The sequence below is a fragment of the Heterocephalus glaber genome, unplaced genomic scaffold (genome assembly GCF_053883595.1).
Source record: "Heterocephalus glaber isolate CG9 unplaced genomic scaffold, H.glaber_assembly_v1.0 deba00001428, whole genome shotgun sequence".
Lineage (NCBI taxonomy): Eukaryota > Metazoa > Chordata > Mammalia > Rodentia > Bathyergidae > Heterocephalus > Heterocephalus glaber.
In genome coordinates this window covers 21,029,493-21,303,318 of record NW_028258293.1, presented here as the reverse complement: position 1 = coordinate 21,303,318, position 273,826 = coordinate 21,029,493, and the positions used below count along the sequence as shown (strand labels likewise).

Sequence of the window (273,826 nt, the reverse complement as noted above, 5' to 3'; positions counted from 1 at the left end):
ACCACTAGCACAGAATGAGTAGAAAGGAGAGCTAGGAATAGGAAACTGGGGAGCATCACTGTATAAAGGCCCTTCTTGAAGTGTTTAGCCTCTGAAAGTGAAAAGTGTTCACAAGATACTTTTCCCCTAACTCCACCTCAGACTTGTTGCTTGCATTTTGAAGAAAAGCCTGTAGTCGTGCAATAAGATAGAGAGCTGCAGAGAGAAAGGCTCCCCTCCCTGTGTCCTTAGTAATGCTGGAATCCAGAATAAAAAAGACCATGTGTTAAGTTCAATGATCTTCACTGAAAAACACTCTAGGACACAATTTCTGGTAAAGAAAAGTGCTATTTTTTATTTATTCTTGAATGGGTAGATCCTTTTAAAATCAGTTATACTTCCCCTTACAACATTCCTCCCTCATATCCCTAGCCACTTTGGATCCAATGGCCACATCTGGAAAAGGTCTATGAGGAACTCATCCTAGATATCTAAGAAGGGTACATCTTGAGGAATGGGCATATGGCTCAAGAACAGCACCAGCTGCTTTCCTCAAAGCAGCTCCATTTGGCCTGTAAATCCTTTTCCCTCTCCTGATCAGAACTCCCCTGGCTGTGTCCCACACCTAGAGATCCACTGTCCCTGTGTGGCTAGCCTCAGAGAACCAGATCTTAGAGCTGGAGAGTCTCTGAGAGATCACTGTTCTCAGCCACCTCTACCCCAACTTTATAAATAAGGAAACCAAGCCCAGGGTCACACAGCCCATAATTAACATAGCCAAAAATGAGGTGTTCATACTCTTAAATCAGATATATTTCTACTATATCTCCTTACCTCCAAGTAACCAACATCTGCCTCCAGCTCCAGGAACATCTGGAGCAAGCAGGGAGTAATGATCTGCATAAGTGGGAAAGACCCAGAAAAAAGGAGTTATGCTGGCCCCAGCTAAGCTCAGGCAAGTGAGGAACTACAGCACTCCCCAGTCACCTCTCCATCAGAATGTTATTAGTGGTAGGTACCTACTCCTGTCAGGATTCTCCTGGTTGAAGCACTGCACCATGCATGAAATCATGTATTAACATGATCCTGGGCTCCCTACTGACTTGGCATGTTCTAACTAGTGTGAGATCATGGTGATGAGCTGCCTACCAGCCTGGTAATCTAGTTTAGCTAGACTGTAGTCTGGATACTACAAAATCCAATCCACCCTCAAAGGCTGATGGAGATTGGGCCCCTAAGCAAATGGCTAAAATACAGCGTGTGCTTACTGAAAGAAACAGGGAGAAGGACTCACAGATGCTGTCCTCCCAGCAGGAGCTCATAAACATGCTTGGCATGAGAAGAACTGAGTCCAGGAGAAGGAGGAGACTCAAAGAAAACAGACACGGGGGTAAGGATCAGAGGCAGCTTTGATTCTTCCTGCCTATCCAATTCCCAGAGAGCAGAAACTGCAGACAGCCACAGACATGTCCCCTGTCTAGGTTTCAAGGAAGGCTCAGCCTGTGGGTCTGGGAGGAATGAGGACAATCCAGAGACTTGTGGTATCCTAAAAGCAAGTAAGGAGGATATTTCATGGAGGGAGTTGTGGTTGGGGAGAAATGCTATGGAGAGTTCAAGGCAGATGAGGACTAAAAAGTATTTATTTGATTTGGTGACTGGGTGGTCACTGGTGACTTTTTTGCAAAATTATAGACATCTGAAGAGTTACTGAGAAGAATCAACAAAAAAGACTATTTTAAAATTAATCTTGGCTGACACAGAAAAACTGAATGGGACAATAGATTCTAAAAATTTTTATTTTAATCCTGGGAGAACTTTGGTTGTTTGTGGGCCATGTAGAAGTCACTGATGGAGAGGGAGGCTAACGCTCCCAGGAAGTGGGAGCAGAGGCATAAGTGAGGGAGCAAAGCTTTGGTGGGCATATAGCAGGATTCAAGAAAGAGAACTAACTAGGAGCAAGAGGGATGGAGATGAGGAGGATGCAGACACAGGTCAACAGGAGGGAGAGGGGAGCAGTGGGCAAAGAAGGTCTTGTCTTAGGAGCTCTCTTCTGTGAAGTAAACAGTGAGGTCAGTCATTTGCTGAGAGCAAGGAGGAAGGTCATGGATGAGAAAGAAGAGCAACAACAAGTTAAAGAATTTTCAATCGATACTGAGCCTGTCAACTATGAATCTGTCTTGCTTAGCAGCAGGGAGGAAGGGGCAGAAAATAGGCTGATGCAGAAAATGAAGAAGGGTTGATAGATTCAGCAAAAGTTAGAGAGGATGGGAAAGTTCAGGCTGCTGGTAGGAATGTCTGGTGATGGATCCTCAGTTCAGGCTGGGAAGACGAAGAAGCTCAGGAGAAGGCCAAAAGTTTAGGAGAAGAAAGAGGGATGAGGTCATGGAAATGGACTAAAGGAGCAGGCAATTTGGGCAGTAGTGAGTGTGGGAGCAGAAGAGGAAGCTAGAGCAAAGGCTCAGCTCAGGAATGCAGTGGGTGATCCCATTGTGTGAGACAGGGAACAGAGCAAAGCCCAGAAACAAACAAGGAGGGGCCTCGGTATTAGGCGCCAGGAAAGATCTGTTGCTAGAAATGGGTACAAGAAGCCAGAGTCTGCTGGGTTGATGGTAGGCTTGACATGGAGCAGGGCCTAAGGAGGGCCTGGTGGCCACCACTCAGCAAGAGGTTACTGGGGCAGTCAGGGTGTGTAGTTAGCAATTTCTAGAATTCAGGAAGGGTCAACCAACTCACAGTCTGCCGAAGAATGCTTTTCGGGTTTGATCGGCACTTAAACCCCCTTTGCATCAACTAAAGCCACACTACTATCCTGTTTCTAATCACAGCCAAGAGCCAACTTCTCTTCTCAGGCTCTGTGTGCTATACCATGAGAACCCCATTCTTACTGTATTTCCAAGATATGACATTGTCAAGGGCTAAAGAGCTTGACTGACTTCAAACTGGGGCTACTATGGGAACAAGCCAGTGCTAGGTCAGTATAAATGTCAGCAAAGAACCGCTGAAGGCAGTTACTTGGCACGCAGGATTTTTTTTTTTTTAATTTACAAAAAGTCATGTTCCGTCTTCTGCATGCAAAAACCAAATAAAACAAAACCATGACTAAAAAATTGGTGCTAAGTATTTAGGGAAAGCCAGGGAAAAGGTAATGCCATAGGATAACCAGTGTTGGGAAGGTAAGATGGGCCAGGGTACCCTTGCTTCCCATCCCTCCTTGCTCGGGTGCCTAAAGGGAGCCTCTCAGCATGGAGTCTCTGACCAGAAGGGAATGTACCCTTTACCATACTGCTAAGACCCCTCAGCCCAGTAGCTGACCCTTGAGCCCAATAGGCCATACCCAAACTGGGAGTTTTACTGGGAGAAGGGAAGTCAAACATTTAACCAGGCGTTTCTGCTTCATATTTGTGGTCTCCCAATGATTCTGTGGAAGCATCTCAATCAGGTTTGAGCCTGTCACAGCCTTCGTGGGCTTCCCAATGCACAATACCATGACCCTCATTCAGGAGTGATGGAAATGTGGATCACATGAAGGTAAGATAGCCAAGGACAGGAATTAGTGCGGTGGGTACAGAAGGAACCTTGCTAAGCCAGCTAGAGAGAAAATTCAAAGACTGAAAGGGAAATGGCCAGATTCCAAACCAGAAAGTCATGTGAGCCCCAAAGATTCAGGCCTGAGTCCAGAGAATGCCTGAAGACTACTTGCCTGAAGATTATAGTGAAGACTTGGTTACCCCAAACTAGAAAACAGGATTATGGAAACCCATCTACTTAGGAGAGCTTGGCAAGTGCTGCTAAAAGAATGGCAAGGCAATGGCAAGGTTTCTGTGAAGTGAAGATGCTCTCTCAACCTGGATGAGCAGGAAATGAGTAGTACCATCAACTCACAAGGGAAGAAATGTTTTCTGACTTTAAAATAAAATTGCTCATTTACAAAGGCCTTATAAACAAGAACTTCCTTAAATTGCATCTCCTAGTAAAAACAAAGCCATGACCTGAGACTTCCCTGAAATTAGCCATGCTAGACAGGACCAGGAAAAGCTGCCTCAGGGCCAGGCCACTGAAATGCCTGGTCCATACCTCCCCCAACAATATCAGCAATGGGTCCCTTCTCAATCCAGCCCTTGCTTGAGAGGAAGCCTATCCCCCATTTTCTGTCTATGCCACTTCCTTACAAATAACCCACATGGACCATGAATGTCCATTTGAGATACAGCCTTGAGCTCCTATTCCCATGGCTTTCAAAATTCTTTTTTCTACATTCTAAGAGACCTTAGGTCCTGAAATTGCTTCGGGGTCATCAAAGGACACCAGTTTCTCACCTCTTGATCTTCTCTTTCTCCACCCTTGACAGCACTTCCCCCGGGAATGCCTAGGCTATTGCTGGTCCCTATAGCCTTCTTCAACCTCCAACATAAAAGGATGTCAGTAGAGTGCTGGCTTTTTCTGGGCTGTGGACAGCCTGGAGGCAGGCAAGTCAGAGGACTCACTTCTGATCTTTGGCTCTGTTAACTTGGAGAGGTGAAGAACAAGAATCTCTAAGCAGAAGAGGCCCCAGCAGAGTGAGCTGGTTCTGGGTCACCCTCATGCCCATAGAACTCTGTGCCTGAAGCAGACAGCAGCTGCTTCACAGTTTTCCCAAGAAGAACTCAAGATCTAGATGTCTGAATGGGGATGAGGAAGGGGTGGCCACTGATAAAAACACAACAATCACTTCTAGGAAGACGAGTTTTTACACTGAGAAGTGCTATTAGCCCAAAGTAAGTGGCACAGAAGGCAGACTCTGAAGTTGACATTTTGATACAAGTGAAATCTGAGCCAGAAGATGTAAGTGGCCTCTGCACAGCCACCCAGCTCAGGTAAGAATGCCATACCCTCCAGGGTACTTTCACGGCAGTCATCTAAGTCAACTTCAGGAAAGGAAATATGAAAAACAAATACCCTGGAAACCGTTAGAACCAAATAGGCACCAATTGAGACCTACGGCCTCTAGAAGCCTCCATTATTCTGCTCGTGGCAGGCACTCCGTCCCAACAGGACAAGCAATGGTAAACAGTAACAGTCTTTGGCTGTGCTGGGCCAGGGACCAATGGTCTACCATATGTCCAAAGCTCACTCCCTTCTTTTACCCACTTCTGAGCCAGGAGGAGTTCAGATACATACACTGCTGCTGAGCCCTGACCAATAAAAGGTGAGAAAGGTCTGCTTTCTTCAGCAGAGGAATTCACCAAGGAACTTAGGTCCTCCAGAGCCTGACCAGGCATGGTCCTATAATATGATTACTCTGCCAATAAGGAAGATCCCCCTTTCCTGTTTATTACTGAAATCTTCTCTGCAGTGGATGCACTATGGCTCCCAAATAAATGCTATAGATGTAAATGGCAAGGAAGAGCACTACACAGCTCGACAAGACTCATCTCACATCCACATTCTGAAGAGAATAAGTTGAAGGATGGGGAGGAATGGTCAACAGGACAGGACACCAGCCACCAGAGTGCTCAGTCTCCTTCCAGCTCTCACACCTGTGAGATGCTGTTTGCCAAGCGGAAAGACATTCTCTTTGCTTTTTCATTTTCCTAAGAGAAAAAAATATATATATTTGGAATTAGAACAGGCAAAGGCAGGATTTATTAACATGAAAAGGCCAGTGTTGAGGCTGGGATTTCCCAGAGTCAATGTGTTTTATTCTACCCCAGAAATCCAACAGCAAAACTCACGGAGGCTACTACACATTGTATGCTAAGTATCATAAATAATTGGGAATGGTTGGTCAGACCATGGCACATAGTAAGCAGGCAGTACATTTCAGTGGGGTTTAATAGCATTGAATTGATGTTTCAGATCGATGCAGGTGGGACCACAGGAGTTTTCTCTACCACTAACAATACTTCTCCTTTCTTCCCTGCACCGAGAGGCTAACAATATCTTTTCTTCCTCAAACCAGGCAGAGCTCAGGCACTGAGACCAGTTACTTCTCTTCTTATGAACATCACAACCACAGTGTCATATAATTAGCTCCACATGGGAGTTATGACACCTAGTTCCTCACCCTAGTTCTACTGCTAATTGGCTGGATGATCCTGGACAGGTAACATGCACCTCTCTGAATTCCAAGCCTCATTGGTAACTGGAGTTGATGAGCCCTACCCTGCATTCCTTAGAGGCCAAGGGGTTAGATATGAGAGTTCATTGTCACTACTATCTCTTGTGCCACAGCAGCTTCACATTAAGCTGCCCTACACATGGTCTTCAGATGCACCTAGCCCGCCCACCCACCACCCTCCTGTCAGCCAGCTTGTAGAACAATTTACCATGTGCCGTCGCCGCCTCTTGGGCTGGATGCCTTCCTGCATGTAGGGGGGCCATGGGAAGCCCTGAGGGGTGGAACATCCACTCTCATTAGACACCTCCTCGGAGTCTGAGTCCTCCAGTCTTGGCTGGGCAAACTGTTTCTCTGGGTAGATCTCCTTCAACCAGCCCTCAAAGAACACCTCCAGGCAGCGGCCAGCCTCTGCAACCTCTGAGTCAGGCTGATGGGAAGGAAAACAGTGTTTGTCTGGCCTGTTTCTATCGGCCCCTCTCTTCCAGGCCCTTCCCCCAAAAGCTATACAGAAACCACAAAGCCTGGCTGGACCATCCTGGGATCTCATCCTGGTATGTTTAGAACTTGGCAATTTCTCCTAGAGCTCTGGATAACCTGTTTGGTAGCAGCTCCTAAAGTAGAAGTGACTTAGATAAATACCCACAGGTGGCCAGCCACTAATGTCTCCCTACCTTCCTGAGACTATGCTGAGGTCTGAGTGTGGGAGAGAGCCTGTAAATTAAATATTCACCACAGCCGGCCCCAGGACTCTGCTCCCAGGTCCTCCTGGCAGCTCAGGACCAAACCTGACTCCCCACCCTCACCCTCACTCCCATCCAGCCATGATGGTGTTAGGGTCACTGGGAAAACAGGAGAGACGGAAAATAGGCAAGACATACATAATTGAACTTAGCACAGTTCCAGAACATGAGGCGCACATCTGACACCACCTCCTCTGGGGTGGTATAGTGAGCTGGGTCCTTCTTCTGCAGCTTCCTCCGGATGATTGACAGGTCCATGGGCCTCTTGATAATCTGGTAATAATGTCGGGCCTTGGGAGAAAAGAGAAAGGGAAGAAGGAGACAAAAGAGGAAAGACAAAAAAAAGTGTAGGTGTAAATAAGAAGGGAACAGAGATAGAAGATGAGTTGGAATATAAGTGAAAGAACAGAAGAAAGAGAAAGGTGAGGAAGAGCAGAAATAAAACTATGGAGGAATATGACAAAGAGAAGGACAAAGTGGGATGTGTCATTTGACAAGTCGGGTTCGGTGCAGCAGCTATTGTGGTGGAGGAAAAGAGGAAGCTAGGGAGGCTTGGACCATCCACAAATGAACACTCTCACTATTTCCAGTGGCTGTTCCCTGAGCTCACCCTGGGTCCCATACGATCCTGCCCCATGGCCTAGGCCAGCAGTGTCAGACCAATGGCACATGTGCCGGCCAAAGTGGGCTGTTTGTATCACTGGAAGCTCCAAAAGGCTCGCCATCACTGGCCTAGGGTCTCTGGGCAGTCAGGATAGTAGCAGCAGAGAGACTGAGGCCTTCCTTACCAGAGGGCTGACAGGTTCGTGGAAGGGCAGGCTGAGGCCATTGCAGCACAAGGACAGTACCAGCTTCTCACACTTCTGCAGAAATCAGAATTGGTAACAGTGTCACTTTGTTCCCCAACCCCATCCCGAACCTCAATAAGAGCTAAATATGGTAGCCTTGATGACTGCCTGACCCTGTCCCAAAAGGTACCAGCCATTACGTTAAGGCACACTGCGGGGTCCCAGGCCAGAGAATTGCTGGGAGAAGGAAAAGCACAGCTCCCATGGGACAAGTCATCAGGCACAGCCCAGGACACGCACACCAGAAAGGTCTTTCAGCCCCTCTGGACACAAGGAGTTGCTCCAGACAGAAAACCTTGTTTCCAGAGACCCCTCCATACCTTCTGGTCACATATGCTCAGGCCAGGAGGTGTCCGCAGTCCAGGCTGGTTGTAGCGGGCATTCTCACAGTCGTACTCCATCTCAGGCTGCGTCAGGCTTCGGCACAGGGTACACACCCACTCTCCGCTGCATGGGTAGTGAGGCCATGTCAGGCTTCAGCACATTGCCCAGAGCGCCCTTGCCTGTCCCTCTGCCCCAACACAGGCACGGGGCAGTGGCATAGGAAACTGAGTCCCTAGCCCTGCCCTGGAAGGAATGGCTTTCTAACCACAAGCTTTAAAGAAATTCAGTAATTCAGGATTTAATAAATCCAAAGGAAAATAGCACTTCAGAGGGCCTAAAGCAGGGGTACTGGGACAAATCTGAGCACAGGAAAACACTGAGAGCAGTGAGCCCAGGACCCCACAGACCTACTTCCATGCAGGCCCAGAGGAGGGCAGTAAACCCACCCTGGGGCTCTGTGGACATGGCCTGGGATAATAATACAACCCAGGTGAGGAGCCTGGGCAGGCATGACTCACCCTGGGAAGCTGAGCAGGGCTGGCACATGGCAGGAGAGGTGGAACACTTTGGGGCAGCGATCACAGCACAGCAGCTCCCCCCCATTGAGGCACACAGCACAGAAGTCCTCATTCTCTATTGGGACTGGGGGGCCCTTCTTGGTTACAGGAGTCCGAGGAATGAGCCTATTTTCTTCAGGAGATGCGCCTTCCACTTCTGGGGGCCGCTGCCCAGCCAGAGAAGTGACAGTGACCTTTCTTCCGCCCAGACCTGGGGCCTGGATGGCATCAGGCATGTTATCCTGGCTGACCTTAGGGAAGAAGTGAGTCTGAGCAGTCAGAGCACAGTACTGACAAGCTGCTGAGGGCTGAGCGGTGGGGGAGTGACAGACCCTGAGCACTCGCTCATATGAGAAACTCTTATCCAGGATCACAAGCCAACCAATCCCCATGAACCTGGTGCAGCTCACTCATGCTGAACAGCCCCTCACAGCAGAGGACAAAGTCTAGTCACGCTATAACCCCACTCACTCAGGATAGCCCCTAAAGCCAGAATTCTGGCAGTGGCAGAGAGATGGGGAAAGCTCCTTAGTCGGGCGAAAGTTCAGGGCCAAGGCAGGGCAAAGAGGTACCTTAATGGTCATGGTGGAGGACTCAGTGCCACACTCAATGACCAGCAAGAAGCTCCCATCCTGATCATTCTTCTGGGGCTTCAGTTTGAACACAGGCATCTCTCCCGAGGAGGCAGCACAGATCTTGAGTCGTTCCAGTCGCACATAGGGGATCTTGGGCTCACTATTGAAGGTCCTGGGTTAAGAGAGATACCCTGGGTCTCAAGGGGAGCCTCCTGTGGTTCCACCCCTAAATGAGGCTCATCTATGATCCTACAATTGGATAACTACTCAAGATCTCCTCAGTTTGACCCTGTACAGGTCCATAATCTGCTCTCTTGCCAGCTATCCCTGGCCAGGCCCTGTCAGATACGAGGAAGCCCTTTGATGCAGTCCCTGATCAAAGAAGGGGTTCCCGAAGTGCGGAGGCTGCACACAGAGTGCATGCCTCACCATGCAGAAGTGAGGACATCTCAGACATCCAACCACACAGACCCTCTTGAAGGTCTGGGGCTGAAGAAGACAGGTGCAGGCAAAGTTTTGCTTTTAGTAAGTCCCTAGCCCTTCCCCAGAGGGAATGGCTTCCTAACCAGAAGCTTAAAAGAAATTCAGTAAAGAAACTCTAGTTAGGTCATCAGAGATACTTACTTCTTGTGCCAACTTCACAGGGCATGAAATTATGGATGAGAAGAGGGGATTGCCATGAGTCCCTTACCTGGTGCTCTGGTTTTCCTTTGTATCCGGTTCTAGGACTCCTTGATCAAAATTCTCATACTCTGAAGCAAAGAAACAAATAAATTCCTATGACATGCATTTGTGACAACATACTCTATCACCTGTACCTTCTACTGATATCTGTTCTTCAAACCTTTGCCCACACACCTGTCACACAATTGTTTCCTACACTGTAACCATGCAGAGGGGTGACAATTTTATCATAGGTCTCCTTCCTGAGAGAGGAGAGGACGAAGGCCACCTTTTTATAAAATATGAGCATAGATAACACTCAGAGGCTGCTCACAAGTGAGTGTTGGGTCAAGCATGGAGGGGCCAGATTCTCATAATTCAAAATGAGCCCAGAAATCACTTGTTCCCAGTACGCTGACGTTGTCTGCTCTGAGAAATCATTCTGGGCAGCATCAGCCTTTTCGGTCAAGTGCTGGGATTCCAACAGTGCCTAAGAATCCAGCTCCCACTCTGTGGACCAGAGCTCCCCTTGCACAGCACAGTCTGTCGAGGTGGCAGGGAGCAGTGGTGGGGTGAAAGGAGGAACTAGCATTTATGTTTTTTGCCTACTCAGCACCAGGCACTGTCCTAGCAGAGGGACAGTATATAGGCAGAGTACAAAAAATGTAATTTAACCACATAAAAAGCAGGATTATATTATTGTGTGTAATAAAAACCAATAATATTACAGTGGTTTCTTAGTATGAGGAAAAAAAGGAGAAAAAGTGATTCTTTTGTGTTCATTTATTAAATGTATACAAAATGGGCTGATGACTACAAATTAAGCATACATCAAACAGTGAACTAAAAAAGTCCCAAATAATCAGTAGCAATCCAACTTCTAACCTCCAAATTGGTCCCCACCTCTTACAGAAGAAACAAACCTTAGCCTAGCCCAGTTTGGGAAGGGGCATGGGTAGCTGAGGAAAAAAATCAGAGCCAAATTCCAATGGTCCAAATTCCATTTACTATGAAGCACAGCACCAATTTACATTATTTATGTGAGTACAAGGAAAATCCTTGCTACTACAAAGTAAGTTGTTAAGTGGTTTAACTAGTTACTTGTCCCAGTAGCCCTTGAAATCAGTCTAACTAGCCTTAGTTACATAGAAACCACTTCAAGGAGGTTATTTCACCTAGGGTCAAGTAAAAATACAGAATTGGCAGTCTGACTTAGATCTGCCTGATTCCATTGTCAGACGTGCTTTTTACCTGTAATATTTTCCCCAGGCTAGCCCTCTTGGGGTGAGTTCCTGTCTCCCCTTACATACGACAGGATTCTTTGCAATGGGGAATGTGAGCGGGAGGCTACATGGATCAGACCTGGCCATGGGGAGAGAAGCAGAATAGTGGCAGGCAGTTCAGGAGGAGAGACATGCATTTAGTCCTAGAGAGTAGCAGAGAAGCCTAGACTTTGAGCCTGTCTGCTGGCCTCCATCTCACTTGCAAGTGCCGAGTCCACCTGCTCAAGTCTGATCAACACAAAAGGCAAGTTGCTTACTTGAGGCTCACCTTTTGGGTTCCGATACTGCTGCAGAGCTATAGGTATGCTGACCACTGGTGCCAGTGGAGGTTTTTTCACGGAGAGGTTAATTGGTTCCTCCAGTTCCGAGGGAATAGCCAAGTCCTTGGGAGCATCCAGACCAGGGGCTGTGGGGCCTGGTCCCACTGAGTCAGTGAAGCGAGTGGAATCCTCACTTTCCACCTTTCAAAAGTAAAAGTTCAGTAAGAATCAAAGAAATCAAACTTTTGCCATCAGTGGTCTCAGAACTATTAAGCTAGGCCAGGATGAAGCCTTCGGTGCCCAACCTTTTGCTCAGTGATAAGCAGAGGAAGTTGACTGGCATTTTTCCCAAGACTTACCTTACACAGGGCATTCTCCAGGGAGGAATCAGTCCCATCCTTAGGGCACAGGCTCTCTGCATTTCTGCTACAGCCAGGACTAGAACTGGGCCCAGTTTCCAGCTGCATGTCAGAAACTGGGGGTACGCTCTGCAGAGGACAAGTCGTCAGACTTGGCACAGCCTGCATGTGACCAGATGCCAGGCTGGGCCCAGCCTGAGAGTGATCACTTGCTAAGGTTGTGATGGCTTGGGAGGAATCACTTATCAGGTTGGGTATGGACTGGAATGAGCCACGTACAAGGCTTGGCATGGCCTGTAGGTGACTGGTTGTCAGGCTGGGCATGGTGTGAGTTTGAACACTCGTCCGGCTGGACACAGTATGTGGGGAGCCACTCAGCAGACCCGGTACTGCCTGCTGAGCGCCAGCGGTCAGACTGCTCACGCTCTGGATCTGTGGCTCTAGGGTCCTCGCCAGCCTGGTAGATGACAACTCCATCTCCAGAGAGTTGGAAAAGCCCATGATGCTCACTGAGGTGGAATGCTACAAGAGCAGAGACAAGAGTAGAAGCAGGCTGTTAGCTGGGGGTGGTGGGAGGAAAAGAAGAGACCCACTTATAAGAACTCTAATACTCAGATTCCACTCCGGCCTCTGAGTCTAGTTACTGCTGGGAACTCAGGCAACACACAAAGTCTTATTCCAGGTCCTGACACCAAGAAGGGGGCTCCGATATGCCAGAGTGGGAGGCACAGGCTGAGGACACTGGTGTGTGTGTGTGTGTCTGTCCACTAGAGAAAGAGCAAGGAGAGAGCCTACCACCTGACCTGAGGTGTACACACCCCCTCGGCCCCCAGTCCTATACTTAAGCAAAGAGTTGAGCAGCAGGACTTTGATTCAGTTCTTTCCAATTCGGTTTTTGACCAGAATCATGGAAAGAAGTCCATGAACCAAGGTACCACTGTCCTTTCCTACATGAAAGTGGCAGAAGGTTAAGAAGACTCAAACTGATCTCCCTCAGAGTGTCTTCTCTGACAGGATGCCAAGGCTCAGAGAGTCCCAAGCACTCTGGGGGAAAGTGGGTGAACTCCAGGGCCTCTCACAGACTTGTTCCTAAATTCCTGTCACCACCAGCATTTGATGAAGGCTTTAAACAAGACACCTGTAGGTCTCTCCTAGCCTTGGTGTACTTGCCAAAGACATTCCAAACCAGAGAAGTGCAGAGCAGCTCTCAACATGACCCAGTCTGTACAATCACTGGATGAGGTAATAATATTCCAACTCCAGAAATTCTTTTCTCACATCTAGTTACGTCACTTGGTGACCTAAGAAAGACTTAAAAGGTTAATGAAATGAAGTTGAAGACATAGATCTCAGCACTGAATCTATTCTGTTTTTCAAATTTAAAAAAAAATACTCGACAGAGGTAAGGGCAGGAGACTATCAGTAATTCTAAATGTTTTTGTTTTGTTTTTTAATTCAGGATGTTGTTAAGTTACCCAGGCTGGGCTCAAACTTGTGACCCTCCTGCCTCAGCCTCCTGAGTAGTTGGGATTACAGGCTTGTGACACCGAGCCCAGTGTCTAAATGTAACCCTTGTGAATTTATATATTTGTTAACCCTGTCCTTTAAAAAAAAAACCAGCATATAAAACCTCACCTACTTTTAAATCAAGGAGAAAACTAAGAGTAACCATATCTAAGTTCCCCAAATCAGCGTCCCAAATCTGTCATTTCTTTCCCCATGTGTAAGACATTCAGATTTCCTCAGGAAAATAAACACTTAAAATACATCCTCAAGTTTCAACATAAAGTTAACAAAGCTACTTGGTGGTGAAAAAAGACTGTCCTCACCTCAGTGAACGTCACCCCTAATCACTCAGCTCTGCAAGTCAGATCTGAGGAGGGAGGCGTGGCACAGGGGCTGGGGGGCTAATTCTTCTCTGTGCTGATAAGTGCCCTCACCTAACCTACTTTCCTGTCTCCCTGGACAACAGGAATGGACTCCTCAGTGCAGAATACTAAAAGCACATCTGACCACATCACTCCTGCTCATGACACCCTGCAGTGCACTGCACTCCTCTTAAGATGAGTGCCAAAATGCTGAACAGGCTCCCAAGCCCATGCTGACCTGTCCCCTGTCCTCTTTGCAGGCACATCTCGAATGACAGCCCTCTCCCCGTTCTCTGCACTCCAGTCCCTCAGAGGCTGCCTTCAGCTCCTGGGACCTGCCAGGCTCCCCCTCCTCCCACAGCCCTCAGGCCTCCAGACAGAGGGCTTCCTCTGTGTAGAACAATGTCCTCCCCTTGTCCCCAGTTCCACATATCTTTCAGAACTTGGTTCAGCTGCCAGCTTTGCAACAAAGCCTCCCTTCATTCTGTATAACAGACCAGTCCCCCACCCCGTCCTTGCTTTCTGCTCCCAGAATGCCTTGCCTTTCAGTCTCACAGCACAGTTTGTGATAGCATTTGATTAATTTGTTTCCCCTATGAAACTGTAAACACCATCAGGACATAGATTTTGTCTATTTTGTTTGCCCACTGTGTTCTTAGACCCAGGAGGAGTGCCCGAATGAATAAATGAATTAATGAGCTACTTAAAATTTCAAAGCAATGCTACGTGACTGTTTATTCTACAAATCTTAAGCCAAATGAACACCAGCTTAGTTCTACTAACAACTAAATCTATGAGTTTCCCTAAAATAATAATTATTTTATATAGCTAAAATTTATTGAGAATTTACTATACACAAGGCAATTTGCTAAGTGTTTTACATATATTACCTCATTTAATCCTCACAATAACCATTAAAGGGTTGTTGTGAAGGTTAAAAGAATTTGTGTAAACATTTAGAATTTTTTCTGGCATACTGTACATACTCAATAAATTCCAGCTGCTCTTACTATTGCTATTATTATTGTTATTATTGTAACTGTGACCCTAATTTTACCCTTGAGAAAAATTAGATAGAAAGGCATGGTAAGGGGTTTTTTTTAATGTTTTTTTAAAACATCATTTTATACATTTCCATTTCTTTTCATTTGTGGTTATATGTAGAAATACAAATGATTTTTGTACACTGGTTTTGTGTCCAGGGACCTTGCTAAAGTCACTCTGGAATTTTCTGTCCACACAGATCAGGTAGTCTATGAACAGGAAGCTTTACTTCTTTCTTCCTTTGTTCTTATCTTCACCAGCTAAAACTCCAGGGTGATGTTGACTAGAAGCAGAGATAGCAGCCATCCTACTCATGTTCCTGATCTCAGAGGATCTTTTCTTTACTTCACCACTAATGATGTTTGAGGTAGGTTTTTGCAGATTACAATCTAGACCTCTGGTACCAAAGCTGCCTCTTAATGCTGGCCTGTCTACATCTAACTCTCTCTGCTGACCACCTGGCCCCTACTCTCTGCCATTCTCTGTTCTACAGTTTCTTTATCCTTTCCTCATCCATTCTCCCTCTCCCTCTCTTGACACCTTCCTTCTTGTTTTTCTTTCTTGTTATCATCTCTTTCTCTTCTCTCCCTACCCCTTTCCTTTATGGTATAAAAACTTTAGTAAAGCTTATGTTTCCTGTTCTCCCCCTTCCCATGATAACCAGGGATTGTACTTAAGGTCTCACACAAGTGCTCTACTGCTGAGCTACATCTCTACACCTTTTTAAATTTTTTTTTGAGACAGCATTTCACTAAGTTGCTAGGCTGCCCTCAAACTCGTGACCATCCTGCCTCAGACTTCCAAGTGATTACAAGCATGTGCTACCACACCTGACTTGTAGTCTCTATTCTTCATTCTCAGTTTTAAAAACAGATGAGTTAAATACTTTTTGTATCTCCAAAGAAGAGTTGATTTTTAAATTTTTTCTTGGTAGTCAATAGTCTTCAATAAAAAAAGTTCCGCTTCACTCCAGAGTCTAAGTCTCAAGATGGAACAGGGGCCACTGAAGAAGAAGGATGAGAGGAATGCTCAAACCAAATTAGGAAAACTAGGTATGGAGTCCAGTTTAAGAGACTGGGGCCAGAAACCAATGGTTTTTCTGAACATGCCTCGGCCTGTATCCCTTGGCATCCCCTAGTTGTCCTGGGTATGCACTACCGTACCTTTCTAATATTTTGTTTCCTCATCTATGGACAACAATGTCCACTGTTACTGCTTCCCTTTTGTGATATGTGGTATGACTGAAAAATACAGTGAATGTTTAAAATTTATTACAATTAAAGACATATTGCCTTTAATCTCCCTTAAAATATTCCCCTTTCCCCTCAAACACACTTATCCCATAATTTTTGCCACTTTCTGAAGCAGTTCTCTTTTGTGTCTTTAGTTGTACTATTGTGGCTGCTTCGGTGTCCTGAATAAATTCAGAACATTTACCTTTCATGGTCACTGGATCAATAAAGGGGATGAAGACACACAGCAATGTTTTTACAAGTCTGTCTTTCTGTTGGATGGCACTTAGTGGCAGCATTCACCATTTTTTTTTATATTCAAACCTCATAAAGACATGAAAGAGGACTTCCAGAACTGCTTCAGAAAGTGGCAAGAATGATGGAATAAGTATGTTGGAAGTAAGGGGGAATAATGGTAATGTATATTTTACTGTAATAATTCTATTAATTTAAACATCACTACTTCAATCACACCTTGTACATGACAGTATAATCATTTGAACTGAATTATTTCACTGTTAACCCACTTGAAGTGTATATTTAATGCAGTTCTAGAGTTCTTTCATCTATTAATGCTGGACATGGAGAATGAAATAAATGGTTCTCAGTGAGATCATTGCTGCTAAGCCTGAAGAGCACTAAAATCTAGCTCAACCATCCAACTAATAATGGCCAGGAGCTATATGTCACAAGCTATGCACAAGATCAAATATCCAAGGACAAAACTTGCCAGATCAGGGGCAGGTTTTACATTTGTAGATTACCTACTCTCCTGTCCTAATTGCTTATTGCATACCATGAGATGTGAGATAATATAAGCATAGGGAAGAGTGAGCCATGGAAAAATTGTGGAAACTGTCACAGTTAATTTTGAAGTGAGCCTGCTTCCATAACACCAGGAAGATAGTATGAAGTCAATAATACGTCCTAAGACACTGCATACTAGACTAATCTCTTTCATCTTCACATCTGTAACCAACTATCAAGGAACCAGTGCTATCAGGAAGCGGGGTGAAGCTCTGGTAGTGGTAAACAGAACCTGTGAAGACTGCATGGGAGAAAGATCTCAGAGAAAGTGGTATGAAGAGGTCAGTCCCAACCTAGGCTACACAAACACAAGTGTTTGTGTTAACTTAGTGTGTTGGTTATTTTTGACACTTCATCTGGATCTCTGGGAGGTTGAATCTCCATCGAGGTTGAATCTCTAGGGCCAGAAAGGAAGGAAGGAGCTTTTCAAGAGTGTTCTATGATTGGAGAAAAGTTTGGGAATGTAGCCACATTCTGATAACTGGTGCCTCACATACAGGAGGACTCCATTGCCTGCCCTCTCCTTACCCAAGATTGTTCAGAGGGGAAGCCACAGAGGTGAAAGTGCCTTTCCTGCCATAAAGTCTTACAGGGTCATTATTACACGTCCAGGCTTTCAACTTTGACTTCATTGTCTCATGAAAAAATAAAAAATAAAAATAAATACATAAATAAAACTTCAGATTTCATGGAGGAAAATGTATATTTTAAAGTTAGCAAGTGAAAATATGTAAAACTGGCAGTGAAACTACATTCTAGTTCAGAAAAGAAGAATCACAATGGCAAAAATATTCACTCTGGAAACGGGCTGGGTCATCTTCAGGGAGGGAGCCTAACCCTAAACCACCCCCTCTTGCCTCCCTTATGTAGCATCTCCTTGCCTGCTCCTAATTTTCTCTCCTTCTCCTAAACTGTATGTTCCTGTCCCTGTCTTCCTGTCTCTTTTCTTGATCTCTGTCACCTTATCTCAATGTGCCACCTGTCTGACTTGTCTGAACTACCACACTCTGAACATACTTAATCTGTCTTTTACCTGACCTGAGGCCTCCCTGAACTGCCTGACTTTCAACTCTTCTACTAATCACCTGAGCAACCCTTCACTCATCTTAACCTATCTTCTGCTTGACCTGGGACCTGCTTCCCTCCCTCTCCCTGCTCTCACCACCGGGATCTGTTTCTGGAGTCCAACTTGCTGACATTATGGTTCTAATGTCTGCCACACCACGTCAAAATTCAGAAAAGGAAAAAGAAAAAAAGCATTGCTCTTTCATTGTAACAGGAAGGGAAATTGAGACACAGAATAATTACCCAGATTTCCTAAGCTCACAGTAGGCCCAAGACTAGGTAGGAATCCAGGACTGGCCTTGAAAATCTGTTGACTGTTTTTAATTTTGTGCTATTAACTAGAGAGTTAGTGCTCTAGTAAAAAGGGATTGCAAAGTCAATAAACAGACACTTAGTGCACATGCCCTGAGTTTAATATAAGTTTCAGGTACTTATAGCACAATAATATTGCTGGAAATAAAGTAATGTGGTTAGGGTAGTGTTCCACATAAATTAACTTTCCAGATAACTGAAATATACTTTTTTCAATAACAAAAAGTGACTGGCTTTAAAACATTATATTGAATGGGAATATATTAAAACACTTTACACACTACTCTGCCTTAATTAACAGAGTAAATGATGCCTAATGAGTCAAGGAACTTTGGTGAGCCACTAAGTAGTACAGTAAAGCTTTCAGGAACTACTAAAAATGGAGCATTCGGTTTGTCCTTTCACTGAATGAGATCATATGGTAACAACTTTTCCAAGTGATGTTTCCCTTTTCCCTTGCTGTTAGCTGCCATTATAGAAGTCCTGACTCCCTGTTTCTAATCTGCTTACTGCTTTAATGCAGAAAAACTATAAATGAAAACCATATAACTAAGCTTGCTAGATCAAGAATGCTGACTTAAAAAAAAAGAATGCTGACTAGATACCTGAATGTGGATTTATGACCTCATATGGAATATAATACATGGGTTTTGTGACATCTGTTTTTGTTGCTGCTCCAAAGCTTTGCCTGCTCATTTCTGGCTTCAAGGTTTTATTTCCAGGGGTTAGAATCACCAGACTGGCCACTGTGTAAATGTGCAGTAGGAGAAAGGACTAATGACTTGGGAGTTGTATCTTGGAAATACACTGAAGGACTTCATTCTGGCTGAAGAAATAGATAAGGAAACAATAACAGGGATGAATAGATTTATGAATTAAATGCTTGAAATATTTGAGTGCTTCAACTGCCTCAAGATTATGCAGACTGGGCCCGGGGTTTAGCTCATTGGTTCCACCGCCTGCCTCGCAAGCTCAAGGATCTGAGTTCGATCCCCGGTACCAAACAAACAAACAAAAAAAGATTATGCAGACTGATTTAACAGTGGCAGATCTTGAAACAATTGAACACAATAGGTGAGGAAGGGACTAACTTTTCTAGTAAATGATTTCACATGTTGATTTTTAATAGCAAAGTTGTTGCTTTTATTGACAGCAAATGTTGTTCCTTGTCAATGAAAAGCTCTAGTACTAATCAAGGCTATTCTTATGGATGTAACTATGCTGATATATGCCAAGTGACCAAAGTCAAATAGAAGAATGTTCATAGGTAGTATACAGAAAAGAACTGAAAAGTACACAGTGCCCTGATCATCTGAGAAAGACAGAAAAACAGAGAGAATTAAAGAATCTGAGGTGGAAGGAAAAAGAAAGGAACAAGTAGAGTCCAATTTGAAGTGAAAGCCAGATGAGTGAAACTCTCAAAACCCAAGCCTTGGAGGCTCATGAGAATTTGGCTAGAGGTATTTTACCAAGGCCAGGGAATGAAACTTAGGGCTTATGAGCAAGGGCCTGTTTTCTCATGGGCCAGGAGGGGTAGGCAAAGATCATAGTTTTGGTCTGTGAATGAAATCAAGAACCAAGGGAGAAAAAAAGAAAAAAAAAAAAAAAGAACCAAGGACACAGGCCTCTTAGTGAGTGCTAAATTTAGGAAGCCAGACCTGGGAAGGATTTTGCTTCACTTCTGAGTAAGACAGAGCAAATATCTATACTATTCTGCAGGTGCTGATCAGGACACTGCATGTACCTGAAGAAAGCTTCACAAGGTCCTGAGAACATTCTGGCTACTGTCAGAGCCAGGCCACAAGGGAGAGATCATTGCTGAGGTTGAATATCCATGATCTGGTCCATAGCAGTGTATCTGGAGACTACAAAGGCAAGAGTTCTAGTATTTCCTCACACATGCCAGGATTTACAGTATTAGTTTAAGCAAGCCATTTCCCATCTCCAGGGCTTAATTCCCTCCTCCACAGGATGATATAAATTTCACTGAGCTGTTATAAGAGTTAAATTAAGAGTTCAGGCTCTGAAGTGCTTTAATAATGGTATAAAAGTCATTTGAGTCATTATCCTTTGCTATTCTGATTCACTCTTTATAATCTGGGTCCCAGAAATGCCTATTGCTTCCATATCATTTATTGGAAATACATCCCAGACTCTTCTCAAGCCATGAGCAGCATGCCCCTGATCTCAAAGTCCTCTGTGGAAGATCTGGAGTTATACTGTAAGCAGCAGAAGAGAGGTCACTCTTGCAGGTGAACCTGGACTCAGGGCTCTCTATGACACCTACAGCTTTGACTCCATGGAGAGCTTTGAGGAAAGGATCATGCATTTCAGCAGTTGACTAGTTCGTTTGGAAGTATGAAAAGAAGCCATCAAAACATCTTCCAGTTTCATTTAGGAGGTAAGAGCTTCTGTTGTAGAGTTGTTACCACTGTATTTTTTTTTTTTTTTTTTTTTTTTTTGGTATCAGGGATCCAACTCGTGTCCTTGTGCTTGCACAGCAGGTGGCGAAACCACTGAGCTAAATCCCCGGCCCCTCCATTGTATTTTTTTCAGAGTGGCTGAACCAAAGACCAAGAAGCTTGTACTGGAAAAATGTCAAATTTCTTTTAAAAATATCCTGCTGGATGTAAGGAAGGAAAAAGGTAAGCTGATTCTGAGAGTACCAATCTTAGTTCTGGAGAAAATCCATTCCAGAATTTTCACATCTCATTTTACTGTGAATTCACTTAGCTCCAAGTCCAAAGTCCTTTTCACAGATGTTGTGCTCTAACAAAAGTCCTCCTTGTGGCAATCTAGAGTTGACATGGAACACACCAAAAGATGCCTGGTGCCACAGGTTCCTCTGGTCTGTGACCTTCAGATAGACTTTTGGCACTCACAAGCCAGCACAGGGGGAAGAATGGTTGGAGGCCAAAGCACCTTTACGTTTACCAGGTAAAGATAACTAAGACCAAAGAAGGCTGGTCCTCAGACCACTCCCCAGCTCTAGACCTCAGTCTACTTGAAAGAATACAGACACAGGAAAATCCAGCAGGTGAGAGGCCAAATGGAATCCTATTTTTCCCACTGCAGTACACAAAGAGAGGAGATTTAACCTAATATTGAGCACAGGGTGAGCCAGAAATCTGTGCTCTGGTCCTAACATTGCCCATGTTCAGCTGTATAACTCTTAGGTGGGTCACTTAACCTCTCTGTGTCTCAGTTTCCACACCTTTCAAAGGGAAATAAGAAAGCAGCTTCCTCATAGTATTGCTAGGATAAATAAAGAGATAAAATGAAATAATCCACGTAAAATCCTATGAAAAGGTAGAAAAATACTACACAAATTATTATTATGCAATGATAAGATGCTTAACATGCTTCATATCCTCCACCCCATCCAACCCCAGACTCAAGGGAACAAAAAAACAAAGAAGGCCTTTTTTCTTATTGCAGTAACTTTGTATATAATCAATACCTCTGTGTCAACCCAAAGGTTCCTCTGAGCCAAAGTGACAACTTTGAGAGTCCTTTCTCTGGAAGTCCAGGCCACAAACAGTTGAAAAATACCAGGTCATCTGCCCCACACTCCTGCCAACCTCTACATGAGCCCCAGTTCAGAAGGGCCAGAAACATCTCAAAATAAGGTCCTAGGACCTTCACTAATTTCACTGCCAATGTGAAGTCACACAGGAAGGAAGTGTTCCTTGCTACTCAGAGAGCCTTGTGGTCCAGTCACAGAGGCAACACAGTCCGCATGCTTGGGTGTGGCTCACCTCCCTTCTACCACACTATGTATAGAAACAGAACTGAACCTCTACAAATAAGCAACATCATTTTTTGCATGACTTCCACTATCACTTGAGCACTGGTACATCCCACACTTCCAGATGAACTACTGACATCTATAGCCGCTGCCTTCTTTCCTTATGTTACCATCTCAATGAGCCAAGACACACCTGAATATTGAGTCAAAGGAGTTTCTCTGCCTCATCTCCTACCATCAATCACAAGATTGATGAACCTGGTTCAAAACTCTTGTGATTTGATAACTCCAGAAACTGTTGCTTTCTCTTCACTCTCATGGCTACTGAGTTCATTCAGTCTCCTCTTTCTCCTCTGTACTCTTCTGGTCTCCCTTACCGCCACTGAAATGACCCTTCAAATTTACTCAAATCATGTCCTTTCTTGCTAGAAATCCTTCAGTTAGCCCCCACCAAGTCCCCAAGACTGAATCTCAACTCTAAACACAATTGACAAGGTGTTCCAACCACTCCCATTCCCCAGAGTATCAACTATCAAGCCAAATTACCTGAAGCCCACAAGTGCCCCAGAATTTCTCTCATTTTTGGACTTTTCAGGTTGCCATTCCCTTGGACTAATTTATTCCACTTTCCCTCTTCACTAGCCCAACTTCTCCTTCAGATCTCATGTCCTCTAGGAAGAAAATCATGTCCTCTAGGAAGTGTTCTGTGAATAGGCCCCTCTCCTAGAGTCGGGTGCTCCCCTGGGGCACACCCTGATGACTACCACAGCACTTTATCATAATCTGTTTTTGTTGCTTGTTTAACCCTTCCACCAGACCCTAAATGTGGGGCTACCTCATCCAACAATGTGTGCCCAGCACCTAGCAGAATATCTGACACATAATAAGAGATTTATGCGTTAGTGTACATAATGGTTTCAACATTGAATGAATACATAATGGATAATCCAACTACGAGAAGTTAAACCTCTAGGAGCCACAAACGACCTCTTTTGTGGGTGTCTTTAGTTGTGTTGTCATGGCTGCCTTGATGTCTCGAATCGATTCAAAACATTTATCTTTCATGATCATTTGACTTTGGGGAAGAGTTAGAAGTTGCATGGAGCCAGGTCTGGTAAATAAAATGGATACTCAATAATCTTTTTATGACCTTGCCTTTCCATTGGATGGATCCTGGCAACAGCATTCATTACATTTTGATCACATCTCATAAAGACACTCATGAAAGAGGACTTCCAGAACTGCTTCAGAAAGTGGCAAAAACCACAGGATGAGTGTGTTCTAAGAGATGGAGAGTATTTCAAGGGGGATTAATGGCATGTCTTTTATCGTAGTTTTTTTTTTTCAATTTATACATTCACCGTATTTTTCAACTGCCCCTTGTATAGGATCTCTAGGGTCTCTCTAGGTCAAACTATTTTCAAACAGGGTAGGACAGGACAGGTATAGGCAAAAGGCCACTAATATCAGAGGCCTACTCAGACTTCAAGAGTCACCAAAACTGTTCAAGTTAACATTTCATTTCTTTTTTTTTTTAACATTTTATTTCTCTTACTTCTGTTTCTAAATTCTCATCTCAAGTGTCACTGACACTGACTGATCTAAGGCAGGTATGGCAGTTGTGCTTCTGGGGAAGCTTGATGAGGGGTAGTACACTGAGCAATAGCAGAGCTTGGACTGCAAGGCCAGAGGATGTTGCAGGGCTGGGGGAACAAGCTGGGAGGGTACAGACCAACCTCAGAGCTTCAAGTTCAGGCCTGGGTGGAAGCACCAGGAGGACTGAGGGCACAAGGCCTGAGAAGGCAACAGGAGAAGTAGAACAGGCCCAAGGGCCACAGGGATGGGTGAGTGGAGGACATGGCACAATACTGAGGTTCCAGCTTGAGGCAAGACAGGGGTGTAGTGGGTGGGAAAGGGTAGGAGTTTCAGGGATCTGGGTTAGTGCCAGGGTAAATAAACACTTCCGGCAAGCTGAAAGACAAATGGACAAGAAGGTCTCCCATAGCTCATCTTCAAGAGATCTCAGTGTCCCCGGGGGCTCGGCTACCTCTACAAGACATCCCTTGACCACTCACCCAACAAATTCTACTGATTCAAATTCTAAAGCCAATCAACCTTGGGTTGTGGGTGCCACATGAAATATTTTCCCCATTTTCACTGCCAAAAGAAAAAAAGTTCAGACTTTGAATTCTAACAGATCTCATATTAAGTAAACTTCAGCTCTCTCTTCTATTAGCTATAGGGCCCTGAGCTTCAGCTTTCAATGGTGATGCCCACCTCATACAACTGTTGGGAAGGAGGGTTAAGTGAAATAATGCTCACGAAGTACCATACACATTTCCAAAGGCAGAGTATTTGATAAACTGGCTCTTTCCTCTTTCCATTTTAAATGAAGCCCAGTAGGCCCCATTTGAAGTGCATGTGTAGGAGTGGAAATGGAGGTGGAGAAGGACCTATGCTGCTGACTCACTAGGACAGAAGGCATGAGTCAGGGCTGTTCGACATCCAGGGATGAAACAGAGACACTCCTCCCCCCTCCCCCTCATCCTCATCCAGGTGCCTGAGGTCTCGGCTGGCAGGGGGTCCCATGTCAGGGGAAGCAGGCTCCATTAGTACCTTTCTCACCACATTTGGAGAGGAGTGCTGGACACTACTGTCCACTGGAGGGACACTGTGAGGAGTTTCTTCCCCAGAGGTCTGGGGCAAGGCAGCAGCAGTGTTCTTGTCAGGAGGGAGAGCTGGCTTTGGGCCCTCCGATGCTGGAGGCTCATCTGTAACCTAGAAAAGAAAAGAAAATAAGAACTTGGGTGGTTTCACAGTAGATAATAGCAGTAGAAGCCTCAGGAAAGGCTAGCTGGTGTCTATCCTGTCTTGCCCACTGCAACAACCTACATACACATTGTAAACTGCTTAAAGTGTTTTCAAAACTGAAAAAGACTGTTATCTAAACTCTGTAAAACTACCTCATAATGACAGAGACAGGGCAAGAATTCAGAGCTAACTTTGTCATCAAATATATGTAGCGATGATAACACAAGTTTTTGTTTGTTTGTTTTTGCAGTACTGGGGTTCAAATCCAGGGCTTCGTGTATGCTAAAGCACTCTACCACTGAGCTATACTCATAGCCCCATAATACAGTTTTGATTTAGATTTAGCTTATGGTCCTCTATGAACCCTAAAGCCTTTTCTGCCATCACAGGGATTATTCCATATACCTTCCAAAGAACTTAGCCTCAGCAGATGACACATTAACCATCATCTGAAATTGTCAGCGCTGAAGCAGAAATGTGAGGCCATGGGCCAGGGATTTAGCTCAGTGGCACTGCACCTGCCTCGCATGCACAAGGTCCTGTGTTCAATCCCCAGTACCAAAAAAAAAAGAAAGAAAAAAAGAAAGAAAGAAAGAGAGAGAGAGAGAGAAAGGAAGGAAGGAAGAAAGAAAGAAAGGAAGAAAGGAAGGTAAGGCCTTACATTTTTTAACAAGGCAAAAGTCTCTAGAACTTCTTTGAAGATATGTGATTACAGATGTTCAGGAAACAACTATGGAAAAATGACAAGGGGTAGGGCTAAAGAGGATGGAATAGGAGATCTGGGAAAAAAAGAAAAACAGGAGCTAAAAATGAAGATGTGGGATACAAAAAATATCACAGTGGTACAAACTACACTTCTTAGCTGACAAAACAGAGGAGAGGCATTCAACATACCCCTAAAAGGAGGCTGGGCCCTCTTCTGTAGTGTTACAGAAAACGCTTAGGATCCAAATCTTAACTCTACTTCTCAACATTGTAGGATCTCTAGGCAAACTGCTTGCCCTCTCTAACCCTCATTTCTGCACATATAAAATACTGATAGAAATACTAATTGAACAATGTTGGCTAAATATAACACATGCCTAGTCTAACACTTAGGAAATGGTTTAACTCTATGTCGGTGCAGTGTTATAAAAGTGCCCCCTTAAACTCTCCCCTTCCCTGGGATAAGTTCTCAGCAAGGGAACTGTATCTACCCTAGCAATGGCGAGTGTCTATCACAGCTTAGAGGGTGCTATCTATGGACAAAGTTCCCAGTGTCATCCGGGAAGACCAGGCTAAGCCAGGTCACCCTGGAGAGCTGTGTTAGAACTAGGCATTATGCTCCCTGCAGCTTTCCTGAGGCAGAGGTGAGTCCAGTTCTGAAATGTGAGAGCTGAGCTCATGGTCACACTAAGATGATGAAGCTGCCACACTGTGACTGGGAAGACTGTGTTCCCTGAGCAGTCCTGGGGCTCACCTGGAGGGCGTCCTCCTGGCTCTGGGGCTGGACAGGTGCTGGCTGCCTCACAATGTAGTTGATCTGCCCCACAATCGTTTGCTGAAGATGCTGAGGAGATTTGGTCTGACTCAGCTGCAGGCTGGGCTGCTGGGCCTGAAGGAGGAGCTCCAAGTCCTTCTGCATCTCTTCCAGCTCAAACTTGTGGTGCATTATGTCCACGTTCTGAGAACAGGCAGGCCCAGGGGGGTTCTCGTGCTGACTGGAAGCCAGCTGCTGGGGTGGAGGCAGAGTTGGGGGAGCCTGCTGTGGGGGCGGAGGCAGGGGAGGGGGCGGAGGGGGCAGCTGCTGCGGTGGCTGCTGGTGAAAGTGACTGAGCTTCAGCTTCTGGTGGTGGCCGAACTGGACTTGGATAGAGGGTGTCTGCAAGGTGGGCTGGGCATGGGCTCCTTGCTGAACATCCTGTGGGGGGACGATGCACACAGGCTGGGAAGTCAGTTGCTGCCTGGGCTGCTGGGATGTGCTCTCCTGCTCCACTGGGGGCTGAGTTTCCAGCCAGGGCTGTAGCAGCTTTGGCGGGTGAGGATTGCAGGTCACATCTTTCTCCCTGGGCAGCAGGGTGGAGCACTGCAGAGACCCCAGATGCTGGGACACCATCTCAGAGGGCTGCCTAAAGCTGTGGGCTGGATGTACGCTGGGTGGGGGGACCTGGCCTTTGAGCGAGGGCGAGACTGGGGAGCAGTGGGAACAGCACACAGATGAGGAGCACAGTGCTGGAGGCTGGAACTTGTGTGAGGGGTGGCTAAGGGCCTCTTGCTGAGCCACTGGGGACTGGTGACTTTGATAAAAGGATGATGGCCCCTGTAAGCCTCCATAAGCGGGAGTATCTATCCGGGACAGTTGTCCACCTTCAGTAGTTATGCATCCTAGAAATTGAGAACAGAGTGTTTTTCCAAAGGTAAGCAACAGTTGCTTCCCTCATCTCCTTTGCTACTTCTTGCTCCTAGGACCAAAGGACATCATGCAGCAAACCAGGCACAGCGATTAGGAAATTCAACCCCTAATCTCCAAGACTAAGTCTAGAATGCTGCAGTAACAGCACTTGTATGAACTTGCTTCAAAGGTCGAGGAAATACAATGAATTAGTTCAGCTTTCACCAGATGATCAGGCTGACTATTTCTATCCTGCTAGGGAAACCATGGGCTCCTTCAAGTTGCACCCACTCCTTTAACACAACACCCTAAGTGAAACTCTGCCTGAAAGTATCAACATTGGGATAGGGAGCAAGTATGCTGGAAACTAGCAACAAGGAGAGTCACTCCTGGGACAAATGAGAAAGACACAAATCACAGGAACAGTATGCTGAGCAAGGAAGATGGAAGACATCAAGGAAGCTCCCATGTTCTCTGAGGTCTATGAACCCCTTGTACATGAGGAAATGAAATCTACAGCTCTCTCAGTCTAATGGCTCCTTAACCTCATTGTTTTGATGATGCTTCCTCGGGGGAAGACTGAGCTCCTAAAGCGGACAGGATGTGTTTCATTTACCTTTAGCCCTAAAGCATGGGGCTGAACCCAGATCAGGGGCCCATCAAAGGCTTGCTGACTTAAATCAAAGGAAAGAGGGAGAAATAAATCTAACATCATTTATCACATTGCTGTGTTCAAACATTTTCAAGGAGATAAACAGCCTGATATGAAAAAGGTAGTTGGCCATTAGTTTCACAAGCCCATTAGGCTGTCAATACAGGCACAGCTCCAAGTTGTCTACACTCTGCCTAAAGACTAAATGCCAGCAGAGGCAGGAAGATGGCAAGCTCAACCCCAGCCTAGGCAACTTAGTGACACAGTAAGACTCTGTCTCAAAATTAAAATTTTTTTAAAAGGCTGGGGATGTAGCTCAGTGCAAAGGCCCTAGGTTAATAGGCATTTTAAAGGAGCTGCCACAAAAGTAAAGAGAAATAAAAAAAGACTAAATATCAGCAAATTACTAATTACTGTAGCAGAGAAGAAAAATGTATAAGGTCATGAATTATTCACTGATATCACAGGATATAACACAATACTGAAGGATGTGTGATACACACAACCTATTAATAAGATGCGCTGATTGTAGCCACACACATATATCCTGTGTGATCACAGAGACACATTTTCAGTCCCATACAGCATTCTAGAAAACAGGGCCACTGTCTGGCCTCCTCTCCAGCAATGAAACCAAGGTAACAATGACAATGGAAAGCTCAAATTTCACCTGGCCTGGTTACAAAGACCTGTGCTACCATTGTATTTAGCCTCCCCACTCTCACACAAAAAGAGATTTACTGAATGACTTCATGACCATTGACAGTCTCAGGGAGTGCTTTATCTTGGGTATATGCGGACCCACCCAGTAATCTAAGCGGATTCCCCATATTTATTCTTAGCATTTAGGTCAAAGCCCACCTAGTGGATCCTAGCTCACCAAGGGAAGCCAGCTGCTTGGTCCAGAAGTTAGGCTCCCAGGTGAATCTGATATTCCAAGGGGAGCCAGGATCTGTGTTACAACTTGTCTCCAGCAAGCGCTGCATCTGAAACACAATCTGACAACAGCACCAAAGTCATTTATTTGGGCTTCATCTCCCTAAATGACGACTTCCTCTCCTTTGCTCTATGGACAGGATAAAGGACTCAAAGTCTTGGCTCTTTAGCCTCCGGTCATCCCCTATATTCTCATTTCCTTGCACGTTAGTACCTTCCCATCCTCCTAGCTGGCCCCCTTCCTCACTGAATTCTTCGAGCCCTACACCTCCAGTCCACAGGGTCTTCTCAACTTCTCATCATTCCAGTAAATATCACTAGTACCCTATTTTCCTGTGCATCACCAATTCCTAAATCCAGCCATCCAAAGCCATGTTATCTAGAGCCACATAAGTGATCATTAATTTCAGGGGCACCCTAGAAAGGATTTTTCTCATCATTTCCTTTTCTGACACCTTCCCTTTCCACTGTCCTCGGTGATATTTCAATTCTTCACTCTACTTCAGTACTACTCACCCAATGTGTAACTCTCTCATTACCACCTTCTACTTCACAGAGGAAAAAAGAGACCATAGAAACCAAATGCCCCAAACTTGCACCCCTCCTACCTCCAAATCGAACTACATTATACTGCTCCCTTCCTGACCTCCCATCTCAGAGGAAGGGAGTGTCCTTGTGTTTGAGATCACCCAGTTCATTCTAGATCCCACCTTCTCCTGTCTTCCCAGTATGCTCACCCCACCACTCATTGCTCCACTCCTTCATCTATCTCTCCTTCCATATAAATGTGTGCAAATGGTTGCCAAACTTTAAAAAAAAATTTCCCCCAAACTGTCTCCTTTACAAACTACTTATTTCCCTTCTTCTCACTTCTGTCTCTACTTCCTCACTTCCTCAGACTCAAAAAACATCTTCAGTCTCCTCATTCTGGCCTCTAACTCTTCTACTTTGCTGGAACTCCCTTTTAAGACCAACAGGGACTTCCTGATGTCTCAGGGTTTCTCACCACTATTCATCCTATTTCACATACGTAGTATGGACAACGATGACCACTTAATTGAAACTCTTGTCAATTTCAGTGTATCATACTCTCCTCTAACTTCTGATTGTGTGGCTTCTCATTCTTTTTCACTCATCCTCTTCCTCTCTCCATGCAGAAAATGATGACATTCTTTGTGTTCCAGATTTGCTCTCATCTTCTACACACACTCCCATAATGATACATCAATATCCCAGTGACTCTCTCACACTTGGCCTCCAATCTTGACTTTTCTTCTGATTTCCAAACCTGGCTATCAAAATAATTTTTGAATGTCTCCTTTCGGATGCCCTACAAGTAACCTTAAGTTTAATATATCCAAATATAAACCCATCAACTTCTCTCAAAATTCTTCCTCCCCTGGGCCGGGGATGTGGCTCAGCAGCATCGCACCTGCCTGGCAAGTGCACAGTCGTGAGTTCGATCCCTGGTACCCAAAAAAAAAAATTCTTCCTCCTCCTCCTCTTGGGTATCACCATGCACCAAAGACCAAACTTCAAAATCTTCAACCCCTCCTTTCCTATTAGCCACCAGTTAGACTCCAGTAACTTCATATGAGATGGCTGCATACTGCTCAGGTCAAAGGTAATATCTGAATCCATTACCTAAGACCAGGAACTATAGACTTACTTAGCTGAGTTACCTGGAGGAGAAAAGGATCATTTCAAGCCCCTAGGTCCACTGAACTATGGGATTTGGTAAAAGATGATTTTCATCTCCTAACCCAAAAGTTATTGAGTTTGCAGGATGGAAGAAGCTACCATCTTATAACTTTTTCCATAAAAAAAAAAGAAAGAAAGAAACTTCCTCACTACCCCTAAGACACATAAGCTTCAAGGACAGGCTGAGGGGTTGCAGGCTTCTCTTACCAGTTCTTTGCTGAAAAGGAAAGGGACACTGGTTTTGCTGCAGACAGCCCAGTTGATGAAATTCTGCACATGCTCAAACTGACGGTTGAGAACCATGATGCTCTGTAGCTGCTGTTCCAGCTTCCGCTTTCTCTCATTAGTAATGCTCTGGGTACACAGAGAGAAAACAGACCTCGTTTTTGGACTTGCTTGGGAAGTCTAGTGGCCTGTGTATATCAATGTGGACACTGATGGAATGAGATGAGACTGAATTTCCAAGAGGCGTACAGTAAGACAGAGTGCTGTCACGGCCTGTTGATGGATAGAAGACAGGTGAGAGAAACTGCAGGAGACTTTATGGTGCAAATATGGAATGGGTGATGAATGAGAAAATACATGAATGTCAGTAAGTCTTGGGCACAGTCTACTGAAAAAGGAGGGTTGTTTTGTGACTCTTTCTTCCAGGACCATACCCCTGCACAGTCAAGGATGGCAGCTACTTAAGAGCCATTGCATTGATGAAGTCTGAACTGGTTTTCCAGCTCTTAATGAGCTTCACTCTCACAATCAGGCTGGACATTTTAAGATACAGAGAGCAGAAGAGAGCTACGGGAACTGTATATCAGATTCTAGCCCTGGCTGTCGAGGTTCTGAGACTAGTTTGACATATGCTTGCTTTCTGACCCAGAAGGAACACAGAACTCCTCCATCAGACCCATATGTCCACATATACCTCCAACTCCTCTATGAGTCCATTGGCTTGTTTGTTCAGCTCATTCATCAGAACCATCTTGGCCATTTTGATCTGGTTTTCCACCTTCCGATGCTGATGCTTCACTTCAAAAATCCTATAAATACAATGGGACAAAGCACAGTGAGTCCTTCCCTCAGGGCCCACGAGAGCTAAGAGACAGCAAACAGAAAAGCCAAGAGCTTAGAGGCTGTGGAGATCAGAATCCACTAGGCGTCAAAGAAAAAGAGAACTTCTTCCACCCCCTTCTCCTTGTACAACCCAGCCCACTTCACGTAAGTGGAACAACAGCCCACAGTTCATCTTGGATTTCTTTAGGTAAACCTCAAGTCTACACCCAGGTCAGGTCAACAACTCACTACTTCACACAGCACTAGACGCAGGACAGAGAGAGTGAATATGGGTATGATTTCATATCATTGACTATCTTCAAAATGAGGATGCTCCAAGAAACAGTGCCATGAGATTTTTTTTTTTTGGTACCAGGGATCGAACTCGGGTCCTTCCACTTACGAGGCAGGCGCCAGAACTACTGAGCTAAATCCCCAGCCCAAGATTTTTTTTTTAAAACCCATAGGTAGAGACAGAAGGTAGACTAGTCGTTTCTTGAGACTGCAATTGATAAGAAATGGAGGGGAATAACTAATAATGTATAAGTGACTAATAATGTATATAAGATTTTTTTTGAGGGTGATGAAAATATTCTAAAAGTACAGTGTAACTATGTACAATTGCACAATTATGTGAAATACCAAAACCAATGAATTGTACATTTTTTAAAGGTTGATTTTATAGTATATAAATTATACCTCAATAAAACTATTTAGAAAAGAAAAGGCATGGTCTTTGAAGTCACCACAGACTTAGTTTCCAAAACCCAGGTGAGTCACTGGTTAGCTATGTGATCTCAGATAAGTCACCTAACCTCTCTGAACCTCAGTCTCCTTATCAGTAAAATGGAGATGATCCCTGACCGAACGAAGTGTAAGAATTGAACAAAGTACGTATGATGCCTAAACCCAGTGCCTACCACGTGGTGAGTTTTCACTTCCTCCTAATTCTTCTTCCTAAGTAAAATACCAGTGATTTCATCCCATTTGTAGATTTATATGGAAAACACTGAGAAAGGGTTGATAAAGGGCAGATGACCACTGGCTTGTTACAGCCTTGCATTGTCTCTCCCCTGGTACCTACTGTGCACATTTGTTCTCAAGCACCTACTTCTTGCTGGCTCATAACGTGTATGCTTTGGCCTAGACTCACTCTGATCATCCTGAACTAGCTTGGCTTCAGTCACCAAGTGATGACCCAAGGCCAGGACATATGCCTTCTAGGATATATACCCACATCTGCTTAACCGCATGCCCTTTGCATAAGGCACTACATCCGATGGCCTGGTACAAGGACCCAGGATGGGAAGGAACTAGCCTGTGCTACCTGTCTTCAATTTGCTTTGCAGATGTCTGTAGACTGGATTTCTTATGTGCCACCTGTGTAGTCACACTTTCTAAAAGCATTCTCTGGTTTTGTAGAACTTCTTCAACATGTCTGCACCTAGGGGAGGAAACAAAGAAAAGGCTGAGGAGAGCTGACTACTGTCCTGATCATGACAGCCATACAGGAATCCCCAACAGTGCCTGTTTCAGCCAGGCCCATAGAGATCACCATTACACTCAAAGCTATTGCAGCTCCTTGGCCCATCAGGCCCTTTCCAGAGAAACCTCACAACAAGAGCAAAGAAAAAAACTTTAGGCAGAGGCTAAAGGGTGTCTTGGTCAGGGAGAGGATTTTGATGCTTTGAAACCCAGAGCTCCCCTCAAGACCATATCAGGCAACCCCACCAGCCCTACCTGTGTTCTTTGTGTTCCACCATTAGGCAGCTATGGCACGTGAGTACATCGCAGGTCTCGCAGAACAATTTAAGTACTTCCTGTGTATGTCGAGGACAGTACAAGGCAAAGTCTCCAGAACCACCATTCACTCCTGCCAGAGAAGAAAGAGAAAGTGGGCTCCTCCTGCTCTGAGTAGACCTTTCATTTAAGTCTCATGGAGCAGCCCACAGGCCTCAAAGCACAAGACAGAGAAACAGAGCTTGGGAAAGGTACTGCATATAGCAGACACCTCTCTCTGGAACAGTGAGGCTTCGGGGGCCCTGGGAGGAAGTCAAGCATGGCCTGCCTGGGTTTGCTTAGCTGTCCAGAAACAGCACACCATCAAGCCCTAGCATGCCACCATCTGCTACGGGCCAAGGAAGGTGCTGGTTACTGCTGCACATGGGTCTCCTGCAGAATAATAAATCCTCCCAAGTCAACCTAAACCTCTTCATTAATCAGGATTCTGTAATCAGGGAGTTGAAACCAGCTACTCAGCCTTCCCAGGCTCCAGGCTAGAACACATGGATCATGAACTCTGCTTCCTGTGGGTTTGACAAGTGGAAAGTCCCCTCCTACAATTCAAGGGCCTTAGGAAAAAACTTTCCAGAAGATTGTAATTTAAAATGGATGGTGCTGGATGGACACAAGGACAAAGCCCTGATCCAGACTAAGTTAATCAAGTCCCTAAACAGAAGCCAGACAGACAGCTCTAAACAGAGGCGGTAGGCAGGAGAAACTCAGTTAGCTTCCATGACAATTCAAGATTATGCTCCCTGCACCATCTCACCCACACTGACCCACCCCCAGCCTAACAAGCAGAGGCTAGAGTGAGTCACCCCTGTGACTGAGAAGAAGACTTCCTTCCTTTGGGAAAGGCTCAGAAATCATCCCTACCTTCTCCCCAAGTTGGGAAACAAGGACAGAGAGCTATTCTCCAGGGAATTTAGGGTTCAGCACCGTGTTAGGGAATGGGAGCAGCTGGGAAGGGGAGAGCAGTACCTGGAGATCCCTTCTGGGAGCGGGGAAAGAGTGAGCCCCCTGGGGCGGGGCCATGCCGGTGCTCCTCTGTGCAGGAGCTGCACAGCCAGCGATTGCAGTAGGTGCAGAGGATGTGTGCTGCCCTCTTCTCCTTGCACTCAGAGCAGTTCTAGAAGCAGAGAGTCTAGAGTTACTGACCATGACCTCTTTTGGGCCTGCCTACAAACGCTTCAGGGACTGCGGTCCTGCAGGGCTGTCCCTCCACTACTGTACAGCACTGTCCACTGGCGAACAGCCTACAGTGCTTGTGAGGGAAAGCAACCTTTGGGACAGAAAGAGCAGTGGCACCCCAGACGCTGTTCACAGAAGTCCTGTGCAGAACCTGAGGATACCCAGATGAATAAGCCAAGGGTCTGCCCTTAAGGTATGTACAGCGTGGGCAGGGTGCTACCCATTAAATAGGCAATGCTGTGAACAAATGACAGAGCAACTGTTAAGGAAGCAAAGGGAGATTTCTAGGAGCTCATTCTAGGAGTGGTCAGGAAAGTTTTCATCAGGAGGAACATTTGGTTTGGATATTGAATGACAAGTAGGTTCACCAGGTATGCAAGGAAAAAATAGTTATAGAGGGAAAGCACAGGCAAAAGCAGAATATTTGATAGGCTGACAGAGGGGAGAAAGCCCCAGATGTAGGAGCACACAGAAAGATGACCATATATAGTGAAGGAAAAGAAAGCACAGATCAACTTTAAGAGCCCTTTGTATACTTGGGGTCTGCTTGGTCTGAGAAGGCCTGATTCTCTTCAAGTCTAAATGTTCATTCATTTGGTCAACAAACATCTTGCCAGAGCTGATGTAAAGCATCATTCTGAGCATACTGGGAAAGCTGGACCTCTCCCTGTCTGAATCATACAGGCCACCAAATGGATGTGGATTCTGAAAGTTTTGCTAATTAGACTATTAATTCCCTAGAAGAATACATGGATTTATCTCCCTGCTATCCAGCAGGGCCTGGCACATAATAAATGTTCAGTAAGAATTAGGTAAAAGAACCAAGTAAGTAAATAAGTGAATAAATAAAATGTAGTGGTAAGGATACCCTAATGGAGAGAGGAGCAGACGGCATACTGTTCAATTAGTGATATGAAATTTAGAAACTCAGGGAAAAGGTTATAGTTGTTAAATATGGTCAAGATTAATGAGCCTATTAAGTCTAGACTGGTGTGTGAATTTTTACTCCAGGGAGGAAAAAGAAAATAAAATCAGAGTACTGATACTTTTCAGTAAGAGGTAAAAGAGAGAAAAATATTTGTTTAAATTAAACAATACTTAATATACCTTAAAATACAGACAACTTCCAGTCAAAGAACTGACCCTAGCTAAGTATGATAGGCACACCTGTAATCTTAGCACTCTTGGAGACTGAGGCAGGAGAATTACAAGTTTGAGTCCAGCCTGGGCAATTTAGCAACTTAACAAGACCTGGTCTTGCCAGGGATTTAGCTCAGTGGTTTTGCCACCTGCTGCGCAAGCACAAGGACCAGAGTTCGATCCCCGGTACCAAAAAAAAACAAACCAAACAAACAAGACCCGGTCTCAAAAATAAAAAATTTGAAAGGGGTGGAGGGAGCATAGCAAAGTGTGAAGGCTGTGTGTTCAATCTCCAGTACAGCCAAAACAAAAACACAAAACAACAAAAAAGTAAACACTAAAAAAACAAAGCCTATATATTTTTCACGTAATAGAAAACTCCTATTTTGCTTCTCCCAAATAAAACATTTTTAATTCCTTCTGGGTAGAAAGATGGATTGATGATTATGAAAACCGATGGAGGAATAGTAGGTCAGATAGTGCGACAGGTGGGTAGACTTAAAACCAGAGAACTCACAAATTTCTGAAAAGGATCAGCAGCTTTCTTCTTTGTCCTGACTTACCCTGGCCATTTTGGGTTGCTCAGGAGGAAAGCACTGTAGAAAAAGGTGTTCAGTTACATCCCTGGTAAGATATACTCAGTTACACCCAGGACAGGAGATGAGCTCTGCAGGGAAAGGAAGACAACAGAGTCAGGGTGACATAGCAGATTATACGGAAGGCCCAGACAGAGGCTTTCTCATATACAACACCAAGACATGTGCCAATATCCACTTGTGCCAAAATAAGCCATGTTTGATGCCACAGCCTGCAGTCAGCGTGTAGATACTCTGAACATGATTGTCCCATCACAGGCCTGCCCTATAGGCCATCTAGTCTCCTCAAATCCCTATCACTGCCCAGCCTTTCCATCCTCCCCTCCGCACAAGCCGTGCTACTCACCCAACCCCATTCTACTTCTGACAAGCAGGTACTTTTCTACTGCTTTTATTTTTCACTCTACATCCCTGAGTGCTCAGCTGCCATTCCTGGCAAGTTCCACAGAGTCAGGTTAGCCCCGAGCACAACTCCAGTCATGAAGGTCACCAAGAAGCAAGATTACTTTAGAGATATCAAAGCTGGAGCTTCTAGGAGGCTTTAGTGCCAGAGAAAGACAAGGCCGCCCTGCCTGCTCAGGTGGCATAGCCAATACCAGTGTGCTCAGAGGTTCAGAGGTCTTTGGCTGGGCCACATCCACCTAGTCCATGTTGGTTGCACCATATGTACATCACCTCCAAACAGCTTGACTTACTCCCTTTCCCTAGAGAAGTGCAACATTCTTTTAATACATTCCACAGCATAGTAGGCTTCTGAACTGTATCAGTGGTATGACACTGTCACCCAGGAGACCACAGTGACTCCTACCACCAGCAGTCAGCCCAATGGGAACAAGGAGATGAACCTCTGGAGTAGGACAATACCTGTGTCCAGGGGTGAGGAAGGCTTGGGAAGGGTCTGACTGCGGAAGTGATTGCAGTAGAACCACCACAGTCTTATGTGCTTCAGCTCATCAACACTGACAGAAATAATACAAAGCCAATTCTCATAGACATGCCCTCCGACAAATTTAAATCCAAATACAGGGTTTACCACCCCACCTTGGGCAAGTCACTTAATCCCACTTAACTCCCCTGTGCTTTTTTCATCATATGTAAAACAGAAAGGGAAAATAAGTGTTCCTGTAAGAATTAATACTTGAGAAAACACATAGACCTCCATACATGTTGACTTTAAATTCAAAAGATTCCACATATCTCATTCATGGTAAGGCAATAACCTTAATTACCAACTCTCTCTCGTGATGAAAGTCTGAGTGGTAGACTGACAAACTGACTGCCCATTCTTCCCTTCCCTGCATTCATTTGTCCACAGTGCTACCCTAAAAAGTAGGACTCTCTACCCTTTGTATCCAGGTTAGTCTCATGACTGGCTTTGGCCAACAGAATGCAACAAAAGTGACAATAAACAAGATCCAAGCCTAGCCCTAAGTGGCTTTATATGACACTGTTTTTGCTCTTAGAACCAATTCTAAAACAGACTTGTGAAAAATCTACCCTGAGGAATTTAGATTGCTGGAAGATAAGAGACCTCTGCAGTGAGAGGCCTCAATTGTCTCAGATGTCTTCCCTGAGGCCATCCTAAACCAGCTGGCTCCAAGTGACAAAACTCAGCAGTGTCCCAAACCTATCCCAGCCCAGGAGAGCCACCCAGCCAGAGCCAGGCGTGGTAGCACATGCCTAAAATCCCAGCACTCTGGGAGGCTGAGGCAAGAGGATTTCAATTTCAAACCCCAGGCTGAGCAACTCAGCAAGACTCTGTCTCAGGAAAGGGGAGGGTGGGATGGGAATGTAGCTCAGTGTGAAGGCCCCGGATTCAGTCCCCAAAGAACAATGGAAAGAATCCTAGCCTTTGATTGCCAATCTGTAGAATCATAAACTAAATCAAGTTCAGTTGTTTTAATGGGGTCACTTATTATGCAGCAAAAGCTAATTGTTACAAAATCAAAATCCACAAACTGTATAAAATAATAGTTCAATACTCCCTCCTCCCCACAAAAGCAAAATTTCTCCAGTCTTTGCAGAGCTATAGACTTTGATGACAGAACAGCATCTGGTCTCTCTTGGGTATTTTCCTGCCAGTCAAAAACAGAGGCCAGAGGTAGAGAAGGGTGCTCTCCACAGGTGACACCATCCAGAGCCATCAAGTGACTGCCCTTCCCTTCCACTTGGCTCACCCTGGGGAGACCCTCCTCACCTACCTCCAGGGCAGACATGCCACTCTAACTGTTGACAGTGATTTCCACTAGACTTTTAACTCCCTAGTACCAGATGCCCAAGCATTAATCATAGTAACATATCCTCATTAACAGACTGGAAAGGGAGAAAGAATTGAATCAATCAGACAAGGCCTCCTCACACATCCTCTTCCTCTCCTGGCCTTAAGGCCAAAATCCACAGTTTGACATTCAGAGCCCTCTGGCCTCATCTCTAGCTTCATCTGTCTTTCCCAGCCAAAAATCCTGCTATCTCCCCACCAGACCAAATCTTTGTATGACTGTTAAGATGCTGTTCCCTCTTTCTGAAATACTTTCTTGCTCCCCTCCTTTTCAGATAAACTCCTATCCATTCTTTCAAACCTGTTCAAAAGTTACACCTTTGAGAAGCAGGGTTGATTTCCCCCAGGATAAGTTAATTAGTCCCTCTTCAGGTTTCCCACATCACCTTGAACATCCTTCCAGTATAACAAATGTCACACTGCATTTTAACTCCTTTCATATATCCACATACAACAGTAATCCACAATTGGCATTCAAGGATATTTCCTGATTTTTTCAGCAGATTGGACAATTATATTTCTTTCGTATTGGTGTATTCCATGTATATTCCTTGCATTCAGAGCCACTGCAGTAGTAAGAAGCCATCTGGAAGTTTTCTGGATGACAAGAAAAAACCAGCCTGGGATTTAACAAAAAAAGCAGAGATGTGGTGCTTGGGAAAAGCTATAAGAAGTGAGTTCCAGGCCCAGGGTTGGTACCATCTATGTAACCCTGAGTGATCACCTCATTTCTCTAAACCTCACTTTCTACATTTTAAAAATGAGGGGAATAGGAATAGCAAGAAAGTTTGGATTTTCCAATCCTTTTCCTCTCCCTACTGTAGCCAGGCATTATTAGGCCTGGCCAAGTGGGAAGGGACAGACCTGACTATCATCCAGGTCAGAAAGTCAGGGGAAAGACAGGCTGGTGGCTGAGGAGGTGGATGTAAGAGATCACTCCTCCCTCTGGGTTACTGCAGCAGAGTAGAGGTGGAGTCATCGCATCAAATATGTACTTATAATACTATTTCATTTAGTTATATTTACTATTAATTAATTTATTTAAATCACATCATGCATAAAATATCATTTATATATGGTGCTTTTTTCTATTTGGATTATTCTACAGGTCTGAGTTTCACTTCATGCACAGGAACATGAAAACTAAGAAATAGGGAACCAGGAGCCCAGGGCCATCTGACTTTACTCCCAGGAGGTGGAGCTTCTGTTTCCAGAACGAGGAAGTCACAGGCACCAAACGTTCTCCTGGGACCCTAAAAGCCTGGGAGAACAGCTCTTAAAGCAAAGGTCATTCAGCCCATCTGTCAAGACAGTGAAAACTTCTGGTCCCCAGGAGGTGTGAGACAAATTTACATCTGCTTACCACCACCTTCTGTACCACACTTTACACATGTTATCTCACTTTATGTGTGTGATCTCAGTTAATCATCAAACCATCTCTGAGAAATAAACATTATCCTCATTTTCTATTCGAGGGACTAAGGCTCCAAGAAGCTGTCCCCTGTCAAAGATCATACAAGGCAAGAACAGAAGTATAATTAGAACCCATGCCTCTGAAAGCCATGCCTTTCCACTGTGCTATACTTCTCTCTAATTCAGTTATAAATACACAAGATAATTTTAGTTTAACTAACTAGATAATTTGATTATAAATAAAATATTCCGTAATAATCATCTGACTATAATAATGACCTGGACCCAGCTCTGGACTCTAGGAATCCAGATGGGGCTGGGAGCCAGCCATGCTGTACCTAAAGTTTTAAGAAATATGATCTTTGAGAAAAGGCAAGTGAAATGTAGTTTTTTCTGCCTAGAGGAAATTAATCTGGACGTTATTTCATTTTATAATGCAGTGGTTCTCAAAATTTGCTACAAATCTAAATCATGGGGATCTTTTAAATATCCTCATGTTGGGCTGAGATGTAACTCAGTGGCAAAGTGGAGAGTGATTGATTATCTAGCATGCACAAGGTCCCAGGTTCCAGTTTCAGCACCATGAAAACAAAACTCCTGATGGCTGGTCTATATCCCATACAAAAGGAGTTTCAGGAGGAGATAGAGTCCAGACATCAGGAATTTTTTTTAATTCCCCAGGTGATTAGAATGTACTGTATAACCAAGTCTAAGAATCAGCACCTCAAACTTCTGATAGTTCCATCCTCTATATCATGAAGATGAGAAAGTAAGAAAGCTCAGAAAAACTCTGAATGGAGCTATGATGGATTTCTCCTCTCACAGAAAAAAGGGCAGATTCTCAACAGACACAAGGATGTCCTGAAACTCAGGTACTCCAGGGACTGGCACTGAGTTGAAGGACATGTTCACCTCCCCACACTTGAAGCTCAATTACAGGACCCAGGCTTAGAGTATGGCCTGAGGTTCGGTGTTAAAACAACTGCTGCTAGGCCCTTGTGTGTTCTAGGCCCAGAACCTAATCTGGCAGCAAGGAAGGGTGCCTAAACCAGGTAGTCTACCTTTCAGAGATTAATGCCAGGACCAAGGCCACCTGGGCCTTGGAGGGCATCATGGGCCAAAGAGGGAAAGAAATCCCAAAGAGGACACAGAAAGCTGTCATAGGGGTCACCTCAGGATACCAGGTGAGCATATACACAGCAGGTGCAGAAGCCTGAGCCCAGTGCTAAGCAGCTCTATAGGGAGGTCATTCCTCAGCTCTCATCCAAGGCTCCATGAAAGTTCACAGTTTGGGCCCAAGATCTACCCTGACAGAGCAATGAGATCCTGGAATAGCCCAATGTTCCTCTGCAAGTGCCCACATACAGAACCAGAGCTGGACAGACCTTCACTGTTCATCCAGCCCAGTGCCTACCACACAGAGAGAGACATGGAGACCCTGAGAGAGGCAGGGACTTAGCTAACAACCACATAGACCTTGCAAAACATATGTGGTACCTTGAACCACTGAGCAGTGCTCAATTACTTCTGTAGCCACAGGTAAGACACTAACTACCTTGCTATGCCTCTGCCAGCCACAAAGCAAGGAAGAAAAAAACACTCTGGTTGGATGCTCTGGCAGGCTACCTGTCCTCACTAGCCATTCATGCCTTCCCACCCCATGCAGCCCCAGTATGCTGAACATCATAAGGCCCGACACAAGCCCCTGCAGCCTTTCTCTAGCCCATAACTCAGCAGTAGCATCTCTGAAAAACATACTGCACCCACTCCTCAAATGGTGCCTCTGCTAGAAAAACAAATAGTGACCCAAGACACCCCTAGGGTGACTGCCAATTTTGCCCCTGGTTGCCAATAAGCTTACCTGTCGCCCTGCTGCCCTGTGATAGAGCAACACCTGGGAGAGAAGTCAGGGGAGGGAATCAGAGGAGCGACAGGTAAGACCACTACTGATCCCCGAGGATAGTGCTTACCAAGAGCCCAGAAGCACCCACCCTGCATGCTGCAGCCAGCTGGGCTGCAGGGCCTAAGGCTTGGGGAGCTGGGTTCTGGGAGGGGTAGGGGAAGCAGCCTGGAGCCTCTCCTTGCTCTGATGCATCCTCAGCCAGGGCTGCGTTTCTCTAGCTCACCTGAGATGCTTCTGCAAGAAAGAGCTTGGTTGACTCCTCCTGTTCCTGTTTATCTTGAAGGCTCTGCAGCAATTTTCACAAACTGAACAGCAAGAGGGAGACCTCAAAGAGGCGACTCTCTTCCTAGCTGCATCTCCTTCCTAATCCTCTGGGTGCCTCGGAATAGAAGCTCAGAAGGAAGAAAACGAGATTTTCAACTTTCAGGAACTAGCTCTGTCGCCCTCTGCACAGCTCAGGAGGCCATCACTCTCAGCCTTTTAGGACTCCATCCAAAAATCCTTCAGCCCTCCATGTTCCCCAAAATGACAGAGCTCATGTGTGGCTGGAACCTGCCCCGATCCGGCAGCTCATTTAAATAGAGCTCATCACAACAACAGTGTTGGTGGAGAAGTGAGTAGCTGCAGGGCCCTGGGGACCCCCTGTTTGTACGTAGGAAGAATGATGCAATCTGGGTATCAAAATAGCAATCCAGAATGGAATAACAGGCTCACGCAGCAGCGGTGCCTGCACAGCCAGAGCTCAAGTTGACACACTCTGTCAGCCCCACACTGCTGCAGCACGCAGATGCCAGGCACACATGAGCACTGCATCATTTTAAAAAAACAGCAGAAGCCCAAGAGATCCCTCCATGCCCCCAGCACTGAAGGAAGGTGTGGGGAAGGGGGGCTTTGACAGACATTAAAATCTGTCTCCTACACACTCACCTGCTCCTGCCACTTCACCTGAAGTCCTTATCCTGTGACGTCACAGGCTGTTGCCATAGTGACCAACTGTCCATCACAAGCGGAGGATTAGGACTTCAGTTGGAGAAGACACATATTTATAATGCACAAAGGTCCTGGGGGATGTCCCTTGGCAGCTAACTCTACCCCCTCGAGAGATACAGTCCCATACAAGCCGGAAGGAAAACAGAGTTGAGTTGGAGGAAAGGCATGAGGATGGGGCAAGTCTACAAGTATAGGATAATTCAAGAGCACAGAGCAATCATATGAGGGGGAGTGGCAGGGAAGGAACTTGGAAAGACTGGCAGCAGAGTAACTTGGGAAGGGCCCTGACTACTAAGCTAACGACCCTGATCTTTATTCTAGAGGAAAAGGCAGACCAGAAAGTTTCTGGAGCTTGACCAAGCTGAGCTTTGTGATTATATTGATGGACTGGAGACAGGGGGATCAAAAAGGAGGTTTGTCCTGCTGAGCATTAATGGGATCCTGAATAAGGCCTGAAGTAGACAAAAGGGACAGAAGAGTTGTTACCAAGAGAACCAATAGGACATAACTAAAACAGGATGTTAAGGATATTTTGCTGGTGTGTTAAGGAAAAGGAGTCAAGTGGACGGGCTGTCATGAACAGAGACAAGTATAACAGGAAGAAGGCAGTTGTTAAATTCCATCTTACTTATGTCCCATTTTCTCTGGTGTCCATATTCTCCTAAGATCAGGCTTCATGCTATGTTGCCCAGATCAATGATTTCCACATCTGAAGAGTTTTAAGAAATCCTGAGCCTATCAAATCCAAGTCTCTTGGGTATGGAATCAGAAATGTGTATCTTTAGCAAGTTTGCCAAAAAATTCTCTGGCATCCAGACCAGCACTGTTTCAAGGACTAACAATCCAAAACCAATGACCTGGACAACTACAGGAGCCTCCTAGCAAGTGCTCCTGTTGCCAGCCCTATCTCTTCCAATCATCCCTCTCACTGAGCCAGAATGACTTTTGGAAATACAGATTTGGTCATATGTCACTGATCAAAAGGAGTTTCAGTAGCTCCCAGTGTCCACAGAATAGCTTAAACTTGTCAGGACCCTTCAGATAATTTCCTTTCTCAATGCAGTTTCCATTTCTCTCTTTCAAACACCCCATATTTCAGCCAAAATTAACTCCCTATATTTTCTCTAGCCTCCAAGTGTCCCATCCTAACCCTATTCCCTCCCTGGAATTCTCTTCCATATTTTCCTAGCCCTGTCTGGCTCTGCACAGCTACTACTACCATCCAAACCCACCCAATTTCCCCAGTGTCTAAAGTAGTGGTTAAAAACCATAGTCTGCCTGTTTTTGCCAATAAAGAACATGGTTATGGAACTCATTTCATTGGGACACAGTCACACCCCTTAAATTCCCTTAAATTTTGGGCTACCACGACAGAATTGAGGAATTGTGAAAGAGACTTTATGATTAGCAAAAACCAAAACTATTTATAGAAAAAGCTGACCCACCCCTAGCCTAAAGCACCAGCTTTTTAGTTTATTCCAACCTTTGGGATAGATGCTCTTGGGATTCAATTCTGAGGGTCCTGCTTGTTCCCAACCCCACTGTCAGTCCTGTTAGTTGTTCTTCTGGTAACTGGTTCACATTTGAGCTGGACCTTCAATCTGGATAGGTGTTACTAACAAGGAAAGGGAACACCATAAAGAGGATTATAAATGTCAAAATACGGGACCTCTTTGGAGGAATATCAGTATGGCTAGAACATGTACAGGAAATGTAGGAAATGAAACTACCAAGTTAATTTGGGGGTTGATTAGGAAGAGCCTTGAAAGTCATGCTAAATTTCTATTTTGAACTACAAGCAATTGGGAGCGTTTAGATAGCTAAAAGTGTAGACCCAGGGTCAGAGGGAGTGATCAGCATTGAATGAAGAGGATTTGGGAAAATAACCCACTGTGGCAATAGGTAAGGTGAGGTCAGGAAAAATATCACCAGGGAAAGAACAGAAAATAAGCTGCAGTCAACCAAGGAGTATCCAGGGGCCAGCAGCAGATCTGAGCCAAGAGTCAGAATCTGATCAGAAAACCCAATGCCTGGCTGGGGCTGGAGATGAATGTATAGTTTGTGGCCTTCAGATCCCATGCTCCTAGGAACCACTTGGCCGTAACATGGGCCTTTTTAAATTTTTTTAAAATGATACTGGGGGTTGAACTGAGGGCCTTCATAATGAGCTACATCTACAGCATTTTTTAAAAATTTTGAGACAGGGTTTCAGTTTTGCTAAACTCCTCAGACTAAGCTTGAACTTACAATTCTCCTGCCTCAGCCTCCCAGAGTGCTGGGATCACAGGTATGTGCCAAAGCTTTCTATGCAAATAAAATATCACAGTGGAACGCACCAGGTATTGGTAGGAAGAATCTAAACTCACATGAGAGACCCTCACTGGTCCAGATAGCACCTAGATCTTTTTTCACTCCACATCTCAAAGAATCCACCCAAAAACTGATGTACTGACATGCTCCATGTAAAGCTACTCATCTCATTTCCAACTGGGCCTGGGAAGAGAGACAGTGGGGGATCTAAGGGCAGCAACCTACTCTATGTGTGCATTTTGTATAGCCTGCAAGTCCTGGACTGTCCATCAGGGGACAGAGAGAGTCCTTGGCTCTTCAAGTAAACTTCAACAGGATCCCAGCCCTTTCTGGACTTCTGATGCCCCATCTGCACAGTGAGAAGCTGGAGAGGAACTGAAAGGCTTTTCCTACTCTCTGATCTCCACAGCACTCACATGACTGGCCCTCTTCATGGGGGAGCTCCAGTGACAAGAAGCCCATGCAAGCCCCTATCCATCAATCACAGCCATCTTGAATTCCCTCCCTTAGCACGTCTGTTCTAGCTGTAGCTCTCCAGGTAGAACTGGCAGCAGCAAGCACACCCCCGGCCCAAACACAGCCTGCCTCTTTCCCATTACCGGGGGAATTGCTCTCCCAGTAACAGTACTGTTCAGAGGTGTCAGCGCTACCCCCAGGGCCCTAGAGAACCAATTAAGGTAAGGCAACTGTTCACAAACTGAAAAACTACCCTGCTAATAGGGATCCAGAGCTCCAGCTTCTGCACCTGCCTCGCACCCAACTCAGTCCAGCTCAGCAGCCTGCCTTCCACCTGGGAGACTTTGGTCACTCTGCAACAGACCCCCCACGGTCAGACAAGCTGTTCGGCACCCTGAGCATGCAAACAGTCGTCACCTGGCTTCCGTCACCTGGCTTCCAGGCGCCTGAAGCTGAGCCTCATCCCCTGCCTCCCTGTTCTCACCCAAGGCCATTAGAGCCCCTCCAGCTGGGCTGCTCATTAAGATAAGAGTCATTTCCCTCTCTGACTCTGAGGTTGTAACATCTTGCATCAGTTCCCTTTCTTTGGATCTTCCCAAAGCCCCCAAGGCCTGCCCACCAAGGGACAACGATTGCTCCCCCCTTTCAGCATTAGCAGTGTACAAAGAAGATGCTGTCACCCTTGCCTAGCTTCAAGAAGCCTGGGGCTGCGGTGGTTATTTAGCATTCTTAGAGCTCCTCAAGCCCAACCTGGAAAGCTTTGGAGACAGACAAACCTGAGTTTCACTTGACCTAACACTTACTAGTTATTAGACCTTAAGCCACAAATTTCCCAATCCCCAGGCTTATCGTCTATAAAATGGGAATAATAATACCTACCTGTAGAGCTGTTGTGAAGTTTAGAAAAGACACTACAGGCACAGGTGCCTAGCACAATGTCTGCCAACCAGTAGATCCTTATAATTGTCTTTCGGATCTCCAAATTAAAGAATGGAAAGGGGCGGTCCAGGAATCACTGGACAGGAAAGTAGTAGGAGGTAATGACAGAGGGAGATATGTATGTATGAATATCCCAAAGCAAAACTCACTATACTATATAACTAATATACACTAATAAAAAAATTTCAATTTAAAAAGTTTCCCTTCTAGGCAAAAGTCATAGGAGATCTTTATGGATTCAATGATTAAATTAGTCAATAAATATTCACTGAAGTCCCTGTCCTGTAAGGCTATAGGGTTATAGAAATGGAAGGTACTGTCCAGTTGGATAAGCAGATGCCTACCACCAGCACCCCCTCAATTCCAAGCACCAGTGCAGGGGACAGGCCTGAGAAAGGGCCACTGAGGGACTGAGGATGAAAGCCAGCTGGACAGACCATGCATCCAGGCAAAGCCTCTTTTCCTCTCAACCCAGCAATTGCTTGGCTCTGACTAGCAATCAGGAGAAAACAGGCTTATGAGAATGGGTTTATCCCCAACCAATGTGGCCCCATATGGCTGGAGATACTGGTGCTATATAAGGGGAACAGAAGTAACTCCCAAATCTGCTAGCTATCCGAAACACGAGTTTATGTTCTCTAAAATCAAAGAATGAATTCTAGGAACAATGAAGGTTAAGAGTAGGAAAAATTTACTGAAAGAAAGAAAGCTTCTGTCTCAGAGAGACAGAAGGGGGACCGGAAAATGGGTTGCCTGCCCACCCCACTTTTCAAAGGTGTTTTATACAGCAAAGCTATGAGGTGAGGTGGGTACAAAGTGGGACAAAACTATAAGACCCAATAGAAAATTACAAGGTGGGCATGACTAACCAGTAAGATTACAAGTACAGTCACCCAGGTAATATCGATTAGATGGGGATCAAATGGGAAAACAAGTCATGTACAAGGAATTTCCCCATTTAGAATATCAATCACTGCTATTCATCTCTAGGGGACATAATACCTCTTTTCTTTGTGTTTTGGGGGTTTTTTAGTACTAGGGATCAAACTCAGGACCTTGTGCTTGTGAGGCAGATGGCAGCACCACTAAGCTAAATCCCAGGCCCCCTCTTTTCTTTTTTATAATGCTAACCAGTGAATGTACTTCAATTGCTCTCCATGTTGGCTTCTTGAGGGCTGGCCCTGTCTAACTGCCTCCAAGATATCTAATTAACTTACCTATCTGTAATACTAGGAATCTATTTCTTCCTTAACCTCAATCCATTTTCCCCACCATCCCTCTATTTGCTCTCATATTTTACTTTTTAAAACCTCAGCCTGAGAGGATAAACCTTCTAGAAAATCTGTTCTATTCTTGAATAAAGTGGCAGCACTAAAAACTCTCCAAACAACCAGACTTGAAACCAGATTTTGTCTCAAAATAAAAAGGGCTGAAGTTGTAGCTCAATGGTAGAGCACCCCTGGGTTCATCCCCAGAGTCACACACACACACACACACACACACACACACACACACACACACAGAGGTAAAACTGAAACTCTATACCCATTAAACAACATTCCTAATTTCCCCAGCACTTAGCCACCACCGTTCTACTTTCTGATTCTCTGAATTCGACAACTCTAGGTACCTCATACAATTGGAATCACACAGTATTTGTTCTTTTTACTGGATTATTTCATTTAGCATAGTATCTTCAAGGTTCATTTGTGTTGCAGCATGTATCAGAATTTTCTTCCTTCCTCTTTTGCGGTACTGGAGATTGAACCCAAAGGTGCTCTACCACTGGGCTACATTCCCAGCCCTTTTTTTGTTCTACATCTAAGTTACCCAGCCTGGCCTCAAACTTGCAATACTCCAGCCTCAGCCTCCAAAATAGTAATGATTACGGGAGTGCATCACCACACTCAGAATTTCCTTCCTTATTAAGGCTCAATAATTTTCCATTATAAGGATATACCACATTTTCTTTATATCCGTTGATGGACACTTGGGTTGCTTCCACCTTATGGCTGTTTCAAATAACAATGCTATGAACTCATGTGTACAAATAGCTCTTTAAGCCCCTGCTTTAAATTCTTTTCAGAGCCAAGAATGGTTGTACACGACTGTAATCCCAGCACTTGAGAAGCTGAGACAGGAGGATGGCTGTGAGTTTCAGGCCAGCCTGGGCTACACAGTGAGTTCCAGGCCAGCCTGAACTACACAGCAAGACCCTGTCACAAAAAACAAACAAAAAAATTCTTTTCAGTATATATACCTAGAGGAATACATTCCTATTCCAGGAAGCATCATATTGTTTTACACAGCAGCTACGCTGATTTATATTCCCTCCAACAGTGCATAAAGATTCTGACTTCTCTACATTTTTGTCAATACTTGTTATTTTGAAAAGGTTTTATGCCTGCTTGCTTGGCTAATAATCATCCTAATGGGTGTGAGGTGGTATCTTACTGTTATTTTAGTTTGCACTTTGCTCATAATTAGTGATATTGAACATTTTTATATGCTTATTTGGCCATTTGTTTTCTCTTTTGGAGCAATGTCTATTTAAATCCTTTGCCCGTTTTTAATCAGGTTTTTTATTTTTTTATTGTTGAGTTGTAGGGGCTTTATACATACATTCTAGATATTAACCCAACAGTCCTGGAACCATTAACACATGCTTAAGGTTCACTATATTTATAAATATACTGTATTTCCAAGAATTCTTTAAGCAGTTAGCAATGCCTATTTTTCCAGATAATTAAGGTCTTAAAAAGAAACAGAAAATACACTTAATTTGTAAAAGCAAATATTAACAAAGTTGATAAATACGTTTAAATATTAACCATAGACCTTTTAAAAGTCACTGTTAAAATTTACTGCATTTATAAGTAGATTAATAACATTTGCAAGTGAAAATTAAAAACGTAATGAAGAATGAAGTTTAAGTTGTAAGTTAAAATATCATATATTAGCTTATCTTTTCTGTGCTCCAAACTCTTAAGAGCCTCAGACAGGGTGGATTGCTTACCCACAGTTCAAAGGGCTCAAAACCCAAACCTAAAACTCACTCTGAACAGCAATGCCTCCAAGAAAGCCTGGATTTATGCTACAAATCTCTTTGGAAATACTATAGAGACTAAAACAAAAAGAAAAGATCGCAGATGATGTTTCTAGTGTTGTCACTTACTATATTTGACTTTCTTACTGTACAATGTCAATCAGCAGATACTCACTGTACCTCAGTTACGTGCCCTACGCTAGAATACTAAAATGAGGGACACGCTTCCTGTCTCCCAGGGTTTCACAGCTCACAGTGGACTGTTTCCTAGGAAACCTGACATTCAGGAGTAAGACACAGGCTCCCCCCTGCTGGGCAGCAGCTTACATAGTAAATGGTTCACTAGTCTGTGTGATTCAGTTCAAAATCTATTCGTGACCAATACCAAGGCCAGCTGTTCGCCCTCTGCCTTGGAGATTTAGTCAGCCAGAAAATATCTTCTCCATCTGAGGAGTCAGCCAGACCTTGAATCAAAACCTTCACAGACTTCTTAGTCTGCCACCAATTTGAGGAAATCCCAGAGATGATAAGTCCCCAGCTTACAAAACAGATATATTAGGCATCGAGAGGATTTGCTGTCTCATAGATTCCCCAGAGTTGCTTTCAGCAAAGAATGTCCCTTGGGCATTTAAATTCTGATTCTTTCTACACCTGAAACTCAGTTCCTATGAAACCAGAAAATACCTCCCCTCTAGAAGTAGGTGAACTCGTGGTGCTTTTGTACTTACCATCTGGGACGGTCCCGTGAGCCCTGGCAACACGGCCCAGCTCCTGCATCAAGCCCTGGAAGCAGTCCTTACAGAGCAAATGTTGGCAGGGTAGAAGCCGAGAGCCAGTATCATGCAGGTCCTGCCCACACAAAGAGCAGGTCGGTGCCAGAGCTTTCATCTTTATATCTTTAGAGCAGGAGTGTTTCTGGCCAGCTAGTGGCTGTCTCTGAAAGCCCATGCCCATGCCTGTGCCTGTGCCCAGGACAGGGGCTTTTCCATTGACATCCTCAGGCGTGAAGCAGTGGGTAGAGCGAGCAAGTTCTACTCCCTGTAAGTGAAGCACAGAACAGAGTGACACTTCTTTTGGGAGGGGGAGTTCCTGGGCAGGACAGAGAAGCCTTGGACAACAAAGCCTCAAAAGTACAGCTCATGGGCCGGGGATTTAGCTCAGTGGAACCCTGTCTGCCCCTCCAGCTCAAGGTCCTGAGTTCAATCCCCGGTATCACAAAAAAATAAAAAGTACAGCTCATGCCCCTCCCCAGAGCTAGAGGTTCATACCTCAGCCTCAACCCTGCCCCTGGGCCCAGAAGGAGAATCCAGCCTCTGCCATGGAATACAAAACCTGCAGGTGTATGCCAGGTTGTATGCTTCTGACAACGTTTGTTCACCTTCAAAAATGTCCCAGATCGCCTTATTGGTAGACAAGCTTTGATCCAAGTTTTAACTTTAGAAAAGGGTAAGAAATTTGTAGGTGCAAAGTTTAGGCCAAGTGCCATATGTACATTTCAATCCCCACAACCAGCCTCAGAAATAAGGATTATGACACTTCTGCAAATTAAATAGAACCATTTATTTGGAACAGGCTGAAGAAATTGAGCTGGGAGGGGGGATGCACAGGCCCATGGCAGGTGGCACAGTTCGAATTCAAATCCAGTTGTTCTGATTTCAGATGCCACACTGAACTACTGACATGTTCTCAAGCTGAGGTCCACACATAGATTTTTCAGGTGTTCTCTCCAATAATTTTTTTAAAAACTATTGCTTCATTCTCATAAGAGAGTTTATTAAGGTTTAAAAATTCTGGATCATCTACACATCTACCCCGAAAAGGTCTGATGGGCAGTGGTGAGTTTAGGATCTAGTTCAGACCACACAGTATTACTTAGATAAATGAGAAGAGAGAGGCGGCCAATACGTAAATGATGGGTTTTTGCCACATGAAGTCTAATTCACATTGTGGCACACAATGATAAATCTTTTGTGGAAGCTGCAATAAGGGAAGTAGGGAAATTGTGGTATATGTTTGCTGAATTGGCCACAGCAGTGAGCACTAGATTTAAATTGCAGTTGCAGTTTAGATTAACAAAACGTCATCATCCTATGAAATTAATAGTTAATGTGTTTGTTTTGGTTCTGCAGTTTTCCTTTATACATGCAAACTATATTTTGTTTTATAACTGTATAAGAGCTAACCTCAAAAGGAAGTTGTATCTATTTTTACATTTGTATATATTTAAAATCAAAATCACTTAGTGCAACATGCAAGTTTGAGAAAAAAAATTATCTTTAGTTCAAAATCTTTGAGAACCCAGACCATTAAAGAGCCTACTAAATTTAGCGAGAAGAATGACATTACATTTTCGTATTTGTAAACCTCTTTAATATCTAGCTAAATAGAAGATAGCTGAATTCTCACATTTGCTTCTACAGCCAATCTGGTATATGTTGTTTTGTTTGTAGTATAGGAAGAAAATCCAGCTTTGCACAGATACACATTTGGAAAAATAGGAGTACTGTAATAACCTTATCAAATAATTGTGGATATTCTTAATGCTATACAGAAATTCACAAAGAGTAGTTTCTTAAATGTTAGTTATAACATGGAAACCAAAACAGCATCAATCAACTTTTCTTACTGTTACATCAAATTCTGTGATCTAAGCCAGGTATGGTGGAACACACCTGTACTCCCAGCACTCTGGAAGGCTGAGGCAGGAGGATCACAAGTTTAAGGCCATCCTGGGCAATTTAGCAAAACCTAGACTCAAAATTAAATTATATATATAAAGAACTAGAGATGTAGTTCAATGCAAAATACTTCAGTTCAGTCTTAAGCAAAAAATCTCTGATCTATCTTGCACTGTGAACTGGACTGGAATTGAAAACCAGCTGCTTTTACCTGTTCCTTTAACCAGGCATAATTTTATAACACCAAGCATTGGTCGTTTGGGAAAAAAATTGGTTCAATGATATTCCAAATATTGACACATTACACAATAACAAAAATTACACTTTAATGTCACTTCTAATTTTGTCAGAAAATTCTTTAAGTTTTGGGAAGCTGTCAAACTCATGGAGGCAGCAAAAACATCAAAATTCTGAAGTTTTAGCATTGGCAACAAATACTGTGTAGTTTTGAGATAATATCTATCAAATTCTCAAGACTCAATAATCACAATTTGTTCATTGTCCTTTCATGAAAAACTGCCATCCCATGAAAAAAGTCTGATTTAGCTTGGAAGTCAACAGCATACATGCAGTTTCTCATTTTGATATATAGCACAAAAACCACATACTTTCAATTTTTTCAAACAGGATATTTAAAAGAAATATATGGAAGCATCAATATTTAAGAAAATTTTTACTTCTTCATCATGGACATTCTCAAGTTGTTAGTTTTTTTGTTGTTATTGTTCTGTTCTGTTTTGTTTTTGTTTTTAAAGAGTCGGGGCTGGGAGTGGTGGTGCCCATAATCCCAGCACTCTGGGAAGCTAAGGCAGGAAGATCACAAATTTAACCCCAGCCTGGGTAATATAGTGAAACCTTGTCATAAAAATAAAAAAGAGCTCGGATGTAGGTCATTAAGAAGGGCCTGAATTCAACCCCTGGTACTGGAGGGTGGGGAAAGGGGAAGGGTTCTAGGTCTTACTATGTTGCCCAGGCTGACCTTGAACTTTTGATCCTCCTGCATCAGTTCCCTGAGTAGCTGGACCTACAGGTACACACCACTACACCTGGCTTAAACTAGCTTTTTTTTTTTAATTGCAAGTATCTAGTGATAAAGGATACAATGATTACAATCATTTGCACCAGTTTGATTCCCAAAGCACTAGCAGTTCTACACCATTGTTCTGGTCCCATCAATGTAAATGTTAATCCAGTGAAAAGATCAAATAATATTTTGCTATTATTATGAAAACTTTTTTATCCATGGACACCCTGAAAGGGTTTCAGGAACCTCCACAAAATCTACAGACCACATTTGTTTGTTTGTTTGTTTGTTGCTACCAGGGATTGAACTCAGGACCTTGCACTTGTGAGGCAGGCTGCAGCACTACTGAACTAAATTCCCAGCACCTTACAGACCACATCTGGAGAACTGGTGCATTAGATCTCACATTACAATCCCCAATACCACTAAAAAAAAAAAAAAAGATTTTGGGTCCAGTGCTGCCAGATCTTCCAGATCTTTATTTTTCAAAACATCAGAAATCTGGAATTTTATTTGAATTTTAAAATATTGACAACTAGGGCCCAGGATTTAGCTCAGTGGTTCTGCTGCCTGCCTCGTAAGTGCAAGGTCCTGAGTTCAATCCCCAGTACCAAAAAAAAAATATTGGCAATTATATTAGTGAGCTTTCTGTCACTAAAATAAACACCTGATAAAGAAGGAAGATTTTTTTTGGCTCACGGTTTTAGAGGGTCCCATCCATGATCAGATGGACCCATTACTTTTAGGCCTCTGATGGGGGTGCCAGCTGGCACTGATGAGGAGTGCATAGCAGAGGAAAACTGCTCACCTCATAGCCAGGCAGACAAAGAGAAGAAAATTTTGGGAGGGACCAGGGTCTCACAATCCCCTCTAACACACACCTCCAATGACCTGTAGACCTGCCACGGAATCCAACGTGCTAAAAGGTTAATCTCCTCCCAAAAGCACCTTGCTGGGGGTCAAGCCTTCACCACACGGACCTTTTGGGGGACATTCACAGTCCAAATCATAGCAGCAACTAATTAAATTTAGAAATATAGGACCTAGGCATGGTGGTGCATGACTGTAATTCAAGCTACTCAGGAGGCTGAGGCAAGAGGATCACAAGTTCAGAGCCATTTTGCACAACTTGGCAAGATCTAATCTTGAGGGAAAAAGAAGGTGGGTAGCTTGAGGATATAGCTCAAGTGGTGTAGTCCTCACCTAGCATGCACAAGGCCCTGGGTTCAATCCCGTACTACAAAAATAATAATGAAATAATAAATATAATAAATAAAATAATAATAATAACAATAATATTTTAAAATAAGAAAACAACATGAATCAAACAACATATACCAGGGCTGGGGATTTAGCTCAGTGGTTCTGCTGCCTGCCTTGCAAGCGCAAGGACCCGAGTTCAATCCCCAGTACCAAAAAAAAAAAAAACCACATATACCAGTCATGGAAAAATCTGGATTAAATGAAACACCAAGTATGGAAGTAAGGGAACCCCACCTATAACATTACCTTGCCATAAAACTGCTCCTTTTTAACATCTTACCACATCTGGATCTGAGGGAATGAAAGTATTTACTGAATTTCTTTAACTTTGCCAAGGAATGATGGACCAAATCACTGTGCATCACCTTGGGAGCAAGATTTTCAAAGATCATTTCCTTGGATACTAAAGAACAAATTATTGTCAAAATTTCATATTCATTTTAGGAAGAAAATTGAGGGAGAAACACTAGAAAATAAGGGGACGCCCTCTGTTACACTGTGTAGCACATATTTATTTTTGATTTATTTGTTTATTATCTTGTCTTGGACGCAGTTCTGGGACACAAGCCTAGGGCAGGAATTTGTCTTTCTGGTTCACCACTGTATCTGCCTCTCACTGCCTGGCACATACATATAGTGTTGGAACATAATACATATTCAAAATACATATTTGTAAAATGAACAAGTGAAAGAATGACTCTCATTGTTTTCATTACAAGACAAGAAAACTGCAATTCCAAGAAAATATGCTGGGCCAGAATATGCTGGGGATTTAGCTCAGTGGTGCCGCATCTGCCTTGCAAGCTCAAGGCCCTGAGTTTGATAACCGGTACCAAAAAAAAAAAAAAAATATATATATATATATATATATATATATATATATATATATATATATGCTGATCGTTCAATGTAATTCAGCTAGAAAAAAAAAAGAACTAGGAAATGAACCCAACCTTCTGTGTACTTTTCATTAATTTGCTCCTTTGAAATTAAAACTAAGCCCCTCTTTGTGTGCTATAGAATGATCTGCTCTCAAAAACTACAATTTGCATGTAATCCCAGCATTCCAGGAGGCTGAGGCAGAAGGATCACAAGTTCAAGTCCTGCCTGAACAACTTAGCAAGACCTCTGTTCTCAAAATAAAATATAAAGGATTGGGAATGTAACTCAGTGGTAGAGCGCCCCTGGGTTTGATCTCTAATACTGAAAAAAAACAGACTACAATTCCTCTCTTCACACTGAGTTTAATAGCAGGGTTTTCCCACCCTAGCTTTCAACAAAGTCTTTAGGAATACAACTGCCATAATACAATGAGATTTAAAAAAGAAAAGAAAAGAAACTATCCAACATAGGAAAGGAAGATTCCTAGAAATCCCTAATCCTCAAATTTAGAAAGCTGAAGAAAAACCCACTAGTGATCAGGATTTCTCTCTAAATCCCACATTTCAAAAAATATAGAAAAAAGCAAACCAAGTCTAGGGAAGTTGAAATGGCACTGGAAACTGTATATGCTGCTGGTGTGTAAGTTGGTACAACTCATTTTTTAAAATAGCAACATAAAATGAATCATAAAAATGCTCTTACCCTATAATCCAGCAATATCACTCCTGGGAATTTATCCTAGACAAGTTATTCAACAGAGGAAGAAAAAACTATAAATACAAATGTTCCTTGTATCCTTGTCTCTAACAGCAGAGAATACAATACAAGAACAAAAATAAATTAAAAAGTTCACAAGAAAATGGCTTAATAAAGAATATGCTGAAGACAAATTACTCTTCAGCTGTTAAGAATAATCTTGAACTCTAGGTAGTGACACAGAAAAAAATGTCATGGAATGAAACAAACATCAGACTACAAAAGAATGAATATACTATGATCATCAACCTTGCATACAGCTATATCTCCATGTAAACAAGAGCTGAAAAGTGATATTTAGAAATGAAAACAGTATTGTAAGATGGTATGAATTTTTTTGTTGTTCTTTGAGACAAGGTCTTGCTGTGTAATTCAGGTTAGTCTTGAACTCACTATGTAGGCCCAGGATGGCCTCAAACTCATGGTGATCCTCCTGCCTCAGCCTCCCAACTGCTGGGATTACAGGTGTGCACCACCACACCCAGCCTGGTATGGTTTGAAGTGTGTATACTTATTGGGTTTTTTTCACAATTTTAATATTGTACTGCTTTTTCTATTACATATTAATTTTTAAAATTCTTTCTAAAATAAATTTGGATTTCCGGGCTTTTCTCTAATTCTCATTTAGGAAGGAAAAAAAACACAGAAACTCTGGTTCTCCCCATCTTGAATTAACAATATTCTACTTAAAACAACAACAACATATACTTTTTTTTTTTTTTTTTGGTACCAGGGATTGAACTCCGGTCCTTGCGCTTTCAAGGCAGGCGGTGGAACCACTGAGCTAAATCCCTGGCCTGACAACAAATACTTCTTAATGTCCAAATCTAAAGGTGGAGAAAAAGAAACAGGAAGCAACCACGTTATTGTTGCTGTTTGAAGGACTGATGATGAAATCAGGAACCCAGAGGGGACAGAAAGGGAGAGAGACCACCAGGATCTCAGGGTAGCGGTGCATTCCCAAGGTTAACTGGAGAGGGGTCTGAGGTAGACAAAGTTCAGCACCACATTTACCTGCCTCATCAGGCTGCTGCCTGCCATCATTTCCCTTTAGCTCATTTCACAGGGAAATGTGAGGCTCTGACTCTCTGAGGGATCTCAGGTATCTGAGATGTCACAAGGCCACACTCTACTTCAGAACAGATGTCACAGAGCACAGCTCTCAGGGCTCATGTCCAAGGTCATGCCCCATGTGCCTGGTAGGGAGGGACAGGTCACCTAATGCCTAATGTTTGACTGCTGTCTAACTTTTCAGATAGAAACCTCAATTCTGTCTGTTCTCTTGAGGCTGGATGACCTAGAGAATATACATCATAGGAGCCACATGTTTAAGTCACATAATTGTCTCAAGAAGTAGAGGGAGCTGGCTAGAAAACCACAGCCAGACAACTGTCCAGGGTGCTCCTTCTACCCTGGAAATTAACCCATCAATGAGGAAAATAGGAGGTGAACACAGAACCTAACACAGGGTCCTGGTCCCACTCAGGGAGGCCTTCTGTTCAACCAGGGCCCTAAAGGATAAGATGTAGCTCATCTGAAATAAGAGGAAACTATTCAGAAGCAGTGTCCTAGCATCCAGAACTCTACATCCACCCTTTCACAGTCTTCATTCCTGCTCCAGGCCCCCATTACAACACATTCCGAGGCTCTGCCTAACTTACCTCCATTGACAATCACCTTTCCCAGGGTAGTTCTGAGTAGCTCAGCTTGTTCCTTGTACACTTATAGGCCAGTCTTGATGTCAAACAAAGGATGATTTCTTCTTAGATTTTGCCCCCTCCCGACCCCTCTTTCTGTTGGTCTCAGGCTGAGGGAGTAATAAAGACCATAATGCTGTGAGGTCAGACAGGGAGTGGCCATTGAAGCAAAAGCAGAGGAACTGGACAGAGGATTAATGTTGGGCCAGACTCTGTATCTTACAGCCTCTGGCAAGTCAACCTAATTCTTCTGTGCCTATCTGCTCATGAATAAAATGAAACTACTAATACTGAGTTCTTAGGAAGACGCATTTGTAAATTGCAAGGTTCTCTGAAAATGTTGGGACTACATGGACTGAGTGTTCTGAGAAGCAGAACATTAAATGAACCTTACAAGTTGAGGAAAATTCAGGATATATGTTCAGGAAGAGGATGGGCACTCCAGGCATGAAAAATGGCACAAGTAAAGGCAAAATGGAAAAGAGAAGTACTGTACCAAGTACGGCCACATTAGAAAGTTTTGTGTAGTGGAGAAGCTGAGATAAGGTAAGAGAGAAGCTGAGGTAAAGTAGGCAGGTTGTATTCTCTTGATAATTGGGAGCTGTCGAACTTTGTGATCACATAAAAGAATGAAAATCATGTTTGAGGAGAACTTCGTGGAGGGGTGAAGGACAGAGTTTAGAATATAAGCAGAGTGATCACAAGAGGATCTGAAAACTCCAGAGAAAAGATAGGATGAGGCCTGAATGAAGGCAGTGGTAGTAGGGCTGAAAAAGAGGAATTGAATTTGAGAGATACAGTGACAAAAGGACGATGATAGTGTAATTAGAGGAAGAGAGGGTTGGGGTCAATTTCAGGTCTCCCTGGCATCATTATCTGGGTGGACAGTGGTGCCACTCATCAAGATATAGAATAAAGAAGGTACCAGTGAGCAGAGATGACCGAGCTCTTCGAATATGTTTATCTGTTGAATACATGGGATTCTAACCAGTAATTAAGTGAATGTATGGGTGTGGTGCTCAACAATAGAGATAGGAATTGAAGTCACCCAAAGACAAGGACAGAAGGTGGAGGAACATCAACATTTGAAGTGTGGACAACTTAACAGAACCACAGAAATCACCACTTGGCAATTGGCTCACTGATGACCTAAGATAAGAGTAATCTCTGAAACAGTGGAACCTAATGACAGATTGCAGTGGATTTAATAATGAACAGAAAGCTAACAAATGGGCAGGATTTGTAGGTTACTCTTTAGAGGACCTGACCGTACAGAAAAAAGCAAGGGTAACAGACGGAGAATTTAGGATATTTTAGCTAGAATATACATTAGCTGAAGAGAGAAAGGCAGAGAAAAATATACTCTCACACACAGGGAGAGTAATTGAGGGGATGGAATATTGAACACTGGTTGGTGGAACTGACTAAACAGAAGAATGCCTTTTCTACTACTTAAGAAATGCTCACTTAAATAGGTACTACATGCCAGGAACTAGAATTGCCTGTAGTAAACACAAATCCTTGAGCCCTTAAAAGAATTTGGTCTAGTAGGGAAGACAAACTTAATATGGGAGGTTCGTACCAGACTTTGTGGTAGCACAGATGAGCAAGTGTGCATCTGCGACTGAAGGGGTTAGTTGGGCCGGGCCTCTGTGGTCCAGGAGAGGGAGGAGTCAGGTGCGTCCCAACCAGGTTCCGGAGAAAATTTGAACGTGGCATTTATAGAGTATTTACAAGGTCAAGGTCCCTGAAACACAACAGCTGTTACAGCTTGAGGGGACGCCCGTGATGATCGCACAAGGACAAAGGAGAAAGGAAAACAAAAGTGCCCACTCAGGAAGGTGGGCGACAGGTCCTGGGGGTGGGAGACAAAGCAGAGGCGTCCAAGAGCTTCAGACAACACTTGGGCACACCACAGGGATAAAGAGCTTCCAGCTGAGACTCTAAAAACTCAACCGCGTTGTGACGGCGAAAACTAAATACAAGAAACTCGCGAGACCAAAGAGGCCCCGCCCGAGGCCGGCCCCAGGCCGGAAGTGAGTCACATTGGCCCCGCCCCCGCGTTCGATACCTCGCGAGACTTTGCGGAAATTCCCTCTTTCGTCTCTGCCGCCGACATGGTAAGTGTTTCGTTGCTTGGCTCTGGTTCATTAGCGGTGGTGGTGCGGAGCCCTGCTCCCTTGCCTTTCGGTCACCCACCTACGACTCTGGCCAGGCCTTCCAGGCTGCACGTGGCCGATCGCAGGCCAGGATGGTCGGCGTGGGCCCGGGGCCGGGAGCCTGCGGCCGCGTGTTCGACCCGGCTTTCGGATCTCTGAGACCGCGCGCCGCCCAGCTCGGGCTGAGCGGCCTCGGGCCAGTCGCTGGCCTAAGCCTCGCCGAACGCTCCAGAAGTCAGTCTGAAGGCTTGCGGGCCCATCTGACTGGCGAGCGTTGGCCCCCGCACTTCTTAGGCCCTAACGTTAAACGCCTTTTCCCACACAGCCATCCAGACTGAGGAAGACCCGGAAACTTAGGGGCCACGTGAGCCACGGCCACGGCCGCATCGGTAAGTGCAGGCTCCTCCTAGTCTTCCTTGGGCTCTGTATAGTGTTTAGTTGGCACATTAGTAACTTGAAAGTGAACTCGAGTAAGACCTTTCAGCAGTCCAGTTGGACTGAATTGGACAGCTGTTTATTTTTTCTCTGTGGAGCCTCGAGGACTCCTATTTTAGAGAATTTATCAGGGTGATAAAAACTATTAAACAGCGAAGTATTGAATTAGTTGAAGACAAGAGGGAACACAAAAGATGCTTAAACTTGTAATCTTGAAGGAATGGTAATGCCGCAAAGGAGGTACTGTGGGCCATGAGCAAGGTAATGTTGAGGGGCTAGAGAAAGGTGTGTTAGCCATGTAGGTTTATATTCCTGCAGGCAAGCACCGGAAGCACCCAGGAGGCCGGGGTAATGCTGGTGGCATGCATCACCACAGGATCAACTTCGACAAATAGTGAGTGTTCCTTGGATTGTACTCTGGCACGGCTTGGGAGGTAACTGCAGACAAGGATAACTTAGAATCTCTGTAGAAACAAGCCTCTTAAAACCCTTGCCTGTTGCTGGCTTTTTTACCAAGTTAACATTTGACATGATCTGAGAGAACTTGTCATCGAGGCTAGAGTCACGCTTGGGTACTGCCTGTTGCCTTAGTGTGCTAGAGTCCTCGAAGAGTAACTGCTGACCTTATTCACTGGCTGTGGGCTTCGTGGCACAGTCAGTCACCAGGATAGTAACATGTTTTAGATTGACCTACACAACTAAGATTTTGTGTGTGTGTGTGTGTATGTATATAATCAAGAGACATCTGTAATAATCGTGTAGATTTTACATAGAATGATGTCAAGTGACTTGACTTGCACAGAAACTTAACTGGTTCCATGAAAAGAGACTAGCCTTTGCCTTCGAGCATTTGGTGGTTCTAAAGATTTGTGTAATTGAACAAATGTATTGAGTTTCTGCAAGTGCCGGTCACTTCTACAGCAGTGAACAATTTACACTGTAGTGGAGGGAGATAACTAAAGATGATAAATATAGCTTCACAACTGGAGTGAGGTTATGAAGATAGTTGCTTTCTCTTCCCAGTCACCCAGGTTACTTTGGGAAGGTTGGTATGAGGCATTACCACTTAAAGAGAAACCAGAGCTTCTGCCCAACTGTCAACCTTGATAAATTGTGGACATTGGTCAGTGAGCAGACACGAGTAAATGCTGCCAAAAACAAGACTGGAGTAGCTCCCATCATTGATGTAGTGCGATCGGTAAGTGAATTAGATATAAATGTAACTATCCTTTACTCCCTTGCCTGTCTTGGTCTATTTTCCCTCTCAAGTGAAAATTCAGAGTATATAGATCCATCAAATGGTTTGCTTGTGTTTCTGGAAAAACCTTTGGAGAATAATCTTTATACTCCCATTTATTTCACTACATTTTCACTGAGTGCCCTTCCAAACAGTAATCAGTGCCTAATGTTGTTGCCCCAATTCGAACAGCTTTACATTCCTTGGCTTGAGCTATAACTGGCTCTAGTCTTGAGCCAAAGTTCATGGCCCTACATTATCTGAAGAGATCTTCTGAAAAAATGAACTTTTTTATATATTATTGAGTCTTAACGTCAGACTTATCTCCTGTGAATATGGAAGTAGTCTTTAAGAGAGACCTAAACCCTAGGAAGTTATTTGGGTAGCTTTGAATCTCAGTTCCTTATTTAATGCCCATTTAAGCAATATTAGTGATCAGGACTTGAAGCATTGCTGGGAATGTGATTGTGCTTTGGGGGGGGGGGGGACCAGGAGAGAAAGATCTGTGCTTTGCTGAGACTGAAGTCACACCCTGACACTATTTGTCCTGGGATGCTAGAGTTCTCGGAGAGAATTTGCTAGTCTTCATTCAGTGGTGGAGGCTATTTGTGCCCATCAGAAACATGGCCTGTCTGGGTCCTATAATGATTGGGTTGACAGGCCTCTACCAGGAGGTATATAACCTGCCACACATGGTATGTTTAAGTCCTTTGTCTTTGTTCTTCTAGGGCTACTACAAAGTTCTTGGGAAAGGAAAGCTCCCAAAGCAGCCTGTCATCGTGAAGGCCAAATTCTTCAGCAGAAGAGCTGAGGAGAAGATTAAGGGTGTTGGGGGGGCCTGTGTCCTGGTGGCTTGAAGCCACAGAACAGGCATTCATTAAATGCTAACACATGGTTTTCATTTTCTGGTCTGAGTGTAGGTTCTTTATTATCTCTTCATCTCTATCTCTGTGTTGGGAAATCCACCTAACAGGTTGCAAGAATATTAGGGGCATGAGCTTTTCTGTTGATTCACTTCAAAGTGTGTCAGATCACACCAGTTAAACTTTTTCATTTAGTGAGAGTGATTGCTGGTGATGGCTGACATGCATGTCAAAAGGCCTGGCCTGTTGGCATTGTTGTGGAGGTTATAGCAAGTACGTGAATGTACCCAAAATTGTTTTGTGGGCCTGGAAAGGAAAAATTAGACATTTGGACTGAACCATCCGAGATACAACCAGAATATGACAAGACCTTGACATGTAGGCCCCTAGAGTGAGAATTTAAACATACCGGGGCTGGGCCAGTGATTTAGCTCAGTGGTTCCAGTGCCTGCCTCAAAAGCACAAGGTCCGGAGTTCAATCCCTGGTACCAAAAAACAAAACAAAAACATACCGGGCCTTTTACATAGGTTTGTTAAGTGGATTGGACTCCAGGAAGCAGCTATAAGGGATTTGTGAGTCCTGGTGCACAGTGGTCTTGATACATGGAAAAATGAGAAATCCTGAGTGAGGGCCTTAAAGAGCAACATGGCTTAATGGGAATCCACATATCTCCAGGAAAATTGTAGTTAAACCATTTTTATAGCTCTGAAATTTTGAATTTGTTTTGACCCAGGGTGAAACTTAGTCTAGTATTGTGAGCAAAGAAATAATAAAGGTGGCACTTAATTGGTTTTAGCTGGAAGGTGGGCCAGAATCATGATTTGTGGGACAAACCTGTTGTAACAGACTTAAAAGATGTTGAAGATCAGATACAAGGAAGCATGGGATAGAAAACAGTTGACTTGGCTAAGAATAGAGAGGAGTCAGGAAAACTATTCAGTTGGACTGTTTGGGTTTGCATCTTTGTAATGGTCTGATGAAGAAGGTAAAAACGGGCCCTTCACTGAGGTAGGTTTTTGTGCACAGTACTAGGGGTTGAACCCAGGGCCTTCACACTGCTACACCCTCATCCCTTTCTAAAATTTTGAAAAGGATCTTAGTAAATTACCCAGGCTAGGCTCCAACTTGTGATCCTCCTGCTTCAGCCTCCCAGAGTGCTGGGGTACAGATGTGCCTCACACACCCAGGTCCATTCAGTAGTTGAGACTGATACTGCTAATTTGCTTTTTACCCAAAGATGTGACTTTCTAGGCCTAGTTCAGTTTTAAGTTTTAGGTTAAAATGCCTGCTTGAGATTGTGCAGTTGAAGTAAAATGAAAAGCATGCACCCAGCCTTTGTGTTTGACTTGTGGAATAAATTTAATGGAGCGCATGTAGTCATTTAACCCGTTGTCTGCCAACAAGTGGTCCAGGAGGAAGGAATACCAAAATGGTGAGTTTTAGGGGAGTACTTTGGGAAAATCAGGCAAGTGGAATTAATGGTTCTTGGAGAGATTACTGGACAGCCTGTGTAGTTGAGGCTGGGCTAGTGGGAGGCTGGAGGCAGGACCAAGAAAATGAGAATGGGAAAGGTAGGATTGGACTGGGCTGTGTTACTGAGTTGGTGAGGCGCACGCCACGGAATGGAAGGGTGGGGTGTTAAGGGTGCATCCACGCTAACTGCATATCTACGGACAAATAGGATTGGGGGGAGGGCGGTCCCGGTAAATTAAATACAAAAGTCGCTAATACTGTAAATAGGAAGTGCTCCCAGATGCTGCCCCATCTTCTGGCCTAGGAAGAACAGCTGTACTTTTGGGGACTACAGACAAACCTTACATTTTCGTATTCCAGTTGAGAGTGACAGGTGCCACTGCTCCGTTATTACAGAATAAGATCTCTTCAGAAGATTCAGTGCAATGAATTGAACCCACAAACACTGGCATTTTTAGGCTCACACTGCCACTATCTTCAGTGGCTAATTCACAAAGTCGGTGAGATCCTCCCAAATGTGGGAAGGAGAGCTTTATCAGATGGGCTTCGAGCTTTTTAGTAATGTACCTTTTAAAATAATTGCGAAAATGTACTACTTAGCACATTAGTTGATTCAGCTTTACTTTTTCAAATTGTAAAAGGTTATAATTTCTGGCCTCGTGTGTTTTTAATCTTCATACAAATCTCAGAGCTTCCAGTATAATTTAGGATTTATCTGAAAGGTCTGCCACATAAATTCACAAAAGCAGTCCCTTAAAATCGGCTAAACCGATAGGATTTAAGTTTTCAATTCAAGTAAACGTACTAATCCCTAGTGAGTGTGCAGCCCAAAAGCCATGGCCCTCTGGGACCAAAACTATCCGGAAGCGAGCGCCGCTGACAGCAAAAGGGCGGCTTCCGCTACCCCCGTCCTTTACCCACCAAGCTTCGCGTCCCGCCTCTGGCCTGGAGAGCCACTTCCGTACGGCGTATGGCGTGAAGTTCTAATTCCGGGGGCCCTCAACTCCGCTCCCCCGCCCCGTCACGCGGCCGGAAGCACTACCGGCGCCGTTCCCGTCTGGATTGGTCGCTTCCGGCGGAGGGCGGGACCAGCCTATGTTGCGCCAGCGCTGTTTCCTCTGGCGAGGCGGGAAGTTCGACCTTGGTCCCCAGACGCCTTCAAACTGAGCTCCGGGCGCCCTTAAGAACAGGAGCCGTGGTCCCTGTACACTGTCATAATGGGATTTCCGAACCTTGACCACTTTTGACTCTTTTCCTTGTCTAAAAGGTTATGAGTGCCTACTATGTTCAAGAGTACCTTGAGCTAAAAAAAGAAAATGCTTGGGGCTCAGTGGCAGCGCTCCTGCTTCACAAGCACAAGATCCTGAGTTCGATCCCCGATACCGAAAAAGAAAAAATGCTTCTACATGGCTGGAAAAAAACAAAACAAATAGAATATGCTCTTCTGTGCTTTGGGGAGGGTGCTGATGTGTTTTGGTACTTTTTTTAAAAAATGCATATTTCATATTAAAAGGCAATATAAATGCACAAGAAATGTTCAAAAGCTGCAAGAAACTTTCTGAGGAAAAGTATTTTATCTAGTTTGAAAGTGTTCATGACCTTTAAATTATGCCACCTCCACAGGCAAAATGACGTTTGGAATGCATACTACCACTTTTATCTGGCTAATTGTGTCTCACTCCTAGGAAAGATATAGTTTAAGGATATGTGTCTAATCCCTCCCTTTATTGTATGTCCCAATTTTTATTGTTATTTCTTAAGTTGTTGTAAATACCGTTAGTGTGTCCCTGTAAGTCATTTGGGGTACAAGGAAGGTTATACATGTGAAATAAAGTATTTTTAAACAAATATTTAACTGAGCAATGATTATAGACTTTTCTTGGACCCCTGATGCCACAGACTGTCCAACCTGAACCAGTTTATTACTCTTTTTGCAAGGGTACTGCTGCAAAACATTGCCTTTAAAAAGCCCATATCCTTACAATATTTTGAGGCCATAGTTTACCAGAGCATCATTAAAGAGCATTTAAAATGATGTGTTGGGGCAGCTTTCTTTGCACCAAGTTACACAACAGATTACAGGGGACAACTCATGGCCTTTCTTAACTTCAGGATAGGGAAAAGCTGACATACCTACAGGCACTGGATGGGACTTCCCTGATAGAGGAAACAGAATGGTGTTGTCCTTGGGCAACTGCCTCAGTTGTCAGAAAGGCACTGTTGGAGGACCCTTGTTCTGAATGGCAGCAATACCAGTCTTTAGGAAGATGTCTTAGAAATTCACTGAGAAATTGTTTTTTCACAAAATCATGGATGGGAAGAAACCAGGGATGCTAAATGTCCTGCCAGGTGTGTGGAGGTTGGTCCTACATGACAAACAAAAATCTACATTAGAATCAAATTCCTTCTACAGATTAAAAGGTACCCCTTACCCTTGCCAAGGTTTTCATATACTTCTCAGTTTTCTAAGATTCCAACTTCAGTGGGTCCTCCACTTATGCCCAGCCTGACATATGAACAACTTGGGTTATGACCAGAATTCTGGTTTTAACTTACAACCAAAGTCTTGAGTTACAACCCAAATGCCAGCCACTTGTGCTTCCACGTGGTCTCAGACACAGATTTAACCCTTAAAGAGTTCTGGAAGGAACATTACAACATCCTTTCCTGTGTGGGGTTGAGAAATCCTGGGCCAGTGTCTAAGGACACAGATCATTACAACTAGCCCTCGGGAACAAGTTGAGTTTGTAAGTCAAGGGCCCACTGTACTGTTTAGTCAGGAAAATCTCGTATTTTGTTTTTGTTCAGAACATTACTAAAAATTGTTCATTTCAGAAAACTCCTTTAGCAAATGATAACTACTCAGCAGAATCTGAGTTGCTAACACGACACATGTCTGTCTGCATATGTAGAATCACACAGTAATCCTGTACAGGTTTAGGCATGTGACACTGTTGTACCTTCTGGTAAATGTGCACACTGTGTACACTGTCATGATGGGATTTCTGAACCTTTGAGACTGCTTCCTGTTGTCTAAAAGATGATGAGCGCCTGGTATGTTCCAGGGTACCTCGGGCTAAAAAAGGAAAATGCTTGTACATGCTTGGAAATGTTCTAGAAAACATTTATATCTTTATTTAAATACTTTTATAACAATACTTTCTTTTATTTCTCCTATTTTATAATTAAGATATGTTTAAGTAGGTTATATTATCTATGAATTCTATTTCAGGAGAGTTAATAGGGTAGTTATATTATTTGTTTTGTTTTATCATTGGATCTGATAAGGTTGAGAACCCTTGGTTTAAGGATCCAGAGATCATTTGAAAGCAGAACTTGGAAAGAAATCCTGAACACTTTCAACTCCAAACTAGACCCACTGGACCCATACCCTGCTGTCACCCATAAAGCTTGTGTCTTGGCCATAGCAATCACTGTGTGTGTCCTTGCATCCCACTCCCAGCCCTTGTGTACCAGTACTGGCTTTGACTTGAGAGCTGCAGCTACAGGAGGAGGAAGAAAATGTGCCTCTCTGGGATTTATCCCAGGGTTAAGATGCACTGAATTTTAAAGATACATAAAAGTTTAACAATGTACCAAAAAAATGTACACCTGTATCCTGTGATCTGATCACGCGTCTGAAGATTCTTTGAGACCACATTTAAAATGAGGGATGCCAGGAATGGTGGTGGGTTTCTGCAATCCCAGCCCTGCAGGAGGCTGAGGCAGGAGGATTGCAAGTTTGGCCCAGCCTGGGCAACTCAGTGAGTTAAGAAAACCCTGCCTCTAAATTTTTTAAAAGGGCTGGAGATACAGCTTAGTTTAATCCCCAGTCCAAAAAAAAAAAAAATAGTATTGTGGCGGGATGACATTTTGGGAATACACTTCTCTATCATGAAGCCCATACTGAGTTAACAATGATGAATTCTGAGCAGGACCTAATGGCACAGGCCTGTAATCCTATCACTCTGAGAATCTGAAGCAGGGGGACTGCAAGTTTGAGCCCAGCTTGGACAAATCAGTAACTCAGCAAGTCCCTGTCTCAAAAATTAAAAAAGGTCTGGGGATGTAGCTCAATGTGAAGGCCCTAGGTTCAATCCCCCGTACTGATCTTTTAAAAATCAAAAAGCAGTGATGAGTTCTGGTCATAGTTGCTGAATTTTCTGGTTATAATCCCTGTCTTCTCTCTTGACCTCAACCAAAAACCCAGACTCATCCCTGCCCTGCTATTCCTGGCAAAGGCCAATGTCAATTATATAGAAGGCTTTTTCAGAGATGATGACTTTGTGTTCCTTGAAGACAACGTCTCCATTTGCTTGATGAGGCAGATAGCCTCTCACCGTGGACAGCCTGGGGCCTATGCAGGCCTCATGGAGATGGGGTAAAGGAGGGAAGAAAACTTAGGATAGAATCATCTCTGATTTAAATCACTATGGAAAAAGGATAAGAAACTTTACAGTTCACATCCTGCCAGACCCAACCCCAGTTGGGTCTTCAACTAATGAAGACAGTTCGTTTAAATCCTCATCTTGGTAGTTTTCAAGATCTCTGCTCGACCAAGGCCTTGGTAAATAGCCTAAAAGTGACCTTTGTTTCCAAGCCTGATTCTTTCCTTGTTCATTGAATGGATATGTGTCTGGATGCAAACCTAGGCTTCCAATGGGTAAAACTTCACGGAGTGACATAGAACAGTCATAGACAATGGGTCGGGGATATGACCAAGCCGAGGGTTGGAATTAGCTAGGCATCAGCCCACCAATGCCAGGAAACCCAATGCTGTCTTAAGAGCTTGAAACTAAATAGGAAGATCTACCTAATGATGGAGCCAGAGGACAAAGAGCATTCTTTCCTCCATGGAAACACTCAAGAGTTGGCTACTGGATGGGGAAACTGAAGGTATGTAAGACCTGTCATACAACTCAAGGCAGAGAACTCAATTTCAGTGGGGGCAGTGACCCATGCTGAAGCTGACCCCTTTATCAAACTCCTTCGGTGATGGTGTTTCACCCCTGACTGACCTCTGTCAGCCCATTCACAGGAGTGAGAACTCAAGATAACGGAAGGCAAGGAACACGGGGGTCTTGGGCCCATATGACTGTACACCGTTTATTGAGAACACCTGTGGACAGTGGGAAGGGGGGATGCCCTGTACCGCATCGTGGCCCCCACCACAGACTGGGAGCCAGGCCCAGAGAGCACAGGCAGAGCCGAGGGTGGGCTTCCCATGACTCACTGACCATCTCAGAGGGTGGGAGGAACAAGGAGAACCAGGCCCAAGAGCCTGGATCCATGTTGCAAATGGGGACTGAATGGCCTTTGCCCTTCAAAATCAGAGGTGTAGGGGTTGGGGACTACTAGGGAAAAAAAAATTTAAAACTCTAAGATTTAAAAAAAAAAAAATAGTCCTCCTATACATAAGAAGATAGCACCTGCTCTCCAGGACCTGAGACTGGCAGCAGGAGCCATCAGCAGGCAGGCCAAAGCCTCCCGGGAATATCAGTGGTTTGGCTGAGACAGTCAGCTGCACATAATTGGCCAGTCACCAGCACCCAGCAAAACTCCATCCATGCTCAGACAGGGCAGGAAAGCACCCAGCCCTTGGGGAATATACAAATATTTACCAGATTCTTTTTGCTTGTTACAAAAACAGTTGAGAAAGCTTACAGCAGATTATTTACAAACAGTATCCTGGGATATGGTGAAGGCAGAGGTGGGCTGGCTTGGAGGTGGGGTCTGTGGGGGCAGAGTGGCCACAGCAGTTCAGAGGGTCCCGGGCTGGGCCCTCTCCCAAGGCCCCAGGCTCTGCGAGGGACTGGACTCTGCTACTGGAAAAGGAGTTTAATTCTTCTTGTGGAGGAACTTCATTTTGTTGCCTGTGAGCCAGAGAGGGCAAGAGTGAGAATATTTCAATGACATCTCTTCCAACCTCCCCTCACTCTCCTTGTAGCCCTACCCTCCCTTCTCAGTGGGAAAGAAAGGATTAGAAAGACCCGAGTGTAGCTGTGATTGTTCTGATCAGGCAGTGGAAACACTGTAATTAGGGCACTGGTATTAATCACCATGTGGCTTTGGTCAAGCCACTTAGCCTCGCTGTCCTTGATTTCCCTTTAAACTGAGACTTGGTATCTACAGGCCGAGCTCCTTGAGAGGGCAGAGCTTTGCAGGAAGGGCACTCCTGCACTGCTACTTCTGTGGACACTTAAGGCCTAGAGGAAAAGCTACTGGTCCTACTGGCCCTCATTCACTTGAGAAGGCAGGCATCCTCAAAAGCCTGACTTAGGTGAGGATCTGTGGTTTTTCTTTGCCTTGTGATTTGGTAAAGCATGTGCTAAATGCCCTTGGGGCATCAGGAACTTTCTTTTTCTTCACTGAGGGATTTCCTCTGGCTCTGTCTCCAGTCCCTACATAAATACCCGTTAGCACTGGTTCAGAGGACCCAGGGCACAGATCCCTCAGGCGTTCCATCCTTGCTGAACATCTGTCTCATCAGTAACAAGGCTACTTACCTAAGCCTCGGAGAAATTTATTCATTCCACTCTGCTCAGTGTCAGGGAGCTCCTCTAAATACTGTTCCACTCGCTGCTCAAAGAGGCCTGGGTGACAGAACAAGGAAGAGAACAGTCATGGAGCTATGTGACAGGGACCACAATGCCCAGAAGCTAAGCACCTGGATTAAAATTTGTAGGAACATCTTAGCAGAATTCAGACTGGCCCATCACAATGTCTTAGTGGCATCTTACAGGTGCTCAAGGAGCAAGAAGACTGACAGCAAGAAGACCCCGCTTCACCTGCCTCAAGCTGAGCTGTGTAACAACTAGGGCTGGGCTCTGCATTTCTGTAACACTCAAGGCCTGAGCTGTGTAACACTAGGGCTGCTGCTCTGCATTTCAGAGCAGGCCCTGAGTAGACACCTGTAGCTACTGCTGCTGCTTTTGGCTTTTGTTTTGTTTTCTGAGACAGGGTACACTATGTAACTTAGGCTGGGTTTAAATTCACTAGATAGCTTAGCTGCTCTCTAACTCATAGCAATCCTCCCGCCTCAGCCTCCTGAGTGCTGGAATTACAGGCATGTGCTACCACACTCAGCATCTCTAGCTTCTTTTAGACCACTGTACCATGTTGTTCCTCAAAGATTTGTCAAATTATTGATAATAATAGTTGAAAAAGGAAAGTGTAATATTAGTGGAAAAAGGAAATAATGCTGGGGATTTAGCTCAGCCGGGGATTTAGCTCAGTGGCTCCGGCGCCTGCCATGCAAGCGCAAGGTCCTGAGTTCTATCCCTGGTACCAAAAAATTAAAAAATTTTAAAAAAAAGGAAATAATAACTCCAGGTTATTCACAAAGATCTTGATGAGTTGTTTTGTTTTTTTAAAGCCCTGGAAAGAGCTGTTTAAAAAAAAATGTATATATATATATATATATAGAGAGAGAGAGAGAGAGAGAGAGAGAGAGAGAGAGAGAGAAGATAATCATCTGCCTTGAAAGGGAACTGCCAGCAACCCAACACAGCTAGCTCAACTGTCTAAGGGACTTCCCAACCTCTGGGTCCTCAGAAGGCCCCAAATTGCTCAGTCTGGTCCTCTGCTATGATAACAAGGACATCTGAGGAGCAGATGGGCAAACTTCTCCTTGGTGGAGACTAGTCCCACTCCAGCCACATGCCTACCTGTGCATGGCATTATGGGAAAGGATGAGAAGAGAGCTCCCTTAGAAGTTCCCCTCAAAAGAAAGGGGATGTTAGGAGGGCTGGCCCTAGCTGACCCCCCAAGAGGCTCCACCACAGGGCCTAGTTATTCAACTCAGCTAGAGACAAGAAAGTTTGATAAGAAGGCCCATAACCCCTTGCCTCAAGCTCCTCCATTCTTACCCTTTGCCCGACACTTTCTTAGCTCCCTGTCTTGGATGAAGCCAGCAAACATCTGAGACTCCATAAAAACTTCAAGGAAACGGCGGATGCTTTTAGAGGCCACAGACTTGCGGAAGGCCTCTCGCTGAAAGGCCCTCTCCCCCTTGTCACTCTGGGTCAGGAAGAGGGAGTAGTGCCCAACGGTCTCCACAAAGAACCGAATAAACACCTCTGACACCAGCCCATTGAGGGTATTACATTCTGGAAGGCAAAAGAAAATCTGTAAGGTTCAGGTCAGGAGCCTGCAAGGCCTTCCCCAGTCTCTCCCTGGTGTGATCTGCTCCTCAGCAAAACTTCAGCCAGAACCACTTATCTGATCTTGAAATTATCTTTGTGCTCACAGGCTGGTGAGAGGCTCTTGTGCTCCTGGAGGTCAGAAACTGCTCTGAATATGGGAGTTGGCCAGCACTTGCTGGATGAAGGAGTAGAATCGAAGACCAGACCACCACTTTCCCCTAATTGATTTTCCTGGCCTCCCAGGAAGAGCAAGATCCCCTTTCCCCATTTCCTGCTGCAGCCTGAAGTAAGGCCCAAGAGGGAGGACTAATTAGTTTCCTGTGAGCAAGAACAGTCTATGGTTGCCATGTCTTTGAGTTTTCCTTCCCAAATCTCCCAGAATCTAAAAGGCACTAGAGTGAGACCAACATCCTACATCCAGAGCCATAACAGCCAGAAAGGATCTGGTGCACAGAATCAGGGTCCTGGCTCCATAAGGCCCAGAACCAGAGCAGAGCATGTCTGGGACTGGAGCCAGCTCTGCCCAGGCAAGCCTGCCTCACCATCATCGGAGTCACTGTCAGAATCCTGGGAGATCAGTTCATTCTTCCTCTCTAGAGCCTGCTCCAGAGCTGCTTGTAACTTCCTAGGTAACAAGGTGTCCTCATCATCCATCTGCAGGAGGAAAAGACACGGTGATGATAATAACAGCTGACACCGAGGAGCACTTCTGTGTGTTCTAGTCTTTTTCAAAACCTTAAAGACATAATCTCATTTACTTCCCCCTACAATCCTGATACTATTGTCAACCTCATGTTACGATAAAAGAACTGAAGCACAGAAAGGTTAGAAACTTGCCCAAGTTTACACATCCACTGCCTGCCGTGGCCACAAGTATCCAGGGCTTCCTACCCTGACACACTAATGAAGTCTCCCTGGTTCCTCCATCTGCAGCTCGAGGTGGGAGGCACAGGGACCTCAGGGCAGAGAGAATGGCCCAGCCTGGGTCTCAGGTGTGGGGTTGGGCAGTCTTTCCTGCCTCTGAATTCTGGTTCTATGTGCTCAGCTCTGTCAGCAGTGTGCGACAGACTGTCCACTCCCAGGGAGGGTCCACTGGATGATGGTCCTCAGTAGAGAGCCCCGAGGATTTTGATGGGAAAGAAGGGCTTACTGCACTTGACAACAATGACTGCAAAGCTTCACCTTACAAAGCACACTCTGGTGATGTCACCCCCACCAACATTTCAAGGTGTCATCACCAGCCCTACTTGCAAACAAGAACACTGTCTTCGAGAAGTTCGGAGGCCTGTCCAAGATCACGTGGCTCTAAGGCAGCAGAACCCAGGTCAGGCTCTTGCACTTTGAGGCCCTGTTCTTTGTACTCCAGAAGCCAATGATGCCACCAGAAAGGCAGATCCTGCTGAGACCAAGGGTTCTCAGGTCAGCGTCTCCTTAGCTCTGTCTGCTCCGAGTACAGAACCCAGAGCTCCGTCTGTGAAGGTTGAGTGTCTGACAGGTGGGAGCCTGAGTCTAACAAGGGTCTACCCTGGGCAGCTGGTTCTGCAGTGTGCTGCTCTTACCTGTCGGATGAATCGGTCAGATCCCAGGTTCACCATCAGCGCCTGAGAAAAAGTCATTAGCTGCAGTGGTTCAGGAAATGAGTTCTGTAGAGCCCTCTGCCAGGCCTCCAGACCCCCAGCTTCCCAGGGCCAGATGACAGAAATACCTCCAGCCAGGGACAGACCTCCCAGGGAGAAGGAAATAAGAGTCTGGTAGAGAGGCCCGGAGGCCAGGAAGAAGATTCCAGCAGCCTCTCTCCCTTTCCCTCTGCCCTCTTCCCCTCCCACGGTGGGGTTTTGGTTTCTTCCCTCCCTAACCCTTGCCGCCAGGGCTAGGCTCACCTCCTCCACAGGAAGCTCCTTCAGTTTGGGGAGGGAGCTGGAGAGCAGGCCGACCAGGAAAGGAGTGGGACAACACACGATGTCAATCATGGAGGCCGGGAGGACAGGAATGAAGGTGTGCTGCCAGGAGAAGGGGTAGAGCAAGGCCACCACGGCATGGGAACAGCTGGACAGAGTACTGGTGGACAGAGAGAGAGAGGAGTACCTGAGCCCGAGCCCAGGCCCAGCATCTCTGGGGAAAGGTAGCATCTGCTTGGGCTCAGAACATCTTTTTTTCCCCCCCTGTATTAATGATTGACCCCAAGGCCTTCACAAAGAACTACATTCCTACCCCCTTTTTTATTTAGAGACTGGGTTTCGATAAGTCACAAAGTTGACCAGGCAGGGCTCGAACTTTCCATCTTCCTGCTTCAGCCTCCCAGTGCTGGGATTACAGGTGTGCGTCACTATGACCAGTTCCAAGTCATCTTTTTTTTTTTTTAAAAGACAACAAAAATGCTAAAGGGTTTCAGGGGCCTGGGTCAGACTTGCAGAGTGGTGAAGATCCCACCTGCCTACCTCATAGGGCTACCTCCTTTAGGGACTCTACCAAGAAGCAGCCACAAGGTATGTAATAACACTTGCACACACAAGGTCTCTCACAACACACACACACACACACACACACACACACACACACACACTCTCTCTCTCTCTCTCTCTCTCACAGGCCACCCAGATGTATATATCTGCTCATGCTGGGAAGTACAAAAGGTACCCCAGGCAAGAGCTGACCACAAATCTACAGCCTGCAAAAGCTGGGAGGGTGTCAAGTGTCAAGCAGTCCTGGTGCCAGTTCTGCAATTCCAAGTTGGGTCAGCAATACCCAGGGTCAGTCTGGTCATAAGCAGCAGAGCTGGGACATAACCAGTTTTGTCGTCTTCCAGCCCAGTGCTACTCTTTCTGCTCTTCCCTCTCGCTCCCCACTCCCTTCTCCTTAGCTGGCAACAGTGATCTGACAAAGGAAGGAGCACAGAAAAATTAGAAACCAAGGTGGGCCATACTATTCTTATCAGCAGAAGGTACCCACACCCGTCTGCCCTTCGGGCTCAGTGGGGTCATCCCTCTCTTGGCCTGAAGGGGGCTCCAGGACTCCAGACCCAGGTGTCACAGGGATGGCTGACCAACTGGGGGCAGGAGGACAGTTCCTGGAGGGCCGGCTCGAACACTCAGCCAGCACAGAAGCGGGTACACACTCCCACATATGCTGAGGCCTGGTGTGGGCACCTGGTGTGAAGGACCCCATCTGTCAGGTCGAGAGCCAAAGACCCTCCCTGAAGAGCCATGTGCTATGCCACACATCTGTCGCATCTGTCACATCTGTAGATATTTAGGGAGGCTGAGGTCACTTGAGCCCAGGAATTCAAGATCAGCATGAGAAAATCGTGAGAACTTCATCTCAACAAAAAAAAAAGAAAGAAAGAAAAAAAGACCCTCCCTCAGGGGCTCTATTATGGACAAGGACACAGCCCAGCTGGTTTTCAAACATGACTTTCCTTCTGCATCAATGGAATTGACAAAGTTCAGGGCTCTCCCTGAACAACCCCAGGAACAATCTCACCTTTCACCTGGGTCCCATCTATGACAGGACCAACACCCCTTTCTGGAGGGACCTCTGGATATTCACAAATGCTCATCAGCCAAGACTTTGGGTGACTCTTTTGCTACGCTATGGGCACCTGAGATACTGCTGGACCTGGAGACAGACACAAGGGTCCTGACCCTGACAGCTCCTCCCCTGGGGGCAGCAGGAGAGTCATCTGGAAAAGGGCTGTCTCAGGGTTAGGGGTGATCACCTTGCTCTCCACAATCCCCTCCAAAGAGCTGGGGCCTTGGAAGGGAGAAGGCTGTGTACAATCCCTACCGCCAATCACAGTGCAGACCCAGCCCACCCCGAGCACACACACCAGAATCTAAAGAACAAGCAACAAGATGTGAACTGTGTGAGCTGAGTCGGGTGGGTGAAGCACAGTTCAGGTCCCTGTGTCATCACGGGCTGCCTCCCCACCAAGGTCAGAGGCAGACCCTGATGGTGAGGACATCTTTCCTTTGACCCAAGACTGGCAGAGCTTGAATGATGAGTGGGCCAAGAATAGGACCCTGGGGTATTTTCCTCCCAGAATGGTCCCGGAATGTGCTCAGAGGCAGCTGCAACCACAGGAAACAAAAGCTGTATTCAACAGTCCTATGGGAGCTCTCTGAGCTTGCCTCTGGTGGGGGTGGCGAAGAGGAGGCTCAGCCTTAGCTACTGGGGATGAAGCCGTCAGGGGAAAAACCCTCAGGCTGCAGTTTAGGGGCCACTGGGATCTGGCCAGGCCAGGGCCCCAAAGCTGCACAGCCAGGGACCCTGCTGGTTGCCAATGAGAACACTGGCAGAAGGCGAGAGGCAGGGGCCTTTTGAGCTGTCATACCCAGCTAGTTCCAACTGCTAGGCTGGGTCCCTCCACAAAGGCCCGATGAGCCAGCAGAACACCTAGACCTGGGGCCCAGAAGCACTGAGGCTATGATGGGAACACATGAGTGGCAGTCTTCATTTCTAAACGCCGGGCATCTCTGGAAAACCCAGCACATCTGGTCCCCTTTGGTGCCGCTGGGACACCATTTCTCCTGCTCATCTCAATGACCCTCTCATACATACAGAAGGAAATACGCCAGGGACCAGGGGTTGTTACTAGAGGACAACCCAAGGAGAGAGGCTGTCCTTACTGCCCTCATCTCAGCACCTGACACTTGGCAGTGCACACACCAGGAAGCTTAAGGCCCGAGTGACTGCATGCACTCCACCATTCTAGAGAAACCACTGCGTGTGATACAGCCTTTGACAGAAACAGTAGACAACGTATTACCGGCATTCCATTCTCTCCCTGCCTGTCCTAGACCTATATATCCTTTTTTTTTTTTTTTTAACAAAGATGTCAGCTGCTGAGAAGAGCTCCCACTTCTCTCTCTTCCTAGAATGATTCATGGACAGTGACCATCACTTCTGCTACCCTCCCTGGTCACAACCACATCTCTGCTCTACAATCATAAATGCCAACTCTTTGGAGCCAGTCTTGTGATCCATCCAGCTCTTTCCTTGCTCCTCCTATACCAGCTCCCCAGCACCTCTGGTTGCAGACATCATTTTCCCAGTTGGACTGGCCAAACTTCTGGTAACCACCCTCCTCCCCACACCCTCAGCACCTCCCTCACCCTCTCTACAGCTCCCGGGGCATCCAGCCCTGGGGTTCCTTCCAATCTACTGCCTTCTCCAGGGGGCCCTAACCCGCCCGACTGCATGCCTCAGCGCTCCTCACACTGCCATTCTTCCTCTATTTCAGGGATGGTGAGCCTTTTAGAGACAAGTGCTCAAAATGCAACCCAAAACCCACTTACTTATCACAAAGTGCCAACACTGCCCCCATGTGTGCTATTATCCGATGCTCCGCTGCTGGGGTGGCTTGGCTCACGTGGCCCCTGCAGCACGCGTGCCATAGGTTCGCTACCACTGCTCTAGTTCATCACCCTCCTCAGCCCAGCATCCCACAAAGGTGGTCTTGCCTCCCCCTAGAGGAAATGCGGCCAGCAGTCAGGTATCCCCTCCATTTCTTACCTTTCTCCAGATGAATACATCTGCACCTGGACATGCATGGCTACTGCAAAGGAAGACGCAGTCCTCTCCCTCAGGCCAAGTCCTCCACTGGGCTTCTCAACCCTGCCATCGTGTGTGCTCCCAAGCCTGCTCCCCACTCTCTTCTCCAAGGTTTGCTAACCACACACACACACATGCACGTGCGCACACACACACATGCACACAACCCACATGTGGCATACAGCAGGGCTCTCAATACCTGTGACTTAATTAGTGGATGTACCCACCCCCTCGTCCTCCTCGCTCCCCTGGGCCCTACCTGAGCTTATCTGCTACAAAAATGACCCGACGTTCCAGCAGCAGTGAGGCAAAGATTCGGATGAGCTGGCGCACACTGAGGCAGGTAAAAAGGCACTCAAAGTCCACATGCTCCAGCCGGGAGTCCATGGGCCGACGCAGCTCTAACACCTGTGGGGAGTTGGGGAAGTGGGCAGAAGCAGCCAGGTCAGGCTGCCCTGGGCCCCACCAAAGCATCTGCAGGCTGGTTTCCTTTTCCACCTTTCCTTCCAAGGGTCTGGAGTCCTCCTTACAAGGCAGTAGGTCCTCATCTCCTCACCCTCTTGGGCCACAGCTCTTAATAGCACTGCAATACCTAGGCTGTAGACCAAAGTGGGGGCTCAGAGGTGACTGCTCTTAGGGAGGAGGAGAACAAGGGAGTCGTATGGCCTCATCTGCATGGCCCTCTCCACCCTCTTGCCCATCTCCCCAGGTAAAGGCCCTGACCCTCACAATGACCAGAAGCCACAACCAGTCATAGCTCTCCAGGCCACAGGAGAGAAATGTCTCTGTGTCCCAGGACTCTGGTCCCAGCCATCTCTGAGAAAGCAATGCTGCTGTCCTTGTTGCCATATCTGCTCCCTTTCCTGCTGGAAACAGTTTCCTTCCAGAGGCTATGTTTGTCCTGCTATCCTGGCCTTTATCTCTATCACCCTAAGACCTATGCCAGGGACAAGGAACACACAAGGAAAGAGCTAGACAGTTCAGAAACCTTGCCAGGAAGCAGGACTGTCTATCAGGGCCAGGCCCAGCTGTCTTCCCTCCAAAGGCTGGTCCAAGGTCAGCGCTGTGCTCTGAGAGCCGCTTCTCTGGGGAGAGTCACGGGGGTGAAGGGTGGCAAATGACCCAGCAGTGATGGCAGGAAGAACCGCTGACCCTCCAGCCATGCCAAAGCAGCTGCCGCTGGGGCCTGCCTAGTCTCCTGCTTGGTCCCTCAGCACCCGTGGGCAGCAGGATGTACGCGCAGGCCTCCAGGGAGCTGGGGTGCAAAGCGAATTTTCTCTCATAGCCCCGTGGCATCAGAGCTCACTCTTCCCAAGGGGTTTCACCCCGCATCATCTCATTCGCTCCTTGGGGTCCTAGCAAGTGAAGGAATTCTAACTCCTAGTCCAGTATTCATCCCTCTGGACCCCAACACAGCAGCAAAGTGGGCACAAGTGGCTGCAGTGATCTGTTTACAGTGTGTTGCACTGCATGGTGGACTCCTGGAAAGTTCAGTCATGAGCAGGATTCTGGGGACAGCCCAAGTGTTCAGTGAATGTGGGCTCAGGAATGCCAAGCCACAGCCAGGCCAAGGGCCTTTGCACCCTCTCCAGTCCCTGTCCCTACCCCAGAAGTCACGGCCAAGTTCCCTGGCCCTTCCTCCTCAGACCCCAGCATTCAGCCCAACAAGCTCTCAGCATCATATTGCAGCCAACATCACACTCCTACTGTCCCTGATGTCCAGGCCCCAGGGACTGAGAATCCCACAGGATGCTCATGAGCCCTCAGCCTCTCTCTGTTCATCCTTCCTCAAGATCACAGCCGGAAGGCCGGTGATAGGACCCAGGAAGGGAGGGATGAACCTCTGCACAGGGGGTGGGCTGGGCTTTAGGAAGGCAGAGAGACCCAGGGAAGCATCTTAGAGCACAAGCTGCCTGAAGTGGATTCTGCAACGAAAAGAAGGGAAGTGTCCTGGGCAAAAGCAAAGAGGGCTCAAGGACTAGTAATTAATCCAAGTTGGAGAGATGAGAAATGAGGCGCAGCAGGCGGCCAGGCCAGGTCCGAAGGATGGCCAGGCAGGACAGCAGACTGTCAGGGCAGGGCCAGCTGTCCAGCCCTCCAGGCCACTCATGGAGCTGATGTGTCTCCACAGGACAGAGAGACAAAGACTCTCAGCCGGCGTTCACCTCCACCCAGCAAACCTCCGTTGTTTCTCCAGTCAGTCCCTCGCCCCACTCTCTGCAAGAACCCATTCATTTCTTCTTCCTGCTCCCACACCCCAACTCCATGACTCTCATTTGTTTGTTTTGTTTTTGTGAGTCAGGGTCTCACTATGTATTCCAGGCTGGCCTTGAACTCACCATTGTAGCCCAGGCTGGCCTCCAACTCTTGGTGAAGCTCCTGCCTCAGCCTCCCAAGTGCTGGATTCACAGGCATGCACTACCATGATCAGTTTCCACCTCTGACTTTCAGAGGATGGCCTTTTTTTTTTTTCTGTTTTGAGCAAACCAATGCTACCAGGGGAGAATCCAAAACCTACAAGCCTCGGCCTCCCCTCCTCTCCTGACAAAAGCCAGTGCCCCATGGACCCTGGCATCTGTGCCTTCTCAGGGACAGGCCTGCTGTCCCCACATCTATCCTGCATCCTCTGAGGGCATTCTCACAAATATCCAAATGGCCATTTTGGACAAATGCCCCTGGCTCCACGTCTCCTTCCCCCTCTGTCCCCTTCCATATTCCCCCCACAGCCAAGCCCCCTGGAAAGCTGTCCCTAGGGTGTCGCCACCCCACTCACCCCTCAACTCACTCTGACCCTTCTGAAGTCCTCCTCCTGACCTGGGGTGTGGCACTCACCTGATCACCTCTCTCTTTCAGGTGCTCCCTTTCCTCTGCTCCCAGCCATAGCCCTCTCTTCATCTTCCTGTCTCCACCATCTTCAGGCTACTGCTCTACTGCAGGGTCTCTACTTGTTGGGGTCCCTCAGGACTGAGGAGGACCCAGGCCTGGATTCTTCTTTTCTTCCCTATCTCCACTCTGCTACTAAATATCATCTCATGGGTATCTCAAACTTAACATGTACGAAACTGAACTCGGCCACTTCCTCCTCATCACTTGCTCCTCTTTCCAGTGCTCCCACCTCAGGATGGATGTGGCTCCATTGCCTGCTCTGCTGCTCAGGCTGGAAGACTGGGAGTGAGCTTTACAAATTTCTGGGATACTTATTCCTTATTTCCAATCAAGGCTACCTGATCTAATCACAACCCTCTTTTAGACAAAATGCAAAACCCTGACCCTGCCCTAACAGGAACACTATGATTTGGTCCTTCCATATCTGCCCACCCACCCCTGCTCAGTCTCCCCTTCAACCACCTTGGCCTCTTCAGTTCCTTGACGAGACCATGCAGTTTCCCAACTCCTGCTTTGGCATATGCTGTTCTGCTCCCTGGAATAATCTTCTCCCATCCATGCCCTCCTCCTTAGTCTCCCACCTCCTACTTCATTCAGGTGCCTCCTGCTCGTTGTTTAGCTCCCTGGCAAAATGTCCCTTTCTTCCCTGGTCCCCTAGTCTAAAGCAGATCCTTTGTTACATACTCTCCTGTGTTTTCACCTGGCTATTAGCACATTTAGGAGTTACCTACTTACATGCAGAAGTATTTATTTAAATAGCCCCAGGGTCTCCCACTAGACTAGAAACTCCTGGAGAACAGAGCTATTTCCCTCTTTAACTTTATGACTCTGCCCCAAGGTCTGGCACAATCCCTGATTGTGAGAGAGCACATATCAGTATATTTTTAATAAATGGAAGAAAGGAGGCAGATGGAGTGCAGTTTAGTCCCAATAGGTCAGGGAAGGCCCCTGAAAGGAGCTGAGAGCTGAGCCACAATTTACAGTTCCATGGGGTAAAGGAAGGGGCAGATGGAAACCCTGCCTGGCCAGTTCCTACTCCAGCCCCAGCCCACGACAGAGAGAGCAGCCAGAAGAGAATCCCTACCTCATTGCCAGCACCTGGCAAGAATGTCTTCACTTTGATCGTCTTCCCCGGGGCTGGGAAGGGCGACTCCATGAGACTCCTCATGAAGGGGTAGACCAATGCCGCGGAGATCCCACGCCGGCGCTCCACCTCGTCGAGGACCTGTGCCCACCACCAGCAGCCCACAGAGAAAGAGTGTCAGGAGTGGCCCTTGCCCACCTCCTGGGCAGAGGAGAGCCCAGTCTGGCATCTGATCACGCTGGGTTAGAAGCTGAAAGATGGGAAGACTGTACTACCAGGACCTTCACACCTGTTATGGTTTGATCTGAAATGTCCCTTAAAAGCCTCATGAGTTTGGAAGGTGACTGGATCATGGAAGCTAAATGTGCTGTTAGGCAGTGGGGCCTGGCTCGAAGCAGTGGGCACTGATGGTGTGTCCTGGAAGGGTGTATCTTCCTGCCCAGGTCCTCCTTTCTTTCTTTGCTTCTTGGCCGCTGTGGCATGAGCAGCTTTCCTCCACTATGCCCCTCTGCCATGCCATTCTGCCTTGGAGCCATGGACCATGAACCAAAAAAAGCCCTCCCTCTTCAAGTTGCGGGTGTCAGGTGTTGTATCCCAGAGACAAGAAGGTGACTAAGACACTACTGCTCCCATTTTGCTTGGTACTCAGTGACTGCTCTTTCCCTTCACTGGCCTTGTTTCAGTCCCCAAGAGCAGAGTAGCTAGGCAAAGACAGTATCACTTAGAGTCAGCTCTCGGGCCCTGCCTGGTTTCCCCAAGGGCTCTGGCTCTGCCTTCAGCCTGGGGTGGGCTGTGCAAAGAGCAGGCAAATGCTACAGAGTGAGGCTTGGGAAGAGGAGTGAGTCCGAGAGCTCACTTGCGCTTGCTCTTGCATTCCCTCTCTCCCGCCCTCTCTCTTACAGGTGGTTTTCTCATCTAAGCTGGCTGCAGATTCTCCTGCGGGAGTTGTCAGCTGGGGGTGGGGAAGCAAGCCAGAGCCTCTTACCTTGGAAAACAAGCCGAAGCAGCCAAGGCGGCTGATGACACAGTATACCTCTGGCAACCGAGGTCCCTTCCCACTCGGCTGGGCCATAACAAGGAGGAGAGAGAGAGACAGACACAGAGAGTGCATGAATACCACAGTCTGGCTCCTTTTCCTGGAGACCTGAGGACTAAGTACTGCCCTTCTACTGGAGGAAGACTCCACGCCTCCTCTAAGTTCACCCAGGTCCCCAAAGGTAAGACCACCATTCTTCAGAGGCAGAATTTGGCCCCTGCTGGGTCTTCTAGCCCACGGTTCCAGGCCCTACACAGGCTCCACCCTTCCTCCCAGGAGGACACTGACTGTGGATGGCAAAGGACAAAGCAGTTTGTTAGGGGCTGCAAGCGATTTATGGATTTACACCCTAAGCCTGCGCCCCAGTGGATGTGATGGTAATGGGGACTTAGGTGCATTCTTAAGAGTAAGCCGTGCAGCCTTATGCCCTCACAGGGGACATTCTGCAAATAAGCACTTTTCTCTCTTCTTTGGTCCAACACCCATTCTAGGAAGGCAAACTGACAACAGACGAGAGAAAGGAACTACTACTTATTAAATGTTTACTTTATCTAAGTGCTAGGCTTTGTACTATACCCCAAAAATATCATCCCCACTTTACAGATGAGACAACTGAGTCTGAAACTTTGAGTCATGCCTAAGGTCATGTATCTAAAGGTTCCAGACCCAAGAAGTTGTTTTGGCTTCTGTTTTTGCTTTCTTACCTCCGCAGCATGCTGCTTTCTGATAGGGAGGAAGGGAAAGGGACACAAAGACACAGGATAGAGGTATGCTACAAAGTGAAGAAGAACAGAGAAAAAAGGGATTTAAAAGGTAGGCACATGGAGAAGGGGAAATACGCTGTGAGCTCCCCAAGCCCGGAACCCCCACACGGAGGCTGGGTAGGTCCCTGGTGCCCATTCTCCAGCAAGGGGCTGGCAGGACCCCATGGCTGCCTCTGGCCTCAGAGGCCAGGAGCACTTGGCAAGGCCCAGTGGGGAGGAAGCAGAATAGCAGGTGCTGGCCCCTCATGCAGGCTGCTAAGCAAACGCAGATGGGGCTATTTCAGTCTCCAAACCTGCTGGCCACACATCACCGATCTAAAGAGAAGGCAGAATCTGTTTTTGTCCATATTAGGCCTGAAACTCACTCCTCTCTCTTTCCCTCTCTCCCGCCTCCCCTAAAGCCCCAAGTGATTAAATCAAGTATGTGGGATTTGGGTTAGAATCATTGTGTCCAATCTGCAGGAATGCCGAGTTAGTGCCAGCCCCCTTGGCAGGGACCCAGCCCAGGCCCTCTGTGAGAGTGCCAGGACAAACATGCTCTTCCCTGGGGGCAGCAGGCCCACTGCAAAGAAGCAGCTCTACTCCTCAAAGTCAGGATTTGGAATACCCCTCTCTGGGCCCTGGGGACCTGGGGCATACTGGCCTCTTCCGGGCTCCCCACCTAGCATCTGGACTGCTCCATATTCCCTTAGTGCCACTCACTGGGCATCCAATATTCAAACAGCCCTTCCCCCTGGACTATCTTTGTGAGGGATCCATGAGTGCCAGATTGGTGATAACAGACTTGGCGTCAATTCTAACTCTGTTCTTCACTGGCTGTGTGACCTTGGGCAAGTCATTCCATTTCAGAATCTCAGTTTCTTCATCTACAGATCAGGGATAACAGTATTACGAGGCTTCTAAAGGAAACAAAACTAGATATTTAAAACATCTACTTTGGAACACGATAGGTCCTAAGCAAAAGTTTATTCCGCTTCCCTACTAGACTAGCTAAAGTTCTTTGAGGGTTGCATCCATAAGAAAGTCATGAGCTTACAGCCCCTAGCCTGGCCCTCAATAGGTATCTGATCAGTAGTTATGAATGAATGAATGAATGAATGCATGGCCTGCAATCCTTCTTTTAGGGTTCCTGCTATGTACGAGCCTGCTAAGGATCTCCTTCATCTATTCCTAGAGTGGTATCTGGGGAGGTCTTCTTTCATTGAGGTCTGGAAACCCCAGAACATTGTTAATAACCCAATGACCGCCAGGGATAGTGTAATAGGGGCCAGGCTCTGGCCCTGGTCTTCCTCTGACTCTCTGTGCTTCTATCTCAGACTCTTTCCCAGGACTGATGGGAAGGGAGAATAAGTTTTTCTTCTTAAAAAATGACGGATTTTCAAAACCCAAGGTCTTTCCCCTCAGTTTAAGGTATCTGTCCCCAAATGCTAGAGAAGGTACTTCTCTGTCCCTGTTCAGACTCTGTCTTACCAGACCACGGATAGGACTCCTCCCCACATCAGGCTGGCCAACTGTGGGGCTGAGGAAGGCTGTCCTCCACCCACTCTGATGTACGTACACATACTTCTGGGGGTGACGGGACTGCAAGCAGAGATTGGCAACCAGAGCCCATAACCCCCAGGAAGATAAATGAAAAGAGAAAGGATAGCAAAGATAAAAAGATATGGCAACTCAGTAGAAGGTGACCCATCCCCTCCCCTTACTGTAGATAATCCTACATCCTGGGGTCCAACCAGGGAGGCTGCCCTGAGCATGCTATCGCAGGAGTGCCTCGTCTGTGAAAGTGTGTGTGTTGGGGGAGTACTTGGGGAGAAGACCACAGAGTTTCATATGAGCTGAAGGTGCAGAAGAAATACAAACACCCTGGCCCATCCCCTAAGGAATGAGTGGTCCTACTCACCAGTAAGCGCCGGCAATAGCCAAAGCGTCTGCTGCCATCTTCCCCCGTCAGCATGAAAGAAAAGGTCTCACTGGAACAGGTAAGAGGGAGAGGTCAGTCATCAGAGACGTTACCAGAGGACCCAAGAATAAAGACTGTCATCTCGGGGGTGGGGTGAAGGGCCGGGCTGCGGTAGAATAGGTGGGGATCAGGGCAGGCCCCACTCAGCAGCCCACTGCTATGTCCCCTTCCTCCCTCCAGCCAGCCCAGGCCTCACCTGCTATACTCTGACACAGGGAACCAATCCTTGGCATCTGGAAAGCAAAACTGAGGAATGGCTTTGAGCCTTTCCTCTGCCTCGCGCATCTGCTTGGTGGGTCGGTCCAGCTGTCAGAAGAGGAATGTGAAGAGAGGTCACCAGATGACAAGGAACCTGGGGACAAGGGTCGGGGTGGCTGAGAAGCATCTCCTCCCCTGAGAGCCTCAGGTGCCACCCTACCAAACCTCTTGCTTCTCAGCAACCTCTGTTCCATGCCTACTTCTTGCAGAGGCCTGAGTGTAAGTGGAAACATCATTCACTCCTTTCCTTCATTCAATAAAGGCCAACGAAGCACCTTACATGTGGCAGCTAACAGTGTGCTGGGGCTGTGCATGGAAACAAACTGGACAAGGTCCCTAGTCCTGCACATTCTGGTCAGGAGATGAGAAAGTCAATAGCGTCTCAGAGTGTGCCCCACAGGAAACAAGCACAGTGATGTGCGAGGACTGGCCAGGAGGAGGGGCTACATCGGGGCCTCGGAAAGACCTTGGAAAGAGGTGTCACTTGAGCAGACTGAAAAATGAGAATGAGCCAGCAGCCACGGGAAGAGCCGGAGATAGAACATTTCAGGCAGAGGCAATGGCAGAGAGAAAGGGCTTACGAATTAAATGAAGACAAGGGAGGCCAGGCTGGCTGGCGATGAGCAGAGGAACAGTAAGAGATAAGGTAGGTGAGGGAGGTGGGGAGTGACTGCTAGTGGGTTCGGGGTTTCTTTTGGGGGTGATACATGTTCTAAAATTCACTGTGGTGATCATTTGTACAGCTCTGTGACTATACTAAGGAACACTGAATTTTTTTTTTTTTTTTTTTTGGACCGGGGATCGAACTCAGGTCCACTGAGGTAAATCCCCGGCCCTAAGGAACACTGAATTTAAAAATGTAAATGGGTAAATTCGATCTCGAAAAAGTGGCTAAGAAGTGGGGGCAGGCAGGAGGAGTGGCTACGGTCATTTCTCAAGACCCTGCAATCCTGGTGCACAATCGGGGGCACAATTGTGCTCTGAGCCCTCAGCCTCTGAATGAGCCTGGCCCAAGCCCACCCCATCTTCCCTCCTGGCTGTGAGGCGGTGGGCTGAGGGCTGGGGCAGCTGGTGGGGCCACAACAGAAACAGGATCTCTTCTTCCCATGCGGGCCACGCAGACAAAAAGGGCAGAGGAGGGAGCTGGGGGTGGAGGGCTGGGAGGGGCTCACCTTGGGGAACTGGTAGGAGACCTCAGGGAGGTAAGTGTTGCGGGACGGCTTCTTCTTGAGGGACACTACCACAAAGTACTCGAAAAGCTCCCGCTCCTGCCACTCAAGCAGCTCCAGCTCCAGCGTCCGGTAGCTGGGTGCGCGTTTCAGCATTGACTGGATGTGGACCAGGCGCTGCGTGTGAGCTGCAGCAGGGTGGGTCACACATCAGAACATAAGCAGACCTCCCCCGAGCCCACTCCACCCGACTCAGGGCTCTCCCTCTGCCTATCACCTGAAGTGCATAAGCTGTGTCTGCCACTCTCCCCCAGTGAGGTTCGGGGCAGCAGTGGCAGCAACAAGATGTCTATACTTGCACAAAGATTCTACTCTAACATGGAGAGGTACTGGCCTGGTCCTGCTGGAGCCAGAACTGGGCCAACAGGGCTGCAGAGGCCAGGCAAACCCAAGGACACAGCACTGGCACCCACGCTGTCATCCCTCTTGGGAGGGTATGAACCAGGAGGTATGGACATCTACAAAGCTTCACCCTTGTATTTGGGCCTTCTGTCCCTGTCCTTAAGTCCGAAGTCTACAGGCTGATTTGCCTGGAGGACCAGTGGAGAAAGGGAGGAGGGAGCAAGCTCCCACATACTTTGAATAGATATCTAGGAAGGTCTGGGCAGCGTTTCCTGGTAACCACAGAGATTTGTCCAAGGCCCCAGATATGTGAAGGTCCCAGAACCTGTTCAGGGACGTGCCAGACTCCTCTCTGGAGACAGAGAGATGGGTGGCCTCATAGTCTCCAGAGGACCAGTTTCTACAGTCTACGGGACAATTCTTGCAACTAGAAGAGGTACTTGTAATCTAAACCTATCTCTGATCCTCCAGATTGACATTCACCAGGTAAATCTAGTCCCCAGTTCCTATGAACAGTGGTTTGGGAAAGTATAGTAGAGGTAGGGTCTTCAGCCTTTAATTTGGCAAAGGGAGGCCAATGTTTAACAATGCAGGACTGAGGTGTAAGGGTGGACTTCCCTGTAGCTTCCTGCTATGTAGTGGCCTGGTGGCCTGGCTGTCCCTCGTCTCTCCATACCAGGCCAGACTGGGACAATGGAACCACACATGCAGAGGAAAGGAGGCTGATTTCAGGCATCCAGGGCCGGGAAGGGGCACTGAGCCTCACCTTTGAACCTGTCATCAGAGTCGCTCTCACTCTCACTGTTCTCATCTGGAAAAGTAACAGCAAGAATGAGTCTCCCCACAGCAGAGTTCCTGGTGCACCCCCTGCTCCCTACTTTTCTCAGCTAGAGTATCGGTACCTCATCTAGGCTGCTCCAACAGGCCCATGGGAAGGCACCTGTAGGAAGGAACTAAGAGGCCTGGGTCCAGGGTCCCCCAGAGCTCAACCTATACATGCTAATCTACAAAACCCCTATCCTGGCCTGATTTGATAAGGGCCCAAGTTGGAGGCTGAGTGAGCAGAGAGGCCTACAGGCCTGGACCTTAAGCGCCCTTCCTCCAGCAAGCCAAGATTGAAATGGAAAACAGACCATAGTGCTCAGTAACTCTGGCCTTTCCTTTGGCCAGAAGCACATCTCCACATCCACCTCCCTACTTAGGGCCTCACTGCCCAAAGCCTGAGGGAACCCATCCCAGGGCTGACTCCCCTCTCTAGCCCTCCCTCCTATATAGCTATTTCCTCCTAGAAGGACCCCAGGGTGGAAGGGGAATCTGAGGCCAGTCTCTGACAGTCCCCAATCCTAATGCCTAAGGGCCCCCAGGTAGCTGACTCAGCTCAGGCATCAAGACCTACCTCTCAGTGATGCTGTCTCAAGGCTGGACATAGACAGCTTTTTTAATCTCTTCTTTCCCCTCTTGGCATTGTAGATGGAGTTAATTCTTTGGACAAGCTGGGTGAGAAAATCAGGGAGGGTGAGGTAACCCTAACACCAGCTGTCCCTACTTCCAAGAAGGTGGATTAGGAGCCCATCCTTTCCCTTACTGGTGCAAGCTTCCTGTACTCCATCCACCGGGCCCAACCTGGTCTTCCCTCTGAAGTGACTCCAAGTGGAGTCTTACCAGCCATGCCCAGGAGCTCTCCATCTACCCTGTGCCCTAGGAGTGGTCCCCTGCCCCAAGACAAGGACACTAAACTTAGCTCCCCAGAGGAAGGAACTGTGATCAAACTAGACAGGATGGGAGCTCCTGGGTCCCAAGAGCCATTGAAGCAACTAAGACAAAGAGCGTCTCAGATGCAAAAACAGGAACAAGGATTCTAGCCTTTCCCCTGCGGGCCGCAACCTGGGCCCCTGACAGGAAGAAGCTAAATTCCCAATATACCCAAGCATTGTTTGCAGGCTAAAAATATCATTTGGCTAAATCCTGCTGCTTTGGGTTGGGGACTTGGGCCTGACTGCCATGTGTGGGACTCACCACTGAAAATTCTTCCATTTCAAGAGTTATAGAAAGAAAGACTGATGTTAGAAGCCTAAGGTCCCTGAAAGTCTAGAAATGTTTATGTGTACCCAGAAACCCCAATGTTCACACATCATACTCAGTGACAGGGAGTCACAGCTAGGCATTTCTTTCTGTAACATCTGAGCACCAAGAGGCAGCTCATACATCCATGTAGAAAAGAACAGGGAACTAACCAGGTAAAAAAGAGGCCAGTGTGCAGACCCAGAATCTACTGAAAGGGAGTTGAGGAGGCAGCTCAGATTGGAAAGGAAGGAAGGCAGAGAAGAGCTGGCTGGCTGCCTGCCCACCTGGCTGACCCATGGGCTCTGTGCAGGGAGGATACCTTGGGGACGCGGCGGGCCCGGCGGCTGGACAGCAGCTCACTGGCGGTGCTGAGGCTGTCCTCGTTGAGGCTGGAGGGTGAAGATGGCAGGCTCAGCTGAGCCAGCAGCAGCATGTCATCGTGGCTGTGCCGCTTGGGCAAACGTGGCAGCCGGTGGCTCTTCCTTTCTGACCAGTTCCCACTGCGCAGGGACTGGCTGCTGGGTTTCAGGGAAAGCTGGCATGGGGGACAGGATATGGGAGAGGGGCTCACCACAAATGCGCTGGCCTGTACCCATTTGCTGGGATGTAGGCAAAGAAGCCATGAGCTGGCATCCTTGGCTCCCCTCAATCTATCCTGCAAGTTTCACCCACCAGAGCTGCTGCTTTAAGACCTTACCTCTTAATTGGCCAAGTCAGGGATAGATTAAATACTTTCTTCCCAAAAGGATACATCACTCCTTCTTCCAGAAAAAGAAAGAATGGAATGGAATAGAATGGAATAGAATAGAATAGAATAGAATAGAATAGAATAGAATAGAATAGAATAGAATAGAACAGAACAGAACAGAATAAAGGAAAAGAGACAAGAGGCTAAGGATCCTATACTCTCATCTGAGTAGAAAGGGAAGGTGAAGCAGGAATTCTCCAGGCATCATCTGAGCTTTAGGACAAGGATTACTGAGCCTGGACCACAGAGCCTTTCTTCCCCACGTCCCCACTGGGCCAGTCCCAAAAGGCTTCTGCTAGCCGAAGCCATCACCTACATCCAGCCTACACTGTTGGGTGATCCTGGCATCCCGCTGTGCTCTCTTCTGCCAGGGATAGCACAGGGCTCTGGGCTCTGGCGACCAATGCTAGGCAAGGCAGGCCTCAGACTCAACTGGCTCCCTCACTACATCGTCCTGGGCTTGCCCTCTCTCCAGCCTTGATCTATTTTTCTGCTTCCCTTCATCTATGCTTTGGCTTTTCAGTACAGGGCACCTTTCTGGCAGTGGGACCTGCATACTGCTAGAAGGCAGGCACCCCAAGGAGCCCTGCACGCACTGTCTCAATCTGAAATTCTCTCTGCTTATTCTTCAGCACATCCTCCTTTCTCTCCACACCCCTCAATTTCCTCTTCCCATCCAATCAGTCTGGCAATATAAATTCAGTGGAAGCCTGTCTGAACAGAGCATGTGAGAAGGGCAAATCTTTTATTTTATTTTATTTTATTTATTTATTTATTTATTTATTATTTTGCAAATCTCTTATTAAAAGCAATCACGATGACTCCAAGATCAGAAGAAATCATTTATATATTCTCTGGCCAATGTTATAAAATATCCATGTCTACCATTTGCATAGATTAAGAGTTACATGGGAGGTCAGAAAAAGCCTCTCTTCTTCCTGATTCTCCTGCTTCCTGTCACCCTAACAAGGCCAGAATGAGGTTATATCTAACACCTTCCTTTGGCTTTCTGCCCTTCCATTCTGACTTCCTCTAGTCCATTCCTCAAAGAGTCACTCTTACTTCCTCCACTAAAAGCAGGTCCAGATATCATCTGGTTCTCCAAACCTGGTTTGAAGACCTACTATCTGTTCAGAGTTGCAGAATACCAAGACTCCCACCAGGGCTGCCTTCATGTTTCCTACAGGAAGGGAGGAGGAAAGGAAGATAGCAGACTGCAGGGGTTCCTGGCTGTTTTGCAGCTCAGAGCTCAGGCAGAGAGAGAAAGAAGGTAGGACAGGATGCCTCTGAGAGCATATCTCAACAGACCACAGAGGTCTCACCATGGCCTAAGACTCTGCATACAGAGCGCTTTCCTGAGGCAATTTCCTCACCAAGTCTAATGAGGGTGCAAGCCTGAGTGGAAGCTGGGCCCGCCCCTCGGGAGGACAGGCCCTCGTTGTGGCCCTCATGCTCACACTGGGGCTGCATTACCTGCATGGGTGGGTTGTTGTACTTCCTGTCCTGAGGACTCCACATCCTGTGCAAAGAGTCCAAGGAGTTCTCAGACAGTTGCTGAGGTTTTCGTCCGGCTCTTCGGCTCTTTAAGTCCACATCCTCATATGGATTCTCCTTGGGCAGCTCTCCTGAAGAGAAGGAAAAGTTAGAGAAGGGGGAGAAGGGAAGAAGGAAACACACACACACACACACACACACACACACACACACACACACACACACACACACACACAAATAAACAAGCAGAATTCCTGTGAACCAGAGAATGGCTTTTGCCTGGCTCCTTCGGCTCATGAGTCATGCAGCTGCCTGTCTGCAGTGGGGAGGCTACAAACAGTTTCTGGCTCTAAGTGCAGAAGCTGAGCGTCACCCCCACCCCCTCGCCCCCCACCTTCCACCTCCAGTTCAGCTCAACTCAGCCTTGTCTGGCTTCTGCTTTATAAATTCAAGGATTGCACAACACTGGCTAAGCTACCCCTGCCTGTGCCCAGTCAGAGGACAGAGCCAACCCTAGGACTCTGTCCTTGGCTCCAGTCCTTCTGCTAGAAGAGCTAGAACAAGAAAGGCGTTCAGCGGTCACACACCTGTCCCTTTATGCAACTCACAGTGGGTCTCCCAGGGAAGAACTCAAAGGACTCTAGAGAGCAGAGCTTTGGCAGGCCTCTGTCTCACCTACTGCACTATTCAACAAGTCTTTTAGGTCAGGAATATTGTCTGAGGCAACCCCAAATCCAGAAGAGAGATGAGCAAGCAGTAAGTATTCCGTAATTATTTGCTCAATGGATGTCTCTTAGAATAGCGTTGGTTTATTTCCTCTACTGCTGATCTCAGCAAGAACCATCACTCCTCCTTTGGCACAAACTCTCCTGCTGTGACATGGGGGGGGTGAATTCTTGGAAGAAGTCTGGGCCAGGGTGGGGGTGGAGGAGTTCTTGTTTCTCAGGACCAATTTCTAAAATCCCCGGCAGTGGGCACTGTATTGGTACTAGCAGAAATATCTCAAAGTCCAAAGTACATTCCCTGCCCTGAAGACCACAAGATTTTGAGAGGTACCCTTTCTCACAGGGTATTCTCTCCTGCTCCTACCTCCAATACAAAACTAGACTTTTCTACAATACAATAAACAATACCACAAGTCACATCAGTGCTGGTTTAATCCCAGCAGTAGAATCATGGTAAAGACAAAGTCCTTGAGGACTTGGAAAGAATACAACCCTCCCCCCACCTCTGCTTGTCTTTCTGTATCCTTCCGCCCCTCACCCCCTAGTTCCAAAACCAATGTCCAGAACTTGGGACCTAGGAATGGTGTCAACAACAAGGCTTCTCACTCCTGCATCAGCAGCAAGATTCAGCTTGGATGACCACGTAGCCCTACGCCTGTCCCACAGATGCCTAGATGTGCTTAAGCCCCAGAGCAGCTCAGGTACCATCCTCAGAGAGCAGGCAGAAGCACTACAGGGCTGAGAACTGCTGGGATTGCAAGCTTGTCTAGATAAGACATGGGGAGAAAGCTATTCCTATGCACTTACAGATTCCTCAAAAAGCTGAGCGGGTCAGGGATTTAGCTCAGTGGTTCTGCCACCTGCCTCAAAAGTGCAAGGTCCCGAGTTTAATCCTCAGTAGCAAAAAAAAGCTAAGGGTCCCCCAAATTGTAACATCTACTTACCACTATCATGAAAAACCAGAGTGAATTTAGAAAATGCATTTACAGAGGTGGGGTGGGGTGAAGGGAGGATTTCAGTCACAGCTAAATAGACTGGAGTGGGAGCAATACAAATCTCTGTAAACGTATGAGTCAGGTTTGGGTCAAGAAAAGATGAGGGGCTGGATTAAGTGATTCCCAATACCAAGCAGTGCCCCCAGCAATGGAGCAGACCTTTTCCTGTAATACAGTCATGCTACTAAAATGACTTGTCTCCATTCCAGGGCCCTGACTAAGCAGAGCCAGCCCAACACCCCGGCCTCGAGAAGTCAAATATTGAACCCGCCACCCCTGCATGTTTTCTCCAGCCCAACCAGCCAGGGTGAATTTTCTACTTCTTAGTGCCCTCCCCTCAACAACAAAAAAACATACATCTTGCAAGGTGAGGTGGTAAAGAAGATGAAGAGTGGAGGAGTGCCAGGACACATTCCTGATCCTGTAAAACAGGGCCAAAGCATCACTGTCCAGATCTTGGCAGAGAGAACATTTATTCCAAGCTCATCAAATCCAAACTCTCTTGGGCTGGATGGCCAATTAGAATCATCCCCAACCTATAGAAAGCTATTGACATTCTGAGTTGGTGGGCTGACCTATTCATAGGATGGTTAGCAGCAAACCATGGCCTCTATCCACTGGCTGACAGCATCTCTCAGTTGTAACAACCAAAAATGTCCCAGACAATGCCAATCCCACCCCACCCCTGAAGATGGATGAATGGCTGAATGGAAGGGAGGGAGGGGAGAAGGGTGAACTGACCCCTCATTGAGAACCACTATTTTGTTTTGTTTTGTTGTGTTTTATTTATTTATTTTTGGTACCGGGGATCAAACTCAGGCCTTTGAGCTTGCCAGGCAGGCTGCCGAACCACTGAGCTAAATTCCCAGCCCTGTTTTGTTTTATTCTTTGAGACATAGTCTCACTATGTCATTCAGTCTGGCCTTGAACTATGTAACTTACTTCAAACTTCCAGCCTTCTGAGTGCTAGGATTACAGGTTTGCGCCACCATGCCCAGCAAAAACCAACGGTTTTGATACATATTCTTAAGCTTCCTAAAATATTGTGTGTGTGTGTGTGTGTGTGTGTGTGTGTTACTGGGGTTGAACCCAGAGGCCAGGGAAGGCCCTTTTTTTATTTTTTTGAGACATGGTCTTGCTAAGTTGCTAAATTGCCAAGGCTGGGCTCAAACTTGCAATCCTCCTGCCTCAGTCCCAGAGTTCTGGGATTACAGGCGTGTGCCAGCACACCTGGCTTTAACAGCTTCTGAGTACTAATGCAATAAATTCCAAGTTTAACCCTCTTCTCCTCCATTCTTCCCCTCCTTCTCCTTTCTCTTTCCTTCCTTTTCCTCCCAGAATCAGTTTTGAATACAATATCTAAAGTTCCATGAAAAAGATGTAAGATATGAAGGCCCAGAGAACAGATGTACACTGTGGACACATACCAATGACAACCTAGGGGGAGACAGTTGGAAACACCAGGTTTTCTATACTAGTACTGTACTGCCTCTGGAAACTAGATTGTAGGAAGGCCTCAAATCATGTCTCCCCAGCCCCACTGGCAGCCTCTTTCTCCTTTGATATAAGCAATCCACTAATCATTTCTCCAGGAAATGACTGCCGGCCTCAGCCCAAGACTTGCCTCCCCAGCCTCAGCTTGCTCCATATTCACACTCATACTCCACAGGGCACCCCCAACTTCAAGTCCGTTCCTGGCAACCCCTCTGGAGCTGTTTTACAGACATCTCCTGGTCATCTCTCCAGGTGGGATGGGTGCCTAGGGGATGGGGATGCATAAAGACCAAGCATACTCTGAGTCCCAGAGCCACTAAATTAAATTTGCTACAAACAAGTATATAGCAAAGCAAAGACCCCAGCATCCTACAAGGCAGTACCACTACAACACAGCTGGAGAGGCTAGAGCTGAGAGGAGAAGTATGGTGATGATTTAGCAGGCATGGGTGGGAGACAGGAAGTGTGGCCAAGTGTAAGACTTTCACCTGCATCCCTGCCATGCACCTTGCTCAGGACAGTCCACACTGCGCTGGGAGAGAGACAAAGTGGTAGCTCCCTTCTCAGGAAGTCTGTCCCTGAGCAGCGCCATCTCATCAAGCTCAGCTGGGGAAGCCAGAGGTCTCAAACTTTCCCAGCTTTGTTGATGAGATAAGGACAAGGGCATCTCCAAGAATTTCTGCTTTACACTCTTCTAAAGGGAGCCTGTCAGAACCCAAACTTATCACACTGATCCTCTGGAAGCAAGGCCCAATCCCCCCCCACACACACCCAGCCCCTTGGGTCTTTAGCCACTGGTACCGTTCCCCACCCCTCCTTCTCCCTCACAGCTGGAAGAACCAGTTAGGAGGGGAGTGTGTGCATCTGCACAGGCCCAAGAATTTCTCCAGAGTCCAAGCTTTGGGAACCACAACCATAGCAAGGGTCTTGGGTCTCACTTTCTTCCCCAACCCTCCTCTGGTACCAACTAGCTGTTTCTCCTGGGTCCCCCATTTTTCTCTCTCTCACAGCAAAGAAAAGGCTGGCTTAGGGGCCCAACTTCCCTGGAGCCCGCTGTTATCCACCCTCCAAGCCTGGACACCAATTCCCAACAGTCCCAGAACCTTTCCCTGGGCTGCACCTCTTGGCTGCTTTGCTTCCTGATGCCACCTCCATCCTGGTAGGTACCCTCTGTTCCTTACTGTTGCCCAGCCTGGGGGTGAATGAGACAAGGCAGAGAGAGTAGAAGCTCAAAAGGCTTTGCTGCACAGACCGGCTGGTCCTGTCCCCAGCTCGCATCCCACTGAAGTTCCTGGAAGCTCTCCCTCAGCCCCAGCTAGCTGATGGGAGTGGGAATCTCGGCAGGAATGCAGCCTGGGCTCCTTGGTCAGGCGCCGAGGGCACTCCACATAACTCCTTAACAAGCTGCTTCCTTGGGTACATTTTTCAGTGTCAGGCTCAGAATGCATACGATTAGAAGGCTTTGCAGAATAGCAGCATCTTCCAAGGGCAGATGGCAAATTAGACAAGCGAGAATTAACAGACCCAGGAAGCAGCACGGCATAAACTTTCTTTTTGAACCATTCTATTTAAATTAGCAGGCTAAATCCCAGCCTGTCCAGAGTCTCCCACCCTGCTTCTCCAAGAGTCACACCTGGTGTGGGCAGGAGGCCAGTGAAGTCCCCCGGGCACCTCATTCAAGTCCACTGCTCATGGAGATGACTTAATTTCTGGGCCAACTGGCCCTCAACCTCTAACAGAACAGGAAGTCCAGTCCAATCGGTGGTAACCAAGATGGAGATTTACCCTGGGTGCTCTCTACTCCCTCACAGCCCCATCGTCACGTGCCTGAAACAAAGCTCCATTTGTCCCATGGAAGGGAGGCAGCACAAGAACTGGATACTCCAGCCAGAATCAGAAACAACCTTAAATCCACAGAGCAGAGGCTGGGCAAGACGTAAGAGGGCTCTGAGAAGTCAGAGTTACTGGTGAGCCTTGTTATTTCCCTCTACCTTTGGTGGTGAGGTCCTGGGGGATGGATACAAAGGAGGGAAAATATGCCTCAGTGCCAGTATCTCTGTCTCTGTCTCTCCCTTAGGAACTGAACCCAAAGCCTTGCACATGCTACATAAGTGCTATACCACTGAGCTACATCTCTAGCCATTTTTTAAATTTTCTTTTGAGAGACTCTCACTAAGTTGCTCAGGCTGGATTTAAACTTGGAATCCTCCTGCTTCGATCTACTGAGTAGATGGGATTACAGGCCTGTGCCACTGCACCTGCCTCTAACTACAGATACTCAAACACTTTTCCACCCCACCTTGCAAAACCAAATACACAAAACAGATGCCTGGGTCACTCCCCTGCTCTCTTTCCTACACCTTCCCCCTTTGTTATTTCCCCTATTTCCTATACAACAGTCCAGAAGCTTGATGAGCCATTAAAGAAGATGCCTTAACCACTTTACCGTGTACAGCCCTGAACCCCAGTTATGCCTCATCCATCCATCCATCCAATAAGCAACCAAGCTCTCCTATGTTTTCTTGCCTTCTCCTAAAACCTCCAAAAGTGGAGGAAATTCTCTCTAATGAGTAAGCAGCAGAGGTCCAGACACACTTGCCTCCTCTTCCCTGTCTCTCTAACCCGACCTAAGTTGGTCCAGGAAACAGCTCTGCTGCTCAGGACAATGCCTCCAAAATGCTTCTCCATAGACACTGTCCCTAAACAGGACCCTGAATCATTAACTCTGGATAGAAATGGCTGACCACTGACTATTCCCTTCTCTCATCTCAGTTGAGTCACTGCAAGATCACAGCTCAACCTGAAATCCCCAGGCAGCACAGAAGGGCTGTCCAAGCCTTGTCAGAGAGCAGAAGACAGCGAGGACCACAGTACCACTGGTGCCTGCTATGCTGGAGTGGTGGCAGAAAACCACATCCCTCTCTGCCCACAGCAGCCATCAGACTGTGCCTCCCCAAAAGCTGCAGGCAGAAATGATACACGGCAACAGCTGGCTCTTCACTCCTCAGAGAGACTTATTCCACTTTGGGACGGTGCACGAGGAGGTGAGAAAATACAGGAACAACTTGCATGCTTCTTGGACAAATGAGCTAGAGCAAGGGACAGGGGTTGTATGAGGTAAAGTTGGGGCTGGGGCATCTTCCTTAACTGCTCACCTCATTTCTGGATCTCTGGCTCTGATTCCCCACTTCCCCAGCTCTGCTTCAGCTCTGGATGACTGTGGGTTACAAAGCTGTCATTTCCCCAGTGGTAGGGGATAAGGCCTCCCCCTCCAAGCTATTTTGCTATTTGAGGGCTCTCACTCCTATTCCTCCGGCTGTGGCCAGTTCTGCATGGCTACATAGCAAATGCCCCATTCCTAGGAAGGCAGCGTCTCTGTGGGTCTGAACATGGCTGCTGTCCCCCCAGAAATGCCACCCCAGCAAGTTGCAAGGAGACAACTATGAAAATGAGAGACCAGGTGGCCATCTCTTTGTAAGACTCCCATATTCTGAGAATCTGGAAGGTTCTCTCTCCGGGGGCCTTTTTTCTAATGTCCTCCAGCTCAGAGCGCAGGAGCAAGTGAGCACACAGGACACTGCTCTTTTTCCTTCACTGACGGGCCCTGAAACACAAGCTTTATTTGAGCAGAATCAAAGCTCCCCACTGAAGAGGATGAGAGCAGAATTAAAATGAATGTCAAAAATAAACCCAGCCCACACGAGACCATCCATTTTTTGTTGATCTTTGAGTTTGTGACCACTGTGCTGCTCTACTTGTGGAAGACAATTCTCTATGGAGCAATTGCATTGTTGGCTTTCTTCTGAGCAAGAGGAATAGACAGTTACAGACTATATTTCCAAGGATGTTTATATACCAAACGGAAGACTGAGACAGTGTCTCCCTCTTGGGCAGAGGCAGATTTGTTTCCTGACTAGGAATGATAAAGATAATATCTCCCTGTAGGACAAAGGTTGGACAGGTTTGCTAGCAGCCTCTGAAAAGACTGGGGTTTCCTAAGCTTGGGATGCTTAGCTGGGACACAACCCACAGTATATCCAGCTTCTACCTGGGACCACATGGCCCCATGAGACCTGTGAGCAAGAGGAGCCAGTGGAAACCTGAGGACATGAAGCATAGTCTTGGATCTTCTGCCACCATCTATGAAACTGGGGCTGTGGAACTTGTTGGCTTGCATTATAGACTGAATTCTGTCCCCTCAAAATTCATATGGTGAGGGCTAGGGATTAGGTCAGTGGTAGAATGCTTGTCTAACATGTACAAGGCCCTGGGTTCCATCTCCAGCACAACAAAAAATAAAAATCAAAATCATGTGGTAGAACCTAATCCCCAATGTATTAGCGCTGGTAGGTGGGGCTGTTAGAAGGTAACTAGGTCAAGAGGGCAAGAGGGCAGAAGCCTCAGGAATGAGATTAATGCTGTTATAAAAGGGACCCCAGGGCCGGGGATTTACCTCAGTGGTTCCAGTGCCTGCCTCTCAAGTGCAAGGTCCTGAGTTCGATCCCCGGTACCAAAAGAAAAAACAGGGACTCCAGAGAATTCCCTTGCCCCTTCAGCCACGTGAGGACACTGGGAGATGATGGATGTCTCTGACTCAGGAAACAGGCCCTCCTCACCAGACAATGAATCTGCCAGTGTCTTATTCTTAGCTCAATCCTAACAATAACCTTTGAAGTAGTGTAACTGTTGAGGGTGTTGTTCCTATTATCACACCACCATATCATCATTGTATATGGAAAAGAAAACCCCAGAGATCTCCTAACAGTTAAGTGACTTGCCTAAGGACACACAGACACACACCCAAGTAAGTAAGGAACAGTGCTTGTTGGGCTGTCCCACCTGAAAATAGAGGAAAGAAGCGATGCAGTTTCCCCCTTCACATGTTCTCAAGCCCCTTTGGATTTCAGTTCACCCAAGGGCCAGCCTTCATTCACTCAGCTACTCTGACGTGCTAAGGTGCTTCTTGAGGCCCTTTCTAGCAAACGTTCCCCAAATGGGACCCCACCTGCCCAAAAGAACAAGGCGCACCTGTGAGTGCCTCCTTGGGTTCCTGTTCTTCTGCAGCCCCCAGAGATGGCCCAACCCACCACCTCCACCACTGCTTACCCACAATATCTTCATAGGCATTCTCTTCTAAAGTGCTTTTGGATCCAAACTTAGGCTGGCTCTCAGTACCATTCTCAGTGGGAGAAGAGGGGTACAGGGACTGGAGACTGGATGCATCCTCAAACTCAAAGGATTTTCTGTGGATAACAAGAGCATGAGTCATTCTGCCTGAGCCAGATCTCTGCTGCTTTGCTGCAGAACAGCGTGGCACCAACAGCAAAGACCAAAGCCCCTCCTCATAAAACCAGCTACTGAGAAAAGCAGCAAGGTAGATTCAAACTTACCATCCAAACAAGGTGACAGATGGCCAGAAAGGCCCCAGCCTGGGTGTCTGCATGGAGTCTTATCCCTAATAATACCAATATTAGGTAACAATAACCACCACAAAGCATGCTATGTGTCAGGTGCTGAGTCCAATGCACCTTTACATGTATCATCTCCTTAACCTTCACAATAGTGTTAGCAGTTATTGTGCCATTTTACAAATGAAGAGACTGAATTGACAGAGGCAAGACTTGCCCAGGCTGCCTGCCTCCAGAGCCTGAGCTTTAAACCACATCACTGGCCTCCCAACCCTGGAAAATACCCTCCTTGGGAGGAGTCTGCCATTCCCACAGGAACGGAGTGCCTGCCCTGCCCCCTAGCAAGGACTCTGCTACTGCACTGGTCAGGCAGTGAGGACTCCACGCTGGAAGGACATGCGCAACGGCACTGCAGGGGCTGGGGAAGCAGCTGGCACAGGGTGCTTTGTTGAAAAGGAAGGAGTCAAGACCTCTTCTGAGCTAGAGCTAGGAAAACAATCTGCAGTGTCTTCCCTCCAGCTAGCTCCCTGCTCCTTCCCATCCCCAGATAACCTTTCCTCCACTGCAGAATTTCAATCACAGGTGGCTGAGTCCTGAGGCCTGGCTCCCATTTACTGAGACCACAGCACTGCTATTTTGCTGCATCCTGTCCTTCTCCAAGGCTCCTGGGAGGAAGACAAGGAGGAACACTAACAGACTCCCTCCTCTCATCCATGAACACTTCCCTCTTCCGGTGATGTCCTTTCTCTCTCCGCTTACCAAACAACTCTTCCTGAGAGTACTGGCGTGCAAGTCACGGACTGAAAATATCCTAAAAGCCCCGTCATGCTCTTAGCTTGCGGCATTCAACACAACACCACACGCTAAGGCTGGCATTCTCCTCCACTGCCTCCTAGGTTTCAGCTACTTCTGTACCAATTATGTTTCAGGCTCTCTGGAAGAATTCTCCTTTTTCTACTTGCCTTTAAATGCCAGCATCTCTCAGACTTCTGCCTTCAGAATATTTTTTTTAACTCTGTACCTTCTAGCAGCCAAATACCCATGGGCTATCACTGTACCTACCACTTGCATCTTGATGACTCACAAATTTGTCTTTGGCCTAGACTTCTCAACTAGTTAAATAAACACCCAATGGCCTAGTGTGGTGGTTCCCAAATGCTGGTGTGAGACCAAATTTCACTGGTACATATAGTGGCATCAACATCTTATGCAGGCAGTTTTCAAGTCCATAAATGACACACATCATGTTCAGCCAAATTATCCTTGAAAATCCCTGAGGAAGGTACAATATTGAGAACTCCAACATACTACCTCTCTTTAAGGCTAATATTGTCAATTTTTTCACCCTTTTGGGGGAGGGTACTGGGGACTGAACCCAGGCCTTTACACTGTGCTACATCTGCAGCACCTTTTTAATTTTGAGACAGGATCTTGCTAAGTTGTCATGCTGGGCTCAAACTTGTGATCCTCCTGTCTCAGTCTTCCAGAGTGCCAGGATTACAGACATGCACCACCACGCCCAGCTTCCCCTATATTTTTCAACAGATTTCTTTTTCTTTGATTGAATACCAGAAGAAATATTTGGATTGCGTTTTTTTAAAAACAAAGAAATATATCAGAATGACACCTGGCATAACAAGATAATAGACTCACCACCTCACACCCCTCAGGGAACATGCTTGCCATGTGGAAAGGCAAACAGAGCAGCTCGCACTTTCTAAACTGCCTCTCTTTTCTCAAAGAGCACAGACTGAAGTTGGTAGTGACTGCACTATACAAGGTCTGTATGTATGTACACTACATGTAGATGTGACATGTGGGGACATAAGTAGAACCAGAAGGTTAAGGAACTCCTCCCCACCACTTTTTCTTGTTACCTAGCTGGCCTCTGCTCCTCTAAATTTATCTTAGCGATTCCCTCCATAAAGGACCTCCTCCAACTCCTGCCCCCCAGCCTAATTTAGATGCCACTCCTCTGAGTCTCTGCAGCATTCACACTGACATAGATCATGGCATGTATTACAGCTCTGGTTTATCTGTGCACCAGACCATGAAGTGCTTGAATGGAAGAACCATGTCTTATTCGCCTTTGTGTCCCTTTAACCAGCATAAGGCTTGGTGCATAGCAGGTTCTGGATGGGTATTTATAGAAATGGATGAATAAGGACAAAGCAAATACTCTTGGCAGGCTGGTAAAGAATTAAAAAGTCAGTAAGCATTCTAGGGTGCTTAAAATGGGATTATGCTTAGCCATGGACTGTTTGGCTCAGGCTTCTGTACCTTTTTTTTTTTTTTTTTGGTACCAAGGATTGAACTCGGGACCTTGCATTTGCAGGGCAGGGGGCGGAACCACTGAGCTAAATCCCCAGCCCAGGGGTCTGAACCTTTGATTGGTGCTCTCTGCATACGGCAGGGAAGTTTATATATAAGATAGGATATGTTGAGTGAAGGCTGAAGTATGGAAGAGACTGAAGAATCCCCAGAAGTGAAACAAACATGAATGCTCATACAACATGAGAAAGACAGGAGAACAGGTCTTGCAAAGGAAGCTGGCTTCCAGTCTACCCCAATTCAGAGAACAGATGCCTGTCAATTTTCACCAACTCCAGAGACTCTCGCTACTAAATTACTCTGGGGAGATGGCCCTGGTAGTTCAGGATCAGAAATGCTAAGACTGACCTACAGGAAATCAATGGGCGCCTTGAACATGGCCAAGAAGCAGGTAAAATATTCTCCCACTCCTATTTCAGTCCGTCCCTTCTTTTAGAATTCAAGAATCCCCTCTTAAAACAGCCCCAGGGTCCCTTATGTCTAAGAGGCCCTGCAGAAGAGCAGGATCATATTAAATCTGCCAATACTACTGTGTTAATGATACAATACAACATTCAGATTATGCTTCCCTTGAAGAAGTTAATTTCTAGTGCTGGTACTTCAGATAGTAGCGAGGCTAAGATCCTGCTAGTCCTCAAAAACTGAAAAATTACCTACTCAACCTAAAAATAAGGCAACTCTAATCTTCCCATGAAGGATTAAAGAAGCTCCAACAGGGCCTGAGACACAGCCCAGCTTTATCCCAAAGGCCAAACCCAGCCATTGTGTTCAGAACACAGCAGTGGGAAGAGTAGTTTGCACATTTCCATGCCTAAGTATCCTGTAAGAACAAGAGAACACTCTTATTTTTCACTACGACTACCAAATTAATGATTATTTTGCTTCAGAAGTAATTAAGCACTCCTGTGACCCATATTACAATCTACTTTCGCATCCTTCTTTAAAAGAAAGGCACTGTGCCCCACTGTAAAACACAGGAGGGCATGCATTACCTGCTCTGGGACTTGCGGTGACCACGTATGTCCTTCTTGAGTCTCCGGGTGACTGGTGGGGCTGGAGTGGAGGGCAAAGGGGGTGGAGCAGCAGGTATGGGCGAAGGAGGTAGACCATTGCTTGGCTTACTCTTGGGGTTCTTGTCAGCCTCATATTCAAAGGTGCGCTTGGGTTTGGGGACAGGATTCACAGCAGGATCAGGGGAGCTCTTTGATGGCACCAGCTGGGAGCTAGGACTGTTTCCAGGGGGCCCTGGCTTGCTGGAACCACTGCCTTCCCTCTCCAGGGGCAGGCCCGCCTCCCCCCCACGTCCAGCCACTCCTACTGCCCGGCTGCCAGCGCTCACACCCATGCTCCCTGCTGGCTCCTCCAAGGTGCCCAAGACTGCAGTCTTCCTTCTCCCATGGTCTACACTGTAGCAGCTACTGGGGAGCTGGGGGAGGCCCCCACCTGGCTGCTCCTTCAGGACCTGTTCAATTTTCTGGATCCGGCTCAGCACTGCTGAGCTCTCTTTCCTGCTGCCATGCCCCCTGAGGAAGGCACTGGGCTCACTCCGGCCTGGCCGCTTCTCCAGCCAGTAGAAAGAGTCCCGGACAGAAAGTGTCTCTCCCTCCTCCTCGGTCTCAGGGTAGGAACACTCAGAGAAGGTCCTGCTCATCCTCCGGAGGCCCTTGAAATCAAAGGTCTTGTCTGAGCTGCAGGGGGATGGCACCACGCTGGGACAGCCCACACTCGGGCAGCCCTCACTGACTGGATGCTCGACCCCAGAGCCCTCCCGCTTCTCTCCACACAAGCTCATCTTGGGCAAAGTCTCTCGGCGACCTTCCCATGCTGAAATCTTCTCTCGGATGCCCAGGTTGTGGGCACGGGCACCAGAGCGGGTCAACAAAACACTCCGCAGGCCAGCTGCCGGCCCTAGGAATGGGGTGCTCTGGGCAACAGGGAGGCAAGCAGCTACTTCCTCTACATCCTGAGCTGCAACCTGGACATTCTCCTTCTGGTCCTCTCTCTTGCACACTGAAGGGCTTCTGTCCAAATAACCAAAGCTGGTGGCCTTGAGGGAACAGATGGGTGGTGAAGAATCTAGGGAGAGATCTTGAGGATTCTGGGGTGAAAGGTCACGGGGACGCCAGTCCTTGAGGAGCACTCGAGAGCTGGAGTGGCTGGGGTACCTGCAGGCTGAGGCTTCACTATCACTGAGGGGGTAGATGGGACTCCTCGGTGGGGACAGAACTGGAGGTGGAGAGACTGACTGAGACCTGGGAGCAAGAAAGAAAAGAAGGAAAATAAAATGGTAATGAGTGATCTAATAACCAGAAGCATCATGCTCTATTCTCAGAGAGCTCAGTGTCTCTTTCCTGAGTATTCTCAAAGTCAAAAGTACTCTGTTCATATTATGTGCCTTCAAGGCAGGCTTCAGGGACAGAAGCAGCTCCTTAGCCATAGCAGCCCAAACTCAGTGTGCCTCTCTGCTTGGCTCAGTCCGAGACCCTGAGGAATGCCTGGGGCAGAAGCCTCCTCTGTGACAAGATGCAGTATCCTCAGAGTCTATGGGGGCTGGGGGGGTAGCTCAGTGGCACAGCGTCTGCCTGGCAAGTGCAAGGTCCTCAGTTTGATCCCTGATACAAAAAAAAAAGTCTACAAGGTGTGATAGAAAAATATAGTGCACACGTTTAAATTTTTTAAAAAATTATTATAGTAAAAACTGCCATTAATCCCCCCAAAAGCTGTGAACACAATTACCCCATCATTCTAGCCACTTTCTGAAGCAATTTTAGAAGACTTTTCTCATGAGTGTCTTCAGTTTAGTTGTCATGGTTGCCTTAATATCCTGAATTGATTCAAAACTTTTACCTTTCTTGGTCATTGGGAATTTGGGGAAGAGCCAGGAGTTGCATGGTGCCAGATCTGGTGAATAAGGTAGATGAGGACACACTGCAGTGTTTTTATAAGCCTGCCTTTTTTTCGGATAGCACTCAGAAGCAGCATTCACTATATTTCTTATCATACCCCTATAGACACTCACAAAAGAGCACTTCCAGAACTGCTTCAGAAAACAGCAAGAATGACGGGGTAAGAGTGTTCAGGGTGGAGGGTGTTTTGAGAGATTAATGGCAACGTGTCTTTTATTCTAATAATGTTTTTAAAATATTCAAACAATCACTGTATTTTCAATTACTCCTTGTGTATCTGCCAACAAAAGAAGAGTGGAAAGAAGAATGTGCTCCTAAACGGCTAACAATTGCCTCTCTGGGTCAAAAAGCAGAGCTTGGGAGTGTTGCCCATTTGCCGATTTCTATTATGTCTGAGGAAGCAATGTGATTATCACTGAAAATAGAAGTTGAGAAGAGCTGTTAATGATCAACTGTTATGAGCTTCCTGAAGTGGCCTAAAATATATATGGGCCATATCTTTCCCCTTAACCACTCCCTCTCTCCCCTAAGACTGTGCTACTGGACACAAAACCCACTCCCTCAGCTTGGGTACTGACCAGAATTAGGATTTACAAGTGTCTTAAAAAGGTTAAGAGGGTCCCTCAATAAAGAATCCTTTCCACTCCATCAGGAGGCCAATAGGGCCGGGACACCAACTCCTTAGGCAACTCCACAGTACAGTAGGGACATCATATCCAGTAAGCCCTAGCCATTCCCCAGCTCCAAATCCATACACAGATCTCAGCAAATACCAAGAATAGTTCTAAATAAATGGTTTTACATGTATCAACTCATTTAATCTTCACATAAATTCTCTGAGATTATCAGGTATTATTATCTTTATCTTACAAATGAAAGACACTAAGGCACAGAAAGGTTAAATATTTCATCCAAGGTCATTCAGGGGCAAAGTGGTGAAGACAGTTCATGAATTTACACTACACAATGTTGCCTCTGTAACAAGTAAGAAGTAACAACTGTTATCCCTCTGAACCCTCAGGCCCCCAAATATAGCTCATGGCCCCAGGGGCCTCCCCAGTCTAGAACACAGTATCAAGGGACCTTCTCTCCATCTTCCCTGTCAGATGATTTCTTCTAGGTCAAGGCACACATGGTTAGTATCTGGAAGGTGCTCAGTGAATAATGAATATAAAAGAAAGGAAAAAATAAAGGTGAGTGAGCTTACCAGAGAGAATCATGAACAAACTTCCTCTTCAGAGTGCTTTTCTGGTTGTCTACTATGACGATCACTGCCAACTTTAAGAATTCTGTCCAAACAGTTTTAAAGACAGCAGGATTTTGCCAATACTGCACCTTGCAAAAACCCACCTGATCATAATGCCACAGCCATCAACACTGGGCTGTTCAGCTTCACAGGCTCCAGAGTGCCATGCCACTCAAAGGATGGCAGCCAACTGCCCCTCAGCCAGACTGCTGTCACTGCTCACTCACACACAGAAAACTCGGGTGAGTCAGGGATTGGCCAACAATTCCCTGTTGGGTCATAGCTTCTGGCTGCCCCTGATCAACAGGAAACCTCAACACGCTGAAGTTGTTTTTAAAACGGCAAATCAAAAAGAGCCCTCCCACGTGTACATGGGCACAGACGAGTGCCCAGCCAAGTCATGACCAAAGAGACTGCTCAGTGAGGGAGTGTGAACAGAATAAGCCTCAGCCCTCCCTGGGATAGGCAGTGGCAGGGCAGTGCACCAGGCTCAAGCCTGGTGAGATCTTAACTTATCCATAATCAACAGAGGTCTTGGGTTTCTCGGATTTATTTTACAGAACCATAGGTGCAAAAGGTCATCAGTCCAGGCCCTAAGCAAATGAGTGCTTGGATCCATGAAGGACTATATTTTAATTTTTCTCAAATGGAAGTGACAGAAGGTGCCTCTATCGGTCTCTGTTCCCAGGTTAGGGAAGGGATCAGTAAAAGCTGACACTTCCAGGAGAAAAGCTTAAGCTGGGCCAAAATGGGGGCCAGGTGTCATCATGTATTGATTCTTTGACAAAGAGTTTACATGCAGGTGGAACCTCCTGGCATGGGTGAGAGAGCATGCTCAGTCTTGAGCGTCAGTTTCAATCCCTCTAATTGTTTCTTAGTCCTCAAACTGAGACTGAGAATAAGAGTAATAAGATCATTTTCCCCTGCTGGGCAAAAGGAAACAATGGTCAAGAGAATGGCAGGGACTGGATCCAGGCAGTCTCAGGAAGCCAACCACTTGAGCAAACCTTTCTTTTGGGTCTGCTACTGACAGTCTAGCTTCACTTCTTGGGGGTTCCCAGGACAGCTCCTTGCTAACCTCTGAACTTGGACCAAGGAACAAGGAAGTGGCCTATCACCCAGACCACAGTGTGTCAGCCCCATCAAGCTTGAGACACATCTTGACTCCTCAGCCATTCAGCCAATATATACTGAGCATCAAATATATTCCAAATATAGTACCATTCTAAGCCTTAAGGATCAACAGGCTAAAAATAATCTTTTTCTATAGTTCACATTCTAGTGGAGGGACACAGTATTGCTTCATGTGTTTAGAGTAGATAAGAAACAAACCAACTCTGTGAGATGGTTATGGGGCCAATACAGAATAAAGAATAGTAAAAGGATAAAATATTAACAGTGAGGGTGAGTAACTATTTTATATACAGAGATTAGGAAAGGCCCTTCTGCCAGGAGATCATATGAACATAACCTGATGAAGTGAGCAATTTGTTTATCCAGGGGAAGAATGTTCAGGGCACAACACCAGTAAGGCAAAAGCTTGAAACAATGGTATATATGGGCAACAAGGAGGCACCGTGGCCAGGATGGAGTGAGAAGAGGAGGAGTGAGCTGAAGATTAGTCAGAAAGGCACCAAGGCCACATCACAGAGAAGCCCGTGGGTTGCTGCTAAGACTTGGGCTTGCACATTGCAAGAGAAGGAGCTCCTGAAGGGATGTAAGAAAAGACTGACACAATCTATCAGAGAATGAAGTATAAGAGTGCAGGAAAAGTGGCACTGATGCTATTCAGGAGGCTACCACAACAATCCAGACAAGACTATGATTGTTTACAATGGTAGCAGTAGAGATAGAGCTACTTTTGAGAGTTGGGCCAATAGGATTTGCTGAAAAATCTGGATGAAGGCTATGAGAAACCAAAGAGGAGTCAAAGATGATATGAAGATTTTTAGCCTGAGCACTTGGTGGAATAGAGTTCAGACTATACATTCAAACTTGGGAGTCATTAGTAGTATATACATAGTACTCTAGACTACATGAACTACACAAGATATAAAGAGTATACACAATCAGAGAAGTCCAAGGACTGAATCCTGGGATTTTCAGTGTTTTGAGGTCAGGATTAGTAACAGGAACTAGCTAAGGAGATAAAGAGGGGCCTTTGGTGAGGAAAGAAAAATACCATGAAGAGTGATGTCCTGAGACCTTGAAGAAATAATAGGGGGTGATCAACTGAGTCAAATCTGTCAACAACTGAGCAAGAGAAAGACAGAAATGATCATGAGATGTGGCAATATGGAAGTCACTGACTTTGAGAAGTTCTTGGGGGTAGAAAGGGAATCCTGACTGGAAAGAATTCAAGAAAATGGAAGGAAAGGGAGCAGAAGTAGAGGACAGTTCAGGCAACTCAGAAAAGGAACAAGAAAATGTGGTGGTAGTTAGAAGGGGAATGTGGGTGAACGGAAGCATTTGGCTTGATAATTTGGGCTAGGAGACATTACAGCATGTTTGAATAATGACTGGAATGATCTACAAGATTCAGAAAAGTTGTCAATGGGAGACACAGAGGGCACAGGTGCAGGAGCAATGGCCTTGAGCAGGAATGGAGGGAAGTGGGAGCCAATGCCCATCTAAAATGACTGGCCTTGGATGACAGAACCCTACTTTTGCATCCACCTGAACCAGGTGTCTTATCACATGGTCTCATCCCTATGCTGCTTTATGCTTCTTTTCTCCCTGGCTTTACTGCTGCATGTATTCTCAACTCATTTCATAGAAGAGAGAAAAGGTCAGGGTTTCCTCCTCTCCTCCAAACATCTGGATCTAGCCCATCCCTGGCCTACTTGATGACTAATTCCTATCAATTCTGCTTTCGAACATCTCTTAGATCTTTCTCCTCCTTACCCTCCCCACTGCTACTGCTACTTCCCTGGTTCAGATCTTATCTTTCACCAAGGTTATTAAAATAGTTTTTTAATTTCTCTCTTTGCCTTCAGTCTTAATCATGTTCTGGTCTATTCTCTCATGTTCTAACATCTTCTTAAAATGCAAAACTGATTGTGTTTGAAACTCCCCTCTATTTGCAGAAAAAACTGCAAGTTCACTGGAATGTCTGACAAGGACCCCTTGATTTGGTCCCTACTCATTTTTCCTTTCAATACCTTACATTGCCCCTTCACTGCAATCCTGTATCCCACCCTTGGCACATCAAACTCCAAGCTTATTCCCATTCCCACTCTACCCATTTCATCCAGGTGGAGATGAGCAATTTTGGATGCCTCCACTGTGCTTGGAAGAGTGTCTATTATGACACGTATAACACTTTATTCCATCATGTTGTTTCCTAATCTGTCTCCTTAACTAGACCACGAGTGGACCTACTTGAAGCCAGCAACAACATCTTGTTAATCTTGATATCCCTTGTACTTTGCACTGCACCTAAAACTGAGCAGTAAAAACTAATATATTTGTGTTGAATGAACAATTAAAAGAAAAAGTGAAAACTTAGGTTTCCTTTATGCCTACCCAGGGCAAGGTCTATAGACTTGCCTCCCCCACTGTGATATGATTTGAAGAACAACACAGCAACCCCAGTATAGTTATCAGCCCCCAAACTTCTCTCCCATAAGGCAAAAACTGTATACCAGACCAAGAGTCTAGAGATCTGGGTCCTGGATATATCACTTCTTAGGTGTACTCATGGGAGGCTGCCTAAATTCTGAGCTTCCAGTTCTTTATAAAATGGGGGAAACACATACTCTGGGTATCCTTTGATACTAGCTGTGTGACTAAAATGATGTCAATTTGTAAAAGTAAATAATATAAATAATTCTGTAATGGTAAAAGAAAATTCAAAGTAAATAGCCAAGACTCTGCTCTTATCATCTCTCACTCTGCTCTACAATCCCAAAATGTGACCCTGGGGAGGTGGCCACTGTGCAACCGGGTGCCTGGTGTGCCTCAGCTTGTCAGTGGCAGCCAGTTCGGCTGCTGGGCACAGGCACCAATGCCAACTCCATGGCATACAACTTGCCAAAACCAACATTTTCAGGAGGCAGGGAGTAAGATAAACAGAAGAAAGGGGAGGGTACACAGAAAATTTAAAAGAAACAGAGGACCACAAACACACAGAGCAAGACCAATGTAAAGAGAAAGCAACGTGTGTACCTGCTGGAACATGCACAGACAGAAATTTAAAGTGCAAAATACTGGCTCCAGTTGTTTCAAATGAATATGACCAAACCCTGAGTTAGTGTGGGCCCTCTCTCAAGTAACACTGTATGAAGCATTTTTACTAAAGGATGCCCCAAATATGTCAAGGCCACAATCTGAGCAGAGAGGAGGAAAGAAAGAAGGAAGGCAGCCTGAGTCCTGTCAGCAAGACTAAGAGTTTGTTTCCCAGCAAAGAGAAGGGGCTTGCCCAGGAACTTCTGTTGACATCCCACTCCAGAACAGTTCTGATAAAAAGCCAGAGACTGCGTGACACAACTTGGCCTTCCTCTTCCCAAAGCAACCTCATTTCAAATGCCTAAGAGTCCCCAACAGGGTTCAGGGCAGCCTCAGCCTCTGAATGGCCTACATTCAAGCCACCATCCAGAGAAACCTATAAGGTCAATCACAGCTTGCCAGGGTGAACAGAATGGTAGCTGGGGTCAAAGAACACGTGGAGTAGCTTTTTCAACTCCAGAAAGTACTTCTAAGATTCTACCAAAGCCATACTGTCTGTCCCCCAGCTGATTTCCAAGGAAGCACAAAGAGGACTGGTGAGCTCTTCTCTGGGTAGGAATCCAGAGCTATTCTAAGGAGTGGCAACATTGAATATAGAGTGCATTTACAGTGCAGAAGCCCTCGCCAAGAGTCTGGACACCTGATGGGGAAACCCCTGGTCCAGTACAAACTGGGTTACTGCACAGTACAAATAGAGCTAGACATTATGCAAAAGAGGAACACAAATTCACTCCTAAGAAACCATATCAAAGGCATTTGTAGTGGTTTTAGAACACGGTCTCCAAATTCTTCAATGTGTCTTGCATCAAAATGTCCCCTCCTCTTGAATTCAGGCTCTATAACTGCCTGACCAATAGAATGCAGCAGAAATGACAATGGGCCACCTTTCAGGCCCAGGCCTCAAGATACTAGCAGCTCCTAATTCCTGTATCACATGCTACACACAAGGCTAGGCCATATGGAGAGGGCACATGTAGGTGTTCTGGTGAAAGTCCCAGCAACAGCCAGGGTCAACCTCTCAACACAGCCAGGTGACATGGGTCCCTGGCCACTGGATCATCCTAAACCTTGAAGTCTTTTAGCAAGGTCCCAGACATCACGGAACAGGAACTTGCCATCCTGCAAAGCTCTGTGTGAACTCCTAATAAACAGAATCTGGGAACATAATAAAATGGCTATGTCACACTACTGAATTTTGGAGGATTATTTGGCAACAAATAACAGATTTTGGTATGCATAAGTGGGATGCTATTAAAGTGAAATCCTTGTTATGGAATGTGTTTAGATGTCCCCCAAAGCCTCATGTGGTCATAGGTGGGGCATTTTTCAGAGGTGGCTGGATCCAGAGTGTGTAATACTCAAATTGATTCATGGTGTAATGCTAGGCTCAAGGGCACTAGGATTATGGGTGTGAGTGCTACCCGCTCTAAGTAGTCTGGATAAGATAAAAGATCTGCCTCCCTTTTTCCTATTCTCTATCTTTTATTTTGCTCTTTAATTTATTCATACTTTGGGTTGCTCATGTAAGAGAAACCATGTGATATTTAAGCTTATGTGTCTGCTTTGTTTCACTTAATATTCTGAGACCCGGCTCTTAAGGGAGAGATTGAGTGCATTTTGCAGCTGAGAAGGATGTGAGGAGTGACCAAAGGGCAGACTGTGGCACACTGTATTTTCCAAAGACAGCAATGGCAATGTACTCCCTTGCCACTCATCCTTCTTACAACGAGATGTTAATACTACTTTCACAGGTGGTAGGAACTGTTTTCCCTTCCCTTGGTACTTTATGATTAGTGCCAGTTGGAGGCTCCAAATCAAGAGTTCTAAGAGTGAGTGCAGAGGACAGGGGACTCCTTTCTAGCCAAGCGGTGAAAGAAAGCACTGGGAAAAAAAGTAGCATTTGCATCTGGACTGACAGAAAGATGAGGTTTGCATTAGAAAGTAATGAATGCAGACTGATGCAACCACTGTGGAAATCAGTATGGAGATACCTCAAGGAACTAGGATTAGAGGTCCCATTTGACCCAACTATTCTCCTGATGGGTATCTTCCCAAAAGAATTAAAAGAATCATACCACAGTGACATATGCACACCCATGTTTATAGCAGCACAGTTTGTAATAGCTAAAGCTTGGAAACAGCCCAAGTGCCCAACAACTGGAAACTGGATAAAGAAGGTGTAGTTTTTTATAAAATGGAGTACTACTCAGCCATAAAGAATGAGACAATAGAGACATTTAGAGCTAAATGGATGCACATTGAGGCCATACTCTTAAGTGAAATAAATAGAACATTCACGTGTACCGAAGTTTCTCTGGTGTGAGAAACTGAAAGTGTAAATAAAGATTAAAATGAATAATTGATAATTTGAAATAGAAAGAAAGGGTCCAAAGGGGTAGGGGAAGTGAGAGGGGAAGGGGAAAGGAAAGAAGGGAAAGGAAAAATTATGAGAAAAGGAAAAAATGGAAAGTCTCTGTGAATAGGGAAGGGTGGAGGGGGTGAAGGAAGCACAGGGTATGGGGAAAAAAGAAGAACCAAGATACATCATGCACAGGGACAAGCATCCAATGATAAACGTAAACATACTGTATACCTAAAATGTACCAATAAAAGAATTTAAAGGAAAAAAAAGTAATGAAAAGCAAGACTGCAGAGAAACGCCAGGCTCAGACCACAGGAAGCCTTGTAAACATAGTTAAGTTTGACCTTATTGTGGATGGCAAAAATTTTTGAGGAGGGAGATGCGTAATGCTTATGGAGACATGAATGTGGTGGTACAAAACAGAAGGATGAGAAAGACATTAACTTTATCCTTGGTGAATACTCCCTCCTCTCTGCACCTCAGTTTCCTAAGCTTAAATCAAGTTCATTAGATTGAATGAACTCTAATGCTTCTTTTCAGCTTGCATTTTTAAGAATCTATGGACTAGATGGAAAGAGAATCCACCACAAAGAACCTGTTAGAAATCAACCAGGCTAGCTTTGAACTTGTGATCCTCCTGCAGCACCCTCCTGAGTAGCTGGGATTACAGGCATACCCATGCAGTTTTTAAAGAAAGTATACCGGCTTGAATATACTTTAAAACGAAGGTACGACAAGGACTCAAGTAGAGCAGTAGATTATGTTCCATAAAAGGTTGTTCTCCCAGCCACCTAGTAATGTTTTCTACATACCATGCATTCATTGTTCCAGGCTCCAGAAACACAGAAAGAAGCCAAAGTTCTGGCCCTCAGGAAGTCTACATTCTTACAGATACTTAGGTTTCCTGAAACTACAACCAGAAGCAAGGTTCTCAAACACAAGACTGAGAGTTCCAAGTAGCAATGACCCAGGTGCTACAGTTCCACAATGAAGAAGCTGTTGAGGAAACCCGCAGGCCTGGCAGGTCTTTTGAGAGGAGTTCCTCCCCTGCTACCTGCCACTTCTGACTGCCCAAGTGAAATCCCCCGAGAGCAACAAGTGGCCAAGTTCACCCCCATGGAAGCACTTGAATTAGCTCCAACATAATACCTCCTTGTCTGCAAATCACAAGCTGCTTCTAGTCCCACCCCAGGTCATCAGTACCAACACAGTAAGGCTGGAATTCAGAAGCGCTGTGAGAATCCCACCCCTCCCCCATCCTGCACTCCCAAAGCTAGTGCCAAGTCATGTGAGCTGGGGTGAAAATAGCCTGTGTGGCAGGTAAGGGTGAAGCAGTGCAACCATCCATTCAGCTTCACCAGCAAGAGGAAAAGAAGTCTGTTCCAAGAGAAAAGACACAACAAAGAACAAAACTTAGGCGGTCAAATGAAAAGGCTCAGATTTTCTCTTCCTGTAAGTTCCTGCCTAAACAAGACTGGACTGCAAAGGAAAACAAAGGGAAGAAATTAATAAAACACCATAAAAACCTAGGATTTTTAACCCAAACTGGCTTTGTGGTAGCACCAGGTGTATTCTTATGAAAATTAAAGATAAAGCCCTACAAATACTTATCTATCTTTAAGTTCTACCAGGTCTCACCTGCTCATCCCCACCAGTTTCCCATGCCCCAGATCTCCTTCTCTCCTCAAAACTAGATACAAATGGCTTTTCGTACCACTAGGATGGTGTGGATAATGTGGAGGTCCATACCAAGGTGTCTACTCCTACTTGGACTCCTGGGCTGGCAATGATAAAGAACTTCCAGACACAGCCAAACATCTATTGAAAGGTCAGACTAAGAAATTCAAGGGCCAGGGACTTAACTCAGTGGTTCTGCCGCCTGCCTGGACAGTGCAAGGTCCCGAGTTCAATCCCTGGTACCAAAAAAGGAGAAAAAAAAAGAAATTCAGACAGCAAGGTTATCAATCCAAGTTGTAGATGATTTGGAAAAGAGAGCGAGTCATGTTCTTTTTCTTTGTTCCCATGACCAGCACAGAGCCTGGTGCCAACGAGAACCCTCACCATTCAGAGAGTGACTTTCTAAATGAATCAGTGATCTCCTGCCTTATCCACCCCAAAGAATACACCCAGGTCCTGGCTGAGAGAACCAGAGAAACCACCAGCCTACAAGTTCTAACTAACACCTACAGCCCAGAGGTAGTCTGTGAGGGAAGGGTACAGCTAGTCACAGATTCCCCGCCAAAGGCCAAATTTCCAGAAAAGATGGGAGGAAAGAGATAAAGAGAAAAACAGAAATGTGGCAAAAAGGAAGCAAATACTTAGAAAGATACTTTTAAAGTCACATGCAAAGTTCAGATTTACAAACACCATCCAGCATGTTTTGATGGAAGCACATTGAAAGAGCAATTTTTGAAAACATTTAGAAACATGTGGGCGTTTATTCCAAATAGAAACTGGGAACCTGTCAGTAGACTTGATTCTGCTTTGCAACTTAATGTAAATACTGCACATTCCCTCCCAACCTCCACATAGTGGAAATGAGATGAAACATGAATATTTATAAGTATTTGAGGCTTGCTGGGTACGGTAATCTCCAAGTTCTAAATTTACTATTAAATAAGCTATTTCTTTAAAATTAAGAAAAGCACCATACAATCACATGTGTTTATTTCACCCCCATAGTAGTCTGACATTTTTTTTTCCTTAAATTCTTTTATTGGTACATTTTGGTATACAATACGTTTGCATTTATCATTGAGTGCTTGTACCTGTACGTGATGTATCTAGGTTCTTATTTTTTCCCCATTCCCTGTGCTTCCTTCACCCCTTCCACCCTTCCCTATTTACATAGACTTTCTTTCCATTTTTTTTTTCTTTTCTCATAATTTTTCCTTTTCTCATAATTTTTCCTTTCCCTTCTTTCCTTTCCCCTTACCCTCCCACCACTCCTACACCTTTGGACCTTTTCTTGCTATTTCAAATTATCAATTATTCATTTTAATCATTTTAATTCCTATTTACACTTTCAGTTTCTCACACTAAAGAAACTATTCAGTATTTACACATGTGTGTCCTATTTATTTCACTTATGAGTATGGCCTTAATATACATCCATTTAGCTCTAAAGGTCTCTAGTGTCTCATTCTTTATGGCTGAGTAGTAGTCCATTTTATTTTAAAAAACCACATCTTCTTTATCCAGTTTCCAGTTAATGGGCACTTGGGCTATTTCCAAGCTTTAGCTATTACAAACTGTGCTGCTATAAACATGGGTGCACATATATCACTGTGGTATGATTCTTTTAATTCTTTTGGGAAGATACCCAACAGGGGAATAGCTGGGTCAAATGGGACCTCTAGTCCTAGTTCTTTGAGGTATCTCCATACTGATTTTCACAGTGATTGCACCAGTCTGCACTCCCACCAACAATGGAGAAGGGTTCCTTTCTCCCCACACCACTGCCAGCATATGTTTTTGGTTGATTTCTTGATAGCAGCCATTCTTTCTGGGGTAAGGTGGAATCTCAGTGTTGTTTTCATCTGCATCTCTTGAATGACCAGTGATGTTGAACATTTTTTCATATATTTATTTGCTGCTTTTACTTCTTTGTCTGAGAAATGTCTGTTCATTTCAGATGCCCGTTTTTGAACTGGGTTTTTGAATTTGGGCGGTCTGATTTCTTTCAGTTCTTTATATATTCTAGATAGCAGTCCTTTGTCTGAGGTACAGCTTGTAAAAATTTTTTCCCACATTGTAGGTTGTCTTTTAGCTCTTTTGGTGGTTTCTCTTGCAGTGCAGAAGCTTTTTAATAAGATGAGATCCCAGTTGTTGATTCTTTGTGCTAGTTCCCGTGCTACTGAGGTTTTGTTCATAAAGTCTTTTCCTATGCCAATGTCTTCAAGAGTTCTACCTAACTTATCTTCCAGCAAGTTTAGTGTTTCTGTCTTAATATTTAGACCTTTAATCCACTTTGATCTTAGTTTAGTGCATGGTGATAGGTATGGGTCTAGTTTTAATCTTTGGCAGGTTGAAATCCAGTTTTTCCAACACCATTTATTAAATAGGCTATCTTTCCTCCAGTGAGGGTGGTTGGCTCCTTTGTCAAAGATCAGGTGGCTCAGTATGTCTGGAGTTGTTTCTGCATCTTCTAACCTGATCCTCAGGTCTGATTCTTTGCCAGTACCATGCTGTTTTTATCACAGTAGCTTTGTAGTATAGTTTCAGTCTGGGGACTGTTATACTCCCAGCCATGTCTCTGTTGCCTAGAATTGCTTTTGCTATTCTAGGTCTCTTCTGTTTCCAAATAAATTTTTGGACTGTTCTAGTTCTGTGAAGTATATTGTTGGAATTTCAATCGGCATTGCATTAAATCTATATAGCAGTTTTGGAAGTATGGGCATTTTCACTATACTGGTTCTTCCTGCCCAGGAACAAGGGATGTCTTTCCATTTTCCTACATCCTCCTCGATCTCCTTTTTTAGAGTGCTATAGTTTTCAGTGTAGAGGTCTTTTGCTTCCTCTGTTAGATTGATTGCTAGATATTTCATTTTTTTGCATGCTATTGTAAAAGGAATTGTTTCCCTAATTTCTCTCTCAGTGAGTCTATTTGTGTATAAGAAGGCTATTGTTTTTTGAGTGCTGACCTTATATCCAGCCACTCTACTGAATCTGTCAATTAATTCTAGAAGTTTTTTGGTGGAATTTTTTGGGTCTTCTATGTAAAGTATCATATTATCAACAAATAATGACACCTTAACTTCTTCCTCTCCTATCTTTATTCCTTTTATTTCTTTCTCTTTTCTAGCTGCTGTGCCTAATGTTTCCAGAACTATATTGAACAGGAGTGGTGATAGTGGACATCCTTGTCTTGTTCCTGATTTTAGCATGAACGTTTTCAGTTTCTGACCATTTAGTATGATGTTGGCTGTTGGTTTTTCACAGATAGCCTTAATCAGGTTGAGATAATGACCTTCTATTCCAATTTTCTGTATCATTTTTATCATGAACGGGTGTTGGATTTTGTTGAATGCCTTTTCTGCATCTATTGAGATGATCATATGGTTTTTGTCCTTGACTCTGTTAATACAGCGTATTACATTTATTGATTTACAAATGTTGAACCAACCTTGCAACCCTGGGATAAATCCAACTTGGTCAGGGTGTATGATCTTCTTGATGACCCTCTGTATTCTGTTTGCCAGTATCTTCAGGATTTTTGCATCTATGGTCATTAGGGAGATTGGCCTGTAGTTCTCTTTTTGGGCTGGGTCTTTCCCTGGTTTTGGAATCAAAAGTAGCACTTGCTTCCAGGAATGAATTTGGAAGCCTTGCTTCCCTTTCAATTTCCTTGGTGAGTTTCAAGAGTAATGGTGATCGTAAATGTCTTGTAGAATTCAGCAGTGAAGCCATCAGGACCTGGGCTTTTCTTTGTTGGTAAATTTTTTATTACATTTTCAATTTCACTCATTGTAATTGGGGTGTTTAGAATTTCTATATCTTCTTCATTTAACTTTGGCAATTCGTATGTATTCGGAATCTGTCCATTTCTTCTGTGTTTCCCATTTTAGAGTACAGTTTCTTGAAGCAAGTATTGATGATACTCTGGATTTCTGCTCGGTCTGTTGTGACTTCACCTTTTTCATTCTTAATTGCATGGATCTGAGCCTTTTCTTTCCTTTTTTGATAAGGTTGGCTAAAGGTTTATTGATTTTATTTATTCTTTCAAAAAACCAACTCTTTGATTTATTAATTTTCTGTATCGTTCTCTTAGTCTCCATTACATTGATTTCTGCTCTGATCTTTATAATTTCCTCTCTTGTACGAGCTTTGCGTTTGTTATGCTCTTCTTTTTCTAGGAGCTTGAGGTTCTGCATTAGGTTATTTATCTGCCTTCTCTCTGTTTTCCTTATATGGGCATTCACTGCTATGAATTTCCCGCATAGAATTGCTTTCATTATGTCCCACAGATTCCCATATGTGGTACTGGCATTGTCATTTACTTGTAGAAAGTGTCTGACTTCTTCTTTAATTTCCTCTGTGACCCATTGGTTGTTCAGGAGGGTGTTATTCAATTTCCATGTGTTTGTGGGAGTTTTGCAGTTTCTTATGTTATTGATCTCCAATTTTTTTGCACTATGGTCTGATAATATACAGGGGGTAACTTCAATTATTTTACATTTACTTAGACCTGTCCTATGAGCTAGCATGTGGTCTATTCTGGAGAATGACCTGTGTGCAGCTGAAAAGAATGTGTATTCCGATTTTGTGGGGTGGAATACTGTAAACATCTATCAATTCCATTTGTTCAATAGCTTGGTTCAGTTCTAGAATTTCCTTGTTAACTTTTTGTCTAGATGATCTGTCTATTTGTGATAGTGGGGTATTGAGGTACCCCACTATAATTGTGTCAGTGTTTATTTGGCTTTTCATGTCTATTAATATTTGTTTTGTATAGTTGGGGGCATTCGTATTTGGTGCATAAATATTTAGGATTGTCATCTCTTCCTCTTGGATTGTTCCCTTCACAAGGATGTAGTGACCATCTTTGTCTCTCTTAATTAGTTTTGGTTTGAAATCTACTTTGTCTGCAAATAAGATTGCTACGCCTGCTTTTTTCTGGGCTCCTGTCATGTGGAGAACTGTTTTCCATCCTTTTACTTTCAGTCCGTGAATTTCCTTTTCAGTTAGGTGTGTTTCTTGTATACAGCATATTGCTGGATTTTGCTTCTTATTCCATTCTGTCAGTCTTTTTCTTTTGATTGGTGAATTGAGCCCATTAACACTGAGAGTTATAATTGATAGATATTGACTCATCCTTGTCATGATGTTTTGCTGTTGTTGGCTCTTTTATTTCTTATTTTTTCCCCACTTTCCCTTTAGTGTCTTACCTTGCCTGGTGGCTTCCCTCTGTGGGGCCTCATGGAGTTGTGACCTTCATTGTCTTTTTCTAGGATATTGCTTAGAATTGTTTGGAGTACTGGTTTGGTGTTCATAAAATTTCTCAGGTGTTCTTTGTCATGGAATTGTCTAATTTCCCCATTGATTTTGAAAGATAGTTTTGCAGGATACAACAGTCTAGGTTGGAAGTTATTTTCTTTTAGGGCTTGAAATACTTCACTCCAGGCTCTCCTTGATTTGAGGGTTTGTGTTGGGAAGTCTTCTGTGATTCTGATGGGCTTTCCTTTGTAGGTGATTTGTTTCTTTTCTCTAACTGCCTGTAGGATTTTGTTCTTCTGTTGGGTTTCTGGGATTTTGACTACTGTATGTCTAGGTGCAGGTCTTTTTTATCATGGCTAGGTGGAATTCTATATGCCTCACTTATCTGTATGTCCAATTCTCCACCTCTGTCTGGGAAGTTTTCTACTATTACTTCTGTCAACAGTTTTTTAATGTCAATTGTACTTTCTCCTGTTTTTTGTGGACTCCTATCAGTCTTCTGTTATTCTGCTTTGCATCATCTAGCAGCTGCTGGATTGATTTCTCGTGGTCCTTTACTACTTTGAAGAGATCTCTGTTTTCATGGTCCTTAACCACAATCTGGTCTTCTTAATATTCTATCTTCAGATTCCCTTAATCTGCTCTGCATACTTTCAATGGAGTTTTTAATCTCCTGAATATCTGTTTGAATCTGTTTCATGGATTCCATTTCTTTCTTATGTTGGGCATTCATGGCTTCCAGCATATTTCTGAGCGCATCTATTTTTTTATCTGTTTCTATTCTAGAGCCTCTAATCATGTCTTTCACTCTGCTTACCATCTCTGTAGTTATCTGGGAGATTATTTCTGTTCTGAATTTTTCTAGAGCCTCATTCATCCGTTTTGTTACTTCCTGTGCTATCAGTTCAGGGTGTCCAGGTGGTTGATTATCAGACTTTTCTACCTCGTTTCCCCCAGAATTTGCCTTTTGCTGGGTGGAAGTCTGAGTTTGTGCCTTCCTTAAATGTCTTCTCATTTTTGTTTTGGGTACTGTCCTTGGTTTAGTTCCTGATACTTTGAAGTCGCTTTGTAAGTATCTTTGTTGATGTATTTCGAAACCTTATGGAATGATTGCTTCTCAGAGATGTCTTCCAGATATAGCTGGTCTTTAGGTTTTGAGTCTCTAATGGCTCTGAGGCTGTCTCATTTTCATTATACCAGTAAGGTCCACTGATTAGATCAATCACACACCTTAGCCCAAGTGATACAATTAGCAACACAATAGCATCAAGTACCTCTTAGAAAAATGACAATTTGTGGTAGTTATTAATCTATCACCTTTAACTATGTGAATTAAATCACAATCAAGGACCAACCCAACCTGTGTTTATAGTGAATAAACTCTTCAATATAGCAACTTTACCCTTCAAGATGGGGAGTTAGAAGGTGTTGGGGAGGGAGGAATAGGTAAGTAGAAGGATAGCAGAAGGTTAGCAGTAAGGCCTGAGGACACAGGTAAGAGAAAGAAAGAGAAATAAAGAAGAAATACGAATTAGGGCCAGAACAGGAACACAAAGGGAGATGAAGAACAATGTGAGACAGCAGGGGAGCAAGGAGGGAGAGAAAGAAAAGAGAAAAGAAAGAAGAAAGAGAAAAAAATTTTTTTAGAAAAGTAGAAAAAGAGCTGGCGGGGCGGCGGCTGCGGGAGAAGCAAAGTTTCTGGCGTGAGCGATGGCACGATGCCGGGCAGTGACACAGCGCTCACCGCGGACCAGACCTACTCGGACCAGGGCCGGCACCAGCGCGGCAAGAGCCGAGGATGCAAGCATGGTTCAACATACGTAAATCAATAAATGTAATACACTATATTAACAGAGTCAAGGACAAAAACCATATGATCATCTCAGTAGATGCAGAAAAAGCATTCGACAAAATTCAACACCCATTCATGATAAAAAATCCCGCATAAAATTGGAATAGATGGTCTTTATCTCAACCTGAAAAAGGCTATCTACGAAAAACCAACAGCCAACATCATACTAAATGATCAAAAAGTGAAAACCTTCATGTCAAAATCAGGAACAAGACAAGGATGTCCACTATCACCACTCCTGTTCAACACAGTTTTGGAAACATTAGCCACAGGAATTAGACAAGAGAAAGAAATAAAAGGAATAAAGACAGGAAAGGAAAAACTGTCATTATTTGCTGATCATTTGATACTCTACATGGAAGACCCAAAAAACTCCACCGGAAGACTTCTAGACTTAATTGACAGATTCAGTAGAGTAGCTGGATACAAAGTCAACAATCAAAAATCAATATCCTTCTCATACACAAATAACAGATTCATTGAGAGAGAAATTAAGGAAACAATCCCTTTCACAATAGCATCCAAAAAAATGAAATATCTAGCAATCAATCTAACGAAGGAAGCAAAAGACCTCTACACTGAAAACTACAGCACTCTGAAAAAAAGAGATTGAAGAGGATATAAGAAAATGGAAAGACATCCCTTGTTCCTGGGTAGGAAGAACCAATATAGTGAAAATGGCCATACCTCCAGAACTGCTATACAGATTCGATGCAATCCCAACTGAAATCCCAACAGCATATTTCACAGAACTACAGAAAACAACCCAAAAAATCATTTGGAACCAGAAGAGACCTAGAATAACAAAAGCAATTCTAGGCAACAGAGACATGGCAGGGGGTATCACAATCCCCAACTTGAAACTATAGTACAAAGCCACTTTGATAAAACAGCATGGTACTGGGAAAGAAACAGACCTGAAGATCAGTGAAATAAGACTAGAAGATGCAGAAACAACTCCAGACACACTCATCCACCTCATCTTTGACAAAGGACCCAACCATCCTCACTGGGGGAAAGATAGCCTTTTTAATAAATGGTGTTGGAAAAACTGGATTTCAACTTGCCAAAGATTAAAACTAGACTTCTATCTTTCACCATGCACTAAACTAAAATCCAAGTGGATTAAAGATCTAAAATTAAAACATAAATACTAAAATTACTGGAAGATAAATTAGGTAGAACTCTCAAAGACATTGGCATAGGAAAGGACTTTATGAACAAAACCTCAGTAGCATGGGAACTAGTATAAAGAATCAACAACTGGGATCTCATCTTATTAAAGTTTCTTCACTGTAAGAGAAACCACCAACAGAGCTAAAAGACAACCTACAATGTGGGAAAAAATTTTTACAAGCTGTTCTTCAGACAAAGGTCCACTATCTAGAATATATAAAGAACTCAAAAAAATCAGACCCCCCCCATATTTAAAGACCCAATTCAAAAGTGGGCATCTGAAATGAACGGACATTTCTCAAAGTTAAAGCAGCAAATAAACATATGAAAAAATGTCAACATCACTGGTCATTCGAGAGATACAGATGAAAACAATGCTGAGATTCCATCTCACCCCAGAAAGAATGGCTGCCATCAAGAAATCAACCAGTAACAAATGCTGGTGGAGGTGTGGGGAGAAAGGAACTCTTCTTCATTGTTGGTGAGAGTGTAGTCAGGTGCAACCACTGTGAAAATCAATATGGAGATACCTCAAACAACTAGGATTAGAAGTCCCATTTGACCCAGCTATTCCCCTGTGGTTATCTTCCCAAAAGAATAAAAAGAATCATACCACAGTGATATATGATCAACCATGTTTATGGCAGCACAGTTTGTAATAGCTAAAGTTTGGAAACAGCCCAAGTGCTCATCAACTGGACACTGGAAAAAGATGTGTGTGTGTGTGTGTGTGTGTGTGTGTGTGTGTGTGTTTTAATGAAATGGACTACTACTCAGCCATAAAGAATGAGAAACTAGAGAGACATTGATAGCTAAGTGGATGCACACTGCGGCCATACTAAGAGAAATAAATAGGACACACATGTGCAAATACCTAATAGTTTCTTGGATGTGAAAAACTAAAAGTGTAAATAAGGATCAAAATGTATAATTGATATTGTGAAACAGGAAGAAAGGGTCTAAAGGAGTAGGGGAAGTGGGGCGGGTAGGGGAAAGGAAAGAAGGGAAAATAAAAAATATGAGAAAAGGAAAAAATGGAAACAAAGCCTTTGTAAATAAAGAAGGGAGGAGGGGGTGAAGAGAGGGCAGGGGAAGGGGAAAAAATAAGAACCAAGGTACATCATGTAAAGGTACAAGATCCCAATGATGAATGTAACTGTATTGTATACCTAAAATGTACCAATAAACAATGGGGAAAAAAAGAGCAGAAAAAGAAGAAAAAAAATTAAAAATAAGAGCAAAAAAAATAGTGGTAATTTTGAAAATAACAAATAAAAAAGTGAAGGGACTCCTTCAGGGTATGTCTCTGCTGTCACAATAGACACCGTGGGGAGCAGTGTGCAGTTATAAGTCAATGAGTCTCAGCAAGCCAGCAGCAGACCCCTGAGATTCAGGCAGATTTGTGGCTGCAAATCCCAAGTTGAGTTCCCTGTTCTCCTGCAGGGTTGAACTCTGCAAGGTTCTACTGCAGCTTCCAGCTGCCTTTCCCCTAAAGATAGTCCAGGTTCTGATGGGAGGTGATGATCCCTCCAACTTACCAAGTACGGTGGTCTGGTGTGCCTTTATTGCAGAGATTCTCTTCACTTTTCCAGTAGGCTTCAGTTTTCATCAGGGAGTCTGAGAGAGGCTCTCTCCCTGTTGTTCACTTCTGCAGCTCAAGACAATGGCCTTTATGACCCTTGTGCCTCTGTATTGTGGAACCAGGTAGCAGCACAGACAAGAGGCCAGAGGCTTGTGGGGGGGGGCTCTGTTGCAGGTGCCAGCGTGGCTCCACGGGAGGCTGGTGGGCATGCCCGGGGGGGGGGGTCCTCACCTGCTCCTGGTCACAAGTGGGCATTGCCTGCCAGACAGAGCTGGGCTCAGTCAGCCCGGGGAGCTCTGCTCGTGCAGCTCTGCCCACACCAGTAGCCTGACATTTTAAAAAATGGGAACCTTGAATCAAAGCGGCAACAAAAGATTTGGAACAGTATGACAAAACTCGACATGAAGAATTTAAAAAATATGAAATGATGAAGGAACATGAACGGAGAGAATATTTTAAAACACCAGATGAAGAAAAGAGAAAAGAAGAAGAATCTAAATTTGAAGGTATGAAGAGGAAGCATGAAAATCATCCCAAAGTTAATCATTCAGGAAGCAAAGATGAACTAAAAGAGGTATGGGAAGAGACTGATGGATTGGACCCTAATGACTTTGACCCCAAGACATTTTTCAAATTACTTGATGTCAATAGAGATGGATTCCTGGATGAACAAGAATTAGAAGCCCTGTTTACTAAGGAGTTGGAGAAAGTGTATGATGCTCAAAATGAAGAGGATGATATGGTGGAAATGGAGGAAGAAAGGCTTAGAATGAAGGAACATGTAATGAATGAGGTTGATACAAACAAAGACCGGTTGGTGACTCTGGAAGAATTTTTGAAAGCTACGGGAAAAAAAGGAATTCTTGGAGCCAGATACCTGGGAGACATCGGATCAGCAACAACTCTTCACGGAGGAAGAACTAAAAGAATAGGAAAATATTATTGCTTTCCAAGGAAATGAGCTTAAGAAGAAGGCAGATGAGTTTCAGAAACAAAAAGAAGAGCTACAGTGTCAGCATGACCAGCTGGAGGCTCAGAAGCAGGAATATCATCAGGCTGTACAGCAAATGGAACAAAGAAAGTCACAACAAGGAATCGCTCCATCAGGTCCAACTGGAGAACAGAAGCTTGAGCCCCACGTTTAAAGTTCCGAAGCCCACCAGAACTTGGAAGAAAACTGTTCACTGAACATCTGTTTCATCTTTTAACTCCTTTTCTTTCTGCTCAATAAATATTTTAAAGCATATTTGGAATAAAGGAAAATACCTTTAAAATGAAAAAAAAAAAAAGGGAACCTTAATTGCCAGTCTCCACCTGCCACATCAGTCATGGTAAGAGTGAGGAGTGAGACACGCTACCAGGCTGGTAAGAGCCCAGCAAAGTGGTTTCCAGAAGCAGGCAATAGGAGGCAAAGACTCTGGTATCTAGGCCTGTTTATGTCTTGGCCAACAAATGCTCTGGAAGAGTTCAGTTCAGAGACCAGTTCTTACTGGTCTTGCTGTGGATACTCAACTTGTTTGGCTAAATCCCAAGCTCTTACATAGCTATCAAAATAGCACCTACCAAGCCCTGTGTGGCTGACAGACTGTTCTGTATTATGGTGTATGTGTTTGGCCCTCGGGATTAAACCCAGGGCCTCATGTATGTTAAGCAAGCATTCTACCACTAAGACAAACCTCTAGCCCTTTTTATTTTATTCTGAGATAGGGTCTTGCTAAGTTGCCCACACAGACCTTGAACTTGCAATCATCCTACCTCAGCCTCCTGAGTAGCTATGATTACAGACATGTACCACCATTTCTGGCCCATCAGATTGTTTGTACCAGCACCAAGCCCTGCATGTTTGCCAGGAGGTACATCCCTAGGAGCTACATCCTGCACCCTATCTGGCATCTGGATGCCAGCTCTGAATGAATAAATATCTGCCACCACCTCTGCCACACCTGAGTGAGCCACACCCTACTGAGCTTAGTTTAGCACTACACAGCCCAGATATCCAGGAAGGAGCTAGCCCTATCCCAACCCCTGCTAAGCATTCGCATAGTTGTCCATCCTAGTGGCTTAGAGCCCAAAAGACAACTCTGTCCCACTAGGGATTAAGCAGAAGGGGCTGTGAAAACTATGTGGTTTTAGTAAAACTGCCTGGAGGTTCTTCCAGGACATCATAGGCAGCCTTGGCCAAGACTTGAGAAACCCTAATGGGAGCACTGTACATCTCAATGCTGGTTCTGAAAGTTTTTATCTCATAGGGAGGAAGCTAACATTTAATAAGCAGCTTCGTGCCAGCTACTATGCTAAGCACTATATATATATATATATATTATCTCATTTGATCTGCACAGCAACTTTGTGAGGTACGTACCATTACTATTGTAATTTTAAAGATGAGATCTCACTATTTGGTAAGTAGAACTTGGATTTAAACCCAGTTCTATAGGATTCCAAAATTTACGGGGTTTTTGTAGTTATACATTCCTTTTTTGTTGTTTTTTTGGTACCCGGGATGAAACTCAGGACCTTGCGCTTACAAGGCAGTGCCACCGAGATAAATCCCCAGCCCTACATTCCCATTTTTAAAAGGAAGATTAAAAACAGGAAAGTAAATTTCAGCTTACATTGACTAAAATTGCCCAAGCTGTTTTTGTTTTCAGCCCAGCCTAAATTCTTATAGGATCTAGACTTCTGCTTAGAGCTTGTGCTAATCTACTAACTGCTGACCACCCCTATCCAAAAGTGGTTGGGCTCCTCATAACAGCACAGTGCAGCTCAGGCCCAGGCCCAGGCACCTTGGGAAAAGCTTGCTGGCCCCATCCCTGGAATACTAGGGTCCTCCAACAGCATGAAGCAAAGCTTGTTTTCAGGTTACAGTTTGCTGTGTCTTAGGAAGACTTCCAGAACTAGAAAATGGTGTCTATCTTATGGAAGATGCTGCCTAACAGGGAAGCTGGACCCAGACAGGTTACCTGGATGGCTGTCAGAGTCATGATGATCACTCTTAACATTTTGGAAAGAATCCTAACCAGAACCCAGGCCATTCGCCTGTCCCATGACACCATCCCTTGGCAGTTCTCCCCTACCCACCTGCTCAGAGTCTCCCGAGGTGTCTTAGTGCCTCCGGCTCTGTGAGTGATGCTGGAATTCTTGTTGGCAGTCATGGTCATTTCGGCTCTCTGCAAACCCAGAGCCCTGCAAAGAAGACAAGCCTGTAAGCCAAGTTTCCACAGGCAGTCAGAAGCACCTCAACATCTTCCAGATGACCTCCAAAACTGCCAAGAGGCTTTCTGTGGCAGGTGATAGAAAACACTTTCCCACATATGCTCCACTCCATGTGTTACAGCTTATGAGCCTCAAGAGACCCCTGGCCTGGGATGGGGAAGAGTCTGAGTAAGAGATAATTTATCAATTCACAGAAAATGATTTTTTTTTTTTAAATTTCTTATCTCAGGGCTGGAGATGTAGCTCAGTGGTAGAGTGCTTGCCTAGCATGTACGATGACCTGGATTTGATCCCAGGTCACCACAAAGAAAAAAGAAAGAAAGAAAAGGAAACAGAAAAAGAAAAAAAAAATCCATCTCAATCTTACCTCTTCTCATTTCTCAAGAGTCTCTCAAACGTCTATACAGCATTCTTTTTCCCACACTTGGACACCTCCTATGCTACTATTTATTCAGTGTTTTTTGTGTGAATAAACTTGAAACTGACTTCCTTTCTTTAAAAACTTTAATCCTGCTCTAAACAATAAGCCATGCATTCATCAACGAATTGTTTACTGAGCAACTACATTCATGGCAAATGCAACCTAGCAAAAAATAACACACTTTCACTGTCCTCATGGGCATTACATCCTAGTAGGGAGAAGCAGACAATGCGCATCCATGTATCCCATGTCTGTGATACTTAAGTATCTGTATATAACATATTAGGCAGTGAGAAGTGGTATGAAGGGTGGTGCATGCCTGTAAATCCCAGCACTTGGGAGGGTGAGGCAAGGAGATCAAAAATTTGAGGCCAGCCTGGGCTTGGAAAAAAAAAGCAAGGGAAAGGGAAAGAGTGAAGAGGATGTAGTATTATAAATAGGATGTTCAGAGAAGACCATTCTGATAAAAAAGACATTTGAGTAGATATAAAATTGTGAGCTAGAAGTGCCAATCATATTTTTTCTAAAACATGCTACAATAAATTAATATACATGAAGATTTTTAAATATCTATGAAGCAAAAAAATTCATTTACATACTATATACTGTTAGGTAGTCTATTACCTACAATAAAAACAGCATCCTTTTGGAAGTAGTATTTTTATAAAAAAATATAATAATAATAATGAGGGGAAGAAAAAGGCTAAAACTTAAGGGAACATCCAGGCCAGAAAGCAAGAAGTAAAATGATCTCTGTTTCCAGATGGCATGATTTTATATGTAGAAAATCCTAAAGATTCCACAGAAACACTACTAAACTAGTGAGTGAGTGCCCTGTTCCTCAAACGTCCGCTTAATAGTGGAGGCGGGGCCTCGTGGTCATGGCCCCTGCCCTTGAAGGGGTATTAGGACCCGCCCCCTCGACGCCTGTCTCTTTGCTTCCTGGCCTCAGTGAACAGGCCACCTTTGCCATGCAGTGGGAACCGCGATCTCCTGTACCACCACAGGCCCAAAGCAACAGGGCCAACCAATCACGGACTGAGGGCCAAAGTCAACCTTGTCTCCTTCTAAGCTGTTTACATCTGGTATCTTGTCACAGTGACAAAGGTGGTTAACACAGTGAGTTCAGGATAGTTTGCAGAATACAACATCAATGTTAAAAAATACAACTTTATTTCTAGGCACTAGCAACACACAATCTACAAATCCAATTTAAAAAACGATTCCAGGGCTGGGGATTTAGCTCAGTGGTTTCGCCGCCTGCTGCGCAAGTGCAAGGACCTGAACTTGATCTCTGATACCAAAAGAAAAAACAAAAAACGATTCCATTAACAACAGGAGAAAAAAGAATAAAGCACTTAGAAATAAATTTAACAAGTCCTGAGGACTGCAAGCTATAAAACATCATTGAAAGATATTAAAGACATTTTAAAAATGGAAAGATATCCCATGTTCATGTATTAGAAAACTCAGTGTTTTTAGGATGGCAATACTCTCCAGATTGATCTATGGAGTTAACATAATACCCATGAAAATCACAGCAAGCTTCTCTACAGAAATTCAAAAGTAGATCCTAAAATTTAATGAAACTGCAAGGGACCCAGAGAAGCCAAAACAATCCTGAAAAAGAACAAAGGCAGAAGACTCAAACTTGCCAATTTAAAAACATACTGTAAAACTACAATAGCCAAAACATAATGGTACTGGCATAGCAATATAAAGAGAGATGAATAGAATAGAATAGAGTTCAGAAATAAATACATTTATGGGCAACTGATTTTCAACAAGGATTCTAAGACAAGTCAGAAGGTAAAGAAGAATCTTTGCAACAAGTGGAGAAACTGGATATCCAGATGCAAAAGAATAAAGCAGGAACCCTATCGCATACTATACATAATTATTAAGTAATTCATAGACCTGAATATAAGAGCTAAAATATACCCCAAAAAATCTAAGAAGAAAACATAGAAATAAATCTTTGTGACACTGTATTAAGCATGGTTTCTTAGCAATAACAAAAGTGTAAGCAAGAAAACAAGAAAGACATAGTTCGTATCAAAATAAAAATATTTTATGATGTAAGAAATACCATTGAGATAAACAACATACAGAGTGGGAGAAATTATTTGCAAATCATGTATCTGCTACTAAACTTGTTTCCAGAATATTAAAAAGCACTTTTGTAATCCCAGCCCTCTGGGAAGCTGGAGTAAGAGAATCACAACTTTAAGCCCAGCCTGAACAACTTATCAAGACCCTGTCTGGGCTGGGGAATTAGCTCAGTGGTTCCACTGCCTGCCTCACAAGCGCAAGGTCCTGAGTTCGATCCCTGGTACCAAAAAAAAAAAAAAAAAAAAAGACCCTGTCTCAAAGTAAACAATACAGGAGAGCTGGAAATGTAGCTCAGTGCAAAGGACCTGGGTTCAATCCCCAGTACCTACACACACACACACACAAAAGGCAAGTAATTCAATTAAAAATTAGACAAACAATTTGAATAGTATCCAAAGATATAAAAGGCCAATAAGTACATGCAACAATATTCAATGTCATAAGTTATTAGGGAAATAGAAATCAAAACTACAGTGACATACTGCTTTATATCCATTAGGATAGCTATAATAACTTTTAATAGACAGATTAATAACAAGTACTAGCAAGATTTTATTTGACTCATTAATTAAAGAATGAACCAGTAAGATATTACAATTGGTCCAAAGGGACATTCAAAGAACCACACATTACAAAGGCAAATGAATGATGTAATAAATTTATAAATACTGTAGATGCAAAATGGAACTATCTATGAAGCAATAATCAATTCTATTACATTAGATACAATTAATTTGCATTTTAATGGACAAGAATATAAAAAACAAGCAACTGAAATAAATAGAACCAGCCCTTTTTTAATGTTTTATTTTGAGACAGGGTCTCACTAAGTTGCCCAGACTGGGCTCCAACTTGCAATTCTCTTGCCTGAGTCTCCCAGAGTGTGGATTACAGGCGTGCATCACCACACTTGGTTTCCATCTACTTCCTTTAACATCAATGGAGTTTTGTTAAAAATACAGAGTCCCCAGCCCCACTTCTACCTCGTAAGTGGGAATCTATGGGTTGAGGACTAGTTGCTTGCATTTCTAGTAAGCATTTCAGGCTGGTCTTATATGCCTGTAAGTATGAAACCTGTGTCCTGAAATATGCTGAGGACTTGGAAAGGTATGAGAGGTCACTACTCACCATGTGGCCCTGAGGTAGCTCAGCAGTGAGCAAATAAAAGGTGGACATGTGGCTCTTCCCCCTCCCCTCCCCACCCCGTAGCTTCCTTCACTCTGCACAGAGCCACGGGCTCTCCATGACAAAGGAGTGGGTACATCACTGGACCCAGCGAAAGCATTATTCGTATCTCATCTAAAGAGTTCCATCAGTCTTCAAAGTGCTCAGGCTTCCTGTATCTCAAAACAACTCTTCCTCCCACCCAGGTGGCTAACAATCTCTTCACTCTGCCCTCAATTCCAAACTCCTGGGAAAAGGAGTTTTAAACCAGAAGCTGTAAACCCATGGTTCACAAGAGCAAAGAAATGTCCTATTTGTTTTTTCCTTTATTTTTAAACAATTTGAATTAGTTTACAAACATTTAAGAAATTAATTCAGATTCTAGCTTCTCTTGAAGAATTAGAAAAATAAGCCATCTTGGTCTGCATTTCTGAACAACAACAGCTGGCCAGAGCTGGGTACCGGTGGTCCATTTAGATGTGGTGAGCCCTCTTCAGTTCAGGGCTGACCCTCCCTGCCCAGTGCCTCCACCTGGCCACCCTCACCTGGTGATGACCTGATTCCCTCAGTGAGCGGGTGAGGTTGAAGCTCTGCAGACTGAGCCCGTGGCAGTGTAGGGCACAGCCTCTCAGCTGCTGGAAAGCCCCATCCAGTCCCCTCACTGCTGCAGGAAGAAAGACCCTTCGGAAGGCTCCCTGCTTTTGTTCAGGCCAACCCCCCTCTGGCAATGCAATCCACCCCCATCACCTGATTCACAGACGCTTTCCCAAAGGTCCAAGAAGGGACAAACTGGGAGTCAGTTTCATGAGTGCCTCTAAGAATGCATCTTTCAATCCTACAGCAAAAAAGCCCTGTTTTCCCTTGTTTAGGTAAATGTCCCTTTGTACCTTGTGCAGGTATAACTGTAGGTGTGACAACAATCTTTGCAGAGCCCTGAGAGTAATGAGGAGGGAAGCCTCATCTCGCTGGGGTTGAGATCTACTGAGGGGAGACAGAAACACTGCCAGGCACTCTTCTTTACTAGTCCAGGTCAGAAGTCACAACACCTTACAAAGAAACCCTCTCAAGTATTTGAGAGAATTTCTGCAGACATCCACATTACTCTTCCTAAGCAATTTGCTCCCGTGGAAGTTACAGCTTCAAAAGCAACCCAAAGGGATAGAAAAGGTGGCAAAGGGCACTGAGTTAGTGTGTGTGCTATGAGAACTTGGGTACAGCCAGGACACTGCACCTAGTACAAAGACAGTAGTCCCTCCCTGTTCAGTGTGCAGCTGTAGCCACTGACTCCCTCCTGCACCTTTCTTCACCCAATGAGAAAGGCTGTCTCCTCTGTTCTGTCCCTGCCCTACCTTCCTTTCCTCCTCCCCCGAGGAGGGCCTGGTCTTTCACGTCTTCCTCTAAGACTCTTAGGAACCAACACTGCACTCATATCATAGAGGGCTTAACAAATACAACTAAATCAGGATGATCTTTCTCTCCACGGTACTTCACCCTCAGCCACCGTGCTCACCAGTCTTCTGTTCTTCCAAAAGCAGGAAAGGCCTCCGCCAAATGCTCCAGGGAAAAGCTCCCCTGCTCCCTGGGGGCAGCTAAGCCCAGTTCCTTTCTGCCTTTTCTCCCAACCAGCCACCTGCCTGGTTCCCAAAGGGAGGAAGGCTCCTAGAAACAGACTAAGCACAGAACCTGAGAAATAGCTGTGGCCCTTTTCTTTTTATCTCCCTGGACTTCCCCCTCATTCTCTTTCTGCTGTACTTCCTCTTAACCTACCTACACACAACCCGGCCAAGGCTATTACTAGAACAATTCTGGCTCTGTTGTGCCTAAGATTACAAAGGAAAGGAGACCGAAGGGTGCACCAGGCTGATTAGGTAGGCATCAGATGCTTTAGAAAGTACGCCAGGAAGGATTCCTCGCAAAATGCCAGACCCCTTTTCTCCCTTCACTACTGCTGCATACCTCGTACCTTGGATCACTGTCACTTCAGCCCCAAGTTCTGTGACACTACATCCAGAACACTCCTTATCAGGTGGAAGGGAACCCAGGTCGATTCTACTGGGAGGTCAGCATTGCTACACTATTTTTTTTTTTTTTTTTTGAGGCAGGTGGTAGAACCACTGAGCTAAATCCCCCGGCCCCTGCTACACGTTTTAAAAAGATACTTATGAGGCCGAAATCTCCTTCAACCAGCTACAGGAAAAGATAAATTTATTATTGTTGAATAATATTCAGGAAAAAAATTTAAAACTCTTTCTATCCCTTCACTGTCCATTTATCACTTCCACATCCTTTTTCCCAACCCTCCTCCTCAGAGAAAGCCCTTTCAATTTGTATTTTCAAACTCAACTACTTTTCAATCCCTTTTTTCTGCCAGATGGTCCTTCTCTACTTCAGCACAGGTTCTGCAGAGGTTTTCAGCTGGGATTAAACACTTCCTGAAAACCCGAAGTAGAGTGAAAGCTTGTTAGGGAACTTCAGGCCAAAGGAAATCTGTTTGCTTCCAAGATAGTTTCAAATACCTAGACCTAGCTGTTTCTGCCAGTCCAAACACTCTACCTCTCAGCAAGCAGATAAACCTAGTTCTGCTGGGAGATGGAGCCTACTTGGCCTAGTAACTTGTCACCACTTCAAAAAAAGAAAGCAGAATGGAGGCTTGTCTCACAAATGACCGTGCTCCTGGGGTTACTACTGCCTTCTTTCATTTGGTCAAGAACAGCATGATGGGTACATGACCACAACGGTGATGATGCCAGGCCACAGTCCTATCTCACATCAGCAACTTCAAACTACTGCAGTAGCCACTTCTGCACATGCCGGGAATGTTTATGCCTCCAATCTTTTGTTGAACAGCTCCTTCTGTCTTGAATGTTTTCTGTCCCCATTCTTTCTTAAATAGCCAGTCCAAATGTCAACATCGTTCTGAACCCTTTCTGCCCCTAAGTCCTGACCTCGTTCTCAAGCTCCACATGCTCTCTAGTCTGGTTCAGTTTCCCCTGACTGATGGCAAGGGGCCTCCTCTACCCTGGAGAAGCACACCACCAAGAAGCTGCACCTTCTCGGGAGGAGGACTGGGAAATAAGAAGGACTGGACAAGTCTCAATGCCTCCGTTTTCTCACCTGTAGCATAGAGGAAATGTTCCATCTATAATGAGAACCCATGAGAAGCCATCCATAAAGCACTGAGGATACCCAGAATCCAGAGGTTTTGCTTTCCCAACTCTCAACTTTAACACATCCCCACTCATCCTCACTTTTAGGTGACTTTGCTTCCAACTTCATTGAGAAAATAGAAACAATCAGAACAGGCCCTCAACAAGCTACACCATCACATTTACCCACCACCAGCACCGGTGTTGATCTTGTTCCTCTTCTGCTCAAAACCTTCAAAACTGTAGGTCCCATTCACTCAAGGTAAAAGCCAAAATCTTTACAATGACTTACAAGGCTCTTCATCATCTGGGTCCCTTTTATGCCTCTCACTTCATTTCAACTATACCCTTCCCTTACTCTCCACTTCCGCCACAGTGCCTCCTTACTATGTCCTTAAACACACTGGGCTCATTCCTATCTACAGCCTTCACACCTACTGTATCTGAACACATTCCTCCAGAGAGCTGGCTCCCAAACCTCCTTCAAATTTTTTGTTCAATGTCATCTTTACAGTGAGACCTTTCCTGACCACACTATAAATATTTAAAACCTTTCCCTACTCTGCTAATTCCTCAGCACTCTATCCCCTTGTTTCTGTTTTATTTTTCTCGGTAGCATTTATCACCATCCAACACACTACTTTTCTACTTTTATGTATATGTAAGTTGCATGAGGCCAAATATTTTTGTCTTTGTTCACTACTGTACTCTCACTGCCTGAAAGAGTCTCTGGTACACAATAAGCCCTCAAAAAACATTTGCCACCAGCCCCCCAGAATGGCACTCCTCAGGCAGGGTGGACAGCTTTGGGCTCCAGTACCTGGGCCCATCTTCCATCCCTACCAGCCTTCCCAGGGAAGGGTCTGACCCACCTGCAGCAACCACACCCGCCCAGAATGTTTAAAAGGAAACTAGGCCCTCTAAGCACTCGAAAGATTATAGACAAGGGTGGCTTCAGCCCAAGACTCAACTAAAAGTGCTCTCTGAAAAGACTGCAATGACTTTCCTGTTATAAAATGCAAAGGTCTTTTCTCTAGGCTTCCTTTACTGATGCCTGGGGTTCTGGACACTACTGATCAGCCCTTCCTAAAGCACTGTGATGTAGTTAACTCTCAATCTGAGGCATAGCTTCTGGGTGCAGAAAGTCTTCATGCTCACCATAAAGGGGCACATATTACAAAAGACTGGGAAATAATGCAGGAAAAATAAAGACAAACAGCTGTGGGCTCTTCAGGCTTTCATTTCTTACTTACTCAAGACCTTTGAGAGTGTCTTCCCAACCAGGGCCCCACGCTACTGTGCTATGCTTTGGTCCTTGGCCTTGAATAGCTTCCCATTCTGCCTGAGCTAGGCAAGTAAAAATCTGGTACAATGTAATATAAGCTGTGATAGCCGCGCAATCAAAGAGCTCTGGAGCAAGGAGAAAGACATCTAACCAGGTGGACAGGATGGATATGTGGAGGGCTGCTAGAGGAGGCAGGAAGTGACAGGGCTTATAGGAGATAAGGAAGTCATGAGAAGAATATTGCAAGTGGAAGAAAAACCATAAAACAAGAAACACCAAATACAAAAACTTGGAGTAAGAAGAGATTTCTTTAACAGGACACAAAAAGTGATATAATGGAAAATGTTGATAAATTAAACACTAATAATAAATGTGATCATTCTTAAAATGCCATTTGAAGAGTGAAAAGGAAACACAGAGTGGGAGAAAATTCTCAGTAGATCTACCCAACAAAGGACTCATGCATAGGATGTATAAAGAACTACAAATCAATAAGAAAGAGAAAACTGGCAAAAGACTAGAACTGATACTTTATAAGAGAGGATATCCAAATGGCCAAAAGATACATGAAAAGGTATCCAACTTCATTAGTCATCAAGGAAATACAAATTATAATCATAATTTGATATAATTAACACACACACCAGAATAGGTAAAATGAAAAATATAGAAAATGCCTAGTGTTGGTATGGATGCAAAACAACTGGAATTCTCAAATACTGAGAGTGGAAGTATAAATGAATACTACCACTTGGGAAAAACATTGGGTACTATTTACCAAGGCTAAACATATACATACCCTATGCCCCAGCAATTCCTCTCCTGGGATTTACCCAACAGAAATGCAGACACACGTGTATGTAAGACAAGTGTAAGAATACACACAGCAGCATCCATAAGAGTGGTCAAACTGAAAACCATCCAAATGCCCATCACCAAAAGAATGGAAAGGAAACTATGGCACACTTACGTAATGAAATACTGTATAACAATTAAAATGAATATAGCCATACACATAAATAAATCTCTGAAACATGGTGTGGAACAAAAAGACATCAAGGGTACAGACTGCATGATTCTATTTGTAGAAAATTACAAAACCAGTAAAACAAATCTATGCTATTACAAGTCAAGATAGTGGGTACCATGGAGGGGGCAGGTTACCTATAGGGAGACTAGAGGAGGATTCTGAGATACTAGTAATATTCTGTGTCTTGGGGTCTGGGTGTTGGTTACGTGGATTCAGATGTAAAAATTTGTTGAGCTAGATACACAGACACTTCAATAAAATGTTTTAACATAGAACACATGTTGCAGAGCACAGCAGATTTGGAGACATTAGATTCACAGGCCAAGATTACCAAGAAGTAGTACAGAGTAACTTTCAAACTACAGGTCTTAGACCAGTGGTGGCAAACCTATGCCACATGTGCCGCAGTGGGCTGCTTATATCATTGAAAGCTCTAAAAGGTTTGCTATCACAGTCTTAGACCATCAGGGCTCACCTGCCTCTTGGGGTAAAGTCCTTGATTCTTCAACTGTAGAAGGCAGCAGAAGACAGTACAGCTGTGTGGCCACACTCTGCTCATTCTATTCATGTGCCTGTCTCAATCTCTGTAATAACTATACTGTCATTATCTCTAGTTTATGGATGAAGAAATTGAGGCTCAAAGAGGTTGAGAAATTTACCCAGAGTTTCATTGTTAAGTGGCAGAACCTAGGTCTAGAAAGGTTGGCACTAAGCTCTGTAACTGATGCCCGGGAACATTAGTCTCTGTCATATCTTTTGGTAGGGAGCCACACTCCATCACGAGTGTGTACCTGCAGCCCAGCTTTATCTAGATAAAGGGTAAAAAAGTATATTGGCAGAAGATCCAGTGCCTGGCTCCTGAATTCTTGGTGTTAAATCTCATTTTCCTTCAAGCCACCTAGTTCAGAGGGCTCTGAATCAAGACAAAACAGATAGGAAATGTTCATAGTCATTCTTCCCTACCTAGGAACATGGGCTCACAAACAAAGGCCCTGGTTAAGAAGGCCAAACAGCACAGTCTTTCTGGAGATGAGAAAGCAGATAGACAGTCAGTCCATCCAGCTTCCAGCTTAAGGGTCATGATGGGGCCAGAATTTGCCTTATATTCCTCCTCCAAACAAACCAAGTGCTACTGTAGATCTGCGGTTTTCAAACTGTATGCCAAAGTGCCCAAGAGCACTGTGGTCAACTCATAGAGGTACTGCTAAGATATTTTAAATTTTTGAGGGAAAAAGAGCAACATGAAACATTTGTCAGATACCCTACAAGTTCACAGTTTCAACACTGGGTTGCATTACATTCCTTTTGATGATGTCATTTCTTTGTGAAGCTGGGTTTTCAACAGTTGCTGTGATAAAAAGCAAATATCATATGAAAACCAATATGGACTCAGAAAGGCGGGTGGCAGTACTGAGGCACTGTGTCGCAGTAACTGTGGTTATTTAAAAATGAAATAAAAATATTTTCCTTTCAATTTCTGTGTATAATTTTTTCAGATGGCTCCTTAGTATGTTAGGATAAGGATACAAAAATACTAAATTGTTTAAACCTAACTACTTAATAAGTGAAACTTAGCTATTTCCTTGGGTCTATGGGCACTGTTAAAAAAAAAACAAAACAAAACATTCAAACACTAAGGCCCATGAACTAAAAGTGAGGAAGCCTCTGCAGCAGGTGTTTTTAAGTCTCTGTCAAGGAGCCAGGAAGGAGTTTCCTGCGCAGGCCCAATCATGCCTCAAAGCCAGCAGGGAACAGCACAGCCTCTTGGCCTGAACAGAAGTGGCTGGAAAGCAGTTTCCTCTGAGTCCAAGGGCCCCATGCACATCTGCTCTAGGCTCCTAGGCTCCCCTCTGAACTCCTTCCCTGAAAAGCTCTATTCAGCACCAACCTCATGAATAAAACCCAAAGCCAGCCCAGAAGCCTGCTGACCAGCAGGAGACTTCCATACATGCTCAGACTTGGGCAGTGTCCCTAAACCAACCCTTTAATCCACAGAAAGAGGGCTTCCACTGACACCCAGACACCAAAAGGACAATTCAAGTGAAAATCTGCATGATAATATCCTCTTTGTTCCTGAGAGGTATCTTGCCAGCTATACTCCCTCCCTCCATTCTTCCTTGAGGTCATAATCCTGTCTTGGTGACATCACAGCTATTGATACAACAGCCAACTGTTGTGATGTCACAGGACACAAATTTTGCTGTTTTAGCTGGGGGTTAGGTGGAGAAAGTGACAAAGGGCAAGAACAGAATACAGCGATAGAACTGGAATTTGCTTTTGTTCATGCTAATTTCCTGGTAATGAAGGTTAGTGACTCAGAAAAGGAAAGGCTGTGTATAGATTCCTCTACACCGAGCAGGCAGGAAAGAGACACAGAGGGGACAGAAAATAGTTTTCGATTCCTGGATTGGCCAAATATGAAATATTTTTGGTTCAGCCAAATCCAAGGCCTTTTTTTCTTTTCCTGGGCCCAGAGAAAATAGAGAAAAGTGAAGACTCAGGAACAGCTCCAGGCTAGAACACTCCCTGGAAATGAATGTTTGAGATACTGTGTTGTGTTCTGGACCCTCATTGGCAGTGGGACAAGACTTTGTCAGTTTGGACTGCATCCTTCGGATAGTGACCAGGATGGAGAGGGCACTCAGAGGCATGTCACACGAGAAATGACTAAAGGAACTGAGAATGTTTACCCTGGAGAAGAGAAGGCCCGCATGGGGGAGGGTGACAACTGCCTTGGGAATTCTGAATGGCTCTCATGTGAAAAAGGGATTCCATGTGTTTTCTATAGTTCCCCAAAGGGACCGCAGACAATGAGAAGATACAGAGAGGCCAAACTGAGGAAGAACTTTTTATCCTTGAATTCTAATTTCAGATGATAATTCCTTTTTAATTCCTTATGTCTCAATTACAGGCTACACTTTGGAAGATAAGGACTGTCGTTCATTACAGTATCCCAGAACTTAAAGTGGCACATAACAGGAGCTTATTTATAGGTGTCAAAGAAACGAACAAATAACAATAGTCTGCAGAAGCTACTGTTTACAGAGACTCTTTAAATATTTTTTGAACCCCTTACTTCACGCTACTCACTCAGTTACATGCTTGGAATACAACAGAGAAAAAGGCAGATAAACCAGGTGTGGCGGTACATCCCTATAATCTCAGCAAGTTGGGAGGACACACACACACACACACACACACAAACACACACACACAAACACACACACACACACGGCAGAAAAGGTAAGTCCATCCCCCTCTTCTTTGTAGACTGGCATGGGTGACACCTAACATTCCACCATTCCTTGATTTTTACAGTTCTAGGCAAACCTTCCCATGACCACCACCACTCACAGGCCTAAAAATCTGCATTGAGTCATGGCTTTCTTCCCAGAGACCTCATGCAGAAGCCTTATTGATAGCCTGGAGTACAGCAACCAGGCTGGGCAAGGGTCAACCCCACCCCCACCCCCACAAGATAACACAGGCATCATGGGAACCTGGGCTCCCTCAACCCAGCAATAAATAACTCTGGCCCAGTTAGATGATATAAGGTATTCCAGTCCTCACTTTTCAAAGAACTTAAAATTTCCCCATCCTGCTAGGAGCTCTACGAATGACAACCTAATTGCTTTAGAGCAATTTGCAAAGAAACCATTATTCCAAGATCTTCAACCCAGGTTGGGCTAGGCCTACAGGCCTGGTTCTACCTGCTGAGGGCATGAGAATATAACTGAAGATAATGAAATGTTATTAACAAATATACCAATAGTTATCCTCTTCAAAGTAGTCCTTAGAGGCCTTCACATGTATTCCAATACATTCTCAAAACATTTCTGAAATTCCTCTTTGGAAACGGCCCTCAAATTTTAGAACATTATCTGAATCTTCCCTGAAGGAAAATCTGTACCCTTCATGGATGCTAACTCCTTCAGAGCCAAATGATGAAAAAGGTACAAATGAAAGAATACCATTTTAGGGCAGAATATGCAGTACCCACCAGGTATACTGCGATGCTTTGATATCAAAGGGAATGTATATTGAACTGTTACAAATCTCCATACTTTTGGGTATATTAACAATATTCACTTTGAGGGTACAGACCCATTTAAGTATCTATCTTTTTTTTTTTTTTTTTTGGTACCAGGGATCGAACTTGGGTCCTTGCGCTTGCGCAGCAGGCAACGAAACCACTGAGCTAAATCCCCGGCCTCCCATTTAAGTATCTAATAAACTCCATGCACCTCCACAGAATATTTACATGTGCATAAGTTTCTGTCTTCCATTGTATTGTATTGTATTGCATTTTCGAGAGAAGGTCTCACTATGTAGTTCAGGTTGGTCTTGAACTCACAAGCTAGCCTAGGCTGCCCTTGAATTCACAGTGATTCTCCTGCCTCATCCTCCTGAGTGCTGGGATGAAGGCACATGCCACCACACTCAGCTGTCTGCCATTTTAGAGGGTTCACAAGCTCCCAAAGTTCCTCCATAGATCCCTGTCCTAACCCATTTTACCTTCCCCACAAACATCCAGGAAATTGTGAGCAGAAGTGTACAGTTCAGCAGATATGCCAATGCTTAGCACTAAGAGGGGCTCTCTTGCCAGCAGCAACCCAGCTTCCCTGAGTCTTGGGCACTATGTTTCAAAATCGGATGTCAGCCATTTACAAACTACTATATGCCATGGGCTTCCAGGTGTGTGTGAAATAATTAAATCCAAAAATGTCAGACTCACAAATGCTAAGAGTCCACGCAAACGAGGTATTTTCTAATGGTTTGTAAACTGCTTCTGGACACAATTCCCAGAAGAGTCAAACCTTCCTGCAGGTATTCAGGCTCACACAGCTGTGGAAGTACAGGTGTGAATCACAGGCTGTGGTCACAGTTTACGCTTTCCCAAAGTCCTCAGTCTCCCTCTGTGAAGCTTGGCATACAGGTTTCCTGCCCTCCTGTTTCTGTTTCTGTTTGTTTTGTTTTGTTTTGTTTTGTGGTACTGGGGATAGAACCCAAGGCTTTGTACTGAACTATAACTCCAGCACCCCCTTTTTAAATTTTTTATTTTGAGACAGGGTCCTGCTAAGTCTCTGAGTTGCCCGGGCTGGGCCTGAACCTGTGATCTTCCTGCCTTAGCCTCCAAGAGTGCCAGCGTTACAGGTGTGCTCCACCACATCCTCTTCAGCCAAGCATGCTCACCAAACTCCTCCCCAAACACTAAAAGCCACCCAAGTCACAGCTGACTCATGTCACCGCTCTTTGTAATGCGGTATGACATGTATCTAAGCCCTTGTATATTTTCATATTTGTAGCCTACAATTAGGCATATTTGAGGGATGTAATTGACTAGTGGTTCTGTTTGGTGACCTATAATTATTCACACAGGCATCATGGTCAATCCAGACAACTGTCAGGCCTGGAGGCACTATGAGCTCAGACCACATGGAGGAGCTTACTTAGCTCTGAGGCGGTCCAGAGACTACTGCTAGCAATGTGCTGCTATGCCACACTGTCCTGCCCCGGCTCTCACAGAGGCACTCCTCACTTGGTCCCTCCCGCAAGGAGGGCCTCAAAGTACTTCAGAGTGCTATAGACTTTTCAAATACACTCTCACGTTTTATCTCATTTGAGTCTACCAAGCCTAGGAGGTTAAATGCACTAAGAATCTTCCTCTTTTCACATAGGAGGGTGGGGCTCTGGAGGCTAAGCGTCTTTCCCCAAGGTCACTTAACTAAAAAACGCAGACCCAGGTCTAGAACTGCTTGACTGTAGTGTAAGATCAGTTTCTTCATGGTCAACAATTCATAATAGCTACTTCACAGGGTTACTGTAAGGTCAATGAGTTAATGTTTGTAAAGAGCTTCGAATGGTGTCAGCTTCACAGTAGGCACTATATTGCTATCATTATTACCTGTAAGAGCATTATTATCAATACTACTACCCAAAACCCCCAATTCCAAATCTAGAGCTCTTTTCCTCCATTCTGCTGCATCTTTGCAAAGACTGATCAGGTACAGTTTCATCTAACCTTGAGTGAGTACAGGCCCAAGCTCTATAATTTGTTTGTAAAACACAGGACCCACAGGGCTATCGCCTCACTCCACAAATTACACCATACTCGCATGCATGGAGAAATACGCAGCACCATCTTTTCTGCAAATCTACCTGGCCTCTGATGTTACTTACACTGTGTTAGCCACCATTCTCTGGCTATCTCAGGTAGCAATACATGAATCATTTATATCTAGCTTTTCCTACAACAACCATTTCATAGACACTAACTGTTCATCGAACCCTGAGCTAGGTCCTGGGGAAAACAGTTTTTGTCCTCTAAAACACACCAAATCAAAGTGCAGGAACTACAGGGGCAGTGAAGGCATGAAGAGACCAGAAAATGACTGTCTGATGGCAGCCTAAAAGATTTCCGAGAAGGCAATACTGAAATGAATTTTACAGTAACTGGAGTTCTCTCTGTAAACAAAAAAGGAGAGCCAAACATTCCGAGCTAAGATAGAGGGATACAAAGCATCATAGAGAGTAAAATAATCACATGTTGCCAGCATGCAGGGTGTGTGTGTGTTTCTGTGATATTATGGAGAACTGGCTGTTGGGGGGGGGGCTCTCACATTTGGTGTTAGGGAAGTTGTGAGTGGAAATAGATCATAGTAGCAGAAGCAGCATGAATGAGAATGAGAGAAAGAAAAGTTGGATGTGAGAAACTGGGCAGAATGAGGCTGGAGAGAATGGGTCTTGAATGCCAAGAAAGGAGACACCTGAGCTTTCCAGCAACCTTAAAGACAGGAGCCTCAAGGGCATCTTCCTCCCCCTCCACCCGCCCTTTCTAAATCCATCCTGCCTGGGAGTAGCAGGCATCAGGACAACAAACATCAAGTCTGTCTTCCAGGAGCCGGGTGGCAATCGGGTCGCCTGGATGTGCTGCAGTGGACCAGCTTTAAGCAAAACCCTTTAGCAACTGTTTTCTCTCTCCTGTCTTCCCCCTCCTTCTAAAGAACTGTTTATCCCTATTCTCATTTCTGCCCCGCTCTGAGCCCTGCATTTTATGCCAATGCATTTATACAAATCCAACTTCATGTCTTGAGTGAAATATAATTTCACAGGAATGTAATTCTGGAATGATCTCATTGAAAAAGCACATCCAGCAAAGGCCATGAGCAAACTTCAGGCCAACCCATTCACACCCAGAGCCCAGAAGATTGCAGACCCTTTTCCCTTAAATGGAGAATGTGCCTGGGATCCGGAGCGAAGCGCAAGAGCTGCCCACAGATATTACCCTGCCTGCAGGCTGCAGCCTGGGCCCAGAGCAGCAACCACCTCAGACCACCCTGGCACCATACCAGGACAGGCTGAAGAGAGCAGCAAGCAAACAGGCCTCCCCACACAGATGCTCCCTCTGTCCCTCAGGAGGGCGCTGGCTCCGGGCCACAGGACACCAGCTGAAAACATGAAGAGTCCCCACTGAGACCCCCTCAGACAGCCGAAAGTGCAGAAGCGAGGCTGCTCCAGACTCTCCTGTCGCTACCTGCTTGCCCCAACTCTCCGAAACTCAATTACCATGTGACTCCACGAGAAGATTCAGAAAGTAGGGTATTCAACTCTGAAGCTACATGGCGAAGCAGGTCTAGCCCAGTCCCGCAATGCTGAGACAGTGGGACTGGGGAAGAGATAATATACTGTGAGTGACTCAAAAAAATTCTGGCTGAAAAAATCACCAAGCTGGAAAAAATGTCATCATTCCAAATCTGTTCCCCACCCCGATGAACCCTCATAAAACAGACCAGAAAAGTGGGGAGAAAACCCTAATGGCTTACAGGGCCTATGGGAACTTTCTGTACTATCATTGCAACTTTTCTGTAAATGTAAAAGTATTCTAAAATAAAAAGTTTATTGAAAATACGGGATTGGGCCTGGGGATTTAGCTCAGTGGCACTGTGCCTGCCTGGCAACTGCAAGGTCCTGCGTTCAATCCTCAGTACCAAAAAACAAAAAAATTTTTTTAAATAAGGGATTGTTATGGTTTCTTCTATAAGGAATGGTGGGAAAAACACAAACTCTTGAATATGAAATACAGAGTAAAAAACTGCCTGCACCAGCTCTAAAGCTTTGGATGAACCACCTAATCTTTCTAAGCTTCAGTTCCCCATCTGTTAAATGGCGATGACAGTTCCAACCGCAAAGTGTTTTTGTGTGGATTAAATAAGATACTGTATAGAAAGGACTTCCCACTGCTAAAAGTACTTTCTTTCTGGGCAGTAACAGTTCTCAATTGAGGCAGCCTCCACTTTGGGTTCTTGACGACAGCAGGTGGAAGCCCTAACTTCCACTCCTCAGCCCTCCCTGTCTTTATGACTTACAGCCTCTTTCACCTACAGCAAGACTCTGTTAAGCCCAGAGTAATCACTCAAAGGGCTGAATGAAGGCGGCCTCAGAGCAAGTTCCAACTGGTAAAAGCACACCTTTCACCTTTGTTGACAGAAACATGTTCTCCTTCCTGCTGTCCTTTCTTCTGTCAGACTCCAATGTCACTGCCATTAGCTTAACTACTTCCCTGAGGTTTGCAAGATTCAACCAGACCCAAAGGTCAACAGAGCTGGGCTTGTGGTAGGATTAGCTGGCCCAGGGGTGGAGAGGTGTGTGCTCTCAGAGTTGCTGCACAAGATTCTTCACCCTTGGCAGCACCACTATCATCCTCCACCACCCTATACCCTTGCCCATGCCCCGCTCCACCCTGTTCCTCCCTCCACCCTGGCCCCACATGAGGCTGGGCAGATAAACTAAAAATCCATCGAGTCAATGGACACAGCAAGTTCCTCACCCCCAAGAGTTAAGTCCCCAGGGCTGAGCATGAAGTTGCCCCCAACCCCTAGAGACAGACTCTTGAGCCTCAGCCACCCTGCCTTTGGACTCATGATGTGCTTGCTACACACTTCTTCCCTAAGGAGACCAGGGTGGACAGATGGTCTAAGAACCTCATCAGGGACTTATAACTGGATGGGTGAAAGGCTTGGAAATTCTGAATCAGGTGAAAAAAGTTTCGGCTCTGGTGTCATGTTATTTCCTTGAAAATCACTCATAAGGATATTAGCTGCTTTAAAAAATCACTCAAAACAAAAAAGAAGTCAAATCTCACCCAGAAAATTGAGTATCCAAATAAGGGAGCACTCAGTGCTACAAAATCCTGCTCCAACTGTGGAAAGCCCTGTGAGAGAAGCAGTTCCCAGGCTCAGGATTCCACTGACAGGTTGTAACCCCTCCCAGCACTAATGAGCACATTCTAGTGGCTAATTTCTCTGACCTTCCAGCTGGCTGGATTGGGGACACACCCCAGCTGAGGCCCAAGGACATTAGTTCTTGGCAGGGAGTTTGAAAAAGCTCAGCAGCCCCAACCAAGCCAGATAACAGCCCCAGAGGCATCAAGGACAAGTTTTAGGAAACAGAGCCTAAGAAGAAGATGTCCTTGGAACCATTTCTTATTTAACCAAATAAAAGCCAAATATAGCCAAATATGAAGACGCAAACTACGTTATCATCTTTACAATTTTTCTCCAGGCCATTCTTCAAACCTATTTTACTGCAATGGTCTCTGGTTATACAGAATGCACTTAAACAATTGAGTGACAGTCCAGACAGCCTACATTAACTAAATATGTGTTAAGTATTACCGTTATGTCAGCTATCTCCCTTTAATTCTCACATCCTCAGTCCTCTTTGCTCATAAAGAGTAAACATCCTGGAACATCAGTATCATCCTAGCATTGTGGGTCCCTAACTGCCCTTTAGCAGAAACCAGTTTCTTCCAGTTCCAACCAGTCTCACTTCTCTCTTCCTCCTTTCGTCTTTGACCATACTGCAGCCTACCACCTCATCCCCATTTCCTTCCCACTTCTCTATCCAGGAAAGACTCCTCCTGCTCCAAACACATCCATTTCTGCTCCCATGTATTTGTGCCCAAACCACTGCCAGGACTGGAGTGCTCTCCTCCTTCCTCTCTGTTTATCCAAACTGCATTCAGTCCAAGGCTCCCCATAAGCTCAAGCTGGAAAAACATTTGATCCACAAACAATGACCAAGCAACTCCTCTATGCCAGGCACTAGGCCAGTCACTGAGGACACAGTAAGGAAAATAACACAGTTCTACTTGCTCTAACTGGTGGGAGGAGCTTCAACATGAACCTGCCTGCTTACCTGAAGTGTGCAGATAACAAGGCAACCACCAGAACTCAAAGGCTTGCTATGACATTTGTGAGGGTTAAGACTGGATGGAAGGAGATGAAATCCAGCTGGATAAAGTCTTCTTGCCTCTTCTTCAGCCTTTCCAGGAAATCACCTGCCCTTAGTGATTCAGAATAAGAACCACCATTCGGATGTCTCTGATATAACATGCATCAACCCTGCAGTGGGGCTTTATCAGCTTTAGATAAAATTTAAGCTGGCTAGAGCCAACCTCACTCAATAACAGTCCCAGTCAATCTCCTCCCCTCCATAGGACCACACTCAGGCCTCACACCTCTGCCCTAAGCCAGGAAACAGAGAAGAGAATGAACAATCTTGTCTTTAGGAGTTCCCAGACTTTTACACAACGGTGACTACAGAGATGATGGGGGTCTCATCACATGGGAGGCAACTGCCTTGGGCCACTGTAGGACAAGGTGCAATTCTCAGATTCTAATAGTAATCCCACCTTCTTCTCTCCTATTCAAGAAAACTTATGAGAATCTTGCACACTTTCTAAATTATAAAAATAGGTAACACAGTCACATGGATCTTGGTCCTTTACGTCCTGTAGTAAGAAATGACAGGTGATATATGGCTCATATCTAGTCCCAAGTCACCAGTGAGTTAGAGCCCCTGGATAGAAGTAGCTGCTAGGGCTGTCAATGACTGCCTACTTTAAAGAGCCAAGAGCACTGCCAAATAAAAATGAAACCCCAAGGCAGATGTGTAAGCCTAAATGCAGAGGACAATCTTAATCCATTTTTCCCTACCCAGGGGAGACAAATGCTGCCACCTCAATGCCTGGGGCAAAAAGTCCCATATTTCTTCACATTTCACCCTGGACTTGAGTGGAATCTCACTGCTTCTCAAAGACTGAAACTATTATTGACTTGGTACGGATGTGTCAGACATTCCTTAGGACTATTACACATTTCTGTCCAAGAAGGCAGTGAGACGGCAAAGAGAACCCAGGTAAGAGCTATGTCAAATAACCTATATCAGGGCTGGGGATTTAGCTCAGTGGTTTTGCCGCCTGCTGTGCAAGCCCAAGGACCCGAGTTCCATCCCTGGTACCAAAAAAAAAAACAACAAAAAAACAAAACTCAAATAACCTATATCCTCAAACTAATTATCCCAAGTGTCAGAGGCTCTGTAGACCAAGTGCTCAAAGCTACGCTGTAAGTTCATACCATCACAGTCCCCCACCTCAGAATCTCTACACATAATCACAGATACTTGTCAAAAGACCCAGGGTAGGGGGGAGGAAGAACATTTAACCCATCCCTATTTAGATTTCCAGCAATGGATATTTACAGCCTTCCTCATCACCATTCTCATTGCGAACTACCTGAATCTCAAGCCTCTGAATAAGCACAAACTGTTCAGCCTTCCGCTACTAAGACCACCGTTGCAGAGAGGCTGAATCCATCTCAGTCCACACCTTCCCGACAACTCAAATTTTCTTTAAATTAAATTCTTTTATTGGTACATTGTAGGTATACAACACAATTACATTTCTCATTGGGAATTGTACCTTTACATAATGCATCTTGGTTCTTATTTTTTCCCCATTCCTAGCCCTCCCTTCACCCCCTCCACCCTTCCCTATTTACAAAGACTTTATTTCCATTTTTTCCATTTCTCAGCATTTTTCCTTTCCCTTCTTTCCTTTCCCCTGTCCCTCCCACTACCCCTACCCCTTTGGACCTTTTCTTCCTATTTTACATTATCGATTATTCATTCTAATCATTGGTACATATTAGGTATACAATATAATGACATTCATCACTGGAAATCTGCACCTTTACATAGTCTCTCTTGGTTCTTATTTTTCACCCTTGCCCAGCCCTCCCTTCAACCCCTCCAGTCCTCCCTATTTACAAAGATTTTGTTCCTATTTTTCCATTTTCTCATATTAATCCCATTCCCTTCTATCCTTTCCCCTAGCCCTCCCACTTCCTTCCCCTTTGCCCCTTTTCTTCCTATTTCACATTACCTATTATACATTTAGTTCTTATTTACACTTTCAGTTTCTCACACTAGAGAAACTATTTGGTATTTATACTTGTGTGTCCTATTTATTTCACTTAAGAGTATTGCCTCAATGTGCATCCACTTAGCTATAAATGTCTCTAATTTCTCATTTTTTATGGCTGAGTAGTACTCCATTTTATAAAAAAACCACATTTTCTTGATCCAGTCTCCAGTTGATGGGCATTTGGGCTGTTTCCAAGTTTAAGCTATTACAAACTGTGCTGCTATGAACATGGGTGCACATATATCACTGTGGTATGATTCTTTTAATTCTTTGGGGAAGATCCCCAGCAGTGGAATAGCGGGATCAAATGGGACTTCCAGTCCTAGTTCTTTGAGCCCGTGAACTAGCACAAACAATCAACAAGTAGGATCTCTTCTTATTAAAAGGCTTCTGCATAGCAAGAGAAACCACCAGCAGTGTGAAGACAACCCACAATGTGGGAAAAAATCTTCACCTGCTCTTCCTCAGACAAAGGTCTGCTATCTCAAATCTATAAAGAACTTAAAAAGATCAGACCTCCCATATTTAAAGACCCAATCCAAAAATGGGCATCTGAAATGAACAGACATTTCTCAGACAAAGAAGTAGAAACAGCAAATAAATACATGAAAAAATGTTCAACATCACTGGTCATTTGAGAGATGCAAATGAAAATAACACTGAGATTCCACTTCATTCCAGAAAGAATGGCTGCTATCATGAAATCAACCCCAATAACAAATGCTGGCGGGCCTGTGGGGGAAAGTAGAACCCTGCTACACTGCTGGTGGGAGTGTAGACTGGTGCAAGCACTGTCGACAACTCAAATTTTCAGTCTCCACATATGTGTCGACATGCCTGTGTGTCTGTGTTTTATTTACACTACCCATGTCTGTTGTTAGCAACAGAAACAAAGTACTTTAAGGCACAAAGGCAAGTCTGCCAACTGGCTTGCTGCTCCCCATCCTGCTTCCAACTCAGGAAAGGGGCTAGTGAAGGATCCTTCCTGCCCCCATAAACTATGTGTGCCTACAGCTCCCAAGTCCTAGGTGGCTGTGAGGCATATCCCAGCTCACCACAAGTTAGTCACTGTTGCATGGGGCCCCAGTCATTATGCCTCCCTCTTCTTCTTTGGAGGCCACACCTCAACATCTCATTGCCTCACCTGCCTGGACACTGGCTACTACTGGGAGGCAGATCTTTAAGACCCAGAACTCAGGAAACCCAGTGTCTTCCCTTGGACACCTGGAGACTGAAAGAGGAGTGGGCACTGCCTCCCTAGACCTACTCTGGAGAGCAGCTGAAGCTAAGTTTCACTTTCACATACTTTCCCATCTTTAGTTTTTCTGCTACTGATTATCTCCCAAGTTCCATTATCAGGCTGCCAATAAAATCAATAGAAATTACTAATCAATAGGGAACTGGGATGCAGCTCAGTGGAACTGCACCTGCCTGGCAAGTGGAAGGTCCTGAGTTTGATCTCTAGTACCAGAAAGAAAAAAAAAAGAAAAGAAAAAGAAATTATCGATCACTACTTTGCTTTCAGCAGAGAGAAGAAAAAAACACAGATAATTCTTGCACTCGAGGAGCTCACCAACCAAAGTAGGGAGACAAGACACAATAGCAAACAACTCATGTGATGGATAGTGACTAAAAGCATGCTAAAGCACAATGGTTAGTGAGTATGGGCTGTAGCAAGGTGTGTAGAGGGCAGGACCTCCGCAGGAGAGAATATGTGAGCCAAGCTTTAAAGGATAAACACTAGCCGAAAATGAGATTGAAGGCTGTTTGAAATGAAGAGTTAGACTGTAAGTCAAGGTCCCAAGGCAGGAAAAATGCCAAACATCATCCCGGTAGTGTTTCCTCCCATGTCCAATTGAGCCACAGCCCCTGGAGGTAAGGAGGAAAGAAACTGGCCTCACTTGATGAAAATAAAACCCTCACCTCCAAGTCAGCAAGTCAGCCCCTGTGCGGACCTTGGCCAAGAACATGCTCAGTGTTTCCTTTTTCTGCACTATACTACTCTGAAACTTCTGCCCTGGAGTGCATAGGGTGTAGCCAGCCTAAATCCCTAAGCCCCAAAGCCCAACAATCACACTGGTAAAGCTCTTGGTACTCGAGACTCCCACTGCCACAGTAGGACAAGCTTCAGGCTCCCCCAGCAGCAATGCAGGACTGGCACTTGGACTATTCCTCTACCTGGTCAGGCCAATTTATGAGTCTGGTTCTTTACTCACTAGAACGGGAAGAGGCGGACACTATTAGTTCCTGATAAGTCAGGGCAACAGTCTTTCCTCCTTCCATTCATGCTTAACAATCATACCTGCATTCAACTCACACATACTAAACATCAAGCACGTGTGCGCCAATGTCCTTAATGCTGGCCACACACCAAATGCACTGGACATGGGGTCCATTCTCAGGAACTTACACTCTGTTAAAGATGGATACAGAGACATGCACAAATCTAATAAAAACGATGAAGACGATTTTAAGTACCATTACAGAGATGAATTAAGTGCCCTTAGGGATATACCATTAGAGAGACCAAATGTTGTAGGTCAGGTAGAGGGGGATTATTTTCAACTAAGGAAGAAGAAGGCTTCATAGAGAGGTTGACCCTTGCACTGGACCTGGAAGATCAAATGGTAATAAAATAAACGAGCATTCCTGAGACTACATGGAACTACATGAGCAAAAAAAGCTAGAGGCAGGAAAGCAGAACACATATGAATAAAAGCAAGATGTTCATGCTGATGGAAGCTTAGCCAAAAGCAGACTGGTAGGAAAGACAGTTGGAGAGACAGAGAAACAGGAGATCTTAGAGGCCTGCAGGATCCAACTTAAGCATCTTAGTTTTTCTCTGAGAAATCAGAAGCTTTCTGAGAAAGAAATGATGGATAAGGGACTATCGTAAAAAATGAAGCAGTACTCAAATCTAGAGGCTAGAGCAGAACAATCTGATCATGATCAGGAAAGAAAAGGAGAAAACTAACAAGTACATGACAAGAATTCTTATCTTTGAGATTCAGGTTGAACAGAATAATATGTAGGCAGCAGGGCCAGGGATTTAGCTCAGTGGTTTCGGCCCCTGTCTCGAAAGCACAAGGTCCTGAGTTCGACCCCTGGTACGAAAATAATAATAATAATAATAACAGGTAGCCAGTGCCCAGGGCAGCTTAGAGACTGGCCAAGCAAGGAATGGCTGTTGGGAGGGGATGATGAAGGAACTCCTTAGGAGGTGTACACATACAGAACTGAGAGGAAAGGGAATTTCAGGATCCTGAAAAGAGAATTGCTCCAAGTGATGAGGGTGAAGGCATGGTCATGTTACAGGTACTTTAAGAGGAATGAAAATGAAGTCCTTAGAGTGAAAAAGACTGAAGGACTGTGAGGCCAGAGCATAGAAGATTTCTCAGTATTAATTCTCAAGTCCTAATTATGCTAGAAAGGGGACATATGAAAAAGGCTGAAAGCAATTAATGTGAAGCTAAAAGACAGGTAGACAGGCAACAGCACCAAGAATGAGGAGAGGAAACAGAAAGGAGGGGAGGGACTAACTTCTCACAGGAAAGGCTGCTCACTAGGAAGGGTTTGGAACCCAAGCCAGGGGACACACAGTGACCGTCAGGAGAGGGGGTGAAGTAGCTTCATTGGAGAGGGTCACAGGGAGGTGAGACCACAGCTAGCATCAGGGAAAAGCCAGATCTCAGCTATACTGAAGTAGAACTGTTTAAAGAAAAGGCAAAAAACAAGGGGGCAATACCACTTGTTGTCTATTATAATAGAGAAGATGATGAAGAAAACTACTCTCAATGGCAGGCAGAGTGTGGCAAACTGGGCACTCTCATACAATTTAGGATGTTCCATAAACCAATACAATTATTTCTAGAAGACAATTTAGCAACACACACACATACCTATACAGAGTCATGTATCAGTGACAGGGACACATTTTGAGAAATGCATCGTTAGGCAATTTTATATATTTTTTTCATTTTCATAAGAACTTCTAGAAATAACTATCATGAAGGTAAATATGTATGCACAGTTATACAGATATAGATATTTATTGCCTCATAGGTTTCAATAGTGAAATAACAAAAATAACCTAAAAATCTATCATCACAAGATCATTATATAATGATTCATCCACACAATGGAATTCTACAAAGCATTAAACATTACCAAATAGTTCTATATGTACTGTTTGTGGAATATATTTGAGAAAAATTTTAGTTGAAAAAGTAGGTTATAAAACATAAGTGCAAAATAATACCATGTTTTGAAAAAATACATACACTGGGTGATCAAAATATTAAGTGAATATTTAAATTTTTTAAAAACTTATTACACATAGCCAGGCTGGAGATTTAGCTCAGTGGCACCATGCCTGCCTTGCAAGCGAAAGGTCCTGAGTTTGATCCCCAGTACCAAAAAAAAAAAAAGACACATTGCCAAGAACAATGGGAATAAATGTGTTCAAAGTAAAGGTATTTTGAGGGGGGATTGATGGCAATGTGTCTTTTACTGTAATACATTTTTTATTTAAACATTTACCACGTTTTGACCACACTGCATACAACATACATGAAAAGATCCAAAAGGGCAACATATACAAAACTTAAATACTATAGGATATTTACTTTCTAATATTTTTATTATACATATATTCTTCAATGATCATGTATTTCTTCTGTCATTAAGAAATCAATAAAGTTTATTTTGCAGGAAAAAAGAAAAGGAAATAAAGGCAAGCTGTTCTGCCATAGCACATGTTTTATCTGGAATAATGAAAAAAGGTTAGCTGCAAAAGAGGGAGATTGTGTAGGCCGAAGTGTAACAAAACTTCCACGAAAATGAGAGCTGAAGGAATAGCAAGGCTTAAAGCTTTTTCTCTAGGTTGAGCTCTGTGCCTCGAGCAAAGAAAGCTGGTAAGGGAGGTGGTAATCACAAGCCACTCTTGCATTTAGGCAAATATGAAACATCTAAAACTTGGACCTAATCAAGAAGTAATGGCTGCCTGGCATCTATGAAGCAGCACAGCCATTCCACTGGGATTCATGTCTTCCTTCTGGGTATGGTGCCCCCATCACCCAAGCCCACAGGGGCAGAGCAGTTGTTAGAAACCAAAGGAAGGCACATCACCAGAGATGCCGAGAGTGTCCACTGAAATTAAGCTACCCAGCCACTTTCAGGTTGTGGATCTCATCCGAGGAGCAGCTGCCTGCCTTTCTAGTGAACTTCATCTCTAAGCCCCAAAGCCTGAGTATGCTCCCACAGCAGTGAAAAACTCACCAGCTTCTCTACACATTAAAAATGGCCTGAGATGATGGCAGCTTTTCCTGTTTTCTAGGATCACTGCTACAAAGAAGAAAAGACAGAGGGCAAAAGGACACACATGCAAATTACTCTGTGGCTCAAATCCTCCTTATTTTATCTAACAAAGATAAGAGACAAAAGAGCACTGCTTGCCTTGTTTTTCTTTCTTTCCTTTTTTTTTTTGTACCAGGGATCGAACTCAGGACCTTGCGCTTGCTAGGCAGGCTGGCAGCACTACTGAGCTAAATCCCTGGCCCTGCCTTGTTTTTCAATATCTGGAACATCACCCCCTCCCAACTACAAGCTAATGATTTATTTGTGATGTAAGCTTCATTCAGCAAATGCCTAGGGCTAGTGTGATCTTGGAGTGATGACAGTCGTGTCCAGATCAGAAAAAGTCAAACAGATGAAGCAGTCTGCCCAGCATTCATGGTCTAAGGGGAGGGGGGTGCGATGGGCTTGTTCACCTGACCCCTCAGGACTGAGTGGCCCTCCAGCATGTAAAAAAAAGAAAAGCCCAATACCTGGTATCTAAGGAATTACATGTTAGGTCAGTCCCCTTCCCTCCCAGGACTACAATAAAGATTAAACAAAATAATGCTTTAATACTTACAAGAACACAGGTTATATGGCTCTACCTTGTTAGCTGGAGCCAATCCTTTCATGTTTTTCCCAAAGTTTATGGATTTGCCCTCAGCTGGAAATACTGTGTATTGAATATAGAGCTCAAGGCCTTGAATTACTGTCCAACTCATAACAAAATTCCAAGGGAGACCATCTAAGAGACGTGATATATGTCCATGCCCCTGGGTATTTTAAGCTCTGTTTGTCTGTTAGGTCACCAGAAACCCAAACGCCATTAACTCAGCTCCTTATACAGTAGTTTTAACTGAGTTCCAATTGTATGTAATGCATTTTAATTTTATCAGCAATCTTTATAAGAGAGCTATAGGAAACACACATAGGCATTTGGTGTAAAAATGATAAGGAAACTTGTGATTGGAAAAACAAGAAAATAAAATAATCTGGGGGTAATAAAAGAGAACTACTGTCTAATATATCATTTAACATCACCTTATATATCCATATAAATTTTATTACAATATGAAACTGAAAAAAAAAACAAAAACTACCTACTCTAAGAGACTGCTAAGCAGAAACTGAGTGGAAGCAACCTCAGTAATGAGCAGGATTAGGACACTGGCATGCTCTTTTTTCTTTTGGTGCCAATTATCTGTTACTCTGTTATTAACAGAATTAGGGCCTCCACATACCACTCATTTACTATGTCCCAAGCATTGTTCTCATGTGTTAATTATGTTAAGTCATCTAATACTCTGAAATAATGCTATGAGGTAAATATTAACAATTTTAAGTAAGAAAAAGCCCAAAGTGCTCTAGCTAGTAAAAGTAGGAGCCAGAATTCAAATTAGGTCTTATTTCAAAATTTCCTTTCCTTCTACTGTCCCATAGAAAGAATGGGGGGTTGTTTTTATTATTTTGGTAGTCAGTCACTTCATTTCTTCTTCTGAAAAGACAATATCAATACAAAGCACATGTGAAAATATTCTATATGTTGTAAATACTCATGTGTAAATAGCAACCACTGTCCTCCAGAAGATGCCTAAGGCCAAGCTGACATTACCACCACACACACACACACACACACACACACACACACACCCTCTGGCAAAGTCAACAGGAAACAAACTCCAAAAACATGGCTTAACCCTAATACTTTTCTCTCAATATTATAACTCAAAGGGCCAGGGATTTAGCTCAGTGGTTCCAGCGCCTGCCTTGCAAGCACAAGGTCCCGAGTTCAATCCCCGGTACGAAAAACAAAGAAATATATATATATATATTATAACTCAAAAAGCTACATAAGTGCATGGCTCTGTTGCTCCCTCACACAGAGGTGTTCAGCAAGACAGTGAGAAATCAACCCACTTGCACGCTCCCTGGGCACAGACCCCTGTTTGCTTCACAATGAAGAAGATGCTGCTATTTACCCAAGTCAGCCTTGTTTTCTCCCCTTTCCTTTTTCATCGCTTCTCCTTCAACAATGACCATCCTCAAAGCGTTCTTTCAAGAGATACAATCTTTGACAGGAATACTTATCCTGTCAACTTTTCATGTTTGGCTCATCCAAAAACCCATGACTCAGATCAAAGTTCTCTATGACTCTGAAACCTATGTTTCTTTCCAACAAACTTGCTGGCTACTACCTAGGAGACACATAACACCTTCCCTGGAACTTTAGAGACAAAGTTCAGAATAAGCCCTGGGCATAACGGCACACACCTCAGTGCTCTGCGAGCCTCAGGCAGAATCACAAATTCAAACCTAGCCTATGGAACTTAGTGACACCCTATCTAAAAATAAAAAATAAGTATATAAAAGGGCTGGGAATGTAGCTCAGTGCAATGGCCCTGGGCTCAATCCCCAATATGTGCCACGCTAAAAAAAAAAAAAGTTCAGAATAAGATATATTCAGAAAAGGTATCACTCCCTCTCCAGTCCTGCACTTGAGTGGTTTTCTAGAAATTTAACAGGCAAGTAGTCACTAGCAGCAAGAAACACAGGGATAGGCACCCCCTCTACCTGTCCTCATCCAAATCCTACAAGCAAAGTATAATGAACACAACACAAATCTTCAGAAAGGTTGGCTAGCAAAACACACCCCAACCAAAAAAGCATCCAAGGCTACCAAAGTGATCTCTCGGGGATAAAGCAGTGAGCAGGGGCTCTCTGGCCAATCTGCTTAACATTGGCATGACTCAACTGATCAAGAATGCCTCCTCTAAAGGTCTCCTGCTCCAAGCCCACCCCACAGCACACTTCTTTTCCTTGTCATTACTAATCCCTCACTCCTTTTGTTCTCCTCCAACCCTATCCAGTGGGCAGCATTATCACAGAATACAACAGGCTTAATAGAGGTATAAAATGATGCTACGCATTTTTCTTTTCTTCTACCACTGACCAGGCTTTCAACCTTCCAGTGTGTCCCAGCCCTACCTTCAAACTCTCCAGAGAACCACAAACCATCTCTTGCACTAACATAAACCAGGTTCTCTCTGACAGCTTGTTCCTCACTTGCAACTTCAGTACCTACAACCATTGGAAACCCTGACCTCATGATCGACTCCCTAGCTTCAATTTCACTTCCACATTAGTCACCCTCATCTATGGACAAATCTGAAACCTAATCCTCGTTCTAAACTATACATCTCAAAAATCCTACTCTGACTATTATTTCCCTTCCTGCCTATCTTTCTTGACCTTCTTACTAATCAACAACTGCTCTCTGACCTTGGCCAGCTCTCTGTTCCCTTAAATTCTCCCTCTTTTTCCTAGCTTACATCATCCATCCCTTCCTTTCAGGCTAGAATTCATGATTCATCATCACATTCAAGGCCACAGCCCCTCCCTCTTTCATGAAGCCTTAACTCTGAATCAATTCAACCACTGGTATTCTCCATTCTTTTGTTGCTGATCAGAAAAACTGGTGATTAAAAATCAACATGTCTAAACCATATCCATAAGGTCTTTCAGAGGTGCCTTCTGAATCATTTATGGATAAAAATCCAGCGGAGAAGGCTGAGGAATAGACAAGGATAGAAATAAAACAAGCTAGTCTATATGTTGGTAACTGCTGAATTGAATGGTGGGTACAGGGGTGTTTGTGTTCTATTGGCTCTATTTTGGGTATGTAAGACATGTTCCCTAATAAAGAATAAAACTACTCACATGAAAGACTTAATGGGAATCATGCCAAAGGTCACCCATACGTTACCTGATAGTTACAAAATAAAAACTGTAATTTTACAATGAAGAAATGTGGTTAGACTACTTTAACCAGTAGCCACATTTAACAATGGGACAACCAGGCATTAAATGCCTTTTATCTGCTGCATCATTTGCAAAAGATTTTGCTCCTCTCAAAATGTTTACCCTAAATCTAAACAAAGCTCCATATCTAATTTATACTTCATAGAAAATATAGGGCAAAGAGGAACAACCCAAACAGTATCCAAAGAAACAATCAGTCAAATCTATAAAGTGAAAAGTGAATTCATGTTTAAAAACAAAAGGCAATATCTAAAACTGAACTCATCATTTCCCACTCCACCATAATAAAACACTACCCTCTTCTCTGTTTTTTCCACAAAGTCACCCAAGTTTCTACAAGTCATTCCTGACTTTCTCTCATCACCTTCTTGCTCTAAATCAACACCTCACCACAGCCTGCAAATCCTGCCTCCTCAATGTCTTAGACTCAGTTTCTCCAGTCTCTGTTGCTCTTTACCTCAGACCTGATCATCAATTGCATGACTTAAAGCAGTAACCCCCTAAACCCCATCTCCTTGCTTCAGTATTACTTTCTTCAAATCTATTCTCTCCATTATAAATGTAATCTAAAAAAAAAAAAATCTGTCCTCTACCTTTCTTTCTTTGCATCTTTCTAAAATGCACATTTAACCACGTCATTCCTGTGTTCAAATTTTTTTAGCAGCTCCACTGCCCGAGTAGTGCTTCCCAAGATGTGAGGAACCACATGGCACCTGACATGGGACACCAAACTCCAGCATAGTAAAGTGGCAGGAGCTATAACATGATAGTCATTCATTCACTTTTGATTCTTCCAAACCTCATTAGATTAGAGAGAAAGTCTCTACTTGCTGCTTTTATTTCTCCAACACTTGATAATCTCTTAACAAGAGAGGACTTTCCACAGGCAGTAATATTCACTGAAAGTTTAACTATCTTCTGTTTTGATTCTATTTACTTTAAAAATCACCTTCTGTTTAGGGCAATTAACATTGATTTTTCACTTTAATAAAGTGAGATAATGTTGCCTTTCAAAACAAATTTAAGCTAGAAAATGACATGATTTAAGCATTATACACCTTATTAAGAGGTATTACTAAGAGGCTATAGTAATACTATGAAGATGGTAAGCAGTGAATTAAATCTTGGAAAAACTGTTCTATGGTTTAAATTCAAGTTTCTCTCTATGGTCCTGGTGATTTCAAAAACATGTCTGGAAAATCATATTCCTCTTTCCTTGAAGCATGCAGGCCCTTATCACTGCCTCAAGGAGTGGAATGTGGGCTGTGTGAGGATGTATAACTTCCAGGGTTAGGGGAGATCGAAGCCATGCAACATCGGCCAGTCCTGTAACCTCCCAGCAGGTCTCTCCAGCGGCAATGACCTTCAAGTTGTGAGCCACCTTGTATGAACCCTAGCTGCCTGGAGACTGCCATGCCAGGGATGACATGGAGCAAAAATGGGGTGGGGGTGAGAGTGCTTAAGAGTGAGTCAGCAAACTGAGGATCTCCAGCTAACTGAGTTTTCCCAGCCCACCTATCACACAGTGGGTGAGGGAGCCTTCAGATGATTCCAGCCACTATCTAACTCAAACATGAGACGACATGAGAAGACCCCAAGGAAAACACCCAGAGTCATGAGATAATAGTAAAATAATTTGATGTTTTTAAGCCACTATATTTTGGGGTAGGGGCTGGTAGGCAAGACACTAGTAGATTCACCTGTGATCTCATCTTGACTCTGCTCACTCTGTCCAGCTAAGGACAGCACATTCTACCACTGCATACTTCCCTGGATACTCCGCACTCACTGCTTCTCTCTTGCTTGGTTTACTCTTTCCACCTGGAATGTCCCTTTCTGCTTTGTCCACTTAAAAAATACGCATCCTTAGGGGCCGGGGATTTAGCTCAGTGGGGCCAGCGCCTGCCTCGCAAGCGCAAGGTCCCAAGTTCAATCCCCAGAACCCTCCCCCCAAAATGCATCCTTCAAATTCGCCACCAATACCATTACCATTGTGAAGCGGTTCCCTTGTGGTCCTCTGCTCCCAGGGGCACATCCGCAGTGGTGCAGATCCCACTGCAGCATACTGGCCTCGGATGCACCTCGTCCACCACACTATGAAGTTCCTGGAGAGTGTGGACTATATTTCTGCACACACCTGGTGCTGCAGAGCATAATGAATGCTGATCTGAATACTTTCTTCTCCTGCTTCCTTACTTAGCCTGTATCCACAAACATTTCTGTCTGAGTTCCTGGCTGTCAGAGCAGAAATGATGCCAGCTCAATCCTCTTCTCCTCAGTTTCCCAAACCCTCACTGCCAGTTCCAGACTTACACTCTGACCATTTAATGAGGCTTTCTTTTCTGAATTCGCTGACCCAGAACGAAAGCTACCTTTAAAAATATATTTAGGTAGAACCTGATTAATTTAGTGTCTAGGACATACGTAGGTCCTGAATAAACTCTATTCCTCTTCTGTCTCTCACTTCAGAAATCTTCCTTAATCTGTCTTCTAAGCAGCCACATTTCCCCACGTCTTCCTGCTGCTCCCCTCCCAAAGTCACACCCTCTCTGGGTCTTGACACTCCTTGGGACTTTGGCCCACTGACTCTCCATCACTATATCACTGACACTAGTTACCACACATGCTGGACAGGATAAGCCAAGTATGATTTAAAAAAAAAAACACTAGTCCAGGTTGGCCTTGAACTCTGTGTAGCCCAGACTGGCCTCAAACTTGCAATACTCCTGCTTCAGCCTCCGAAGTGTGGGATTACAGACACTCACTACCTTGCCCAGCTTCAGTCAGGTATGATTTAAGGGAGCGGCTTTTGTGCCATAATGAGTAGGTCTAGTGCATTCATACAATCGCACAGTGGATTCACTGTAAGGCTTTCCCAGGGGTACTGATGCAACTGTCCCCAGACATTAAGAAAAAGAATCTACACCAATAAAATAAAGAAACAAACATAATGTTTAAAAAGAAAAGAATCTGGCTATACTAGGTACAGGATAATAGCAAGCACCCAAACAAACAAAAAATCACTATTGAGAATCGAAGATTGGGAAGAATGGATACAATTTTCAATCTGCTTCTCTCACTAAAGGCTTTTTTTCTTTCCAAATTGAATTAGATATGTTCTTTTATAAATGTTATAAGAAATGTTTTAAATGGTTATGATATATTCTAAATGGGAAATATCAAAAGAATTTGAATGTAAGTAGCCTCAATTCACTAAAAACAATGATGTTAAAAGCTTACAAATTTTACATAAAGAATGAATTTAACAGGAAAAAGGTTATTAGTTTTTAATTAGTTACAGTTAAAATGTAAAAACTGGAACCATAACACTATAAGGGGCTGGGGATTTAGCTCAGTGGTTCCGACGCCTGCCTGGCAAGTGCAAGGACCCAAGTTCAATCTCTGGTACCAAAAAAAAAAACACTGTAAGAATCCAAGAATTTTTGTAATTCTGAGAAATGAAGAAAAATTTTCAAAGTATAACACAAAATTAAACTTAAAAGGTATGAAGGGGGAAAATATATACATTTGCATAACATAAAAATTTTAATGTAAATAACTAGTATAAACAAAGTAAAAAATTTTAAAACTGGGGGAAAATACCACCAACACACATTACATATATGTAAAAGATGTTAACAAATCTATAAGAAAAAAATGAACAACATATTTTGGCAGAATAAAACACAACAGAATGAAAACAAGTGCTGGTAAGCATATAAAGATACACAATTTCACTAATAATTAAAGAAATCCTAATAAAGAAGTCATTTATTTACCTATCAGATTAGCAAAAATTAAGAGGATTTATAATACCCACGTTGGCAAGGGTGTGGTTGAAGCAGACACCTTTACATAGCATTGAATGAGAATTAAGTTGATGCAACTTCTTTAGAAAGCAGTTTGGCAATATTTATTAACATTTTAAATGAGTATACCCTTTGATCAGCAAATCTTCCCTTCTAGGAATTTAGCCTAGGGAAATGAAAGTATTTGGGCAAAGACAACTGTTTGCTGCTGTTGACTGAAGCACTGTTTATAACGGGGAAAACTGGAAGCAACTCAAATGTCCATCATTAGGGGCTTGGTTGAAACCAGTATGATACATCTATCTAAAGAAATACAATGTTCCTGTTAAAAAAGTGATGTAAGAATAAGGAAAAATACCCACAGTAAATAAGTAAATTATACATTTCAGTAATGTATCTATACTTTTTCTTTATTGTGGGAAAATATGTACTACACAACATGTCATTTTAGCCAGTAAGTGGCATTAATTAAACTCAGAGTTTTCCGGCTCCTAGGGCAGAGAAGTTGAGCCAGTCCCAGAACCCAAAAGGAAGCTCCTCCGCCGCCATCCCAAGCTCCTAGGGCAGAAAAGGTGAGCCGCACAGGTGCCAGAAGCACCCCCCCCACACACCCCGTGGAAATGAGAAGACACATAAACAAGCCTCAAAAACAGACTTCTGGATCACCTAGAGCAACCCCAAAGGGAAATGAGATGGAACAATCTCATATTCAACCACCTGGACTCTCTGAACTGGCAACAAAAGAGGATCTGGGAAAAATGAAATCAGAAATAATTACTCAGATAACAGCAAAGATTTTGCTCATGGTGCAAGACATGATTAATAAATCTAAAGAGGATACAGATAAAAATATAGAGGATCTGAGGAACATGATGGAATCCCAACATAGGAAACAAATGGAATCGATAAAACAGATGCAAACAGATTTCCAGGAGATTAAAAACTCCACTGAAAGTCTGCACAGCAGAATGAACCAATGTGAGGATAGAATTTCAGATATAGAAGAAAAGATTGCAATTAGTGACCAGGAAAAGAAAAAATGCTTTAAAATTGTAAAGGAACACGAGAAATCAATCCAGCAGCTGCTAGACGATGCAAAGAAGAATAACATAAGACTGACTGGAGTCAATGAAACTCAGAGTTTTCCTATTAAATAGTGGTGAGATCATCACCACTATTTCCAAAACTTTTTCACTACTCCAGAAACTACAACCATTGAGCAGTAAGTCCCCATTCTCTCCTCCCTCCAAGCTCCAGGTAACCCCTAATCTACTTTCTGTCTATGAATTTTCCATTTCTAGATATTTTATAGGTTCATCCATGTTGTAACATGTATCAGAATTTCATTCCTTTTTATGGTGGAAAAAATTCCATTATAGGTACACATATTTTGTTTATCCACGCATTGGGCGGTGACCAGTTAGGTTGTTTCTACCTCTAGGGCACTATGAATAATGTTGCAGTGAAGACTGGCATTCAAGTACCTGAGTCCCTGTTTTGTTTTGGTTTTTTCCCCCCCAGTACTGGGGATTGAACTCAGGACCTTGCACTTGCAGGCAAGCGCAGTGCCGCTGAGCTACATTCCTGGCCCCTGAGTCCCTGTTTTCAATTTTTCTGAGGATGCACCCAGAGGGGAATTGGTGGGTCACAGGGCAATTTTAGATTTTTTTGAGAAATAGCCAAACTTTTTGACAGCAGTTATGCCACTTACTTTCCCAGCAGCGATGTACGAAGGCTCTAACTCTACATCACCAACATATTTTGTCTTCCATTTCTTATTAGAGTAAATTGTTTTTATAAAAATTAATATACAAACGTATCATTTAAAAATATAACAATCAATGACTCTGTTTCTGGAGGGTGTTGGTTAACTGATTGTCATCTTGAGTGGGAACGCCCAGCTGAATTGAGTCAGTATGGTTCTGGGTGTGGAAGACCCACTTTAGGGAGGATTGTTGTTGGAATGGTATAAAAAGGAGGCGCGGAGGGAAAGATTTCAGCTGATTTTCCTTGGAAGAGCTTCCTTGCTGCCTGCCGACTGTTCTCAGAGGAGAGGAGATTTGACTGCTCTGTTTGGAGGAGCTCTGGTCTTCGCCTTTGTCTTGTCTCCTGGCTTTCGATGCAGATTCTTCAGCTTCCAGCACCAGCCTTTCAGATTGCCACCTCAGACTCTTTAGCTTCTAGCGTTGACCCTTCAACCTCCCGTGCAGACCCCTCGGTCTTCCCTTGTGAAACCTTTGCCATCCTGATGGGGACTTGTATGGGACATTACCATGGGCTCCAGACCCTTGGCTTAATCCTTCAAATCTCTAGTACAGGTGATATAGGAAATGATACTGGAGGTGAAATACAAAATATTTGTCTCCCAACCTGTTAGATGTCTCATATGCTGAGCTCGTATTCTCTAAAAATTGAACAATGAATTCTAAGATCAACGGAGGTTAAGAGTAGGAAGATATTTACTGATAGGATAGCTCCTGAGAGGCAGAAGGAGTCCCGAATGAGTAGCCAGAGACCCCACTCTACAGGGGAGTTTTATGGAATAAAACCCAGGTGGGTAGAAAGTGAACCACAGCCATGATCAACCAATAAGGTTACAAGTATAGTCACTTAGGTAATAATGGTCCAACTGGGGAACAAGTCACGTAACAAGTATGGATGGAAAGAACAAAGATTTCTTCTAGGAAATAGTGGGTGCAGAGGTCCTGGTCACCCACCAAGGTCACTGATGACTATCTAGACTTCATTAGGCCTAGTGTTTGTCTTTTGAGGAAGTATACAGGTCTGGTCATCTTGTCTTTATCTTGAGACCCTGTCTCCAACAGATGTGTCTCCAGCCATAGTTGTGATGTGTTTCACCTTTGTCTTGACTCTCTCGAGGAGCTAGCCCTATCTGACTGCCTATAATATTTTTACCTAACTTAGCTGTTTATAATACTTGGACAGACGTTTGCACTCTGCTACATTTGTCTCTGTGGGTGACCACTGTAGGCCAATCTTGTAAACTTCTGTGTCCTGCATTAAATCTGATACAGAGCATGTGCAGTCTTTTGAGGAGACATGTCCCAGCCCTGCAAGCTCTTGTAAGCACTGACTAATACATGGAGCATGGGTTATAGCAGAGACTCATATTCTCCCTTTTATATTCTTTATTTTTATAAAAATTTTTAGAACATGTGTTGCTTTTGTTATTTTTTTTCAATGTGTTAGGAAAAAAAATTAGCCTGAGACAGTTTCATGCATGCTTGCTAATCTGAAACATACTACAGTTCTTATGTTAGGTACAAAACAAGGTCCTAAATCAGCAGAAGTTGAAAGACCTGAGTTCCAGTCCTAGCTCTGCCGCCACAGGCACTCAGTTTTCTCACTTCTGAATTTCCAGGCGCCTGGGACTGGTCCTGAACTCCCAGCTACCAAGCATACCAAGCTCCAAGCTTTTGGCATACACAGAATGGGCCATAGTCAGGTGGACATAGTGACTCCTCCAACCACAGGGCAGCACTGAAGCCACGGGAGCCCCAGGCCGCTTATCTCAGGGGACCAATAGCTGCCTCCTTTTATCCCAGTGTGTCTTACATGATTAGATTGGGCAGCACTGGGTCAGGTAACCTTTATTACCCCTTTCTACATGGAAACAAAATACTGTGTTTATGCTAAACTAATGCAGGAAGCTAAAGAAAAGGAGAATCATGAGGAAAACCCAAAAGTCACTGACCACAAAGGGAACAAAGAGCCTCTCCTCAAAAAGGAAAAGCTAGTCCAGAAAGAGATTCAAGAAACAAACATGCCAAGGAAATCAAGGTGGTTTAGATCTACCAACTCACCTGAAGCCATAGGTGCCTAAGTAGACAGCAAGGGACAGTGCCTGCAGCCATGTTGCTTCAAGAGAATCCCAAGGTCACCTGCTTGGGCTGCAAGCCACAAGCAGAAAACTTGACCTCTGTGGGAAGAGGCACTGAGGCCTAGGTAAGTGAAGACCAAATGAAATCCTCTCTTTTTTTTTTTTTTATAAAATCCTCTCTTCCAGGTGTTTTCAGCCTTTCAACTGCCAACTGTGGACTTTGTCCTTGAAATTCAACTCCTGAGCTAAAAAGATAATCTCCCAGGCATGTCCTGTGTAAACTTGGCTAATCAACAGAACACACTCAGTGCCTGGCCTGCTTGCAATTCCTAAAACAGGCTTGCCAACCAGAAGGCTGTGACAAGGGCAGCGGGGAGTGTTTTGGGCTTAAATGTCACCTATCCTAATGCAATCAAATGCCCAGAATGGGCATTTTCCAAAACTCAACAAGCAGCTGTTTAGAAATAAGCACACACCTGGAACTCTCACCCGGAAGTGATATGGATACCGTGAGAAGAGTCACTGTGCGTGAAAACACAGACTTTCACCAGACTATGTTGATATTTTACAGCAAGCCACCAAAGAACTTCTAAAGTGTACACCTGTAGATGGGAAATTCTAGGTGAGTAAAAGAAAGCAAGCCAATTAACAGCTGGCTCTCAAATCATTATTGCATCTCAGCTAACAAGCCTCTTAAAAGCTGGTTCTCAAAGTGGGGTTCCATATCAGTAGCAGAAGCATCACTTGCAAGCTTGTTAAAACTACAAATTCTCAGGCGCTGCTTCAGACGTAACTGAATTGGAAAGAAAGTCTCCAGGTGAGTGTGGCGCATGTTCGAGTCTGAAAACCACTCCTGTAAGGCTCCAGAGAGCTCTGCCATGTGTTCAGACCTCCAGCCCTAGACTCCCTTATTTTCTGCTCTAAAAGAATTCTGCAGATCTGGAATATCTCCTCTCCAATTAGATCCAATGAGACAGCCAAGATTCCTCCCACTCCAGTTGTGTCTTCCACATGGTCTCACAGGTTTCTACAAAACAAATCCAACTGCGTTTCTTTCCTACTTTCAGAAGCACAGTGATTCCCCATTTCCTACATGATTGAGGCCCCTTAGGATGCGACTTCAGCCAATCTTTTCAGTCTTGTCCCCTAACTCATCTGTGTGCCTGTAAGCATGGTAAGTGACCACTGAATGTCTGGACAATGAATCAGTGTCAAAAATACTCTGAAAAACATCCTCTCAAGGAATCTTCCCTGATTTTCCTTCAGATGCAAGGTAGTTACTAAAACAAATGAGGGTGGAGAGACAGCAAAGTAGAGTCCAATTACTTCCATCAAGAATTGATGCTACATCTGAAATTCAGTCTTACCCCACTCTGTCCTTCACAAACTATTCTATCTCAGAGGGCTAACTAGGCACACCAAAGAATGAGAGCTTATAAATACTCTGCATTTTAATTTCAGAATCCTGGGCCTTGATTTATAGATTCCAAACAGGAACAATCCCTTTAGAAAAAGAATTATCTACAAATAGAAACTAGGGCCGGGGATTTAGCTCAGTGGTTTCAGCGCCTGCCTTGAAAGTGCGAGGTCCTGAGTTTGATCCCTGGTACCAAAAAACAAAAAAATCAAACATACAAATAGAAACTAGTCACTATTCAATTTCCAAGAAGTCAAAATTGTGGCCTGATCAATTTTCTTTGTTCAAACATTCCCAACAATCTTGAGACTCTAGAAAAGATCTGCAAAATTAGGGGGATCAGGGCTTTTCACTGACAAATGACTTAATTTCTCCAAAAACAAATTCTGACTTCTTACTATTAAAAATGCCTTCTTTGAGGCTGGGGATTTATCTCAGTGGTTCCACCACCTGCCTTGCAAGTGCAAGGAGCCGAGTTCAAGCCCCAGTACCAAAAATGCCTTCTTTGGCCACATAAAATAGGAAAAATCATAACCTGAAACATCTAAGTGCTCATGGAGTGCTAAGGTGAAGGATCACCGTGCTTCCTGACCAGATCAGGAACAGCGACTTGAGTTATCTGCTCTAAGTCTTGCCACACACTTTATCCTCTATCCTATTTTTTATGTGGACCAGCAAAATCGGTATTTAACCAGGTTCTCCTTTCAGAGAAAGTTGAAAATAATTCATTCAACTCTACAAACATTCAAAATCTATTCTAGCTTCCAATGGATGGGCAGGAGCACCAGACAGTAAATAACACATAACAACTGGGGAGGACTCATTATATCCAGTATTTTAGATAACTAGGAGGAGCTGCACATGGTATATCAATCAGAGTGCAGGGATAGAAGAAACACATGCTTTGGGATCTCACAGACTTTAGATTGAGATTTTTAAGCAAGTTAGCTACTCTGAGTTCCTGCAGACATCAGGACATCAACAAATTCACTCACAGATTGTTGGGGGGGTTGTTAAAATGACACAAAAATGCCTAGTATAACATGATGCCTAGAATAGAATTAGCATTCTACTAACAATATACCATAACCCTAAAACATGCAGAAAACTGTAAAACACATAATCCCAAGAATTACACAGAATATATCCACTCAAGTCCTGTTAGCTGAGCAGTCACATGCCTGTCCTTAAACAAGATCATTTGTTTACCCATACTTTTTCCTGATTCTTTTCAATCAGATGCAATGTTTCTCTTTGCTAGCCATAGCTCCCAAATGTCCATACTTTATTCCAAGTTGTGCCACAAATGGAGAATATCTACCTTTTATGCTGGTTCTCCAAGCCCCCAACATAGCCAAAAGGCTCCACCTGAATAAGCCCCCACCAATATCTTCTACCCTCCATCCACATGCTCCCAAATCCTAACAATGATGACTCCATTTATGTTCACTCAGCTTGTCAAGTTCTTTCCCATGTCAGGGCTCGACCCTGGCTGTTTCCTTCTCCAGGAATGTACTTTCCCCAAATCTGCACATTTGTGGCTTCTTCTCACCCTGGAGCTCATAGCTCAAATGTCATATTCTCAGGACTTCTCTAACCTCTCAGGTTGCTGTTTCTCTCTCTCTTTTACATCATCATTATTTCCTTCACTTCTTCACTATCTTTATCTCACTTGTTTACTGAACCACTTCCCCATTATACTTAAACTTCTTGACAAGGTCTTTGCTATCTTGGTTATCTCTACATCCCTAGAACAGAATGGACACTCAGTGTACATCTATTGAATGGACAGATTCAGTTTCCCTTTTTTTTTTGAGACAGACTCTCAACTGTGTAGTTCAGATTGGTCTTGAATTCACTATGAGCCTAGATGGCCCTTGGACTCGTGGCAATCCTCCTGCCTCAGCCTCCTGAATAAATTCAGTTTCTGAAAGAAGAGAGGAAGAGGTGGATTCTTCTTAGTTTTTGTCAACTAATAGTGACAGTGGAGGATGAGATCCCAAGGAAAGACTAAATTAGAGAAAAAGCTGAGGATAAACCCTTATGAAACACCAACTAATAGTCATCCCAGCCCCATCCATTAACAAAACACTGACTGCTACAGGGGCTCCAGAGGCTCCCAGATGTCGCAGTCCCCAAGGTTTTCTACTTTATACTTCTTTCAGTGAGGCCGTGCAGATGGGAATCTACCTTAGATTTTTCATGTGAAAACAAGTCTGTACAGCACTGATTTCAAAACCTTCCTAGATTTATCAAACAATTGTAGGTTCTGAGATAGGGGAAAAAAAGGCCTTTAAAATTTCCATTTGCTAAGTATGGTGGTGCATGGGAGGCTGAGGCAAGAGGATTGCTAAAAATTTGAGCCCAGCCTGGTATGCATATTGCATTCAAGGCCAGCCTGAGCTACACAGCAAGACCCTGTCTCAAAACACCAAAAAAAAAATCCATTTAATGAGATTTAAATAAAACACAAATTTCCAGTTGTGTTCTTTTTAACTCGATCCCTGCCACTTCCCCTTGGACACTTATTCAGACTGGAATTAACAACACTACAGCCCTTCTTACCACCAGTATCCTCACAGCTGGCTCTCCCAGCACAGCTGGGCTTGACCCTGAATAGCAGTGATGACTCACACCCAGGGTGGACAATGTTACCCATTCCTACATCTCAACTCAAAGGTATGAGTGAATGGGGGGTGTGGAAGGGAGGCAAAGAATATAAGGAATTTCTGTACTTTCTAGAATCCAAAGTCTCAAGTCTGAACACAGCAGCTGAGTCAATCAAGCCAAAGAGTGCAAACCAAGGTCTCTGTGACTGTCAGGATCATCTCGGCTGTCCTAGGTATTTTCCTGCCACACCCACATACAGTTCTTTATAGTTGCTAGGGTCAGTCACATTCTTTAATTTCCTTTCCCTATTTCCATTCCTTTCTGACAAGTAACATAGTATAAAGACACATGAGTCCGACTTTGCTGTCCGACGATAATGATTCTCGTGTGGTTTCTATACCCCTGCAGTCTTCACCATCTTTTAATTATTCCATCAGAACATATGATAAGTCACAGATTGCTCATAAATGAAATGGGAGTGCAATTCTGCCGTGATTTTGTGCCAAAGAAACTTACTTACCTCTAATAAGGAGTAAAGGGCCTGGTTTTGATACCTATAAGTTTCATCAAAGCTGAGATTTTTTCTGATTTACAGGGAACTATAGTAGAATCTGAGTCTTGCCTATGGGAGTCTACCAAAATAAGACTACAGAAGCAGTAGAATATTTGACCTTAGTCTACAGAGTTTGGTCTTCTAAACCAAAAAGAACCTTAAATTATATATACACAGCCTCACTGAAAGAGGAAATCTGTGAAGCACCTATTCCTAGCAACTCCCTACTATGCCGTAGGCTTGCCTGGGTTCAGCAGTCCCATAAATTGGCACTGTTGATATGACCTTTCCAGGCAAAATTTCAACAAGAGATAACAACAAAGCTGAGAGCTTTGGTACCACTCAAAGGAGATTTGAAGGACTTAAAACACACTGCTAAATTTGGCAGCAAAAGTTCCTGTTTCTTGCAGTTGGAAAAGGAAATCTCTTTATAATTACACGTAGATAAGGAGCTACTCGCTCTCTTCAGAAACAGATTAGAACCTCCTCAGATCCCCCACTCCTGGGGGAGTGATCAGAGTGATTACTGCTGGGCATGTGTCACCTGGGGCTTCCCAAGATGTCTCACGGAAAGGTACAATGCCCAGAACATGTCTTGGTGAAGCTTACTGTCTTAGCCATAACCACTTACCCAGAGATATCTGCTACTCTTCAATACCTACATCTCTTTGACTCTGAGTTTCCACTGTGCCTCAGCCTCCCATCAGCCCTTCCACTTTCCATCCTGCTCCTCCACACAGGGTTCTGCCATGTTCCTACTCCAGTGCCATAAAACATCTTACCCATCAGAGAGGGTCCTCTCAGTCGAGATCCTCCTTTGGTTTGGCCAGATTCCCCCTCTGGTTTATGTATTTCTTTACAAAAGCAAAGTACAAGAGCTCTGATCTATATGCCAACCAGAAGACACTTACTACCATTCTGCTGATGCTAATCATCTGCCCAAGACATAGAGAAAGGGCACATGGTCTCACATTTCTCAGCAGAACAAACCCCACAGATTAGCTGTAAAGAAACTGCACAGGTTACAAGGGAATAATTAATATAACAATAACTGCTAACTTTATTCAGCAACAATGTAGAAGGTACTACTGTAAGCACTTTATATTCAGGTTTCCCTAAAACCCTATGAGACAGTACTTTTACTGCCCTGATTTTACAGAAAAGAAACCAAGCCATGGATAAGCCATGTAACATGTACAAAGCTGAGAACCCAGTAAGCAGCAGAGCCAGATTTGAACCCAGTCTGACCTCAGAGTCCAGACTCTAAGCATCACCCTTGTTGGCTGGCTCCCCCACTGACAGATTTGTCTTTGGGTACCAATTGGTCACTCAACTCTAAAGAAGAGAGGGTCACTCTGAGAACAATGCCATTTTTCTCCACTGAGAGAAGGAAACAGAATGGCAGTATTTATTCACATTTTACAGAGCAGTACAAATTCTAAGTATACAGAGCAGAATGGAGAAGTAGCCAAAGTATCTACTGACCAAAACTTTCCGAGGGTTATCAAATAAAACATACCTTCTTTCTTAATAAGTGGTACTTTCTGGCATACTAAAGGTGGGGCCTCCTTGAAGTTGTAACCAAGCCCTTTGTACCTGAGAACAAGTTTCCAGTTTCCAAGTTACAGAAAACAACTCAGTGTTTCCTCGAATCCAGCTGATAGGATAGAAAGTTACTCAAATACTTTTCAAGCACAAACTATATATGTTAGCCATTTGAGGAAATAAACAGTATGCAAGAACAAACTTAATTTCATAGAACTTCTGAAAACCTAGTTGGAAAGACAAAATATACACTGTACATTTGAAAGGTCAAATCAGAATATCCATGAGATAGTCAATCCATACCTTCTACTTTCTAGAAGAGGGAACCAAAGCTTAGAGAAGATAAATTACTTCCTTCAAGGTCAGGCAGCAAGTCTGAAACAGAGCCAGAACTAAAACTCAGATCCGCTAACTACCTGTGCAGGGTGTTCTGCTAGGTACTAGTAAAGAAAGTCCTAGGATGTAAAGATCACTAGTGACAGCAACAGCTAACATTTACTGACAGCTTATTTGGGTCCAGAACTAAACTGAGTGCTTTACTTATATTAAAAGTCATTTAACTCTTACAACAACCCTTTGAGGTGGGTAAGATTATACCCCCAATTTACAGATGAAGACAATGAAGCTTACAGAGGTTAATTTACCAGAAGTTCACAGACAGTAAAAGGAAAAGCCAGACTATGAACCTCCAGAGCTGGCTACAAAGCCTGTGCTCTAAGCTGGGTTTTACAGGACACATGGGTAGTACTGATAGAAGGAGAGATGAGGAAGCCCGTGTCCAAAGCACTGGGCTATCATGTGAAAGGCCTCCAGCCCAAGGTCAAGGAGGGCTCAGGGGCCCTGCAGGGACTGGCCAGCCGGAAAGGGGCAGGCAAAAAGAAGTTCTGGAAGGTCTTCCCTGCCTGTGGAGGGCTGGTATCTACAGGAGGATAAAGATGCAACCAGGAAGCTGGGTTGAGAACTACCACAGAGACCCTCCCAGGGTCTTGGTAGATGAACAAAAGACAATAGGAAACAGGGAGATGGATCATTTGCAAATGGGAAGGAGATCTAGAGATGAAGGGAGGGGGGTGGAGGGCAAGGGAAGAGAAATAAAAATAATTAAGATATACTAAGTTTGCATACCTACTCCTTAACATGAATGTAAACAGTACATACTGCAAATATATATTAATAAAAATTTTTAATTAAAAAAACACAAAGTAAAAACTACTTCTAAATGAATAACTCGGCTTGTTCCTGGTAAAGTAACCCTTACCTGAGAGATACCAGCTTTCCTCTCTTCAAAATGCTGCTCGAAGGGCCAGGGATTTAGTTCAGTGGCACTGCGCCTTCCTTGCAAGCACAAGGTCCTGAGTTCAATCCCCGGTACCAAAAAAAAAAAAAAGTTTGGGCGGGGATTTAGCTCAGTGGTTCCACCGCCTGCCTCGCAAGCTAAGGATCTAAGTTCGATCCCCGGTACCAAAAAAAACCAAAATGCTGCTCGAAGTTAATAATTACTGTATAATGGAAAGCATTCAGCATTTACTAATCCAGGCACTGACATGGATAGACTTTATAGCTTTACATGTATCATTTCTTTTAATCCTTACCCTAACTCTGGCAAGCTAAGTACTGTCAATATATCCATTTTACAAATGCCTCAGAGAAACTGAGGTACAGAGATTAAATAACTTGCCCGAGGTCATACAACTAGGTCACCTTCTAAACCAAGACCTCTGAGACAGCCAAGTGCCAGTTCCTAATCGTTGCACTGCACACTGTATATGTAAGATGCTCCGCATCTTACAGTGCAGATGGTTCCACCACAGGTCCTTTAAGGAATACCACACCCTCAGCGGGCATCTAACAGGTACTGACAGCTGAACAAACATGCTACAGGTTAATTCACTTAAAAACTATCTGTAAAACTCAATGGCCAGAACTCTATAGGTAAAGACACCAAAATTCAGTTCCTCAGCAGAGCTAGAACTCTAAAAGCTAGCAGACTTTCTAGGAGTTTTACCCCAATTTTTCCCTTTCTTATGTATGCTCCCCCACCCCCCACCCTTTGACAATCTCAGAGAAGCTGCAACACGGGCCTAGAGCCCTCACCCTCCTCATAAATCCAGTACTCTAACTGGCTCTTTTCCACCATTCAAACAGAGCTTTAAGGGTGGCACCTTCCTCCTTTTTCTCAGCCTAAAAGCATGAGATGCTCATTAACCCTCCCACCAAAACCCCATACTTCTTGGGCCTACGTCTCTTCTCTTTTAATCACACTGACAGAGGGGCACATGGGCGTGTGGCGGGGGCGTGATCAGGACAGCACAACATCTAATACAACATATATGAGAATAAATCACACATTCGATACTTTTTTTGGATCCTCCCCACTCTTGCCCCAGACACTCAGTATTCACTGACTTAATGGATAAATAGACCAAGAGGGCCTATGTGGCACCAGAGAAGCTTTTGAGCCAGACAACAAATGAACAAAGGTGTCAACCTCAATGCCAGCCACCCCACCCTCCTAGTACCTGTTAGGACCTAAACAACACTGTTTCCTTGGGTCCCCTGGGAGCAGGCCAGCCTTCTATGCTGTGAAGGCCACCTACCTACCTCCACCTGCTGCCCCTAAGAACTACTTTTTCCTCCCCTCCCCAATCCCCTTGCCTGGGTCCTTTCTCCTGTTTCCTTCTAGTAATCTTCTCTTGTCCCCAAAACCCTCAGTTTAACTCACTGTTTTCAGGTTCAAACAGTCCTCCATTCACTATGCAGCTTCTTGTAAGTCAACTTCAGGCTCACACACAAACTCCTTCAGTGACCACAGGTCACACAGAAGAGTCTGGGTCTATGAAAAACTGTGGTTTAATGACAAACCCTTACAAACAAGCCTGCTTCGGTTAAGCCAGTTTCGTACTCTACATACATATAATTCATCCTTTTATAGGGACAGTGAAATCAAATATTCAGGCAATTTTTAGATGGGAAGAGCATTTTGATAGTTTCAACAGTCCCCAACAACAGTCTATTCATTATATCAAAACCAAAGAAAATGAGAGAAGGGATCTTTGGAGAAATTCTTCAATAAGGTAGTCTGGACACATTCAACACCCTCCTCTCTCTTCAAAATACACATACACAGACACACAAGCACATCTTCAGGAGATTTTTAGGGCATATGGCTAGAAAGACACCCCAGGTCCCAGATTCTTCTATCAGTGCAGTATTATACAGCACATTTCCCTAAGGCAAATGCACTCAATCTTCTCCCCGACCCACCTACTGAGACAGGGGCTCACAATGCCTCCCTTCCAGCATCAGAGATGAACAGACCCCCTTCCTACTCCCAGAAGAACGCACACACTAATGCAAGTTATCCCAGCAGCTTTAAAGAGAAATCTCTGCCAACTCTGCCAGATGGTCTTTTTTTTTTTTTTTCCTTTCATGCCCTCCTGGCCCCTTCTCCACTTTCCATGGTCCTCTACCTCAAAGGACTCGATTATCTGCCTGTAGATTCCCCTTCCCCTCCCCTCTAGCCCCCAAGCCAGTGTAGAAGAGGCACAGAAGAGAGGCCGAGCCAGAGCTGGGGAGGGAGGGCTCCCTCCCTCCTCTGGGCTCAGATATGCCTTGCCTTTGCTTGGCTGCCTCAGCATACTCTTTTGGGCCCAACAGTAAAAAAATCAGGAGTCACCAGGGCAGTGACAGCTAACAGCTAAGAGAATCAACAGGAAAGAAGACAGACTCTTCAGTCCCTCAATCCCACTCTCCCCACAGGGACTCGGACTCTCCCACCTCCCCAAAGTAGTTTTTAGAATCAGATGCAGTTGGGAGGGGCAAACAGCCTCTTAGCTCTAGGTCATGACTTAAGAGTTTGAGGGGTCTCCCTGAAACAGTTCACCCAGCCCTTCATTCCAGGGATAGAGAGGCCCAGCCAGCAGAGCTGAGGATGCCCTTGGCCTATTCTCCAAGGTATTTCAAAGTTTCAACTTCCTTGGGTGACTGATTATTCTAATTTTAGAGAGAAGGAACCCAGGGGAAGAGTGTACAGGGAGGAGAGCAGAGGAAGGGGGTGAGAGAACAGGAATGTTACTTTTTAATCCTTAAGGAACAGAGAGGGATCCAATTTGTGACTCAGCCCTGGGAAGCAGACCTATGGGGAGTGGGGAACAGCTGCAGCCCAACCTAAGCTGTGGTCAACTTTTTCAAGCTTTAGACACTATTGTTCTCTCACTCACCTGGGAGGAGAGCACAGCTATTTTTTAAAACAAAGCAAAATAAAACAACAGTAACAAAGACAATCTTGCCTACAGGTCTGTGTGAGGCTTCTGTCCAAGCACCTGTCTGGGGCATGGCTGCCAGGTTTTCCCCTGTCCTGTGGTAAAGGCTGAGACTTGCCGGGATGGGCGGTGGTTTCCCCAGTATACCACTTGTCCTACAGAGGACAGATCTAGGACGCCCTTCCCGGAGTTTCCCCACCCCTGCTATTCCCTTCCTTGGCACAAGCCCATGACACATCCAAGTATCTGCCCTTGGAATTCCCACTTCCTTGTTTTTCTTTTTTATTTCCTCCTAAACTATAGCTTGCCTTTCAAGTTCCTGAAAGAGCTGCCCAGCCCCTAAGAAGGTCTTCAGAGCAAGAACACTTTGTATCAGTTAGAACCCTACTTTTCAAACCTAGGGCAAAGGAGAAAGACCCCTCTGCCCACTCAATCCAGTTTCCCCAGGAGAACCTAGTAGGACAAGGGAGCCAGCCCTGGCAACCAGTAGCCTCTCTTCCAGTCAAATGCATGACACCACAATAACTTCAGGGACACTAGAAAAGCACACAATCTCTTGGACTCCCTCTCTCTATATTAAAACACATGAGCTGAGCGACCTCCAGAAAGCCTCAGCCCTGAAGGACCATTTCTGAGACTCAGTCTACACTGAAAGTCTTGTGTTAAACTTTCCAACCCAAAAAGCCCTGTTTCTTTCCTTAAACATCTCAAATAAGACTTTTAAGGATTTTCTCATTTTGATTTATAAATGCAGAAGAATAAGTACAAGGAACTTTATAAATGGGGCAACCAGAACAGAGAGGCAAAGTGACTTTCTAGAAGGGAGTTAGACTATTCCTTAGGCTTCAATTCATAATCTGTTACATTACTGAGGACCTAATTTACTTGAAATTACTTTCATGGAAACCACTCCATTTGCTCCTCCCAACACTCCTAGGAAGTGTTATTATCATTATCTCTACCACACAGTTAATATTCTAAAGGTCATATCAGTTGGGTACTCATTTGGAAAGCAGCAGAACCCAGCCATGGATTCACATTTTCTGACCTCAATTCATTATTCATTCTTCTGTATCAGAAGAAACATGGTCAGGCATGGTGGTGCCTGCCTATAAACTCAGGACTCAGGAAGTTAAGGGAAGAGGACTTCTGTGATTCATGGCTAGCCTGGGCTATACAGTGAGTTCAAGGCCACCCTGAACTACACAGTGAGAGCCTGTAGAAGAAGGAGGAGGAGGAATGGGGTAGGGGGTTGGGGAGGGAAACAATTCCAGCTCCTTGAAACCCTTGGCTAGCTCTCTTTACATGTGCAGGAATGACCAAACAGGAGGAGCCCTAACCATGTCCCCATGAGTAGAGAAGACCTGAAATTCTGGACTTGCACTACCCGCAAGGGACCACTGGACTCAGAGACCTCTTCCTCACAGCCCCATCTTTAATCCCAACCCACAGTACTATGCCACATCCTTCCAGTAAAATGGAGATTTCAACCAAACAGAGGATTCCTAGATGTATTAAAAGGAAGAATTCACTTTAGAAGTGGCCCATCTGAGGTTCAGGGCCACTGAGTTCACCCTTCTGGTCCCTCAGGCCACAACACTGATTCATACATGTACACATTTGGGGAGCCAGAATCGAGGACATGGCCAGTGCTTGCATTGGCAAGCTGACCCGAAGTTAATCAGAGGGCCCCCTCATTGTTTGCCAGAATACAAAAGACATTCTGTTCATAAAGTTCAAGAAGAAAAACCCAAGAGCCAGGACAGCAGCTGTTCCCTCATCCCACTGAGAAAAACCAAAAGCATCTACAAAGCTTCCTAAGACCAAAGAGTAAGTCTGAGATAGAACATGACTGAAAGGGAAGCGCATCTATCTGACAGGTCTCTCCCGCAGGCACTGTCTGCAGCATTCATCCTCCTAATAATATCACCAATGGCCGCCTGTCTCGCAAGCACAAGGGCCCGAGTTTGATCCCCAGTACCAAAAAAAAAAAAAAAAAAAATCACCAATGACTGAATTACCTCCATCACCTTTTTTTGGGAGGGTCTTCCTTCCTGGGTCACACTGAGCTTCCAACACATCACTCCTCTAGGTGAGAACAAATTTTACTAAAATTTAAGACAATCAAAGTAAAAGGAGTGCACGGCACAGATATTGCATGCCCTGAGATTAGATTAAAATATTAATCAAAGGAATCCACTGGGCACAAGTACAGTGCCTCATATTCCCCAGCTCCTAGCAGCTGCGGTGCTGAGAACTCACTCTGCAACATCTGGATAAGACACCTTCTGTGCAGGCCTGCCAACCCAAGATAGCCCTATCCCACATGACTTAGGAAAGCCCATGACCCACCCTATTAATGAGGAAGGACAGCTTGCTTCTTACCAAGCTACCAGGTAGAGAGAGCATGATGCCCCAGCTTGGATATCCCTATGACAGTCCTTCTGTCCTAATAACTGCTCTAGAGGACTTGAAACTCACCATAGGCTCATCACTGACCTTAACTAGACTTTAAAAAAATTTTTTTTACAGGTCAGACATACCACCAAGAGACAAAGCAGTGTCCATTAGAAGAAATTAAGCCCCTCAGAAGAAACTGGCATTTCCATGTAAGAAATACAAACAATGCTAGAGTGATACTTTTTTTTCTGAATAAAGGAATCTCCCTGTAAAAATATCCTGTGGTTTTGCGCTAACTAAAAGTGAAATAATGCCTTCTAGAGTAAAGCCTAAACACCTCAGATTCAGCAAGAGTGAGATCAGCTACATTTGCAAAGTCAAAAAAACTGGCTGTTTCCCTCCTCCTGGAGCTAATAGAATCCAACTGTTGGAACATGACATCATTCCAGAGCCCCAAACCCTGAGCAGAGTACAGACACTCGCCTGCCGCCCAGAAAACAGCCCAAGACTAGGGCCAGGAAAAGAAGGGAGCGATCTGAACCTGCAGCTGCCCTTACCTGAAGAAAGTCCCGGTGCTTTCTTGCCCACTCCATTCTCGGCAGAGTCTGGCTTACTCCACAGCCGGTCAAAGAGCCCAGGGCCCCCAAATCTACTGGCCTAAACCCCGATACCTGCTGCGAGCTTTCCACAGCTCCTTCCTCTGACCTTTCCTGGCGCTCCTTCCAGCCAAAGGAGCAGAGCACTGTGAGGCGGCCAGGCCAGTTGTCATGGAGACCCTGTCCTCCGGGTGGCGCAGGGCGCACGCTCACACTCCACCATGAGCTAGCATAAGCCTCCCACCCCCCCCCTCCACCCCCCACCCCCCCCACCCCCCGCCCATCTCTCTCTGTTCTGGGAGACTTCTATGAAACAGCACTGTCTTTTGATCAGCTCAGTTTTTGCATGCATTCCACGCCTCTTACCTCCCTTCCAGTCAAACAGGGACTCTGGACTGTTCCTGGGAACTTGCTTGAACAGCTCAGAGCGGAGAAGGGAGAAGACAGTGAGCCGACTTGTTTTCCTCCCCTCCAGTGTCTCATTTTTTATAACTTGGAAGAATCCCCACCAGGCGGGGAAGAAGCTGCTAGAGCTCTTGGAGGGGAAGCAAGCCCTTCCTCTGGGTCCTGGAGCAGGGATAGGAGGAACCCAGATGCACTGCCTTGACTTGTTTGTGTTGCTTGAGATTTTCCGGCAGCAGTTTGAGCGGAAATGCACACAAGTCCCAGGAGCTCGCCTGGACTGGCCCCTCTGCTTACCTTGCTGCCTGTCCAGGTCGTGGAGATGGCTTTAACCAGTACAGGGACTCATGGTACTACTGCAGAAGCCTAAGCAGTCTCTCATCTTCCTGCAATGGAGAGGAAACACACTAGGTCAGGACCAGTGAGAGTCCTGGGCACGTTCAGAGTCACAGCTATGGCAGCCAACATGATATAAATACAGCCTCCTCTACCCTGCTGGGACCTGCAGATAAATCCAGGCCTCCTGGGAGCTGCTGTGCAAAAGCTAGCACAGCAGGCTCTCTAAGTGCCCCCATGAACACACCTGCCTGCAGCTCTCTTACAACTATTATTTTGTTTGATCTTCATAACCTTTTGAAGTACAGTAGACAGATAGGTTTATCACCATTTTATAGTTAGGAAAACAGATTCATAAGATGTCTGATCCACAGTTATACAGCTACTAGACTTAGGCAAAGAACTAAAAGTAAATACTAGTCAAGTACCCCTACTTCAGAATACTTTCCGCTAAGGTAAAGTGCCCCCTTCTTCTTGAAAACCAGCTAATTTTAGGATAATCAGCTACAAGATACAAAATTAAGTTTCCAGGAAAAGACAGAGAATCTTTCTGAATACTGAGAAGATAGGCCTGACTACCATCCTTCTAGCATCTGAGATGTAGAACATGCTGATGCACAGACTAGAGGGAAAATATATTACCCTATAACTACCTATCACCTTATACTTTCCTAAAATGCTCTCCCAAATCTTGGCTTATCCTTATCTGTTCAACACAGCAGGCCTGAAAGTCAGGAATGGTGTTATACTAATTCAATAGATTTTTTTTTTTAAATCTGAAACAAAGGTAAAATTACTTGCCCCAGGTCACAGAACCAAGAAAAAACAGATCTAAAAAGGGAAAGTCTTTCCACTCTCTAGTATACATTAAGTAAACTACAGTGATACCTCAGTTTATGAACTTGATTCTTTCCATGAATCTGGTCACAAACTGAGTTGGATAAGAACTGAATCAAATTCAATGGTCAGGTTCAATGTTGACCTTATGGGGAAATCTGACTCGGTTCTCGTCCAGATTGTTTTGTGACCAGAATCGTGGAGAGAATTGAGTTCATGAACCAAGGTACCACTGTAGTTGCAAGAGTACTAGGTGGAGCAAGCAGGAGTCAGAAGACCTTGGCAGTGCCTGACTCTACCACTACCTGGACATCTGCCATTCGGCATGACACTTGACCTCCTACTTTCCACCTATACAATGAATTACCTGGGCAATCAACCAGGCAGGGATAAGCATCAAAAGAGATTCTGTGCTGGGCATGATGCCTCATGCTTGTAATCCCAGTTACTCAGGAGGCAGAGCAAGGAGGATTCCAAGACTGAGGGCAGGGCAGTGTGTGCAACTTAGGGAGAACTTGTCTCAAACTTTAAAAAAATAATAATAAAAAGGGCTGAGGATATACCTTAGCACTCTCAAAATTCAATCTCTAATACAGAAGAGGGGATGGGAAGAGAGACAGAAAGGAAGGAAAGAAAGAAGGGAGGGAGGAGAGAGATACTGTATGTTAAAACACCGTCCTTAAGTCAGGGACTGGGTAAGAACTTCCCTCATCTCAGCAGATCCTCACAAAAAATCAGACAAACAAACAAAAACCCACTGGAGGGGTTGATATGTCCCCTAGATGAGGACACTGAGGTTCAAAGCGCACATTTTCCAATGTTGCTCCCCAAAACACTGCTAGAGAGGTCCTAATGGAATGTTCAATGAATCCTTGTGATTTTTATTAATTTCTAGTAAACTGCAAAATTCTCAAAACAAAATTTTGACTGACTTGAGTTTAAAATGTAAATATGTGCCATAAGCTAAGGTAGGAGAAATATCACAAAATCCAGTAGGAAATGACAGACTGGTAGATAATATAACTAACAGCTACATTATTGCTTTAGTGAGGCAATTCAAGCTTCAAAGGGGACATACCTAATCATCCACTATAAATACCCAATGTCCCCCAAGCCACAGTTTAGGAATCCTTCGCTGGTCCTAGAATCTCAAGTCTACAAAAGAAGACAAGATGGAAGGTCCAGTGTAACACCATTAATCCCTAAACTTCTCCCTCCTCCCATATCTAAGAACCATCCTTCTGGTCTTCTCCTGGTCCAGAAAATTCCATTCCTCTTGTCCAGTCTCCATGCTGAGTAACAAGAGGTGATCACACCCATTGGTACGAAAAGATAAAATTCATAGTCTAACAGTTAAACCAGCCAACATTTATAGAGCACCTATCACATGTCAGGCATTCTTTCAAGAACTATAAGGGGCCAGAGGTCAGGGCTACTTGTACTAAGCTGATACAAGTCAGTCAGTCACTGAAGTAATTCAAATTTAAAAAGCCCTCAAGAGCAGACACAGAACGCAGGCCATGCTCCCCCTAGTGGCTTGCTGGAATTAGAGCTTCCTTAGGGCTTGTCCTAGAAGTTAAGGGACAAAGCAGTGGGAGAACTAGAGTCCTTGCTGGATGGTGCTGCTGTGTATGACCTTCTGGCACTGGCAGAGCCAGAAGACAGTTACCACCTTCTGCTACTCCTGTGAGACTGGATTCAGATCAATGCTGTTTGACCTTTTCTGAAAGAAGGATTTTACATGCTTATCCTATCTACTATCTAAGAGGTCAACATGCTTACTTGAGCCACAAACCTGAAAGACATCTTCCAATCTCCCTACCTCTTTCTTCCCATATCCAGCCCATCTGACAACACCAAATAATTTTACTTTCAATAATTCTATTACTGCCCATTTTCCCATAACTCCATTGCCATCCATCTCTCACTTTAATTACTGTAAAAAAAAAAAAAAAAAAAAAAAACTCCTCGTTGTCCCAGCTTCCACTCTAGGAAAAACCAAACTCAGTTTCTCCTATACTCTCACTCATCAAACAACACAAAAGACTTCTGTGAACACTTGTATAAGGGTTTCACTCCACATACCAAGCAAGTAATCAATTTTGTAGTGGAAATGAACTGGATCATTTCTAACACTGTTACCTAGAAACAGTCTAAACAGAAATCGATCAGAACCCACAAGGTAAAGGCTCAGTCTCCAAGACTGCCTCCCCTCATCCCATTTCAGATGCCAATCGCAAGTGCCAGGTTGTTTATTTGTGCTTCTAACCAACCACCTGTAAATCTGATTTTCTGTAACTCCAGCTTCAGATTCAATTAATCTGCTAGAGCAGTTCACAAAACTCAGGGAAACATTTATGTTCACTGGCTTACTATAAAGGTTATTAGAAAGGATACATAACCCCAGATGATGAGACTGACAGGGCAAGAGATGGGAGAAGGGGTGCCCCTCCACATGCCTGGCTATTTCCAAGCTCTCCGAATGTAGTCCCTCTAGGGTTTTAGGGATCTTTATTATATAGCATGACTGATCACACCACTGACCACTGATGACCAACTTCCCTTCAGCCCTTCTCCCCAACCCAGAAGTTGGGGAGTGTGGGACTCAAAGTTCTAACCTTCTAGTCCCATGGTTAGTTTCCCTGGCAACCAGTCCCTATTCCAAGGAAACCCAGGAGCCCCCAACCATCAGTCAACTCAATGGTATACAAAAAAGACAGGTATCATTTTGGAGATTCCAAGGATGTTAGGAATTATATGACAGGAAACAGGAGAAAGACAAAATATATATTTCATAATATCACCCTCTCACAAATCCAATATTCACAGAGCTATCTGAATCATCTTTTTACATGGGATCATGTCATTTCCTGCTTAACACACTTCAATGCCTTCCACCACACTTAGGGTAAAATTTAAATTCTTACCAGACCTACAAGGCCTGGCATGATTGTTCTCTTGCCTCCTTGCAGCACACTTGCTGCCCTTCCCGCTCTGTGCAGTAGCCACACAGGACTTCCTTTAGTTCCCAAACTGCCAGATTTATTTCCAGGTTTCATCCTGCCTGAGACACGCCTCGACCCCAGTCTTTGTTTGGATAACTCTTGAACATCTTTCCTCAACCTGCCTCTCTCATTTCAGTGCCCACATGGGATCCTCCAGTCTAAATGAGATTCCTTGTATTTATCCTTCAAAGCACTCACAATGATTTGTAATTATATATTTGCATGATTATTTGCTTAATGTCAGTCTTCCCCTAGAGTTCCTTGGGAATAGGAAGCTTTGCTATTTTGTTAATCACCATAGTTCCCACACTTCGTATGGGGTACAGATCACAGCAGGTACTCAATAAATATTTTCTGAATGAATACACAAAAACCCATTTCTTCCTGTCCTACAGGAAGGAGAAACCCAGAACAGCTATTTCATGTCACTCATTGTATCTTTTCATAGATTTAAAAGCTATAATTACTTCTCTTTTCTCCATGAGCCTTGCCTGCGGGCTCAACCAAAAATTCCTGTAAATTCTCCCTGTGGTTTGTTTCCCAGAACTTTCCTCGTAAGGTCACTCTCCTGGGGACGCACTCCAGGGTTTTACAGCCTCTCCCATTACTGGAGTGCCTACTCACAAGCCCTCCATTGCCACTGAGTCACTGCCAAACCATGGAGCGGCAAGAATGGCCCAGCTCCCTTGATGGCAGGGTTCTCTGGGGTCAGCCCCTCTCAGGGCTGAAATACTGCCTTTCACCTACACTGTGCAGGTTACTGAGCTGACAAAAATTACATTTTTACAAAAATACCCTCATGATTTATAATCTGGAAATGGATATAAAATGAGTTTGGGGAAAAAGGGTTACATTACTTTAAAAAATTGTTGAAAACTACTGTATAAAGGAAAAATAATGAAGCCCTAAATAACAGCAACTGCGAATACTAAGTCCAGTCCATTTCATAAAGGCTACTTCACTGCCAAATTCTGAAATTCTTTAAGCCTTCATCTCCTGGCCACATCTCCCCTGCCACCACTACCTCATCAGGGCACGGCCATGGCATACCACAGCACACCACCAGTGCTTTAAAAACTGCCTGCCTCTCCTCCCTCTGCTGTTCATACTCTTTATCTTTACCTGGTGCCTCTCCTTCCCCCACTAACACAATCTTACTGTCTTCAAGGCCCAATCAGTTATCACCTCCTCTGTGAAACATGTCTCGATTTCCTGGCAGATTCTTTCTCTTTTCTGTTATCCCACAGCAGTTCAAAGATGCCTTTACAATAGTGTATACAGCATTTTATCACTGTTACTTCTACATATGTCCCCTCACAAATTCAAGCCCCTTAAGGTGTCTAGTATTTCCCTCATTTTTGACAATCGATGTATGTGGGATGAATGAATCACCGAAAAGACTCCCCAAACAAACAAACAAACAGCTGTTATTTTCACAAGGCAAGGGAATGTCAGTGAATGAGTTACACTGTACAGAGAGAGAGAGAGAGAGAGAGAGAGAGAGAGAGACAGTGAGAGAGACAGAGAGACAGAGACAGAGACAGAATGTGTGTGCATGTGCGCACGCTTGTGTATAAGATAATCAAAGTGTAATCGCTCCTCAGCCTTTTGGCTAAGATTAAGTGAAGATAATCAAAGTCTAGATTAAATCACTAGAAGAGGTGATGGTATTTTCTGGGCTTTTTAAAGACAACTGAAACTTTGAACATGAAAACATAGGAGCAAAGTCTTTTAAAGTCGCTCTTTACTTTGTTATCAAAGGAACTGTAGTTTTAATATTGCTAGCTGCATCAAAAGAGGTCTAAGTGGTCCAACTTCAGGTGCCTCTGTGGAGCCTAGTCCCAAAACCTACCAAATCAGGGTGCAGCCCTCTGGAGACAGCCAGCTCTAGCATGCCATCTGGCTTTGCACCCCTGCTCCCCACACCATTATCCCACACTGGGCACTGGCTAGCATTTACAGAAAAGCCCTGAAGGGCTTTATACTTTTCATTTTCTACTTGTAAGTGGTAACGTGGTAAGGAGAGAAAAATCTGTTAATAGAGAACCCACAGACTGGAGACTGAAGACTAGTCTTAGCACCCTAGCTTTCTGGGTGGTGAGATCCTGAGATAGTCCTTGACTCCCTGAGGGCCTCTGCTTTTCCATCCACATAATTAAAAAGCTGGGGGCCAGGGATCTAGCTCAGTGGTTTCACCACCTGCCTCACAAGCGCAAGGACCCGAGTTTGATCCCCAGTACCAAAAAGAAAGAAAGAAAGTAAAAAAGCTGGACCAGCTATTCACCAAGGGTCTTTCTAAGTTCGATCTGCTTGCAGTCACCTGCTTTCTGAGTAAGTCTAAGAAGTAGAAGACTACTCACTTTCAAGGAGTACAGAATGTATGTCCAACCCTTTTGGCAGAGCCCCTGAGCTAGCGCTTGGAGTCATCGGCCTAGGATCAGACAGAAAACCATGGCAACCTTTCCTGCAGGAAAAGATGGAAGACTCTGGCTGGAAAGAGAAGAAAAGTGCCAAACACAGAATGGGAAATGGCCTGAGATTTGCCTGGAAGAGGACTGAGGCTGTGCTGGAACTCTATGTGGCCATCAGCCTCAGACAAAGTTGCCTGCACAGAGGAAAGGAATTGGTAATATCTAACCTGGAAGGCCATCTGTCTATTGCAAATCAAGCAGTCTCTACACAGGCTCTACTACCACCTTCGGATCAACAAAATAAATGACTCCTTCCAAATGGCAATTCCAGCCTTCCTCTGCCTGGGAGCTGTCCTGTTATACATACTTAGGAATATGAGTACCACTTGCTACACACTTGGTTTACAGACTTCCTAACAAAGAAATATCCCATTCTGTGCTCAAGGCTTCACACTGTTATGACAGGAAATTCTTCCCGGTCCTTGCTCCTGCCCTAATCCTCCTGCCACCCACCCAGGCAACCTATTTCACCCCACCCTAATGCTCTGAACCACCTAAGTGTGGAACTCAGGCTCTAATTATCCTAGGTCCCATAGCCTTTGGTGAAGCAGGTAGGGATATCCTTGTGTGGGATGACGCCATACTCCTTCAATTGTCCAGCCTTCTAGCCCCTATTCACCTCCACTCAGCTCACAAGCTTCAGTATGAAATTCAAGGCTCAGAACCCCAGGGCACAAGGTGCTCAGTGGCTTGATCCAGTCTCCTGGAGTATTTGTCACATTGTTCACAAATGAGCTAATTTCCCAAAAGCTCTCAAATCCTCAGGCTCCTGACCACCATCCCTTGTAAAGTTTTAAGCATTTTAACACTAGACCACATATTCACAGGCTTGGAGCCAGGAAATTCTGGACAACAGAGGCAATATCCCAGACCCCCATAAGAGAACCATTTTACCCTTCCCAAATGGGCTTTTCCAGCTTACTTGACTTAGAACTCTAAGCTCAACCAAGATCCTAACTTGTCATGACTGAGCTTTAGGGAGAAGTAGGGTACAAACTGGGAGCCAGGGGCAGAAGTGGGGGTCAAAGAAGAATGTGATCTTGGACTGGTTTCTTATCATCTAACCAAGAACATGCCTTGAGCCTGGGAAAGAAGTACTCCCTCAGAATAAGATCTGGGCAAGGCTGTGGAAGTGTGAGCCCAGACTCTGTTGCCTCCTCTATCCCATCTCCCTGAGATTCCAGGCTACAGTGAGTTCCTTACCCTACCCAGCACTCCTGGAACCAGAAGTCTAACACTCCAGTGTCAACTGCACTTCACTACCTTGTGTTTTAGTGCACCGAAGCTTATTCAAATTCAGTCTCCTGTTAGCTTGTAATATTCTTTAGAGCAGGAATCCTGCCTTAACTCTGAATCCCAGTTTCAAAGTCATCCCTCCGGCAACCTGCGTCCTTGATCTCAAACTCAGGAAGGTACTCCAACAAGAGGCTGGAAGAGGATTTAAACTGTTAGTCAATCGCCTATCTTCCATCCCTGTGAAGAGATTCAAACAAGAACTGTACTACCACAATGGCTTCCATTCAGAACTTGATGGGTGGGCTAGTTTCAGCATCCCATCCACACTTAGGACTCTACTTTTTTTAGTTCTTTTGCTTTCCATCCTTCTCTCACTATGCAATTGTTGTTTCTTTTATATTTTTAATTACATATAAGCTCTTCGGAAAGGGCCACCTCTTATTAATCTTTGAATTTCTAATAGGCTGTAATGCAGCACTTGCTTGTACATGAGTATTCAATATCAATTTATTAAATAAGTGGTCTCATAGGCAAAATTCCAGCACAGTGTCTATATGGAGCAGCAAGGGTTTGGAGAAGGAAGCACTGACCACTGGAGATGAAGTATAAGTCATATCATAAAACATCATTACTCTTCTTTAAATTATTTACCACAGAATTATTATAGAGACAAAGAAGACACTGTATGTAAAATACTCAGCAATAGAGTGAGCCAAAAATAGTGGTTTAGTGATTTTAAAATGATATGCATACATATTTACATGGTATACATTTACTTACATGATACATAACATATGTCATATACAAATATACATCCATAGATCAAAGTATGCCAGAGACATACTTTGTCTGGCATTCAAAGAAGTCTCTCAATCTCTCAATCAATCTCTCTCACTCTCTCTCTGTTCTGTGGTGCTGGGATCAAACCCAGGGCCTCATGCATCCTAGGCAAGCTCTCTATCCCTGGGCCACACCCCTAACTCTAGAAGAATCTTAATCTTGTAGATAAAACAGACACACAGGTAACTGCCAGACTGGTAACTCAGCAAAGCTGGGCCCAAACCGTGCCATGAAATGGATGGCTATTAACCAGGAGAGGAATCCTGAAACTCCTAGAAATTTGGATACTTTCCATCTGTTTTATCACATTTATTGATTCGCATATATCGGACAACGCTTACACATCAGGGATAAATCCTAGTTGGCCATGCTTTATGACCCTTTGAATATACTGTTGTATTCAGTTAACTAGTATTCTGCTGAGGATTTTTGCATCTGCATTCACCAGGGATACTGGCCTATGATAGTCTTTTCTTTTTCAATTGTTCTAGATCCCATCATGGTCATCCTTTTCATCAGTGACTTAGGTAAGACATACCTATCAAATACACATGTAACAAATTAAGTAGAAGAGACAACTAAGATATTAGAGATAATCGGGGGGGGGGGAAGCCCTCACAAATTGGAACCATAGGTTAAATATAAAAGATAATTTTTTTTGAGATGGGACCTCTCTAAAGTTGCTAGGTTGGCCTTGAACTTTCAATCCTCCTGCTTCAGCCTCCCAAGTAGCTGGGATTATAGTTATGTGCCACCACACCCGGCAACAAGATAAAAAGTTTAAAGGGCAAAGTATAATAAATTTTATGTTTAAGAGAAGAAATAAAAACCATAACAACATGAAGAAGATGTATAAGTGAAAAGGACTTGAAGAAAGGTTCAATATGTGTCAGCTGATGAATCGATGTGCTTTAGAGTTTAAATGTTTGAAATACAGACCCCAGATCAAATGAGATCAATGTTCTGGTTAGAACAAAAGTGTTTCTGGAGACACGCAGTCTATTTGCAGACCCAGGAGTAAATGAATGGAGTCTTGAATAACAGTTCAGGCAAGTATAGTGAAAGAAAATCAATTCTGTAGAAACTGAGAAATAAGATTACACATCTGATTCATGAGGCTGAATGTCTTCCTGCAGAAGGAGAAACCACCAATGTTGTCTCCACGCAGTCACCTCTGGGACAGCTTTTGGCTAGGTGAGAAGGGACAGCTGAGCCCTGCCTGATCTGCCCTTGTACCTCCTGCTACTAACATCAAAACCTCCCAGTTGGGCCTCTGACCTCCAGAGCTTTAGCAAGGACACTGAGCAGCTCGGGAATCCAAACAATTCTTACCCACCATGCTCCCCAACCATGGCTCACCATGATCAGAATCACAAAGTGATATTTTTAACTATCAGAGAGAATTCTTGTGGTTCTTTAACCTTCTATACTAAGCTGTCATTCGATAGCTGTTGTGAGCAAGGTCTCAGTTTGAATGCTGTGTCTGAAACATTAGATGGTAGGAATGCAGCACTGCAGCTTCCTCAGGCACTGCTAGGATGTGTACAAACCAGCTTACCTCCCCAAACGGGAAACTCACTGCTTCTTCTAAAGATTTAGGAAGAAAGAAGAACAGTGGCCCCTCAAAAGTCAATTCTTATCCTAGGAACATGGAAGATGGCCCTAATTTACAGATAAGTACTACAAACTTCAACATCCTATAATAGAAGATGATATTTTTTTAAATTTCTGGTTTTCTCCAAGGTTAGGAACCTAGAACTTACTAATCTATACAATGATTAGCTCCTTTAACAGTGCATGTACTGGATACATCTTATTTACACAGATTATACAGTTAGTTTGCCACTTTTATAAAAAGAAGTACTTGTAAATGCTTGTTCACTTAGAGATCAACAGAGAAGACTGTGCGTGGAGGAAAAAAAATGAGCTCCCCAGGATTCAAGGAAGAGAAGATGGGTGAGATGATGAGAGAAAAAAACAGAGGAATGTAGAGAGAAAAAAAGAGTAATTTAAGATCCTGAAGGGGAAAAACAGGAGAAGGCTTGTTTGGAAGTCTGAGAATAGCACACTTGGGGGAATTCCTGAGGATTACTCCCAGGGATGTCAAAGAACATACTTAAGTACCACTTAGCCTTTTGAAGAAAAGAAAGAATTCAGAAAGCCTTTTACTCCTTCAGCTTCCCCACCCTCAGTAACATGATTGCCTACATGCCATGAAACTGGTTGGCTAATGCTGCCAATGACTGGGAGGAGGAAAGTGGAGTGAAAAAACCAAAAGGTTAAAGACTACTGTACCTAGAGCAGCAAATGCAAGCAAAAGACTTCTCTGTCCCAAGACTGTGGGACTCCAGAGGCTGTAACTGGAAGACAATTGCTCACCTCAAATCACACCAGACAGGCCATCAACCATTTCAGCACCACAGGTGCGGAGAGTCTGTAGCCACTCATCGTCAATGCAGATAATATCTGCTACCAGTCATGACGACACGCCTCTTCCCAGGAAAAGGCCACAGGAGCTGAGGATATGAAGCGTACTCAGAGAGAATGTGGCAAGGTGAGGCTCTATACTCCCAAGGGTTATCCAGTTACTTCTGCTTTAATTATATGCTCAGTTTCATTTCAGACTCTGGACTTCTCTACACACAGCCAACAGAAACAGTCACTAGTAATCAGAGGGTCAGAGACCCAGAAAGAGCTTCCAGAGGTGTGAGAGGCAAAGCTGGAGACCTGTGGTTGGGATTGAGAGGTTCAAGGAGGCTCCTGCTTTGTTGCTGTTTTAATAAACGAGACTGTCTCTGCAAGCTGCTGAAGACTGAGCCACCTATTTCTGTTTCACCAAGGAGGCTGAGAGGAGATACAGCTCAACTGACTTCACTTGCTGCTCCAAGAGGCAGGGGAGAATGCCCAGAGTTTCCAGATAAGAAAACAACCTACAAGCCCACCAATTCCCTTCCTCTACTACCATGTAGTCTACATCCTTCTTAAATCCCTATTGTGCCAGACTGGGAGCAAAGAAGGAAGAAATGGGATCAACTTGAGGAGAGAAAGGAAAAAGCAAGAAATGGCCCCAAATAGCTCAATATGGAACTTGAGATAGACACCCAGGCCAAAGTAGTTCAGACTAAAATAAGGGCACTAGGAAGATTTGTTTTTGCTTTTTGTGACACTGGGGATTAATGTCAGGGCCTTTGACTGGATACATGCTACATCCCCAGCTCTTCTTTATTTTTTAATCCTGAGAGGGTCTAAATTGTCCAGGCTGGGCTCATACTTCAATCCTGCTGCCTCAACCTCCTATAGTGCTGGGATTACAGGCCTATGCACCACACCCAGGTATTCATTATCCCTTTCAGAAGCTTTAGGAAGGGTGCTGCTCCTACCAAGACTGCTGAGCCAGAACCTCCAAAAGGAAGAGAAGGCCGGACTGACACTGAGAACCTAGAACCTAGAAGGAACACACAGAACCTGGTGTCTTTTGCTTCCTCTCCTAGAGGCCATATAGCTGAGACTCATCTAGGGGCCCAGGCCCAGGCAGAGCACAGATTTCCTGTTCCCCAGGATGCAGCATTTCTCTGGTTTGTCTTCAGGGGCTGTAGTGCAGCTACAGCTGCAGCTGTGAGGAAGCTGAGGGTCTGGACACAGACTACAAAGCAGGACTGTACACTACTCAAAATGCTTTTGAGGACACAGAGGGTGAACCTCTTCTCTGTTTTTCTTTCTTAGTCCAGTATACCCCTCTGTGCATGCGCTCTCCACCAGCCCACCCCCCGGGTCTTGTTGCATGGCCCAGTGGCCCAGGAAAACAGGAACAAGGAGGGAGGCTAAAAGTTCTTTTAGTGGAAGACATGAACTTGGGGGATGACTGGCTGTGGAGGTGAAGAAGGCTTCAGAACAACTCCCAGATTCTGGCTTCCATCACTGACTGCCAGTCAGCACATCTGGAAACATAGACAAAACAGAATATTCCGAGGTGCTCTGCTATAGTCCTCTCTAAAAAAGAGGGGAAGATGCTCCAACACAGGAAGTTGTTTAGACAATAAGACAGACAAGAGTGGAGGGGAGAGAGACGGAAGGCGGGAAACGAGACAAGAAAAATAATGGCAGAGAAAAGAATAAAAGGAGTCAGGAATGGTGCATGCCTGTTACCCCAGAATTCTCCCATGCCTACGTCCTGCCTATTCACTTTGAGATATCCTCCAGGATTCACCCCCTTCCTCGGTATTCCTGTTGCCAATCTCTCATGCCCTTCAGGGGTTTCTGTCCTCTCCAAAATCACCCTTCTTCCTTCTGCAAAAGCGATTTCCACAAAATTCACTTTCACTGCATTGTGTCCCATTTCCTAGTACCAAGACAGAACTTGTACAGTTCAAATTTCTGGCTGTTCTGCCAGACCTACTATCTCAAAGCAGCTCATCACAGTGACCCTAGGTACCACATTCTCTCCAAGTTCTGTTGCTCGCCACATTCAGAACACATCTCACCTTCTTTCTGTTTGTTTTTTGAGACTGTGTTTTATGTATTCCAGGCTGGCTTTGAACTCACTATGTAGCCCAGGCTGGCCTTGAACTTGTGGAGGACAACCCCCCCCCCCCCCCGGCCTCAGCCTCTACAGTGCTGGGATTACAGGCAGGCACCACCATGCATAGCTCAAACCAACTTTCAAAGACCAGAAAAAGATCCTGCCTCTTCCACGAAGCTTTCCTATGGTTTTAAGACATAAAATTCTTCTTTCTTAACTATAAATACATTCGCAGTTAGTAATCAACACTGTTAAGATCTTTCATATTCGCTAATTACAGTAGTTAACAAATGTGGTCTGACCCAATAGATTATAAATTCCCTCAAGCCAGAGGGAATAATATTTGTTTCACAATGTTCATTAAGTTGAAAAATACAGCAAGTGCTTGTTAACTGCCTGGTAGCTGAGAAGCAAGATCTTGGTTTGCCCAAAGCCCTTGACAATGTCCAGAGTGAAAGAGAGAAGAGGGAAGGGGTAAAATCAATACCCTACCAACCTTTGAAGTACATTCCCACCCTTTCCTCTCTGCTTTCACCCATTCTGTTTAGGGTAGAAAGGAGCCCATCCCAGGCTCAAATATGTAAACCTCTCCTCCACAGATGCAGCTAAGCACATCAAGCAGCATGCAGACAGTTATATTTAGCTCCATTCTTAATGCCCTGATCAGCCCGTGTGATAACAGTGGCTGCTTACAATGCTTGATGGTGATGGGAAGATAAAGGGAAGCCGAGACAGGACTGAAGAAGAGCCAAGACTAGTAGTAACCTTCCAACATGCGTTTCAGCTCTGGGTCCTAGAGGCAGTTCTGCTTCAAATTAAGATCCATCTGCCCTTAAGCCCCAAAGAGGCAAGGCACCTGTAAGAAGGGCTCTGTACACTGGCAGGGCACAGACACTTTTACAGGCCAAGCCATTAAGGACTGGCAGTTGCAAAGAACCCTCTTACTCTTGAGGCAGTGTCAAGCTGGGAGGTGGGACTCTGACTGGCCAACTCTCTCAGACCCAGTCCGTCTGCCACAGTACGTCTGTACCCTATGCCAAGACCTCCCTGACAGCCAAGAACCACGCAGGTATATTATGGGTACAGGGTGGGGAAAGCAGGTGAAGGATCAGCCTTATTCCCAGAAGGCATCTTTGGCCATCATACCTGAAGTACTTCGAAATGCAGGCACCACCAAGCATGCCCAAACCCCCCCTCCTACTGCTTCTTGCCGCTAGCCACTCTGGCACATCTCTGCAAAAATCCCCAGCTTTCCCACTCTCCATAGCCAGCCTCCTCCATTCCATCTCCAGATTTACTACCCTTTCCTGTTTATCAGAAGGGTCCACCCCACTCTCCACATCTAAACATACACGTGCAAGCGCACGCACACAAACACACCCTTGGTCAAGAAGTCTCCCCCACCCAGGATCATCTTCTTGCCAGTGAATTTGTGCTTTTAATACTCTCTTGGGCTCTTTCTGCTTAGCAGGAGCTGATGCTGCTGTCCTCTGAAAGATTTTAAGACAAGTAAAGATAGCCCCTGCCTTCAGGGGAAGGGGATGCCTGCAAAAACTATCCCGAGTGCCAACACAGCCAGACTGCGGAGACTCCAGCCAGGAGATATATCCTCAACTCCTGCCTCTAACCTCCTTCCTAATAAAAGGCATCTGCTGCACCCATCTCCAGTGCCAAAGGAAGATCACAGGAAACTGAGCGTGATCTTTCACTTCACCCCCTCACTTCAAAGGGACAGTACGTCAGGGAGGGAAGCTGCAAGAGTTTTAAAAAAGAATCAATATACCACACTCGGTGAAATGCTAGCTCCTGGCTCCAGAATGGCAAGAAAAGGCAGTTCCACCTTCAAATTCTGGGTCACCTTCAGTGGCTGTTCTCCACAGAACTACCTTAGCATCTTACATCACAGAGCCATGAAGCAACTGCACCCACACAGGCCCCAAGGCAGAAAGTTGGGCAGAAAGGAATGCAGACAGCTTCCCAGAAGTGCCCTGCTGAAAAGGAAACCAAGAGCTTATCCAGAGCTTCCTGGGCCCAGAATGGGAGGCATTGGGCTCTCAGAAAAAGAGACTGTCAAAGTCCTCATATCTAAAAGGCCAAAGAAAAAGAAAAATACAATGGTAGGGAGATGCCTAGACAGAACAGGCCTGAACCAGCCCCCCAAACCTTTGAGCACACAGTGGCCAAAGCTGAATGAGAGCAAGGATCTTACAAGACTCTAAGCTATCCCATTACAGAGAAGCCCGAGCTGGACTGGGGATGGGAATATCTAATCCTCTTAATGTAAGCTTTGGCCTCAGCTGGTTTCCATGCAAAAGGCTTCATTTTCTAACTTGCCTTGCAAGAAGAGGGTGGAACCAGTGCAGGAGGCCAACATCTGATGGGAAAGCAAAGCTGGTGAGCAGATGGGCTTTTGCTGGCTCCAACACCACCTTGCTGTAGTCTCTCTACCAAGCTTCAACAGTCATAAAGCTTTCCCGTCCTACTGTCAGCTGTAGGCTTCCCAAGAAGCCCCACCACAGTTTCTAGAAGCTTCCACAGTCAAAGCTGAGCACAGAGATTATCTTCCCTAGGGCTGTCATTTATCCAATTTGTCACCCAATTTGTTGCCTTGTGAGGCTCTTTTCTGGGATAAGTATAGGGGGGAAAAGGAGCAGAACACAGAAAGGAAGTCATTATAAATGGCTTCCTCTTGTCTACAGTTTCTGCATCAAGGCATCAGATGAAAATAGTAAAATAATTTTAATTTTAAAATAATTTATCCAGGAGTGTTGGCACATGCCTATAATCCCAGCTACTCAGGAGACTGAGGCAGGAGGATCACAAGTTTAAAGGCAGCCTAGATAATTTAGCAAGACTCTGACTCAAAATAAAGCACACGCAAAAAAGAGCTGGAAATACAGCTCAGTGGTAGAATGCTTGCTTGGCATGCACAAGGCCCGAGGTTCAATCCTCAGTAGTAACAAAAGAAAAAAGACTGAAACCATAGACTCCTCTCCTCTCTAAGGAAAGAGTAATTCCCAATACAAATTCCCTAAACTCCAGACAATGCGTCCCCTTCTCACCTCATGTCCAACCCCTAGTTCACAAACCTTGGTCAGATGTTAGCACTAACACAAAATCCATCCATACATGTCTGTCCGTTCCTCACAGCTTTGTTCCCACAGCCAAAGCTGCAAGATCCCTTCCAAGTTCAGGTCCCTGTGGGGACAGCAGGAGGCCCAGAATTAGACAAGGCTTTTCCCAGGCAGAGCCCTTGGCTGCTGATAGGACTGCGGGTGGCTTCAGACACCCGCACATGCAGGAAGAAGGCTAAGCACCTGGAATCTCCCCTTCCTCCACAGCACCAGTAAACTAACTGACGTCATCCCTCTGGTAGCCACATGTTTGCCTCCCAGCCCCTGGGATTTTGCCGATCCTCACCTCAAAATTACACAATAAGTGTCTGCAGCTGGTTACTTCAGTTCCTTACAGCCTGGTGGCAATGAGGCAAAGGTGAAAGGTTTGTTACTTATAAAAACTATTAGTTTCATCCTGCCCCATGGCCACAGATTTTAGTCCCACACCTGGCTCCAAATGCATGGTGCTTTTTTTCAAAGACCGGGGGTGAACTAAAAAAAGAGTATCCCTGGACACCACAGAAAGAAGGAAAAGGAAAGATAAAAATCAGTTATGACTGTACTTCTTTGGAACAATATGACACACACTGACTCCCAGGCAAGAACATCTGGATAAACTTTCTCACCCTGATAGGAAATTTTCAGTCACCTGGAACCTAGTACAGTTTGGAATTTTATTCAAAAAGTCATTCCATTTTCCAGAAGTATTCATTCCGCAAGGAGATGCTGCACTTTACATACAGGGTACTGTGTCATCTTCAGTTTGCATACATTAGCAGCACATGTATCCCACAGGAAATGTACGTAGATTCAAAGTAGGAGCTTTCCGTGTATGGCCTGATACACTATCAAAAGAATCTTTTATTCCCTAGTCAAAATGGAAGAGAATAAGGGCCAGGGATTTAGCTCAGTGGCACCGCGCCTGCCTGGCAAACACAAGGCCCTGAGTTTGATCCCCAATACCAAAAAAAGGGAGAGAATAATTCTATTAACTCCACTAACCAACATGCTTATGTGATCCCACCATAATTAGATTATGATTTTCAAAGTGCAGGAAACCTTATCAGGCTTTAAGCTGAAGTGTTTCCTGAAGTGACACAATGAGAAAAAGAAAAGAACTTAAGAAAGTCAAGCAAGGTACTTCCGGCCTAGAAACTGGCTTGGAGGAAAGACCAAGCTTTCCTAACTCTGGGTATCCTTTAGAAGCACTTTTGTTCCTCTCTGTCCAATTGGAATAGTTAGCCCCTTCACCAGTGGGGGTCTGAAGGTGAACAGACTTTGATTGAACACTCCTTACTGGTCAGTCACTTTTACAAGATGAAGATATTTTCCCAAAGTCAGTATTAGACATGGTGGTCGAATCCCCCAGTAAGTTCATTACTGAATAACATGACTGAAATATGGTTTATAGACAATAAAGATATAAAACAATAACTCTGTAGATACTAGCATTAAAATAAAACATACGAGAATTCAAATTAAATAATATTTACATATTTCAAATTATAGTCCTAGAAGAAGGACAGGTTAAGTAAAAGATGGATATTTACAGGGATTTTAAAGTATTCTCAAGGGCAACACTGATGGCACTGATTCTTCACACCATCTAATTTCATTCCCAAATATCTGACTTTCAGAAGTATTCTTTTTTTTTTTCTTGTTTTTTTTTGCTACCAGGAATTGAACTCAGGACCTTGCACTTGCGAGGCAGGTATGGTGCCACTGAGCTAAATCCCCGACCCCAGAAGTATTCTTGCTGTCATGTTTATCACCTATGATTAGGGCTAGCTTTTCAATCCTGAATCAAAGAGGAATGGTGAAAAGGAGGGTATTTCCTGACGTAACTAAGCAAAACAGGTAGGAGAGAAAGGAAAGGGAAGACGAGAGTTAAAGAGGATGTGAGTAGAATTTTTTAAATACCTACCTGAATTACTTATCTTTGTGAGAGATGTAGACGCCAGCAGATGTATGAGTACCATGAATAAGAGTAGCAAGACATTATGTGACAGTTGCCACTTGGGTCATCTGACTAGAACGACTCAGATTAAGACCAAATGGCAAAGCACCAAATCCCAGACACAAGATCACAACTCTTACCAAGCCCCAAATCAAACCATCATTTCAACCAAATGTTGTTGGCATTCACAATGAACATGACTACAGAACCCACAGGCCACGTTTACTGCCTATTTTCTTGCAGCTGTCTAGATGGCAGTGCCCATCTGTCTAAAGTAAATAAACTCTTCCAGAGTGCTATGGTGCCCAGTCCTAAAAGTCCCAAAAAAGTAGAAGGCACCCTTACTGTCAGGGCTGATAGAATATAAAAATATGAGATAAGATGAATATCACAGGTACTTAAAAAAATAAAAGACTGCAGAATAGCACAGAAGCCCTACTTAAAAGTACACAGAGTCAACTAAGTAACTCTTCTCCCCAAAACTATTCTACCATGTTCCCTGGCTTTCCCTAGTGCGTTTCAGCAGCCTGAGAACCTTCCAGGGATGAGCACAGCAATGGTGATCGCATGCCCTCATCCCTAACCCCACAAGGACAGGTACAACCCTGGTCCCATCCTCACAATTTCTGCTGATTGTGCCTTACAGAGAACACAGGCTGGCAAAAGACTTTGGAGACCATCTTTGTCAACCTCATTCTGCACTAGAGGAAAACAATGTAAATCTTTAACTGGAAAGAAAAAAAGTATAAACTAGGTGTGTTGGTCAGCTTTCCATAGCTGTGACAAAATACTTGATAAAAACAACTTGAAGGAAGGCTTATTTTGGCTCACAGTTTGAGGTTTCGGGCCATAGTTAGCAGGCTCCATTACTTTGAGGCTGGTGAGGCAGAAACATCATGGTGGAAGGGCTTAACAGAGCAAAGCTATTCACCTCATGGCAACCAGGAAGCAGACAGGGAATGACAGCCAGAGAGGAGGGACTGGGGACGAGATATAGACCTCAAGTTCTTTCCCTCATGACCCACTCCCTTCAGCTAGGCCCCACCTCCTAAACCTTCAACATCTCTCAATAATGCCATCAAATTATAAACCCATCGATGGACTAATGATAAAGTTAGAGCCCTCATGATCCAATCAGTTCCAAAAGTCTCTATCTCTGAACACAGGAGCCTGTGAGGGGACATTTTATATCCAAACCATAACACTAGGCGAGATCTGATTAAATCCCAGAGTCATTTCAGAAGGGAACAGGGATAAGAAGCATAGCTGTTCTATCTGAAGACTATATGCTGTGAATGAAGGCTGTGCTTTAAGCAGAAGTTAAACCATTTGTTTCTTCCTCAAAGACCCCTTAGAGTTCTTGAGAGGCGTCTCTCAGTTCTTTTTCTACTTTTATTTCCTAGGTTTTGATGATACGATCCCCCAAATAATCTCCCTTTCTTTGCTAACTAAATCATACCTCCTCCAGGTTAAAAGAATTGGAACACACCCAAGAACAGAAGAAGCTATCAAGACATGCAGAAGTTGGACAAGTTAGACAACATTAAAGGTTTCTGGAAGCTACAACTTTCAAGGACCATTTTCCACATGGTGGGGAAATCAAAGCCAGGTGAAGATCTGGGCCAAGTTTCAAGTGTTCCTAGGCTTGTGAAGGAAGTAGAAGGTGGGAGGAAGAATTCTGGAACTGAACCTACAGAATGACAAGCCTCCCACATCCCAGAGGTGACAGCAAACAGGTGTGGACCCCAGCAAAGCCTGGGGTGAGCAAGGCAGTTATCTCCTGAAGTGATCCTTGTCAGAAAACCTCATTTTATCATATTTTATACTTCTTCAAAGTGACTACATCTATTAATTTCATTTTTACATATATAAAGGGGTCATTTGAGTTCCCTTTTAGTTCTACTAAGGAAGAATCATGCCCTCATTACCAGGGCATGGTAAACCATGACTCCTGCCTATAGTCTCTCTTTGATCCCTAGGCTTGCTCTTTGGCTTCCCATCTCACACTCAGAAAGTCTTGTCTCCTTTATCATGAAATAAGATCCCTTTTGAAAAACGGAAGTTGGGACATAGAAATGTGTGTTGCACAAGATCCCACCACAAATTAGTAGCACAGCAGGGATTAGAATCCAATTCTCCGAACTCTAGTCTAGTGCTCTTCCCAACTGACCACAATACCTCTGTTATTGGAGAAACATCTGCCCTAAAGCACCAAGACCAAGAAGCAAAAACAGTTTATCTGCATGTCTTTTTAAGCAAAACAACACAGCCAGAATATTTGGCAGAGAGTAACTAAATATTTCCTCTGCGACCTCTGCCAGAAGGGAAGACTGTGGGAGAGGGGTAGGCAGCACACAGGGAAATGGAAGAGAAGGCCACTACACAAGCCGGCAGGTGGGTGACAAAAAGGAAAAAGGCAATCTTAAACTGAGGACAAACTGGAGCAAGAAGTCAGAGTTTTAAAAAGGTAGCTGAGATTTAAAAATAGGATTCTAGACCTAAATATGAATGTGAATAAATAGGGAAAATGTTTTGAAGAAAAGTTAGGAGGACTACCATCATAACCTTTGGGTAAACAACGAATTCTTAAGGAGAACACAAAAAGAAAGCTAACTAGGAGAAAAACTGATTAAAAAGATATCAGATAGGGCCGGGGATTTAGCTCAGTGGTTTCGTCTCCTGCTGCGCAAGTGCAAGGACCCGAGTTCAATCCCCGGTACCAAAAAAAATTTAAAAAGATATCAGATTAAAACCTCAGGGCAGCATGGAAGTAATAATGTTTTTCAGGCCTAGGATACAGATCATATTTGGAACAATGTAAGTAGGAAACAAAGATTACTGTTAGCAACGAGGTCTGAACTGAAACCCAGCTTAGAAATGAAGCCCAAAGGCCAAAGCTTAACTTTCTAGTAAAGGAGAAACAAAGGGAGAAAGAGAATGAATACTATTTTGGCCAAACCGAAGCTGGAAAAAAGCTTATGACATAATAAAGTAGACAGGAATCTGCATGTATCTGAGACGGGAGCCTAGGAAATCAAGGAGAGAATGAACAGGCTATAGGCAGAGAACCATTACCATGGAGAATCATAGTGAAACTAGAGGGAAACTCAAGGGACCCAAGCAAGGACCTTCCGAAAGAAGAAAAAGCACCAAGATCAATCAGCCTGGAGGAAGATTAGGGCAACTGAAGAAATCACTGTACCAGTTTAAAAAAAAAAAAAAAAAGCTGTACTGTACATGAATTATCCAAGAGAAAACCTCTCCAAAAATGTTGTGAAGTAAAAAAGTCAAGTAAAATTCACTTCAGCTTTCTAGTGACCTTAAATTTAAACCAAAAAGGCCTAGCCCCACGAGGTGGCACATGCACTAAGCTGAGGCAAGATGATCGTAAGTTTAAGCCCACTCTGAGTAATTTAGCAAGACCTTGGCTCAAAATTTTTTTTAAGTGCTGGGGATACAGCTCAGTGCCAAGGCCTTGGGTTTAATGCCCATTTGGCAGTGGCAGGGCAGGGGGGGTGGGGGTGGGGATTCTCAGACCAAACAGAATACTTCATTTGTGTCAGAGGCTAATAAAAGAACAAAGAGGTCTGAGACAAGTCTTCTACCAATGCTCCTAGGAGCAAAGGACATTCCCCGGCCCCTGCTGAGTCACAGGCCTAGGAAACACATAATGAAGTCAGATTTGGAGAGAGAGCAGTGCACCTGCTCTAGGCGAGCAGGCTGACAAGGTGACTCCACTAATGGTCACCCTCCCCAAGGGTACCACATGCCATAACTACAGACTGAGGGAAAGAAAAGTAAAGAACTTGGAGATCTTTATTCCAAAGATTCATCTTCTACATGAGGGCCAGGACACATATTCCAAAGAACTAGGAACACTGCAAAGGCACCATCTCAACAAGCAGTCCTGACTCAGGCTGGGAAGAGTATTCCTTTCCTTGGGGAACAGTGCTGACAACTACAGCAACGACAGGCAAATGAGAGAGTCTAACAGTCACAGAACCCAACCAACAGGGATTTTAGGAAGCAGATGAACTGTTCCTGATTGAAGGGATCCACTCACAGGGCAAAGTCTAAATGACAAGGGGTTAAGTCAAAGAAAGTTTTGAAGTATTTTGTTTTGATTTTGGTTTTTTGGTTTTGTTTTATTTAAAGGCACCTCTTCCCCAGTTGGAAAAATTGGGAAAGTAGACAAAAGGACAGAGTGACCTCCATGGGAGCAGGGAAATCCCCAACCGAAGGCTTCGTTTCTAATCAAGGGCAGAGACACCAAACAAATGTAAATAGGCCAGGGAAGCTAACATGCCCTTCTGCAGAGAGGCCAAAATGCACACTTCCCCCAGCATACTCCCTGGAAACACTGAAGGTAGGTGTTCCCTTGGACAAAAGAGGTGGGCTGGGAGAGTTGGGGAATCCCCAAGATGCTCTTGGGCTCTTTTTCTGTTCCCAAACACTCACAGTTTTCACAAAAACTCCCGGGCACTGAGTCCAAGTAGAAGGTACAGCTAAGATTTTGCTGCCTGGAGGAAAACATCCTCCAGTTTGTAAAACATCCTTACGAGACAGACTCAGAAGAAAATAAGTAGGCAGAACAGGACCACCCCTACATCTGAGCACCTAGGACCGAGTCCTGCAATCTCCCCACACCCCTCCTTAACCCCAATGCAATAAACAGCTGCTGCCCGGAGAAAACAATGGGCCTTTGTCTGACTTCTGTAGCTTACCTTGGAGAACCAAACCGGATAATTCCTTTACAAGAGCAGTTCTCCTAAACATGGTCCAGGCCACGCTGAAAAATTTTTATCATTCACAGTATCCTTCTGAAATAAATTCCAACTTCTTCCATATTAAGCATTAAGGTTCCTCGTCCCAATCACATATGAAAAAAGGGACATCGGTCCCTGCAGCCCCTTCCTGGAACCTGCACCACTTAGAAGCCAGGACTGCTGCTCTTGCTTTCTTCCTGGCTGAACACAGAAGTGAAAGCCTAAAAACTGTTCTTATTCCCTTTCTCAACATTCACAAAATATACCATTCATTGCTGAAATTCTTCATTAACATATCTGTCAAAATAGACTTCAATAGTAACTGATAAAAAATAAATCAGAAAATATGGCTGGATTGCCAAACTTCTCCTGATCTTGCAATATCAAATAAAAACTCCCTGGGAAGGGCAGAGGGGTGAAGGGAGGACAGGGTATTGGGGAAAAAAATAAAAACCAAGATACATCATGTAAAGGTAGAAGGGAAAGGAAAAATGCTGAGAAATGGAAAAAATGGAAATAAAGTCTTTGTAAATAGGGAAGGGTGGAGGGGCTGAAGGGAGGGCTAGGAATGGGGGAAAAATAAAAACCAAGATGCATTATGTAAAGGTACAATTCCCAGTGAGAAATGTAATTGTGTTGTATACCTACAATGTACCAATAAAAGAATTTAACCAAAAAAAAAAAAAAGATTCCAACGATGAATGTAACTGTATTGTATACCTAAAATGTACCGATAAACTTAATGAAAAAATAAATAAATAAATAAACTCCCCAACTGACAAACATAATTGAGAAATTTATGCTGCAATTTTACTTGATTCAAAATATTTTAAATTCCATAATAGATGAATATAAGGTTCTTCGCTGTCTTTGATGATTGTAAAGATGATAATAGGTTTGGGGCTATTATTTGTTTTAGTTCTTTTCCCTGAGAAAAATTAAAAAGCTGGGAATCTAATGTTGGTCCCAAATTAAGAAACAAACAAAATGATGTTTTCTGAAATCCCATATCCCTATAGTTGCTTCACCTGTTTTCCTTGCCTGGGATAACTAGTAGCAGGTGAGTTCAGGGTGCACTTCTTCCAAATCACCACCAAGACCCAGATGCATGGCACAAAATTCCCCCGCCATGAAACAGACAATCTGAAGAACTCCTGGTATCTTCTCCCTCCATTCTTCTGTTTAGCCAGCATTCTTCCTCTCCCTGGTGGCTCCAGACAAAGGGCACTATTTTTCAGAACAGTTAGCTGGACACAGTACTAGGAGTTCCCTAATTCGATGCAGGGTATCCTCTTCCATAATTTTAATACAGGGGAGCATCACAAAGTAGTGGGAACGGTTTTGGAATCAAATGAACCATTCAATGTCAGATCTTGGGCAAATTACTAGATCTCTTAGAGGCATGATTTCCTCCTGTCTGAGACTATGAGAGTTATGAAAGTTAAGTATCAAGTCTTGAGTGGCACATATGAAATACCCTATGCTGAATCAGTTCTTCCTTGACAGAATTTTCTATCCTTCTCCAAAAGCTAGGCTTTTCAGAGATGAGAGAGAGAGAGAGAGAGAGAGAGAGAGAGAGAGAGAGAGAGAGAGAGCACGCACTGGAAATAATGACACCAAATACAACATTTTCCCACAAGAAATCAAAGTGGTGCAAGCATTTCTTACCTTGCCTTGCTAGTCACATTCCTATGGCTGCTCTCAATTCCCTTCTTGGCTCTCATAAGAAAGAGCCAGGGCATCTGTTTCATGGCATGAATTTCTGCCTCTCAAGAGCCTGGAAGAATGAGTTATTAGGTGGCTCAGGGTTCTCTAAGGGCAAGTCTTTCAGTGTCATCCCGGAAAATATGAAAATGTGGAAAAGCTCATCTGACCACCTCGTGTTTCTGTGTGGTACAGTCAACCCTTTGATGGTTTCTCTCTGGACTCTGTTCAATCTACTCTACACAAACACTACATCAGGTCTCCATCACTGTGCTGAACAAATGTTCCAAATGGGCAAAACAAAGTGTCATCAATTTTTTCAGGACTATACACAATCTTACTTTACAGCACCCACTCCATGGAAGCAAGGGAATTCACAGTGCCCGACAGGCCAAAAGAGTAATCATATCACTACCTCTTCTGGAATACAGAAAGCTTATACGGCAGGATTCTTTACAATAAAGATGATTCTGTAAGTGCATATGTTAGGTTTGATTTAATTTTTAGAACTTGTAAGAGCTTCTTATGCAACAAATTCACAAATCAGGACAAAAATCCTTTACTGGTCCAAGGCTCCTAACTTCAACTCCAAAATTGTGGTCAAACGTGACAAACTGAGGGCCCAACCACACACAGGGCCAGTGAAGAGCATTTTCCTGTAGGACTAATTTCAGTCAGTGTATCTGTAAAGGAACAAACGCCCACAGCGTCTCATTTTCCTCTCTTAGCTGAAAGTAAATAAGAATCTCTACATTTGTAAGAATGTCTCGATGATTATTAATATGGAAAACAGCCACTGAGAAGGAAGTACCATTAATGGATTGCTGTCACTTTCTCACGCTCAGTTCTTGGCAAGAGCTCCCTCCACAGACTTCCAGGGCCTCCCCTTTCCAGGCCATGAAGAGACACTGCCAGCCTGGCTGGAAATTACCATCCTACTCATGCCATTCTTGCCATTTTCCCCCAAAGTTTCTGTGTCCTTCTTTATATTGCCAGACCTTTCATAGGTACTGTTCCCTCTTTCAGGAATGCCTTACCACCTCTATTTTGCTTTAGCCAGCTCCAACAATCTCTCAAGATTCAGCTTCCTAAGCTTCTCTTCTGGTAGCTTTGCCTGACCCTGGGACTTCCCTTTGCAACTGTTCCTTAACATCCTTTGCTTTCCTCTGGTCAAGCACTGGTATCATACTCCACTGTAAATATTTATCATATGTCCCCTAAGAATTTTTTTGTGAAATGTACTACCCTCCATATACATAAGTTAATGTTTAAATTTTGCATCATACACAGCAGTAGAGTTGTCATTTCTGGGGTATTATAAATGTTGGTGTTTTGGACGGGATGTCAGTGCACACGCTTAGCATGCACAAGGCTCTGGGTTCAATCTCCGGCAGGAAAGGAAAAGAAAGAAAAGGGAAAGGAGAGAGAAAATAAAAGAATTGAAAAGGCAAAGAATATTGGCATTTTATAAATATTTACATTTAAACTACATTACACCCTCAAATGAATCCAAATGATCAAATAGAATCTAAATGCCACAGCAATTTAAAATTTATCATCATTCATTTAAAAAACAAATTCTACACCAGTCCCTTTTTTCCTTGAAATTTTAATTCCTCCTTATTTCCTCCTCCAGAATTTTATTCTAATATTTATGCTTCAAAATCTATTGTTCAACCTATGAAACTTCTGTGCAATGTATCTATATATATAAATATATATGTCTAAATTTTTTAAATTTTCTCACAACTATAAGCTCTAAATGTTAAAAAATATTATTCTTTTTCAGGACTAGGTTTTCATTCTTTTATTATCATCATGCAATTGATCAAATCATAACAGTATACAAAATAAACATACAAATTGCATTCCTATACAATAATAATGAACCCAGTGAGAGAAAAATCAGGAAAATAATTCTATTCACAATAGTTTAAAAAAAACTAAACACCTAGGAATCAACCTAATGAAGGTAGCAAAAGACCTCTATAATGAAAATTACAGAGCTCTACAGAAAGAAATTAAAGAGGACATTAAAAAAATGGAAAGACAGAGCCAGGGATTTAGCTTAATGGTGCTACCACCTGCCTCGCAAGTGCAAGGTCCTGAGTTCCACCCCCAGTACCAAAAAAATAACAATAATAATAATAAAATAAAAGTAAAAAATAGAAAGATAGCCCTGTTCTTGAATCAGATGAATGGCACTATTACTAACAGCAATCTATAGATTTAATGCAACCCTGATTAAAATACCAACATTTTTCTCAGAACTAAAAAAAAATCCTAAAACTCATATGAAATCAAAAAAGACCCAGAATAGCCTTAGCAATCCTGAGCAAAAAGAACAAGGCTGAAGGCAACACAAAAGTATATATGAAGCTATACTACAAAGCTATAGCAACAAAAACAACAGGATACTGATGCAAAAACAGACACATAAATAAATTTTTAAAAAAACAGACACATAGACCAATAGAATAGAACAGAGACACACAAAAAAAAATCCATGCCAGCCATCTGACTTTTACAAAGAGGCCAAAAACATACATGATTCAATCAAAAAATATGGTAAATGTTAAAACCTTTTAAAAATCTTATTATAGTAGAAGATACATTGCCATTAACCCCCTATATCACATACTGAACACTCTTATCCCATTGTTCTTGCCACTTTCTGAAGCAGCTCTGGAAGTACTCTTTCATGATTGTCTTTAGTTGCACTTCCATGGCTGCTTTAATGCCTAAATTAATTCAAAACATTTACCTTTCATGGTCATTTTGGCTTTATGGAAGGCCCAGAAGTCACGAAGTGCCAGGTCTGGTGAATATGCTGGAGGAGGACACCAAATATTTTTATAAACTTGCCTTTCCATTGGATGGCATTCAGTTGCAACATTCATCATTTTTTTTCAACCACACCTGTAAAGCCACTTGTGAAAGAGAACTTCCAGAACTGCTTCAGACAGTGGTAAGAACAATGAGACAAACATGTTCGAAGCTAGGGGTGGTGTTTTAGGGGATTAACACGTTCACAATGGGGCTGTCATTCGTGTGTCTTAAACCACAGTGGTACATCCATTACTGTCCCATCAGAACTTTGATTATTTTTATTAGTAAAAAGACTGACAAAAGTGATTAGATCAACTTCTACCACCAGTGGTACAAGCTGCTCAATGGTACAGTCATACATATATCACTGGTAGTTCAAGCCAGCTTGAATGTGTTCATGACAATATCTTTTACTGTAATAAATATTTTTAAATTTAAACATTCACTATATATTTTGATCACCCTTTGTACACTGGTAAAGACAGCCTCTAACAAATGGTGCTGGCAAACTTGAGATCCACTTGCAGAAAACTGAAGCTAGATCCCTAGCTTTCAACCTATACTAAAATCAAGTTAAAATGGATCAAAGACACAGATATAAAAATGGAAACTTTGTTGCCTGCCTCAAAAGCACAAGGACCCAAGTTTGATTCCTGGTACCAAAAAAAAAAAAAAAAAACAGAAACTTTGAAACTACTGGAAGATAACATAAAGGAAACATTTAAAGCCACAGGCAAAGGCAGACTTCCTGACTAGAACTCCAATAGCACAGGAAATAATATCAAGAATCAACAAATAGGATTCTATCCAATTAAAAATCTGCTGCACAGCAAAGGAAACAATAAACACAGTGAAAAGAAAATTGGCAAAACGGTAGAAAACTTTTGCTATTCTTCTGAAAGAGAAGTAATATCTAGAATATATTTTAAAAACTCAAAAAAATTACCCCCTCAAACAAATGACTCAATTTTTTAAAATGGCCAAGTGAACTGAATAGACACTTCTCAAAAGAAGATGTACAAATGCCCAATAAGTACATGAAAAAAATATTCAACATCGTTAGCCATTAAGGAAACGAATCAAAACTACTTTGAGATTCCATCTTACCTCAATCAGAATGGTGACAGAATACAAAAACAACAAATGCTAGTGAGAGTGGGGGTGGAAGTGAGGGTGTTGGTGAGAATATGTGAGAGTAAAACCACTATAGAAATCACTATAGAGATTTCTCAAAAGACTGAAAGTAGCAATACTATTTGACCCAACTATATCTATTCTAAGTATATTTTTGAAAAAAACTAAAGACATTGTACTATAATGATATATGCACACTCATGTGTGTGTGTGTGTGTGTGTGTGTGTGTGTGTGTGTGTGTGTGTATTTTTGGTACCGGAGATCGAACTCAGGGTGCGCTTGCGAGGCAGGAGGCAGAACCACTGAGCTAAATCCCTGGCCCTGAATATTCATGTTTATAGCAACTCAATTCACAATAGCTAAGCTCTGGAAATAGCTTAAATACCCATCAGCAGATGAATGGATATGGAAAAAGCAGTATATATACAAATGGAGTATTATTCTACCATAAAAAAGAATGAAATCATGTTATTTGTAGAAAAATGGATGGAACTTGAGATCATCATGGTAAGCAAAGTAAGTCAAATTCAGAAAGTTAAATATCAGTTTTCTCTTATATAAGAAATATAAATATAAATAAATCAATGAATAAATAAAGGAGAGATGACAGGAAACTAGAAGGCAGACTCTTGGAAATAGGGAAGGGGTTAGGGAGAAGGGTGAGGGAGGAAAGGGATTGAAATTAATGAAGATATGTGATATGTATGTACCAATTCCCTAAAATAAACATCACTAATCATAATATAAACAAAGCACTAATAAAAAAGAAAATAACTATAAGTTGATACTATCAAACATTACAAGTGAAATCTTATTAGCAATGCATTAATTTTTTATTTTTATAGTTGCAAGCTTCAAGAAACTTTGTTCATATAAATAATAGATGGAGGGCCAGGGATTTAGCTCAGTGGCACCGTGCTGAGTTTGATCCTGAGTTTGATCTCCAGTACCACAAAAAATAAATAAATAAAATTTAATTCTAAATTATGTTTGTGATTACTATTCAATCTCAAAAGATAGAAAATGAAAACAACTTAAGTGTGCTTTAAGAAAGATCTGTGCCACCTGCTCGCCAAGCGCAAGATCCCGAGTTCGATCCCTGGTACCAAAAAAAAAAAAGATCTGATTAGGGCCAGGGATTTAGCTCAGTGCTTCTGCCGACTGGCTCACAAATGCAAGGTCCTGAGTTCAATCCCCAGTACCAAAAAAAAAAAAAGAAAGAAAGAAACATCTGATTAAATAAATTATGGAGCGCTCAAAATAAAAAAACACACTGAGGAGTCCCTCCAAAAACACAGTCCATATCTATGTGGCCAGCTTTGGCTACTACTTAACCCTTCTACACAGTCCCACATACCTCATTCCTCACTAAATGTGATAGTTTCTAGGCTCCAGTACCGGAGAGCGTGGCCATACAGCGACAAAGACAAGGAAATTTCAGAAGACATGAGGACAATGAGGGTACTGCTTGGATCACTATGAACATTTATGAAAATGCAACCTGGAAGACTAGGACTGGAGAAGGTCAAGGTGGAAATTTCCAAGCTGAGATGACAAGCAGGAACGACCTAGGAGCAGCTCAAACACAGTGTGAGGAAATTCAGTACTCAACAAGTTGGTGACACTGGTGAGGTGGGGAGGGAGATCTTCCCACAAGGTGCTGGCTGAGAGGACATCGCTCAACCCTTGGAAGAAGGCAAACAGAGAGCAGTATCATTAGGGCCAAAGCAACACCAGACTCATGGAACCAGTGACCACCAAGGCGCACTGAGAACACCACTGGAAGAGCAGAGCCGACAGAAAGGAACAAATGAAGCTGGTCTTATAAAACAATCTCCCATCTTTGTACTTCAGGATATTTTTCCTAGGTAAAGTCATTTTCCCTTCCTCCCCATTAAGTCTAATTCTACCAGCCCTCCAAAGATCAGCCACCAAGGTCTATGATTATGCACTTTGTTTTCCAAGCAGCCTCCTCAACCCTTCTTCTCATAGTTCTACATCTACACCCTCGCCACTCTGTTTTTACCACATGCATGCCACATAGCTTCTGATTGCCCATGAGTCCACTTACGTTTTGGTATTTTTTAGCTCTGTATTGTAGGTGATCACTAATTAAAATCACATCACAAAATTTTAAATGTCTCCATTCCTTAATCCTTTATAGTGAGCTGGAAGTGAGATTTTGATATATTAAAAAAGATTTCTCACAAATCTCAATAAATAGAATACAAACAAAATAGTCTGAAACGATGAAAAGAAGATCAAACAGTAAAATCAGAAGAATGAATAAATACCAAAAAGGTAAAAGCAATTAAAGGGGAATAAAAAGCTTAACACAGTCACAACAGAGCTGTAATTCCTGTTTCACTGCCAGGCAGCCTGATGCAGGTGCTTGGTACACACACAACTGTCCCATGCATTTTGTACCACTTCCACCATCAGCGGTACAAGCCACCTGATTGGACAATCATGCACATACCACTGGCACTTCAAGCCAGTGGGAACATGTTAAGTAGAAAAGAAGAGCAAAGCTAATGCCTGTGATGGAATGCCTTCCTCAGAGACAACACTCGGTATTTGTTATCTAATTTACAGAACTGCTGACATTGATTCTCAAAGAGATGAAATAGACTATCACAATGAAAAAGAGACACTAGAAACATTAGGTCTAGATAAAATCAATGAGTAGATGAGTGTAATAAAAATAGAAGTGATTGTTAAAAAAGTTATAAAATAAAGAAATACACTTTTCAGACAGGCTCTCGCCAAGTATTCTGGGCTGGCCTTGAACTCACTAGGTAGACCAAGCTGCCCTTGAACTCATGGCAATACTCCTGCCTCAATGTCCCTAGTGATGGGATTACAGGGGTGTGCTACCATGCCTGAGACTCAGAAATAATACTTTTAAATGAAAGAAAATAGATTAAAAAGTACCCAAGATGACAACCATGAAAAGGAATGCAGCTCAGAGAACCACCTACAAACAACAGAAATCTTACAACAAATGACCTAAAATCTATAATTAAAAGTTTAATAGGAGCAAACTGTCAAGAAATGATAGAAGGAGAAAATGGCAGAGTGGTAAGCTACAATAACTCAGCCGGTTCAAGATCTGGAATTCAGACACCGAAAAATAACGACTTGGGAAGTAAAATAGAGAGAAATAGATCCCCAGGAACCAGGAAGGATCTGACAGGAAAATTAAAACCTGCTGAGAAATTGAAGAGACAGAACACAACAGAGAAGGGACAGTGTGCACTTTCTCCCCAGCTCACGGCTTGTGGCTCATGGGAAAAGGAGACTGAATCCACAGAGGCAAAGTGAAAGCTAGGGAACCCCAAAAGGCTTGAAGAAACACAGGGATGCAACTGAATGGTGGGTGCTGTGAGCTGTAAGGAAGGAGGAAATTCTGCTCCCATGTGAGTCCTTTGACAAGCAACAGCTTGGACTCCAGACCAAGCATCTACCATATCTCCTAGCAGATGTGTTTGACTGGATGCCATTCCAGGAAGGGCTGACTTTTTGAACCCAGGACTCAGATGAGCCACAGGATGGCTTCAACTCAGAGTTCCCAGTGTTATGTTCCCACAGTGAATGGGTGAGAGACAGCCACAGAAGACAGCTGTGGTCAGGGAGCTGAGGTCAGGTTGGAAAAAGATCCCCTGAAGGGTTTAAGCTAAAGGACACAGGCCCTATCTCCAAAGACATTGGCCAGGCTCAGCCTAAATTTTTCTGGAGCTAAAAGTTGGAGCATTGGCACCCTTACCCTAATCGTACTGCCTGCTGGTGACCACATCCAGCACGGATCTGGGGTATGACTGCTTTCTTTATCTACCAGTGTGAGCAGGGACACATCTTGACTTGGACAATGCCCAAAAATTGTAGATCTTGGAAGATATTACACATTCAAAGTCACATAGAAATTTCTTTCTTTTTCTTTTTTGGGTTTGACTTTTGCTTTTTTTTTGGTTTTGGTTTTCTTGTTTTTGTTTTTTGTAAATATGTCCATTGTTTTTAGTTTTCTTTTTTGTGTTGCCTTTGTTTTCTTCTTTTTCTTTCCTTTCCCCCTTTCTTCTTCAGTTTATTGGGTCTTGGGGAATTTTCCATTGTTCTTCTTCCTTGCTTTTTATCTCTTTTTCTTCTTGTTTTTTCCTTATTTTTCCTCTTCCTGACTTTAAATTTTCACCCTTTGTTTTTTTCTCTCCTGTTTTTATTCCCTATATGATTTCTTATTGTTTCTCCCTCATTTTCTTTTATCTTCTATTTCTCGTCAGTTTTTTCTCTTAACTTTACCTAATCCTATAAACATCTTTCTCCTCCCTTTGGATCCTTTGTATCATTTCTCTCTCTTCCTTTTCATATTATATAGTCTAAGGTTTCAAATTTTTCCTCTTGCATTCCCCTGCTCCCAAACTCTATATCTTTAATAGTATAACTATAAAGCTTTGGTGATATTTTGATAGCTAATCCTGTAAAATTACTGTTGAATTCTTTTCTAGCATTAGCAGAGATACAGCTCTTGCATTTAGTACATATTAGCTGTAAATCAATACCTGGGTTGTCTTAATGTTCACGCTGTAATTGCAGATTTCTTTTCTAGAGTTAAAGGTGGTACATCATTTGTTCTTATGGTATATTAATATCTAATTTGTCTTGGATGATACTACTGTAGCTAACTCACTTGAAATTATCAGGGTCACATTATTGTCACTATTTCTCTATATGCCAACACTCAGATTACCTTTGTGGCAACAACAATACTAAAGTACATTCCCAGAGAACTTGGCTGTTGATCTAATTACACTACATCCACCCCTCCCAAATTAACCAAGGTGGTCAGATCTTAGGCTTAAGGCCAAGGACTATAGTTAGCTACACCAAAAGTACATCACTGAAAAGTAGCTAAAGAGATCTTTATACTAGCAACAAAGCCTTCACACTATAAGTGTCCACAATTCTAAGTTCAAAACCATACAAACTACCAATAGAAGCATGGGAAAGACAAAATGCATCTCCAAATCCCTAACTGCTCTAAAGCCAATCCAGGGAATAGCAAGGGGCAGAATAGTATAAGCCACATACCTGAATTATTTGAAAGGGAAACAGAGGAGGTTTCAAAACAGATCAAAGTAGTACTCAGCTAGGTCACAGAAATTTATGATCAAGCCAACATTATACAAAATTCTGAAGGATATCCTAGAAAGAGAGAAGGGAGTCAACACTGCCAATAAGTCAAAAAGAATGACTACATCTGGCAGGATGAGCTGCTAAGCAAAGGGAAAATAAAATAAGGAAATCAGCAACTGGAAAGCAATGCAATGACAGGAATAAGTCGATATATCTCAGTAATAACTCCTAAGGTGAATGATCTCAATTCCCTAATCAAAAGACACAGATTGGAAGAATGAATCAAGAAACAAAACCAAGCAATATACAACACACAAAAACCATTTAATTCATAGAGAAACTCACAGATTAAAAATCAAAGGATAGAAAACAATATTCCACGCAACAGGAACCTAGAAAAAAAACAGGAGTAACTATCTTTTTCAGAAAAAGTGGATTTCAAGCCAAGACTGATCAGAAAAGACCAACAAGATTCTTACATACTGGTTAAAGGAACAATTCAACAGGAAGAGATAACAATTATAAACATACATGCACCAAATACTGGCATACCCAACATCATAAAACAAACACTGATGGACATGAAAAATCAGATAAACCTCAATACAACTGTAATGGGGTATACCATAATGCCTCACTGTCACAAATGGATGGAATCAACCAGATAAAAAGCCAAGAGAAGTATCAGAGTTGAATCAAAGCTTCAAACAAATGTATTTAATATATGTCTAACTGTGTTCTATCCAACAACAGAATACACATTCTTTTCAGCAGCACATGAGACTTTCTCCAAAACAGACCACATACTAGCTCATAAAGCATGCCTAAGTAAATCTAAAGAATTGAAACTATCCCATGCATACTATCAGGTTATAGTGCACTGAAACTAGAAATCAACGGCAACAGAAACTATGGAAATTAAGCAACGCCCTCTTGAATAATCATCAGGTGACAGATGAAATTAAAGAAAAAATTAAAGAATTCCTACAATCAAATGATAATACCAGCACAACATACCAGAACATATGGGACACAAAGAAAGTCATCCCAAGAGGCAATTTATAGTGATGAATTCCCACATCCGAAAAACAGAGCAAGCTCAAATAACCTAATGATGCACCTCAAAGTCCTAGAAAAACAAGAACAATCTAAACCCAAAGCTAGTACAAAGAAGGAAATTATAAAGATCAGAAATTAATGAAATTGAGACTAAAAATGCAATACAAAGAATCAATGAATTGAATGGTTGGCATTTTGAAAGAATAACCAAAATAGAAAAATCTTTAGCCACTCTTACTAAAATAAGGAAAGACCCAAATCTATACAATAAGAAATGAAAAAAGTGAAATCACAACAGATTCTGCTGAAATCCAGAATATCATCAGTAACTACTCTGACAACCTGTACTCTAATAAAATGGAAAATTCAGAAGAAATGGATAGATTCCTAGATATATATGAACTACCAAAGATGAACCAAGAAAATATAAAAATCCTGAATAATCAGTATCAGTCAATGAAATTGAAGAAGTAATTGTTTTAAAAAAAAGCTTCCAACTAAGAAAAGCCCAGGCCCTGATGGATTCACTGCTGAACTCTACAAGAACTTTAGGAAAGATCTAATGCCAATATGCCTCAAACTCTTAAATGAAAACAAAAGAGAAGCAAAACTCCCAAAGTTATTGCTGGAGGCTACCATCACCCTGATTCCAAAATGATAAAAGGACCTAATCGAGTAAGAGAACCATAGCCCTTAATTTATGAACTCAATTCGTTCGTGAGGGCTAGCTGTAACTCAAGTTGGTTGTAAGTCAAGACTATTTTTCCTAAAAAAATAATGGAAGCCAGGCGGGGTGGTTCATGCCTGTAATGCCAGCACTTGGGAGGGAGGCTGAGGGAGGAGGATTGCTGTGAGTTTGAGGCCAGCCTGGGCTGCATAGTGAGTTCAAGGCCAAGCTGAACTACATAGCGAGATTGTGTCTCACAAAAAAAACAACAAAAAAATAAATGATGTAAATACCGATAATGCATTCTGAACCTCCCAAAGTACCCCTTAACTAACCTTTTCATAATAAAAAAGGGTTGTATAATGTGCGTAATTTACCAAAAACACCAATAATTTTCCTAGTGTATTCACGAAAAATTTTTTCTTTACCAGAAAAAACAATTTCATACTGTATTCACCATTCAAGTTGATATCTTTGGCTTGCAGGAAGGGAAGATGAAATGGAAGATGATTATTGTTCAGAAGGAGAGTCCCCTTCTATAAGAACATCAGAAATCTGGCTCACTAGTGTCCTTTCTCTCCTTGGGAGAGTCTGTAGCCCGCTAGGACCTGCTTCTGGTTCATTAGGTCTCAACCTTTTCAGGACCAAAAACTGGTCTAAAGTTGTCTGTGTCTGTCTTTTCTTTAACACTGTTCTATAGTATGCAACGATATTGTCGTTAAGCAAGTGAATGCGATGATTGGTTTTTTTCTCTACCTGGGTGGATCTTCTCTATGAATGTTTGTAGTTCTGTCCATTTTTTCAGAATTTCCTTTATTTCAGAAGAACTTTGCTGCACTGATTGTTGATACCCTCCCTCCTCTGCAGAAAGCTCCTCAGCTGCCATTCTTTGTTACTCAACCAGAAGTTGCAGAAGTTCCTCTGTAGACAATTCCTCTGAGTGTTCTTCCACTAGTTCTGCAACATCACCATTGTCTACCTGCAAGCCTATGAACTCTGCTACAGTGACAATGTCATCAACCACAGAGTCAACTGAAGGCTCGAGCTCCTCTGCACAGCCTTCAAAGTCTCTCTCCTGTATAATTTTAGGCCATACTTTCTTCAAGGTAGATCTCAGTGTCCTTAGAGAGACATTGCTCCAGGATTTCTCAATTAACCATAAACAGGAATGGATGTTGTAATGTTCCTTCCAGAACTCTTTTAAAGGGTTAAATCTGTATCTGAGACCATCTGGAAGCATTCAGGAACAGTTCCTTGGTGGACAGCTTCTTAAAGTTAGCTATAACCTGCTGGTCCATAGGCTGCGGTACAGTAGATGTATTAGGTGGGAGAAACTCAACTGACAGCCATGGGAATTCTTCAGCTAATTCTTCTTCCTAACCTCATGGGTGAGTGGAGCATTGTGCATGATGAGGAAAGTCTTGAGGGGTAAATATTTGTCCTCTAGATATTTCTTAACATTAGGTTAGAAAGCTTCCCTAATCCACTCAAGAAAAAGTACTCTTGTTACCCAGGCTTTTGCATTAAATCTTCACAGAATCTTTAGCCTATTCTTCATGACTTTATGTTTTCTGAACACTCCACAGGTCTCAGAGTGATAAACCAAGAGAGGCTTTATCTCAAGGTCACCATTCACATTGGCACACAGCAATAAGACTAGCCTATCCTTCAAAGGCTTGTGGCCTAGTATTTTCTTCTCTTCCCAGGTAATGTATGCTCTCCTGGGCATTTTATTCTAGAAAAGCCCACTTTCATCAGTTGAAAACTTGATGAGACCAAAAGCCATTTCTCTGTGTCATTATTTCGAAGTGGTGTATGTAATTTTCAGCAGCCCTTTTATCAGCACTGGCAGCTTTATCATGCCTAGTTATGCTATGAACCCCAGTTTTTGCTTTAGAACTACGAAACAAGCACAAAATGTTTCACTATTATCACTTGTTGATGGATTATCTTTTACAAGATCTACACTTATAAGCCTAGCCTTCTACTTTTTTTTGGTACTGGGGATTGAACTCAGGACCTTGCGCTTGTGAGGCAGGTGCCAGAACCACTGAGCTAAATCCCCAGCCTGGCCCTAGCCTTTTCACAAATTATAGACTCAGGCTATAACCTGCTATCTGCCTTTCATTTATTCACACTAATAATAGCCTTTCTACCTAATCTAATGCTGTTGATCATGACTTACTAATTTGAATAACTTCTTTAGCAACACTAGCTTCCTTATCCAAATCTTTTCTCTGTAAGACTGCTGAGATAGTGGATTTCAACATGCTGTACATATTAGTGAGATCAGTCACATGGATGCCATTCTCACTTTTCCCCACAATTTCCTTCTTTTTTTCAATTGTGATTGCTTTCTTTACCTTCCCTTCTTTCCTTAGCTTATTTTCTAGCTTTTTGGGGCCATTTTGACAGCAGTAATAGTAGCAATTATGTAAAGCACTGACCAAAATAATTTCCACAAACATGCACATCTGGGCTCAGATTGATGCTTACATGTGCCTACATACTTACATATTTACATATGCTTTTCTGGCATCAAGAGTCTTTGTGTACAATTATTCAGGTTGCAATTCAAGACTGGTCATTAGTAAAAACTAAAATTCCACTTTTAACTCAAGTTGTTCATATATGAGGCTGGTTATAACTCAAGGGTCCACTGTACAGGCCAATTTCTTTAATGAATACAGATGTAAAAATCCTCAATAAGATACTAGGAAATAGAATGCAGAAAATCATCAAAAAGATCATACATCATGACCAAGAAGAATTTATTCCAGGGATGCAGGGATGGTTCAACATATGCAAATCACTAAATGTAATAACCACATAAAGAGAAATAAGGACAAAAATCATATGATCATCTCAATAGATGTAGGAAAAGTATTTTGACAAAATCCAACATCCATTCATGACAAAAAAAAACAAACCCTGAAGAAAATACGTATAGAAAGTCCTTATCGCAATCTGATAATAGCCATCTATGCCAAACCAATGGCCCACATCATACTAAATGAAGAAGAGCTGAAAGATTTCACTCTAAAATCAGGAACAAGAAAAAGATGCCCATTACCACCACTTTTGTTCAGTATATTTCTCAAAACATTAGTAAGAGCAATTAGACAAAAAAAAGAAATAAAAACCAATGCAGATAGGAAAGGAAGAAGCTTATCATCATTTGCAGATGACATGATCCTCTATATAGAAGACCCCAAAAACACAAAGAGTCCTAGATAAATAACTAAATTCAGTAGCATAGCAAGATACAAAGTCAATACTCAAAAATCAATACCATTCCAGTAAACCAATAATAAACTCACTAAGAGTGATATTAGCAAAAGAATACCTTTCACAACAACACCAAGAAAAATGAAATATTTAGGAATTAACCAAACCAATAAAGTAAGAGACCTCTACAACAAAAAACTACAGTACTCTGAAAAAAGAAAATCAAAGAGGACATCAGTAAATGGAAGGATATCCCCTATTCCTGGATAGGCAGAACCAATATAGTCAAAATGGCTGTATTTCCAAAACTGCTGTACAGATTTAATGCAATCTCAATCAAAATACCAATAACATTTCACTGTTCATTTCAGATGCCCATTTTTGAACTGGGTCTTTAAATTTGAGAAGTTTGAATTTTTTTAGTTCTTTATATATTCTAGATAGTAGTCCTTTGTCTGAGGAATAGCTGCTAAAAAATTTTTCCCAGATGTGCCACCACTCCCAACACAGAGGAGGTGGCTTCCAGGCCAACATACCACTGCTCCCAGCACAGAGGAGGTGAGTCTAGGGGGAAACACCAGCAACCTCCCACCCCCAACCCCTTCGAAATGAGAAGACACATAAACAAGCCTCAAAACCAGACTTCCAGATCACCTGCAGCAACCCCAAAGGGAAACAAGATGGAACACTCTGATACTCAAAAACCTGGACTCCCTGAACTGGCAACAAAAGAGGATCTGGAAAAACTGAAATCAGAAATAATTTCTCAGATAACAGCAGAGATTGTGCCCATGGTGCAAGACATGATTAATAAATCTAGAGAGGCACTGAGGAACATGATAGAATCCCAACATAGGAAACAAATGGAATCCATAAAACAAATGCAAACAGACTTCCAGAAGATTAAAAACTCCATTGAAAGTCTACACATCAGAATGAGCCAATATGAGGACAGAATTTCAGATATAGAAGATAAGATTGCAATTAGCGACCAGGAAAAGAAAAATTGCTTTAAAATTGTAAGGGACCATGAGAAATCAATCCAGCAGCTGCTAGATGATGCAAAGAAGAATAACATAAGACTGATTGGAGTCAATGAAGAAACAGGAGAGAGTGCAGATGAAATTTTAAAAAATTATCACAGAAGTGATGGCAGAAAACTTCCCAAGCAGAGGGAAAGAACTTGACATACAGATAAGTGAGGCATACAGGACTCCAACTAGCACTAATCAAAAAAAATCTATACACAGGCATATAATTGTTGAGATTCCAAAAACCCAACAGAAGAGCAAAGTTCTACAAGCAGTTAGAGAAAAGAAACAAATCACATACAAAGGAAAACCCATCAGAATCATAGCAGACTTCTCAACACAAACCATCAAGGCAAGAAGAGCTCAGAGTGACATATTCCAAGCCTGAAAGGAAAACACCCTCCTACAAAACTATCTTTCAAAATTGATGGAGAAATACAATACTTTCATGACAAACAGCGCCTTAAGAACTTCATGAGTACCAAGTTAGCACTCCAAAAAATTTTAGACAATATCCTAAGAAAAGACAATGAGGATCACAACCCCAGGAAGCCCAGCAAAATGAATCCATCAGGCACAACAAGAAATTAAATGTAAAGGGGGAGAATCCCACAAAAAGAAAAGGTTATGACAATGATAAATCAATATGTTATCAGTTATAACCATCAATGTTAACATTCTCAACTCACCAATCAAAAGAAATAGACTGGCAGAATGGGTCAAGAAGCAAGATCCAACAATATGCTGCATACAAGAAACACACTTAATTCACAAAGAAACTCATAGACTGAAAGTTAAAGTGTGGAAAACAATACTCCATGCACCAAAAACCAAAATAAGCAGGAGTAGCTATCCTCTTGGCAGATCAAGTGGATTTCAAACCAACACTGATTAAGAGAGACAAAGAAGGACACCACATCCTTGTAAAGGGAACAATCCAAGAGGAAGAGATGACAAATCATAAATATCTATGTGCGAAACACTAGTGTGCCCAACTATATAAAACAAATACTGGCAGGTGCGGACTGAGAGCGCCCTGCTCAGTCCGGCTCACTTTGCCCAATTGCGAACTGGAGACCGAACCAGTGAGGACACCCAGGCATGCCCACCAGCCTTCAGCTTAGCCACGCAGGCACCTGCAACAACAAGGCCCCCCTGCCCAAGCCTCTTGGCTGTATAGCTACTTGAATCCACACTACAGAGGCACAGCAGGGCATAAAGGCCATTGTCCTGAGCTGAAGAAGTGAACAACAGAGAGAGGGCCTCTCTCAGGCTCCCTGATGAAAACTGAAACCCACTGGAAAAGTGAAGAGAATCTCTGCAATAAAGGCACACCAGACCACCATACTTGGTAAGTTGGAGGGATCATCACTTCCCATAGGAACCTGGACTATCTTCAGGGGAAGGGCAGCTGGAAGCTGCAGTAGAACCTTGCAGAGTTCAACCCTGCAGGAGGTCAGGGGGCTCAACTCGGGACTTACAGCCAGAAATCTTCCTGAATTTCACGAGTCTGTGACTGCTTACTGAGACTCATTGACATAACTGCACACTGCTGCCCACATTGTCTATTGTGACAGGATAGACATATCCTGAAGGAGGCCCTTCATTTTTATCTTTTATTTGTTATTTTCAAAATTACCACTATTTTTTTTGCTCTTTTTTTAAATTTTTTTATTTGCTACTCTTTTAAAGTTTTTATTTTTCTCTTTTTTCTTTCTTTTTTCTTTCTCTTTCTCCCTGCCTTGCTCCCTTCCTGTCCCACATTGTTCTTCATCTCCCTTTGTGTTCCTGTTCTGCCCCTAATTCGTACTTCTTGTTTATCTTTCTTTTCTTCTTTTTCCTTCTGTTGCCTGTGACCTCTGGCCTCATTGACAACCTTCCGCTATCCTTCTACTTACCTATTCCTCCCTCCCCAACGCCTTCTAACTCCCCATCCTGAAGGGTAAAGTTGCTATATTGAAGAGTTTATTCACTATAAACATAGGTTGGGTTGGTCCTTGATTTTGATTTAATTCACATAGTTAAAGGTGATAGATTAATAACTACCACAAATTGTCATTTTTCTAAGAGGTACTTGATGCTATTGTGTTGCTAATTGTATCACTTGGGCTAAGGTGTGTGATTGATCTAATCAGTGGACTTTACTGGTATAATGAAAATGAGACAGCCTCAGAGCCATTAGAGACTCAAAACCTAAAGACCAGCTATATTTGGAAGACATCTCTGAGAAGCAACCATTCCATAAGTGTTTTAAATACATCAACAAAGACACTTACAATAAAAAACTTCAAAGTATCAACCCAGGAACTAAACCAAGGACAGTACCAAAAACAAAAATGAGAAGACATTTAAGGAAGGCACAAACTCAGACTTCCACCCAGCAAAAGGCAAATTCTGGGGGAAAAAAGGTGGAAAAGTTTGATAATCAACCACCTGGACCCCCATGAACTGAAAGCACAGGAAGTAACAAAACAAATGAATGAGGCTCTAGAAAATTTCAAAACAGAAATAATCTCCCAGATAACTACAGAGATGGTGAGCAGAGTGAAAGACATGATTAGAGGCTCTAGAACAGAAACAGATGAAAAAAATAGATGAGCTCAGAAATATGCTGGAAGCCACGAATGCCCAGCATAAGAAAGAAATGGAAACCATGATCGCCCAACATAAGAAAAAAATGGAATCCATGAAACAGATTCAAACAGATATTCAGGAGATTAAAAACTCCATTGAAACCATGCAGAGCAGATTCAGGGAATCTGATGATAGAATGTCAGATATAGAAGACAGGATTGCGGTTAAGGACCATGAAAACAGAGATCTCTTCAAAATAGTAAGGGACCAGGAGAAATCAATCCAGCAGTTTCTAAATGATACAAAGAAGAATAACAGAAGACTGATAGGAGTCCACAAAAAAAAGGAGAAAGTACAATTGACATTAAAAGAAAAAAACTGCTCAAAGAAGTAATAGTAGAAAACTTCCCAGACAGAGGTAGAGAATTGGACATACAGATAAGTGAGGCATATAGAATTCCACCTAGCCATGATCAAAAAAAATCTACACCTAGACATATAATAAGTCAAGATCCCAGAAACCCAACAGAAGAACAAAATCCTACAGGCAGTTAGAGAAAAGAAATGAATCAGCTACAAAGGAAAACCCATCAGAACCACGGGAGGCTTTTCAACACAAACCCTCAAATCAAGGAGAGCCTGGAGTGAAGTACTTCAAGCCCTAAAAGAAAATAACTTCCAACCTAGACTGTTGTATCCTGAAAAATTATCTTTCAAAATTGATGGGGAAATTAGATTCTTCCATGACAAAGAATACCTGAGAAATTTCATGAACACCAAACCAGCACTCCAAACAATTCTAAGCAATATCCTAGAAAAAGACAATGAAGGTCACAACTCCATGAGGCCCAGCAGATGGAAGCCACCAGGCAAGGTAAGAAACTAAAGGGAAAGGGGGAAAAAAATAACAAATAAAAGAGCTAACAACAGCAAAACATCATGAAAAGGATGAGTCAGTATCTATCAATTATAACTCTCAATGTTAATGGCCTCAATTCACCAATCAAAAGAAATAGACTGACAGAATGGATTAAGAAGCAAAATCCAGCAATATGCTGTATATAAGAAACATACCTAACTCAAAAAGAAATTCATAGACTGAAAGTAAAAGGATGGAAATCAGCTCTCCACACGACAGGAACCCAGGAAAAAGCAGGCACAGCAATCTTATTTGCAGACAAAGTAGATTTCAAACCAAAACTAATTAAGAGAGACAAAGATGGTCACTACATCCTTGTGAAGGGAACAATCCAAGAGGAAGAGATGACAATCATAAATATATATGCATCAAATACGAATGCCCCCAACTATACAAAACAAATATGAATGGACATGAAAAATCAAATAAGCACTAATACAATTGTAGTGGGGTACCTCAATACCACACTATCACAAATAGACAGATCATCTAGACAAAAAATTAACGAAATTCTAGAACTGAACCAAGCTATTGAACAAATGGACTTAATAGATGTTTACAGAGTGTTCCACCCCACAAAATCAGAATACACATTCTTTTCAGCTACACACAGGTCATTCTCCAAAACAGACCATGTACTCGCTCATAGAACATATTTAAGTGAGTGCAAAGAAACTGAAGTTATCCTCTGTATATTATCAGACCACAGTGCGATGAAATTAGAGATCACTAGTAAAAGAAACCACAAGAATTTCATAAACACATGGAAATTGAACAACACACTTCTGAATAACCAATGGGTCACAGAGGAAATTAAAGAAAAAGTCAGACAGTTCCTTCAATTAAATGACAATGACAATACAACATATCCAAATCTATGGGACACAATGAAAGCAGTCTTACAAGGGAAATTCCTAGCAGTGAATACTCATATTAGGAAAACAAAGCAAGCCCAATTAAACAACCTGATGTTGAACCTCAAGCTTCTAGAAGAAGAAGAGCAGGACAAACCCAAAGGTCATATAACAGAGGAAATTATAAAGATAAGAGCAATAATCAATGCACTGGAGACTAAGAGAATGATACAAAAAAAATCAATGAAGCCAAGAGTTGGTTCCTCGAAAGAATAAACAAAATTGACAAACCCTTAGCCAATCTTATCAGAAAAAGGAAAGGCCTAAATCCATGCTATTAGGAATGAAAAGGATGAAACTACAGTGGACCCAAAAGAAACTAGAGGATCATCAATACCTACTTTGAGAGCCTATAAGCCAATAAGATGGAAAACACAGAAGAAATGGATAGATTCCTCAATACATATGAATTACCAAAGTTGAACGAAGAAGGCCTAAAAATTCTAAATAATATCAATCAATGAGATTGAAAATGTAATTAAAAACCTACCAACTAAGAAAAGCCTGGGTCCTGATGGCTTCACTGCTGAATTCTACAAGACATTTAGAGAGGAACTACTGCCATTACTCTTTAAACACTTCAATGAAATTGAAAGGGAAGCGATACTCCCAAATTCATTCCTGGAAGCAAGCATCATCATGATCCCCAAAGCAGAGAAAGACCTAACCAAAAAAGAGAACTATAGGCCAATCTCCCATATGAACACAGATGCAAAAATCCTTAATAAGATACTGGCAAACAGAATGCAGAAGATCATCAAGAAGATCATACACCCTGACCAAGTGGGATTCATCCCAAGGATGCAAGGATGGTTCAACATAAGCAAATCAATCAATGTAATACACTGTATCAATAGAGTTGGGGCTGGGGATTTAGCTCAGTGGTTTCACCACCTGCTGCACAAGCACAAGGATCTGAGTTCAATCCCTGGTACCAAAAATTAAAAAAAAATAGAGTCAACTACAAAAACCATATAATCATCTGAACAGATGCAGAAAAAGCATTTGACAATAACCAACAAGCATTTATGATAAAAACCCTACACAAAATTGGAATAGATGGTCTCTACCTCAATCTGATAAAAGCCATCTATGAAAAACCAACAGCCAATATCATACTAAATGGTCAAAAACTGAAATCCTTCACACTAAAATCAGGAACAAGACAAGGATGTCCACTATCACCACTCCTGTTTAATATAGTTATGGAAACATTACCCATGGCAATTAGACAAGGGAAAGAAACAAAAGGAATAAAGATAGGAAATGAAGAAGTCAAATTGTCATTATTTGCAGATGACATGATACTCTATATAGAAGACTCCAAGAATGCCACCAAAAGTCTTCTAGACTTAATAACCAAATTCAGTAAAGTATCTATATACAAGGTCAACACACAAAAATCAATAGCTTTCCTCTGCATGAACAACAGACTCACTGAGAGAGAAATAGGGCAAACAATTCCTTTCACAATAGCATCCAAAAAACTGCAATATCTACGAATCAACCTAACAAAAGAAATCAAAGACCTCTTCTCTGAAAACTATAGTGCTCTGAAAAGAGAGATTGAAGACGATATCAGAAAATGGACAGACATCCCTTGGTCTTGGGTAGGAAGGATCAACATAGTGAAAATGGCCATACTTCCAAAATTGCTATATAGATTCAATGCAATCCCAACTGAAATCCCAGGAGCATATTTCATGGACCTTCAGAAAACAATCCAAAAATTCATTTGGCACAAGAAGAGACCCAGAATAGCAAACGCAATTCTAGGCAACAGAGACATAGCAGGGGGTATCACAGTTCCCAACTTGAAACTATACTACAAAGCTACTGTGATGAAAACAGCATGGTACTGGCAAAGAAGCAGACCTGAGGACCAGTGGACCAGATTAGAAAATGCAGAAACAACTCCAGACACACTCAGCCACCTCATCTTTGACAAAGAAGCCAAATACTCTCACTGGAGGAAAGATAGCCTCTTTAATAAATGGTGCAGGAAAAACTGGGTTTCAACTTGCCAAAGATTAACACTAGACCTATATCTCTCACCATGCACTAAACTAAAATCAAAATGGATTAAAGATCTAAATATTAAAACGGAAACACTGAACTGGCTGGGACAGAGGTCAGGCAGAACTCTTGAAGACATTGGTGTAGGAAAAGATTTTATGAACAAAACCTCAGTTGCCTGTGAACTAGAAAAACAACCAACAAGCGGGATCTTGTCTTACTAAAAAGCTTCTGCACAGCAAGAGAAACCACCAACAGTGTGAAGAGACAACCCACAATGTGGGAAAAAATTTTCACCTGCTGTTCCTCAAAGGTCTACTATCTAGAATCTATAAAGAACTTAAAAAAAATCAGACCTCTCAAATTTTAAGACTCAATCCAAAAATGGGCATCTGAAATGAACAGACATTTCTCAGATAAAGAAGAAGACATAGCAAATAAACACACGAAAAGATGTTCAACATCACTGGTCATTCGAGAGATGCAAATGAAAACAACAATGAGATTCCACCTCACACCAGAAAGAATGGCTGCTATCATGAAATCAACCAATAACAAATGCTGGCGGGGCTTTGGGGAAAGAGGAACACTGATCCACTGCTGGTGGGAGTGTAGACTGGTGCAACCACTGTGGAAATCAGTACGAAGATACCTCAAAGAACTAAGACTGGAAGTCTCATTTGACCCAACTATTCCCCTGCTGGGTATCTTCCCCCCAAAATTAAAAGAATCATACCACAGTGATATTTGTGCACCCATGTTCATAGTGGCACAGTTTGTAATAGCTAAAACTTGGAAACAGCCCAAATGCCCATCATCTGAAGACTGGATAAAGAAAATGTGGTTTTTTAATAAAATGGAGTACTAGTCAGCCATGAAAAATGAAAAATTAGAAACATTTATAGCTAAACAGATGCACACTGAGGCAATACTCTTAAGTGAAATAAATAGGACACACATGTGTAAATACCGAAGAGTTTCTCTAGTGTGAGAAAGTCAAAGGGTAAATAAGGACTAAAAGGTATAATAGATAATGTGAAATAGGAAGGAAAGGGACAAAGGGGAAGGGGAAGTGGTAGGGGTAGGGGAAAGGAAAGAAGGGAATGGAATTAATGTGAGAAAAAGAAAAACTGGAAACAAAGTCTTTGTAAATAGGGAGGGATGGAGGGGTTGAAGGGAGGGCAGGGGAAGGGGGAAAAAATAAGAACCAAGAGAGATTATGTAAAGGTGCAAATTTCCAATGATGAATGTCATTATATTGTACACCTAAAATGTACCAATAAAATGAAATTTTTTAAAAAAAGAAATTGAATCCTGAAATTGAAAAAAAAATTATTTTCCCCACATTGTAGGTTGTCTCTTAGCTCTGTTGGTGGTTTATCTTGCAGTGCAGAAGCTTTTTAATAAGAGGAGATCCCACTTGTTGATTCTTTGTGCTAGTTCCCATGCTACTGAGGTTTTGTTCATAAAGTCTTTTCCTATGCCAATGTCTTCAAGAGTTCTACCTAACTTATCTTCCAGCAAGTTTAGTGTTTCTGTCTTAATATTTAGATCTTTAATCCACTTTGATCTTAGTTTAGTGCATGGTGATAAGTATGGGTCTAGTTTTAATCTTTGGCAGGTTGAAGTCCAATTTTTCCAACACCGTTTATTAAATAGGCTATCTTTCCTCCAGTGAGGGTGGTTGGCTCCTTTGTCAAAGATGAGGTGGCTGAGTATGTCTGGAGTTGTTTCTGCATCTTCTAATCTATTCCACTGGTTCTCAAGTCTGTTTCTTTGCCAGTACCATGCTGTTTTTATCACAGTAGCTTTGTAGTATAGTTTCAAGTTGGGGATTATAATACCCCTCCAGCCATATCTCTGTTGCCTAAAGTTTCTTTTGCTATTCTAGGTCTCTTCTGGTTCCAAATGAAGTTTTGGATTGTTTTCTCTAGTTCTGTGAAATATATTGTTGGAATTTCAATTGGTATTGCATTAAATCTATATAGTAGTTTTGGAAGTATGGCCATTTTCACTATATTGGTTCTTCCTACCCAGGAACAAGGGATGTCTTTCCAATTTCTTATATCCTCTTCAATCTCTTTTTTCAGAGTGCTGTAGTTTTCTGTGTAGAGGTCTTTTGCTTCCTTTGTTAGACTGATTCCTAGATATTTCATTTTTTTGGATGTTATTGTAAAAGGAATTGTTTCCCTAATTTCTCTCTCAGTGAGTCTGTTATTTGTGTACAAGAAGGCCTTTGTTTTCTGAGTGTTGATCTTGTATCCAGCTACTCTATTGAATCTGTCCATTAAGTCTAGAAGTCTTTTGGTGGAGTTTTTTGGGTCTTCTATGTAAAGTATCATATCATCAGCAAATAATGACAGTTTAACTTCTTCCTTTCCTATCTTTATTCCTTTTATTTTTTTCTCCTTTCTAATTGCTGTGGCTAATGTTTCCAGAACTATATTGAACAGGAGTGGTGATAGTGGGCCTGCTATACAGATTTAATGCAATCCCAATCAAAATACCAGTAGCATTCCTCATAGAACTAGAGAAAGCAATCCTAAAATTCATATGGAACCAGAAGAGACCTAGAATAGCAAAAGCAATTCTGGGCCAGAAGGGCAAGGCAGGGGGCATTAAAATCCCAAACTTCAAGTTATACTACAAAGCTATAGTAGCCAGGCATGGTGGCACATGCCTCTAATCCCTGCACTTGGGAGGATGCACCAGGAGGATTGCCATGAGTGTGAGGCCAGCCCGGGCTACACAGTGAATTCAGGACCAACCTGAACTACACAGTGAGACCCTGTCTCAAAAAACAAAAACAAAAGAAAAACAACAAAGCTATAGTAATAAAACAGCATTGTATTGGGAGAAAAAAACAAGACCTGTGGATCAATGCAACAGAATAAAGGATGCAGAAACAACTTCAAGTACACTCAGCTACCTTATCCTTAACCAAGGGGTCAAATTCTTTTGCTGGAGGAATAATAAAGTCTAACAAATGGTGCTAGAAAAACTGGTTGTCCACATGCTGAAGACTGAATCTAGACCTATATCTCTCACCATGCACTAAACTATAATCAAAATGTATCAAAAATTTAAGTACTAAAACAGAAACACTTTAACCTGCTGGAAGATAAAATAGGTAAAACTCTTGAAGACATAGGCACAGGCAAGAACTTTCTGAACAGAACCCCAGTTGCACAAGAAATAAAAACAGTAATCAACAAATAAGATCACATCAAATTAAAAAGCTTCTGCACAGCAAAAGAATCAACTAAGTGAAGAGACAACCTACAGAAAGGAAAAATAATTTGCAAGATACTCCTCAAAGGACTAATATCTAGAATGGCTCAAGAACTCAAAAAACTTAGACCCTCCCCCAAATTTAAAGACCTAAACCAAAAATGAGCAACTGAAATGAACAGACACTTCTCAGATGAAGTACAAATGACCAATAAATACATGACAAAATGCTCAACATCACTGACCATTCAAGAAATGCGAATTAAAACAACACTGAGACTTCATGTCCAGAAAGATAGTTATCATCAAGAAATCAATCAATAACAAATGCTGGAGAAGCTGAAAGAATTAAAGGTATTGTGTCACAGTAATGTATGTATATACATATTTAGACTAACACAATTTATAATAGCTAAATCTTGGAAGCTATGGATAAAAAAATCTGGTATGTATGCACATTGGAGTACTATTCTGCCATAAGAAGGATAAACTTTGATCATCTGTAGGAAAATGGATGCATCTTGAGACCATAATGTTAAATGGAGTAAATCAGACACACAGGCTTGAATATGGCATGGTTTCTCTTATATGAGAAGCCCAATATATTTTTTAAAGTATAAAATAAAAAACAGACAATAGGAACAAAAGAGAGAGAAAAAAATGTTATTGTAATCTAGGATGGATAATGTATCTTGATCTAGTATAACTGTCTTATGTGTTTCTTAACAGTTTTGGGCCCATTAGTGTGGTGATTAATCCTATTGTCTACAATTGTGCTATACTGTCTATATTCATAATTGAAAGGAATACAGTGATGGCTCAGTTCACAAACTTAATTCTTTCCATGACTCTAGTCACAAGTCAAATTGGTCAGAAACCAAATCAAATTTTCCCATAAGGGTCAATGTAATCCAATGTGGAGTTCTCAAACAGAAGCAAAATTTTGCAGAACACTTCTGTTCATGAACTGAATTGCTCACGAACAGAAGCATTCATGAACAAGGTACCACTGTACTTCAGTCAACAGTCAGCGAGGATGATGATATAGTTTTTTTTTCTATACAAACTACAGATCCTTTAAATATCATGGGCCCAGCTCTTACATCACTGCAAATATTCATTAAACATCTACAACAAAAGAGTTTCTGCCAGGCACTAGGGACACAAAGGAGGAAATATTATTCCCAGATACACAAAACAAGATGGCACCAGTAACATAATAGCTCAATGGGACAAGAGACTAGCAACACACCTAAATGCATAGAGTACATATGGAAATACAGCATATAAGTAAAGTTAGCATTTTCAAAACAGGGAAAGAATGGATTCCCACTGACACTAGGATAACTCTTTGAAAAAAAAAGAAGTTGGAGTAGTTAAGGTCATGGGCTCTAGGCTGTAACTACCTGAATCTAAATCCTTTCTTTGGCCAACTTTCAGCAAGTCATTTTACAGTGATACTTACAGGGAAAGTAACAGTGTCAACATCATAGGGTTGTTGAAAGTATTAAATAAGCCCACACAAAGCATTGAGATTAGCACCTGACACAAGTATGTGTCAAAAATATTAGCTACTATTATTTTTACTTCACATCAGAATAAATTCTAGCCTAAGGTAAGGTTTAAATGTTTTAAAATGACACAATAAATTTTGCTTCCTTCAGTTTTTTTCATCATTGGCTGTTAATTTTATCAGTTTTTCAGAAAGTATTTTTTTGCTTTTTGATATTTCCATTATACAATTTTCTTTCCATGGAAAAAAAAAATGACACCATAAAAGAGAAGAACATATAATGGGTATTTACTATTGGTGAAAGAAAACATTTTTTGAAGAACACCACAGGCAAAGAAATGTTTAAGACTGATGAATTTCACTAACAAAATTAATCAAAATATTTATTTTAACAATAAAGTTAAAAGACAAATGACTGGAAAGATCAATGTAGTATATATGATACCAACTAAATATCCTTAGCATTAAAATAACTGGAAAAATAAAATATAAAAACACATGAACACACATCTGATAAAGGGTTCATATTCCAAATATTTAAGAAACTCAAACAACTTGATAGTTAGAAAATAATAACCTGATTTAAAAAGGGATAAAGGACCTGAATAGACATTTCTCTTAGAAGACATACAAATGGCTGACAGATGCATGAAGAGTTATTAACAAAATGACCAAAGATAAATGTTGGCAAGGATACGGCAAATAGAGAATGCTGTACCATTCACTGTTGATGAGAATGTAAATTTTATATAGCCATTATGAAGACAGTATGGAGGTTTCTCAAAAACTTAAAAACAGAACTAACATATTTCCCACTTCTGGGAATATATCTAAAGAATAAAAAATCAGTAGCTTAAGGAGATACCAGCACTCTCATGTTCTCTGCAGCATTATTCACAGTAGCCAAAATATGGACTCAGCCTAAGTGTCCATCAACAGATGAATAAAGAAAATGTGGCATATAAACACAGTGCAATACTAGTCTTCCTTCAAAAAGAAATGCTATCATTTCCTATAACATAGGTGAAACTGGAAGACCATATATTGACACAAGCCAGACACAGAAAAGTACCTCATAATCTCAGTTATATGGAGAATCTACAAAAAGCTGAACTCCCAGGAACAGAGTAAAATAAAATGGTAGCTACTAAACATGAAGATTGGAGGATTTGGGGAGATGCTGGTGAAGAGATACAGAATTTCAGTTAGGAGGGACAAGTTCTACAGATCTACTACATACAACTCATGGTTAATAACAATAACTCATATACAATGATATCTCAGTTGTTAAACTCAGTTCATTCCAAATCCGCGTTTAAACACCAAAAAGTTTGAGAACTGAACATATTTTTCCATAAGATAATGTAAAACCAAATAATTGGTTCTGGGGCCCAAAAGTTACACTTTTAAATTCATTTTTCCAGGACTTTAAAAATTTCACAATGGTTTCTTTCTTTAACTCCATCATAGTTCTCAGTGTTTTCCTCTTAGCTTTACTGCTGGTATCACTGTCTTTGGAGCCACAATTATCATATTTTATGCAAATAAAGTGCAAAAAAACCCCAAAATGACAAATGTTCCAACACACTAACCCAAGCACTGTATGTTGTCTGGGCAAGAGCAGGACTTAGATTGAAGCATCGCCCCTTTGTGTCTGAAGCAAGAGGTGACATGTGACACACTCTCTCTGCCCATACAGGTTTATGCAAGTCAGATTTTCAGTTGGACTATTAACCAAAGTTAACAAAAACAAAGAGTAGATTATTTTTTTTGAACTTTGCTATTTGAGTAGAGGAAAGTTCAAGCTTGGACCCATTTGACAACCGAGGTATCGCTGTGCTTGAAAGTTGCTAAAAGCATAGTTTTAAATGTTCTCATCACAAAATTATCATAAGTATGGCCAGGTACAGGTGCTCCACACCTGTAACTCCAGCTACTTGGGAGGCTGAGGCAGGAGGATGGAAACTTGAAGCCCAGTCAGCAAGCCCTGTCTCAACATAAAAATTTTTAAAGAACTGAGGATGTAGCTCAGTAGCAGAGTACTTGCCTACCATGCACATGGCCCTGGATTCAATCCCCAGTACAGCAAAAAAAGAAATCTTAGTCTGTGAGGTAATGCGTATGTCAGCTTGATTCAGCCATTCCAAGATGTGTACAATATATCAAACCGTCACATTGTACACCATAAATATATGCAATTTTTATTTCTCAATTAAAAAATAAATACATGAACATGTAAATCTCTATGGTAGAATTACTATAGACATTAACTGGTCTATAATAATAAAAAAATTTTCAAATTTTAAAAAATTTAAAAAAGAAATTAATTGGTCATTAAACACAGGAGAACATATTCAACTTCAGTAGTAATCAAAGAAATGCAAATTAAAATAGCAATATAATACCATTTTTTTCTTATCAGATTTGCAAATATTTATTATTTTCAGTTTGGCAAAGATGGCTAAAAACGAGTACTCTCACCCTGGCAAAGCAGACAGAGATGAAAGACATTCTGGAGGTCAATTTGGCTAAGCTCATCAAGAACAATAAAAATGTTCATCTCTTTGCCATTTTACTTCTAGAAACATATGCCCTCAAAATGATTGGGAGACGGCATTAAGATGTTCATGACAGTGATCCCAGGGAAACACTCCTCCACTGAGCTATACTCCCTCCATTACAGTATTTCTATGGTAGTTTAAATAATGGGGAGAGATCTACACATAAATAAGAGATTAAAGTATAAATATTTAGCATTTTGTGAATGTATATTTTTTAAAGTATTGATAAAAAGCTAGGCATGGTAGTACACACCTGTAATTCCAGAATTCAAGAGGCTGAGGCAGGAGGATCACTGAGAGTTTAAGTCCAGCCTGGACTAAATAGTGAGTTCAAGTCTAGCCTTAACTATTACATAGCAAGACCTTGTCTCAAAAAAAAAAAAAAGTGTTGGTATATAATTTGGTTTATATGTAAACAATGATTATTTCTGTATATGGAGATTGTTGGTGGGTTTTTTTTTCTTAAACGTCCTAATTTGTAGAAAGAACACGAACTACTTGTGTAAAATTCAACTAACCAATTAAGAGGGAAATGCCCTATCATCCACTGATTCACGGAAGCAAAAAGTAAAGGAGAAATATGTATAAACAAGCAACTATAACAATCTTGCCTCCAGAATGCAGACAAGGGCTTGATTCAGGGGCTAAGCTATGAAGGAGGAATTTCTCAGGAAATGAAGTCAGAAGGGCAAGAAAATATGAAATACAAAAATATGGAAGGAAAAAATGAGCCTGTTATGTTGGTAAGCTAGATGGAGTTCTGGCATGGCCAGAAGGAGTAGGCATGCATGGAGGACTTGAAGTAAAACCTAAAGGACAAAGACTTTTGGATGTCATGCTAAAGGGTGGTGTAATGCTGTGAAAGAAAAATCAATAAAGAGCTTCTGTGATTCATTTTACCAAGATCACAAAAAGGCAATACAAATGATATCAGAAGAGTGGTCAGGGACAGGAATGAGGATGTTATCTGGGGAAGAGGCATGAAGCAACCTTCTAGGGTGCTGGAAACGTTCCATATTTCACCTGATTGATAGTGACAGGGATACATATAAACAGTGAAATCTACCAGACTATATGCTTATTATCTGTGCACTTTATGTTATTCTTCAATTTAAAAAGGAAAAAACTTTCAGCGAAGAAGTATCATTATTAAGCTGTAATTTAAAAAGCTCACTCATAGAGCAGCCTGGGAGACTGAAGAACACCCAGAGGCAGGCATTCTGAGACATTAAAGCCAAATTCCAGCAAAAGATAGTCTAGGGATGGAGGCAGCAAGACAGGAAGGAGTAATCTAACCCATGACACTTCTGGGAAGCAGAACTGGTAAGACTCTGAGTAGGATTGCTAAGAGAAGAAATCAGAAGTGACTCTGATAACATTAAAGGAGTGGATGAATACAGGAGGAAGAGCAGCTTTACAGAGATAAACATTGGCTGTGAGAAGCCTCAGGTGCCTGTGGATTATCTAGGTTGCTAGTAACACTAGCTACATGCCACATCATCTTTTAAGCATAATCTCAATTTGTTTAATTTCACAGCAACCTTATAAGGCAAATACTGTTATTATGTCATATTTCAGAGGAGGGAACTGAGGCACAGAAAGTGTAAGGGACTTGTCTAGGAAGGCATGCAGTAAGTAATGAAGAAGGGATTTGAACCCAAGCCACCTGGCTCAAGTGTCCTTATTCTTAAGGTGACCACTAAGATGGAGGTGACATTATCCCTGACATAAAGGTAACAGGTGAAGCCCTGGGGAACAAAAATAAAGAAAAAAACATGCTTCTCAGAGTTGTAGCAAGAATTAGATGACTTTTATAAAACCCTCTCACTCAATTAAAGGTACCCATTAATGATAATTCTTCAACAATATAGTCTCATACAAAAAAGGATTGGGTTAGATTTTAAATTTAGTGGCATAACAACCAGATATAGTAAATGATTATAGGTTTGGTACTGATATATAAAACAATGATAAGAAACAACCTTTGAGGGTTGATAGGTCCTATGGTCCCAATGATTGCATCTCTCCAAAATTCACATGTTAAAAATCTGATCCCTAATGTTAAAGTGTTAAGAGGTGGGGACTTTGGGAAAATTGAGACTGGTGCCCTTATAAGAAGTTTGAGGGAGCCTGTTTGCCCCTTGTGACATGAGAGAACACAGCTGGGGACATCTATAATGAACAGGCCTTCGTCAGACATCAAATCTGCTGGCACCTTGATCTTGGACTTCCCAGCCTCCAGTTGCTGTGAGTACTAACTTTCTGTTATTTTTAAATTACTTAGTCTAAGGTATTTTGTTATAGCAATCTGAATGAAGACGTGGGGAAAGCTAAATATAATCTGGGCATTAATTAAATATATACTGAAGTGGAAAAGGAGAGATAATTGAAAAATAATGTAGAATTTAAAAGTTTACCGTATAATCTTACTTTGGTATTAAAAATAATACAAACACACATATCTGCCTACCTCTAGAGAAAGACCTACAAGGGAATGCACTAAAATATTAAAAACAATGTTGACCTCTGGGTGTTGGGAAAGTAAGGCTTTTATAAGAATGTATTACAATGCACATATTTTTTAAAGAACCAACTTAAAGTTGAAGAAAAAGATCATTTTCTACTTTTCAGTCTTCTATAAGGAGCTTACAGACACAAATTAAAAACACAACCTAGGGCCAGGGATTTAGCTCAGTGGTTCTGCCACCTGCCTCACAAGCGCAAGGACCCGAGTTCGATCCCCGGTACCCAAAAAAAAAACGCAACCTCAGACAGTATACAAGCTGGCTCCAGATGCCAAGTAAAAGAGGGAAAAACAATCAGCAATCTCACTTCAGGTGGCAATCCAAAAGCAAAAAAAGAGAAGAAAAGAAAACCCCACTCCTCTTCTGAATTCATCTGTTTCCTCTCTTTGTTCTGAACATCTGCCCTTCCAAATATTGGGAAAATCTCCTTCCTTTTTGTGTCATTCATTCCAAGAAAGCCAGGCACCATGCTCCAGCCAGCACCTCCAAAAGGAGCCAGTGAAGCCGACAGAAGTGAAGAGGAGCATGAGAAATACCAAGCACTGCATGCCTGCATGCACAATATAAACAAAAGTAACTTTCACTGGAATGAGGAAAAGTCACATGCCGCAGGCTCTTCTTTGGGATCACTGAGGCAGCAGAGGTTCTCCTGGAAAGATTTCGAACTTGAAGATTTCATTAGGGAAGTATCGTCCTAATGGTGCTTCCCAAACTTAACGCTTAGGAGCTAATTTTCATATCTCTTTTAATTTTTGTTGTTGTTGAGGATCAAACCCTGGGCCCCACACACACCACTGAGCTATACCCCCAGCCATCACAGCTCTTAAATTTAAAGGTGGGGGTTAAGAAGCAGTGATAAGAGGTGGGGGTGGCCCACAGTGGGCATAATAAGATAAAGGGGATACATTACTAATCACTACACTCTCCTCTTGGCTAGGAACCCCAGAAAACTGGAAAGCTGCCAGATCTTCTAAGTAAATCTAGCCACCCAGTTGTGGACCCTCACCCATTCTTGTTCATCTTCCAAATTACCTCAGTAACCAGAATATTGCCTCTCATTCAATAAACATTCAACAAGTAAATACAAACATAAATGGGGGCAGGGATTTAGCTCAGTGGTTTTGCCACCTGCCTCACAAGCCCAAGGTCCCAAGTTTGATCCCCAGTACCAAAAAAAATAAAATAAAATAAAATGAATGAACAGAATGAAATAACTGTGGATTTACATACCAAGACATAACTGGAAGCGGTACCACACTCATATAATCCCAACACTCTACCCTGGAAGGATAAGACAGGAGGATTTCAAGTCTGAGTCCAGCCTGGGCAATTTAGCAACTTAGGGACATTCTTCTCAAAATTTTAAAAAAAGCCCTAGGGATGTAGCTCAGTGTGAAGGCCCTGCGTTCAATCCCTAGTACCAGAAACAAATATATGCAGAGTTAGACAGACAGACAGAGTAAGTCCCCAACTTATGAACTTTCAAGTTGTGAACTGTCACAGATAGGAACAGACTTCCCATGACATAGATGCGAACAACTCACAGAAGTAGCTCACGTGTATGCCAAACGCTGTCACAGCTGTGCTGCTGTGTTTCCGTGCAGTGCGATCATGTACAGTAGTACAGTGCTCACTCAGAGCCCGGGATGTCTGGAAGCAAGAGGAAAAACAGTGGTGATGCAGTTTGTTTGTTTGTTTGTTTTTTGGTCAGACTTACAATGAAATCCAATTTATGAACATTCTTCTAGAACAGAACTGGTTCATAAGTTGGGGACTTATTACACCAAATTATGTAACCCTTGGGGCTAAAACTTGTCCCATGAAATAGAACCAAATATCAATATTTTATCAATAATATGTGGTTCAGGGCTGGGATTTAGCTCAGTGGCACTGTGCCTGCCTCGCAAGCGCAAAGTCCTCAGTTCGATCCCCAGTACCAAAAAAAAATTAATAATAATAATAATAATTATATGTGGTTTAATATGATCAAATGATTGACGCTCCAGTACTCAGCACGATGTCAGGTATTTAGTAGGTGCTGCTCAGCAAATATCTGTTGAATGTTGAATGCTCCAGAATTTTTTCTGCAACCCAAACTTTCAGGTCCAGTATGAGATATTACTTAAAGGTCTGTGTTCTCATTTTCATGCTGACTTTCAAAGTTTTTCCGTAGAGATGGAAAAAGATTCTGAGGATGGAAAAAGCTTTTTAAGTATCATATCCTGTGCCAATTCACTGGCCTGGTAAGAGCTGTATCAATTTATTTTCATCTGCTCTGGTTGAAAACTTATGTGGCCTAGGCTTTAGCAGAACCCATCTGCCCAAAGCATTTGTGATCTGGGGGGCAAGTTATACTTCCACCGGCTTTCTGTGTCCTAAAAAACAGTTCAAGATTGGGGTCCCCAGATGCCTGCTCCCAGCCACAGTGCAGCTCCTCCAATACAGAAGTTCAGACCCTCTTGAAAGCTGCTCGCATTCATTTTTCATCTGTTTCTTTCATCCCTCCCCAAACCCTCCCTCACTATTTTCACACCAGTGTAATAACTTCCATCCCATGTCCTAACATAGCCCATGTTTCTTAAAGGAATTATTATCTGGACACTAAAATGTCATTTACAGCCATATACAGAATTAAGGATAAATATCTGCTTCTTACTCTCAAACTTTCTTAGTTGAATTCATACATCTTACCTGGGAATTATATGTCATCATCTCTCAAGACCACTACAAATATCCAAATACAGGGAAAAATAAACTAAAATACTATTAGGTTCATAACTATGGTAATAATATGTACATTATTAATATTTGGCATCTATTTTATGCCACCTTCACTGAAAAGAAAGAACATTTTCACATGTCTCTCTCTCTTTCCAAATTCAAAGTCTTCAAGATGATGTTAAAGATCCTCCAGCATCTGATTCACCTTATACAGGCTACTCTGCCTCCCAGGGATCTTCCATAAATGTGCAGATTCAACTAGGATGACCTAATTTCCATCTCGCACAAGCCAACATCTTTTCTCCCTCTGGGCCTTTCCTCATGCTCTTCCCGGGCACCTTGTATGCTCTAAGATGTCCCCCTGCACTCTGCAGGCAGCACTGTATGGAGCAAAGGGACTAAAACATGCAGATTCCAGACATAGTTCTGGCACAAGCTAACTGTGTACCTTTGGACAAACCTTTTCCCTCTCCTGCTCAGCTTCCCCATCTATAAACAGGAAGACTAAAAAAGATAACCTAGTGATCCTACTAGCTTAAAAAAAAATGATCCTGATTCATATATGCCCAACTACATTCAATCTCTCCTTCAAAATCTGCAAGTCCTCCAAGAATTTTCTCTTAAGTGCTCCACCCCACATATTCTCTCCACTCTGAACTCCTATGTCTGGAATCCAGAACAAATTACACAGTGCATTCATTCAACCAAGATTTTCTGAACATTTTCTTAGTCAGATATCCCAGCAAAATGTTGGTAACAAACATAAAACCAATTAAGGCCCAGCCCTGTAACCCCCAGCTATATATCTCTTTCTTCTCCACTGTTTTTATCCAAGTCAAGTCATGTTAAATATGAACAACAAAGGCAAACGCACCACTTATTCATTTATTTAACAAATATTAAAGAAAACCTTCCATATACTATTCTAAAAAGTAAAGACACCAGTAAACACATGGACAAAGTCCCCAACCTCATGGAGTTTATTTGGAAAAGCAACACACACATAATAATGTAATTTTAGGAACAAAACCAAAGCAGGGATCAAAGAGCAACTCAAAGCAATTTTACACAGGATGGTCATTGGGGCAGGCCTCCCTTAAACTGTGCATTCAAGCCCATACTTGAATCAACTGAGGGTACAAACTAGCAATATTAAGAAGAACAGCAACCCAGGTGCAGGGCAAAGGCTTTGAGACAGGAGAGACAGGAGGAAGGTAAAGAGCAGATGAAGGATTAGATCATATAAAAATTTGGACGTACATCTGGGTTCTATTTCTTTTTTTTCCCCAGTACCGGGAATCGAACTCAGGACCTTGCACTTGCCAGGCAGGTGCAACGCCACTGAGCTACATCCCCGGTCCATCCTGTATTCTATTTCTAAGTGTGATGATTCCATATGAGAGTTTTTAAATGCTCTGGTTGTGCATGGAGAAGAGACTGTGAAGGAAAAGGAGGAATGGAAGAGCCACAGCCAACAAGAAGAATACAAAGAATTGGGCAGAGGGTGACCTTTAGGGTGCCACCACATAGCTTCACATCATGGCTCCCCACCTCAGTTACTACACTTTCAAAGTGAGGATGATAGTGAAGATGCACTATGAAATTGTCTGGAAGGTTGTTAGTAATGTACAACCCTACAACAAAATCTGCCACAAGGTAAACATGCCCTGAATTCTAGTACTTTAAAGCCACGGGACCATCTAAGAAGAAACAAAGCTGAAGATTGAGCCCGCAACACTTCGACACTCCCTAATGCTTCCATGCTGTTTACGATTTGCCCTCCGTCTGTGCACCTATTTGTAACTCCACAATTCTGAACTTCATTACTTAATACTTTCTATAGTTCTTTAGGTAATGTGCCAATTAAGCTTGATCATCAACTTGACTGGATTATGAAAGCTCTACCCTCCCCAATGGGTTACCCCACTGATAAATTCATACCTGAATCAGTTATTGTGGGGAGGCTGGGCCGCAGGACATAGGTCATGGGGGGCACGACCTCAGGAACTGTATCTCATCTTCTCTGGGGCTCTTCCCCTGCCATGAGTTGAGCAGCTTACCTCTGCTATGCCCTTCCACCATTACGCTCCTACCTTTGACCTAGCTGACCATGGGCTAAGATCTCTGAAACTATGAACAGAAATAAACTGCTCCTCCTTTAAGATAGAGGTGTCGGGTATTTTGACTCAGCAACAGAAAACCTCAGGTGTTTGTAAACCCTCATTCATGACAATGTCATATAAACTTCTAAGAAATCAATCTATTACAATACATATTCTTTTAAAGAAAAAAATACCCATCCTCCCTTTCCAAGAATGATTGAATTATAAATTATATCCTCAGTATCACCCCACCTTCTGACATCAGTCCCATCATGTCAGACAGTCACACTGGCCGAAGTAGTTACACGACCTCACATGCCACTTTCCCACCTAACTTCCCAATCCTTGTACTCTGTGTTTAAGCTTTTGTCTCTTCTTCCTTGGCAATTTGTTTAGGTATAAAAACTCATACCTGCAACACGTCACCCAGTCCCTATGGCCCTAAAAGAATCTAATGACTTACGCCAAAACATTCCCAGAGAAACCACAGCATCAAACAGGGGGGAATGAAAATGGACATAACCCAAACATATCCAGAGAACCATCAAGCAGGGCTCTCCCCACCAAGGTACAGGAGCCACAATGCTTGGCTAGTTACTGTATTTATAAAATGACCTCAATTGATAAAAATTTCCCACAGAACAAGTCCAAGTCAATATGGAGGGAAAAAAAATTTTAGCTTTTTTATAAACGCCTGAGCTTTTCCGTTGCTGGGTCAAAATATCTGATGCCCCCAATTTAAAGGAGGAGAGGTTTATTTACCACAGAACTGCCTGTTTTTCTTCCCTGTCCTACTCACTCACCCAAACCCCTACCCCTGGTAATAAATAAAACTGACTGACCAGGATCAGCTCTTTCTTGATGTGGCTTCAATCAAGGCTGAGTTTCATTCATTGCCTGAGAGCTACTGTTGGCCCTCCAGGGATCAGTAATAGTGACAAATATATGGAGACCACGTAGATGTCCCAAATGTGGACAGACCTGGGCATATGAATGGGATAGAGCTGGTTTTCTTGCACAAATGTATACCTTGAATAAAGAAAGACGTTATTTTGCCAACTAATTGTTTCTAATTCTGATCACTGAGTACTTACAGCTTTTTTAAAAACAAGATATAAAACATCCTCTGCTCGTCTCCCATGACTCTTAAAGCACTTTCTATACAAACACCATGGTCCTAAAAACTATCCCAAAGCAAGACAGTGACCTGTCAAAATATATATGTTGGGGAAAAATAGAAAAACAAATCTCAAAACTGATACACCTGATTAATTGGACACTCAAGATTCAAGTGAACACTCTGTCTTAAGCCCAATTTATCCATGCTAGCCCTAATACCACAGTACTACTCATTTGCATGTTGGGTTTTCTTCATCTTTAGATCCCTATTTATATGATAGATTGTAATGTCCACTGAGAAGCAAGAAGCTTTGATTCCCCTCCCACACAACTATACAATTTTTGAAAGAACTTTCATTCCCCTTGGAGTTGGTCCCAGTGAATGGAACTCTTTGGCTTTAAGCATGTAGAATCCATCCCTGGTTCAACAGAAAAGAACAAACTTTAAAGAAAGGCTTCTTCAAGCAGTCCTTCCCACTAACCATTGTGCAGCACTACCTAATGCAGGGAGATATAATGCTAACTGGATTCCCAGCAACAATACATGTAATCTAACATGACTCATGGCGGGGGGCTGACTAGACCCTCTTTACTCACTAGGAAATTCACCTCCAAATGTTGAGCCTCCATATCACGGGTCATCTCAGCACCCCCAGCGGAGGCCACAGTGATGTATAAACAGCCATTTCCCAACAGCAGCATTTCAGGAGGCACCCAACACCCATCACAAAATAATTTCCCATCTAATTTCTTAACTTCATCCCTTCATCCACTTACTGATTCATAAAACCTCTAATATTAAGCATGTTCACTCAGGAAAAGTAACGAGAATAAACAGATGCTTAAGCACTAGCGCAGTGCTTTTTCCCTAGCAGACAGTTAATAAATGTCAGATACACCAAAAGAAAAGTGTATGGAGATAGTTACAGAGCACTTCCCCTGAGACCAGTGTCTGATAGAACCTCCCAGGACAATGACCACCTGATCAGAGGCTTTCTTTACCCCTCCAGTTAGCCTCCCCACAAAAGACGAACTGGGCTTGGGGGGAATTCACAAATATCTAGACTCAAATTTGTCCTAGCTAAATTAACATACAAGATCCCAGCCCAGTGTGGTGTTAACACGCTTGTAATCCCAGCACTCTGGAAGGCTGAGGCAAGAGGATCATAAATTTAAGCCCAGCTGGAACAATTTAACCAGACCCTGTCTCAAAATAAAAACTAAAAAGGGATGAGGATGTAGCTTAGTGTCAAAGCACTGGGTTCAATCCCCGGTACAAAAAAAAAAATTCCCAACTTCACATCAAAGACAAAAAGCCACCAAAATTTACCCTTAGCCAGTCAAAGCACTTTCCAAAACACTAACAAACAGGAATACATTGCCAGCATAGTCTCATCAAGACGGTCCTTTATCACAGAAGGCCTGTAAAGTGGAGGATTGATTCTTATGCTATTAGCAAAGAGTTAAGGAGATTCTTTCTATCATATTTAGTTGGAGAATCCTAACTTTCAGTTTAAGCAAATGATTCCCACACTTCTAGAAAGGCCTTAATTGGAGTAGTCTGTTACTTTTAGTGCAATCTGGCAAAGGCTAGATTCTTTTTAAGCTCTTAAAGGACTTGAGCAAAATTCTTTTGATGATAATATTTTTAAAGATCATCCCTAGAGTTTACATATGTTCCACAATCAGTTATGCTGATAGCACATTTTATTCCAAAAGACTCCCTCTAAACTGAAAGCTCTAATTGGCAACATGTCTAATATTGACTTCCTGTACAAAACAAAACACAAAGCAACAAGTATACAACATAATCATAAGTCTAAAAAGCAAGAAAAACATAAAAAAGTTCAGCTTGTTTAGCCAGAGAAGGGCAAAGAAATGATGGGTATAGCCTGTACATTTAATGAATGCCATTGAAGTCCAGCAAAGACAATTCGTTCACTCTGAACATTTGTGCACAGAAGTATAGAAAAACAGTAAAAGTAAGAAACACAGGTTAACTACTCAGTACAAGGAGATAATCTGTGATTATCAATCTGGAAACCTTAGAAAGCACTGCCTTATGGAGGTTGTTAAATCTCTTGAGAGTGAGATCAAATCTCCTGAGAAAGATTTAAGGATATGTGGAAGATGGAATAGTTTAAAATAGTCAAAGTTCTATACTAGGACATTGTATCTGAGATATAACAGTGAGAAAGGATATTCCAGTCCTGTTTTTCTATGCTTTTAGTTATCTTAGAAAACCTAAATCACTTCTTTAATAAATTATAAAGATGACAAATGCTTACCAAATATAAAAACATTAATCACTGTGTAAGCAATACATCAAGAATGCAATCAGGGCTGGGGATTTAGTTCAGTAGTGTCGCCGCCTGCTGCGCAAGCGCAAGGACCGGAGTTCAATCCTGGTACCAAAAAAAAAAAAAAAAAGAATGCAATCAAACATTTCTGACATTTAAATAACAGCACTGCCAGAGATTTTTTGAGACCTCAACTCTTAAAATAAAGCTTGAGAGCATTCTCTCCAGAACGCATACCCAAAGCGTACCAACTAGCAATATGTGCTGCCACTCTCTAGAGGAAACCCTAGGCAGTCTTCCTTTCTGATCTATAAACAGAGGCTACAGACAAAACAAAATGGTTTTCAGAGGTCACAAGATTCAAAATGGGAGAAGAAACCCAAGTGCTAATTCAGGTATGACTTCTAATGTCTGGCCATAAGGGATTACCATGGTCTAGAAGAAAAACTGAGCTAAGTTATCCCTCACATATTAAATTCTAAAAACCTCTGAATAAACAAAGCTAGAACTTTAAGTCATGTTTTGGACTTCCAATCCTCTATACTAAGAAAAGTCACATTCCTCAGAGGTCTAGATCCCAAACTGAATTATGTCCTCAGAGGTGCTGGTGACCACATCAAAATCCCACTCAACAGGGCAGATCCCCAAGGGTAAGGGCTTTTAAAGGTAAAACGAGTATGGAGAACTGAAATCGCACTTTGGTTTTGCATTTCTTATTTTACTAAAAAAAAAAAAAAAAAAAGTTGACTTTCACATTGGTTAAAATAAAACTTCTCTAGTTGACAAATTTTATGTTTCTGCCTGTCAGCTGCCCTTTTCTGTGTAACCTCCTGTTATATGACATCCTTGGCCTGTGAACCCAGTCTTTAGAGCACTAATAAGTTTGAAGGAAAGGGACTAGAGGTTGCACAAGGAACAGCAAGAAATCCAGATTGTATTCAAAGTGGCAGACAATTCTAGTACAATGGCTCAACCCAGTGCTGCCCTTCCTGTGCCCATTATCTGCAGAGAATCAAAGGGCCTGGCTATAAATTTGGGTATTCAATGGCCCTGTAAGTTCCCTAGCTGTTCACATGAGCAACACATTTCACTGGTAAGAAATGTGGAAGGGCAGAACAAGATTGCCCATCTCTAAATCCTGGTATTTATATCCCTTTCTAGTTCCCACACAGTAATTCTCCAATGGCCCTCTATTGTTTTTCCATAACAAAAAGCTAAATAAATGTATATTTTATCTTAATCGGTCTCCCTTTTTAAAATGGTATCTCAATTCACTTTTTAATCTTACCAACTTTTAAAATACAGTATTTTTAAGAAATGAGAATGAGAGGAAGCATCTCAAAATTTAGGCAATGAAAGGCTCTTAAGCAAATTATAGCATTTATCTACTTCTCAGCTGTTAAAGAAAAAAAATTCACCAAAGCATTGTGAAACATGCAGGAAACATAAAGGACAAGCCACCAGTCGTGTTGCTTCACAAATACATTCCATTTTAATGTTTGCCTGCTAAGATTCAGCGCTTTTCTGATCCCCAGCAGCCCTGTGGTCACTGCAACTAGTTCTTACCCAGTGAACCACACTACTTACCACCGGGTGCTGTAAATGGGGCAGAAACTGAAATACCCAGATATCTTGGCTATACTCCCTTTTATAACCTCCTAATTAAGAACTACGACTTGTGATGTGCATGTAACATTCCTGTACACAGATGTCACATTAATCTTCTAAAAACACTGCCTTGCTCTTTTCTCAAAAATCTTTGAAAGCTAGATGATGTCCATAAGATAAAGTTCCAGCCCCTGTGCCAGAATCCAAACTGATAGCAGTGGGCTTCAGCTGGACCTCCCACTGCTCACTGTTGAAGGGAGCTGTGAAAAAGTCCAAGAGCCAGACAAGCAGGCACTGGAATTCCAGCTCTGCCACTTACCACCACTGTGTCATCTTGAGCAAGTTGCTTATCTTTCTGCCCTTCTTTTCTTAAAACAAGAACTCTTTCCTCTTTCAAACAAGAGGAACAATACCTACTTCACCACGCTAAGGGACCAAAGCGAGTGAATGGCACATGGCACAGAATCGATGATCAGTCACTACTTTTCTCTCCAGCTCCCATCCAAATGGCCAGCTCTCTGTTCTCTTGAGATTCTCCCCAGCAGTTCTCCATCAGTTTCACAACCACACTTCCAGGAGCAATTTAAATCTCTCTTCTTTGAAGCCACCTTGTCTTGTAATCACTTTTCCTTGGGTTTCTATAATTTTTATGTTCTAAGTATATCAATCCCAAACTCATGAAGCACTCCGCTTTTCCCCAAGAAACCCACAAACGCAAGAGCAAGGATTTTACTACTTATTAAGCCAGTCACAATCTAAATGTTCGATAAAACAATATTTTGAAGATAAAAGTTAGTTTGGAATTATCTATCAAAAATGAATACCTGGGCCAGGGATTTAGCTCAATGGTTCCGGCACCTGCCTCACACGCGCAAGGTCCCAAGTTTGATCCCTGGTACCAAAAGAAAAATGAGTACCCTTCTGGCCCAATTAGGGGATAATACTACCCATACATATTTGAATAAATCTCTTCCCATATCTTGGGGAGTTTTTCCAAAGGTAATATTTACTGAGTAAATAAAAAGGAAGGTTAAATCTGTGTTAGTCACCTAGGAATTGCCAGCCCAGCAAAATCCAAAAAGCTTTTGCTTCATCTCATGGGTTCAGTCTGCTCTTTACTATGGATTTTCATCTCTATCTTTGATTAGCTTTCTAAATCCTAGACTATTTCTAATCCTTTAGAAACCCCTTTCTGGAAAGAAAGAAAAAAATCAGTGAAGCGATTCATCTTCTTAAAAGTACCACTTGTAGAAAACAAAACAAAGCAATGATGCAGTCATTTGGACTGTATCTGCATGGCCCTACCCTAAGATGGTGAGTTGAAGTATATACATTTAAAAGGTATCTCAAAAACCATCTTGGGTCTCTGGCTGTGGTGGTGCAGGGCTGTTTGCCTAGCACATTGGGAAGCTGAGGCAGGAGGATCTCAAGTTTGAGCCCAGCCTGGGCAACTTAGCAACTTAGTGAAACTCTGTCTCAAAATAAAAAGGGGGGAGGGGGAACTGAGGATGTAGCTCAGTGCAAAGACCCTGAGTTCAATCCCCAGTAGCAAATACAAACAAAAACTAAGAAGCCAGTGTAGGAGATGGGTTAATGACCTCTTCACCATTCCCAAAATCTTGCTGTCCTAACAGCAGAAACACCTTGATGGAAATAAATACAAGAGTTGGTCTACGGAAGCACTATAGTAAATTCTCTCATTTAATGAAGAGGTTTTATTTCAGTTCAAGTAATTATAAACTACATTCATACAAAACTCCCAAGAAAATGCAATAATCTCTCTTTAGAAACACTGGAAAATCCTAATCCTTCTGAATCTTACTCGTTTACTAGATTATTGGACAAAGGAGAATAAACGTTAACTAAAATATGTTCCTTCGGTCTTGGTCACTTAAAAAAAAAACTTTAATACTTAGTGCACACTGGAACAAGGGCAAAAAATGAAAAGCAACATCCAGAAACTGTTAACTGACTGAAGTGATAGAGTGCGAAGTTAATTTTCCTTTGTTTGAGTTCAGATGTGTGCGTGTGTGTGTGTGTGTGTGTGTGTGTGTGTGTGTGTTTTAAGGCGCCTGCACACGAGCTACAGCAGCCCTAGGTAGGAGCTGCTGGGCTCACCCTAGCTCCTCACTGCCCCAGACCCCTGCCTCGAGCTCCCCACCCCCACTGCGCGGCCGCACCGGGCGGAAGGCAGGGCTGGCCTCGACGGCGACCTCCCGGAGGACAGTCCCTGGTAGTCCCCAGCAAGTCCCCAACAGCCCAGGAGCCGCCTGGCGCTCCACCGCGCCTTCCGCGGCCCGCAAGCAAATACTCACGGAGCTGGAACACCGGCTGGCAGGAGCAGGAGAATAGCGGGAAAAGGGCGAGAAGTGCAGGGGCGGGGCGGGCCAGCGTGGCGACCTCCCGGTGGCGGCCCGAGGCGCTCACCTCTGCTCTCCCAGCCTCGCCAGCCGCGCAGCACAGACCCGGGCTCCCGGGGAGCCGCAAAGCCCGGAGGAGGAGCCGCTCCCGCGCAGGGCGGGCGGCGGGCAGGCATCCGCGCCCCGGGCTGCGGCCCGGCTGCAGGGGAGAGGGGAGGGGGCGTGGAGGGTGTGTGCCTCCACCCAAGACGGAGAGGGTGGGCTGCTGAAGCCTGGCGGAGGGGTGTGCTCGGAGCTGGGGGCTGGGGGAGTGGCGAGGAAGCTGCGCCCAGAGGGTGCCAGCGAGGGTGGGGGACGGGGTGGGGAGAGTGGGGGCGGGGAAGACCAGTTAGCCCTCGAACTGGACGGCTCTCACCTTGGCACCATCCGACCAAGAATTATCTGGGTCTGGAGCAAAGCACAAGGGGGTCTGAAACTTTATGTCATTTTCTCATACACACGTGATCCCCCTGCAGTCCAGATGGTTTCAATCACTGGAGGAAAAAAGCGGCTCTGCTGGTATGCATGAAAAGCCGGAGCTGGGAGAGTCTGGGAAAAGCTGCCCGTACGTACAGCCGCCTGTCTTCAAACAAACCGACGAGCTCTTTCAGTTCTCCCAGTCTCGACCTGGGGGAGCCCTACAAAACCCAAACGACGTTAAAGGAAGCTTCTTGGGTATTACAGCAGTAACAAAACTCAGAAAGCACTAGAGTTCCAAGGATCCCGGTCTGAACTGAAAATTCTGAGGATATTCTGAGAATTTTTTTTTTAATTCCAGAGGCTTGTAAAACCAAAAGACTAGGAAAGGGCGTCATTTAATAATAAAGCGATGAAATACTAGCAGTGAGAATCTGACTTAGTGGACTTATGAAGGAAACTGTTAACCCAGTATGACAATCTACTTGGAAAAGAATAATGTAAATCATTTAAAATCCAAACCCATACATACTTGGTGGGACGTTAGGAAGCCATGTAACCGGTTTCTCCTCCCATAAATCACTACAAATAGACCTTGATGTTGAAGTGCACAAATTTGCTGATCAGCAATGAAAATTAATTTTTGAAGTTTAGAATTTCAAATTTGCAATTTCACTCAATGTGTATGGATGAACATAAGCAGGCTCCAAAGCCAACACATATTTCAAAACCCAGGCCAATTAAATTGTCACATATCCTAAAGAGGTATTTTCTCAGCTACAGGGCAAGCATCAAAAATACTGTTTAAGATTCACCCTGAAGGGCTGGGGATTTAGCTCAGTGGTTCCGATGCCTGCCTCTCAAGTGCAAGGTCTCAAGTTTGATCCTCAGTACCAAAAAAAGAAAATAAAAAGATTCACCCTGGAAATAACTTGTTCATGATCAAACACAAATAGTGGCAAGAAGTCTATTGTTTCTTTGCCAAAAATTGATATTATTCATGAATTACTAGTATTAACTCTTTGTTTCCATCATATTGGTGCTAGAGGACATATTTAGCCTTATGTGACAGTTATGACACAGTTATGAAAAATAAATCAATTCCTGGTAAGTTGAAATGGTTCTATATTAGGAAGATCCAAGATTTCAGCTGTTGTTAAGATCCAAGATTTCAGCTCTAGTACATGGGACAACTGGAAACTAGGCTAGTGAGTACATGTTTTACTCCAAATTCAAATTCTAACCTAAGTTTCTACTCTAGTTCACTACCAACATATGTGAACCTCTCCAGAGAACTGAATGGACGCATCTCCACATTCTTCTTCAATCTCCCATCTGCCCCATCACAGAAGGAAAGAACTCATAAATGTGAAAGTGATCCACAGAAAACCATACTTAAGGCCAATTCCACCTGCAGCTCCCTAAACTCTTTAAGGAACTTTTTCCCTTGGTGCTGGGGATTGAACACAGCCTGGACCAAACTAAGCATAAGCTCTGCCACTGATCTACAACCCCAGCCCTATAAGAAGGTTCTGAAAGTTCCTATTAAAGTCTTGTTTTTCTTGGGAGTAACATCTGTAAAGAAACCCAACTCAATGGATTCAAGATTTTCTTCTATTCAGACCGGAGACAGTAATTATTTTCATCTCTGGCAGCTGCTGCTGCCTCGTATGTATGTATGTATGCTGAAGCAATGTAAGCGTACCATAATGACTAAACAGGTTTTTTTGTTTGTTTCCCAATTCCTTTGCAAATTCTGTATGGAGCTTTTTTAAATTCCTGATGTATTAGGAATTTCTTATTCCTAATTTATTAGATCTGCTCTTTCAGAAAGAAAATCAGCATCCCCTAAGTCTTGCAAATACAGTCTATAATCTTGAATCTAAGCTCCAATTAGGTGAGCGTTATTTAATGCTAATACTGCCAGATACTTACTAGAGACACTGACATCTGAAATATTTTAATGCTATTTTAAGTAGTGTTAATCTGCATTAATCTAATGTTCACATCATTTGGCAAACAAGGCCAATTATGTATAAGATGCTAAGGAAGATGGTAAACTCACAGGAGCCAGGTCTATCTTGCTACTACATCCCACTTGCCTAATACGATGTGCAGCAAGAAATAAGTACACAATGCACAAATGAAAGGTAAATAAATTTGGGCACAGTGTCACATGCTTGTAGTCCAAGCTTCTCATGAGGCTAAGACAGAAGGATCACCTGAGCCCAAGTTCCACCCCAATCTGGGCAACACAGGGAAACTCCATTTCAAAACAAAAGAATGCGGTTAGGAAGATAAATAAAAACATGCCCCAATTGAGTTGCAATCCTGCAAAGGCATGTGACTTGTAAACAACAGAATGAATAATAGCTATAGGAAGGATACTAGCAACAAAAAAGCAGAAGGGAAGTTAATATTAGCTAGCCATGGACTTTAATCACAATATAGATTTAGAAATGCACAGAGACTGCTGAAAATATAAAGCGCTTGTAGGAGGAATTTGGTATATTTAATGCCTATTTTAGGGACTTCAGAGATACTTTCCCATGTTCCCAATATTCAGTACCCTCAACACAGAGCCAAGATAAGATTGGAGCATAAACATCCTGACTCTAATTTGGATAGCATGAATACTGTTCCTTTCATCCTCATATGTCTGGTCCACCCCCAAGCCATTTCCTCTATACTGTCTTCTGTCAGTCTAATGAAAGTTTCCTAATCTTTAGAAGCAGTAGCTTACATTCTCTTTGTGTAGAGCAATACAATGCACTCTGATTACATGGTTATATTTCATACAGATGCCTGGCAACACATCATCTAGCTAAGGGTCTGTTTAATATTTTAACTTTGAGGAACTTAAAATCCAACTATTTTACTACATACCAAAATAGAACTTGATATTACAGAGATGGGCTTTACTTCCTTTTGTTGTTTTACATCCTGCACTTAAGCACGGTGAGTCGTTTGGATTTTCTGGATCATGAATTTTGCCTTGTTGAGATTGTTTCCTTGTTTTCTTTGAAGGAAAGAGGTTAAGGTTTTCTAGGAAGACTTTCAGGTTTGCAGTTCTGATATTCATGAGACCATTATTTTTCTCCTAGGTCTTCTGTCTGTAATATATGTGGTCACTAAAGAGGCAATGGGAGCTTGTTTTGCCTCATGAGCCAAACAATCAAGTTTCTCTAAGGCAGGCAACTGGGAAAGGTGGTTGCTTAGATGACCTGTATCTTTTCAGGCCATGTGATTCCAAACATCCTTTCCTCTTTATTTTTCAGTAAAAACATGTTTTATTTAAACAGTGAAACTTAATGCTAAAGATGGAAATCTTCTCAAAACATTTTTTTAAAATTATCATTAATTACTAATCCATAACCTCAATAAGTACTATTTAACCTAATCCTGCTATCCATTCTCCCCAGATTTGAGTAGAGCCCCATTTGTAAATCACCCCATCTTCACACTAGAGACTTTTCCATAAGCTTTAAGACTCTGGACCAGTTTTGGCAGCAAATACCTGTGATCTGTGACCTCCAGGAGCCCAGTGCACTCAGAGATAGCTATCAGAAGTGAAAAAGGATGGTCTTGTAATTCCTTTGGATTTTGTGTTTTCTTATTTTCTAAGCCCCTCAAAAGGCAAATAAGATATGGCTTACATTCATACAGATACAACTAAGTAAGTCAACAGTATGAACCTCTATGACTAGCTTTCGTAATCAGTAAAGTATAATGGCATGTACAAAATCACTGATTCCTAAATTAGAGTTTTAAGTTGTCAGAAATACAGATTCTTGGACTACTGGATTAGAATCTCCAGGATTGAGAAACACTAAATTCTAAGATCTTTACTTTGTCAGTTCTATATCAGACAATTTTCTTTACAGGAAAGCATCACTATCAATACACACTCACACGGACTTCCCAAAAGGAATCAAGCAGATATTATATGAGTTGAACTATAATGCAGTCCATTCCTTCACAATAAGTAACTTACTTGGATACAACCATATTTATAGCCTATTTCCAAACAAAAAAAAAAATCTACAAAATAAAGTTTTTTAAACAATGAATTCCTGCTAGGGATTTAGCTCAGTGATGCTGCTGCCTGCCTCACAAGTGCAAGGTCCTGCGTTTGATCCCCAGTAAAAAAAAAAAAGACTAATAAGCTAAACAATTAATTCCTATCAGCCAGGCATGATGACATACATCTGTAATTCCAGCAATCTGGAAGGCTGAGGCAGGAGGATCACAAGTTCAACTCTTGATGACAATGGGGTAGGAAAAGACTAAGAACAAAACCTCAGTTGCCCGTGAACTAGCACAAACAATCAACAAGTGGGATCTCTTTTTACTAAAAAGTTTCTGCACAGCAAGAGAAACCACCAACAGTGTGAACAGACAACCCACAATGTAGGAAAAAATCTTCACCTGCTGTTCCTCAGACAAAGATCTACTATCTCGAATCTATAAAGAACTTAAAAAAATCAGACCTCCCAAATTTAAAGACCCAATCCAAAAATGGGCACCTGAAATGAACAGACATTTCTCACACAAAGAAATAGACATGGCAAATAAACATATGAAAAAAAGTTTAACATCACTGGTCATTTGTTGTTTTCATTTCATGCAAATGAAAACAACAATGAGATTCCACCTCACACCAGAAAGAATGGCTGCTATCATGAAATCAACCAATAACAAATGCTGGCGCGCTGTGGGGAAAGAAGAACCCTGCTCCACTGCTGGTGGGAGTGTAGACTGGTGCAACCACTGTGGAAATCAGTATGGAGATACCTCAAAGAACTAGGACTGGAAGTCCCATTTGACCCAGCTATTCCCCTGCTGGGGATCTTCCCAAAAGAATTAAAAGAATCATACCACAGTGATATATGTGCACCCATGTTCATAGCAGCACAATTTGTAACAGCTATAACTTGGAAGCAGCCCAAGTGCCCATCAACTGGAGACTGGATCAAAACAATGTGTTTTTTTAATAAAATGGAGTACTACTCAGGCATCAAAAATGAGAAATTAGACATTTATTGCTAAATGGATGCACGTTGAGGCTATACTCTTTAAGTGAAATAAATAGGACACACGTGTAAATACTGAAGAGCTTCTCTAGTGTGAGAAACTCAAAGTGTAAATAAGGACTAAAAGGTATAACAGATAATGTGAAATAGGAAGAAAAGGGGCAGAGGGGAGGGGGAAGTGGGAGGGGTAGGGGAAAGGAAAGAAGGGAATGGAATTAATATGAGAAAATGAAAAAATGGAAACAAAGTCTTTGTAAATAGGGAGGGATGGATGGGTTGAAGGGAGGGCAGGGGAAGGGGGGAAAAATAAGAACCAAGAGAGCATGTAAAGGTGCATATCTCCAATGATGAATGTCATTATATTGTACACCTAAAATGTACCAATAAAAGGATATACAAAAAAAAAATAAGTTCAAGCCCATACTGGGCAACATAGTTACATAGCAAGACCCTGTCTCAAAAAATAAAAAAGGATTGGGGATGTAGTTCAGTGTGAAAGCTCTGGTTCAATCCCTAGTATTGCAAAAATAAATATATAATAAAAATTTAAAATAATAAAAGGACTGAGAATGTAGTAGCTCAGTGTGAAGTATCATCTCCCTGCCAAAAAAATAATCCTACCACTGGCCAAAATCCCAGCAACTCGGGAGGCTGAGGCAGGTGGATCACAAGTATGCAGCCAGTCTGGGCAATTTAGTGAGATCCTATTTCAAAATAAAAATAAATAAATAAAAAGGACTAGGGATGTAGCTCAGTAGTAGAGCACTTTCCTAGCTTGTGTGAGGTCCTGGGTTCAATTCCCAGAAAAAACAAACAAACAAACAAAAAACCGTACCAAATAAAGTCTAAATGAAATTTAACAAGACTTGAACAGATTGCTGGGGAATTGGCAATATTTTGTTTAAAATATAATAGCACCAGTAAGCCACTGAAACTATTGATTTCATCTCTAACTTGTGTAAGCCACCATAGCTTAATATGTATCTAATTAAAAGCTTCCTAATTATTAAAATTGCAGGGAATAACCGGGTGTGGTAATGTACACCTGTAATCCCAGCACTCAGGAGGCTAAAGCAGAATTGCCACAAGTTCAAGGCCAGCATCTCAAAAAAAAAGGGGAGGTGGCGGGGATTTAGCTCAGTGGTTCCGCCACCTGTCTCATAAGCACAAGGTCCCGAGTTCAATCCCCAATACCAAAAAAAAAAAAAAAAATTTCAGGAGATAGGAAACCCAAGTCTGCATTTTTGACATTGTGATATAAAAACTTTTATATACTATATAGGCACACTGTATACTCGGTTACAAACTTCAAACACAGTGAAAAGAATATATAAAGAAAAACAAATCTTTCCTCTTATTCCTCTCCAGTTCCTGTCTTCAGGCAATCACTGCAATTCGTGGTGTGGTCTCCCAGAGATGTTCCATGGGGTCATAAAATTGTTTATATGCATAGACCTCATTTTGGGGAAGAAAGGTTCATGGCTTTTAACAGCTTCTCAAAAAGGTTCATGATCTCAAAAAAGTTAAAAGTCATCACTCTAGACTCTAGAGCAAGGCAAAGTTTGCACTCTTACCCCAATCTATTGGTAGAATTAGCAGAACTGAAACCTGAACTATGCCTATTAATATTTCTATGTACAATTTCAGACAACAAAATTGCTTTAGAAAACAGTGTTGGTTAACATGGAGATGTGGTTAAAAAATACCACATCTGTTTGTAAATAACTTCCTGATTTTTATTTCTGTCTCAATCCCTGCAAAGAATAGTGCCTTCTGTTACTGTATTCACTGACAAACAATAAAAATCTTTAGGAAATTTCTGGCATATGAGTATACACAAAAACAACAGACATTTTTCTCTCACAGACAGAAACTTTTCTACTGGGATAAAGGAAAAATTTTTTTTTTTAATCTATGCAGAGCTGAAGGGGAAAACTAACTTAGTACTCCTGGTAAAGGATTTTAAGAGAACCATATCCTTTAAGATATATATTAATCTTGTCTCATAATCTCACTTGGATTTCAGTGGTTAATATGTTTTTAAGTGTTATCATTGAGATTTTAATACAAAATTATTAGTTCCTACAGCATATAGGTCCATCAACAGATGAATGAGTAAGGAAAATGTGGTATATATACACAAAGGAGTGCTACTCTGCCATAAAGATAAACTTGAGGCATTTGTAGGTAAATGGATGCAACTTGAGAACATAATGTTAAGTGAAATAAGTCAGGCACACAAGTTGAAATATCATATGGCTGGCTTCTCTTGTATGAGATAATCAAAATGTATATATACAAATAAAGAGCAAAATAGAAGATAGATAAATAGGAAGTAGGGAGTTCAAATAATTCTCGACATTACCTATCTTGCTGTTTCAAAAGTACTTTAATACATATGCTAACCCATTTCATTTATACTACTAGTTTATCTTATTTCATTGAAATGAAAGATCTGTGTTATCTGTTTCTTTTTTGTAAGAACCTTTTTGGTGGGCCAGGGACTTAGCTCAGTGGCAATGTGCCTGCCTCACAAGCACAAGAAAAAAAAAAGAATCTTTTGGTTTATGTCTTGTACTCTGAGTAACTGCTCTGAAGATAATGATATCCCATGTAATAACTACTGTTATTTTCTTACTATTTTATTGTGAAATTTTGTTTTACTTTTTCATAAAATAAAAATTTTAAGGCTGGGGATTTAGCTCAGTGGTTTCGCCACCTGCTGCACAAGCACAAGGACCCAATTGCAGTCCCCAGTACCAAAAAAAAAAAAATTTTAAATAAAAGTATTTAAACACAAAAAAGAAATTTTTGTGCTATTATCTGTTTCTTTTTTGTGAGAGAATCTTTTATATCCACGTCTTGTACTCTAATATTTAAAGGTGATACACAGTGCATTAACTATTCTTATTCTCTCATTTTGTTTTCACATAAAAGTTTTAAAAGTTCTTAAGTTTCTAATGCACCTTGAGACCATAATGTTAAGTGAAATAAATCAGATACACAAGCTTAAATATCACATGGTTTCTCTTACATGAGAAATCCGAAATATAAATAAAGACCAAAGTAGAGGTAATAGGAAGTAGGGAGGTAGATCTTTTACAAAAGGGAAGGGGACAAGAAGATGGGGGGAGGAGGGAGGAGAGGGAAAAGAGATGGGAAAAGGAATTTAGATGTGTTATGTACATGTACCAACTCTCCACAAGGAATGTGATCATTACATACTGCAAACACACATGTGACAGTTAACTGTATCCATTTGAATGAAAAAAACCCAACTAAATTGGATCAGCATAGTTCTGGGTGTGGCTGAGGGATTTACTGAAGACAGACGACCCACCCAGGGTAGGTTTGGGCCTGTATGGAATAAAAGAGAAGCTAAATTATTCTTGTTTCTGTTTCTTCAGAGGAGCTCCAGTTTTCATCTTCGCCTGGGACTTCGTCTTCTAGCTTCCAAGCACAGAACCTTCAGCTCCTAATATAGGAGGCACAGGACTCACAGTGAGCTCCAGGCCTTCAACCTTCAACTGGATCCTTCATATCTCCAGCACGAAGACAGCCCTTTTGCAGTCTTCCACACCTGACTCTTCAAGCAGCCATCGTAAAACTACCTTGCAAATCCTTATATTTATATATCTTGCATTAAATCTGTTTCTCTAGTGAGCACTGACTGATAACAACATACTAATAAAAAATAAAAATGGAACAAAAATAAAATTACTACTTTCTTAAAAGACATAAGGGATAACTGAACTGTCTTACTTTCCCGTTTTGTGGTACAATCAATTTCCTTGCCTGGATCCCATGCATACTTCTCACTCTCTCCTTCCAAGTACACAAAAGACATAATACATAAAATATAAGTCCTCTTTCTATAATCAACTCACGAAAACACTCAGTCAGACCTAAGTCCTTTTGTTTTTGTTCTGTAATGTCTGGGATTTTATTCTAAATACTGTGATATTTGCTATTCATTTAAATAAAGCATTGGAGAAGCTCAGCTGCTGATGCTGGGAGGGCTGGATCCGAGTGAGGGTGCGAGAACGCCAGGTGCTCTTCAGATGGCTAGGCCCTGAGAACAGTTTCAGAAAGGCTCACTAAACCTGGACGGTCTCCTCGCTCCTATGTCTTGCTGAGTGGTCCTTTTTCCTTCTCCTAGGAGCTTGAAGATAATTTTTTAAATTTATATATTAATTGGTACATTTTAGGTATACATTTACATTTATCATTGGGTGTTTGTCCCTGAACATGATGTATCTTAGTTCTTATTTTTTTTCCCATTACCTATCTGCCCTTCACCCCTACCACCCTTCCCTATTTACATAGATTTCGTTTCCATTTTTTTTTCTTTCTCATAATTTTTCCTTTCCTTTCTTCCCTTTCCCCTTCCCCTCCCGCTATCCCTCCACCTTTGGACCTTTTCCTATTTCAAATTATCAATTATTAGTTTTAATCATTTTCATCCTTATTTACACTTTCAGTTTCTCACACTAGAGAAACTATTCAGTATTTACATGTGTGTCCTATTTATTTCACTTAAGAGTATGGCCTCAACATGCATCCATTTAGCTATAAATGACTCTAGTTTCTTGTTCTTTATGGCTGAGTAGTACTCCATTTTATAAAAAAAAACCCACATCTTCTTCATCCAGTTTCCAGTTGATGGGCACTTGGGCTGTTTCCAATCCTTAGCTATTACAAATTGTGCTGCTATAAACATGGGTGCACATTTATTGCTGTGGTATGATTCTTTTAATTCTTTGGGGAAGATACCCAGTAGGGGAATAGCTGGGTCAAATGGGACCTCTAGACCCAGTTCTTTGAGGTATCTCCATACTGATTTCCACAGTGGTTGTACCAGTCTGCACTCCTACCAACAATGGAGAAGGGTTCCTTTCTCCCCACACCCCCACCAGCATTTGTTATTGGTTGATTTCTTGATAGCAGCCATTCTTTGTGGGGTGAAGTGGAATCTCAGTGTTGTTTTCATCTGCAGATAATTTTTGATTGGAACAAATTAAAGTCTAAAAATGTACTGATTTGAAAAAAAAAATGTACTGATTTGAAACACCAGGTATCAATCTTTGCTCCAATGGTATCAGTCTTGGCTCTTATAACTATTTCCAGAGTAAAGAATGCTTTACACTTGTCCTTAAAGTTCACTAAACTTCACCCAATAAGCATTCTTGAAATCAGAATTGGTTTTGTTGTTATTTTTGTTTGTTTTTGACACAGGGTCTCACTACATAGTCCAGGCTGGCCTCAAACTTTTGACCATCCTCCTGCTTCAGCCTCCCAAGTGCTGGGATTTCAGGCATGTGCCACCACACCCAGCTGAAATCAGAATTGTTAAAATATATTATCTTCTTCTCATTCTTCACATTACTGGCAAAAAATACTTCCCCCAAAATATATCTATAGCTATTCATTCGTTTATTCATTCATAAGAATTTATTACAAATCTGCAAAAACTAGTTTTGACACCATGGGAAAAAAGAGAAATTGTATAAGCAAATTTAAAATCCAGAGAAGACATATATAAACAGTAACTGGCATAAAAATGGCATAAAAGAGATAAAGAGAAGGAAATGTATGACTGTATAAGTAACATAGATTCTTATTACAATTAAAGGAAAGAGGGTTGGAATTGACCCTTAAATGAGTTAGAAATGACAGATGACAGAAGATAGATACTGTACACAGATAATAAAGAATTCATAACCAAAGCAATTGCCTGAGCTGTGAAAGTGACATACTAGCTGCAAGAACAGTGACTGGTCCTCATTTGTTAAAATAACAGGTTAAAATGGAAAAGTAGGTAGAAAACAGTTTCATGGTTTCTCAAAAAGTTAAACATAGAATTACAGTATGACCCAGGAATTCTACTCCTACGTGCATACTTACAAGAATTGAAAACATGTTGTTCAAACAATACTTGTATAAAAATGTTCTTAGTGCTCCATATACAAGCCAAAAGATATATATAAAAAAAAAACAGACTTGTGGCTGTCAATGGATGAGTGGATAAACACAATGTAGTCTATCTATACAATGGAGTCTTATTTGACCATAAAAAGAAATAGTATACAAATATATGCAACAATGTGGATGATCCTCAAAAACATAATGCTAAATAAAGAAACCCAAAAGCGGCCGGGGATCTAGCTCAGTGGTTTCGCCACCTGCTGAGCAAGCACAAGAACCCGAGTTCAATCCCCGGTACCAAAAAAAAAAGAAAAAGAAACCCAGAAGCAAGAAGTCCCATATTATGTAATTCCATTCATATGAACTATCTGGAACAGGTAAATTCGGAAAGAAAGTAAATTAGTGATTGACGAGTATTTGGAGAAAAGTGGGAATTACTTAATGGGTATCATAGTCTGTGTTATGTTGCTATAACAGAAAACCTGAGACAGGGTAATTGCTAAGGAAATTTATTTTTCACAGTTTTGCAGGTTGGGAAGTCCAATATCAAGATGACAACTTCCGATAAAGGCCTTTATGCTGTGTCATCACATGGCAGAAGGGCAAGAAAGTATGAAAAAACAAGCAAGAAAGATGGGGTCAAACTCACTTTAAAATATATGTATTTTTAAAATTAATACACAGTAATTATACATATTTATAAGGTCAGTGTGACATTTCAATATGTGGCCCCTGGGATTTAGCTCAGTGGTTCTGGTGCCTGCCGTGCAAGCATAAGGTCCCAAGTTCAATCCCCAGTACCAAAAACAAACAAACAAAAACATTTCAATATGTGATGCGAATGGTCAAATCAGGGTATTTGGCACATCTATCAGATCAGACATATAGCATTTTTGTTGAGAACATTCAAAATCCTCTCTGTAACTATTTTAAAATAGTCTATTAATTATTGTCAACCATAGTTATGCTACTGTGCTAAAAACATGAGAAGTTATTTCTTCTATCAAACTGTACCTCTGTGCTCATTAACTATCTATCTCTCCCTTCTCCACATCTTCCCAGGCTCTAGCAACAACCATTCTATCTGTACCTCTTTGAGATCAACTTTAGCTTTTATATATAAATGAAAATATGTGGTACTGTATTTGTCTTTCTGTGCCTGACTTACTTCACTTAACATAATGTCTTCTAGTTCTAACCATGTTCATGGAAATGACAGAATTTTATTCTTTTTATGGCTGCATAATATTCCATTGTGTATATATACCACATTTTCTTTATCCATTCTTCTCAGTGGATACCTAAGTTGATTCTGTATCTTGGCATTTGTGAATAGTGATGCCATAAACATATGAGTACAGATATCTCTTTGACATAATGATTTCATGTCCTTTGGATATATACCCCATAGTGGGATTGCTGGATCATATAGAAATTTTATTTCTAGTATTTTGAGGAACCTCAATACTGTTTTCCATAATGCCTACACTAATTTACATTCCCATCAACAGTATATGAGAGTTTCCCTTTTCTCTGAATCCTTGCTGGCATTTATTTTTAGTCTTTTTGGCAACAGCCATTTTAACTAGGGTTAACGTGATATTTCACTGTGATTTTGATTTGCATTTCTCTGATGATTAGTGATGTTGAGTATTTTTATATACTTGTCCATTTGTACGTTTTTTGAAAAATGTCTATTCAGGCTATTTACTCATTTTTAATTGACTTTTGGGTTTTGTTTTGGCTTTGAGTTCCTGAAAATTAATCCAAGATCAGATGAATAGTCTGAAAATATTTTCTCCCATTAGATTGGGGGAGATCACTCTATTGTTTCCTTTGCTGTCAGAAGCGTTTTAGTTTGATGTAATTCCACTTGTCAACTTTTGCTTTTGTTGTCTATGTTTTATAGTCATATCTTTATCCAGTCCAATATCCTAAAGTGTTTCTCCTACATTTTCTCTAGTAGATTCAAAGTTCTAGGGCATACATTTAAGTCTTCGATCCATTTTTAGTTGATCTTTGTACACGGTAAGACAAAGGGACCTGCTTTTTTTCTTCTGCAATTTTCCACCCCCACTTATGGAACACACTTTTTCTCTAGTTGTATATACTTTTTGCCTTTGTCAAAAATCAGCTGGCTGTAAATAAGTGTATTTCTGGGTTCGCTATTCTGTTCCATTGGTTTATAAATTTGTTTCTATACAAATGCCATGCTATTTTGGATACTATAGCTTTGTAGTATACTTTAAAGTCAGGTATTGTAATGCCTCTAGCTTTGTTCTTGTTTTAGGGATTGTTTTGGCTACTCAAGGTTTTTTGTGTCCTATATGAATTTTGTGATTGTGTTTTCTAGTTCTGTGAAGAATGTTATTGGTATCTTGACAGGAATTGCATTGAATCTTCAGATTTCTTTGGATAATATGGACATTTTAACAATATTAATTCTTCCAATCCATGAACATAGAATATCTTTCTGTGTGTGGAAGGCCATGAATGCAATGTTAAGGAATCTAAATTTTATTCTGAAGGGCTTGGAGAGACAGTATTTTTGAGAAGAGTAACATGATATGCACTTGAGGAAAGACTTTGGGTATAATGCGCCAAGTAAGTTAAAAACAAAAATGTCTCTCAGTCTTTGATGCACATCAAAAAATACCCAAGGAAAACTGTAGTCACCTTCCAATTCCTTTATACATTCTATAAAGAATAAAATATTTCTCCTCTGGGAGAAAAATCATGTGAGGAGCTTTTCAAAATGCAGTGCTCTAATCCAAGATAGTTCCAGGTATCCTGAGTCATAATCTCTAGAAGTGGGGTCTTGGGAGATATAATCTTAAATTTTCATTTTTGAAAATGTTTTGGTTTATTTTTATTAGTATATGCTTGCAGTACATAATAATTACATTCCTTGTGGGGAATTGGTACGTGTACATAACACAATTTAATTCTTTTTTCATCTCCTTTCCCTTCCCTCCTTCCCCTTTCCCTCCATCTCTTGATTCCCTTCCCATTTGAGAAAGATCTCTTTACTTCCTATTATCTTTTATTTTGTTCTTTATTTATATTTTGGGCTTCAAACATATAAGAGAAACTGTGTGCTATTTAAGCTTGTGTGCCTGATTTATTTCACTTAATGATAGGGTCTCAAGGTGCATCCATTTTCCTACAAATGACTCAAATTTATCCTTCTTCATGGCAGAGTAGTACTCTATTAGCAAATATATTAAAAAACAAATTATATAGGAAATGCTGGACTACAGATTAGAACCAAGGAGGAAATGTGGAGTTTGGAGAGGACCAAATTCACATAAATAGCATAATAAAATAATTATGCTCCTGACAAATAGGATTATAAATGCTGAGTTTCTGTTAAAATAGCAACCTATGAAAAAGTTATGAATTAACATTTGTATAGTCACAGCTATGACTTTGAAATTTTAAACATCACTACAATGGGATTGGTAGTTTGCTTACATCTACTCTATTATTATGTGGTAGCCTACCCTGACATTTCTGTAATACTAGGAAACATGATTGATACACCAGAAGCAGAGGAATCATCCTTATTTTCCTGGAAGACTGACTTCTTATATCTAATTTCTTCCTTTTTAAAATTTTCTTTTAGGATAATTGGCACTCCATACTGTCTTTAGTTTTTTCTATATTCATTAGTCAACTTTCAAGTAATAAAGACTGGAATAGGCAAGATATTTAAGGTCTCAAAAAGCCTAAGTTACAGACGCACTGGAAGCTGTCACTTTAAATTGTGTCTGTGTGTGTGCATGTGTGCATGTGGTTTTCACTACCAAAGTTTCTGACTATATGTAATCACTAGGAGTTTCAGAGTTCCAGCGAAAACTCCAATATTGTGAAGAATATTTTACTGAAAATAATCCATGTGGCAAAAACACATCTTCAGAGCATCCTGACAGCCAGTGATCTCTAGTAAATAACACTGAAAGTGACAGAAATCTCCTTCATCTCTGACACTTCGCTGTAAGGTACAAAATAAAATGACAAACTTCACTACAAACCTCCTCTCTAGACTAACTATTGCTCAATATTCCTGTTATTCCTAGTGGTTTAGATTCTTTTCTTATTCCCCACAGCAACTGGCCAAAGTCTATCTATTCCCAAAACTTCAATCATTCCCTGTCAGCAAGTCATCTTGCCTTCGCCAATGGGAAAACAGAAGTGTAAACCCAGCTTTCCTCTACCGTGCCAAAATGTATCTTCATTCTCCCACCTCCTAACTCAGAAGCTTGCCTACTCCTTTTCAAGAATGACCTCTATGTTGCATCTCCCTTTCTTGCACTTCAGGTCTTCCTCTTTATTGCTTTACCCACTCATTTTTGTGAGTACTTCCTCTTGTGGTTTTCTGAGAGAGTGCATAGGGGGTAATTTTTTTGTTGTTGTTCCTTTGCAAAGCTGAAAATGATTTCAATCTATTCTGCTAGATTGATAGCTTGGCTGGGTACAGAACTGTATGTAAAAGGTATTTTCAGTTCAGACTTTATAAGCCATTGCTCCAGTGGCCATATACCTATATACTTTCTAAAATTGCTGCTGGAGAATATAATGCATTTTTGTTTTTGTCCTTAGAAGCATATAGGACAGTGGTGGTGAACTTATGGCACACATGTTATTTTTCTTTTAAGATAAAAAGTGTTAAGGTGTGAGTTGTTTTTTCTAAACTAAAGCTGCAGTAGTCAGGTTTAATTCAGAGTTGGCACTTTGCAATAAATGAGTGGGTTCTGGGTTGCAGTTTGGGCACTTGTCTCTAAAAGGTTCATCATCACTCTTACAGGAACTTTCTCTGAAATTTCATGACAACTTGCCTCAGTATGGGTCCTTTTTCCAATAATGCATATGGTAGGCCCTTTTAACTTGGAGGTTCACATTCTTTAGTTCTAACAAATGTTCCTATATTCTTTCTTTGAAATTTTTCATCCCTTGCATTTTCCTTAATTTCTTGCATTTTCTTTCTCTTTCTAGAACTCATATTATTTGATGAACTTTCTTGACTGATCTAATTGCCCACTTCCTTGTCTTTTCATTCTATTTTATGATAAATTTTTATTTCCAATTCTTCTTTTTTTAAAAAGGTCAACTACTGTTAAGGTTTAGACCTAGATTGTCCCCCAAAACGCTCATGAGCTCAGAGGCAGAGCTTTTGGAAGGTGATTATAATGAGTTCAGCAGCTAAGTGTGCTGTTAGGAGGGGGGGCCTGGTAGGAAGAAGAGGGTCACTGGGGGGCTTGATCTGGAAAAGTGTGTCTCCCTCCCAAGCTCCTCCCTTCTCTGTTTCCTGCCCACCATGATGTGAGCAGCTTTCCTCCACTATCCCCCTCTGTCATGTTGTCTCTTTCTGCCTTGGAGCCATGGACCATGAAGTGAAACTGTGAGCCAAAATAAACTTCTCCTTTAAGTTGCAGGTGTTAGGTATTGTGTCCCAGTGATGAGAAAACTAACACAACACTTACATTTTTTTCCTAATTTTCTTATTCTTCTTTTTTCTATAGCATATCAAGCCTCTTATTTCTATGCACTGTCACTTCCAATTCCTTCTATCTCTACGACCAGTCTTTTTCAATGGTTTTCCTTACCACCTCTTCTTCTTCATACCCTTTAAGTGAATAGAGTAAGTCCCAGACTACAAACAAGTTCCATTCCAGAAGAACGTTCATGAATCAGATTCGCTTGTAATCCAACAAAGTGAGTCTTACACAGTATACTTGTGAATCTCATACAGTACATCTGTAAAGTTCTCAACTCAAATGTTTGTAAGTCAGGGATTTGCTGTATTTACTTCTTGGTTCTTTTCTACATACAGCCTTGCATATGCCTTGCATATAAGTGACTACATATAGTCACTTAGGCATCTTATTTGCTTACATAATTTTAATTAAATATGCTGTGATTGTCAAGCTATTATTCCTAGCTTTTTAAATTCTAGACCTGAACTTCCAATTCCTTGGGGAATATTTGACCTGGATATCCCAGAGATAATGATGAAACAATAATGCACAATAGGACCGCCCTTTGCCTTGCCCCCATGTTTTTTATTTTTCCATAAGATGCTCTGTCCCAAAATATACATGGTGTTCTCCCAATGTATCAAAATGTTCTCTGACTGTTTGTGCTGCAAGATGTACCTGCTCAATGTATCAAAAGTGTTCTGTTCAATCAATGTAACTGTTAGTACCTGATGTTTCTACCTAAGTTTCCCATTTCTGGCAATGTCTCCACCCTAAAGGGTTCCTCTCAACTTCCTTTCCCAATTGTACATAAATGGACTCTCGCTTCAAATTGCTATAGCTGTAGCACTTGGCTGCAACACAGAGCTGTAACACTTGGCTGTAACACTGAACTGTTCTGCTATGCCACATTACCTCAAGCTTTACATTTTATTGCTGGCTTAAGATAATTTTTTCCCTGTTATTGAGGATCGATCCCAGGGCTTTCACAAAGAAGCACATTTTTTTTTTTTTTTTTTTTTTTAGCAACAAAGCCTCAGTAGTCAACAAGTTGTTCAGGCTGGGCTGAACTTGCAACCCTCCTCAGAGGCTAGGATTATAGGCATGCACCATCATGCCTCACTTGGTTTAAGACATTCTACACTTCAATCTCATAAACAATTCATAATTCCCCTCAAAATACCATGAAAGTTAACATCTAAAATAGGCCCACCTCAAATATCACCTCTTCAGTCAAATCTCTGACTTCTTGCCCCTCAGCAGAAGTGATTATTCTTTCTCTCGACATCCAATGCTTAGTTCATAACCCATAGCACTTGTTCACAAATGCTGTTCACTAACACCCAATCTGTTAATTCTAGACTGTGAGCCTCTTGAAGGCATAGGCTACTTGTCTATTAGCATGAATCCATCCTCGTCAGTCTAGCAAATGACTGTTAACTCGATAAATAGCTATTGATTTACAGTAATTTCAAATGAATATATATATTTGACAATTGCTGATTGAGTATAGAATGTCCCCAGAAACCCAGCCCACTAGAAAAAAAATTACATGAGTTTCAAAATATACCTGTGGTTATTTTTAATCTTAAAGGACTATTATTTTTAACTAATCTCTCCCAATCTCAACCAAATGCACACTCTTCATAGCCATTTGCACATTTGTAAATTCTACAGTTTGAAAAATTAATCCTGTTTTAAATCATTTGCTCACCCAAGAGGCACCTGACCAGTTTCCTTAGAATACAAAACATACTATATTGTTGTTTGGAATAACTGAAAATAAAACAAGAAAGGTCCAAAGAGAACTCTTTCAAATGTATCACCCATATAAAAAATTAGTCATTCATAACACAAAAACATTCCAACCCTCTGATACTACAACACTTTCCAGAAATGTTAAGTGATTAAAGAATAAGGAAAAGAAAGACATCCTGAGCCTTCACTAGAGCATTGGTACTATAAGCACTATAAGGATGAATAAAGAATACTTATTCGTATTTAAGGATTAAGTATCATGGGTTTTTTGTTTACTTTAGTTTTGGTTCAATTTTTTTTTTTTAAACTAAGCAAGCCCTAATGTCAAATGTTACATCTTTTTCTTTTTCCTGTTGAACTGATTCTATGTTAAGATATAAGCACAAACATTTCATAAGTGTTTTAAATCCATCCAATTGTTTGAGAAGGCATACGTGCTGGGCCACTGAAGCCAAAACATTAGAGCTAAGAATTTAGATGAAGATAATAATTGCTTACAGACCAGCCTGTTTTAACTTGCTCAACAAAGAATACAATCTCATGCTACATTTTCATCACAGGCTTTTCCCCTGCATAATCCCTACTATAATGAGCATTTTCAAAAGGGAGATTATCTGCAGGGTAAGTAGTAAGGAAGTCATCAATTAGATTCCATCATGTATAAAATTTTACTTACTCAAACTTTATATTAATAAAAAAATGTTTGGCTGACTTAAGCTTCTATTTTTTTTGTACCGGGGATCAAACTCAGGACCTTGCACTTGTGAGGCAGGAGCCGGAACCACTGAGCTAAATCCCTGGCCCCTAAAGCATTTTTTTTTCAAACCATTTGTTTAGTGTGCATAGCATACATCCAGGACTAAAGACACCAATTCTATTTCTGGTGCTACCATGAATGGTTTTATAGCCTTGGATAGGTTGACAATTGCCTTGTACTTTAGCTTATTTCAGGATATTTCTGTACCTTTATCTCCATCTTACTAACACCTGAAAGCCACATGGACTCTGTGCCCATGTGAGGAGTGGCTCTATTTTTTTTCTTTTTTGAAAAAATAAAAGAAATTTTCATGACCAAATAGAAGAGAATAACAATAGTTATTATACCTCTATATCATTATCTTCAAAGCAGTTACTCAGTACAAGACATAACCAAAATGATTCTCACAAAAAAGAAACAGATAGTATCACAAAGTTTCTTTTCAATGAACTAAACCATTAGTATAAATGAAACAAATTAGGATATATGTTGAAATATTTTTAAAACAGCAGAATATGTAATTTGTGGAAGTATTTTAACTTCTCTAGACTTCCTATCTTCCTTCTCTCTGTCTGTCTCTCTCTCTTTCTACCTCTATCTATAGATGTGCTGTGCATACTAAACAGTTTCCCCTCAAATTTAAAGACCCAATCCTAAAATGAGCATCTGAAATGAATAGACACTTCTCAGATGAAAAATTATGGGCAGCAAATAAATATATAAAAAAATGTTCACCATGACTGATCATTCAAGAGATGCAAATCAAAACAACACTGAGCTTCCTCTCACTCCAGAAAGAATGGCTATTATCAAGAAATCAACCAGCAATGAATGCTGGTGTGGCTATGGGTAAAGAGGAAATCTTCTCCACTGTTGATAGGAGTGTAGACTGGTGCAACCACTGTGGAAATCAGTATGGAGATTGCTCAAAATACTAGAACTATAGGTGCCATTTGACTCAGCTATTCTCCTTCTTGGTATCTTCCCAAAAGAATTAAAAACATCATACCATAGTGATACATGCACACCCATGTTTATACCACCACAATTCATAATAGCTAAATCTTGGAAATAGCCTACATGTCCATCAATGGGTGAATGGATAAAGAAGGTGTAATTTTTATACAATGGAGTACTAATCTGCCATAAAGAAAAATAAACTTGAGATATTTCTAGGTAAATGGATGTAGTTTGAGACCATACTCAAGTGAAATAAATTAGACACACATGTTTAAAACTTACATTTTTTCACTTGTGTGAGAAAAATGAAAGAGTAAATAAGGACCAAAATGTATAATAGATATTGGGAAATAGGAAGATGTTCAAATGGGAAGTAGGGGGAGAGAAGGAAAAAAATGGAGACAAAGCTTTTGTAAATAGGAGGAAATGCAGGATAAAAGGGAGGGGAGGGGAACAGGGAATAAAAGGAGAATCAAGGTATCATTATGTACAGGTACAAATTCCTTATGATTAATGTGATCATTATGTATATCTAAAGTATACCAATAAAATTAATTTTAAAGATAAATTATTTGTAAAACTAATGCTTGTCAGCCAAAATTTTTTATTAATATATATAGTATTATATTCAATTTGTTACTCTAGTGACCCCTTATATTATAGAGTATATATAGTATATATATATATAATATGTATGATATATACTATTATATATATAGTGTTTCATGTAAGAGAAACCATGGGATATTTGAGCTTGTGCATCTGACTTATTTCACTTAACATTATGTTCTCAAGATGCATCCATTTACCCAAGGAATGACTCTCTCATTCCTTCTCTCATTCAGTTACTTTCATCATCTGTAGACCCTCTAAAACAATATTCAACCTATATTTACTAAGGCCTTCTACACTACCGGCCATGTAGGGAGAATGGGGATGAGCTCATTCCCTGAGGAGATGCTTGTTCTGGTTTACTGATTAACAGAAAGGAACGTCTCAGTCATTCTGCTAGTTTCATCCTGACTTTTTGGATTTTCTATTCTTTATTTCTTCTAGAATATGTATACCTGGAAGTCCTAAAAATTGGTTAGATTTGTAGGATTGGGTTAAGGCAGTCACTGAATGATCAGATGGTTCTAGGGTAAGGCAGTCTAGGAGCCAACACGGTTTCAAGGTGGAGATAATTAGTCATGGAATTTTTTTTTTATATATTAATTGGTACATTTTAGGTATACAGTACATTTACATTTATCATTGGGTGCTTGTACCTGAACATGATGTATCTTAGTTCTTATTTTTTCCCCCATTACCTATGAGCCCTTCACCCCCAGTCATGTAATTATTATAAACAGCTAAGTTAGAAATATTACAGGCAGTCAGATCGGGCTGGGCCCTCAACAGAGTCAAGGCAAAGGTGAAACACATCATAGCCTAACTGGAGACACATCTGTTGGTGACCAGGCCTCAAGATAAAGACAAAATTACCAGCCCTGTATACTGCCTCAAAAGGCAAACACTGGGCCTAATGAAGCCTAGATAGACATCAGTCACCACAGTGGGTGACCAAAGACCTCTGAACCCATCATTTCCTAAAAGAAGTCTTTGTTCTTTCCATGTATGCTTGTTATGTAACTTGTTTCCCAATTGGATCACTATTACCTAAGCAACTATACTTGTAACCTTATTGGTTAATCATAGGTGTAACACACATTGTACCCACTTCCCTGTAAAGTAAGGTTCCCAGCTACTCATTCAGGACCCCTCCTGCCTCTCAGGAGCTACCTTATCAATAAATACCTTCCTGGGCCTGGAATTTAGCTCAGTGGTGCTGCCACATGCCTCGTAAGTCCAAGGTCCTAAGTTCAATCCCCAGTACCAAGAAAGAAAGAAAGAAAGAAAGGAAGGAAGGAAGAAAGGAAGGAAGGAAGGAAGGAAAGAGAAAGAAAGACAGAAAGAAAGAAATGTCTTCCTACTCTTAACTTTATCCCTAGAATTCATTTTTTTATTTTGGAGAATATGAACTTGGCATATCAGACATCTAACAGGTTGGGAGATAAAATATTTTCACATTTCATCTCCTGTATCAGAATGACCAAAGTCACCCATTCACAAGACCGTGATAACTCTGTGTGTGGTAGCAGGGTGACTTTAAAGTTGCTGCATCTTTTGCCTTTTTATCTCTAGCCACTAAGGCAGAACTCTCAAGAGTTCCCTCAGAAAATCTGGCTGACTTCCTCTTCCTCCTCTTCCTCTTCTTCCTCTTTTTTTTTTTTTGAGACAAGAGTCTCTCTATGCAATTCAGCATAGGCTGACCTTGAATTCATGGAGATCCTCCTGCCTCAGCCTCCCAAGTGCTGGGATTACAGCGTGCACCACCACACCCAGCACTGGTTGATGTCTCAACCCCTAAAGCAGAGAGCCATTCATCTCCTAAGGCTTTAGTGTCAGTGTATGAGCCACAATCACATCTCCCAACTAGGCCTGCAACCTAATAAAAAGTGGAAAGTGGGGCCGGGGATTTAGCTCAGTGGTTTCACCACCTGCCTCGTGAGCACAAGAGTCTGAGTTCGATCCCCGGTACCAAAAAAAAAAGTGGAAGGAAATAGGGCAAACCTGTAATCCCAGCTGCTCAGGAGATGGAGGCAGGAGGATTGTAAATTCAAGGCCACCCTGAGGCAATTTACCAAGATTGGCTAAAAATTTTTTTAAACATTTAAAGGGCTAAGTACAAGGCCCTGAGTCCAATCTCAAGTACAAACAAGAGTGGATAGGATGGTAAGAAATGAGAGACCTATGTGTTCCGAAGTGAAGTGCTAAATGGCCAGATTCTAAGGATAATACTTAAATTAGAGGCTGTAAGCGGTGGACATTTACTTAATCTTCCCCCTACACATTCCACTGGTATTCATGTGACCACCTTCTACTTTGTGTCTCTGTTCTGTCACTAGGCCAGATCCTTGCCATTCAGATATTACTGGTTATGACCGGGTTATGGAAATACTCCCAATTGGAAACATTTCTCTGGCTCCAGATAATCAAAATTTATTTTTTTGCAACCTATTCCAATGCCATTCACTTCATCACAGTTTCTGGTGCTGCCTCTCCATCCACTCCTGCCGATAATTCTAGTGCTGGCCAGAATTATAGAATCTTTTAAAAATCATTCTGGAAGGAGAAAAGAATTAAGTAATGATTCATTTATTTTAAAATACTATGCAGAGGGCCGGGGATTTAGCTCAGTGGTTCCACTGCCTGCTCTGCAAGCACAAGGACCAGAGTTCAATCCCCGGTACCAAAACAAAAAATACTATGCAGAGAAGATATAAACTGGTTCACAATTGTACATCAAGTTACATCTTTCTGTATGTCATTTCTTACCTTCAAATTAATACATTTGCCACTACATTCTCTCAAAGACATACTTAATTAAAATAATATACATTCTGAGATTATAATAAAGCTATATAATACACTCTTGCATTCCTAACTGTATAGTCCTATTAAAAACATTTAGAACCAAATTGGTTCCATAAAAGGAACACAAATTTTGAGTACTTTATGTTTTAAATATAGTATCTTTGCCCCCTAAAAATATTTCAGAAATGTTACAGAAAGAAAAATATATTGTAAATAAAGTATAGCACACTCTTCTGAAAAAAGTCAGTGACAGATTCTTTTTCATGGTGAAGGAGGATTTTGGAAATGTGGACAATTATCCCATAATTAACAGGATTTATACATTCAGATATGATTTCATTGAGTTTTCTGAAAGAAAGACTTATCTGAATAACCTTATGGGAAAGGAATATTCTGAGTATATTTGATTGAGTTAACTCAACTTTAGTGCTTACTTTTCTACTAGCAAATTACTAAAACAGATACATCTTTCTTTTAAAAACAAGCATTTTCATTGCTCCAATATAAAGAGAAATTCTGAAGTGTTATATAAAGAGTACTTCTGAAATTTGAAAGAAAAAAGGAGATCACTCATCTCAATTCCTAGGAGATGTTGTATGTGGAAAGGGTAAACAGAAGCAAATAGTTTCCTGAAATTGTTCCAAGGATACATGTCAACCGCCTGGCAGGAAATGCTTTTGGAGGACCTAGATAAACAGACTATCTTCTTTTTTGGGGAAAACATTCTCTTTGGGTTCTTACTAATGTACTGAATTTAACTAGCATCACAACCAGACTAGGCAGAAAAAGGCACTGAAAGTGTTTAAACAATGATACCTGTAGGTACTAATTAAATGGTCGATCCTTCACTTTTGATATACATGAACTTCACTGGTTAGGAAGCGTGCATTGAACACTGTTTGTGGTAAATTAAATCTTATCTTTCCGCTAGTTTTCATAACGATTTTACCATAGCTTTTTCTTATGAGAAAGTTTCATTTAGCAACTCTTAATACTTTTAGCATGACAGAATGGCAATTCTTTCTTACATTCACATGATAGATTTTTCATTTTACATAATTGTATTTTTTTTCTATCATCTCATTGGCTATGACTGACACTTAGACAAGTTCAATGGTTTAGTTGTAGACAAAGATTAAGTTAGCTAAAGAGACAACCTACAATGTGGGAAAAAATTTTTAGTAGCTGTACCTCAAAGGACTACTATCTAGAATATATAAAGAATTGAAAAAAATCAGACCCCCCAAATTTAAAGACCCAACTCAAAAATGGACATCTGAAATGAACAGACATTTCTCAGACAAACAGTAAAAGCAGCAAATAAACATGAAAAAATGTTCAACATCACTGGTCATTTGAGAGATGCAGACAAAAACAACACTGAGATTCCACCTCACCCCACAAAGAATGGCTGCTATCAAGAAATCAACCAATAACAAATGCTGGTGGGGGTGTGGGGAGAAAGAAACCCTTCTCCATTGTTGGTGGAACTGCGGACTGGTACAACCACTGTGGAAATCAGTATGGAGATACCTCAAAGAACTAGGACTAGAGGTCCCATTTGACCCAGCTATTCCCCTACTGGGTATCTTCCCCAAAGAATTAAAAGAATCATACCACAGCGATATATGTGCACCCATGTTTATAGTGGCACAGTTCATAATAGCTAAAGCTTGGAAACAGCCCAAGTGCCCATCAACTGGAAAATGGATAAAGAAGATGTGGTTTTTTATAAAATGGAGTACTACTCAGCCATAAAGAATGACTAACTAGAGACATTTATGGATGCATATTGAGGCCATACTCTTAAGTGAAATAAATAGGACACACATGTAAATACTGAATAGTTTCTCTGGTGTGAGAAACTGAAAGTGTAAATAAGGATTAAAATGAATAACTG

At 42.8% G+C, this 273,826-nt stretch overlaps 4 protein-coding genes, 2 non-coding genes and 1 pseudogene across 27 annotated transcripts; 5 read left to right on the top strand and 2 right to left on the bottom strand.

Annotated features, from left to right (window-relative positions):
- Positions 1–307: 307 nt before the first annotated feature.
- Trim66 (tripartite motif containing 66) lies at positions 308–50,102 on the bottom strand. 6 transcript variants are annotated; one of them, XM_013074654.3, is made up of 20 exons: positions 50,052–50,102; positions 35,956–36,059; positions 34,043–34,190; positions 33,020–33,152; positions 32,607–32,723; positions 31,152–31,266; positions 30,440–30,586; positions 28,476–28,593; positions 26,032–26,936; positions 24,378–24,539; positions 11,686–12,207; positions 11,335–11,527; positions 9,812–9,872; positions 9,118–9,292; positions 8,507–8,796; positions 7,985–8,111; positions 7,605–7,679; positions 6,955–7,107; positions 6,285–6,503; positions 308–5,549 (listed from the first exon to the last, which is right to left on the bottom strand). In XM_013074654.3, the coding sequence occupies exons 2-20, from the start codon at positions 35,962–35,964 to the stop codon at positions 5,490–5,492; spliced, it is 3,729 nt and encodes a 1,242-aa protein (XP_012930108.1). In that variant the 5' UTR covers positions 35,965–36,059; positions 50,052–50,102; the 3' UTR covers positions 308–5,489. The 6 variants fall into 6 exon arrangements, with proteins under 6 accessions (XP_012930108.1, XP_021119415.1, XP_021119414.1 ...); XM_021263756.2 differs by lacking the exon at positions 50,052–50,102 and adding an exon at positions 42,510–43,267; XM_021263755.2 differs by lacking the exon at positions 50,052–50,102 and adding an exon at positions 41,806–42,458.
- Positions 50,103–59,380: 9,278 nt separating this feature from the next.
- Rpl27a (ribosomal protein L27a) lies at positions 59,381–62,355 on the top strand. The gene is made up of 5 exons (XM_004851383.4): positions 59,381–59,743; positions 60,108–60,171; positions 60,536–60,611; positions 61,241–61,415; positions 62,183–62,355. Exons 1-5 carry the CDS (start codon positions 59,741–59,743, stop codon positions 62,309–62,311), a joined length of 447 nt encoding a protein of 148 aa, XP_004851440.1. The 5' UTR covers positions 59,381–59,740; the 3' UTR covers positions 62,312–62,355.
- LOC147828005 (small nucleolar RNA SNORA3/SNORA45 family) lies at positions 60,767–60,896 on the top strand. The gene has a single exon (XR_015451520.1). It is a non-coding gene; the product is annotated as a small nucleolar RNA SNORA3/SNORA45 family (small nucleolar RNA).
- LOC147828004 (small nucleolar RNA SNORA3/SNORA45 family) lies at positions 61,967–62,081 on the top strand. Its single transcript, XR_015451521.1, has one exon. It is a non-coding gene; the product is annotated as a small nucleolar RNA SNORA3/SNORA45 family (small nucleolar RNA).
- Positions 62,356–68,870: 6,515 nt separating the features above from the next.
- On the bottom strand, positions 68,871–248,624 carry Dennd2b (DENN domain containing 2B). Of its 17 annotated transcripts, XM_087211731.1 has the most exons (23): positions 248,099–248,281; positions 244,164–244,280; positions 237,478–237,583; positions 180,115–180,203; positions 127,672–127,776; positions 103,296–104,555; positions 99,671–99,807; positions 91,330–91,481; positions 89,428–89,643; positions 88,441–88,537; positions 87,811–87,855; positions 86,646–86,830; positions 85,412–85,521; positions 85,156–85,225; positions 82,441–82,518; positions 81,456–81,596; positions 77,745–77,893; positions 73,816–73,993; positions 73,495–73,536; positions 72,478–72,589; positions 71,660–71,899; positions 70,298–70,384; positions 68,871–69,664 (listed from the first exon to the last, which is right to left on the bottom strand). In XM_087211731.1, the coding sequence occupies exons 5-23, from the start codon at positions 127,749–127,751 to the stop codon at positions 69,630–69,632; spliced, it is 3,414 nt and encodes a 1,137-aa protein (XP_087067857.1). In that variant the 5' UTR covers positions 127,752–127,776; positions 180,115–180,203; positions 237,478–237,583; positions 244,164–244,280; positions 248,099–248,281; the 3' UTR covers positions 68,871–69,629. The 17 variants fall into 17 exon arrangements, with proteins under 17 accessions (XP_087067857.1, XP_087067858.1, XP_012930070.1 ...); XM_087211732.1 differs by lacking the exons at positions 244,164–244,280; positions 248,099–248,281 and adding an exon at positions 248,559–248,624; XM_013074616.3 differs by lacking the exon at positions 244,164–244,280 and having other exon boundaries at positions 248,099–248,587.
- Positions 85,964–101,112, top strand: LOC110350547 (uncharacterized). The gene is made up of 4 exons (XM_087211747.1): positions 85,964–86,119; positions 95,575–95,723; positions 96,376–96,531; positions 97,337–101,112. The coding sequence occupies exons 1-4, from the start codon at positions 86,093–86,095 to the stop codon at positions 97,338–97,340; spliced, it is 336 nt and encodes a 111-aa protein (XP_087067873.1). The 5' UTR covers positions 85,964–86,092; the 3' UTR covers positions 97,341–101,112.
- LOC106009923 (nucleobindin-2 pseudogene) lies at positions 124,949–125,836 on the top strand (annotated as a pseudogene).
- Positions 248,625–273,826: the final 25,202 nt, after the last annotated feature.

Coding starts and splice junctions, on each gene's coding strand:
- Trim66 (XM_013074654.3), bottom strand. Junction 8,797..9,117: donor CCTCCACCATGACCATTAAG/GTACCTCTTTGC, acceptor TTCTTCCCTAAG/GTCAGCCAGGATAACATGCC. Junction 6,504..6,954: donor ACTGTGCTAAGTTCAATTAT/GTATGTCTTGCC, acceptor CCTTCCCATCAG/CCTGACTCAGAGGTTGCAGA.
- Rpl27a (XM_004851383.4), top strand. Junction 60,172..60,535: donor CCACGGCCACGGCCGCATCG/GTAAGTGCAGGC, acceptor ATATTCCTGCAG/GCAAGCACCGGAAGCACCCA. Junction 60,612..61,240: donor AGGATCAACTTCGACAAATA/GTGAGTGTTCCT, acceptor TTCTCTTCCCAG/TCACCCAGGTTACTTTGGGA.
- LOC110350547 (XM_087211747.1), top strand. CDS start 86,093: ATGAGCAGAGGAACAGTAAGAGATAAG. Junction 86,120..95,574: donor GAGGAACAGTAAGAGATAAG/GTAGGTGAGGGA, acceptor TCTCTCTCACAG/CAAAGAAAAGGCTGGCTTAG. Junction 95,724..96,375: donor CTGATGCCACCTCCATCCTG/GTAGGTACCCTC, acceptor ACTCCCTCACAG/CCCCATCGTCACGTGCCTGA.
- Dennd2b (XM_087211732.1), bottom strand. CDS start 127,751: ATGACCATGACTGCCAACAAGAATTCCAGCATCACTCACAGAGCCGGA. Junction 70,385..71,659: donor AAGAAAGTGTCGGGCAAAGG/GTAAGAATGGAG, acceptor TCTGTCACCCAG/GCCTCTTTGAGCAGCGAGTG. Junction 69,665..70,297: donor TAAATTTCTCCGAGGCTTAG/GTAAGTAGCCTT, acceptor TCTGGCTCACAG/GCAACAAAATGAAGTTCCTC.